General features: G+C 38.6%; 1 protein-coding gene and 1 pseudogene across 5 annotated transcripts; one reads left to right on the forward strand and one right to left on the reverse strand.

The window, feature by feature from the left end:
* Nucleotides 1-16192: 16192 nt before the first annotated feature.
* Nucleotides 16193-178947, reverse strand: CTTNBP2 (cortactin binding protein 2). 5 transcript variants are annotated; one of them, XM_032761549.2, is made up of 24 exons: nt 178743-178947; nt 166928-167035; nt 115633-115857; nt 96992-98482; nt 92114-92153; nt 89973-90176; nt 88575-88674; nt 86147-86297; nt 83196-83450; nt 72792-72909; nt 66318-66593; nt 63743-63838; nt 62133-62212; nt 51602-51688; nt 51421-51520; nt 40736-40888; nt 40380-40567; nt 33543-33721; nt 30499-30704; nt 29994-30179; nt 26486-26549; nt 24923-25055; nt 23452-23553; nt 16226-17303 (listed from the first exon to the last, which is right to left on the reverse strand). In XM_032761549.2, the coding sequence occupies exons 1-24, from the start codon at nt 178821-178823 to the stop codon at nt 17058-17060; spliced, it is 4869 nt and encodes a 1622-aa protein (XP_032617440.1). In that variant the 5' UTR covers nt 178824-178947; the 3' UTR covers nt 16226-17057. The 5 variants fall into 5 exon arrangements, with proteins under 5 accessions (XP_032617439.1, XP_032617440.1, XP_058282177.1 ...); XM_032761548.2 differs by lacking the exon at nt 92114-92153 and having other exon boundaries at nt 16193-17303; nt 96829-98482; XM_032761550.1 differs by lacking the exon at nt 92114-92153 and having other exon boundaries at nt 17112-17199; nt 96829-98482.
* A 133-nt stretch (nt 178948-179080) lies between these two features.
* LOC116810956 (serine/arginine-rich splicing factor 3-like) lies at nt 179081-189446 on the forward strand (annotated as a pseudogene).
* Nucleotides 189447-288358: the final 98912 nt, after the last annotated feature.

Raw genomic sequence — 288358 nt, forward strand, 5'->3', positions numbered from 1 at the left:
TTGGGGGAGAAATTTGAGTGATGGTTTAGAAGAGCAGGAACTGAGAGAAGGTAAGACTTTGATCTGCACAAGGTCTCATTGAGAATGGGTACCGTAAGGGACTGTGATGTGCTGCGGCATTAACGTGGCGTGACTATGATTTTCCTCTAGAAGGATGTTGTAAGAATAGAGAAGGTAGATTGTGTGACTTACCTCTTTACTGTTAATGCCACTCCTGGTTCCAAGGCTGTCCCAGTTTTAGAATTCTTAAGTTATTAGTAACTTGTCCTTTATTTGATTAAACACAAAAAAATATATTGATTGAGTCTTATGTATGAAGCACAGGAGGAGATATAAGAGTGGATTTCCACCATCCAGGAATGTGTAACTTAACAACAATACCTATGCTGCAAGGCAGACTATGGCAGGTAATATAAGAGAGGTAGAAATAAAGCCTGTGGAACTTCGGAAGAGGAATAGAGTACCTGAGTGGGTAAAAGAGAGGACAGACTCAAAGACTTTATGGAGGTGGCTTGGTTTGGGATTCATAAAGTGGGTATAATTGCGACAGATTTGTTATCTGTGTCTACTATTATACGGCAGAAACCTTTCTTCTCCTTTTTAGTCTGCCTTTCAAGGCCTTCATCTAGGCTGGATGGCGACCACCTCATGCCCAGATTACTAAAGAATTGCTCGGTCCCTCTTTAAATCTACTGTCTCATATGTTTGATTACAAATACAACTGGGTAAATTATGTTGTTCATATAACCTAGAAGTTTTGGGGCCCTCTCCCCTGTTTCTCAAGCATAACTGATGCTACAGCACTTTGTACTTTTTGCACATTTCCATGATGTCTTATTGTACTAATAAGTGCTCTCTAGACTGTGATGAACTAATTGAGTTATAACTTGCGTAGGAAATTACATATGCTTGGTACATGGTAGTGTTAGAGCAAGGTCTTAGTTATTTGCTTAGTTTTCTCACCTGCCAATGAGTTTGTAAATCATAGTCAAGGTCTTGGTTTGGAGAGGAAGGGAGGTGGCTCTGCTGTATTATCTAATCTGATTTTACCAGTAAACAAGCTAATGTTGAATGTTGATTCTTCACTTGGATAAGACTCCAGTTGTTTATAATATGGAATTGTAATGTGGAGTAATATTTTCACACCTCAGTAATAAATCTATAATGAGTTCATCTTCTACCTTTCCAGTTACTTGGGATAAAAACTCCCTGAAATTACAAGATATGCAAAATGTTGTATAATCAGGGTCTCTAACTTAAAAACTAATTTGCTACTATTTCTGGGAAATGTGCCTATTATACAGTTTGGAGCTTATTCACTGCTGTTGTTAAATTTTTCAGATAAAGCTCAACACAGTCCAGCAACTAGCTATGCTTAGCCTTCTCATCTTCATTTTTAATGCGACACAGTGAACTCCAGTCAAGAAAACACACTTAAAACTCTTTACACTTGACTGATGCACCTGAGGCTTTGCAGTGTTATGCAGAGGTATCAGTAAATATTTAATAGTTGTGAATGAAATTAAAGTCATGGAACCCTTGTCCAACTAAATAGGCCCCTCCAAGAGACTTCTCTGATGTCATTTACTCACATAGCCGGTGCTTAGATGCTTCATGATTAGTAATTTTTATATTCTTTCTGGAGGTTTTTTGCTCTCCATTTAGTGGCAAACCCCTCTGGTAATGAATTTTTCACTCCAATTTTTGCCTAGGTTGCTACTATTGGTCTATTAGGGTGCCTATTTTTCAGACGAAAAGACATCATCTTTTAGGAAACCTTGTCAAGGTCAACAAAGCATGAACTTATTTTAATAATCCTTTTGTATTAACGGTATTTACTTTTAGGATTATGAAGATGTGTTTATCCTTCCAGGCAGCAGTCTGGGTTGTTGCCACTTGAAAAAAAAATGTGGTCTATTGGAGTTGGAGAATAGGCAGGAAACTTGATGTCATAAAGGAAAGGAGGCAAATGGACAGTACCTTAGTGTGGTTAAGGAAAGGGCTGAGGGAGGTTTAGTCTCTCTCAGATGTGGTAGAAACTTCCATGTGAGAACATTGTCCAACTCAGATGAGAACACTTTTTCCATTCTCCATAAGTCTAATTCTAAGCCTTTTTGTTTGTTTGTTTGTTTTTGTTTTGGTACTTTATTTTATTCTTTGAGAGGTGGGGAGGTGAGCTGCCCTTTCTTTGACTTAAGGTTCTTACCTTTTTGGCTTACAATTCTCAGAGACTCTGGCTGTCTGCATACAGAGGCATTCAGAGCTCCATTTCAACAAGCAATTTCATCTTTGATCCAATAATCCTCTAGCACCAGGATTTGGCAATCCTTTCCAAAACATTTTCCAAATAGTTCTTAAAACCATCCCTTTTCATTAGGCAAGTGCCAGGTGAATAAACATGGCTAAACACTGTCCACCCTGCCTTGGCAAGGGAACATCTAAGGCTTGGGTAATTGATTTCCCCATGGTTGTAAGAAGTTCACATAACATTATTCAATCGTCTCTCAAGTTTGCTTGTGATTGCTAAATCACTTGTGACATTGGCCTGACCTCTTACATTTAGACTTCCTTATTCTTACCTATAAAACAAGATAAAAGGATTACTTGATTGATGTCTCCAAATGGCCAGTCTGTGGACCACTGAAGCACACTGGCTGCCTCATGTCCAAGTTCAACTGTGAACTTCCTATAACACAAGCCTTAAAAACTCGATCCTCTTCCTCTCCAACTCCTCTCTTAGAGACCCTTGTAATTAATTTAGGTAAATGGCCAGTGCTTAGGCCTAAAATTAGGATCTGCCAAAGGAATTTACCATGAAGTTACACTTGTAATGACTCTCCCCAAACCTCCAAATATTCTCCTCAGAGGTTACAGGATAATGAAGTAGTCACAGCCATGTGCTACAGTCCTAGACCAGCTGTACCCTCATACTTCCACAACTTGACCCTGGTAGATCTCATCCAGAATCAAAGTCTATCTTTTGCTCCAAGTAGAAAAATATGATTGAGTCAGATTGTGCTTTCTGGTCCAGATGATCATGACTCAAACTACATGGCCATCTGGCCCCTCCATCTACAGTTAGAAGCACCACCTTAGCAATAATTGAAATAAACTTTCAACAAATCTGCTAGAGTCAAGACTGAATTATGTATTGTTTTATAATATCATTGCCATATGAAGAGGGAAACAATTGTGTGTGGCCTATGAAAAAGGCATTACCATCCCTGGATTGCAATTTTTTTGTTAGTTTTTTTTTTTTTTTTTTTGAGACAGAGTCTCACCCTGTAGCCAGGCTGGAGTGCAGTGGCATGATCTCGGTTCATTGCAACTTCCACCTCCCAAGATTAAGCAATTCTCCTACCTCAGCCTCCCAAGCAGCTGGGACTACAGGCGTGCACCATCACACCTAGCTAATTTTTGTATTTTTAGTACAGACGGAGTTTCACCATGTTGGCCAGGATGGTCTCGATCTCTTGACCTCGTGATCCGCCCACCTCGGCCTCCCAAAGTGCTGGGATTCCAGGCATAAGCCACTGTGCCTGGCCTGTTAGGCTTTCATTTGTTTGTTTGTTTATTTTTTTGGCATGACAGCTTTATTGAGATATAATTCACATACACATAGGATATCATACAATTTGCCCATTTAAAGTATACAGTTCAGTGACTTTTAGTATATTCAGTTGTGCAACTATCACCACTATCAATTTTAGAGTCACCTCAAGAAGAAAACTCATTCCCTTTAACTATCAGCCCTCATCCTTTCTATCTCCCCCAGTCCTAAGCAACACTTAATCTACTTTCTATCTCTGTATATTTGTAAAATTTTAAAAAAGATTGTTCAATTGGAAGAATTTTTTAAAGTTAATATATTCACAATAATATAGTTTATATGTGTTATATATCATTTTCTTAACATGTGTTCTCTAGCTTGGATTTCTCCCTTTTCTAGATCATTGATGTGGAGAAATAGACACTGGGTCCTGTTCTCTGCCCTCCATTTGGTCTAGTGCCCACGACTAAACACACGATTTTCTTCAAAAATTAAGGCAGGACAAATGAGGTAGCATAACTGACCCTTCTGATAAACTTTTTTTTATAAAAAAGGGGAAAAAGATTATCTTCTCAAGTTAGGAACTACAGAATTGACCTGGAAAAAGAGTGAGCCAAAAAGAAAGATTCCTAAGGTATCTCGATAGTGCCATGACTAGCAGGCAACATAAGCAGCTCGATTAGCTCACCGTATGATTGACAGGAGATGGAGAAGATGTTGGGAGTGGTGGTGGTGGTGGTAGAATTGGGGGAAGAGTTATTTATATTTGGATGTAGCATATGAGTTTCCTCAGAGATTTTTGCTTTGGGTATTAAAAGTGTTTAATTTTTATAAAAATTTTCAATAAAAGGCAAATACCTAAGTGCCCTGAAGAAGTTTGAGGCTTAGATACCAATTCAAAAATCAAGAATTATGACTATTCTAGAAGTCTTATGAAACTCGTATACTTCATCTGTGTGATTTTTGGCAATGTGCATCTTGACTTTGGCATAGATAAGTCACTCACCTGAGGTTTTAAAGCGATAACTCTTTAATTTAGGGTAGACTTTTTTTCAGCTTGTTCATGAGTGGTAGATACTCTGGGAAGGTGGACACTTTTCTCAGTTGAAGGGAGGTATTATTCATATGGAATTCTATATAAATGTATATAAATGGTGTCCCCTAAAGCATAAGTCTGTTGATGACTCTTTAAAGAGGCTATACTAGTTAGATTCTACAATATACAGGTTGACAATATCCAATGGGAAATGTGGTTTGATTTGAAATTAGAAGGCAGACATTCAAATGACTAATCTCAAGTCTGCCTCCAGGGTACTGTATGATTCTATGATTCTGGGCTTCATTTTTGAAAAGTCTAAAGAGATGATGAAGTAGATCTGTCAAGAAAGGCATGAGAAGAAACAAAATGATCCATCTTGGCCGTGCAAATGCTGTAATGAATGGGGAAGTTAGTAGATGTGGTCTTAACAGGGTGTAGGCTTGTGCTGAAATAAATAAGTAAATACAAACCACAAGACTGACATGACTGCCCAGTTGTGAACATTGTATGAAGGATTAGTTGGCAGAGTAATGCTTTTTCAAGTATGTTGAATAAATATTAGGTTTAAAGGCCAAGATACTTATAAGTATTTACAGGATTAAGTGAGGTATAAAATAATATTTAGTGTCTCAAAGGATGGGAAGGAAGATAGTGTTGTGGTCATTCCACAGATGAAGTTAGAACTGCACACCCCAAATTTGGTTCAGATATCAATGCTAATGATGACACAAATACACACATACATATACACATATACCTCAAGATGGTATTAAAAATTTTATTATTCATATAATGAGGTCTTCTGAGAAAACCAGGCCAGGCTCCCAAGCAAGTCTAAAAATGGATTGAGAGAACAGGGAGGGAGAATTGACTTGTGGTTTTATGTGGTGGAGTAGTGTGGCTGGAGAGAGAGTTCTCTTGTGTAAGCTGGGGCTTATTTGGTTTGAATTTCTCAATAACGCAAAAGTTGGGGCATCCAAGCATCTCATCAGCTTCTCTAGATGTGGCTTGAGTTTCCAGGAGGCAAATTCAACTGTTAAGTGTTTTGTGTCCTAAGACATCTTGTCTAATCTGAGGTAAAAGCTTTTTCCTATTTTTAAGAAGGTGTATAATTTTGGCTCTTTTACTTAGCTCTACCATCCATTTTGAGTTGATTTTTATATATGTTATAGATTAAGGATTGGAGTTTTCTTTTATTGGTATTTATTGATAATACAACTGTTTCAGCACCATTTGTTGTAAAGATTGTTTTTCTCCATGGGACAACTTTGGCACTTTATAAAAAAAAAATAAGCATGTGTGAGTGGGTCTGTTTTTGAACTCTGTTCTGTTCCAGGATCTGTATATTTGTCCTTATGCCAGTACCACCTTATCTTAATTACTGTAGTTTTATAGTAAGTATTTTCTGTTAATGCCAATTCTACAACTTTATTTTTTTCAAAATTGTTTTGGCTATTTTATATCCTTCATATTTCCATATAAATTTTAGGTTCAGCTTATTAATTTTTATAAAAAATCAGAAGTTTTTTTTGCAACTTCTGCAAAGGTTATGAAAAACCATCAAAGGAGATTGCTTTGAATCTATGAATTATTTGGGGGAGAATTGACATCTTAAAAATACTGATCCTTCTCATCCATTGACATGGTACATCTCCATGTTTTTTAGGTTACAGTGTACACATCTTATATATTTTATTAAAGTACCCATAGATATTTCTTAATTTTGATGCTATTATAAATATCTTAAATTACAGTTTGCTAGTATGTGGAATTACAATTTATTTTTATATATTGATCTTGTATCTTATGACCTTGCTAACTTATTTATTAGTTTTAGTTGCTTACTTTTAGATTCCTTAATTTTTGTAACATCAATCACATCTGCAAAAAAAGTTTTACTACTTTTCCACCATGCAAACTTTAATTTTCTTTATCTTGTCTATTTGTACTAGCTAGAATCTCAAGTACAATGATGACTAGAAGAGGCAAAAGTGGTCATCTTTGTCTTATTTCTGATCTCAGGGGCAAACATAATGTTAGCTGTGTTCGTTTTGTTCATTTTTTACAGATGTACTTTTCAAGTTAAGTGCCTTCTCTTCCTGGTCAGCTGAGAGTTATTTTTTAATCACAAATGAATGTTAAATTTTGTCTTATGTTTTTCTGCCTGTATTGAAATGATCATGTGTTTTCCTCTCCTGTGTTTCACCTTTGTTTTAGAAAGATATTTTCACTAGATAAACTTTTTAGGTTGACAGTGTTTTTCTTTCAGCACTTATAAAGTACTTGATTTTCTTTCAGCACTTCAGAAATATTTGATTTTCTTCTGCAGAATACAGTTTATGATAAATCGGAAGTACTTTCCAGTAACATGCCTTTTTCTCTGGCTACTTTTAAGATTTTCTCTTTATCACTTAGTACTTCCTAATTAAAAATCCATGCCCCAGCAGTGGTCAGCTGGCATTCTAAAGAGGAATGCAGAGGCAGCTACCACAAACACTTCTCTAACTTTATTATTGATTGACATTAGAGCCTTTGCTAATTAGTGTAATAAATGTCAGAAATTAGTAACTTGACAGCTTACTGGAAGTTAGAATTATGATCTTGTTGGTTAAATAAGTATTCAAGTTCTGTAGCCTGGCCAAAATATTTTGAAGACACTCTTGAGAGAGACTAGAGCATAAGCATCAAAGGAACCCAAGCACCTTCTGCAAGGGAGAAGGGGTTTTGTGGGTGTGAAATGATGGAGGCGGGAAAGGAAGATCAAAACAGGGGTTGGGTAATGCCAAAACCCAAATACTGGGGATTATTTAGAAGACATGGTTCAAGAGAGAAGCTAATCCATGGGTGCAGGCCAGCGTCCAGAGAGGGAGACCGCTGCAAGAGGCCCTGTCTGGATGTTCAGGACCTCTGAGGATACATTGTTTGCTGGCTGATTGCCCACTTTCCACAGGGCCAGTTCTATTTCTTTGTTTTTTGCCCTCCTATTACCCACCTACTCCATGCAATGTGACTGCAAGAGTTCTAAAAGCCTACATAATAGACATGTAGATACCTGTGGTGGTGGTGGAGGTGGTGAGAGTGAAAAACTCACAAATTTAATTGAGAGTAACTTGAACTGAAATGGGTTCTTGGTTAGGCTAGGACACCACCATTATATCATGATGATCATGATGATCATCATATTTTTATAGTTCTTGTCAAACATATATCTCCTATAGTACTTGTATATGATAGTACTAGGTATTGGAAGCCAAAATAAGTGAGTAAGGTATGAATGGACTTCGCCTTCAAGCAGCTGACAGAGTTTGGTTGGTAGTAAATATTTGGAACATTTTCTTTCCCCTTAAAGTTCCTGGACTCAGCTAAGACTAGCCAAATGAAATGTCTCTTTACCAAAATGCTCATCTTCAGCCTGTGTTGCTTTTTTGCCCTCGTGTCCGCTTTTCCGGCTTTTGGCCCATATTTCATTGGCTTTGTTGCTCACCACTTCTGTTCCAGCAGGTCCTTGGTCACTACCCCCCTACCCCATAACAGCATGCACCTGGGGGCATCACCTGAGCTTTAAAGGCCCCATTTCCTCAGTTGTATCTGATTCCTTCCCTCTAACTAAATGCAGGATTCTGATTCCATTCCCTCAGCATGTGGGCAGGAAAAGAAATTGGAACTATTTGAGATGTGCCTGATAAATTACAGAAGCAAAGAGTTCTGGAGTTAGAAGTTACCTTAGTTCCAAGTTAAAAACCCAGGCCCAGGAAAGTGTCACATGGTCAATGACACAAATCACTCACAGGCAGAACAGGGAGGAGTTTCACTACTTCAATTCTCTATTTACCATATCACAAAATATGTAATATATCACATTCTAATAATGCAATTCAGACATAAGGAAGAGAAGGATAGCGTAGCAGGAACACCACGCCTTGCCTCTCAAATTACACCACACAGAGCCTGCATATTACACTAGTTCCAATTTCATTACTCATAAAGCCAGTCTTGAAAATGACCAGGTAAAGTAAATTGTCAGGAAGTTCTGAATAATAAACTCGTTTGATAAAACCAACTCAAGCTGCTTCTACCTTAAAAAATATTTTGGTGGAAATATTATTATATTTGGACATAAATACCCCCTGAAGGACTTGTTAGGAAGAAAATAGATCATTGTTTAGGTCCCTTAGCACAGAGATCTGAAAGTCAAATAAACTTGGTCAGGCTGTTTCTCTTCCTAAAGAGAATAAAAGGCCCCAAATCAATGGGTGGTCACCACAGAAAGAATTCGGCCCTAAGTCAGAGTGACTTGAATATCTGTGTGCTATTTTTATTTCAGAAAACCAAGAAGACGCACCAAAAAATCCTGATTAAAAGGGAAGAAATGTATTTAAAGAGCTTGATGACTTTTTAAAAACAAAAATTCCTGCATAGATTTTGGTTAGGATTGCTTTAAATCTGTAGATTTGGAGATTTTCAAAAACATAGTACATTATTATTATTATTTTTTGAGACAGAGTCTCACTCTGTTGCCCAGGCTGGAGTACAGTAGCACAATCTCAGTTCACTGCAGCCTCTGCCTCCTGGGTTCAAGCAATTCTCCTGTCTCAGCCTCCCAAGTAGCTGGGATTACAGGTGCCTGCCACCACGCCCAGCTAATTTTTGTATTTTTTGTAGAGACAGGGTTTCACCATATCAACCAGGCTGGTCTAGAACTCCTGACCTCAGGTAATCCACCCCCCTCAGCCTTCCAAAGTGCTGGGATTGCAGGCATGAGCCACTGTGCATGGCCAATATGTTATTATTAACTGTAGTCACCATGATGTGCAATAGATCTCTTGAACTTATTTCTCCCTTCTGATTTTTTTTTTTTTTTTTTTGAGACAGAGTCTGGCTTTGTTGCCCAGGCTAGAGTGCAGTGGCATGATCTTGGCTCACAGCAACCTCCACCTCCTGGGCTCAAGCCATCCTCCCAACCCAGCCTCCCAAGTAACTAGGTCTACAGGTGTATACCACCACACCTGGCTAATTTTTTTTTGGTATTTTTTGTAGAAATGGGGTTTTGCCATGTTGCCCAGGCTGGCCTCAAACTCCTGAGCTCAGGAGATTCACCTGCCTCAGCCTCCCAAAGTGCTAAGATTATGGGTGTGAGCCACCATGCCTAGCCTCTAAAATTTTGTACTCTTTGAGCAATACCTTCCCAATCTCCTCTCCATTCTACTCCCTACTTCTATGAGTTCATATTTTTTAAAGATTCCACCACATAAGTGAGATTATGTGGTATTTGTCTTTCTGTGCCTGACTTACTTTGCTTATCATAATGTCCACCAGGTTCATCCATGTTGTCACAAATGACAGGATTTCCTTAAGACTGAATAGCATTCCATTTTGTATGTATGCCATGTTTTCTTTATCCACTCATCTGTTGATGGACACTTAGGATGATTCCATATCTTGGACGTTGTAAATAGTGCTACAGTAAACACGGGAGTACAGATAATCTCTTTGACATGCTGACATTATTTCCTTTGGAAATAGCCCTACCAGTAGTATGATTGCTGGATCCTATGTTCTATTTTTCTTTTTCTTTTTTCTTTTTTTTTACTTTTTGAGATAGAGTCTCGCTCTGTCGCCAGGCAGGAGTGCGGTGATGCAATCTTGGCTCACTGAAACCTCTGCCTCCCAGGTTCAAGCAATTCTCCTGCCTAAGCCTCCCGAGTAGCTGGGATTATAGATGCATGCCATCACACCCAGCTAATTTTTGTATTTTTAGCAGATACGGGATTTCACCATGTTGGCCAGGATGGTCTCGATCTCTTGACCTCATGATCTGCCTGCCTCAACCTCCCAAAGTGCTGAGATTACAGGCATGAGCCACCATGCCCAGCCTATGTTTAATTTTTAAAGGAACCTTTATACTGTTTTTTATAACGGCTGTACTGATTTACATAACTACCAACAGTGTACAAGGGGTCACTCTACATCCTCTCCAACACTTGATACCTTTCGTCTTTTTTGATAATGGTTATTTTAACAGGTGTGAGGTGACATCTCCTTGTGGTTTTAATTTGCATTGCCCTGATGATTCATATGTTGAGCATTTTTCATATCCCTGTTGGCTTCTCTTGAGAAATATCTATTCAGGTCTTCTGCCCATTTGATTGGGTTGTTTTCTTGCCATTGAGGTGAATTTTTAGATATTTTGGATATTAATCCTTATCAGCTATGTGGTTTGCAAAAATGTTCTTCCATTCTGTAAGTTGTTTCTTCACTCTGTTGATTGTTTCCTTTGCTGTGTGATGTTTTTAATTTAATGTAATTTGTCTATGTTTTGTAATGTAATTAATAATTATATTAATTAATGTAAATTAATTACATTAATTTAATGTAATTTGTCTGTATTTTGTCCCTTGTCTATTTTTCCATAAGAAGAGTTGCCAATGCTGTTTACCCTGGCTGCTACACATCCTGATCCCTGAAGACCCTTTCTTGAACCATTCTACTCTAAAGTAATCCTCCTTCTATGGTCTTTACCAAGTGCTTTGTATTATTAATACATCACTATACTGATTTCCTTTATGAACATACACAATGAGAAATTATCTTGCTTTATTTATTTACTCACTGTCTCAGCCCTAATAAGATGGAAGATGCCTGGCATGTCTTAATGCTTTATTCCTAGTCCCTAGCACAATATTACTTTAATGAATAAGTAAGGTTTGAAGCCACTCTGAGCAGATGTGAACATTTGAATTAGCTTAGAGAAATATATTCTTGATTTCCTTAAATTACAAACGAAATGACTTTTGTGATATATATAGCTGATGCCCTTACTATAAGGTATCAGGATATATTGGAAAAACTCACAGGATTTTTTATTTTTCCATTGTGTTTTTCTTTCTAGGAGGCAGAAAAACCCTCTGAATTTTTACCATGATGACATTAAAGCCAGAGATGTTAAGTGTCATTGTAGTTAGCTCCGTGGCCAGAACCTGAGCTGGCAACTCCTGATATGAGTGCTTCACTATGAAAGACAGACTAGATATGGCAAGTAACTGCACATTCCTTCTCAGTGTTTCCCAGTCTTCTCTTTCAAATTAACACTCAATGGGCATCTTGATACACAACTAAACATATGTATTCATGGTCAAAACCAGGCTGATAGAGGATATCTATTCACTCATTTCCTCCTTTGACACCTGTAGAATGTTATCTGAATAAAATGATTTTGCAAAGGGATGGGATAGAATTTAGAAAGCATCACATTACTTCAGAGAGTGACTTTTCTGTAATGGGTCTTAGTTGTTAAGAACAGATGCCTAAATAAGGTGACGCCTAAAGTGATGCCTGGGGCTAGTCAACTGAATTTAATGCTCACTAAGGATTAACTGTTCACAAAAAATATTATATTTGTGAAAAATTGAACTTGTCGATCAAAATTGGCTACTTCTAATAACTAGCTTTTATAAAGTCTACTTGTTTTCTCCTTTACATAAACAACTACAAAATGTATTAGTCTATTTTGGAGAATCTCTTAAAATAGAATGAAATTGAAAATTGCTGAAGTGTTGTAGTTATTAATTTTCAGTTAAATATTTCTATGAATTAGTTATTTTATACACTCGTGGTTTAAAATCCAATTTTCATAATAAAGTTGCCAGCATCTGTGAATTATTACAATTTGAAAAGATTTGGAATGCTATAACTTTTTAAAAATGTTCTGCTCTGATCTTTATTTCCTTTCTTCTAACTCTGGGCTTAGTTTGTCCTTGTTTTCTTTTTATCATTGTTGTACTTTAAGTTCTGAGACACATGTGCAGAATGTGCAGGTTTGTTACATAGTTATACACGTGCCATGGTGGTTTGCTGCACTCATCAACCCGTCATCTACATTAGGTATTTCTCCTAATGCTCTCTCTACCCTAGTCCCCCAACCACCGACAGGCCCCGGGGTGTGATGTTCCCTTCCCTGTGGCCATGTGTTCTCGTGGTTCAGCTCCCACTTATGAGAACATGCAGTGTTTGGTTCCTGTGTTAGTTTGCTGAGAATGATGGTTTCCAGCTTTATCCATGTCCCTGCAAAGGACATGAACTCATCCCTTTTTTATGGCTGCATAGTATTCCATAGTGTATATGTGCCACATTTTCTTTATCCAGTTTGTTGTTGGTGGGCATTTGGGGTGGCTCCAAGCCTTTGCTATTGTGAACAGCGCTGCAATAAACATACTTGTGCATGTGTCCTTATAGTAGAATGATTTATAATCCTGTGGGTATATACCCAGTAATGGGATTGCTTTTCTAACATCTTAAGGTATGACATTTAGGTTATTTTGGATCTTTGTCCTTTTTTGATGTATATTACTATAAACTTCCCTCATAAAACTGGTTTGCTGCACCCCATAAGGTTTGGTATGGTGTTTCCATTTTTGTCTCAAAATATTTTTAATTTGCCTTTTAATGTATTCATTGATCCATTGGTAGTTAAGCATGTTAATTTTCATATAATTTTGAATTTTCTGAAATTTCTTATTGGTTTCTAATTTCATACCATAGGTCAGAAAAGATATTTGATATGATTTCAATCTTCTTAAAGTTAAGTCTTGTTTTGTGGCTTAATAATGACCTATCCTGGAAAATGTTCTGTGTGTGCTTGAGAAGAATATATTCTGTTGGAGGAAATGTTCTGTACATATCTAAGTCCATTTGGTCTAAAGTGTAGTTTAAGTCCAATATTTCCATATTGATGGGATGATCTGTCCATTGTTAAAAGCGGGATATTGAAGTCTCCTACTGTTATTGTATTGCTCTAACTTCAGATCCTTAAAATTTGCTTCATATGGAATACCATAAAAAGTTCTGAGATATTGATTCCTTATTTTATGAATGTGTGAGGCAACTAGGAAGGCTTTACTGCGTTATCTCTTTTAACACTCAGGGACAACCTGTAGGTTTTTTTGTTGTTTTATTTATTTATTTATTTATTTATTTATTTTTGAGATGGAGTCTCGCTCTGTTGCCCAGGCTGGAGTGCAGTGGCGCAATCTTGGCTCACTGCAAGCTCCGCCTCCCAGGTTCACGCCATTCTCCTGCCTCAGTCTCCCGAATAGCTGGGACTACAGGCGCCCACCACCACGCCTGGCTAATTTTTTGTATTTTTTAATAGAGACAGAGTTTCACTGTGGTCTCGATCTCCCGACCTCGTGATCCGCCCGCCTTGGCCTCCCAAAGTGCTGGGATTACAAGTGTGAGCCACCGTGCCCGGCCATTATTATTTTTTTTTTTAACTACAGGGAAAACCTAATAAAAAAGATTGGCCAGGCACAGTGGCTCATGCTTGTAATCTCAGCACTTTGGGAGGCCGAAGCAGGTGGATCACTTGAGGTCAGGAGTCCCAGATTAGCCTGGCCAACATGGTAAAACCCCGTCTCTATTAAAAATAAAAAATTAGCTGGGCGTGGTGGTGCATGCCTGTAATCTCAGCTACTTGGAGCTTGAGGCTGGAGAATCGCTTGAACCTGGGAGGTGGAGGTTGCAGTGAGCTGAGACTGCACCACTGCACTCCAGCCTGGGTGACAGAGACTCCATCTCAAAAAAAAAAAAATTGTCTCATGCCACACAGCTAATAAATGGCAGTGCTTAATTAATTCCCAAGGCTGTTTACCACCAAAGACTATATGACCCCTCAATGCAGCCCCCACTTAACTAATGCAGTTAAGAACTGCCAACACTAGGTGTCATTATAGGGTATTGACTCTCAAAGATTTTTGACCATGACCCACAGTTATATATTGTGTCACATATACATACATTCCTACATCCACATGACAGAAACAACAGTCTCACAGTTCTTGTATTGACTGTGAGACAATAAAAGATGACTCTGTCATTTTCTAATTTTTAATGCTGGCTGTAACTCACTAAATTGTTATAATGACCCATTGGTATTATACCTGTATTTGAAAGCCCTGTTCTAGTCAAACAAATTTACAAGAAAAAAACAGCCCCATCAAAAAGTGGGCAAAGGATATGAACAGCCACTTCTCAAAAGAAGACATTTATGCAGCCAACAGACATATGAAAAAATGCTCATCATCACTGGCCATCAGAGAAATGCAAATCAAAACCACAATGAGATACCATCTCACACCAGTTAGAATGGTGATCATTAAAAAGTCAGGAAACAACAGGTGCTGGAGAGGATGTGGAGAAATAGGAACACTTTTACACTGTTGGTGGGACTGTAAACTAGTTCAACCATTGTGGAAGTCAGTGTGGCGATTCCTCAGGGATCTTGAATTAGAAATACCATTTGACCCAGCAATCCCATTACTGGGTATATACCCAAAGGATTATAAAGCATGCTGCTGTAAAGACACATGTACATGTATGTTTATTGTGGCACTATTCACAATAGCAAAGACTTGGAACCAAGCCAAATGTCCATCAATGATAGACTGGATTAAGAAAATGTGGCACATATACACCATGGAATACTATGCAGCCATAAAAAATGAGTTCATGTCCTTTGTAGGGACATGGATGAAGCTGGAAACCATCATTCTCAGCAAACTATCACAAGGACAAAAAACCAAACGCTGCATGTTCTTTCTCATAGGTGGGAATTGAACAATAAGAACACACGGACACAGGAAGGGGAACATTACACACCAGGTCCTGTTGTGGGGTGGGGGGAGGGGGGAGGGATAGCATTAGAGATATATCTAATGTTAAATGACGAGTTATAGTGGGTGCAGCACACCAACATGTCACATGTATACATATGTAACTAACCTGCACATTGTGCACATGTACCTTAAAACTTAGAGTATAATAAAATAAAAATAAAGCAACTTTTAAAATCCTCTTAAAAAAAAAAAGCCCTGTTCTAAATGTCCTCTTTAGACATCTTACAGTCTGCCATCAATTACAAAAAGTGCATTTGTTGAATGTTACTGACAGTCACATGGATCAATTATCACAAGTCATCTTAATAAGGTATTCCAAATTTGGTTTTGTTTTCTCACTTCTAGTTCTTGAGTACACTAATGGGATCTTTATCTTCAGAAAAGCTACTAATATAAAACACAATGCCTTATCACTAACAAATCAAATTACATGTAATCTAAGCAGGTGTATGTGAGCAGGAAAAAACACATTAGAGCCACCTGAATCTAGATATGATCTATGATTTTGAGAGCATTCAGTTTTGTTCTCAAGATTAGTGACATAATCTTTACTATATATTGTTATTTTTAAGGTATGTGCAGTTTTGTAATAGCAATACAATGCAGGTATGTATACTTCATTGTAAATAACCATTCTGGCCAAAAAAAAAGGCTTTCAATGACTTTAGACAAGTAAATGATTCTTGGTACAAAATCATACTTTTTTGGTATTTATGGAAAAAAAAAGGAAGGTGTTTTAACTCTGAGCACCCAATCCCTAGTGCTCCATTCAAGTATTTAAGATGTGTCTAATAGGGTTGAGTCTTGTTGTGAACAGCTAGCTAGTGAAATACTGACATGGGAGGGCAAGTTTTATGAGCATTACTAAATTGAACACAAATTATCTGTTGCAGAGACAACAAAGAGCTATAGATAAAAAGTACAGCAAAATTATTTCACTAAATTAATATTTTATTCAGTGTCAAAGCATCTTAACTGAGTCGTATAAGTAATTTTGTCTGTAATTTTAGAAGTAACACTTGTAGAAAATATCAGTTTTATTATCAGTTGTGCTACTAGAAATAATATTGAAGGAGTTAATTCTGAATTTATTCATTTATGCAGTTATTTATATCCACTTAGGTACAAAACTTTTGTAAGAAAGATAACACTTTTATTGCATTATAATTTCATATTTTACAGGAGTCATAATGCAAACTTCTTATAAGCATAAATATATACATGATGCTACCAAATGGCAATGTAACCACTAAGAGATTTAAAAACATAAAACTAGAATTTAACAAGCAAAATACTTAATATGGCTTTTAATGGAAAATAACGGTTTAGAAATGATTTGTTATTGCCCCATTCTAGTCATTCGCCATCAAAATTATGATCTCCATTTAAAATGGTACATGTTATCTAAGCCAAAGTTATACACATTTTGTAGCATGTATGCAGTATGATTTGTGGACTTCCTTAAATATACATACATATATACATATATACAGATATACAGTACACAGTTCTGTTAATACCCCTGAACATCTTGATTAAAACTATTACAATTTTTCTATTATAAAACTACTTGAAAAGTTGGCATAACTTCCTGGTATTGAAGTTCAATCCTACAGAATTAAAAAAAAAAAGCAACAAAATGTTGGTTATAAATACATTCTTTACAAAAAAAATTGAATAGTGGTCCCGCACTCATAATTTATATTACAGTGAAAACATTTTATCAATTTAAAGGTATTTATATCTTGTTGTCCTTGGTTTCTGTGTGAAATAGAGGAAGTTAATATTGTAGGCAGGCCTATTTGTTAGGTTTTTCTAGGTGTTCATTTTTGTGTAAGTTCCAATTCTCTTCTTTTGAGTTGTTGTTGATTTCTATTTGCCTTGTATTACTGCTGCTGCTGCTTCTTTTGGTGTTCTGGGAACACTGGGTGACTTTACTTCTAGGAACAGGAAGAAAAGATTTAACTCTTGAAACACCCAACTCAGTCTTTGATTTACTGTTGCTGCATTCAGTAGTTTGATGGCTGCTGAGAGGACTAACCTCCTGTAAGAGACGAGAAACCACACAAGTTTATCACATTTGCCATCGTTACCAGCTTCTGTTCTGAGCCCTACCCCTGCCTCCTCTTTGAGCAAATGCAAAGGAGTTTCTCTCTCCAACTCTAGGTTCCTGTGAAAAATCAAAAGAAAATGGAGAGGAGAAGCTGAGTAATTAATTTCCTATAGACTTACTGCATGATTTTCAGTAGTCCCTGTCTGGTGTTACAAAATTCCTAAGTACAGGAGTCAGTGAATCAAGTGCTAAGGTGTCGATCTCCTTACCAACAGAAACTTCACAAAATTACAGGCATGAGGAAATCACCAAATTGGAATAGTCCAATTTGTGGGTAGCTCTACAAACTACGTCACCTTGGGTAAGTCACCTAACTCTTCTGCTTTCTACTTTCAAGTCTTAAAAGTGAACTATTACTCAATAATCAGGGGGCATGTAGGAGAAAACATAAGAGAAACATTCCTTCCCTAGCAGAGCCTACATTCATCTATGATTAGGTCGCTCAAGATCTTCCATACTTGGAAAGCTGCGTGTTATCAATTCTCTAGTGTTCAGAACTCCTATGATTACCTGCTCAGTGATCTGAAAGCTGGATAGGTAAGATGATTTGCCCACAGTGAACGGAGTGGTGAAGCTGGGACAAGACCTCAGGTCTCCCAACTTTCACCCGAGGTGTTTTCCCTACATTGCATTAAATTCTGCAAACTAACAAACATGACATGACTCCTACTAAGTGAGCTACTCTGAATGCCTCTGAAGGAGTTGACCTTGATAACTTCTCCTCTTCAAAAGTAATAATGCAGCCAACAGCCATATAACCATTAAAAGATTTAAAACAAAACTAAAATTTAACAGGAAAAATCTGGCTTCACCTGGCAGTTGCATTCTCCTGGGTATCTTACATGACATTGGAATCACCTGGGGGAGCTTTAACAGTCATTGGTTGGGCCCCATTACCAGAGATTCATATTTAATAGTTCTGGGGTATGGCCTGGACATTAGGATTTTAAAAAATCTTGCGGCCAAAGTTAAGAACTCCTAGCTTAACTTCTCAATATCCTTTTTCTCCATTGAGCAATTAAATCAGGGGTCCCCAACCCACAGGCTGTGGACCAGTCCATGGCCTCTTAAGAACTGGGCAGCACAGCAGGAGGTGAGCGGGGGCGAGCCAGCATTACCACCTGAGCTCTGCCTCCTGTCAGATCAGCAGCAGTAGATTCTCATAGTAGTACAAACCCTCTTGTGAATTGTGCAAGTGAGGGGTCTAGGTTGCCCAGTCCTTGTGAGAATCTAATGCCTGACAATCTGAGTTGGAATAGTTTCATCTGGAAACCATACCTTCTACCCACGTCCGTGGAAACATTGTCTTCCACGAAACCAGTTTCCGGTGCCAAAACTGCTGGGGACTGCTGTCCTAAATGGTAGCATTTTTCTTAGCCCTCTATAAGTCACAGATTGCTAATCTTTCCCTTCAGAGTATTTCAATCTCTAAGTATTTCCCAAAGTTCTTTCTTTAGCCCTCATTTATCTCCTGCATTTCCACCCCACTAATTCACCTATATGTCTAGCCACACTTCAAATTCTTTCTAAAACTGTATTTATTGCATTTCCTCAATACTACTCATTTCTACAGCCTTTCTGCTTGGCTCATTACTGGTTAATGCTGCTCTCCCAGTGAATTTAGCAGGAAATCCTCAGTTATCTTTAGCAGCTGCCTTTCTCTCTTCTCACCAACCTAATCCAATGTTACCCACAAAATGGGCAGAGAATTATGGCTTTGCTGGTGCAAATAGGAAGGTAAAGGATAAGTCCTCACTAACTGCATAGAACAGGTCCCAAACTTTAAAGCATGTCACTAAAGTTCTTTTAAAGTTTGGCTCCAATCCCCTTTAAATCCTATTTTTCCTTTACTTTCCTGTTAAAGTCCTAATTCTTTAATGTCCATTAAACTACCCCTAAATCACCAAAGTGAAATCTCTTGGTGTCAAGATTTTCAGACTCAGCTAATCTTAAGTAGAACAGCAATGTAACTCTAATATATACTTGGCTAGAGGTTTGGGAAAATATAAAAACACTGAAACAACAAATATGTAGTGGAGAATAAAGAGGGGACAAATCTGGGGTCCAGGCCACCTGCATTTACAGGGAAAGGAAAGAGAAGTCTAGACTGCAAGAAGCTAGCTTAGAAAGGCAAGAGCTTCCTGACAAAACAAAACAACAGATGGGCTTGGTTTTAACTACGTCCAAGGAAGCCTGGAAAAAGGCTGAGCTACATCTGGTGAGGGGACACATCCTAGTCCATCCTTGTCACCTCCATGTGTAGTTGATGGTATGTTAAGGGTGAATCTGCTTAGTATGTTCTTTTGTTTTGTAAAGATGCTTATGCTGTCAAGTTACCAGGAAGAAAACGAGAAGTTACAATTGCTTGCCATGAGTTGGATGGTGATAGAGTCACAACTGTAAAAACAGTGCAGGTACCATGATCCAATCTCATTTTTCCTGACAAGAAATTACTGTTAAGTCTGCAAAATGGGACTTAGTCATGGGCCTACTAAGGCCAATTACAACTTGTAATTTGGTCTAAAACACCAGCAAATTCAACACATACATAGTGTTCAGAAAACATGAAATATGGCATTATAATAAGGATAACAGCTAGTTGCTATACAGAATCCGGTGGTGAGGGGAGTTGTTTAATTTTGCTATTGTCAAACCCACAGAATTAATGCCATGGCCCAGAGGAAGGAAAGGAGACATACACTGTGTTCTAGTTTGTTTCTGTACCTGCAACATGATGGTGAGGGGAGTGTACCTTCATGGTCTGAGGAAGGAAATGTCCACATGAAATAAAGTACTGAGAAGTACCCAGAACAACTAAAAAAATGTAGTTTGGTCAGTCCCTGGAAGTGTGAGGCTAGAATGGAAGGGGGTAGGATGAGAACATGGAGAATCACTTGGGCTTAGTGTGAGCCACAGCAATTCAAGGCCAGGAGTGCAAGAATAGAGCAAGTGACCGATGCACAGCGTCCTGCCTGAAAAGTGCTCCTGACACCCTGGAAGTCAAGCCTAGGGGGCAGCGGAGTTTAGGAGCAGGAGAGTTACAGGTGTTTAATGCTTCCTGGGCTAAAACCCCCAAATTCTCTGTATTAAATGTATAACGTTTACTATCCATGTTGCTGTGCATGTTAAACTAATTCGTTTAGAAAGGCACTGACCTAAAGTAAGTTTTATTTAGCCTTAAAGAATTGGTAAATCAGAGCAATTCATCCAATACACAGCATCTACTAGAAGCTAAGAAGATATTGTAATTCCTCTAGATGGGAAAGTTGGGGGCAGGAGGAAAAGAACATGTAGGGAAGGTGGCACTGGGGATGAGTCTTTAAAGAGGCACAGGACTGTGACAGGTGAAGAGAGAAGGTTCTATGGGGAAGGAGTACACAGGGGAGTAGTAAATTACATGTAAAAAAGGAACATGTAAAAAGCTACATGAAGGCATCTCAATAATCCCTCTAAAGATATATTGGGAAAGAAAGAAATGGGTGGAAAATGAAGATGACAGATCAGGGCTATGTTTTAGAGCAGTGGGTCTCAACCTTGGCTGCATGTAAGAACCACCAGGGAGCTTTAAAAAACCCATTGTCCAGGCCCTGGAGGTGGGAAAAAAAAAAAAAAAACAAACAACCTCAAGTGGATTTCATCATATAACCAGATGTGAACTTGTCCTTTCAGAGGATTAGTTTGGATTTACATAAAAGGAAAACATTAGCATTTGTTCTTCCTGTTGATTTAAATATGTATATTTGTTTTTAATTTAGAAGGCCGGCTAAATGCCACCTGATTAGTAAACCCAATTATGCTCCCTTACTGTTAGAGCAGTGAGGAGCTATATTGTTGCAAATAATAAAGATAACTTATTCATTTTTGTTTTCCAACAGATAATGATTGTCGCAGGGCCCCTCTCCAATGGAGGCATTGCCAGCCTTCTGGCCGTGAAGGAGAAAGTGATTTCAACTAACCCAGGGAGCTCTTACCTCTAAATGGAGATATTTCCTGATAACAGAAGAAACTGGGCAACTAACCCAGAAATACCAGCTGCGTAGGAGAAGAGAAAAGGCATCAGCCAGTCAAGGTTTCAGAAGGCTGCCAACAGTAAGTACCACTTTGCCCTCTGCTGGCAGTTTCTGAGGAAAACATCTTCTAGCTCTTGGGGAAGAGTCCCTCCAAGTAAGTGTCTTCAGCCGGCAAAGGGAGAGAAGACTAGGAGGCAGCGGTCCTAATCCCCACATCAAATTGCACACTTAAAGAGCCCAGATAGTATAAAAGGACTCGTTTTAAAAAATATCTTTTAAACAAAGCTGCCCAGAACTTTGACTTTCAGTACTACTTTTATTTGTGGACAGTACCTTATTGTAGCAACTCAATACGGTCACTTGACAGAGAAGTAGGGGTATGACAATGTTTCTTCATTAGACATTTAAGGAGCAGCCATTCTCTATTTTTACACAAGAAAGTGATTTGGCCTTATGGGGAAGGCAGCTCACTGTTCCTCTTGCTAAGATCCTCCTGGCCCTTTCCACTGTCCATGTTCCACAAGGAATCCTAAATTCTTGGGTCCTAGAGACTGGTGTCCAGTCAAGCACAGCTCAGGGCAAGCCATGAATATAGGGGGAGTGAGTTGAGGCTTTAAAGATGGCAAAGGGATGGGCCCTAGACTGTTTTCCAACCAGAACGCTCAGTGCTGACTCCAGGTCACCTCCTTACGTCATCCTCCAAATTTTGCTGGGCTTCTAAATTGTTCCCAATTGAACAAAAAAAGGCAGATATTATGATAGAGTGAGCTTGAAAGCCATGCTTTTCTTCACAGGGCATCATGTTAAATATTTTGTATTAGAGCCCCCAGGCGTGTAAATTCCCACTCCCATACCTGCTCTCCCAATGCATGCAGCTCACATAGTTCCACATCTAATAGCCAGGATCTAAACCTAATGAAGCAGTGAGGGAGCAGGGCTGTGGGGCCCAGTGCTGCTAGGTGATGAGATAAGGCTTAATAACTTAATAGTCTCACTATGCTTACTTTATAATCCTGCTCTCCGCACCCCACCCTCCCACCCACACACAGGTCTTTGTAAGCCACCTTGGGAGTAGATGAGAACAAGATGTGAATGGCAATCAATCAATATGGTTTGGTGAACAAACCATATATTACAAAGTGCTTCTGTGAAGTCTGCATCCTCACAACATGGGTGAGACATTTCTTATTGTTTCTGCTCACCCAGGAATACCATGCTGTGCCCGCTCTTGCCATTTATTAACCAACTGATAATGGTGCAGTGCTGTAGTCATGGAAGACATTTCAAAAGGTTAAGGAAGTCTACTGGAATCCTGGTTCTTCTAGTTGCCATTCAGACTTGTTTTTAAAGTCTCATTGAAATGTATGTTATGGAAAGTCAGGATGAAATAAAATTGAGTTTTTTTTGCAATGTATAAGACCTTTATGTTATCACTCAGTGCTTTGCTATAATTAACTCTAACTTTCTAAAATGCAGGAAATCTTAGATGACAGTTTTGTTACCATAGTACCCCCCTCATCCACAATTTTGTTTTCTGTGGTTTCAGTTACCTGTGATCTGGAAATATACAATTCATAAATTTGCAGGCCATTCTAAGTAGCATGATGAAATCTTGCACCATCCTACTCTGTTCTGCCCAGGATGTGAATCAACTTGTCCATTCTGTCTACATTACCCACCCACTGGCCACTTAGTAACGCTCTAGGTTATCGGATTGAAGGAATATAGTATATATAAACTTTGGTACTATCTTAGATTTCAGGCATCACCTGAGGATAAGGCAGAATTACTGTATTTCTAGTTTTGTCATATACAAATGAAAAAAAAAAATGGAGATCTCGAATCAAACAGAAGGGAAAAAAGTAATGCTTTTCTATGTCATTTTTTTCCCCGAAATATTCTATAAGCACTCTTTCTAAAAACTATGAACACTTTTACCTTTATCCTATTTCTCAGTTCTTAGCTTTGGTTTAAAAAAATAACTCTGTGATTCATACTGAAAGATAATTTGTGAAGTCAATTCCATAGCAATCATCCTTTGTTCACTTTGGCGAGAAAGGGACACTTACCTTTTGTGACACTGGCATTCTCAGATTATTAATAGTTGCTGAAAGTACACGGTTGTTTCCAGAACTATCAAACATCCTTATATCATCCCTGGAATCAGCAATCTGGAAAATACAGAATTTGCCCAGTCATGTCTCCACAGTCACATTGTACATACTCAAGGCACAGCTAAATGGTGGAGAAATCACAGCAGAAGTGTCACTCTTCCTTCCCTGCCCCTCAAGTCCTGAACTGTTCACATGAAAGACTTCAAGTCTTTATGTAAAACTGACAGCAAATGCATAAGAAACATCCTCTAAGGAAAAAGAATCCATTTAAAAAGTCAAAAGAAGACCAGAAGAACTCTCTAGGGAAAAAAAGTCACTTTGCAAGTAAAGAAAGGATATAACATTTGCAAGATTTTAATCATTACCTTACTTTTCCAGTGGATATATATTTCGTTTCCAACAAAGTTAAATAAGAGTGAATTCTACTTTGTCGTAGATATTATGATGACTCAAATAACAGAGTTTAGAGTCTCAGGAAGCTGAAAGTTATAACCACTCAAAAGGCATCTATCAAGGCAGCTCGGTGAAACCTGCTGCAGATACCAGAGTGCCAAAACAGGTTGAACTTGATGCTGTCCGTGTTTTCTTTGAGATTTCAGGTCACTGGTTTCCATATTTGGTCTCAAATTTCACAGCTTAAAGATTATGATGATATACATTATATAAGCTAATTCTTTTTCTCATTTGCAAAGAAAGTTGCTGCTTGGTCTATAACGTAAGTCGGCTGTGATGCTTGTTATAATTTTCTTACTGACAGATGACTGATATGCCAAAGTTAGAAATGTGGAAAGGAAAAAGATCTGAGGAAACTCAAATTTAGGCTCATATAAAAAGCTGCCCAGGCTGGGTGCAGTGGCTCACGCTTGTAATCCCAGCATTTTGGGAGACTGAGGCGGGCAGATCACCTGAGGTCAGGAGTTCAAGACCAGCCTGGCCAACATGGTGAAACCCCATCTCTACTAAAAAATCTAAAAATTAGCCAGGCATGGTAGAGGGCACTAGTAATCCCAGCTACTTGGAAGGCTGAGGCAGGGAGAACTGCTTGAACCCGGGAAGCGGAGCTTGCAGTGAGCCAAGATCCTGCCACTGAACTCCAGCCTGGGCGACAAGAGCAAAACTCCGTCTCCAAAAAAAGAAGAAAAAAACTGCCCAAATGAATTGATGTGACTTATACTAATGCAATTAACATACAATTTTAACTTCAGGTCTCAGAGGAGTTTGGAAAAGCAGGCTTCACAAAGTAACGCTCCTTTATTGTATAAATGATATTTCGGAAGAAACGGCCTTTCTAAGCAAGGTGAGGGATGGTTTGATTTGGAGCATTAACCATGTTATTCAATAAGGAATTTCTTTTAGGGAATTGTCCCCCAAAAGTCTCCCAGCTGTTGAGTAGAGCCATTCAATGCTCCCCATTTGTACTGCTCACCTTGCTGATATCAGACTCAGACTTGCTGGAGCACATGCTCTGAAGTTCCTTGACAAGATCTGCTTCGTCATCCGAACCCAGAGAGAGTCTCTGATCCAAATTCAACGTCAGTGATAGATCATTCTCTAAAGACCTAACGCAAAGTTCAGAAAAACATTTTTCAAAGTGAGAACAATTCCCAATTTGGAAATCTAGACACTGTACCTTTTTTGGGATTTGGTGTGGGGTAGGGAAAATGTTTTTAATATCATTTAAAGTATTTCATAAATGTCATTTAATGCAAGAAATTTCCAAAGGATTTTGATAACTCCTACTCAAAATTCTTGAGAGGATAACATTTTGTTTCACAAAGAACTTCACTTTGATGTACAATATTCCAGGCTCCCTACTCTTGCCGTTTCTTCTGCCTCCCAGGCCAGATAGGATGCTAAACACTGTAGCATAGGGGACACTGTGATAAAATGGGGCAAACACGAATTTCAAACTTGGCTCTATTGCTAGCTAGCAATATGACCATGCACCAGGTTTTCTTAACACCTCAGTTCCTGGGTTCCCTTTTCTGTAAATAACCCTTATGTGTACATCTAGGGTTGCTGGAAAAATGATAGAGGCTGTTGCAGGTCATGGATCTAGCTGTGGTCCTGGCAGAAAATAGCGTGCCATGCAGTTTCCTTCATCTCCCTTCTCTCTCTTCACCCTCCTCTCTTCTGTAATGCTACAAACCAGCAGACATGATCCTAAATGTTACCTGCCAAGTGACAGGGCACACAATTTATTGGGCTACCATGGGGACTTATTTACAAACTGCCTAAACATTTCTATTCTATAATTGTCCAAATCATCCTTTATATCTCGATATTTGTAAGCTGAAATAGTCTATTTCTTAGGAACAGTATAAGAAATTATCACTGTAAATTTATAGCACTTAAAAATCACGCCTGTAATCCCAGTACTTTGGGAGGCCTAGGCAGATGGATCACAAGGTCAGGAGTTCGTGACCAGCCAGGCCAAGATGGTGAAACCCCGTCTCTACTAAAAATACAAAAATTAGCCAGGCACGGTGGCAGGCACCTGTAATCCCAGCCACACGAGAGGCTGAGGCAGGAGAATCGCTTGAACCTGGAGGCGGAGGTTGCAGTGAACCGAGATCACGCCACTGCACTCTAGCCTGGGCAAGAGAGCAAGACTCTGTCTCCAAAAAAAAAAAGTCACACTGTTTCTGTAAATCTGTGGAAAAGTCATCTAATGACTGTCTAAAAGTTCACAAATGCATAAACAGAATTTGATCAAATGAAACCTATATTTCTAACCTTATTCAACAAATTATAAGCAAAATAGCCTTTATATTGCATTATATTAATCTTAAGGAACAGTTTAGAGGTTATCCAAAGACGCCATTAGATTTCAGTTTAATATCAGCATTTGAATGACATATATCACTTTTTTTAAAACCATATTAACATAATATTCAAATAATTGAGAACATGGAACATTTAAAATAGTAATTGAAGTTACTTGATTTATCTTTGTTTGCTATGAGTTAAATTTGAAAGGGGAACTTACTTTTGTTTTGACAGAGAAGCATTCCTGTTACAATTCAGCTGTGATATAGTCTTATTTTTCATACCTGTTAAAAAGAACCATTTTCAATAGTTCATTATCCCTGTGCCTCTTGAATTCTGTATTTAAAAGAAACAGACTGTGGACTTTGCAGTACTTTCATACTGTTCTTGGATTAGTATCCCGGATTTGAGGAGATTTTCCCCAGGACAGAGGCTCTGGGCATAGCCTCCTGCAGAGGCATTGTGGGAAAGTCAAGGAATAGCCAACTCCCTCGAGTACATTTTGATGGAACTTGGTACAACTAACACTACCTGAAGCTCAAGTCAAGAATCCTGAATTTCGCTTTTACGGATGGCCGTTCTTCTCTTTAGTCAAGTCCCTAGTTCCTTAGGCCCTTGTTCTCAAAGGACCAAAAGAAGATTTTACTATCTGCCTTTTGATGATGGTAATCACCCTTTCTCTACCTTTGTGTGCATTCTAACACTAGTATGTAATCAAGTATAGTTTTTGATATGTGGCATTAGCCATGCACTTGTAGAAATTTAACTTTTAACAGCTTTTGCATTATACAGAAAAGAAAATATGAACAGGGTACAAAAAGTCATAGAATTTAAAAAATGCTGAAAATCATATAAATGTTTTTTAAACTGCAGATTATGACATAGTTAAAAAAAAGAAGAGAAAATAGCCTGTATTGCTTGCTGGAGGTATACTGATGCATATCAGTTATATATACACACAAATGCAGAGGCTTGTGTGTACAGCGATCATGGTGTAAAATGTATTTCTCAGTATGGGTTATGGTTAAAGTTTGAGAAACACTCTTATAAACCATTTTAGACTCAATGTTATGAATGCATTAAAAGTTATTTTTGAGTGAATTCTAAAAATACTACTGTTGTCAACACAAATTTAAAGAATATTTTTGAAAAGTAAATACATCCTCATTAAAAGCAGATCAAAGAAAATCACTGTCGAGTTTCTTTAGTCATACTTCTGTCATTATTGTCCAAAGCACTGACTAGTGGCTTCTACTAATTACTACATAGCGCACAGCCTTGGGCTCTGCCCTAAAGGCCTAGGATCTGACATCATTGGCCTTTCTGTTTTAGGTCAGGAAAGAAATGGGCTGTCTCTTTATCAAATTTGATGAGCTTCCATAGTGATCTGCATGCAAAGGGATTCCTGTGTGTGTGTGTGTGTTTTTTTTTTTTTTTAACAAAAACCAAAGTCACCCCAACCATTGTAATAATCACATATACAGTGTAATTATTGGAAAAATTTACCATTATAAAAATAACGAGAGCCATGCTAGTCATGGTTTCCAACCCAACTACTGACTCATGAATTATATACTTTGTAAAGTTAACTTTTAGAAATTTCCTTGTTGAAGTCAGTGTAAATTCTTGTAGCATAGTTTTAGTCTGTCCAAGAAGTTCATGCTTCAAAGAATATAACATTTGATATCAAATAGTTCTAAAACTAAAATTATTAAAAATACAAATAATTTTGTCTATTCATCTTTTTTTACATTTAGCATAATATAGTTTTCTGATCCAGACTCTTCCATAATACTGCTTTCAATTCATATTCATTTTGTTGATTCTGTTTGTCTACTCTAAAGCATATACCAACAATTAAGTTAGCTCAAAAAGTTGGTCTTAAACTTTATAGAGATTCTAATAGACTTAGAAATGACACAGTGAAGAGCCTCAATTGGTGTCCAGTTATCTGAGTATCCATAGATCATTGCATGTCTACAAGATTAGGGTGTCATGGACTACAGAAAATAGCACTAGACTTGCAAGAAACAATTACAGAACCGCATATTTCCAGGAGAGGTGATTTGGAGCAGGTGCCCAAGGGTTTCTGAACCTCAGTTTTGTTCTCTGTAAATGGAGATCATTATCATTGTCTTAGAGCTTTCTTGCATACTGAAAGGACTAAGAGCAAATGAAAGGTATAATCCTTGCTACAGAAAGTCATCTGGGGGTCTATACTAAATTGGTGGGCTGGAGTCTAGTGATTCTTACTCCCTAAATCAAACACTCTGACAACTTTGGGAAGTAATAACAAGCTCTTAGGATCAAAACACTATCTTATTATCAATATAAAATACTGATCTTTTTAAAAGTATAAGAAAATTCATTTTATTCAGTAAATTTTCATTCAGTCACTTAAAAAGGGGTCACAATATGCTATCATGCACTTAGGGTAATTGGGGAACCCTAGCATATATTGATAGGATTAAAAAAACATTAAATTCTTATCAAAATTAACAAAATACAAGCTTAAAAATGAAAATATACTCATAACTAAAAGCAACTTTATGTTTTTTAAAACGTAGGATTTTAAGTACCTCATTTAGAAACCCCACTGCTATAAAGCTGGCATAAAATTTCACAAAACAAATACTTTGAGAGGGGAGGTAAATGAATGACATAATCTGAAGTCCACAGTGCACATGAGGTGGAAATTTCTTTTCATTTTTATTCCAATTTGGATTTGTTTTGGGAAGGACATTTATAATTTACATAATAGCTGATTATCCTATTATCAATGCCAAAAGGAATAGGTCTAACACCAGAAGATACACACGTGTTACATCTTCTTTGTTAGAATGAAAGCTTACATATTTTTCACTTGATGTCCCATCATATGAAATCTGTCCAATTTATTAGAATATAAACTCGATGAAGGCAGGATTTTTTTTTTTTTTTTTTTTTGAGACAAGAGTCTCGCTCTGTCACCTGGCCTGGAGTGCGGTGGCGTGATCTCGGCTCACTGCAACCTCTGTCTCTCAGGTTCAAGCAATTCTCATGCCTCAGCCTCCTGAGTAGCTGGGATTACAAGCATGTGCCACCACGCCCAGCTAATTTTTGTATTTTTAGTAGAGACAGGGTTTCGCCTTCCTGACCTCAAGCTATCCACTTGCCTTGGCCTCTCTCAGTTCTGGGATTACAGGTATGAGCCACCATGCCTGGCCAGAATATATATATTTTTTACCACTCTATTTCCAGTGCCTAGACTAAAACCCAGCACATGGTACACGTCATACATAAGAAAGAAATGTGTACATCTGATTCACCTGGAAAGGCCTTAAATGGGTATCAAATATGTCTCTACATGTATTTTTTTAATGTAAGATTAACTTAGGAGTGACATAATAGGAGATAAATATGCCAATGATTTTATTATGCAATAATGCAATGATTATACAAATTGTGAACACCAAGAGAAACAAATTAATAAATAAATGACCATTAAAGTTAAAGATTAATTTTGGAATTCTGGTTTGAAAGTGGTATTTTTCAGGTAGGGATCTCCTGTATATTTTTGGAAATGTACCTACTATATAGTTTGTTTATTCCATGAAAATGTGCATTGAAATACTTAAACTTTGTTTTGCCAAATGCATAGTGATAAAAATGAAAGTATATTTGCTTTCAGACACTGGATCAGGTATGTCCACCTCCTTGTAGGCAGCATGCCAACCCCCGCCCCTTACCTTCAGTGCTTAGGTCTGGCTTATTCCAGGTGGGTAAAGAGAAGCGGCCAGACTTCCTGCGAGGACTGGTGTTCACCTTTCTCCAGGCACCACTCTCTCCTTTCTTCTTGTTACAACTGTTATAACTGGAAACTATGGATAAAGGGAAACTTCCTCCTCTGAAATCAGCTGTATGCTGGTCTAGCTCTGAAACAACACAAATCACAGCAGGGATAATGCAGTTTCACTGATTAAAGCAAAATACATTTCTGTTTCTCAAAGATACGGACTGTTCAAAATAATGCATTTATTTAATATCCAAGCTGGGGTTTTGTGAACCAGCACAAACTTTACTTGGAGGTCTAGAATTCAAACATTAACCAGTAATTAAAATCACAGTTCTGGAACACTGCTATAAAATGTATATTTTTCTAATTACAAAGAGAGAAAGCTCTCTAAAAACAACTTTTAAAAGGTATTTTATAAGGGTGTGAATTTCCTCTCCTCTCTGCAGAAACCCACATACCTGCTCTGGGGAGGGGACAGCCATGCAGTACAGCTTTATTTAGCAAGATGCTGAGAGCAGCTTTGACCACAGCCTGCTGTCCTTGGCTAGGGTGTCTTTTAGCAGTTGTCTGCCCAAAGCCAGGTTGTCTTTTCACAGAGGCTCTTGACAATATTGCTTCTTGAACTCTGGGTGCGATGACGCCATTCCACAGCTTAGACATCCACCTAGCAGGAGAGGGGCCGATTCATCCCTTAGGAGCAGGCTTCTCAATAATTATACACAATTCTATGAAAGGACAGTTTGAAGACTATGGGGAAAAAACGTTAAGTGTTTCTATAGATATGCTACCTTTCCCAGGTAGTTTTCGAATAAGTGAAATTACCCAATACAAAAGTGTTTGAATCTGCCTCAAAAATACAATGTATTTCAAATGAAACTGATTGTTTACATGTCTCTCTCAATGTAGAATCAACGCGTGAGTGCTGAGTGAATGAATGCATGAATAAACACATTGAAAGGAAGGTAAATTTAAAGACTGAAGAAATCTGGAAAAAAGATTTCCTAAAAGTCCATGTCTAAATAGCTTCAACTTCTTTGTTACATCTCCTTAATAAGGTGCACATACATTGTATTTTAATATTTCCGAAATTGGGATACTTTTTTTTTCTTTTTTCGAGATAGTCTCGCTCTGTCACCCAGGCTGGAGTGCCAAGGTGCAATCTCAGCTCACTGCAACCTCTGCCTCTTGGGTTCAAGCGATTCTCGTGCCTCTGCCTTCCAAGTAGCTGGGATTACAGGCATGTGGCAACAGGCCTGGCTAATTTTCATACTTTTAGTAGAGATGGGGTTTTCATCATGTTCGCCAGGCTGGTCTCGAACTCCTGACCTCAAGTGATCTGCCTGCCTTGTCCTCCCAAAGTGCTGGGATTGCAGGCAGGAGCCACTGCGCCCAGCCTGGGATGTATAATCACTGGCAAATTAAATCCGCCTGTCCCAAGGCAAGGGCTCGCTGGCGCGTGTGGGTGGGCTCAGTTCTATAGGGAGGATAGGGGTCAACCAGCTATCGCCTCAGGTGGACTGTTTGCATTAATAGCCATAAACAGGGATTGCAGCCCAAATTGGCAGCACTCAATGCCAAATAAAATTCCATCAAAAAAAGATTATGCTTTGTTGCAGTATTAAAAAACACTTATATGACTAAAGGCTATAGAAAAAAAAACCACATCTCCCAGGTTAGGAGTGTTTTCAAAGCTATTAGACATTGCATAAAACTTTCGAGAATTGTCAAAAACTATGATCCATCTATTTTAAGTTTCTCTCTTAATGTCTAGTGCTACACAATTGGGGGAAAAATAAAAGTACAATAGGGAACACAGACAAAATTCTGGTATTTTACAGCATGAATCAAAATTATGCAGTTATTCCTAAAAGTGCTAAAGTATAAATATAAGCTGTGGTGTGAAAAAAAAAAAAATCAACTCCTTAACTTAGCCACTAGTAAACAATTCCCTGTGGCATTTCTGCACATCTGGTGTCAGGTTTTGTTCTGAACTATCTTTTCAGTCTTGGAAGACAGAGATAAATGTCTCCTTCAGGAGCAGAGGGCAGAATTGTTTCCTGACTAGGATAATAAAAATAACATCTTCCAGGGCCAAGGGTCGACAGAGTTGCAGCACCCCTCTTTAGAAACCTTGGAGGGATGGGAAGTGGGGGGGTTCCACAGCTGTGAGGCAAATCCAGCATCCACATGGGCTACTATGTATCACCCCGTGTGGCTTCAGGGATAAAGGGAATCTATGTAAAAGTGAAGCTCAGGCTGCCTGCTGTGTTGTGGGTGATGAAGTCCTGTGTCCCTAACTCAGCATCCTGAACCATGGCAGGCTAACTTGGTAGCTTGCAAATCGGGTAAAAATCTTGGAATCCATAGTTCTTGACAAAGACTATATTCCATATAGGAGAGGTCAAAAATGATTCCTAAGAATCTTGAGACTCTGGATGTAAAAAAGACTTTAATTTAATTGACATAATAATGAAGAAAGTGGTAATTATATCAATAAGTGTATTTATTTTGTAGCAAAATTCTAAATGTATATTTAATATAGTACTTATTTCCCACCAATTAGCTGTTATAAAAATGGTGGTTTGTCTTACAATAGAGAAAATATACATATACTTTTTAGAGACAGGGTCTTGCTCTGTCACTTAGGCTGGAGTTCGGTGGCTTAATCAAAGCTCACTGCAGTCTTGACCCCCTGGGCTCAATTGATCCTCCTGCCTCAGCCTCCCAACTCAATAGCTAGGACTACAGGTGCATGCCACTATGCCTGGCTAATTTTTTTTTTTTAAATAGAGATGGGATCTCACTATGTTGCCTGGGCTGATCTTTACTCCTGGCCTCAAGTGATCCTCCCCGCTCAACTTCCCAAAGTGATGGGATTACAGGCATGAACCACCACATCCAGCTAAGAAGATATTATTTCTATCCCCTGCTTTCCAAAACAGACTTCTGCCCATGATACCAGAAACTACAGAATCAAATCTGCTTGCTGGTCACAGAACCATTACTAAACTGGATGGTAACAAATTTTTTCTCATTTCAATTTTCTCCTGATTTTCTATTTCATTAACCTTATTGTATATATGTCTGTTCTCATAAGATGCTTCAAAGGAAAACATAGTAAGTACTGAACATACGTCTCAATAAAGGGAAAGCTTTTCAATTCATTAACAGAATGCAGGTTTTTTGGAGGGTGTGCATACAATACTTAATGAAACTTCTTATGTGGGACCTCACTCAGGAGACTCTGCACAGCAAGCCAAACATAACTTGGATGAGAGTTTTCTAATAGAGGAAAAACCTAGCTCTCAGCAAAAATGCAGCTGCCCTAGGAAGCACACAGTAGCCAAGCTGTGGCCATCCTCTGAAAGAGCAGAGAGCACTGGCACTCCGTGTCAGTGACAGGAGGTGGCGCAAGGCAGCCTGGTCAGCATTCTCACCCTCAAACATCTGAATTGGCCATGTCTCTATTACAAGCAGAAAGATAAGGAAAAATGGCACTTACTTCACTGTCACTTGGGCATGCCCAGGAACTACAGGACAAGACAGGAAATATTTTGGTCCAAGAAGTGCTTCAGGTGTGCCCAAGCGGGCCAGGCAGGAGTTAAGCTGACGCCAGACGGACAGAGCCCAGTCGACAATCTTGCACACAGGATCGCAGGGGGAGGGCGCCTGACCTTTGAACTAGAGAGACAGGGAGGTGGAACCCAGGAGCTTGGTTTAGAAAATTTTGTTTTAGAAGCCCAAAATTAAAAATATAAAACTTTAAATCAAAATTGAAAAGTAGCTGAATCTTATTTAACTTTACTTGGGATGGCTGAAGGAGGGATAATAACACATACTATAGTTACGCAAACGTGTTAGTGTGATAAGCATTTTTCTTCTTTAATTCTCACCATGAGCCTGAGTTAGGCATTTTTACCCCATTTTACATATCAGGAGACTGAGGCAGGAAGAAAAAATAACTTGCCCAAGGTCCCACAGGTAATAGTGGCAAAGCCAGGGCTAGTCTATTTATATTTTTTATTAAGGTATAATTGACAAAAATTATACATATTTGTGGTATATATCATGTTTTGATGTATGCATACATTGTGAAATTATTAAATTAAGCTGATTAACATATCTATCCCTTCACATACTTACTTTTATTTACGATCTACTCCCAGCAATCTGCAAATATACATAACTACAGAGGGCTTATCTTTAATAGAAAAATAGGATACAGCATCTCGCTGAAATAATAAAGGAGTCATTTATCACATTTAAAATGAATTCAGTAATCACTATTAAGCTAAAGAACTTCCTCTTCTTCCTCAGGCTCAACATTTCTGAAGCTCTCTGTTTAAGCTTCACTTTCTATGGTCAGCCAGGGCTGAAAGAACAGGCTTAGCTTTGTAGGCAGCTGACAGAGGGTGAGGGGTCTCCCCAGCTGCCTCATCAAGACCACATGTAGAGGAAGGGAGAAGGAGAGCAGAGCTCTCATTGTAACTCGGTCCCCAGGGAAACGTTACTTTTTCTGGGAGGACTGAATTATTCTCTTAATGACTGACTAATAAACTGCTTCTAAAGCTCAGACTGTTAGACATCATAATGGAATCATATTTCACAGTACCCAGAGGCAGAATGTAATGTCTTTCCTAAGGACCTGAACAAACAGGAAAGGTGTCCACCTCTCTCCAAAGTGCAGATGTTGTTTATATGAAATTTCTCCTTTTGCAAGTTGGCTGTATTATGGGAAAAGTGGTTATCAGACAGTACATTAAAAACTGGTGTTTCATTAAAAGGACTATCCAATAACTAGACTTTCTAGTAACTACATGTTTTTATTTCCTTCCCTAGAGATACATTCCTTCAGTGTTAATGGATAATTTTGCATAGAGGTGTGTATGCCTACTATGTATTCTATGCCTATTTGTTATTGCCGCTAAGAAGGAAAAATCCATGTAAGTTAGTGTACTCATGAAATACAGAGGAAACAAAAGAAAAGGTGTGAAAAGCTAATGAAGAGCAAGTGGTCAGTTCTGGTGTGGTTTGATGGAGTAGAGAAAGCCACCCAGCAGGTACTGCAATTGCCTTCCTTTTTCTTTTTTTTTCTTTTGGATTTTACCAGCTGGAAAAATGAGGAAATTGAGCCAGGCCCTTTATCTTTCAGATCCCTTCCAGACTGGCAGTCTTGAAGTACAGACCGACACAAGCTGCTATGGTAATTCGAAAGAAGAACTGACTGACTACAGCATGGTCAGGAAAGACAAATAGATGAGGTGGGGACTTCAGCCGGGTCTCTCACAGGATGTCCAGGACATGGGATTGGTGAGGGGAGGTGGGAAGAGTGTCCCAAATATGGAAAAGGGAAGGAACTGTGGAGGAGCGGTCAAAATGGATGCTGATGTTTGCAAATAACAAAAGGGATGAATAAATGACAGGCTTCTACAAGTAAACAGTCTACGTAACTGTTACTAATTCAAGGTGCTGGATCTGATCCCCCACCTAGCATGTCCCCTGAACAAATGACTTCAAGGCCACGTAGTTGTCCCTGAGTTTTCCACATGCCAACCTCTTTCTCCCTAGGCCTGAGATGTGTTGCAAGTGCTGCTCCTTCTGCCCAGACCCCCTGCCTCTCTATTCTCAGCAAACTCTTCTTCCTTTAGATAACAAATTAGCGTGACCTGCAAATCCTTCGATGTGACCACAGATAGAGAGGCCTCCACCCCAAATTCCTAAAATAAGTACTCTTCCCCACTTCCGCCCAAGTTTCTATAGTGGTACCTTACCTGTTTCTTTCACAGCACATATTAGCCACCTGTTTAATTAGCATGATTTGAGTGTTGTACCCATGAAGTCGGACAGAATTAGAACTGGGAACACAGAGTTTAATCTGATGTCATTTATCAGATTTGTGGCCCTGCCACTCAAGAAGAGACAAGCCTTAAATAGTTGAATCCAGTCCAGTGGTGAAATAGCATAGGTAAAGGTTACAGATTCAAATACAAGCTGAGAACTAGGTAATGTGTAAACTGAATCTACCCTACTTGGAAGGCATGGACTTAGACGCTTGTACACAGTGACTGTCAGTGGGACTCTACTGGCTTTTTTTCCTGTTATTGAGGAAAGCCTAAGGCCAGAACACAAGTCCTCAACAAGCCTGGCCGATACATAGACTTGGCCAGCCAAGAAAATAACCCTAAATTTTCATGGAAAGAGAACCCAGGTCTCTTGAGATGGAAAAAATTGGGGGGGATGGGGACAGGGGGTGTATTTTTATCTTCATTAATATTCAGAATTAAATACAATCAAACATTATTTTTTGGGTTAGGATGAGAGAATCATATATTGGGTGTTTTTAAATACTTGAAATGTTTACAGGAATTTCATATATTAGAATAGCTTCATGTCCAGTTAAAAATGGTAGCTGAGTTCAGGGTTATGGTCTTAAGAAGGGGTAAGAGGATTTTTTTAAGTTTATGTAAATGGTATAAGAATTAACAGAACATTTGAGCCACAATTTATAAATTTAATTTTCTGGTTTTATAAGAGTTAATTAAGTACTTGGGAAGATTTGTCAGCAGAAGTTCTTAAAAAGAGAAATAAAATATATTAAAGTTTTACAGACCAAACTATTTAAAGAAATGTAATTGAGCTATGAGTCCCTTCAAAGGTGATTGTTAAATTTTGCTAGATTTATACATAGAAAGATAAATTAACTTAAAAGCCTGAGGGAAAGCCGGGTATTTGGATGTACAACTCTAACACACTGGATACATTTTTAAAAATAGCGCTTGAATAATGCCTCCTGAATAAAAACTGTCCTCCAAGGTCCCAAATCCTACAAAGATAGTTTCTTTTTGAAGGCCTGTCTTTCCATGAGAACACTAGCTCTCTGAGGGTGAGAGGACCCCCGTCTTGTCTCACACTCCCCAGGCCAGGGGCAAATGTTTACAGAATAACCAGCTAACACTGTTCTGATGCACTTATCACACTGCGTTTTGATGATCAGTTGCCATGGCTATATGTCCTTTCAATCTTAGTACTGGATCTTCCTTGGTGTGCCACAAAGTGAGAATTTAGAAAATGCTATGACTGACTGACGGGAAGAACAGGCTGAGAAGTTCTAAGTCTGGACGTCTGATAACAAAAAAGGAAGTCGGCGGGGGAAACCTGGAGTTAGGTTTGGGGACAGGACGTGTTGAATTTGTTATGTGTGCAGTATCAGATGGACTGCATTATATAGATCGGTAGCTGATTACGTGAACTTAACACAAAATAGAGGGGTACGCAGACAAAGGAGAAAGCTGGATCAATTTTTAAACATGAATTCTGGAAGAAACATTACTTACATATATGTATATATAGTCCCTCACCAGGTCTTACAAATAGTAAGTGTTCAAAAAAGTTTTTTTAACTTAATAAGAATGACATTAAATATTTTGCATTCTGGGTAAGTGATGAGATGCTGTATCTGGATTTGTAGTATGTTCACCTGGTATTAATGGTAATGAAAAACAATTTTATTTTCCTAAAAGTAAGGTCTCAGATAAAATGCTAACATCACCAAAATGTACAGAGCTCTTTCAGCATACATTTTTCCAAAATTTAAAATGTGCGCATTTTAAATAACACCATATAACACACATGACCTGAAGGGAGTAATTCTTTTTAGAATTATATTTTATTTATAAAAATCAAATACCTTTTTGGTGGTATGGAGGGTTCACACAAAAATAAATATTTATTTACTTTTAGGAGAAATACCCCTTGATTAGAAGTCAGGCACAAGGCTGGGCGTGGTGGCTCACGCCTGTAATCCCAGCACTTTAGGAGGCTGAGGCGGGTGGATCACGAGGTCAGGAGATCGAGACTATCCTGGCTAACATGGTGAAACCCCGTCTCTACTAAAAATACAAAAAATTAGCCGGGCATGGTGGCGGGCACCTGTAGTCCCAGCTACTCGGGAGGCTGAGGCAGGAGAATGGCGTGAACCTGGGAGGCGGAGCTTGCAGTGAGCCAAGATTGCGCCACTGCACTCCAGCCTGGGCGACAGAGCAAGACTCCGTCTCAAAAAAAAAAAAAAAAAAAAAAAAAAAAAAGTCAGGCACAGAAACGAACTGTGTATTTTACAAGAAAGAAGATTCACATAAATCTTTGCTTTACCAAGTAATTATGATATTAAGACAGGGGACAATTGTGAACACTGGTATGTCCTACATGAAGGAAATAATTTGGCCAAGGAAAAACAAAAAAAAGATTCTGTGATACCAGCAGCTCTATTAAATTGATATCACTGTACTATCTGAGGCTTTGGGATCTGTTACAATTTTCCTTCTCTTCAAAAGAGGAATGATCATTATACAACTCTTTCATATTTTTTAAGCAACAATTCTGAGATCATGTATTATATAATTAATGATAGTTTAATATTTCTTACTAAAAAGGGTATAATTGTTTTTTATTAAATACTAGTAGAAAGCCTAGTATTGTCCTGAAAGGTCGATTTTCTTGTATTTCTCCAAGGAACTAGAAGAAGAAATTGTGATCAATTGCCAGTGTGCTTTAAGTGCCCACAAAGATTAGGTTCTGTGACATTACGAGATTTCTGATGTTTTGCAGGACTCATCCATTCCCTTGTACACACACCCCAGGGGCTGTTTTATTAGCCTACTTCAAGTAGGTTACTGGTATAGGAAGTGCTTATTGGTATAGGAAAGGCATTTCCTTTTTTCCACTTTCTATTCTTTGCAGCACACCCCACTCTCAAATGCAATGGAAAAGAGAGTGAACCTGAAGCTTGGAACTTTCCTTTCAAAATAAGTTAAAACGATTTTTATCAGAGAGCTGGGGGGAGGGGGGTATACTTTACCTGAAATAGTGCCAATCCTACATAATAAAAATGGTGTCTTTTCTGATTATTTACATGAATTATCTTTGGCAATGAGATTTAAATATTGACAGTGATAAAGTTAATGCAAGTATTGGTAATTTGAAAAGCTACAGACCTATGACTGTCTTTACCTCACCATCCATCCTTCTTGTTGAGATCATACAGTGGCTAGGCTTTGGCCAAAAGCATATATTTATGACCAAGTAACTGATTTAAATATAACATGGGGTAGATTTCTCTCATTAAATTCGGAATTTCAGATATTAATTATAATTACCAGTGGCAGACACTGTTCAATGAATTCCCAAAAGCCATTCTCACCCCACACTTCTCCCCGCCACCATCTCCCCCGCCCCAGCGCACATGCGTGCACAGACTCTAACACAATAGACACAGAAATTTGTTCAAGCACTTGGTGGAGAGCTTCAATCTTGGAAAAGCAGGTTTGGCCATGGTCTGGGATGAAACCAGTTTTAGTTAATGAAACATTAAAGAGAAGTCTTATGTTTCTGGAAAAGTGCTTTCCTCCCTGATAAGCAGGAGACTGAGGAAGCCGAAGCTCTCTATCCTTCGCTGCAGCCCGCTTTCTGCCCTTGAACATGTTTTCACAAGAGCACAGCGTCTGCAGCCTTGTGGGCACACTGCAGTCTTGAGGGGAGGGTCAACAGACTCCCCAGGACCTGGGACCTAAGACGTTGAACACCTACCACAAGACATCTGGTTATGTGAGGGGGAAAATCCTCTTTCTGTGAAGCAGCTAGCAGTTGATGTGTTATTAGCAGCTTAAAATCCTGCAATAATGCAATGACAATACTGTCCTCCAAATGTGGCCCATTGTGCAGGATTAAATGAGAAAATCTTACTAAATCAAACTCTATTATTTCTAATCTACCTTGACACTCAGCTACTGGCCCAATTTAAAAATATTAAATAATGATGTGTTTGGTCAGCTCTCGATTATTTTTATCATTTGGGAGAATATAGAATACTTATTTTGTTATTCTGTGAAAGTTATTAAAAGTTATTATTACTCTTGAAAATGTGTCAAAAGGTAGAGAACTCTACTCTTTCATGTGGCTGAATATTTACCATACTGTAGTATAACAGGCCTATTGCAAAATGTGCCCACAGGGGTGTATGTTTTGAAGGCTCCAAGAAAGACTAAGTGTTCCTTAAGAAGAGTGATTAATTTTCGAACCAAGCCTTCTACAGCATTTAGAACTTGGTGAGATTCCTCGAGAACAGCTGATAGCCACGGTAAAACTAATTTGCTTTTTCTTGTAGTTAATGTAGTGCAGAAATCGTTATGGGTTTCACATTCATTATGTTTTTTGGCCCTTGAATGTTAAAAAACTGTACTTGCCCAAGGCTGCATAGTTAGTAAGTGGTGGAACTCAAGCCGAGATCTCCTGACAACTAAAACCCCCGCTCTCCTGGCAATAGGCTACAGTTGCTGTTTGTTACCTTATTCACAACTTTCCTTCGTAAGAACCTCTGCAGCAGTCCTTGCATGGGCTCGCCATCCCACCGCAGCTGCACCCAGCGGAAATGCTGCTGCACCAGCAAGTCGGAGCCCTGGAGACAGGCCTTGGCGATGGTTCCCATCAGAAAGCAGTTCTCATGAAAGTAATAACATTCGGACATTCCATTTCCTGAAACAAACCAAAAAGCAATGGCCCATCCTCAGTGAGTTATGCTATGGGACAGATTCAAATTAAAATAACTTAAAGAACATGAAGTATAACTGGTACTCTGGGAAACAGAAAGATTAGAATATTACGGAAGCTTGCTTCTCAGCATGGTCCCTCTATTAGCATTACCTTTTTGGAAAGTGCAGGGGCTTTCAGTGCTGCGATTTTCAAGAGGTGCCAAAAAGTCCCTCAATAACTCAGACAGTGAAGATTTTTCTAAATTCTCTAAAATGATGATGATTTTCTTCTTACTGGGAGATTGTTTCACTGGGATCAGACAAGCTATAATAAAAAAGGAAATTCAGTGATTCAAGCTTTTGACAAAAATTTATACAAATTGGCAAAACTAAAAAATCTGAAGTTATAAAGCATTAGCAAAGATGTGGTATAATGGGAATGTTCTTAAATTGCTTGGGGAATGAACAACTCTGGAAAACTGTTTGGTATTATTTGATATGTTTGAACACACTCACAAGGATCCAACATTCCTTGTTCTACAACAAGTCTCAAATGGAATCACCCCAATGTCCATCAACAACAGAATAAATGAATACATAAAAGTATGTTCATACAACAAATAGAACGCGAACAAATGACAACTTTCACAACATGGAAGACTCACAAACAATATATTAAGAAGCAAATCATGAAAGATTATATACAATGTGATTTCATCATGTAAAGTTCAAAACAGGCAACACTAAATCTATAATTTAGGGATTCATACACAGGGAGTAAAACTATAAAGAAAAGCTAAGAAAGGATTATCATGAAAGAGTAGTGGTTACTTCCAAAGGGAAGGATTTGCAATAAGGGGGACAGACCACACAGTCACATTCTGAGAGCTGAGAATATTTTATTTCTTGGCCTAGTCAGTGGTTACATGGTTATTTTATTTTAAATTATTAATTAATCTGTAAACGTAAGTAGTATGTATTTTAATATATCTATTTCATAATACAAAAGGTGAAAAGCCCTTAAATGACCTTTAAATTATGCATATGTAAAATGTTCATAAAATTATGTAGACAGGGCCAGGCACGGTGGCTCATGCTGGTAATCCCAGCACTTTGGGAGGCCGAGGTGGGTAGATCACTTGAGCCCAGGAGTTCGAGGTCAGCCTGGGCAACATGGTGAGACCGTGCCTCTACAAAAAATTAGATATGGTAGTGGGCAACTGCATTCCCAGCTACTTGGGAGGCTGAGGTGAGAGGATCACCTGAGCCCAGGAGGTTGAGGTTACAGTGAGCTGTGATTGTGCCACTGCACTGCCGCCTGGGCAACGGAGCAAGACTGTCTAAAAAAAAAAAATGTAGACAGGACCTCAGAGAGATAAGTAAATCGCTCTTTCCATTTTCCAGATCTCAGAGAGGCTGAAATAATTTGCAGTCTCAGAAACAATGGTAAGGGAGGAGTAAAATCCAGGACTTCTGATTCATATTTTCCCATTCCTTTCACTCAGGATGGGAAGGACTGACTTCCTGTCAACCCAAAATGAAAGCTAGAAAAGTAAATGAAAAATTAATATTATATATAGGAAATGAATAAGGGCACAAAACATACTTAAAACAGTACCTGGCACCTACTAAGCAAAAACTATTAATATTTTAGTTAAAATGTATTATATATGGCACTTCCCATATACTAATCAATTACAAAATAAAATCACTTTAGTTTCTTGAAGATTCTAAGATGCCACAGTTTTAGTCAAATTAACCTTGAAAAGAGACCAGTTTAGGATACTTGAGAGTAACATACCAAATAGTATACTTTTTACAAATATTCATGATAGTATATTCTCAATTCCTTCTTGTTACTATAGACACAATGCATTTTCATTTTCAAAAGAACTCCTTGAACATTGTAAATGAATCTCTTCTCAGACAGAAATGGCTTTTCTGGATGCTATGAAAATTTAAAAACTAAAAGGCTAGAAATAATCACAGCCACCTCTCAATCTAGTTGTACTTGTGGAGGGCTGTTAACACTAGCATCTAGTGTGTGTCAGATCCCTTTCAACACAGCTGTTTGGTAAAGAATGTTAAAATTCTATGTTTCTTTGGGTTCAAATGTTATTTCAGAAATAGATGTATTGTGGAAGTATGAGAAATCTGTAGTTGGTTAAAACAACAATGGAAAACTAACAAACATTTTTAATTCAGTGATTAAAAAAACACACAGGATTGATGATTTATGTATCTGGTTTTCTGTAACTGAGGACTGAAAGTCTCCAGTTTTTCCCTGATTTCTGTTAAGTGCATCGCCAGTTTAAGTGGCTCTGAAGCTGCTGCAGCCAGCCAGAATGTATCTGAAGGAAGGAATATTTCCTTGCATTTCAACAAATGTTTATCCAATGCCTCTTTGCTACAGGTACTGGATGCTGAGTGCTGTGGCATGCCAGAAGTGACTCATTCTAACTGGGGGTGTGTAGCATTTTATTTATTTTTTTGAGATGGAGTCTTGCTCTGTTGCCCAGGCTGGAGTGCAATGGCGTGATCTCAGCTCACTGCAACCTCCACCTCCCGGGTTCAAGTGATTCTCCCACCTCAGCCTCCCGAGTAGCTGGGATTACAGGTGCACACCACCATGCCAAGTACAAAAAAAACTTTTTGTATTTTTAATAGAGATGGGAGTCACCATGTTCGTCTGCTGGTCTCAAAGTCCTGACTTCGTGATCCACCCACCTCACCCTCCCAAAGTGCTGGGATTACAGGTGTGAGCCACTGCACCCGGCCAGCATTTTAAACTAAGTTTAAGAAATGGCACTGGCCAAAGAATGGAGGCTGGGCAGGATTCAATTCTAGAAGGGAATACGGCATCAGATCAAGGTCAGAATAGTCACAAAAGCGGCATCATGGTGAGCTCAAAGCTGATCCATATAGCAAGTCAGGCCAGGGCTGGGAACTTGGGGTGGAGCCACAAGAGTGGCAGGGGGCCCAGCAGTCACAGCTGCGGAAGGCAGGCTGCATCTTCATCCTGAGCTGCATGAATCGCTGGACCCATCCCCAGTGATTCTCAGCGATTCTGATTTAATTGCGCTGTGCTGGGCCTGGGGCACTGGGATTTCATAAAAGCTCTCTAGTGACTGGAATGTGCAACCAGGGGCGAGATTTGCTAATATGAAGTCTCAGGACCGAGCCAAAAATGAAAAGTAGAGACCCAGAATGTCTTGTTGGGAGGGAGCTACTGGTTCTGGGAATCAGTGGAAGTCTTTAAATAGGGGGATAAACAGGATTTGACTCCTGCTCTGAGATCTTCGCTGGTGCAGAGAATTGGCTGAGGAGGAAAGACACAGTAGAATACACCTCCTAGACTCTTACTGCTATGGTTAAGGAAAGAGATGATGGGAGCCTCACCCAGGACCAAGGCACAGAATGAAAAGGCATTTTGAGACCAAATCAGTAAATCTCAGTGGTTGACTTATTGAAAGAGGGGCAGAGAGGAAATACTGGAGACGACTCTGAGGTTTCCACCAGAGAAGAGGCTGAGCGGTTAATGGAGGCAGAGAGCAGATGACCAAGCATGTACTTGGGGAGGAGGTGGTGGTGATGCATTATGTTTCAGGCTTGACGTGTTTGATGAGTGAAGCATTGCTTCTCCGATGCCCAGCAGGTGGTGGGGCATGAGGGTGAGGGCATCGAGGAAGGATCCAGGCTGGAGATAAAATAAATGAGTTTTCAGGCATGCTGGGGTCTCTTGGAAAGAGGCCATATGCTCATTCTCCTGGGTCCTCAAGCAAAGACTGTATTGCTAATGACCTAATACCTCTCACATTCAATGGACAGTTTGTGCCCTAGACAAAAAGGGGGAAGGGTTGCTATACATAAGCATTGGGTTATCTTTCCACTTCATCTTTATCTTAGTCTCCCATGAAGTAGGAATCAAGGGTCAAACAGCACAGGTTTCTTTGGGGAAAAGCTTTGTCTTCATTCGCTTGCCTCATTGCCTCAGTTTTTCATTAGTACCTACTTTTCCATCTGACCACTTAAGCTCAACATCCTTCGTCAAGGTGGGGCAAAGGTGAATTTTATTTTAGTTGAGAAATAGTATGTGTATAGTTCAGGTTATTCTGCATAGTTTCAGGTCTAAAATATTAACCAGCCACAGAAGCAGGAACTCATTACAGTTTCAAGGATCGACCGGTCTCTGATCAGGGCTTATGGAGAGGTGAAAGAAGGCCACGCACTCCATGTTACAGCTACAGGTTCCTTTATACCTACTGCCAAAAAGTCAACCATTTGAATTCCCTTTGCTTTGTGCTACTTCAAAACGCTATTTCTGAAACCAGTCTGCTCTTTTTGACCTTTTTCTTCCAACTTCATAGGCTCTCTCAGCCCTGCTCCTCTCCTGCAGGTTGGTAATTTTAACTGGACACTGCCTTTGTGATGCTCAGGGCTACATCCCAGTTTTGTACATCCTTAAAGTCTCAGAGAGTGAATTCTGCAGCCAAACTTATCAGTTTAAAAACAATTAGCATATTGCATTTGTAGCTAAACCCAACCTGCTTTGTGTCGTAGGTGACTGACTCCGAGTCTATAATCTCCCCTTTGAGGACAGAAAACAGCCCCACTTTTCCATGTGCCCTTAAACCCCGGGCTCTGGAGGAACGATGTTCTGAGAGGCCAAGTGGGAAGCACAGGGCAAGCCTTTAAAGAGTCTCCAGGCATGCAGGGTCCAAGGAGGTAAACTCATTTCTGGAGACTCCAATTGTCAAAGTCTCCTATTGTAACAGCAACCCTATCCTCATTACTTTTACAAAGCAAAGTTCCCTTGAAAAATTCAGAGTATTACTTTAAAATACCCATCTAGTGTTTAAATTTTTTTCTGTTCTACTGTTTACAGTCACTGTAATTTTAAAAAGTATCATCTTGCTAACCCAAGTCCATACTTCATACTGAGGAGAAATTTGACCTAATTCTAATATGCATTCACAGCCTCCTTACCAAATATCAGAGTCATATGACATGACCCTCTCTCAAGAAAGGGAATATGAGAAGGAAATGTTATTTTAAAATAAACACAAAGTAATTTATGCTAGAATAAGTGCTGTGTCATTTTCTTTGAAATGGTCTTTTGTTCTCTATTCTTTTCTTCATTGGCACCATTTTAATCTCCATTTAAGTTTCAGATTCTTAAAGCTAATTATTTAAAATACTTTTGCTACTCTTCATTTCTGCCCTTTTTGCTCACACCCTTCTTTAACTCTTTTCTGTGCCTGTTTCCTGGCTTTCTTCTACAGCATCGTACAGAGGAACACATAAGGCAATGTGTGCTGTGCTCAGTGGAAGACAGAAGTTCAGCATTCTCACCCCGTTCAATCCACATAGTTTAAGGCTCTCTCTTTAGAGAAAATAAGGTTAACCATCAGGAGTACGTGTGGAATACCTCAGGAATCAGTGTACTCTTCAATTGTACTTACCATTTAATCACTTCAGTTTTTGGTGAAAAAAGAGAGTAGCTGATAGATAATCCCTATAATGCTCATTATTCTAAACGCTTGAGTGGAACAGCCTAGAAAACCCCTTTCCTCCATCCAGATCTCTGACTTCTCTACCCTGTGGCCTCATCCATCGCCTCTTGACTGAAGGATCATTCCCTGCTGCATGCTTTCCGCACAGTGAAAGAACTGACGCCATGCCTGTCGATGGATCCTTCCCTGTGGCTCGCAGGAGTTCCCTTGTACTGCTCTGAAGTCTCTGGTGTCCTTGTTGATTCTAATTCTCCTCTACGTCTTCATCAGCCTCCAGTCCACAGCATGGGTCCTACCGAGAAGATGGTGGTGGAGGTAGAGTAGGTTTTAGGAGATGAGGGTGAACTGCGGCAGGGCAAGGATGAGGGGCCTGTCCACAATGTTCCTGGTGTAGATTCTGAGAGCTTTAGCTTTCATTCTGGAGCCTTGGGAGTATAACAGCAGGGAACTCTCTGAATGGTTTTATATCCTCCAGTGAGCCCCCAGATGCCTTGTGGAGGGCCCACGGAGGGAGTGAGACCAGAGGAAATACAAAAGGTTAATGATGAGGCCTCTACAATGCCTTGAACAAGAAATAATAGGTGATAGGGGGAATGGAGAGCAGGAGGAGGAGACAGAGGAAGCGGATTCCACAGAGCTTAGGGACTGCCTAGATATGGGGAGTGAGGCAGACAGGAAGTGATTATGCTCACCTTGCTAACTTGGGCAACTGCAGTCAAGGTCTTAGCAGATGAACCTTGTATTTGTATCATAGTTTTATTATTAAAAAGTGAAGAAAGATATTGATACTTATAAGTTACTAAGCTACATACAGAATAAAAATCCTTCTGTATGAATTTTCTTTTCTGCTTTACTGCTGACGATCATTTGCAATTTTAAAAAGTATCTGTCTTACTAATCCAATTCCATACCTTGCACTGAGGAATATTTGACCCAATTATAATATGCATTCGCAGCCTCCTTAACAAACCACAGTCATGTGATATGAAGGGTATAGAAGGATTTTTATTCTGTATTTGGAGACGACATACCATTTCCTACTCTTCCTTCTTGAACCTAGAGTGGAGTATTTTGTCCTTAGTCTATTGTTCAAACACTTCATTTTTTAAAATCCAAATTATTCTCTGTGCCTAGTCATCAATGACTCCCTTATCAATGCCCGTCTCTCTATCCCTTATCAATGCCTGTCTCCCTAATCTTACTTTTTTCTACCTCGACTCTAAGCAAGTTCTACTTGCTGCCACCTGAATTGAACTAAGAATTCTCTTTTTCTTTGCCTATGCTATTTCTTGCATCAGAAAATTCACCAATTTATTCAACAAATAATTATTGACAATTTATATACAAGCTAAGAGAAGAATAAGTTAAAGTGCTAGCCTTCAAGGAGCTCATCATATAACATGTGTGTGGGACAAGGCAAAACCCCAAATAATACCCTCATTGTCTTGACATACAGTTGGGTAGAGCCCAGAAGTATAAATAAAATCCACTGCTGTTTACCAGAAGGAGTGAATCACAGAAGCTTCATTTGAGGTGTCCTTAAAGAATTTCGACAGAGGCTTTTTCTATAGTTTCCAGAAGGGCAGAGACTGTGTCTATTTTAATCACTAGTCTATAACAGACTACTCTGCATCACACCGGCCACGTGGTAGCCATGGTGTCTGTGGGATGAGAGGCATTGACATGTTTACTCCTTAATTCTAGTGGAAACTGCAGCATGAGCAAAGACATGCAGAGTGGAAAAGCAAAGGATACATAGGGAAGAAACATCCCATTCTGCTGGAGCATGGGTATCTATGTTAAAAGGGTCAGATCAGCAAATCGGGTGGATGAAAGCCCCAGAACAGAAGGCCTTGAACAGCATCGACCTAGTTCACTGGGCAATGGAGAGATGTGGGATGGGGAGGGGCAGAAATCACAGGGATTTTAATCAGAGGTCTGCTGGCCTGTGAAGAATGCTCAGGGAGGAGAAACAAGAGACAGAGAAACCGTTTACGCAAAAGCGAGGAGTTCCAGGAAAGAGGGGCATAAAGTAAGATGGTGCTGATGGAAATGAATTTTAAAAAGCCGATTGAGACTGACTGGCAGGATGTGATGATGGACTGTGGGACGAGGGTGAGGGGGCCACAAATGAGAGCACCTGGGGTTCCATATGGTTCTCATATTGCTTTTAAAAATTAGAATAGTTAGCAATATTGAAAGAACAAAACCCCAAAGTTTTTACATAAAAACCTGGATTTCTGGCTTCTTCCTGAAAGTCACAAGACCGGACGACACTGGACCTACAATTCTGTCAGCAACAAACAGCTGGTTCTGAGAGCTGCTGCCCCTCCTGGAGATGGGGGCATGCCTCCTTCTCCCTGCAGCCCCACCCAGCCTGCTTCACCTCTTCCTGTGGCTTGTTGTTACTTGGGGGCATTGAGGTTTTCAAGCCTGCCAATGAGATCTGAGTTTCCAGTGTGGGAGCCAAGAGACAAGGGCCACTCTCCAAACTGGGAAATTAGGAAGAGCAGCTCTTTTTAAGAAGATGCCCACCACAGATCTAGAAATGCTGAGTTGGTCACCTTTGCATCCTTCGTGACCTTGTTCATTGCACTCCAGTTTTCTTAGCTCTCTAAGCTTAGAGCAGAATTCAGTCTGTGATTGCTATCTACCCCCATAGGGTGAGCACAAAATACTTCAGCTTCTTACTTTGAGAAGAAGCAAGACTGAAAGTTGAAAAAATGAGGGAGACTTTTGTTAGACAACAGGGGAAAAAAGATATTTTGGCACTGGGGCATTTTTAAAGCCAGTAGTGATTAAGGTCAGGCTTAGGAGCTGGACTGTTGGGGTTTGAGTTCCGTTTTATGTTCTTGCCGTGGGATCTTTGAGCAGGACACTTAACCTTTTATCTCAAGTGTTTTCATGTTTATAAATCAGGGATGGGATTGTATCTGCCTCAGAAAGTTGTGAGTTAATAAGTGCAGTGTTTAGAATAGGGCCTCCATGGTGAAACCCCGTCTCTACTAAAAATACAAAAATTAGCTGGGTGTGGTGGCGAGTGCCTGTAGTCCCAGCTACTTGGGAGGCTGAGGCAGGAGAATCGCTTGAACCAGCGAGGCAGAGGTTGCAGTGAGCCGAGATTGCGCCACCAGACTCCAGCCCTGGTGACAGAGTGAGACACTGTCTCAAAAAAAAAGAAAGAAAGAAAGAAAGAAAGAAAGAATAGGGCCTACCAGAGTAAGAGCTTACAAAATGTTAGCTACGATCAGTAACATTATCAGAAAAAAACAGCTTTCTGTAGCTAACTTTCACTAAGTTCTAGCCCAAGACTGGCCTGTACTAGCCAGTGATATTCAGATTCTACTGGAATTTTCCTGCCCCTAAAATGTGCTTCTAGGTTTGTGGCATCCTCAGTGAAATCCTCAGTGCTTCCTTAAACCTGCCTCATAATTTCATTTCTTTTTAAAAAAATTTTAAAAAATTGTGGATACATAGTAGGTGTATATATTTGTGTGTATATGAGGTGTTTTGATACAGGCATTCGATGTGAAATAATCGCATCATGAAGAATGGGGTACATTTATCCCCTCAAGCATTTATCCTTTGTGTTACAAACAATCCAATTACCTTCTTCTAGTTATTTTACAATGTACAATTAAGTTATTACTGACTATAGGTACAATTATTACTGACTATAGTCATTATCAAACAGTAGGTCTCATTCATTCTATTTTTTCAGTACCCACTAACCACCCCCACCTACCCCCCAGCACCCCACACTACCCTTCTCTGCCTCTGGTAACCATCCTTCTACCCTCTATCTCCATGAATTCAATTGTTTTGATTTTTAGATCCCTCAAATAATTAAGAACCTGCGACGTTTGTCTTTCTGTGCCTGGCTTATTTCACGCAACATAATGATCTCTAGTTCCATCCGTGTTGTTGCAAATGACAGGATCTCATTCTTTTTTTTATGGCCGAATAGCACTCCATTGTGTACATGTATCATATTTTCTTTATCTATTCATCTGTTGACTTAGAAAGTGTTGACTTAGAAAGTGTTGGCTAGGCACGGTGGCTCACGCCTGTAATTCCAGCACTTTGGGAGACCCAAGGCAGGCAGAATGTTTGAGCTCAGGAGTTCAAGACCAGCCTGAGCAACACGGCAAACTCTTTGTCTACAAAAAATGCACACACACGCAAATTAGCTGGAAGTACTGGCGCGTGCCTGTAGTCCTACCTACTCAGGAGGCTGAGGTGGAAGTTTAGCTTGTGCCCCAGAAATCGATGCTGCAGTGAGCTGAGATCACGCCACTGTACTCTCTAGCCTGGGTGACACAGTGACCCTGTCTTTAAAAAAACAAAAAAAACAAAAAGCATAGGTAATTTCTATCTTCCTAAGCCTGGTCTACATTTGCCCTGGCCACAAGATACAGAAGCACCCCTCCCCAACAGAGATTTTGAATTTGCATTTCAACCTATCCTTCTCCGATCTTACAACTGCTTCCTTCGCGCCTTCCCCAGGGGTCTCTGTGGCTTTGAGCCCCAGGAGACTAAAGTCTGGTCCATTTCAGTTTTGTGTCAGAGTCACTAGTTATGCTATTCTACAGTATGCAATGCAGGGTTATGCTAATTCCACCTGTGATGAAACTTGGGGTATTAGACCCTGGAACCTAAGATTGAAAACTCATTAATAACATTACATTAATAAATATATTTAATCCTGGTGCTGCTACTACATAGCTGTGACAAATTACTGGACCTCTCTGTGACCCTTTCCCCACCTTTGAAAGTAGAAATCATGATACCTACTTGCATAGGGCTGTTGTGGAGACTGAATGAGTTAATTAGTGCACGTGATGTATTTCACTAAGTGCCAGTCAATGGCATAGCAAGAGCGAGGCAGAGAAAGCGGTTGGCCCCAGGTGCAGCACTAAGGGATGTATTTGTTGTAGAGAATTTATAAGTAATAAAATTTACTAAAAAGTCAATCTGCTGTGTATCACCACCATGCTCCAGCAATTCTAAACAGCATCAAAGATGCAACACCTAGTCCAGCTAAGGTGAACCTGCTCCTACCACCTCCTCCCTTGGTATACCACTAGTGCCAGTAAGACAGTATGTAGCAACAACTAATGATAAATAACAAAAGATAACAAAAAGAAGAAAAAAATGCAGGATGCTCAACAAATGCAATAATATACACATGAAGATAATTTTTGCAAGTGTTTATCCCACAGCTGCTGAATAATTAAAGTTATCTTAAATGTATCCCCAAGCAACACAGTGTATTTTCTCTTAATGGCATAATTGAAGAGCATGCCTTTAGGTTATCACAGGCAATTTGCTGAAATGTTCTTACCGCTACTGATGAACAGGTCTAGTAGCTGTTCCTTGGAAAAACCAGCATCTACTTCAGCTCTCACTATTTCACAGGAGAATCCTGCAGTCATTTGTCTGTGCTGTGATAAGAAAATAGGGTGATTAGTTCTATGCACTTGCCAATTTTCAAAGAAAAGGAGATGATATACAATAATCAATACCTTCAGGCAGAGTGCAAGCTGACGTACTATGTAGTCTTGCAAGCTTCCTTCTGGGCCATGGAAAATGACATTATGATATTGCTCAACCTATTAACAAACCAAGTAGAGACCTAGGGTGAAGATGCTAAATTGATGAGAGAAACAAAGTGGTACACAGGTGTGGAATTCTTTTTTGATTGTCCTCATACTTTCAAAAGATTAAAAACAATATTTTAGAGATTAACTTTATTCACTGGACACGTGTACTCTCATTTGAATGTGAAACATGGGCAAAGGGTACTTAGCAGAGCTGACACTTTATTAAAAAAACACATTTTTTCCCTCTATTTTCTATAGCGAGGGTCTGCAGGGTAGCTGAGAAACACAGTTCCAAGTTCATTTTGTCCCTTCCAGAAATTCTGTAACTTTTTCTATATTATCCTTTGCAGATGCTCTTTATGTGGAATTTTGTCAATGCTTATTTATCTTTTTCGTGGTTAAAACAGTAATGCATTTCATTATGGAAATTTTGGTAAATATAAAGAAGAACAAAAAATTACTGAGTGTCAGCACCCACAGTCACTGTAAATATTTTTGTTTTCTTCCAGTTTTTTCTTTGCATAGTGGCTGCGTGTGTGTGTGTATGTTTAAAAGATGGGTACGTGAGTGTAATATTTTTACAGTTGTTGTATATCAGAGAATGTCTTTGTGTTGACTTCTTAGGTAAAAGATGTTTTGATGTGTATAAAACTCAGATCAACTTTATATATTATTCCATTCTGGAATTCAGTGTTTTAAAGAAATCTAGGTAGAGATGGATTACTTTTGCTTTGTCAAAAAGAAAATCTCCTGCCTGGATGCTTTTTTTTTTTTTTTTTAAACTTTATCCTCGTGTATAAGGATACCTCACCTGAGAACACGGAGATGCACTTGGATGGAAAGGCAATTATCATCTACACAGGGCAAAGGCAGCGATGTCTTGAGAAAAATGTAGAGAGGAAAGTCAGCCTCCCACTTCTGTCATCCCAGGGCTGACACCCCTGCCCTCTGCCCAGCACACATGCTTGGGAGAAGCTTTCTTAATGGAAAGCTGGTCTTGCAGCATGGTCTTGCAGGAAAGAACTTGGACAGGTGAGGCTCCAACCTAACTGATCCAGTTGGTATTGCTCATATGTGAAGACTGAGCCACCCAGACTTAGAGAAGTTTTGAGTTTGTTCTCTCTATAATCTAGAACAGGACAACGTAAGAACGTGTGTGTATATCTGTGTTGTCTCTCTCTTGTACTCTGATGAGGTTGTCCCTTTGAGATCACAGGAAAAGACCCATTCTTTATGGTAGCTGGGATGTACTTCTGGCAGGATAGTAAAAATGCTCCAGTCCATCATTACAGGGAGGCAGATTGTGGGATATAAAAGGAAGGCTTGAAGAAAAGCTCTTAGCATAAGAGATTAGCTAACTTTTTCCTTACCCTAGGCCTTTAAGACTTGAGCTTTGGGCTGGGCATGGCGGCTCACACCTTTAATCCCAGCACTTTGGGAGGCCAAGGTGGGAGGATCACTTGAGGTCAGGAGTTCAAGACTAGCCTGGCAAATATGGTGAAGCCCCATCTCCACTAAAAATACAAAAATTAGCCAGGTGTGGTGGTGGGCACCTGTAATACCAGCTACTTGGGAGGCTGAGGCAGGAGAATTGCTTGAACCTGGGAGGTGGAGGTTGCAGTGAGCCAAGATCGTGCTACTGCACCCCAGCCTGGGAAACAGAGCGAGACTCTGTCTCAAGGGAAAAAAAAAAAAAAAAAAAAAAAAAAGACATGAGGTTTAACTTCTAAGGAGACTAAGGAAGGTCGGTGAGCACTTCTGGGAAGTGGAGGAAAGCCAGGCATGACCACCAGGATTCAGACCATGAGCTAAGAGGGTGGTGGTCCTTTAAGGGGCTCCTTAATGTTGGGCTTGGGACTGGGTTTTAGGCTCTGAAAGACATCATGTCTGGTAGCCTCCAGTAATATTCTCTGAGTTGGAATACTATTCAATTATTAGTACACCTTCAATAAAAGGCTTACGATGAAGGTGTAGGCAAGGACCAAACCTGGAGTAGGAACTTCCCCCTAGACACAGGAAAGAATACCCTAGAAAGTGCTGCTGAGGTTCTGCCTCTACGCAGTAAGGCAATGGGGCCACAAGTCTGCTGGGGTAATTATTAAATAATAATTATTGAAGAATAATATGTTTTCATTTATACTTATGAGATGGGGAAGCCTGGGCGATGTACAGATTGTACTTATTATTAAAAAATGTTGCCCAGATATGTCTAGTTATAGCCTCTTTCTCCCAATCTTAAATGGAACATGGTAAGTCCTTTTGATATGCATAGTCATAATTTTTTTGGATTAGGACATTTTTGTCCAATTTTTTGGTAATTTCTCCTCTTCTAGTTCTCTTTAACTACAATGAACACCTATAATGCTTAAGTTCTCTGTTTTCTGTATCTGTCATCTTATCTCATCATCATAGCTCTGTCTTCTTTTGCATTGAGAGAGCTCAAGTTAGTCTTGCACAACAAGCAAAAGAATATTCACGATCTCACTTCTGTTCTCTGTAGTCAAGTGCAACTTTATGCCATTGCATTTTCAATTGTTCTTGTAGTTCCTTACCTCACCCATCTCCTTTCTAAAACTTTTCCTTGTAATCTAAGCCCAGATTCTACTATGACTTTCTTGCCCTGCTTTCATAGTCTACCACATTGCATTCTGTAGACAAAGAACATAATTTTTCAAACTTTTTCTGTTTTTCCTAGTTGCTGTGGTCTTGTTTCCCCTGGCCCCAATTCTGTCTTGCTTCCCCTGGCCCCAATTCATATATTGAAATTCTAACCCCCAAGGTGATTGTATTAGGAGTTGGGGTTGTTAGGAGGGATTAGTGCCCTTATAAATGAGGCTAAGGGGAACCCCTTTCCCCTTTCACCATTTGAGGATTGAATGAGAAGGTGCCATCTGTGAACTAGGAAACAGGCCCTAACCAGACACTGAGTCTGCTGGCCCCCTGATCTTGAACTTTCCACATCCTGGAACTGTTGAGAAATACATTTCTGTTGTTTATAAGCCACCCAGTCTATGATATTTCGTTTCAGCAGCCTGAATGGACTAAGACATTAGCAAATAATTTTAAGGGTGTGTTCTTCCCTGAGTTTGCAGACTGAAAACTGTTCTGCAGCATTCTTCCAGAGGTATACGGTTAATTTGTTATTATTCGTTTATGTACTATGAAACCAGAGGAAGAATTCTGCAAGAAAGCAGGATGTGTGGACCACCACTGGCTTCACTGGCTGTCCACAAATTGGGTGGCTGAATCTCCTTCTTGGGTCAGTGGGTGGATGAAAACTTGGTGTCTGCAGTTGCTGGTTAAACTCCTGGGTCTAGCAATGGCTGCAGTGGAATGAACTCCTACTGTCCAACACAGCAGACAATGCATGAAGATAAATCACAGTTCCAGGACGCGCCGCAGCTCAGCAGCTCCTGTCTCCATCCCTGCTGAGTGCTTATGGAGAATCCACCACCTGGGATGTAGCACAGTCTCACTAATCCCCACCAACTTTTCGTTCAGGTATTTCTAGGACCCGCAGTCCTAGAAAGGCCTCCTGGGAGTGGAGGAGAATATCACAGTGCTGCAAAAGGCAGAGACTATGCGGTAAAGGATAAACGCCCAATTTTCTAACTGGTATAAATCTTTTTTTTTTTTTTTAATCACCAGGAAGATGGTAGGGGAAGGATGATAATGATTTCCTACCTAATTTCAGGTAAGCCTCACATAAGTGGGCCTAATACTTTATTAGTCTTAATGATAGTAGAAAATGCTTCCAGATTCTTGAAAGAGAGAGACTTCAGTTCTATTTTTCTGTGACTGAGGTTTTGTCAATTTTCAAAAGTACTTTAGTGGGAAATTGTCTATTAGGTACACAATTTGCTAGCCAGGTGAAATTTTAAACCAGAGCTCTTGAGCTTTCCAAATTAATTCCAAATTGCTATGATTTATTGGGTAGAATTTTTTTTCACAAGTAATGTATCATTTCATACCAGTGAAACAGGATACCGATTTTTAAGATTTACTGAAAATAAACAGACTAAAGATTTTCAAGATTTACCCCAGAGATTTTCAACTAGCGTGGCTATTTAATCTTGTCTCACTTCTGAAAACAAGAGTGCTCTATTCATTATGGCCATCCTGTCAAACTGCCGACACTTTCTTAAGATAAATTTTGAAATCAAATAGCATAAAGAGATCCAACTTCATAAAGAAGCTGTCTTTAGTTGCAACACTTCATTTGTTCTCAGACTGTAGGTTTTTAGGAGACACATGCAAGAAACATTCAATTTAAAATTTCACTGAAAAGGCCATTCACTAGATGTAAGCCCTTTGCATTTACATAGTCTAATGTCCTTCATGGGATGAAGTAGAAATATAAATAAATAAATGAATTAGGTAGGTAAAGAGAAAAACAAATACTTCCAGGTCATTCGTACATTTTAATGCATGCATTTCATTAGTAGGTTTCTCTTCATTTCGGGTATTACCAATTTTTTGTAAATGGTATTCTGTTATCAAATGATAGAGTCATGTTGGCTACCATTTAAATTCTGAACAACAACAAAAAAATACCTTAATTACTGGGAACCTGTTACTCTATCAGAACCGGGGCAAACATGCAAAGCTTTGCTAAGACATTACATATTGTTTTGAAGTTATCATATTATATTTCTCCAAATATCAAGATCTTGGGTATAATGAATATATATACTCCATGCTTCCAGCAGAGGGCTCTAAAGATAGATACATAGGCAGATCTTTTGGGGAAAGAGGGGTATAAATATTCTAATTGTATTGAAAGGAGATCTGTTCTTTGAACAAGATCAAACACAACTTTTAAAATTACAGTCTTAATTGTAGTTACCAGAATTATCCCCTAAGTGCACATTTATAGTGTGACATTTCTGCTTATTGATAAAGGGACACTGGCCTCATTATCACAATTGGTACCAATCCCTTTTATTCTTGTGTCTTCACAGACTATTCAGGAAGCTCATCACATGTCAATTAGTGCTTTGTGAGCGAAACAGATTCTGGATTAAATGGAAACAAGTGACCTCAACAATGGACCATGCATCTCTATTTTTTTCGCTCCACAATGCTCTCCTGCAGAATGGGGTTTACCAGAAGAGCTGTGATCTCCACTACTGTTGATGTGGCACCTGTAATGTGTTTGCAGAGCTGTGGCATTTTAAAGCAATAAATTCCAAGTTTTGTTTGCAGTTTCACTTGTCACACACAGTCTGAGGAAAAGAAGCTTCTGTCCAGAGACAGTTCTAGGCCAGCTTGTGCTGACTAAACAAAAAAGAAAAATAAAAGGGCATTATGGAGCCAATAAAATTGGAATCGTTAAAATCACATGTTTTATAGCCACAAATTCCATTCCACCCATATCTGACGCCTGATTTTAAATAACTAATTTACTTGTGACTTTAGAGCCACCGATGGCACAATTACGGCCTATTCATTAACATAAAATTTCCTCAAACAATATTGGTACATCCAGCATTTGGAATACAAAAAACTGGAGTTCTTCACGGTAGAGAGCATTTTAATCATTTATTGAGGTCCCTTTTAAAGAATAGGTATAAGAGTAATAGGAATTTAAGAGAAATTACAGTTCACATACATAGCAGACTGGGTTACTAACTTCAAATACAGACAGGTCCCCATTTATTGATACAGACATAATAATTTGGGTATTACAGCTATTTTAAAAACATAAAACTATAAGATGGAACTTTTAGACATAACTGCTCCCTTGTCAGCCAGCCTCTGGAATTCATGAAGTTTTTCTGCTTTAGACCTTTTCTGGGCTGATATTTACTGCCCAGGATCCTCTTCCACTACTGCTGTGGAAGCCAAATGTTCCACTGGTGGCAGAGCCACCTCTTCCTCATATCAGGCAACTGGCTGCTTCCCACTTTCACTAGGACCTCACCCAGGCTTGCTCCTCCCTTTCCTGAGAAAGATCAGGCTACCAGGGTTGTGGGATGACTTAGACACATAACTATCACTTACAACCTTATTTTTATGGGAAAGTAGCAAACTTATTTTGGGAATGTAAGGAGAATAACTAGGCTCTCCTAGTGATGATTCTCAGTGACTGGCATGGCACATATTGGAGTGAATTAAAAACGGGTAGAAGAATCTCAAGGATCCCATACTGGACATTCAGAGTCTTAATTTTAAAGAAGCGCTCAGATCAAGATGATCGAACTCCAGCATTTTTTCTAATATCATAATTATTCATAGTCACTGAATTATTAAAACACGAGGTTTCAAATAACCTAACAAAAATTGCAACTGGCTCAAAGAAATGTTTAAGTTAATGCAAAAAATTCAACAATTACAATAAATTACTAATGATTCAAAACTCAATTGGGTTGAATATTTCCCCTATTAAATCAAGGGTGGAGATTTAAAATGTACTTGTATTGTTTTTAACAATAAAAGTATTTAAAAATAACATCATTTTAAAAAACAGAAACAGAAACAGAATCCTGATTTAAAGTCTTCACTACATGTGGTTTTCTGCATAAGGGTTTTAACACATGCATTTTATATATTTGCATACATAGTAATGACTGGTACTGCAACGCTTAATCAATAGGCTAATAACCTAGGCTAATAAACTATGATTACATGCATGAGTAGGCAGAAAGGCTAGTTTCAACTCCTTGGGTCCCACCACTTAATTGCTGAAGACGCTGGGTAAATTACTTTGAGTCTTTGTTTATTTACCTGTAAAATGTAACTTGTACGGAGTATCTATCTCATAGAAAGATTAAATGAGATTATCCATATATTTAGAACAGAGGTTGGTGTATAATAAATGCTCAATAAAAAGTTAGCTATTCAAAAGCAACTATCATCAAAGTGAACAGACAACCTACAGAACGGGAGAACATTTTTGCAATCTATCCATCTGACAAAGGTCTCATATCCAGAGTCTACAAGGAACTTAAACAAATTTACAAGAAAACAAACAAACCCATTAAAAAGTGGGCAAAGGATATGAGTAGACAATTTTCAAAAGGACATTCATGTGGCCAACAAACACGTGAAAAAAAGCTCAACATCAGATCATTAGAGAAATGCAATCAAAACCACAGTGAGATGCCATCTCACGCCAGTCAGAATGGTGATTATTAAAAAGTCCAGAGATAACAGATGCTGGCAAGGTTGTGGAGAAAATGGAACACTTTTACACTGTAGGTGGAAGTGTAAATCCAATCACTGTGAAAGACAGTGTGGCGACTCCTCATTTCTTTCTAGAGGCAGAAATATCATTTGACCCAGCAATCCCATTACTGGGTATACACTCAAAGGAATATAAATCATTCTATTACAAAGATACATGCATACATATGTTCGCTGCAAGACTATGGATAATAGCAATGACACGGAATCAATCTAAATGACCATCAATTATAGACTGGATAAAGAAAATGTGGTACGTATACACCATGGAATACTAAGCAACGATAAAAAGGAATGAGATCATGTTCTTTGCAGGCACATGAATGGAGCTGGAAGACATAATCCTCTGCAAACTAATGCAGGAGCAGAAAACCAAACACCCCATGTTCTCACTTATAAGTGGGAGCTGAATGAGAACACATGAACACATGGTGGAGGGGGCGGAACAACATACACTGGGGCCTGTCACGGTGGGGGTTGGGGGGAGGGAGAGCATCAGGAAGAATATCTAATGGATGTTGGGCTTAATATCTAGGTGATGGGATGATCTGTGTAGCAAACCACCATGGCACATGTTTACTTATTTAATAAACCTGCACATGTACCCCAGAACGTAAAATAAAAGTTGAAGGTAAACAAAGTCAACTATTACTACATTTGTATATCTACTGTACAGATTTCCAACAACCCAACACACATCAATGTGCCTGTAGTGATTTGTGGAACTGAGAAGCTATGCCATTCTCTGGCTCAAATTCCCCCAGGGGCTTCCTATCCACTTGGAGTAAAATTCAAAGTTTTTGCCATATTCCTGCATGATCTGGTTTCTGATCATTTCCCAGACTTCACTGTCAACCTAGATACATTTGTATCTGTGGTTCCCTGTACCTCAAACACCCTCCACAAGGCGACTCCCTTCATTTCATTTGTTTTTTAGTCCAAATATCACTATAGTAAGATCTTTGCTGATAACTCCATCTAAAAATAGTGCTTTCTGCCTCCTCTTCCACCCACTCTTTATCTCCTTGTCTGCTTTATTTTTCTTCACACTTGTGTTAGTGCTGGTCATCACATTACATATGCATTCATTCATTTGATTTTTTTTTAATCTGCCTTCTTTACCACTAGAAGGTAAACTCTATGAGGCCAGGGAATGTGTCTTATACATAGCTCTATCCTCAGTTTCTAAAACATTACCTGCATTGAAGAGGCTCTCAATAAACAGTTGGGAAGCAATTGAAGTAACAGGACACAAAAATGCGTAACACAGGGCCTATGCTCCTAAGGGGCTTATAATTGTTTATGGAAGAGAAAACATTCACAACCATTACGATATATTGTTGTCTCAGTCACTTTAAATTTTGCAGTGACTGCTGAAACAAGTGATACATTTTTATTATATTCATTCAAGAGTTAATTGTTGGATTAAAAAAGTCTTTTATGTACACTCACTGAATTCAGAATAGAAACAACAACAGTGTTTGGTCTCTGATTTGCTGTTAACTGGTAGTGAAATTATGTCTTATGTATAAGGAGACACATACATAAGTGTACTTGGAATATTTTACATATAATGTGACTAGTAGACATTTCATTTTACAGATTTGCTAGTCAACGCTAATTTGCAGTTATGTTTTATCATCTTAACGGATGAAGGAAAAGCCCTGGGTCAGAACCTTGCCTTGTATGGAGAAGCTGACAAGGGGGAAGGGGAGAGAAGGGAGTGGTTCTACCAGCTGATTCTACTGAGAGCCTGAGGCTAACATTCCTGAAAACCAGTTGATCACACCCTTCTACCTTCACTTAAGCCAAGTAATGATATAGATCTCCTTCCCATCACAGGCATACTTTCATGCTTTTAGGAAGGGGGACAAAGAGGAAAGCAAAGAAGTGAAAGTATCAGATTCAGGAGAATCCACTTTTTCTACATTGTGAGGCTTTGAATGTTTCTCTGCTACTGTGGCTGCTGGTACAAAAGCTAATCCTAACTTTGAGCCTGGCTAGATGATCAATGGAATGGTTTTGAATACTTCTTTTCATAAGGGGTGAAAACAAAGGCATCAATTCACAGTCTATGGAAACAACTTTTCTCAAGGGTCATAGTTCCAACTCATTTATTTAAAAAGGTCATCTAAATTAAGGCACAGAGCAAAATTATTGTTTCATGTTTTATACCAGTAGTATTAGTTTTAGATAGCTCTCACACACATCAGAGACTTGCACAATTCTGGCTTCATCACTTACTAGATGCATGACTTTGAGCATTTTACCTCTCTCTGTTCAGTTTCTCCATCTATAAAATGGATGAAATTATCTCATAGGGATGTTTTGAAGAATAAATAGGTCATAACAGCACTTGGCATATTGCCTAGCATGTAATACGTATTTAATGAATGCAAAGCATTACATTTATCCATTTTACATTTATAATTTGCTACTTTCTTTTAATGATCATATTCTTCTTCTTCCTTTTAGCAACAGACCACCTGGTTTTAGGTAGATGCACAATTGCCCAGCAAAAGGCTCCACTTCCCAGCTCGGCACCGACAGGTGTCTTAAGTTCTGCTGAATGGGATGTGAGCAGGAATGACATGTGCAATTCCCCTGAAAGGAAATGCTTGCCCTCCAGGCTCTCTCTTTCCAGCTAGGAAGCAGGAGTGGGAGTGGTGACTACCTTTGACCAAGCAACACAGACAACATCCCGGCGAAGAGTGGAGCAGGGAGAAAGGGTGCTGAGATCCTGGGGAGGTCACCCTGACACTTCTCCCTCCCCAGGCCTCTCACCTGCTGGGACTTACATGTTTGAGAAAAATAAACTTCCATCCTGTTTAAGCTGTAATTATTTGGTTTCCATTAAAGTGGCCAAATTTACCTTCTCACTAATGCTAGCATCTTTACTCAATTTTAAATTATAAAAGTTTATAGTAAGGCATCTTGATATTTGTGGCCATTCCCTTCCATATTGATCATCATTTACGTGACATCAAGTCCTTGTTAAAGGAAGACATCCTGCTCCTGCCCAAATTATGATATTTCACAGGTCACAGGTGGTCTCTGGATCCAGGCATTAGATACCTGGATGACAGTGACAGAAATCCAGACTACGTAAGGGGCAGCCTGCCAGGGAGGGGGCTGGTGGGGAAGGTAACGGTGTCAGAGCACAGGGTGGGGGAGCTTGCACTCCTCCTTTAAACATAAAAATGGGCCATCCAATTTTCCAGTGGCAGGGATGGGAAACACAGGCCTCCACCCAGCAGTGTCCACCTACCAGCCTGAGGTAGTTCTGCATCATCTGGAGAGGGATCATGGAGGCATAAGTCACACTACTGAGGCAGCCTTCTTGAGGACCTGTAGGAAAGGACAGACGAAGAAAAATGGGCACTCCCTTGTTAAATATAAATGATCAAAACACAACAGAATCTGTCATAAAAGATAAATGTGTTTGTTGACTTATGTAGGCAGAGCTGACATTTGGCCAGGAGGCACCAATGTGCCTTTCTGTTGTGAAAATATCGTCACACTTTGTTCTGGCTGATAAACTGCCACTGCTCCTGACCTCCCAAGAGCTCCCAGCTGCTCCTTCCCCCACCCCCTGGGATGCCCGCCTACCTCCCAGCAACCACAGCCAGGGCCTCCTGATCCCAGCCCAAACGTTGTGCCCAGTATCTGCTGATTGCTGGGCTCAATGTTTTACAGTTCATAAGTAAAAGTTATCACAGATCATTGCAGTCCTCAGAAAGCTTTAGCCTTGGCCACTGTTAAGTCCATTGGCAATACTCGCCACCCCTCCCCGCGAGTTCTGCCATTCTCTCAATACATTGGGCCTAAAGCAATTTTCTGGGGTAGCCTCACACTTTTCTTTAAACTTCAGTAAGTCCAGTTCAAGTAATTAAATAAATCTTTATTAGTTAAGATTGAATTTTCAGACTCCATTCCCAAGTTTGGGAAATACAGGATGAAATCCATAGCTGTTTAGCATCAAGGGCTGAGAAATTGAGTATTCCTATACCACCTAGTGGCAGCATGACCTTAGGCAAGAATATCAATCTCTCAGAGCCTCAATTTCCTTGGGTATAAAATAGGGATAAGCAGAAATGCATGTCTCATTGGGTTATGAGAATTAAATGATTTGATACTTATGCTATAAACAACAGGGTCTAGCACATAGCAGGTGCCCACTAAACATTAGCCTGTACCATTATAATAATCACATTAAGCATTATTAAGCACAGTAAAAAAAAAAAAAAAAAAATTTTTTTTTTTGAGATGGAGTCTCGCTCTGTTGCCCAGGCTGGAGTGTAGTGGTGCGATCTTGGCTCACTGCAAGCTCCACCTCCCGGGTTCACGCCATTCTCCTGCCTCAGCCTCCCGAGTAGCTGGGACTACAGGCAGCCGCCACCACGCCCAGCTAATTTTTTTTTGTATTTTTAGTAGAGACGGGGTTTCACCGTGTTAGCCAGGATGGTCTCGATCTCCTGACCTCGTGATCCGCCCGCCTCGGCCTCGGCCTCCCCAAGTGCTGGGATTACAGGCATGAGCCACCGCGCCCGGCAAGACATTTCTCTTTTAACACAGTCTCTGTCACTCTCTTATCAGCATGCCAGTTTGGCCTCTGGTTTATTTCCAATGAGTGATGCAATCATTATGACAGGAATCAATGATCCAGACAGATATCATCATGGGTGTCAAGAACATAGCTTTTGAGTTTTCCTCCCCTTAATCAAACATTTTAAAAAATGTCTAATTATCTAGTGGTGGAAGTCACATGTGTGTGGCTGGAAGACATGGGATGAAATGTGAAGATTTAAGAACTGGTGCTCTGAGGCAGCCATGAAGCAAACACTCTTTAAACGTCACCTTAGTTAGGGACATCCTTACCTGACAAAAGCACAGTGATGTGCTCTGCCTTATTCTTCCTCATAAAGTCCCACGGGGACTGCGTGAAGCTCTGACCCACTGACCATGGCACATTTCCTGGTTCCAAAAAATGAAATAAAATGTCAAGGGCAGCTTATGAATGGTTTTTCTCACAAGGGTAAACATATGCTCTCCTCTGTGAGAACCCTAAGGAATTCAGAGCTTAAATTGTCAAAGGCATGTACAGAACACATATAGGGCCACACAAGGGGTTAGCTCCCTAACGAAATTCTTGTTGAAGGTTGAAAGGAAGGCTTTCAATCTACAGACTTCTCCAAAGCAGCCCATAGGAGGGATTCAGGGAGAGATCTAGAAAGCAAATATATCCACTCAAATATTTCTAGGGTTAAGCTCTCAAGAACAAAGCTGTCCATAATCTAAAACTGTTTCAGCGTTCTTCCAATGCTTGTTTCTCAAAGCCTGAGCACTTTGGGTGAGATACGAGATCATTTATGATCTGGTCCTGAGCCTCTTTCCAGCAAATTTTTAGATTCCAGAAAAAAAAAAAAGAAAAGATAATTTCAGGTGCTCAGAATAAGGCAGGCCTTCCCCCATTGCAGGCCCTCTGCTCACTCTTGTTCTGAAAGGGTTCCACTTCATACGTATCTTCCCTAGGGGGTGATTGGTAATAAGTATTTGTTTTCATCTCTTCCTTCCACAGATCAATTCTTAAATATCTATTCTCAGCATGCCTCCAATATACACGCACTCACCTGTAATTGTGCTTATCTGCTGACCTGAAGTTCCCTTCATGTAGCTTAGGTTATGAATCCAGCAAACTCACTTACATACACACAATAATAACACTAATAATTACCAATTATGAAGTGATTACAGCGAGGCACTAAACTAAGCCCTTTATCCACAAAACTCAATGATTTTTGGATGTGAAATGCTACTAGGGTGCTCTATACCTCTGAGACAAGCACGAACACTGCAGTAATCAAGCCTTAGCATGCACCGCTCACAGTGGTAAACTTATCTGTTGGCAGTGAATATCCATCTGCCTTTGTCAGTTTCCACATTAGCTGAACGAAGGCTGATGGAGGGCCATTTCCTTCAAAACACAGTTGTATTGACTTTGTTTATCAGACCCTGGGCCAGAACCACATTTTGAGTAATACTCCATGTGTGGACAAAATGTGTTCCTAAGAACTGAATCATTTCTTAATACAATTTTAAGTACATTATAACAATTCTATCTTTTTTTTTTTTTTTTTTTTTTTTTAAGAGACAGGGTCTTTGTGGCTCAGGCTGGAGTGCAGTGGCTGCATCATAGCTCACTGCTGCCTCAAACTCCTGGGGTCAAGGGATCTTCCCACCTTAGCCTCCGAGGAACTGGGACTACAGGTGCATGCGACCGCACCTAGTTAATTTAAAAAAAAAAATGTTTTGTAAATATGAGGTCTCAGTATGTTGCCCATGCTGGTCTTGAACTCTTGGGCTCAAGTGATCCTTCTGCCTCATCCTCCCAAAGCACTGGGATTATAGGTATAAGCCACCATGCCCAGCCAATAATAGTAATTTTAATGATCATGCCAAAGATCCATAAAATCAAGTTGTCATGAATACTCTTCTCCAAAAACTAGTAACATGTTTTGAAAGTGAATAAGCATATATGGGTAAACAGAATAAAACACTTTCTGATATAATAATCTGACAGATAAATAGCCATGGTAAAAAGCCCACTTATCCCTCAACCTTGGACCATTCTTTTCTAATACGGTGCTGTTGAAAGTACACAAGTTTTTCTATCCGACAGAATATGATTTGAATCCTGTCTGCTTTGCTCACTAGTTCTGTGCTCTCAAGCAAGTCATCTTGTACGGAGTTATCTATAAAATGACACCATCGAAAGGACCTTTTATAAGCACCCAACACAGTCCTTGCAAAGGAGCAGATTTCCCAAAGATGGTAGTTCTCCTGGACCAAGAAGAAAGGAACTAATCAGGGACACCGAATATTTACAGAGAGCTTACTATGCTCAGCAGAAAGCAAATCTCTTAAGTTCTGTGGAATCTGTTTTGTGCTGTCTATCAAATTGAAATAACCAATTACTACCCTGATTCATCCCATGTGGGAGCATTGAATATATCTTTATTAAAGTGCTTCTTTCAAGTCTAGACTTCATCAGAAAACCTGTCCTGGAGGTAAGGTACTAATGCACTACAGTGCTCCTGGCCCAACCCAAGAACAAATTTTGAGCTGTGTTCAGTACTTGTGCAAAAGCAAGCAGCTGTGGGGTGTTTGGTTTCTTGCATTTATCTAGAACAGCAAGTGCAATCACAAAGCCTCATCAAGGGCTTTCATGTTTTTTACTCTTTGAGTATTATTTGGGGCATAAAAGCATTTTTATATTAACAGGCAACATTACATAATGGCTACATTGTGAATACTCAAGTTTTTCAGCACTGGCAGCTGCCACAAGTAAGCTTAGGATGTGCTTAATCAATGAACTCAGAATCAGGTTATGAAACCCACGAACAAAAATAAACCCAGAAATTTCACTTTCTCTTCGTCATAGGACTGCTGATACCTAGCGTGATGGATCGTATGCTTCTTGCACTGAGGCCAATGTTGGAATCAGTGGTGTTATTGCAAGTCACGTCTTCCAGACTCCACCATCCATCAGAAGAGATTGCCTGGAAATGATTTATCAGAGCTTGACTCACTGCTTTTGAAAAATCATCCCATGATGTCTGTTTGCGGATATTTAAAGCACATATTGTGTTTTCACATTCCAAGTCATCAGAACCATAGTCGCTTGGTTCAATCTCACCCACTGAAATCCTTAAGGGTATTTTAAGAGCATCTGTTAGAAGAGTAAAAGAATTAGGAGTTAAAAAAAATATGGACAGAAAAAAAAAAAGCAAAACTATTATACAAAATAAGCAGATATAAACATTTAAAAAATATAAACCAAAGGATATCTATTTTATTTCATTAAATAACATTACATTGAACGTTCTTACACTGGAGTAAACTTTTGTCTCCCAATCTCTTCAGTTTCTTTGGAAGCACGCTGCATGAACTCTTTCCTTGTATCTTTGGCTTTGTCTATTTCATTAACTCCTTCCCATCAGCAAGATTGTCAAGATTTAAAAAAAAAAATCTGAAAGAACTATAACCCTCCCTTGACCCTGAGTTATCTATATTCTCCTTTCCTTTATAGATAATGTCATGGATGAGGCAGGTTATAGGTGGACAGGTCGGGATGCTTAGGATAGTAACTGAGAATCATACAGACCTTGGGTTGAGCCCCAGGGTCAGGGTCAGCCTCCTATAGATGTGTGTTCTTGTAAATTGCCTTGATCTCTCTGTACCCCAATTTCTTCCATAAAATGGAGGGAATGTACATCGAGTTGGTATGAAGAATAAATGAACTTACTTTTATAATAGATTTTACATATTCTCATGTGGTAAATACCAGTAAGTATTTGATAAATGGTTAACAGGGTAGTAGGAATGAACTTTTGAAATGCTCTTTCCGATTTCTCTGACTGAGGCTCCAGCGCAGTGGGTAGCACTCCCATGTACTTCTGTTCTCATGACTGAATTGTATATGAGTTACTTGTGTTTGTTTCCAAATATTCTATGTTCATTGAACTGATGACTATAATTATTGAATTAAGTATTCCATAAATTGATGAAATATGAGTTACTGTTCCTAAGAAAACTAACTTGAATCCTTTAGAGACAGTTTAGGAACTGCTAAAAAATGTTATCTAATGAGGTATAAATGGGACAACTATATGAAATTAGAAATGGTTTCATAATCTCTGGACAGGTATTACCTTTAGTTTGCTTCGTAAGTGTGTTTAAGCAGTCAAACATTAGAAATCATAGATGATGCATTAAAGGTATGTTTTTTTCAAACAAGAGTACGTGAAATTTTAATTAGTAGAACCTATACTAAAGACCTCTAAACTTTGGTAAAAAATTACTTTGTATGCTTTAAAATTAAAATGCTTTAAAACAACATGTGTTTATATGATCCTCTTCTTAAACTGGGATTTTTCCATTAACTAACCAACTGCTGGATTACTTATTTTCCATTTTCTGACTCTCAGTCATCTGACTCATCCACAGTATCCGACACAAGTGATCTCCCTTTGCTCCTTGATATACTCCTCCTGGATCTCCTGTACCTCCTTGGTCGCTCTTTAATGTTGTTCCTTTGTTGTTCTCTCCACCTTTTCCAGACTTCTTAATGATAGTGTGTTTTGGGGCTCCTTTCTCTATTTATTTTGTGCGTGTTCATTCCCTTAGTGATCTCATCCAGTCCCATGACTTTAAATATCACTGACAGACTGCTGACCTTCACATTTATTCACCCAGCTCTCACTTGTCTCGGGAATTCCCGCTGACTTGACATCTCCACACAGATATCCTAAGAGACATCTCAAATTCCTGCATCCAAATCTGAACTCCCCAACTTCATGAGAAAATCTGTTTCACCACAGCCTTTCCTCCTAACTCCATTGTGCCAGTTGGTCAGAGTGAACACCTTGAATTATCTATGAATCTCCTCCCTCTCTCACACTTCACATTCAATCCATGAGGAAGTTGACTCTACCTTCAGCTGTATCCAGAGCCCAAGTCCTTCTCAGCACCTCATCTGCTACATTCCTACACTGAGCCACCATAATTGTCTCTCACCTGGAATACTATGTGCATGTACTAACAGGTGTTCCTGATTTATCTGTGACTTCCTATAGTTGATTCTCAACAAAGCAGCCAGTGCTACTGTTAAAATGTGCATCAGACCCCATCTCTCCTACAGTCGAATACTACAATGGCTACCTTAAGTTCTTACAATGGCCTACACATTCCAACAAGATCAGGCCACGCTCCACCCTGTTAACTGCTCTCCTGCACTCAAACACTGAAATGGCTACTGCTCTGACCCGTCTTCCTGCTTTTCTTTCCTTTTAACCCAGTCACCCTGCCCTCCTTGCAGTTCCTCAGACACAACAGGAATGCTGCTACCTCAGGCCTCTGTCCAACTGGTGCTAAAGCTCCTACCTTAGATATCCACATAGCTGCCCTGTTCACCTCCTTCAAGCCTTGGCTTCAATGTCTCATCAGTGAGGCAAACTTGGCCACCATTTTAAAAGCTGAAATGCACCCTTACAATCCTCATCCCCCTTAGTCTTTTCCATAGCATATCTCACCACCTCACAATGCCAAAAAATAAATTTTTCTTATGTTTATTGTTCATTTTATCTCTTAATGTTAGACTATAAGCTTCAGGATGAGAACAATCTTCTTAAAAATTTTCTGACTTACATCAAGTGGTTAAGATAGTGACTGGCACAACAGCAGCTCAATAAGCGTATGTTCAATGAATTAATAAAAAGGTGTCTATTCAATGGATGAAGAAAACTATTCTAACAGAGATTTTTTTCCATTGCCTTTCCATATTATTCTCAGCTTAAAAAATCAGCTTCTGTCTATGTAACTGCATGAAACTTGTCTCCTTGTTAGCAGTAACTTATATTTGCCAAATGCAATCGACTCTTTTTAACCCTTACAGTCCAGGGAATGTGATACTATTAAATTACTTCTTCCTGTTGGAAAGCTCTCCTAACTTGAATCCAATTACACTATTGTTTTCTTTTTCTTTTTTTTTTTTTTTTTTTTTTTCACCCAGGCTGGAGGCATGTTCACCTTGTCTCAGGACACCTCAAGCTGGTACTCTCACCCCACATCTAGGGAATGAGTTTGTCATGTTGCCCAGACTGGTCTTGAACTCCTGGGCTCAAGAAATCCTCCTGCCTCAGCCTCCTCAAATGCTGGGATTACAGGCATGAGCCACCATGCCTGACCATACACCATTATTTTTTGGCTCTTGTCCTTCCTATTTCCCAATCTTCTTTTAGAGTAATTTTTAAAAAATATTTTCTGACCTAAAAATGGGGGTTTCTTTGGGCTTGGCCTTCAGTTTGCTTTTCCCCTCACCCTATGTATCATTCCTGTCTCATAGCACACCTATGACTTGAACCATGACCCCATGACCCTGTTTCTCCAGCCCTGTGACTCCCTGGCTTATTCAGGCCTCCTTCCCTCTTACTAGGTACCAGTCATGCTCCCCATCTATGGTACCCTGTGTAACAAGATCAAGACAATTATTTCCCCATTAGCTACCTCTTACTTCCTCACTTATAATCATTCAGTTGTTCATTCATGTCCACAGGATTGCATCAAAACTTACACAGAAGATTGAGTCAAAAGGAATACAAGACCTTTTATGACCTGACTCTAGACTTCCCATACTCATCTCCCTCCTCTCCCCAGCACTGCAGATATAGCTAATACCTCTAAAGACTCCAAAGCACATTCCCTTCAGTGCCTCCAGATATGCTGCTAGTTCACCTGGAATGGCTCTATTTTCCACTCTTTCTTGGCTCAGCCCTTCAATTTTCACTTAAATCTTCCATAGGGAAGCTCTTACCTCCCCTATGCATATTTTTACACTTTGTCTCATTTAGTGGTACTTATAACAAATATAGGCTTGGAGTTGCATTTTTAAACTTTTACACAGATGGTTTTATGTGTCCTTTTATAACTGACTTCTTCACTCAACATTTTTTTAATGTATTTAAGGTGATTTATATAGATAAAATTTATTTTAAGTGCTACTTGTTACCTTTAAAATATGAATTTTCTACAGTTTATTCTATTTATCCATTCCCTAATATATGTCCATTTAGAGTGCTTTCAGTTTTCTAGTATTACATACAATGCTGCAACACACATTTTCATATGTCTCTTGGTACACACGTGCAAGAGTGCTTCTAGCTATGTGCTTAGGCGAGGAGTAGTTTGTTGAACAAATGAAAATAATTGTGTATCTTTGTTCTTCTTTGACATATTCTGTTCTTCAGTTTCTTTTTTTTTTTTTTTTTTGAGATGGAGTCTCACTCTGTCACCCAGGCTGGAGTGCGGTGGCGCCATCTTGGCTCACTGCAACCTCTACCTCCCGGGTTCAAGTGATTCTCCTGCCTCAGCCTCCTGAGTAGCTGGAATTACAGGCATATGCCACCGCGCCCAGATAATTTTGTATTTTTTAGTAGAGACGGGGTTTCTCTATGTTGGTCAGGCTGGTCTCGAACTCCCAACCTCAGGTGATCTGCCCACCTCAGCCTCCCAAAGTGCTGGGATTACAGGCGTGAGCCACCGCACCTGGCCCCACTTACTTTCTATAGTTCATTTGCATTCACAGCTTTTATCATCAGCCTTATGGAAGTAATCATAATCTAAATGCATATCCTGTCTTTTTTACTTCTCTCGGATTGTCAGAATTGGAATCTTAGAAAGACCTTAAGAAACAATCCACTCTTTTGCACTCAGGTATACGAATAATTACTAACCCTATTAACAGGTGAGCAGAATGAGGTGAGAGAAGGCTAAGCACCTTGCCTGACATTACACAGACATCTGGGTACTGGGATTCCGATGCCCTTTCCCTTAAATCACACTACCTAATGTCCAGTCTTCCACAGGATGTGCACCTGCAAATCCTGCTAACATGTCCAAGATAGAAACTATACTCAGGTCTCCCATATCAGTGTTTTATCTCATAAAGTCCTCCTTAATCCTCAATTTTAGGATTTCCCATCCCTCTCCTCATTATATACCATTTCCCTCTCCTCCACCCTGGTCCAACTGAGGACACATCATTAAAACTTTTTGATGCTTGATCTGTTTCCAGACTCTCTATAGGTTGATTTGTCCCACAAAGAGCTGCCTACAAAATTCCAAAATACCGTTTGTATCATATTATGCACTATCAACAATCTCATTGGCTCATCTCTGAGTGCCATATGAGGTCAAAACTACTGAAATGAGCATTAAACTGCCCAAAACATCAATTGCGCTGTCTCATCCTTCCAATTCTCCACCTCTAATCACACGTCTATCCCAGCCATGCCAATATGCTTCATATTTTTCACATCTAAGATACCACAGCTATATACATTTATTCCTTCTATTTTTTAAATGTTTAATATCAAAAAGTGGAATATAATTAAATGATAGCATTTACATTCCATAATAAAATTTTAGCCCAACAGAAAGTTTTCCATGTTTGTTATTAGGTTAGCATCAGCTTGTAATAAGAGATCTATTTTAGAGAAATTCTATATGAGACACTGTTTCAGACACTGAGCAGTGATTCAAAAATTTAAGGTCCCGAAACCTAGACTTTAATGATAAATAAAGCCTTCTGTCAACCAAAAAAACCCACTCAGGTTTAAACAGAATTTCTATGATTCTCTTTTATATTTTATATTAAAGTATACTTACACAGTTTGCATACATGCTTACCATTCTGAAATTTTCTTCACAAAATAAAAGTATATATGTATTAGGTTGAAGATAAAAACATTATTTCAATTTTTAAAATTCTGCTTATCCTAAAATTGAATTACTGATACAGCTGGCTGACTGGATGGATTGGGCGATAATCTTAATATAAGAGGTCATGATGTTTTGTAAGGTCTATACTCCACACTCATAAACCCACAAGTGAGCCTTTATAAAATATGCTGAGGAGCATATACTCTTGGAGCTGGAAGGGACCCAAAAGATGATCAATTATCTTCATAGAAAAGTAGGCGACCAGGTGCTGGGAGACAATCAACTTGCCTGCTTCATACAATCAGCTGATGCAGGGTACGGAGCTGGGATTTCTCATATCCTGCCTTTCTAATGTCTAGAAAGACCATCTAAGTCAGAAGAAAAATGCAATAAATATTTAGATTGCTCTCCTAGGTCAGTAAAATACAAGGAGAAGCCAGCATTACTTGAATAGCAATTAGTTCTGCAAAAAGTCATTCTATATGGAAAAATAGTTAATTATCACACTTATAGTCAGTATTTTTGCCATAGCTAGGGCTCCAAAAAGGTTAAAAAGGACATGCAAAAGATGTAAATAGTTTTTCCCATTGTACCAGAGGCCCCAGCAGCATAGGGGAAAGATAAACAATAAGCTCTGAACATCACTCACTCAGATTCTCCAGCAAATGCTTGCAGTCATCAGTGGCAACATCATGCACGGTCCGATTGCACTTGTCTCTCCTTTCTGGCTCAAGCCCTCCATGCCTACACAAGATTTCTAGGCAGTTCTGTAAAGACAAGAGCTCTATTACCTTCAAGTCCAAATGAATTAACTTGAGTGCAAAACCCAAAGGAAAAGCCAGTTGCCTATAACAATCAAATCAAGAATTCACAGCTATAAATCTTATTTCAATTCCATCAATCCCAATATACAGATTAATCTTAGATTAAACTAAAAAATGTCTAGAAATGCAAAACAAAGAGCACTTATTTAAATGCAAATGATAGGATCATAACATTTTTCCACAGAACAGCTTCTTAGGTTTCAAGAAAAAAAATAGCTTGCTAATCAGTCTGCAGATTGAAATTAAGAACAAAATTAATTTCAGCAGACATTCTCCTTTTATGGTAATTTGGCAATAGAAAACAAAAAGACTTTTGCTATAATGGGATGTACTTTGCTGTCTTCTAGACTATAAACTGCTTTCCTGGTAATATAAGTGCAGGGCCCTAATTTTAACAATTCTAAGAGTCCTCATAAGCATATTTGTATTTGAGATGTTACCTTGCCATATTTTATTTGAAAAATATGCACATCATGATGATTGAGATTTTAGAAAAACATTCCCTATAGATGTTGAAGTTATGCTACCTTTCCTTTTCAGCTTTTTCTTCTTCTGTGTTGCTTAAGGAAATTTCCATTCAAAAAGTAGAACTACGAACTGAAAAGTCTTAGTCCTCCATATTTTTTCAAATGCAAAGTAAGAGACAATATATATACATAAATTTTCTAATAAATAAGCACATGGCAAGATATTACATCAGGATATTTACCAAAGAACTCTCCTATATCAATGTTTACCACTTGATGATTTGTTGGCTAATTTCCCACAAGGCTAAGGAGAAAAATGAATAGACCAGAAAGCATGAAGAGGAACTAATAACCACAACAAGCAATGCCCTGCCCACCATGACTCCCCTAAACACACACACACACACACACGCACACACACCCACTCAGAGGCATGGGGCTGTCTTGCAGTTCTAACAACATATTAAACCAGGTCATCTTGAATAGCCTTTTCTTATCTTTCTGTAGCACACCCTTACATCCACTTTTAAAATATACCTTTTTCCTTTCTAACATAAAATATTTTTAAAGCAAATACCATATCTGGCTGGGTGTGGTGGTTCATGTCTGTAATCCCAGCACTTTGGGAGGCTGGGGCAGGTGGATCACTTGAGGTCAGGAGTTCCAGACCAGCCTGGCCTGGCCAACATGGTGAAACCCCATCCTACCAAAAATACAAAAACCAACCAGACATGGTGTTGGGCGCCTGTAATCCCAGCTACCCCAGAGGCTGAGGCAGGAGAATCGCTTGAACTCAGGAGGCGGAGGTTGCAGTGAGCCAAGATCATGCCACTGCATTCCAGCCTGGGTGACAAAGCAAGACTCTGTCTCAAAAAAAAAAAAAAAAAAAAAGACAGAAAGAAATATAATGTCCACATAGAAGTGTATAACTTGAAGCATTATCACAAAGCACACATACTTGTGGAAGGAGCACTTTGGAAGCCCCTTTTGTACTCCATCTCAACAATTAACTCCTCCCTCCCCCCCAGAGGCAACTACTATCTGATTTCTAATATTAGAGATTGGTTTGGTCTATTTGTGAACTCTATATAAATGGAATCATACTATATGTAAGTGCATTTTTATATTTGGCTTCTTTCATTCAACATAATGTCTCTAAGATTCTTCCGTGTGTTGGGAGTAGTCAGAATTCATCTTCATTAAAACATGATTACTATGTGGGATTCCATTATATTCCATTGTGGTATACCACAATTTACTTATCCGTTCTCTTGTTGATGAACATTGGTGTTCTGCTATGAACATTCTAGTACATGTCCTGTGGTGGACACATGTTTGGTGTTCAGTATATAGTAGAGCTGGACTGCTGTGCACAGGGCATACACATGTTCTACGTTAGTCCATATTGCAAAGAGCTTTCAAAAGTGCCTACACCAATATGCACTTCCACAAGGAGTATACATGAGTTCCAGCTGCTTCATGTTGCCTCTGAAACATACTTTTAAATGCAATAATGAGTTGGCTAGAAAGTACAGTGAGTCCCTAAGGGCCAGAAAGAAAAACAAAAAAGTAAGCAGAAACCGCCAATTCAGTGAAACTTTAACAGGAAGCCAGTGCTGCTCTGAGGGTAAAGCTGACAGACAGAATCTTCTTGGATGGTGGAAGGATGGGAAACTGGGCCTTGGGTTTCCTGAGTAAAGAAAATCTGCCTGCTTGCAAAGGGAAGCAACTAGGACATTTGTTTCTCCCCACCTGGCCCTGTTCAGGTTAGAGGGATCTCTCTAAAACTTGCCATTTAAGTCTGGCAGTCTGTACAATTATTATGTGGCCATTAAAAAAGCAGATCTTAAAGAAAAGTCTGGAAGTCTGGCTTTCAGAAGTCTACAGTTCAGATTTAAGAAATCGCTAAGAAATTAACAGAACACAAAGTCAGATAAATAAATGTCAATTCACATCAATTTGTTATTACTAATTTGGACAAAATCAGTAAATGAATAAGATAATGTTGATTTAGAAATGAACTCCAATTAGAAACTTAAATAGAAAGCAATCTGAGCACTAAACTTAGTGAATTCTCAAGATGATAAATGATAAAAATCACACATTTATTTTGCAAGTTAGAATTTGCAGTAAATGTAGGTAAGAGCCACAGCAGACCTGGATTCTAATCCTGCCAACCAAAATGACTGTATCTACCACTGTTGCTGAATCATTTAACATTTTCCTGCTTTCATTTCTCTATCTGTATTTCAAGTATCTATATCTCATAAGGCTAACATGACTTAAATGAAAGAAAGATGTACACGAAGTTCTTATATTCTTGGCCTGTACTAAACTCCCAATATTTATTAGTAGCTACTATTATTACTATAATCAACATCATCATCACCAGCTAGAAAACAGTCCAAATATCCAGTTAACTGGTGAGGTACTATAGCACATAACAAATGTCACTAATCTCAAGACAATTTAAGTGTTGTTACTTCAAATTACAAACACAAATGATAAAAGGGGTAACACAAATTTGCAATACTCCCGAACTGAGAGTCTTTTATTTCTGACCTTCAAAGTAGGTTATTTCTAATTTTTATTACATTCAGGTAGGTCAGTGGGCCGGAACATAAGCAGTGACTTTCTCTTTAAGGAAGCACGAATGTCAGTCCCCATGAGGGTAGCACAAAGCCAAACACTACTACAAGTGTAAATTCTGCAGTGTGTGCTGGCTGCATGGGGAACTCAAAGAAAGTGAAAACTTTGGCCCTACTGACACTTAACACCAACAGCTACAACAACTATTTGAGCGCACACTAAGTTCCAGGCACATTCCACACTTTGCAAGTATTCAATGTTCGTTTAGCCCTCACAACAATTTGTAAGTAAGGCACAAAGCCCCTTTGGGCCAGGGGCTATTATGAGGGCTGAGGGTCCTGATGGTGAATAAGGTAGAGCAGTTCCATGTCTCAGGAAGGAATGCAAAGTGTCCTGATACACTCAGAAAAGGGGCTGGTGAAGCAATGAGTACAGTTTTACTTTATGGAGGAGCAGGAGGAAGTAAAGAGGGAGAGAAGTATCTACACTCTCTCCTTGTTGAATGGGATTGTGTGAAGAGGACAAATGCTGTGATCCCAGTCCCTGCTTCTGGAAATAGAGTCCCGGGGCCCTAAACTGGGCAGGATGTCTTCCCAAGTGATACGGAGACAGGGATCTAGATGGATGAGTTTAAGCTAAATTCCTATTAGGATATGGAGACATCTGCTATAACAGAGACCTTTTAAAGAAGTAGTTTAGGCCTCAGCTTTCACATGCACTCACATTCCACTTGCCGGAACTCAAGTATTTGGCCATAGTTCCCTGCAATGGGGACTGGAGAATGCTGTCTTTATGCTGGGTGCCCATGGGTCCAGCTGAAACAGAAGGATCCATTACTATGGACCAAGAACAGAGGAGAGGTTGAGGGGTGAGGGAAGTGCCAGGCTCCTTTAGGCAGAGCTGAGAAGCAAGGTACCAGTGCCCAGGAAATTCAGTAGAAACCCCAAGTCCAGAGAGCTAGAGATAAAAATCAAAGTCAGAGCAGGGAGCCAAGAGTTTGAGATTGAGCAGAGGGAAAGAAAGTGAAAAAAGTTTGCGATTATATGTTTAAAGCCCAGCTCAAGTGCTGAGAACAACCTTGGGGTGTAACTGCTGCTTTACAAGGCTGGGGAGATGAAAGCTGTTAATGTGGGAAATAACAACATGAGCAAGAAGGTAGAGTTAGGTGTGCATGGCCAAAGATGAAGTTGGCTGCTGTGAAGGGCTGAGTGCTATGCACTTTGAATGCTTTTCTGTGGGCAAGAGGATGTGTTTGGGAAGGAAAGTGCCATGTTCTGAAAAGCAATTGTACTGAAAGATTACATTGGAAAGGACGAGAGCGACAGCAAGGACGAGAGTTACAGCAAGGAGACCAGTTAAGAAAATATAGTAGTCCATTCTCTTACTGACTCAGCAAACATTTAGTACTTTTGGGCCACAGACTCTGCTGGACACAGTATATATAAGGATTAAAAAGTAACTGTTCAGAGGAGACAGAGAGGCAGAGAGGCATGCAAACAATTACAATAAAGTACATGCTCTCTAAGCAAAGTGTGGAGAGGTATCCTGGGAACACCTAACTCCAAGAAGCCAAGACAAGCTGAAATGTTTTCCAGGCAGACAGGGGTCAGGACAGGAGAAGAGGCCATTTGAGGTAATGGCAGTAGCAGATACAAAGGCAGGGAGTGGGGAGAGCACAGGATGTTTGCACATTGGCTGGTCGTGTGTGGTCAAAGCCTAACACACACTAAGGAAGGAGACAGAAGTGTGTCTAGGGGAGCAGACCAAGGCCAGATCAGGAAGGGACTTGACTGTCATGATAGGCATCCGTGCCTTGGAAGTGATAGAGGCTTGGGAAGACATGAAGCAGGTAATTACATCACCATGTTCACCTGTTAGAAAGGCCCCTCACATGGCAATGTAAGGGAAGCAGAGAGACCGAACATGATGAGACCACGGCAGTGCCATGAATGTGCCCAGACAGCAGATAATGAGGGCTCCCTTAGGGCAGCGCTGACAAGACTACGGAGGAGGCAAGCCATTCAAAATTTATTCGTAAAAGAGTAAATCAAGAGTTGTGTTGATCATTTAAGTTCTTTAAGTTAGGAAGATGGAGCAAGTAAACAAATGCCAGGTGATGCTATTGGAGTAAGAGAGGAGAAGCAAGAATTGCAGCAGACTGTCCAAGAAGCATAAACATTAGAGCCCAAGAATGTGCTAGAAGGGAGCTGTCTGGTGGAAGCAAAAGTGAATGTGGTCCCCAACAGGGTTACCCTATAACTGTTTAAACTGGAACACATTAGAGAGTAAAAGGAGGCACTGTTAATAATTACACTGGGATGACAGGCATAAACAGGGTTGTACTGAGAAAACTGGAGTTTGTTTCACTGGTTACCAAGGAAAGGACCTGCCTAGACAGATTTAGAAAATGCTTAAGTAGGGCTAGAGATGAGATTTTGGAATCCCTATAGATTATATTCTGCAGATCAACAAGATCATTCAAGTGAGAAAGTTCAGAGTGACGAGAAAAAGGATCAAAACCCAGATCCGTGAAAGGTGTTGGTGGGAAACACTGGATGGCCCATGTTTTGGATGAGAGGTGGAGCGTGACTCTGGGCAGCCAAGTTTACATTCCCTTTAGGATTCTGCCAGTCATTGCTGTCCAAAGTAAGAAAGCATTCAGTACTCTTCACTGAACATTACAGAGAATGAGTATAAAAAGGCATTTTCCAGAACAATTTTTTTAAAAATTAATAGAAAAAAGGAAATAATCATAGATAATCAAAAGCATTACAACAGAGTTCAAAGAACAGATTTCTATTTATCATGATTAAAATCTAGTTCCAATGACTTTGTGCCTTTTGCAGGCACCTTATCTAATTTTCTCTTTTCTAAACTAGCTACCCAACTCCATCCGACAATGAATAACTTTAGTGACTCCTATTATCTTGTTCTTGTTGCATCCAATTCCTAAGAAGATGGAATCCAAATGTTGGGGCGTCATGTGGACCTTTGCACACACCTCATGGAGACCTCCCGGAGGACCGAGGTGGCTGCTACAGTGTGAGTGGAAACGTCTGACTCTCATATGGCTAAAGGCTAACAATGCATCAGGCAGATAGCAATCCTAACACAAAAAAATGATCTAAAGTGGGTAACAAGAGGGCTACCACCTGATCAGAGGACAGTGGGCCTGCCCAGAGATGACCTCCAGGATGCTGGAGATGAATGTCTGGAAGACAAGTAAAAAGGCAGATATGGAGATATGGGTTTGGGACCAGTTACTGCAGGAGTCACAGTTGACTCCTGAAAGACTGGATAAGCTCTTAGAAAACAGGAGTAGGCAGCTGAGAATAAAGCTTGGGAGTTGCTTAGAGTTAAAATACACACACACACACACACACACACACACACCCCAAAAAAACAAAAAGCAGAAAAACAAATAGAAAGCCTGGTCAGCAAAGTTGGAGAGGAAACGAGAAAAGGGCAGTGTTCTGGAAGCCCAGGGAGAGAGGAGTTTGCATTAAATCATCAACTTGTTAAAACACCCAGGGAGACTGAGCAAAAGCAGAAGTGACAGGAAGCCACTGGCTTCGGCAACACATAAGCGAGAAGTATAACCTCCTCCTGCAGTCAAAAATTCATGCAGTCCCCCCAGTGAAAAAAATCTCTGGGTATATGAACTTCAACAACAGAGCCACTCAAATCCAGACAATCTCCTAAATTTGTTTTGGTTGCAGGAAACTAACATGTCAATGGTTTCATGACAGAACAGAAGTTTCGTTAAGAAACTCATGTATCTATTCACATGAAATGATGGAAACAAAGGCTTATCCTTAGTTCAGCAGTCCCTCTGGAATAGTCAGGCCAGTGTAGAGAGACGTTTTTCGATAACATTTAATGGTGGTCTGCACAAATTTCTTAACCATTGGAAAAAAGACCAGGGGCTAACGTGGAAAAAGGACAGATTTGGGAATTTGATCTTCAGGAATTAGTTACCCATTTCCCATTTGCTGTAGATAAAGACTTTCTTTATCTGCAACACAAGGGACATTGACTAGATGAACTGTCAGGGGTCCCCAAACCCCCAGTCACAGACCAGTACCAGTCCGTGGCCTGTTAGGAACCAGGCCGCACAGCAGGAGGTGAGTGGAGGGTGGCAAGCCTTCCTGCCTGAGCTCCGCCTCCTGTCAGATCAGCAGTGGCATTAGACTCTCATAGGAGTGTGACCCCTATTGTGAACTACACATGCAAGAGATCTAGGTTGCATGCTCCTTATGATGTGGAAGAGTTTCATCCTGAAACCATTCCCATCCACCCCACCCCCAACCATGGAAAAATTGTCTTCCACGACACTGGTCCCTGCTGCTAAAAAGGTTGGAGACCGCTGAGCTATGCTATGTCCCTTCAAGCTCTGAAATTCCACAATTCTCTACTGAAAACCATGTGGAAACTGAAGTCATCTTCTTGGGTAGCAATGATTCTACTACCCTGTGCAGATTAGACAAACGTATGCTACAGTAAAGAAAAAAAATATTTTTAAGCTCTACTTGTGGTCAATGTAGAATCTTTTTACCAATGCAATGACTAGCTTGGAGCTGTATTCTTTTCAGAAATCTGGCCTTAATATCTTAGCTATAAGTGGATTACTTTCTGAAGAACTATCTCAGCCAGAATATAAATATTAGGCAAATGATACAAATATATTTTCCAATATCTTTGACTAGGGGAGAAGGAAGTATGGTACAATGAAAAGACTAATGGACTCAGGCAATCTGGGCTTCATTCCCAACTTTTATCTACTAAACCCTCTGGGGTTTAAATGTCTTAATCATAAAATGGAGAGGTTAGACTAGAAGATTAAATGTCCACTCTAGGGCTTAAAAAATATATTAATAGCCTAGCAGTGTGTGAATATTGTCAGTCATGCCCACTTAAAAAAATCTCTTTCCTTGTCCAAAATTCATCTTGTGCTTCTTAGAGTAAAAGAATATAGGAGAGTCATAGTCTATGGGAGAAAGAGGTCACATTTCCCTTGGACAATATGCCAGAGGTGTAGAAATCAATGACAATGCCATCTTTGATCATAAAAACACCAGAACTAATAAAGAATTCATAATTAAGGAGCTGAGCAGCATCACAATTGCCCTACACTGAAGGGTAACTCATCCTGGGGAGTGGGTTCCTTTCTGCCTAGCCTGAGAGGTTCAGTAGCTGAACATCCTAGATCAAGGGCGTTCAGGTTTTGTTTTTCCTGTTTTTTTTTTTTTTTTTTTTTTTTTTGCCTCTAGGCTGAGTGCAGGCATAATATACTCCTATCATTAACATCTCATATTACATTCAGAGTTTTTCTTTTAAAGGAGTGGAGGCAGGTTGCAAACTACCCTTTCCATGCACCTCTACAACAGCAAAAGAGATTCATAGTCCTAGATTAACAGTGCATATTCAAGTTTAAACTATTCACATTTTCCATCTTTGTCTCCCAAAAACTTTTATGTCAAATATTATTGCATTCCATTCAAATAATACATACAAATCAAGTTCCCAGAATTTTTGTATCTCTTTTGTCAAAGGGTAAAGTTGGGGAAACAAAACAACAAAACTACTGCTAACAAACAATACCTCCAGATTGAATTGAATCATGCCCTTTTCTCATTTTGTAAAACACCAAAGTCCAAGATGAACAGCTTCTGCTAAGATCACAATAACAGGAAGTTACCCAACCAAGAGCTCTAAATACACATCGTTAGCTATCTCCATCTGGATGAACAAATCGTAGCACTTACATTCAGCATGTCTAAAACTGCATTGTCTTCTTGATCAAAATGATGCCTTTTCCTTGTTCTTTTTGGGAATGTCACTATTATCTTTTTATTCAGCTCCCCCATTTCCCTCATCTAATTCATGTTCATTCCTGGGGCATTCCTAATATTTCTCATTATTTCCACTGCTCTCATCATCTTTCATGTAGTATCCCTTCCTGATATCAATTTCTTCGTAATCTCAAATCTTCTTGATGTTGTTGCTAAATGAATCTATTTAAACTATTCAGTTGATTATTTTGTTCCTTTGTACAAAATCTTTCAATGGTTTCACTTTGACAAGTAAATTAAGACCAAACTCCTTGCTATGTCATTGAAGGCCCTGGGCCCTGCTGTGAAACTCCTAGTCAGGTCTCATTTCTCACTACTCTCCATTATCCCAACTAACAGGGGACCTGTTATCCACCTCCCTACTTCCATGTGTTTGTTTTTAATGCTCCTTTCACCTGAACCACTCTCCTTTTTCAGTGGTAATGGTGAATTTAACCCTCCTTGCAAAGCTCAAAATAATTTCCACCTCCTCCAGAATGGGCCATGCCTGAGCCTAACATTCCTGGAGCTCTGCCCTTTGAAATATGTATGTTCTCTTTCTTTTTCCTGTAATTGCTGCATTTTTGTACTGTTCCAACTGCATTTCTGTTCTCCCTGTGTTCACTTTTTTATGTGTGCTTTTCTTATCCTACATTTGTCTTGTACTCTGCACACTTGCCATTGAACTAGGAGCTACCTAATGGCAAAAGTGATCCTTGCAAATGTTAGCACGGACAGTGCCTTGCACTCAGGAACTTCCTAATATCTTATTGCTAACACATATTAATGCTAAAGTGATTGACATCAGAAAAACATGAGTGAATGGACTACTATATTATACTATTTCTTTAATATTCAGAATCTTTCTGTACTCTATCTGAGCATCTAGAGCTCCCTCTTAGATATCGGTAAGACAGCACAGTTAGAGATAAGTTTGGCAGCTGAGGATACAGGGCAAGAGAATGAGCTCTGCAGCATGAGTGTGAATCCTGACCCTGCCTCTAACTAGCAGCATGGTGTTGGTACTGAAGTAAGCAACCCAATGGACTAAATCAATGCCAATGATTTGCTCCTATAGTAGATAAGATAAAATGTTTGAAATTACCCTCATATTTCTTATTAACGAACTACAAATAAATGATTTTTATTAAAAGTCTCTTATACCCTTGACCATAAGTAACTACTACATAGGAATAATGTCAATTCATATTGGTAAATAACATCTGCAATTGTATCACTCAGTCTCCAATTATTCAATTTAAGTACACTTAATCTATAGCAGACAACTTTGCTGCTCATCAAATTACAGCTGCATGATGAGGCCAGCTGCTACCAGACACACCTTAAAACCTTTGGAAGCAGCAATGTGGGCAGCAGTCCAGCCTTCTCTGTTGGCGTGGTTAATGAGGTCTGCAGGAACAACAGGCTTGGATATGCCTTCAGGACTCTCTTCTCCTCCATCCAAGTCAAAGACACTTGACTCAGACCCCTCCTCATTGAAAGAATTTCCACGAGCTAGTATTCTATAGTACATAAGAAGCTTGAGGCTGTCCACATTACCAGTGTCCACAGCTGCATGAACTGGTGTCCAGCCATCCTGAAAATAAAATGACCAGGGGGAAAGGGTTGATAACAACATTAATGTCAAGGATAATGTTATTGAAAGTTCACTTCTAAATGTTCTTGGGCATGGACCACTGAGTTGGGAAAAGCAGGCATTCCAATCCTGAACATCATCACTGATGAGCTGGGTAAAGTTCTCTGACCCCTGTTAGTTAACAATATTTCCAACTGCTATGACTTATGTTTGCTATCTTGTAATCATTTCTACCTACCAGTTAACCATTTGGGGTGAGCAGATACTGTCCAGGGCATAACTGAGCATTATGTATGGTAAATCAAAATCTCAATTTAATACTATGAAAGAGAATGAACTTTATCTTAAAGGGATTAAAAAATTTATATGCAAGAATAATGTTATTAGTAGAGTACTGAAAGAATGCAGTTGTAAGCCAGTTTTACTTATAAGGCACTGACCTAACTCTGTGATCTTAAAATTTTATGCCAACCACCCCAGAAGGAAAGATCCTAAATAATAGGGAAAAGGTAGACATAAAGAAAAAACAAAGCCAAATAATTTCCGTGGAGGTTTATGGGCCCCTATTGAGTGTTTTGTGACTGCAGAGGGATACTGATCATTATAAGCTTAGAAAATGTTTCAACTAAAATTATTGGGTCTATTTTCTAGAATATATTACTTTGGAGCCTCTATTACCCACTTAGCTGGTTGCTAGAGTAGAGGTATTAATAGAAGTCCTTTTTAGGGCAGTGATTCTCAGGTGTGGTCCCCAGACCAGCAGCATCAGTATCACCTGGGAACTTTATATAAATGTAAATTCTTAATCCTCATCTCAGATCTACTGAATCAGAAACTCTGGGGATGGGGGTCTACCAATCTGACTTAACGACCCCTCCAGGAGATTCTAATACACTAAAGTTCGACAAGCATTATTCTGGGAAAAATCTAGGTTCTATATATAGTCTCTTCATCTTTATATAGAGATTGATCTGCCTTCTACTCAGGCACCCATCTTCTTTAGTTTTTTAAAAAATTTTTCATAAAAGAACCTGGCCTTATTTTGGTGATTTGGTGACTCTGGCTTTATTTTTCTACCTTTAATTTCCCCTTGACATACCTTTTTCATGCACTATTTCACATTGCTATACTAAATATATTTCAGTAAGCTACAGTACACTTTTAAAAAATAATAGAGTAGAAGACAGAGAAATAGGCAATAAATACGAACAATCTAAATTTGGGCTAAGTCATCTGACCGTTTGCTAAAGCCGTCCCTTTATAATGTGGCTTTTTCTCTGGTTTGGTATCTCATACTAATAAAATCCACTTGGCTAAGACCAGACAATGGTGCTCCAATCAGGTAAATAAAGTCCACTTGGCTAAGACAAGACTCTGGAGCTTCAATCAGCTCCATTCAGGCATGTTCTTCACTGGGTCATGGACACCTTTACTTGGGTAGTATAACAGTATACTACACAAGTAGTCTACTACTGAAGAGTAAAAGTGCTTTTGACCTTTCCCGATTTATATTACAAAGGCCATGCAACCATTTCTGGAAAAAAAATTTCTATTTTCCTTTTGATACTTTCTTATAAGGCACAAGACATAATTGTTCCCAATTACACTGTTTATCTCTGGAGTTTTGAGCATCTATACTTCTAAAGGTTTTGTTTAGCTCATCAGCAACTAGTTGGAGAGAATGGATTTCTGTGTTCTCTGACTTAGGATGTGACTAATTTTTATGCCGTGCTACTTATTTTTCATTCAGCCCTGTGATACAAAATTAATTCATTTTTCACTATAGAATTTTATACTGAATATGTGTAACACCACAGATTTCTCAAGTAATATATATAAATAACATGAAAAATATAAAACTAAACTGTTTTCTCAGATTTTCAAAAAATAGGAAGTTTTTTTAAAGAAAAAAGCTCTAGCAATGAGTCATTAAAATGTTTATATCTAGCTTATTACATCTCAGCTAATATATATATATACATATATATATATATATATATATACACATATGTATATATACATTTTTTTTTTGAGGCAGAGTTTTGCTTTTTTTTCCCAGGCTGGAGTGCAACGGTGCCATCTTGGCTCACCGCAGCCTCTGCCTCCCAGGTTCAAGCGATTCTCTTACCTCAGCCTCCCTAGTAGCTGGGATTACAGGCATGCAACATCACGCTCGGCTAATTTTCTACTTTTAGTAGAGACGGGGTTTCTCCATGTTGATCAGGCTGGTCTTGAATTCCAGACCTCAGGTGATCCGCCCACCTCAGCCTCCCAAAGTGCTGGGATTACAGGTGTGAGCCACCGCGTCCAGCCACATCTCTGCTTATATTATTAACCATTGGTCCTCCTTTACTTAAGAAAACCCAGGATCTGAGACTATTATTTGTTGAATGAATAAAAAATTATACCTCCCTTGTCTGCCCTAGTTCTAAAAATAATCAAAGTATAGGTATTTGCTTTCCTGTTTGACAGATGAATCTGAGGCTCAGAGGTTAAAGGACTGGTTAGGCTAATAAACAAGACATTTAATTAACGGGAAAGAGATTCAAACAAGGGTCAGACCACTTTCCAAATCCTACAAGCAAAACAAAATAAAGCAACCTCTATTTTAATTTACTTTGTTTTTCTAGTTGTATAGTTTACAAATATATTGCAAATTATATATACAGGGGGAAAAAAAACGGACTGGTACTCACCGTGGTTTTTACACTTCGATTGGTTCCAGCTTCCAACAAGAGTTTAATACATTCTTTATTTCCATTTTTACAGGCCAGGTATAGAGGTGTCTGTCCTCCATCAGCAGCATGATTAATGTTAGCATCATATGCAATTAATAATTCTACACACCTGAACACAAGATTAGCATTAATTACATAAAACCTGGGTTTGACCTTTGAAGCATCACCTAACCAAGATATTAAACACAGAAAAGAAAGCAATGCTGCATCTTTATATACATCAATTGTTTCTATTTATATATATCAATTATTATGGATCTTATTACATGAATACTGTTTTTTCACAAGGCTAGAAAATATATTCTAATCATAAAATTTAATTTCTCCCATGAAAATCTGAAAAGTGCTAATACCTGCTTTATGACACTTCCCTGTAACCAACTTGTGAAAGTAGAGTCCTTAGAATTAACTTACTGGGATGAACGGTTTAACTGTACTTGATAAATATATATTATTTTGGTTCAAAATAGCTTGAACATTGAAAAAAGGCTGCTGAGTCATTCTGAGATTTTCACTTGAGAAAATAATTATAAATAGCATAGACAGCAGGGCACCATGTGCCTTCTCTATAAAAGGCAGCAGAAAGGCTGAGAAAAGGGTTGCCTTGGGGAGAAAAGACAGCAGAGGTTGTCCTGTCTCCTGAAGTCGGCTAGTTGATGAGGAAAAAGATAGCTAAGCAGAAACTCGCTGTCCTGAGAATCAAGGAGGAAAGAAATGAGGTAAAGTCAAGACTTTGTGACACTTATTTACTGGCTAAACACATAGAGCTTAAGTTGTAAAATTAGTTGAGAATAAACTTAGAAAAGAGGGCTAAATCATAATCAAAGTAAGAAGCAATCCACTTCATCTTTTATTTTCACTCCAATGAATGTTTTTCCTAGTTTTCCCTTGCAGTATCTGATTTATGCATTTTTTTTTAAATTAAGTGACATGTTGATATATGTGTGTATCAGACACATTTAAATTAACCAATCCGGCCTGGCACGATGGCTCACACCTGTAATCCCAGCACTTTGGGAGGCCGAGGGGGGCAGATGACGAGGTCAGGAGATCCAGACCATTCTGGCCAACATGGTGAAACCCGTCTCTACTAAAATACAAAAAATTATCTGGGTGTGGTGGCTTGCACCTGTAGTCCCAGCTACTCGGGAGGCCGAGGCAAGGGAATCGCTTAAACCCAGGAGGTGGAGGTTGCAGTGAGCTGAGATTGCACCACTGTACTCCAGCCTGGCGACAGAGCAAGACTCCGTCTAAAAGAAAGAAAGAAAAAAAAAATCAATCCCCAGATTTCTCCAGGGTCCTTCCTTTTTGCAGAGTTATCCATGCTTCCATTCCTATGACTGCTATACTCTCCAAGAAAGTGGCCCTACAGGTTGCCTGGTGAAAGTAAAGGTAAAAAGCACAGCTCAGAAGGAGAAATTCCTTTTGAAGGAGTCAGGTTATGTCCCAAGAGTAACAGCAAAATCAGTGTCTAGGGTGCTCAGTGACAAACTCAGGGTAATGAGGTATGTGGTAGACATGCAGAAAAGTAAATCATGCTATATATAAATAATTCATTTTGAATTTTTTAAAAAGTTACATTTATGATTAATAACATGGAGTCAACCTTAAAAACTCATATTTCAATAATTCTGGAATTTGTTAAGAACATTCCCATTGGGACAGTTAGATTAAAAAGTTAAAAGCAGCTTGCGTTTCCCACAACCTGCCATTTCAGCACAGGCAGAGAAAGCAACTTAGCTATTTTCTATTTTTTTTAATTAAAATATGACTTCTACTGTTAAAAAGTCATGCCTATGTCTAACTGACTTAGTAAGCTACTAAAGAAATCATTGCTAAAGTTAGGTATATTTTAATTAATAGGGTCTCTTTGGCTTAATGCTCAAACTACTTTCAGTATGTAAAATTCCTGCTTCAATTTTGTTTTAAATGGTAAAACAAGATGAATAATTAGAATACATTACCACTAGGAAACTTAGATTATTACAACCAACATAATTCTATGTTCTACTTTCAGTGACATCATAAGTAAAAAATCTTTTGGGGGGTTGGAATGGTGTAAAACAGTGAACAACAAACTTCTCAACAGTCCTTTATCTCATGACATATGTGTTGATATGCAATAGATGATCTTCCAAAGAAAGTTCATTCACGTTCAACTGGGACACAGCACAATTCTCTTCTTCACTTCCCTCAAACAATAACTATTATTAAGAGCAAATTTAGAATCCTAGTTTGCATTTAAGTCCTCAAATATATTTAGTGAATTTATTTGCCAGTGATTTTAAGCACTAGTTTACACATTCAGCCAGAACTAAAATACGTGTGCAAATTATAAAAAGAGGCTCCTTTGATGGTGGGAAAAAAAGAATTAAGAGCAACTTACTCGAAATGTCCCTGAGCAGCTGCAGCACACAAGGGTGTGAAGCCATTTTTATCAGCAGCATTGACTTGGGCTTCTGCACTCAGCAGCAATCTCACACAGTCTATGGATTTTAATAGAAAGCCATGTAAATTCCCCATTTGGAGTTATGATGTGCCAAATTCAAATTCAGAATCAAAGTAGATAGATTCTAAACCCAAAGGGACACTCCCCTGCACAGTTCATCTCACAATTCCATCATGGCAGACCTGAGACTCTGTAGACTATTTTACAGGAAAAGCAGCCTCTTTTCCCAAAGATTATAATACCCCAGACTCACTAAGATGCGTGGGTGTGTGTGCGGGCGCGTGCACACATGCACACGTGCCCATGCGCGTGTGCATTTTGGGAAGAGTTGCTGCCGAGTTAAAAAAAAATGTCATGTGCCAGAAAATGCTTTACCAGATTTTTCTACTTGTCTATCCCAGAAAATAATGTTCCTGGATGGAGAACCAAATTCATTTACCAAACTGAAATACCATTCTTTGTATTTAAATAAATTATTACTTTATGATATTTAATTTAATCTTTAAACTGCTTTTGGATGGTGGGCATCCTACACTTAACTCCATGAATGAGGCTAAAGGACAGCCCATCGAAAGTCACCTAACTCAGGAATAAATACCACCTAGATGTCACATTCCTCATGTTACTTACTAGATTTACTTCTTCTACATTAAAGAAAATCTCCATAGTGATTATGAAGAATTCTAGAATACTTTAAAAACAACGGGCTCTCTGAGGTCACTAGAATCCTCCATTTATCTGAATTAATCGACAATCATAGGGGCTCCCATATGCAATGCTATCTGACTTTGCATTTGCAGTCAAATCCTCTCTTTTTCTGCACTCCCACATGTTTTGGTATATTTGACTAAAGGATTTGCATTTTAAAGAACAATTCCCAGTCGTCATCGATATACCATTTATAGTTACACAACTTCTCGGTTAAGACATTCAAATAACTATAACTTGTTCCAACTGTGGAACAATTTCAGGCCCATGACCTTACCTAACTGCTAAAACTTTCCCTCACTGTAGCATGTAGCACTAAAGTTCTGATAATTAGACTTTCTCATATATCAGGTATTTCTAACAGACCACAAATGGAAAGCAATCTTTGCATAAAACAAAGATTACTTTTTACTAGCTCTGGTAAAACTTTACATTAAGGAACTGTACAATTTGGATTTTTTAAATGTTTATAAAAACTTTAAATCTCATGTTTAGAAAAACTATCCATTACCACCTGTAAAAGAAAAATAAAACTAAATTGAACTTTCTGCTCGTAACAATGGATACGTGGGCTTTTGACTTTCCATCCTTTTGCAAGTGTGTGGTATAAGATCTCGCCATATTTACCTGTATGTCCATTCTTAGCAGCAGAATACAAGGCAGAATGGCCATCTTCACAGGAGTAATTAATGTCCAGTCCTTCTTCATTAAGCAGCATTGATAATAAAGTGACATTTCCCTGGGCAGCAGCTTGCTGAAGAAGGGTGGGCCTGCCAGCCAGGGGGGCAGGACCACCACTCATTAGCAAAGGGGTTAGGGAGGGTGACCAGCCTGCAGGTTAAAGTGACCCTCGTTAGAGAGTAGGAGCAAAGACAAGAGACAGATATTACCCATTCCTTTCTGAATTACACACACACAAACATATGAACATGTGTCCCTAGAGGATTACGTGGTTTCTAACATTATCAATCTGTTAATATTTACTTAGCATGAATCTGGACTGTTATTTCAGATCTTATATCTGCTGCTAATTAAATCAACATACATGGTGAAAAATTATTTTTAGTCACGAGTCTTGCATAGATAAGTGTTAAAGTGGTGATTCGTTTTAGGAAAACTTAAGATGGCTGTCTCGTTTTAAAAGTTCAAATTCCTCTTCAGGATTTTAAAACAATTTGAATTTTAAAATGTAAAGGTTTTACAAGGTAAAGTTTTCCTCTAGTTCAATATTAATCTGGAAAAGTAAACTGATATTTTTCGGTGTAACAGAAATAATTGTAAGAAACAGATTTTTCTTTTTCAACAAGGTTTCTAAAATGTTTAATTACAAATTTTATGTAAACCGTTAAGATGGACCAAAGAGTCTATTTATATTCCTTGAATTCCCTTATTTGGGAATAGAAATAATGGAGGCCAACTGCTATTCAGTATTAAGAGATAATAAAATATAACATATATAACTGGATCTAGAGTTAACCAGCACAAATATTCAATATACAATTGTGAAGACTGTATCATCTGGCCACCTTTACAAAATGCCTAACAAACTTTTAATCAGCCAACAAAACAGGACACTCAACTATATAATTTTAACAAAAACAATGAGTTATCATAGTTAGATATTTCTCATCAGTATTTAGCAGCTTTAGAAGAGAATCTGTTAAGTGTGTGAATTCGGCTGCATATAGCATGAAAAATTTTCTGAATTCTTCCTTGATCAAAAGGCTGTAAAAACAGTAAAGTAAAAGTGTTCATTCAATGTGACATATAGGTATTTGTGTATTTTAGACTTAAATACAGTGAATTTTCAAAATAAGACATTTTCCTCTTTTTCCTTATAGGGTTCTAATACCTGTAACATCGTTGTGCATATGTATATATATTCGTCCCTAAGGGCACACTTTCACAGACCAATTAGGACTATTTTGTCCTGACCAAAGTGATCACAGATGGAGGGCTTTATTCTAAATAGTGCTTCACAATGACTAGATCCTGAATTTCTATATGCACAATACATCTCATTGTGCATAAAACAAAGATTACTTTTTTACTAGCTGCAGTAAAATTTTATATTAAGGAACTATACCATTTGGATTTTTAAAATGTTTTATAACTATCCACTACCACCTGTAAAAGAAAATTAAAACCACATTGAACCTTCTGCTCATAACAATGGTCACATGGGCTTTTGACTTTACATCCTTTTGCAAGTGTGTGGCATGATGAGATAAAATCTCGCCGTATTTACCTGTATGTCCTTTCTTAGCAGTGGAATACAAGGCAGAATGGCCACCTGATTACGATATGTGGTAATATCCCTTTAGTAAGATACAACAGATGGATGTTTTATACTCTCTGTACATTGGTATCAGCATAATTATTCTAGGCATATGAGTGTCATATTAATACATATGTAATACTCAATTCTTATGATTAAATCCTAAATTATTTGCCTTAAATTATCTTAATATTTTAAAAGTAATATCAAAGGAACTTAGTATTTAAAAAATTCTTTATTAAAAAGGCAAAACAAAGCCAATTATACAAATGAAACTACACTGCTAATAAAAAGCTAGATAGTATATCTTTATAATCAATTATTTGGGTCTATGAATAATTTATTGTTTTTAATCCTATTAGGACTACATGTAGTGACATACAAAATTAAAATGCTCATAAAATTCAGTATTTATCTAAACTTTATGATATTTTCCTACTGATACTCATTAGTTCTTCTTACAAAAGTAGTATTTTTACTTCATACTTACAAGAAGGCTCCTCTCTGGTACATTTTACCTTTTGTATTTTCTTAAAAACAAACAAACAAACAAAAAACAGGCCCACAAAAATTAAATCAGTACTTATTAGAAATGGATAAACAGAGAAATTATAAACACGAAGGCATAAAACCTCGACTGCAAAGCAAACACAGGCAATATGAAGGCATCACACTACAGTCCTCTGTGGAACAGGAGGGAATGGGGCTCATACGCAGCCTCTCTTTCATTCTCTCTTTAGATCTCATCCAAGGGGTCTGGTTATTGATATTCTTTTATGAATACCAATATATGTAAATGGTTTGCTATTCTTTTGGGTTTTGTTTACATTTTTCTTTTTTCACCATAAATCTAGGCTTTTGGGGGGAGGAGCCAGTTTAAATATATTTTTCAACTGCTTTATATGGAAATATTCAATTGCAGCTGTAATTTCCTGGGAAACCCTATTTTTAGTAAGTTATCTGAAAGACAAAATTTTTTTTTCAATTTGTTTTCAATCTTTAGACCACTCAAGTGTCTTATTATACAGAACTACAGAAGATATATCAGTTGCCTTATTTTCTTAGAGGTCTGCAATGTATTTTTAAAATCTTTACAAAAGAAAAATGCTTTATAAATACCAAGTATTTTAAAACTGTAAATACATTTTATATCTTCACTAACATTTCCAATGCTGTCTAGCATAGACAAGCTTATTTTAATAAATACTGCCTAAATATGGGAAAAATAAGACTTCATCATGAGACCATACTGGTCATCTGAAATTCCCGACAATGATAAAAATGGTAATGCTTAGTTAAGAGGTTAAATAGTGGTTAAGACAGAACAGACTGGTATTCATACAGCTACTCTAATGATGTTAGAGAAAGGTCAATCAGTTTTGCAGTGTCATATGCAAACATTAGTAAGGTGAGCATCCTGCACAACATGCCAGGAGGAAGGGAATGACTGGACATGCAATGGCAGAGGGAAGGAGTGACAACAGCTTCCGGCATCAGCTTCAGAGGGTGGAGAAGGTTAATGTCATAGCCCAGATCATTCTTGTTTTCTGATTTAGCCTTTAAGCCAATCATACATGGAGGATAATTTTTAAAAGATATGTTTCAATAGGGAAAAGGTGTATACCAAATTAAATCAAATGTATCAAATAAAAAAAGGAAAAACAGAAAAAACAATTTCCAAGGGTATGGAAACTCAGTTGCCTGGAGTGATTTCTGGTTTAGGCTTCCGTTCATCTGACATTTGAAATGTGTTTATCTGGCAAGTTCAGGAGGAACAAGAAATTCTAGTTCATTTAGAATTAAGAATGTTATTTAAAAATTTAACATTTGGCTATAAAGGTTGCCAAATAGAGTTTGGGTAATTTATACTACAATTCATTAAAAGGGTAACTTCTGTCATTCCAATTTTCTTTGGGGCTCTAACTTAGTCATAATTTTTATAGATAGAAGCTGACATGGAAACACAGGATACCAGAGTTGGAAAGATCATGGACCAGTAGTTCTCCGAGGTAGAGGTAGTTTGAAAATTTATCAGGCAAGTTTAAATCTTTTTTTTGTTTGGGAATATTATTATATAATTTTGGTTCAATGTTTTGAGACATGGTCTCAACTGTGTCACCCAGGCTGGTGCACAGTGGCATGATTATGGCTCACTGTAGCCTTGACTTCCCGAATTCAAGTGATCTTCCCACTTCAGCCTCCTGAGTAGCTGGGACCACACGCACACACTACCATGCCAGCTAATTTTTATATTTTTTGTAAAGATGGGATTTCGCCATGTTGCCCCAGCTGGTCTTGAACGCCTGGGCACAAGTGATCCTCCTGCCTTGGCCTCCCAATGTGCTTGGATTACAGGTATGAGCACTGCAGCCAGCAATGCTTTTGTTTTTAAATGAAAAAGCTAATGGCTCAGAGGGAATTAGCTCTCTAGGGTGATACTTAGAAAGGGGCAGAAATGGACTAATCCTGCCTTACTATACTTAGTTCAGTGCTTGTTTGATCACTGAAATTGGAAGAGACACCTGCCAGGTATTTGACAGATATGCGTTGTCCCCGTGCCTTGCTTCGGGCAATCACAATGGAATCAGTGGCTGTTTGGAAGGTTAATCCCCTTCAGAGGGCTCATGACCTGGAGAGGCACAAGCTCAACCAGGCACAGACAGGTTAGTAAGCAGGGTGGAGGCAGCTCTGGTGTTTCTTAGTTGCAATGGTCATAGTGGTGAAAATAGGGGCAATCTAAATGCAAAAGAGTTGAAATCCTCTAACTTATTTGGAAAGATCAGCTGACCTACATTTATAGTTGAGTTGTAGAGTTGTACACCCCCATTGTGTAAGTGTTATCACACTTCCATTTCCCAGTCTAGGTGCTCAGTAAACACTTGCTGAATGACTCAAGGCCTCCAGTGCCTCCATTCTCCCTTAATAAGCCACATCTTATAAGCAAATGACATAGAAACCAGTTATTCTACCAAAAGTAATTCTGCAGTTCTGAGAGGAATAAATAAATAAAATACTTTGGCAAAATTGCAAAAGTCAGAGAGTAGAAAATAAGGAATCTGTTTTCTGTATCTTCAGTGGCTGGTATTTTTTTGATCTCTGGTCTATATTGTCTTTTGCTCTCCAGACATAAGTGAAGGGCATTTTTCAGAGGAGTTACAGCTCTTTTATCTAAAATTTTACTGAATCCTAGGGCAGGACATCCTGGTGAATAGATAATAGATTAGTAAATCTCTGTCTTTAAAAGTTAACAGATTTTAATCCGTTAACTTTTCAATCCTGTTGACAAAATGTTACTCAGTCATAGATCCTGGTTTTAAAGCTTCTCTGCTGAAACCAAAGGGCACGTGCAGCTAAACCCTGGACCACGGTAATGACCAAGGCGACAAGTGGCAAAGCCTCAAGGTCTCAAAGATGGCTTTGTATTTTTTTAAGTGACAAAACTTCTATATCCTAGGAAGTGTTTTCTACTTTACAGTCTATGCATTTATGGCAATAGCACTGCCACATTTCTGGAACTTGTGTTTTGTGACTGCCCAAAGATCTTATAGTACATTCTCTATTCTCCTGAATAGCAAAATTCCTCTCTGAGGGTGGATTTAATTTGTAAGAAACAGCCAAAATTATTTTAGGCCACGAGAAGAGCTGTTCAACTCAGTAATGCCATTTTGGATCAAAAATATAGAATGCTGAATGCCTGCAAAAACATCTCAAAATAATACTAAAGTCAATTCCATAGCAAATTCTCAAAAATACTGTAAGCAACAATATCATTGAAGCAGTAATATCACCTCTATTTATTGATTACTCATGCTATTCTAAGCTCAATACCAAGCTGACAGGTTATAGGATCTGATCCTCCTAACAGCCACCCTCCCCCATATGAGTAGCATAAGAAGTCACCAAAAATGCACAATTGTAAATGGCAGAGACTAAATTTCAACATAGATCTAACTTCAAAGTCCATGCTGCTTCCAATTCCCTATTTCGCCCCTCAAAATATGGATAAAGCCTCTCAAAGACCTTAATTTCAAATTGATAGCTTATAATTGGACAAATAAATCCTAGTGTACTGCTGTCATCACCTGATAATTAGCAAATATGATGCTATTTGCCTCTCTCTCCCCTCAAAGTATTAAATATAACAACTATTCAAACATTCCTATAATTATAAAAGTTCCCTCCCATTAGAACCAACAATCTCCACCAACCACTAAGATCCCATAGTAGGAGAGACTTCCCCAAAGCGTCAACAGAACTTTGTCATCCACATTTTGAGGGGTAAAATTGGGAACTGAAAACAGCATGGACTTTGCAGTTAGTCAGATGTGTTTGCAATCTAGTCTCTGCCATTTACAAGTATGTATTTTTGGTAACATCACTTTAGAGCCACATTTGCTTAGTAAATAACTAATCCAGTCATGTCAATAAAAAGCAATACTTTCTCTAGAACTGCATAACAAAAGGGAAAAATCCACCTCTTCTTTGTTCAAGAGTCCCAGATTCAGTGACTTCATAAGCCACACCTGCAGTGGAAACCTTCTGTGACATAGCCCACATGCTATGTTAACCATCTGTGCCCAAGTGTTGGAAGACGGCAGCACTAAATAGGGTACATGGCTTTTGAAATAAACTAAACTTAGAACAGATTTATAAATATTCACACTCCATTTCTGAAGGTAAAAAAAAAAAATCAAAACACCAAACTGATATTAGAACTTAAAATATACCAATTACAGAACAAATCTAGTCAATTTAGTAATCCGACATCGTGTTAATAATTACTTGAAACGCCTTTAAAAATGTCATCTCAGAAGGAACAGAATTAAACACGTACTGTCTGGTGATGACCCACTGAGGTCTTGCGAGATAAATATTTAATAAGAAGGAATACTCTTTTCTCCCATGTAAATATTTTAGTCTCTCTAAATTAATGGTCTCCATGTGCTTTAAGCCACTACTTTCAGGTTATTGTAAAAGAAGAAAGCACTTAGCATAGTGAAACCGCAATTCATATAGCAAGATGAATCACCATACCCTGGAGCCTTTACAAAAAAATACAAAAAAAGAGAGAGAAAGAAAAGAAATGAGGGTGGGGGGAAGCATCAAATTTAAAAAAAAGTTTCAAGGCAATGTGAAGAAAATCAAGGCAAGTGAGAAGAGAGGCCATATTCTTTAAAAAAGGGTATAACATTTCAATCCCTTTACCTGATGCTGTTACCAGGAGGCTGTCTGAGGCACCTGGTCTACAGGATGAGGCACTAACGGGGTTTATGGAAGAGCAAAAGGCAATGGTGGTAGGAATGACAAGGGAACTGTCTGAACATGCAGGTTGGTTCAGTCCGGGGGTTGCAGCAGGCCAGGCACCCACCTGAGACGTGGCCAGGGCTGAAACGGCACAGCCTGCAGGTGCCACAGTTAAATCTATGGATGGTTTTGGTGGCAGCTGAGGGGAGGATGATTTAGGAAGGTTCTCCTCATTGATCACCCTGTTCCCTTGTGGCAAACTGGAAGGAGGCGAAGCCACAGTTTTGTTATCAACTTTGGCCCCTGTGTTTGAGGCCCTGCTGCTGTCTATAATAACCTTGAGTTGGGGGTGTGGTGGAGAAGGAGTTTGGGAGAGCCCTGGCTTTTTTGGAGGGATAGGAGGAGGATTTCCTCTGTCAACTCGTGCTACACCATGAGTCTTTAAACTGGTCCGACCGACTGGAGGGTGGGTGCCAACATCCCCTGTTGGGGGTGCTCCAGGCCTTGAGGGAGCACCTGCTTGAGGGCTTGTAAATCTTGACAGTGCTTGGGTCACAGTATTCCTAGCTAGTTGTTTGGCCACTAGGTTGTCACGACTTGTAGGCGAGACATCTCTTGACGGAGGACTTTGGGTAGTATTTCCATTTTGGTCTGGGTCGTTAGCATTGCCCTGAAATCTAAATCTAGCTGCTTGGATTCGTGGGTTTAGACCTGGATGCAAAGAGGCATTGGCACATGGTGAATGTAAACTGTGAATAGGTGGAGCTTGCGAGTTCTGAGGAGCTATGCCTGGTGTTTGAGCGGTGGGAGGGGCAGCGTTACTGGGAAGTGGGGGTGTGCTACTGGTTGGATCTGGTGTTGACCCAGTGCTTGGTCCATTTTCCTCAGTTCTGTTTGCACTTGGAGGTGGGAAAGCGGGTACAGAAGCGCCAATCAAGTCACCATGGGAAGCCTGCCTGTCAATACCTGGTCTGGCCATTGTGGCACTGGTGCACACGCTCCCTTTTGCATTTGCAGAAACTAGGGGACTCCCTGTGGAAGGTTTTACAGGCATGGTTAAAGGCAACTTTTTCATGTGGTCAGCACTTTCTGTCACTAGGTCTGTCTGGCATGCAACAGACCTTGTCACAGTTCCTTCTGTTCCCACAGATATGGAAACCAAACACCTATCTTTTGTCTTCCGTGGAAGAGAGAGGCTTGGTTTGCTGTCACTTCCCCTTTTCAGTTGCTCAATCATTTTCTTCATCTTGTCTATCTCCTCTTTGAGGTCAGTGGTGTGTGCTTCTTCCCGGTTCAGCTTGGCACGAAGCTGTTCCCGCTCGGTGTCAAACTCAGAGAGTTGTTTTTCCATTTGAGCTTCCATTTCTGTGCTTCTTCGTTTCTCAGTGGAGAGTTCCTCTTCTAATTCATTCGTCTTTTTCTTTTCCTCTTCCAGTTTGGCCATTACGTCTTCGAGCTTCTGGGCCTCTTCTATGACTTTGCCTGAGAGCTGCTTGCACTCTTTGACGAGCATCAGGACCACCTGCTTGTTCTTGCCGCGCTCTTCCTCAAGGCGGGCAGCCAGCTTCTTGTGCTCTTGCTCAAGGGCTTGTAGCTGAAGCTTCTCCATTTCCAGCTGAAAGAAATTCACAGGAAAACCCTGATTAATACACAGAATTTTCTTTACACTAAGGAAATGCTTTTTGTGAGTTTTATTAATTTTCTAACAATTACATAATTTGGGTTAGCAAAAATGCCACATTTTCAAAAAGTGTTGTGATAAGAAATATTTTAAAGACCCATTAAAATGAGAAAATAGACATAAATGGCTTTATAAAGACATCTAAATTACAACAATAGAGAATTTTTAAAGTCTATTGAAGTTAACTACAGAAAAAGAGAACAATAACCAGATGCTTTAAATCACAGCACAGGGATCAGAAAGGTCTATTTTTGTAAAAACACAGCTCTGTGATGGAATTGGTGATATTTTTAAAAAAGGTTTAATGCTTTAAAATTATTAATCTCGGAGGTAAAGTATCATGAAAAGTACTGAAAACCGAGGACTTCAGTTAAATTATAAGCCCCCATGTTTGCTAACTGTATTATCTATCTCAGTAATGTAACTTCTTTGAGCTTCCTATGATGAGTTGTTGCGGACATCATATAAAATTATATATGAAAGTTCTTTGAAAACTCTAAAGAGCTAAAGAACAATCTTATTAGAACTACATTTGGTGTCAGTGAACCCGGAGCCTGACCTTGTCTCCTACTTTGATCCTGCTTACTCCCTTAGCTTCACTGGATGCCCGGAGTTTCCTAAACACGGTCCCGCCTTGGGGTCTTTGTCCTTGCTGTTCTCTCTGCATGGGATTCCCACCACACACCTTCCTGTAGCGCTCCCACAGTAAGCCACATGTGCATGGCACAAGAGTGACCTGTGGGAGGGTGAGTAAGAGCAAAACTCCAGCCCTCTCTCCCTTCCTTGGATTTCCCTACTCACCCAGCTGCCTACCCAGGCATGAAGGCAGGGGTGCCTTTTCCTTCACAGAAAGGCACTGTCTGTTCACCAAGCCACAGGCCCTTAGGATTGGTGCTTTCCAGAGTGAAATCATTTTTCTAACTGATCAGCCTAGACAGGGAGCTTTCAAAGCCTTTCTTTCTCCAGAGGGGGCTTTCTAATATACACAAAAGCTCCCAATAGCACAAGAGGTTGGCTTGTTCATTTCTTCCAGACTTCTGCTTAGCTGTCACCTTTACAATGAGGCCTTCCCTCACCACCCTGTGGGAAATAACAGTTGATAAACTCCCACCCTTGTGTTTATCAACCTTTGTTCACTACCTGCCTGCACCCCCCTCACCCCAAATGTGACTTTACTGAGGGCAGGGACTGTGTCCTTAAGACCTAGAACAGTGGCTGGCACACAGTGGTGCTTAATAAATTGTATATTGAATGAATGAGCTGAAATTAACATCGTTCCATTGATAACAATCAACTTCCGTTACTGATGGGCTTTCTGGCTACATGGGCAGCCTCACAGCGGCACTAGTCTAACATGTTCCTGCAAATTTCTCACTTCTGTCCAGGAGAGCATCTGTCGCAAGGGGCTCATGAAGGACAAAGGACACACCCCAAGCTGGGACACAGAAGCCAGGTTGGCCCACACACCTCACTTCCCCAACTAGTGAAATGTTCAACTGGCGGTCTGTAATGGGCCTTATGGTTCCTAAAGGTTAAAGTAGATCTACCTGATTATAAAGATGTGGACAGGACTTGTTTTCTCCACTAGATGTTAAACACAAATATCCTCTCAAGAGAGTCACTACTTATTTGAGTCAAATTTTTGTCACCAATAACAGAGGAAGATACTCTCATGATCTGTAAGTCCTGAGAATGTTCCTGTTTCTTACCCTGTTACAAAAATCCACGACTCCTTTCCCCTCATGGTCAGTCATGGGACCAAAAGGAGAAAATGGCTTGCTATACAATTAATAGTCAGGGATAGTGTTTCTTTACTCTGGGATGCTTCCTGCTTTGACAAACAATTGCTAAATAGCATTGGGATGTATCCCATAAATAGATGATCAGGAATATAGATTATTCCTCGAGCATAATTACACATATACTTTATTCTCCTCGATAAAATTTTGGGAGTAATTCATAAGTAGATTAGGTAAGATTGGGGAACAATAGTGTTGTCATATACTGTTTTTATATGTATATCTTATTCACGTGGGTGCCTTGCACAAATTTGACATATTATTAACTAAAACACATTGAACTCTTCTGAGATGCACCAAATAACAGACTAGTATTAGAAGGCATATACAAAGTCAGAACTATTAAGAAAATTTAATCGTATTTTATACTAACCCCAACAAAAAAAATTCTTACAGCACTGTAAGAAAAACATAAACTAGGCCAACTTTCCGCTTACTATTAAAATACAAATTTCATCATTTGCCTCTGAAGGTAGAGAATTTTAAGAGCTACCTTCATTTCACAAAACAGTAACTAGAGGCCATATTAGTGTTTTTTCCTAATGTCATCCAGCTAATGAGTGTCAGTCATGGCAATCACTCGGGGTTCTACCTGTCTCAGGTTTTTCTCACCGTATCTCACATCTTGTCCACAGTAATTCTGCACTATGGATCATCAACTTTCAGAATCAAATTGAGAAGGAGTTCCAAGTGGAGAGCAATTCAGCTAATCTCAAATATTTATACAGAAAACTATACTATTATAAAAGCATCTCTAAGTCTTTTCCGTCTTTGTCCTCCATCACTTGTGCTTTGTAAATCCTATCTCAAACTAATACATGTCTTAAAAAAAAGTTTACCACAGAGAGCAGAGCACAGAGGAAACCTCACAATTGATATACCTATAAACACACGGCTCCAAACTCAACCTCTGATTCCCAACCATCAATCACTCTACTTAACTTTATTTAGCTTCCTCTGCCATTTACTACAGGGGATATTTCAAACCTCTGCCTTTCTCCAAATCTTCACCCAGTGACCACTCAACTGACTTAGTCTCTCTTTACAGACTCCTTTATCAAAAACATTCAAACTCACTCACTCCCGCTCTTCATCCTGTCTCCTCCTTTAAGCATTTTCATAGCAACACCAATCCATATTTCCTTTCCTTCAATCTAAGGGGAAAAAGTTTCCATCTGCTCAGTGTTGGACTTTCCTTCAGCAATTAACTTCATTTTCTCCCGTCACCTCTGGGACTCACTCCATCAGTTGTTATGTTGCTCTTTTTAAAATATTAAACACCTTTTCCTCTACAGGAGCCTTCCAATCACAGTATATAAACACAGTATACAAACATTTTTATATTAAAAAATCTTTGACCATTTTAGCTCAGAGACAAATTATGTGTACTTAAGAGAATAAGAGATATAGTACTAAATTCTGATCCCAAACTTACTAGCGTGTGACCTTGGTAAGTTCTCTAAAAATTGGTTCTGTATGATCCTAATAATTATGTTATTTTATGGTTTTAAATAAGACAACACGTGTGAATCACATAGCATAGTGCCCAGCACTAAAAAATATGAGTTTTCAATTCATAACACAATAGCTACTTATATTATTTTAAAATGCGTGTGTGACTTTGCACTATATTTCTTCCTCTGAAAACACACTAGAGGCATACAAAAATCTAGAGAATACACCATATTAAACATGTAGATGAATGTTTTTATCAGACAGGGGTTATAATTTAGCAATTATGAAATATATCAGAGAAAGTTCTGCTACCAGTAATGGAGAAGCAATGGTTATTAGACTAATTCTCCCGCAGATAATAATTATAACCCCTTGAAAAACATATAAAACAGTGATTTAAAGGCTCTTGAGAGCAATAAAAGAGGTAGAAACGAGAGAGGAGTAAACCCTCCTGTAAGAAAGGAGCCAATAACATTGGATGAGATTTGCCTTCATGTAGCTGCTCAGCTGGCAGCAATTCCCTATTCTGGTAGCACTGGCAGCTGAAGCTCAAGTACAATGCACCAGTGATATGGCCTTGAGGAGTCAGAGGATGAAACTGAGGTTGCCACGGTTTACCAGCATCCTTGTTTGATCCTCGAATTACACATTCATGGGTGGACCCCACAGAATGACAGAAGGTGGCTGCTGAATGTCTGACAGAGCTGAGCAAAGACCTCAGATGTTGCCAACTGCAAGGAGACAGAATATGAATCTAACCGGGTTAACTGCTTACTAGAACAAAGTACAACTCTTCAGCAGGTAACAGAATCCAGAGTCTGCAACATATCATCCTCAGTGTCCAGTATACAATAAGAAATTACTAGACAATGAAATTAAGAAAGAGTGAATCATAGTCCAGAGAAAAGTAATCAATAAAAACTGGCCCAAGATGATCCACACTGGAATTAGCGACAAGGATTTTAAAGCAGCCATTTTCAAAGAAAATATGGTCATAATAAATGAGGAGAAGGGGAATCCTGGCATACAAGTGGGAACTATAAAAAAAGAACCAAATGTATAAACAGAATTGATAAGTGTAATATCTCAACTGACAAAAAGTTCACTGAATGGGCTTAATAGCAGATTTGAGGGAGCAGAAGAAAAAGAATAATTTGAAAATAAAGCAAAAGAAAGTATTCAATTCGAAGAGCATAGAAAAACATGATTGAAAAAAATTGAACAGCATCTTATTTATGTCCAGGGCAATATAAATTGATTTAAATTCCATGAACTGGAGTTATGAAAAGAGAAAAAAGATAGAATGCAGAAGAAAAATATCTTGGAAGAAAAAACGGCCCCAATTTACAAATTTGATTAAAAAGGCAAACTTACAAATCCAGGAAGCTCAGCAATTTCAAAGCAGAAAAATATAAAGAAATTTATACCTAGGCACATCATAGTAAAACTGCTGAAAACAAAGACAAATAATCTTGAAACCAGTCAAAAAATTAAAGACATATTACGTACAGAGAACCTGCAACATAAATGATGGCAATGGTGATAATTTTCTCTAAAATATACAAAGCAGAACCAGATAGAAATACAGGAAAAATAGACAAATCTACAATAATAACAATATCTCACTTAAAAAACCTAGATTAAAAAGCTCAGCAAGAATATAAATAGTGTATCTGAAAACACTATAAAAATCACCTGGCCATTGATATTTATAGGGTAGAATATACCAAAACTACAAAAGATATTATTTTCAAACGCACTTGCTGAGCTATTGAGAACTACCAAACCAACAGATTTCAAAAGGCTAAAATCTTATAGCATGTGTTCTCTGACTGAAGCAGAATTAAACTGGAAATAAATCATAAGACATTAAGAAAACCTCAAAATTCAAAAATAAAACATATATTGCTAAATAGTAAAGAGGATTAAGAGGAAATCACAAAGTAATTTAGAATATATTTGGGGCTGAATGAATATAAGAACACAGCATACCAAAATTTGTGGGACTCAGTGAAAGCAGAGCATCTAAAAGCAGCTAAGGCTGAGGGCAGAGAGAAATTTATGGCTTTACATGTTTACATTAGAAGAGCTGCCTCAAATCAATCATCCTAGTTTCACCTTAAGAAGCTAGGAAAAGATGGGCAAAGTAAATCCAAAGTAGAAGGAATCAAATACCAAAGAAATTGATGAAACAGAAGAAATACATGATACAGAAATTAACAAAGCCAAAAATTGTGTCTCATCTAAAAGATTAATAATACTGCTAAATATGTAGAAAACCAGATTTAGAAATAGAGAAAAACACAAATTACAAATAACAGGAATGAAAGAGGGGATATCACTACAGAATGAAGAAATATTAAAAGGATAACTTTGTGCCAATAAGTTCAACAAATTAAAAAATCCTCTGAAACCTACACTTTCAGAAATTACACAAAATGACATAGAAAATTGGAATGGCTTTATATTTTTTTAAGAGAAACTAAATTCACAATGAACAACTTCTTCCCAAAGAAAACTCCTAGCTTATAAGGCTGTACTGATGTTCTAGAAAACATTAAAGAAAAAAAAATGATGCCAAACTTATACATACCCTTTCAGAAAACAGAAAAGACTTCCAATTCACTTTATGAACAAAAAATTACCTTTATACAAAACAATTTTTTTTTTAAATTTACAGAAAAAACATCTCTCTTGGACACAGACACAAAACTCTTTAGCAAAATACAGGCAAATGAAATCCACCAATATATAAAAAGAGTAATAAAAAGGTGACCATGTGAGATTTACCTTAGGGGTCTAAGTTGGTTTAATATTTGAAAATCAATCTGTGTAACTCATTACATTAAATGATAAAAGAGAAACACCAGGATTATGTCAACAAATGCAAATAAACTAGTTTTTTAAATCAAAACCATTCATGATAAAAAAAAAACCTTCCAACAAAGAATAGAATGAAACCTCAAATGAGATAAAGAGCATCTATGAAAAGCACAGCTAAAATTGTACTTAATGATGAAACATGAAATATTTTTTCCCTAAGAAAAAGACAATAAAGTCTACTTTCACTACTTCTATTCAACATTGCACTGGAGATTCTAGTCACTGCAATAATTCCAGGGCAGTGGTTGGGAAGAAGAAAAAGGCAGGCAGGCAAATAATGTGGAAAAGAATAAGTAAAATGTTCTCTATAGATCATATGTTTTATATTTTTAACCTAGAAAATCATGAATATACAAAATAATGGCTAGAACTATTTAATACAGCAAGATTACAGAATACAGTGTGAACATACAAAGTCAATTGAATACCTGCACATTAACAAACATTTGAAATTCTTAAATAATGCTATTTACAATAGCATAAAAAATAAAATATGAGTAACAGCAACAAACGACTTCTAAGACCACTACACTGATAGAAGCCAAATGTTGCTAAGAGAAATTAAAAATCTAAATGAATGGAGAAATGTACTACAATCATGGGTTGGAAGACTGCATTTTACTAACATGTCAGTTCTCACAAAATTAGTCTATAGATTCAATGAAATTTCGATCCATGCAAACTTTTGGAGAAGGCAAACTGTCTTTGATTTTTTTTTTTTTTTTTTGTAGGGAAGTCCAAACGATCTAGACTAGCCAAACAATTTAGATAAAGCAAACAAAGCTGGAAGACTAACAGCTCCTGAATTTAAGGCTATTAAAACAGTAGTCATTGTTTACCTAAAATTCTAATATAGGTAAGACTAATCCATGATGAAATAATCAGAATAGTGCTCAGCAGTTTCCTGAGTTGGGGGAGGGACTTATTGGGGAGGTACTGCAGGAACCTTTTTATGTAGTGATGGAAATAGTCTACATCTTGTTGGTGGGGTGGGGGATACACAGATTACCCAGATGTATGCATTTTCAAAACTCATTAATTTTTAGACTTAAGATATGTGAATTGTACTTCCTGTAAACTTTTCCTTAAGAATCTGTAAACTAATTTTGAATTCCAGGTTTTCATTTTGGCCTTATACAGCGGTATGAGTAAGTAATTCTGAAACTGCTTTGTGTGTTCCACGCTTCAGTAAATGAGTAAATATACTGAAGTACAGTGAAAATCGGGTTTCTCACTGGTGGAAAAAAGGAGTCATAAATAGAAAAAGGACTGGCATATACTCTATGGCTTGGAATTAGATTCAGGAATGTTAGTATACTGACAGCTTGATACATAGAGAAACAGACAAGATATAGCTATGTTTTGTGTACATATGAATATGATAAATATATGTAATTTTCTAGCTCCAGATTTGTTGCTAAGTACCATCTCCCATTAAATAGGAAACAGTGCTCCTGGAAGAAATACCTAATTCCAAGCATTGGGTTAAACAAAACACAAAATGAGCCTAGAGTATCTTGCTGCAAAGTGCTCAAAAATGATGAGAATATATAGAAGGAGCCAGCTTAAGAGGGCTCCCAGTGGCCAAATCTGGGACAGATAGTGATGGTAAGTTTCGAACTCATCAAATAGGCATCCATGACTCCACACTGATGTAATAAACAAGTAAACAGGGGAGAAAGAAAAGCTTTTCCTTACAGTAGAATGCCACATAAAAAATGCAGAAGGAATAATGGAGTTGGAAAATCACCAGTGGATTCTAAAACTAGCAGGTGAACATTTAATGAATACGATATTTAAAGAATATCAACATATTTCTCCACAAATTAGTTACTAACACAAAAGGAACAATAACAACTAAACAGTGAGGAAAACATGCAAAAGCTGAATAAAATCATCAGGAAACATTAGACAAACTTGAATTGAGTGACGTTTTACAAAATACCTAGCCCATGCTCTTCAGAAATATCAAGGTAAACAAAGCAAAGAAAGATTGAACAACTGGTGCAGCTTAAAGGAGACTAAAGAGAAATAAAAATTAAATGCAATGCCTGATCTTGAATTGGGAAAATAATTGTTACAAAGACCATTATTGGAACAACTGGGGGGAAATGAATATGTGGATTAGAAAAAATGCTGTCTCAATGATATATTTCCTAATTTTAAAAAACTGTATGGTGATTATGTAAGAGATTATCCCTATTCTTAGTAAATATACATCAAAATATTTAGGAGTAAAAAAGCGTATGTCTTTTATTCTCTGATGGTTTGGAAAAAAATATCTGTGTGTGTGTGCTCACGCATGCATGTGTGTAAAGAAGAAGGAAAAAATAAAGCAGATTAGATAAAATATAAACAACTGTGAATCTGGGTAAAGAATGCTGATAACATAATATTCTTGCAACTTTTCTGTAAGGTTCAAATTATATCAAAATTAAAAGTCTGGAAAATGTTAGCGGCACTACAATAGGGGGAAATTACAATTATATAAGAAACAGATATGGTAATCACTTGAATATGAGGAAGGATTTCTTTTAAAAGCTTCAAAATAGTCCTATGCAGAAGAGCAAAACTGGATCCACACCTTTCAATATATACAAAAAAATAACTCAAGATGGATGAAATCTTTAAACATAACATCTCAAACTATAAAAATCCTAGAAGAAAATCTAGGAAATACCATTCTAGACTTCAGTATTGGCAAAAATAAAAAAAAAAAGTTATGGCTAAGACCTCGAAAGCAATCACAACAAAAATACAAATTGTTAAATGAGAACTAATTAAACTAAAAAGCTTCTATATGACCACAGAAACACTCAATGAGTAAACACTCTAAAGAATAAGAGAAAATATTCATAAACTATGCATCTGACAAAGGTCTAACATCCAGAATCTATAAATAACTTAAATCAACAAGCAAAAAGCAAATAACCCAATTAAAAAGGTGGGCAAAGGACATGAACAGACATTTCTCAAAATAAGATATACGAGTAGTCAACGAACATGAAACAATGCTCTATATCACTAATATCAGAGAAATGCAAATCAAAACCACAATGAGATACCACTTCGCACCAGCCAGAATGGCTATTACTAAAAAGTCAAAAAATAATAGATGCTGAAGAGGCTGTGGAGAAAAGAGGACACTTACACACTGTCAGTAGAAATGTAAATTAGTTCAGCCACTGTGGAAAGCGGTTTGGAGATTTCTCAAAGAACTTAGAAATACCATCCAACCCATCAAACCCATTACTGGGTATATACCCAAAGGAAAATACATTGTTCTGCCAAAAAGACACATGCATGCCTATGTTTATCTCAGCACTATTCACAATCAGCAAAGACATGAATCAACCTAGGTGCCCATCAACAGTGAGCTGGATAAAGAAAATGTGGTACATATACACCATGGAATATTACGCAGCCATCTAAAAGAACGAAATCATGTCTTTTGCAGCAGCATAGATGCAGATGGAGGCCATTATTCTAAGTGAACTAATGCAAGAACAGAAAACCAAATACCACAAGTTCTCACTTGTAAGTGGAAGCTAAACATTGGGTACACATAAAAAGATAGGAACAACAGATGATGAGGACTCCAAAAGAGGGGAAAGAGGAAAGGACTGAAAAACTACTTACTGGGTACTATGCTCACTACTTGGGTGACAGGATCAATCATACCCCAAACCTCAGCATCATACAATATGCCAATGTGAACCTGCACATGTTCTCCCTAAATCTAAAATAAAATTGAAATTATTTTTTAAAAAGCTTCAAAATAAAGTTTAAAGATAAAAACAAAGACGAAGGAAGAATGACTTTTATATGTATTAAGGGAGTTGTGACTCATCCAAAAAGGTATGTCTGGAACCCATCAAGAGACATCAGTAAAGAGAGGATGAGAATCAGGTTGTAGAGAAAAATGCACCAGGAGACTTACAGAGTTAAAGCATTACTCCAGAAAACCAGAAAAGGCTACCGCAGGGAGGAGAAGAGAGCCAATAATATTCTTGAAGAAATGGGTACCAAATGGCATTGAAGAAGAAACTATATTTTGTCATTAAAAAAAGGTAAATATATGTAAATCATGATACATGATTTTTAATAATTTCATATGGTAGATTAATATTTGAATAACTGCTTTTTGATGTTCAAAAGCCTGGCCTTTATTTATTTATTTATGAATGAATGAATGAATGAATGAGATAGGGTCTCGCTGTTGCCCAGGCCGGAGTGTAGTGGGGCGATCTCAGCTCACTGCAACCTCTGCCTCCTGGGTTCAAGGGATTCTTTTGCCTCAGCCTCCTGAGTAGCTAGGACTACAGGTATGTGAGACCATACCTGGGTAATTTTTGTATTTTTATTAGAGATGGGGTTTCACCACGTTGGCTAGGCTGGCCTCAAACTCCTGATCTCAAGTGATCCACCTGCCTCAGTCTCCCAAACTGCTGGGATTACAAGTGTGAGCCACTGCACCCAGCCAAGCCTGGCTTCAACTTTAATAAATGTTATGAGCCAGTATCTCAAACCACTAGTGTATATAACAAACTTTTTTTTTCTGGTGATCATATGCCTTTTGAATCTTATGTACTATGAAAAACACAACATCACAGACAGGGTATTTCTACCAAAAATGAAAAAGCTGATCAAACTGTGATCCAACTGAAAAGTCCTAACTCATTATTATAAATTTCATATATGACTATTCACAATAGCAAAGACATGGAATCAACCCAAATGCCCATCAGTGACAGACTGGATAAAGAAAATGTGGTACATATACACCATGGGATACTATAAAGTTATACAAAGGAACAAGATCACATACTTTGCAGGGACATAGATGGAGCTGGAAGCTATTATTCTCAGCAAACTAACATAGGAACAGAAAACCAAACACTGCATATTCTCACTTATAAGTGGGAGCTGAACAATGTCAACACATAGACACAGGGAGGGGCACAACACACACTGGGGCCCATTGGGGCATGGCGGGGGTAGAGCAGCAGGAAGGATAGCTAATGCAGGCTGAGCTTAATGCCTATGTGATGGGTTGATAGGTGCAGCAAACAACCATGGCACATGTTTACCTATATGACAAACCTGCACATCTTGCACATGTGCCCTGGAACTTAAAATAAAAAATTTCCTGCATGTTCATTCTCCATGATATGTAGAAAAATGACCCATTGTTCAAGCAAAATCTTTTCTGTGGCCTCTGTTCTTGATTGTTTCAATCTTTATTAATACATTTTGAATGTCTTTTGAATACCCGACCTTCATGTTTTTAGCTCTTTTTGAAGCATGAACTAGATCAATCATACATTTAATAAGGGTTTTAGAGCTGGTCCTTTGATCCAATATCATATAGGCATTTTTTCCCTCTAAACTTTGGGATATTCTCTTGATTGTAGAGCTATGGGGGAATACATGTGTTAAAATCTGTCTCTCAATCTTAAGTGGCTTGAGGGAATGACATAAAAATCACAAAGAATCCAAAGTATTAAGGATTTTCAACTTTTCTAGCAATAAGGAAGAAATACAGTACATATAGGAAGCCTGAGAAGCAGGAGATCTGAGTTCTACCACGGAGTGGCTATAGGAAAGTCACCCTCACACAGCAGTTAAGTATGTGGACTCTGAAGGCAGACTGCTTGTCTTCAAGCCAATAGGCACAGCTGTTCAACTTCTCTGTGACCTTAATTTACTTATGCTTAAAATGCAATAATAATAGCCTCTACTGTATGTCATAACAATATCCTAAGGATCAAATGAGTTGATTTAATAGGACATGGCATACACTGTGAGCTCATTACATCTGAGGGGAATCCCTTAAGCTCTCTGAATTTAATCATATAATTTTGAAACCTCCTGTCATTATCACCATCAAGAGTCGTTGACTCTTTCCTCTATTTTTTCCTATCATCAATAAAGGAGTTTCCAGTAACAGATTTTTAAAAAAATTGTTCAGGTCAGTATAACAGCAGTGAATGTGCACTTGTTTAAATTTGAGTCATCTTGGTATTAATTTGTTCACACATTATCACAAGCAATGTCTTAAAGAACTTTTGAAGAGAAAATATCTAAATTGTGTACAAGGAACGACACTAGAAACTACAAAGGATATGAAAATCCATAAATTCCACTTATTTGATTGTAGGACTACACAAATTTTAAAGAGATGATCAGATGGCAGGACCACATACTAAGTTAAAAAGGAACCACGGTATACATAAATTATAGAGTTCCAGGTGACTTTGTTATGTTATTGTCGAATTTATATCTCCTTCGAACCACTTTCAAGTAGGGGCTGAGGGAAACTTTGCATGGAGCAGTAACACCAAACTCTTTTGCAAAAAGCAGTGGATTGTGTGGAAGAGCTCAGAAGAATGAACACAGCTTCACTGGTAGTGAGAAAGTGGGTGGCTGCTCCAAGAATAGCACCCAAACTGGAAGCTATGAATGAAGAGGCACCAAGCACATGGTTTTATAGAATGAAAGGGAAAACTATGTAGGCGGGAGCAAAGCAGCAATGTAAAGGCAATTAGTTCTAATTCAAAGTGGAAAACTGAGAGGAAAACAATTATGGCCATCTATAAATTGAGAAAGCAGAGTGCATATCTGCCACACCATAAAATACTCTTACGACATTTAACCATACTCTTGATTGCTCTCCCAAAATCTTTTAAGGCTCATTGCATTCCTGTCCACTTCTCTCCCTGGGCATTCCAACCCATCTGCTCAATCTGGTAAACAAATACATAATAAAAAAATATAAGAGATGTTTTCATTTTTTTCCTTTCATTTTTAATTTCAAAGGGGCTGTGGCTAACATTCAGTGATCTGGGCTATACAGTTCTCATCTGCCCCACCCTCTTAATCTAGAATCCAGAGTTTCACGAGTGGGAAGGAAAGCCCTGGAAACAGAGGTTTGGCTCATTTCTTTCTTTTTTTTTTTTTTTTTTGACAGAGTTTCCCTCTGTTGCCCAGGCTGGAGGGCAATGGTGTGATCTCAGTTCACTGCGAGCTCTGCCTCCCGGGGTCAAGTGATTCTCCTTCCTCAGCCTCCTGAGTAGCTGGGATTACAGGCGCATGCCACCACACCCGACTAAGTTTTGTATTTTTAGTAGAGACAGGGTTTCACCATGTTGGTCAGGCTGGTCTTGAATTCCTGACCTCGTGATCCGCCCACCTGGACCTCCCAAAGTGCTGGGATTACAGGGGTGAGCCACCATGCCCGGCTGGCTCATTTCTATTTACATGGATCAGGCAAACTGCTCTCTCCTTGAAATTTCTACTCAGAGCCACAGATCTCAATCTCCAACACCCCCTTGACAATGGCTCTGCAATGCTCCTGGGGAATCAAAATGCATTTTGTAATGTAACAATGCAACAAAAAAGACTCAGGAATGAGCTAAATAATCTTTCACGTGCAAAATGTCCTAAATCCTCTGACAATTTCATTACATATGATTCTCTACCATGTTATTACTGAATGAAAGCCTAAAAAGCAATTTAAAATGAAAATACATTTATATATGTGGTAAGCAATACATAATGAAGTACAGAACATGGAATAAAAATGGAAGAATAAAGTACAATTGTAAGAAGAAATGGGCATATGAAATCAAGGAAACAAAACAAATATTTTGTTCTTTTCTGACCCATTTCCATTTCTTCGGTTGTCTAGCACTGGAAACTCCTTCCTATGTTAGGAGAATTCTCTACTTTATGATTCTCCCCTGTAGAAGCTAAATATGTCCAGTAGTTGTTTTCCTGGTCTTCTGTGTAGTCTAAGCTTGGCTAATGATATGCACCTGTCTTAGGCTTCAACTAGGAAATGAGTGATACAAAAAAGAAGGACCTGGGGAGGGACCACTCAGGATCTGGAGCAGTGAGGGCACTGGTGCTATCTGGCATCAACAGGGTGTAAAGCAAGCTCCAGCATCCATTTCTCATCAGCAGAAGCATCTCCTGCTGCAGACTAGCTCTGCAGAGAGTACTTGTCTGTGATGCTGGCTGGGAAGAGCTAGTCCTCTAGGCTTTGCTAGCCATGCTGAACCACGATGTAAGCCAACTACTGTTTCTATAAACCAGTCAACAAATGCCCTTTCTGCCTTCTCAATGAACATTGGCTTCACCTGCTCAAAACTAAGAATCCTGTCTGAGGCATCTATTGCCATGCAACTCACCTATTTATATTGAGCTGCCACGTAGAAGGAGCTGTATCTAATACACACAGTTATTTTTAGTTTTTTCACTGGTGAAAAGAATTGCTCCCCCTCTGAATTTCCTGGTTATTATTTTGGCTACACACATTCAAAGTTCTGATCAAATTAAAAGATCTTTCCTACTTCAGGGCTAGTATTTATACTTCCTGAATGTGAAGAAAATGTTTGAAAATATATAGATTTCCTCCCTACTGTTCAAAGAAATCAGAATGGAAATTCTATTAAAAGATGATAGCAAGATTATTTAAAAAAAAAAAAAAAAACCTCCAAATGTCATTCCATCCTGGGTTACTGGCTCAAAATGGGAAGTGGATTACCGGAGGCAAAGTTCCCCATGATGATTACTCATTAGCTTATTCAAAGTGGCTTTACAGCCTCAGTCCATTTGCCAAATTGACTCTTGCCCAAATTTCCCTGGCACGCAAATTACCAAACAGTTAACCCGCCTATTCGTAGTCGCAGCAGGAGCCAACGCATGAATGAGCATGGACCCTGTTCTCCTGCCTTGAGAGGCAAACCAGAGCAGCGCTCAGGCCAAGTGTCTTAGAATTACCAAAGAGATATGCCCGATGTGAGATAATAAATACTTGAATCATAGATAATGGAGCCTTTGCTTTCCCAGACATTTGGTCTGGCAGTGATTTAAAGAACTGAACTCATTTAAAATAATGGATTTTTTTCCTTATGGCTTTTAGATGTCTAAAGCTGCAATTTACTCTACATGCGAGGGAACTGAAGACATTTGGTTAAAATATTTGCTTTCAGAGGACTAAAGGCGACAGGTAATTTTGTTGTTAATGAGATGACTTTGGTGTTTCTGCTTTCATCAGCTGATACAGTATTTTCTTTTTAAGACACAGGGTAAGAGTACAAATTATAACTCTTCTCATACACTATAATCTACTAAAATACAATATTTTTTAAGGACAAAATGTAGCACTCCCTGTCAGAGAAACCCTTCACTGAGACTACACAGCCAATGAATTTGGCTATAAAGGACTCCTGTATTCCCATTATACATGGGAGACACACCACTGGCTCATTTTGTATTAGCCTCTCAGGACCCATAGGACAGAAACAATTTCCTTTCACTATCAGCCAGGTTGGAAATGACCCAGTCATTCAGAAACAAACAGGATGTAAGTTGATTTTTAAAAAAATCAGCTAGATAATAAAATCTTTGATCCAACTAGAAGTGTTCTTTTTTTTCTCCTAAAAGAGAAATGAATTTTGTTAAAGGCAGAACAGAAGTAACATTTTAGGAAAGTATTTTTATATATTCAATGACAACAAAATGTTTTCTTAATTTTTTATAACACAGTATAAAGTCCAGCAGAAATAATTCATTATGAAATAACTCATTTGACACATTACAGGCATAACTGAAATGTATCCCATCCAAGAAATACAAATGAGTTTCAGTGACATCAGCTGAAACTCATTGGCTCTTGTGTATGTGGTTTGTGGGGAGTTTTGAAAACCTCCAGATATCTTCGTGGTTGTCTGCAGGGCTTTGTAGAGTCCAGAGTAAAATTCTGATTTTGCCTTACATCTATGGAAGGCCTCCTATTTTTCTTTTACTCAGTGCTTTAGTTTTCTACCATGCAACATACTGAGAGAAATGTTTCCTTTTATGCAGCACCTACACCTGAACACTGACATTTATATGTTAATGTAAAGATGAAATTTCAGGTAAAAGACACACATGAAATGACAATATGTATCATAAATATTTATAAGTATAGTGCATTCAGGTTAACCATCAATTAGGTGTTACATATGAGATATTAGAAGTTCTCTGAAAAGGCCAAATAAAACATTTTAATTTATGGTTTAATAATAATGGTGGAGAGAACATATTAGTTTTAATTTTAATCAAACCACACAGCATGAGCTTCTAGCTTTCTCACTCTCTTTTCTAATAAAAGGCATCGATAGTCTTGGCAGCATATTAGAAAGGCAAAATTTAAATTTCTATTTCCTTATGGCTGATCATCACAAGTTTTCACTGAACTTTGTACTCTTTGAAGCAGATACTCAAGTGAAAGGAATATGTGTGTGATGGTGGGGGAGGGGGAGAGGAGGAGGAGGTTGGTTTAAATGAAACACATGTGAGCAGGAGGCTTGAGGTCTGCAGCTGACACAGCTATCACACCCCAGAGGTGAGTCTGACACTAACCAGGCCTTTAAGATGACACATTGTGAGACTGGATATACCACGCAAACGTGCATTCCATTTTCTTCATGTTATTTTCATTTCCCCCCACCAAAAATAAGAAATAATAAAATAATTTGTAATTGCAAATAACTATTTTAGACAGAAGCTGGATAAAGTAAGTTGGGATGTTACCATATGATCAGAGAGTCCTGGTTGCATCACTGGATTAACCTATCTAGCAGCTAAGCATGTTTTCTAGAAGGCACTAGGAAGTCCAAAAACATATATATAGAGAGAGATTTTAAAGAAAGTATCAAAGTAACCATTATCAGAAACATAATTTTTCTGTTATACTTCCTTTATGGTTTAGTGTTATTTTGAGTTACATTTTAAACACTAGGTTACATTGGCTTAAAGAATCTGTCAGCCTCTTGCACTTCTAAGTACTTACTGCAATCCTGTCTGAAAATATAATACTTAAGAACAAACAACTTTGGAGATGATCTCCTCGTTCGACACCATGTTGTGGGGAAAATGACCATTTGAACGTCTCAATACCTTCTTTTGTCTGCTCTCAGCAGCAGCCAGCTGTGCGGACATCCTTTCTTGCATTTTCTTGCAGTGGGCCATGACTGCTTCAAGGATGGAGAGGGGGTTGGTACAAACTGGCTTCTTCTCTTTGTCACCAGCACCTGCTTCATAGTCTCTCTGGAGTGCCAGGAACGGGTCATTTAGATTAAATCTCCCATACCGTTCCTGGATAAATACCTCCCTCCTGCGAGCCTGGAACAAAATTAGAGAAACGTATTGAAGAAAGAAATGAAAATATACAGAAAGATATTTATAAGAAGGTTTTGTGATTACACTTCCAAATGGTATTCCCAACTGCTGTGAGTAATGGCTTATGATGTCAGTGGTGAGTGAGAGGCAAATGCGACCCCCAGTCTCCACTAGCCTGGAATGCCATTCCATCTGTTTTCAAATTTTCTTCAAGAATATTGTATTTTACATTGCAAATGATGCAAATATAGTATTTCCTATGATGCCTATTCCTCAAGGATCAGAATTTAAGCAGCAGTCTTTTTTTACACCCCCACCCCCTGCCCCGCCCAACAGGGTCTTGCTCTGTCATCCAGGCTGGAATGCAGTGGCACAATCACAGCTCACTGCAGCCTCAACCTCCTGGGCTCAAGCAATCCTCCTGCCTCAGCCTGTCTTATAGCTGGAACTATAGGTGCATGCCACCACACCAAGCTAATTTTTTTGATTTTTTAATTAAGATGGGATCTCACTTTGTTGTCCAGGCTGGTCTCAAACTCCTGGGCTAAAGTAATCCCCCAGCCTCGGCCTCCCAAAGTGCTGGAAGCCACCACGCCCCACCTATCTTTTCTAATTTAATGTAAAATCAGAAATATTGACAATTACAATAATTTTTAGCAAAAGTTCAAAAATAAAATTATCTCTATATCGATAGAACTTACATTTAAAATAATATCATGTTAAATCACGCATACAAAAAATCCCCTATAAGTTTTTTATAGCCAGAAGGAAATCACATGGATGTCTGATAAGAAGAAAATTCTTTGTGAAATTTTTAATGTAAAAATTTTAATTAAAAAAATTAAAATTTTTAATGTAAAAATAAATCACAATATTCATAGTTTGTAAAATTTGACCAACTACAACAGCCTTCAGAAAACTTAAAAAGGCATCTATCTCTTTCTCACTGAAGGGCATTAAAATATAGTTCACAGAATCCCAGGAAAGTATGCAACTTAATTATACTCTAAATGTCAGGCCATCAGCGACAAAGTTAATTTCACACCCAGGTAATGAGGACCAAATGCGATTTTCTATAATTAGCCTACAAAGTCATTGCATAAAAATGGAAAATAGCAGTAGAAATGTATTAAAAACTAGCAACATTTTCCTAATTCAGGTCATTTTGGAATAGCCACTAGAATGAAAAAAATCTATGTCACTTCCAGTAGAAAAATTAAGTTATAATAAATCAAGCTTATTTGTCCAAAACATTAAACATGTTTTCTGAAGAAATATTATTAATCCATACAGTTCCATACTTTAAAGGGAACTGAATTGGAAAACTACACTTTTTCCATTTTAGGACACTATCAGCAAGCCAACAACTAGATAAACACAAATCTAATGACAAATGGGAAAAATCTAACATTTCTTTCCTTATCATCAACTTAGATTAAGAAATAAAATTTACAAAAAGTCCAATTTCACCATTAAATTTAAGCTAGCTTTCAGAAGACCACTTTAAATTTAAAAGATAAGGTTTATGAGTTAAAAGCACTTGGTGTTTCTAGATTCTTTAAATTCAATTATGTAATCAATACACTGAATAAGTATCACTTGAGAGATGCAATTTCAAAAGCAATTTCATTTTGTCCTTCACATTTTTCTTAATATTTATTCAGTGTAGTAGTTATTCTCCCACCCCTGGATGAACACTTGGATAATTCTATGTTTTTTCTAATCATTTTAATTTAATAAAAGACCTACAGTCACTTTGAGTCAAAACAGCCTCAATTTGATTATTAGAATGTCCATCTTCATTCAGTGGTACAGCAACTTCCCTTCCTCAGCTAGCATCTGCTGCAGGCTAACATTTACCACCTGGCAAAGAGGTATATACAAAAACCTCTCTCCTTTTCCCAAAACCTTCTCCTCTTTCTAAGCTGTTTTAGTCACCTCTGGGTTGGAAAGAACTGGAGGTAGTTGATAAAGGAGAGGTGAAGGGAGCAGGAATGCCGTACCTGACTGGTTCAGTTGGTCAGCTAGCTTTACCAACCCAGTGTGAAGAATATTTAAAGTCTATTCTTTTCCCATGAAGTGCTTGGTGATTTCTTAGAGGAACACCCTCTCTTGCACTGCTGGGACCCCTTCATCTACAGTTTCTTCAATATAGGCCATAAATGTAGGACAAACTACATAATCTGCAGGACCCACTGCAAAATGAAGACATGGGCTTTTTGTTCAAAATTACTAAGCATTTCAATATGGCAACAGCACAGCATTTAACCAGACAAGAGGCCCTTCTAAATGCATGGCCTTTGTGACTGCACAGGTTGCACACCCATGAAGCCCAGCCCTGCAAACTCTCCTTATTAGCATTTGGAATCCACCTTTTGACAACTGAGGTCCCATGTTCTCTCCAGACTTCCCTATTGAACAGGACCTGAATCAATCTCATTCCTACCATTTCAAGACCATGGCCCAACCTGGTCTACAGGAAACATTCATGGATCTTTATCTAAACAAAAGCTGGGGGTCTCTACAAGATGATCCCCGCATCTATCTCTCCTTCACGTCCGCAGAATGACTGCTTGTTCAGCCCCACCTCCACTGAGCCCACCAAGATCTGCAGGAAAAACCTATTACGTCATTCAAAAGTTTCTCTGAACCCCTTTTCTCTTCAGATGAAGGGAGAAGCAACTGGATGAGGCAGGACTCACAGCACAATTCTCTGCAGAGAAATGCTCTCTGACAGAAATCTTTCTTTAATCTCCAAAAACTACATTATTTTATGCCCTCAATGTGGATGAAAGGTTTAAAAGTCAACACTAGCTTTTAAATATTTCTTACGAAAATTTGCATCTTGGTCCTCACTTTAGTATCTGATATTTACTATGATGAGTCATCTGCTGAAACTGACATTTTAACAACCCATTGTAATTACCTGATGTCTACTCACCCACACAACATATTTTATGATGTACAGTACTTGTAACACTAATCAAGCAATTTCTTAACACACAGGTTATTGAGTCTGAGTAAACTTTTTGACAAGTGGGTTAAAATTAATTTTTTGTATAATATGAGAGGTAAATACATATATCAAGACCTAGTTCCAGTTTTACCCAACAGATTTTATGGTCAAAAAGCATTTAATTTTTTTTTTTTTTTTTTTACTGGTGTGAAATAGTTTTTACGTATGTATTTTTGTTGTGTTTGTTTTTATTTTAAAATTACTAGTTTTAACTGAGTCACATTGTGACATTGTTAAATGCAGATGAATTTTTTTCTGCTGAAAATGTTGTATAATGATACATGTACAGGTTCATAAACATAAAACTGCCTATTTATTTTGAGATAGGGTCTTGCTCTGCCACCCAGGCTGGAGTGCAGTGGCGTGATCACGGCTCATTGTAGCCTTGAATTCTCAGGCTTTAGTGATCTTCTCACACCTCAGCTTCCCAAGTAGCTGAGACTATAGGCATGCGCCACTACGTCCAGCTAAGTTTTAAACATTTGGTAGAGATGAAGTGTCACTATGTTGCTCAGGCTGATCTTGAACTCCTAAGCTCAAGCAATCCTCCTGCCTCAGCCTCACAAAGTGCTGGGATTACAGGAGTAAGCCTCCGTGCCAGCCTAAAAGGACCAATTTATTTGCTTCACAAATATGGACTAACATTTATTTAGCCTTTATGAAGTATAAAATATGTACATTAGATTCCTTTAAGGGTAAAAACAGTGGCTTTGTATTTGTTACTAACTAGCTATGCAACTGTGTTGCTGATATCTTTAGTTGTCAAAATGAGAGAAATGAAGCAGTATCATTTGTTGCTTAAGACACCTTGAGTTTAGACAAAAAACCTGATCTCATTCTTTCATTTTTAAGTCCCTAAAAGCATGAAAACCAAGCAAAATGAATGTCAAAGACCACATGTTCTTCATTAACATTAAACTGACTCCTAAACTCATATATATTATTTTCAGAGATGCCAGGTAATAATGTTGTTCTATGACCACATATGCATTTATTTGTGTATATTACATATATTCAACATGTACTTTTGATATTCTTGTTTTTTAGCAAGGCTTTCTAGAAATATGTAATTCTCACAATTAAAATGTGCTTTTTGGTCTACAGTTTTCTATCAGGCTTATAAATTAGAATGCAGTTGCCCATTTTGATTCCATGGTGAAAACTCATAGATTAAATAAGAATAGGACATGAAGACAAGATGCTATAATATGAATTCAGTGCACTCACAACATAGAATATGACAAATTACCCACTAATAACTAATTTTAAAAAATATTTTGATATATTTAATGTTGGAATAATATATATTCATGTATTTTTAAAATTATTACCAGAGAGAAATAGAAAGTTACTTTTCTATATAAATATATCCTAACCCCAGTGGATGAGTTTTCGCAGATGGAGGAACAGAAAATATAGTAGATCCAATTATCTATCTAGGAACTTTCGGTGACTTGGAAATTTCAAGATCCAACAACAGGCTCCCCACTATTAGGATGCTGACTCCCACAAATGCATGCAGGGGCCAGGTAGCCAACATCAGTGTGTATATTTGGCAGGCTATTAATCAGTGTGAAATGGCAGACTTTTGAGGAACTAGAGATGATATGCTCTAACAAAAGGCATTCATGTTTTTTTAAGAAATCATGACACTTTGCCAGTGAAACAAAACACAACTGGCAGGCCTGGTTTGGACAGCAGGACACCCAGTTTATCATCTGTGATTATGGGACTCTGGGGCTCACTGGCCTATATCTTCTCTTAAGCATTTTGCCTTGAGTTCCTTTTAAGTGGGGGTATTTGTATTTAACCGACACGTCCAACCCACTACAGGGCAAAAAACAGGTGCATAATGCATACTTGTTGACTGCATAAAGGTAGCATCTAACAGACTCAGGAAAATAGCAAATATATCCTTGAAGAAAGAGCTCAGACCACAGTTCCCTGTTGGAGGGAAGTCTCCTTCCCAGGGGGGCAATCTATCCAGGAACCTGGAGAGGAAGTTAGACCAATGTCAGACTCCTCTATTCAGGACTAATTCTAGAGAAAATGACAGCTAAGGATCAGTTCACCCACTGCCTAAGACAGAAAGCTGGGATCCCAGGAAGGATTCATCAGCTCTCCAACCTAAAGCCAGGTGACGGCAGTTCCAGGAGAACTACAGGGTATATCAGTTGGTTTTCTATGGTTCACCGTGCTTTGTAATGACCATTGTTCTTTGCACCCCCTGAACTGTGCAGCATGGAGGCACTCTGTACACCACACAGTTGTCAGAGTAGTCTTTCTAAAATTGAAACCTTCTCAGTCATTTCTCTGCTCAAAGCCTTTCAGCACTCTTTTGCCCCAGGCCTTTGTGTTGCTTGGGATGCTTCCCCTTCCTTCACCCACGTATCTCCCCATGAACTGCCAACCCTCACTGCCACCTCTTCTCTTGTGCTCATGTCAAAAGGTTCAGAGTTTAGCCTAATTTAGACTCAAGGAAACGTCTGTAATGAAACATATGTCCAAGCCACTTGAAATCTCTTCAGTTTATCTGCTTTTCAACAAACAAAATGTGTATTCCCTCTAACATTCTTGTAAAAAGTTTACTGTTCTTAAAATCTTACTTTGCAACAGAGTGCTTATTTTTAATTTTTAATGTATTACATTATGTTTAATAAAGGCAGGTCAACAATATAGACATGTTTTAATAGGTAAGGAGACCACGTAACAAAAAATGACTTGAAATGTTTATTATGCTGGGTTTGAGGAGGCCTGACCCTAAAAAAGGAAGAGCTGAACGTGTAGAGAATGAATTGGTTTATGCATCAGAATTACTTGAGAATGAAATGCACTTTAGGGAAATGAGTCATTATGAAGACATAAACTAGTTGTAATAATAAAAACAGATTCTTAAAGGAACTCTTAAACCTAGCCACACTGATGTATAAAAATATAATTTCGGCCAGGTGTGGTGGCTCACACCTGTAATCCCAGCACTTTGGGAGGTCAAGGCGGGCGGATCACAAGGTCAGGAGATTCAGACCATCCTGGCTAACATGGGAAACCCCATCTCTACTAAAAATACAAAAAATTAGCCAGGCGTGGTGGTGGGTGCCTGTAGTCCTAGCTACTCGTGAGGTTGAGGCAGGAGAATGGCGTGAACCCGGGAGGCGGGGCTTGCAGTGAGCTGCGATTGCGCCACTGCACTCCAGCCTGGGTGACAGAGCGAGACTCCAACTCAAAAAAAAAAAAAAAAAATATATATATATATATATATATATATATATATAAAATTTCATCAGAATGTGAAGTTTTAGAAAATCTTGTTGAGAATGTCACAAGCAGGAAGTTGAAAGATGACCATTATTACCAGAGGATTTCACATACATGAGGTTCCTACTTTGGCTTTCCTTGTTTGATATAATCAATTGAACGAGTTTGGACATGATTAGTAAAAATAAAAGAAAGCGTACTTAAAATATCCAACCTTTCCTACAGCATGCAATCCTCTGAGAAACAGAAACTAGAACTTGAACCATGAGTCATAATTAAAACATTATAAAACATACTACCAATTTCAAAACATACTGACAAGCTTATAAGCTTTTCATTTTATGAAAAGCCAGAATGATTCTGTAACAATATTAAAAATAATACTAACAAAAGATAACTTTTATTGACATTATTTATTGCTAGGTACTTTTTATAAATTTTGTCCTAAAAGTAAGCCCAGGAGATAGCTATTATTTTAATTCACATCTTATAGATAAGCAGACTGAGGCTTACAAAAATTAACTTGCTTGCCTAAGGTCACTTTAACAGCAGCTGATACTCAACCCAGGCAAGTCTTACTCTAAAGCCTACATTTTTAAGCATGGAAAGATAATTATGACTAGAGTATTCTGAAACACTAGAAAAGGCTTCAAAAATAATTATTGTTTACAACACTTTTTAAATCAGTACAAAGAAATTAGGTTTAAAAGAAAGACAAAAATATGACAATGTTCTCAAAAGTTAGTTTTCTATATGCTGTATTTGTACGTCCATTATTACTGACCATATACTAACATGATCTAATCGGACTTAAACAGTTTTTCAAGATTCTGCACAGAATATATTATTTAAGTATAAATCCAACAATAAAAATGGTTTCCAGATATGCTTTCACAAACCACTGGTTACCTAAGCATAACAAAAAATAACCAAAAACCAGCATTAATATAGATCTAACTGTAAGAAGACTGCTAAGGAATTCTGTACTCAGCTCTAACCCGCTCAACACAGCTGTCACTATCTTGGGTGCCAATGGTACAAAAAGCCACAGTGGATGGTCGAAATGTTGAGTCCAGTCTGACAAGATGGATTTTTTCAGGAAGAAATGTGAGTCAGTTCTTGAGTACAAACACAGAAGCAGGCATGAAAAACACTTAGGGGTGTCAATTAACAAGATATTGAACCAGCAAACCATGAAATGGACACTGCCCCTCCTCCAAACCAGCAACTCAACCCCAGACTTCATTATTCAGTAGAGAACGGTGTCGGAACTGGACTTCTGGACTCACTTTTGGCTGAAGTATTAAGAGAACAACCAATAGCAAAAGGATCTGAAAACAAGACTGAAGAGGAGGAGCAGAAAGAACTAGGGACGCTTGAAAGAGGAAAAGCCTTCCAGATGGTGATCTTTCAATATCTGAAAGCATTTTATGTTTAAAGAGGTGTTTGATGATTTATTTACATGATTCCCAAGGAATAAAATTATGGCTAATATAATAAAGAATTTTTAAGGGTCCAAGCTTTTCCACAGATACAATGAGCTGCATTTGATTGGAACAAAATCTCTGCCTCCAGCTGTGTTTCAAACACAGGCTGAGAAAACACGTGATAGAAATGTAACTCAGGAGTCTCAAATGTCAGGAAGGTCCTTGGCTTCTAAACTGTTATATCCCTCTCAAACCCTGAAATTCTATGACTCAAAATCAAAAAGGATAGAAAATACATAGAGATTTTTCCAAACAGTCAACATAAAAATTTATCTATCCAGCTGTAACTCTCTTAGTGTTAAGGAGTTCAAGTAGACCAACATTAAATAACACTAAAATTAAAAGCTCTTTTAAGAAGGAAGGGGGAAAATCCTACTTGTAAATAAAAGGGAATGGGAAGCCAGAGATAAGCCATGGTCCTCAGAACTCATTCTCACTCTAAGAGGGGTTGAATAGCAGAGGAGTAAGTTAACACATTCACATACTCTTTCTCTTTTCTCCTTCTCTCTCTCTCTCTCTCTCTCTCTCTCACACACACACACACACACACACACACACACACACACACACGGAATGGCTGGGTGACTGCAGAGTGGAATAGCAACATAAAAGTTACACACTATGCAGCCATAAAAAATGATGAGTTCGTGTCCTTTGTAGGGACATGGATGAAACTGGAAAACATCATTCTCAGTAAACTATCGCAAGGACAAAAAACCAAACACCGCATGTTCTCACTCATAGGTGGGAATTGAACAATGAGAACTCATGGACACAGGAAGGGGAACATCACATTCCGGGTACTGTTGTGGGGTGGGGGGTGGGGGGGCGGGGACAGCATTAGGAGATATACCTAATGCTAAATGACGAGCTAATGGGTGCAGGAAATCAACATGGCACATGGATACATATGTAACAAACCTGCACATTGTGCACATGTACCCTGAAACCTAAAGTATAAAAAAAAAAAAAAAAAGTTACACAGTCATCTGGAGAAGGATAATTACTGCCCAATGCCCTTTAATGATCAGAAAGCCTTAGAAATTCACTGGCCAGGAATGAAAAATAACTTCTAGAATTATGACTTAAATGCCAAAAGAACTGAAGGGTTCATTTCAGTGTCTGCATCTCAGACACTGCATCTGTGTGTGAAGATATACTTTAGCCACAGAAGTGAAGGAGAATGTCATGGCGTCAAATGATTTTCTGTGCAATGCTGAGAATGTCAGAGAAGAGGTAAGCTTTTCCTCTTCCCTCTCACCTCCCACCTTCATCCCCCAACCTTTCTGCCACCTACAATGTCCTACCTGCTCATAGACATCATAATCTGGAGGTGTGGAAGTTGTCATGCCAGGAATATACATAAGGCATATTGTGAATCATACCAAGACTTTATTTTTTTCCCAAAGCTAAAATCTGGAAGGCATACTTCAATAAACCACCAATTTTCTCTCAAAGTGTAGACCATACTAACAGAATTCATGAAAGGCTTGGTTGCACAGAAGTCAGAGCCAGAAGTAATCTCTCTCCTTTCTGAAATCTCCCACCACTTTCTTTTGACCTTGTATGCTACTTACCACCTTGCACACATTCATTAGTGCTCCTGCTCTAATGTGGAAGCCCATGCTCATTTGCAGAAAATAACATCACCTTTATTCCCTAACTAGGTCAAGAATGGTATACAAGTGCTGCACTGTTCCACTCTCTTACCCAGGGTAGATACTATTAAATTATCAGTGCACGTAAAGCTGAATCCAGAGCAACCTCCAACTGTCTTATTAAGACTCCAGACAGCCACCACCTATCAATAAGAACTGGAGCAGAGATTAACCAACCCACTATTTCTGCCCTGGGCACTGAAATATTACCATTAGCTAGATCTTTACTTCTAGAGAATATGTTTTTAATTTTGATGAAATCCAATTTAACCACTTCTTAAAGTTTCATGTTTTTTTATCTTCTATTTAATAGCTAAGAAATCTTTGTCTAATTTGAAGTCTAAAGATTTTCTCCTGGAAGTTGTATGTATTTAGCTTTTAAGTTCATGATCCACTTTGAGGCAATATTTGTCTATGGTGTTAGAAAAAAAAAGGGTTGGTGTTCAATTTTTCCACATATAGATTCAATTTTTCAATCATTTGCTGAAAAGACTAGCCTTTTCCCCATTGAATATCTCTGAGGCCTTTGTTGAAAATCAACTGACCACATATGTGACTCTATTTCTGGATTCTTTATTCCATGAGGTATATGTATGTTTCTTTGCTTTATAATAAGTGCTGAAATCAGGCAGGTTAAATCTTTAAAATTCTTTTTTTAATTGCTTTTGTTATTCCAAGATCTCTGTTTTTCCACATAAATTTTAGAATCAGTTTGTAAGATTTTTAAAAGTCTCCTGAAATTTTAATTGCGTTTGGTAAGTCATTTTATATTCTCTCAGCAATTTTCAATTTGTCTTCAGCATACAAGCTTTGTTTTGAATATATTTTGTTAGGTTTATTCTTAAGTATTGTATTTTTTATGCTACTGCAAAGAAATTATTTAAATTTCATTTTCTAATTATTTTTCTAATAGTATGTAGGACTATAACTGATTTTTCAATACAAAGTTTTGAATTCTACACATTTTATAAATTCCTTGTTTGGTTTCAGTAATTGTTTTTGAAGATTACCCAGAATTTTTACATAAGCAATATCTGCAGAAGTGACAGTTTTACTCCTTTATGCTTTTTATTTTATTCCCATCTTGCAATGGCTAGGATTTCCAGCACTACCTTGAGTGCTGTAAAAAAAGTCCTATAAAAGTGCTAAGTGCTTTTCCTATTCCTGTCTAAATTGCATCCCTCAATTATGTTGGCTATGTGGTTTTTTGTTGTTGTTGTTTTTCAGTTTTCGTTTTTTTGTTTTTTAATAGCTGCACCCTTTATCACTTTGAAGTTCTTAACTATTCCTGGTTTGCTGTGGAAATTTTTCAAATATTTTTCTGCATCTATTAATGAGAACATGTGGTTTTTATCCTTTATATTGTTAATACATTGAATTTTCTTTGATGTTTGAATATTAAACTCTCTATGATACATTGTTTGAAATTCAATTTGCTAATATTCTGTTTAGGATTTGAGATTTGTCTGTCGCCAGGTGGGTGCAGTGAATCTCGGTCATTCCAAAATGCTCCGGTTCATGCCTTCTCCTGCGTTTAGGATTTTTTACATCTATAGTTATGAGGAGTATTACTCTGTAATTTTTTTTTCTTTTTTTAACACCTTTGCAGTTTTGGGATTACGATACGCTGACCTCATAAAATGAGTTCACCCATTTACCAGGGAAACCATCTAGGCCTGAAATTTCCTTTTGGGAAAAGTTTTTGATAATGAACTCAATTTTTAAAATAGAATCAAGGCTATTTGGATATTTTATTCCTTCTTATATTCGTTTTATTAGTGGTATTTTTTCAAGAAATTTGCCTATTTGTCAAAAGTATTCATAGTATTTACTGAATATCCTTTTAATGTCTGTAGAATCTATAATGATAATCCCTTTTTCCATTCTTAATATTGGTGATTTGCATTCTTTTTTTCTTGTTCATTCTAGCTAGGAGTATTTCAATTTTGTTGATCTTTTCAATGAATCAACTCTTATTATTTTTCCTATTGTATGTCTATTTTGCATTTCATTGACTGCTTCTTTTAACAAAAAGTTTTTCCCTTCTAGTTACTTTGTGTTTACTTTCCTGCCTTTTTTTGTCATTTCATAAAGTAGAACCATAGGTCATTGACTTTACATCTTTCTCCTTTTCAATATAAACCTTTAGAGCTCTAAATTTTCCTCTAAGCACTGTTTTAGCTGCATCTCAAATGTTTTGACATGTTGTATATTTGCTGCCATTCAGTTCAAATTACTGTCTAAATCCCTTTTGGTTTTGTCTTGGACACATGATAGAGATTTTTTTTTTTTTTTTTTAAGTCCACAGATACTTGGAATTTTCCTAAATAGCTGTGACTGATTTCTCATTTAAGTCTATTGAGGTCACTGAATAAATATTTAAATTAAGACTTGCTTTATGGCCCAGCATATGGTCTACCTCAGTAAATGTATCACATGCACTTGACCAGAATGTGTTTTCTGCATTGTTGGATCTAATACTCTACAAATGTCAATTATTCAAGGTGGCTGAGGGTGTTTATGTTTTCTATGTTTTTACTGAGTTGTTTTCTAGCTGTTCAATTAATTACTGAGAGAGGTATTAAAAGCTACTATGATTATGAAATTGTCTATTTCTCTTTTTAATTGTCAATGTTTGCTTCATGTATATTGAGGCTCTGTTATCAGCCACATAAACAGTTAGGTCTTTGTGATAAATTGTCCCTTTTATCATTATAAACTGTATTATCTCTTTAACACTGGGCCTGTTATTGAATCTTCTATTGTTTCCTTTGTCTTTCTATTCATAATTCACCAATATAAATGTTTTAATTTATATTAGTAAAGGCTACCAACCAGTAGGACAAGACTCTCTCACAATGTTCATTTCTTAAAATTTGCTATGCAACCAGCTTATTCTTCTAGATGCAATTTAGATTTCACCTGCTTCAAAAAATAAGCAATTATAATTTTGATTGGAATTATATGTAAATTAGAGATACATTTAAAAGATGACTTTTTCATAAAATTAAGTCTTGTGGTTGAAAAAATTGTTTCTTAATATATTAATATTTGCTTTTATAGCTTAGAAAGGTTTATAGATTCAAATAAATTTGCAGAAATTTGAAAATAAAAAATATTTTGATATATTTGGTAATATCCTCACTTGCCTAATTTTCTTTGTATTTATTTTATCTTGAATAAAATTGCTAAAGCAGGTCTCAATCTTAACCACTCATAAGAATCACCTGGGCTGGGCACGGTGGCTCACGCCTGTAATCCCAGCACTTTGGGAGGCCGAGACCGGCAGATCACGAGGTCAGGAGATCAAGACCATCCTGGCTAACACGGTGAAACCCCGTCTCTACTAAAAATACAAAAAATTAGCTGGGTGCGGTGGCAGGCACCTGTAGTCCCAGCTACATGGGAGGCTGAAGGAGGAGAATGGCGTGAACCTGGGAGGCGGAGCTTGCAGTGAGCTGAGGTTGCGCCACTGCACTCCAGCCTGGGAGACAGAGCAAGACTCCGTTCCCCCCCCTCCCCCAAAAAAAAGAATCACCTGCATAACTCCACAAACATTCAGAGTCGGGTCAACACTCAATGGCAAATCCACTTGATTCTCCTAAGTCCTTTGATGCCCCAGCCAAGGATAAGAACTAGTAACTGATTTCTTGCTCTTCTTGGACACTTTTTCTTTGTTTTTGGAGACAGGGTCTTGCTCTGTCACCCAGGCTGGAGTGCAATCATGGCTCACTGCAGCCTTGACCTCCTGGGTTCAAGTGATCCTCCCTGCTCAGTCTCCCGAGTAGCTGGGACCACAGGAACACAGCACCACTCCTGGCTAATTTTTGTATTTTTTGTAGAGAAAGGGTTTCACCATGTTGCCCAGGCTCACCTAATTTCTTTATGCTTGTTTCCAACTAGGGAATCTTTCAGGTCTTTTTTTTTTTTCAAGCAGCTATTAGATGGAAATATTTTATATCCTTTCCACTTTGAGGATGATTTCTATTTTCTTCTTATGTAAACACTGCCTTGTCGGGTAAAAACATGCTTAGGTGGTAACCCTCATAACAGTAGATATTAATTTCAACATCTCCTGAATTCAAGAGTATGCAAGAGCAAGCCTGAGGTCAGGTAGATTTTTCTCCTTTTCAGTAAACTTTGTTTTTCTACCTTATTAAGCCAATTCTTTTTCTTACCTTAAAATACATAATATTTTAAGATTATTCTTGGCATCAGCTGGTATATTCTGGGCATATAGCCCTTTTAATCTAAAAATTATGTGAAATCTTGCTGGTAGCATTCATTCTACTTGTTCAAGTCTCTTTGAGGAACATCAATTTTTCTCCTGGTGGACCTCCATTCTGTATCTTGCACATACATGAATCTTCATTTCTACTTTATCACTTTAATCCTTTCCACTGGGTTCCGGGAGATCTTCTTAAGTTTGTTACTGATTCAATTTTTTTAGTGTTGATTTTTTCTACTACTTCCAATACCTGCTTTAATTCTGCTGATATACTTTAAGTTCTCATAACAATCATATTATGTACGTACTGTGATGCTCATTTTAAAGATAAGAAAACTGTAGCACCAAGAGAGGGCAAGGGACTTGCCCACAGAGCATGGCTAGAAATTTGGAGCCTGGACACACTCCCAGCAATCTGCCTCCAAGGTCTATGTCCCATTCAATGCTTTCTCTTCCCTAGCTTCACAGCTAGTCCACCCTTCACAATCTGGCTTCCTTCACTTCAACGCCTAGGTTTCTTCAAATTGTAAGACACAAGACAGATGGTATCTAAAAATGACACTCTAAAATTTGTTTCTTGTAATAATTTTGTCAAATGTAAGTTGTTCCTTTGCATTTTAAATGTTACGTTATCTTCCTTGTTCTATCCTGCAAGATCTTTCATGGGCCTTATGTTTTCTTTTTTGTTGTTTACTCCATCCTTGGATCAGTAGGAGTTAACTCAGATCTGGTGTTTATCCATAAGCAGGGCATGCAGGTAGAATCTTCCTGAATATATTTACTGCCCAGCTGGTTGCCATTAAAATGCTTCTTTAATACCAGGAGTCGGTGGGTAGACTGGTACAAATGAACATTTCATTGCTCCTCTCATTTGCGTGAGAGAGAGTAAAGGCCAATGGCAGGCGCTTCAAGACAAATGGGCTCCTAGACAGGTTTTTACCCCCATCTGTGTTAAGGATATGCAGTCTCTTTGGCTGTGTCTCCTTACTAGGTACAAGGAAAAGTCTCTTATCGTCTGTCCTTGCAGAGTATAAGGGAATGACCAGCTCTCTGGTTGTTGCTTCTGTCTGAGTCATGTACTGTTGCAATGCTGCTTTCTGGTACGTCTCCTTCACAGTCACAGAAGGGATTTCAATCAGCAGCTCCTACCTATCCCACTTTCTGCCTTGGCCTCCCCAAATACAAGAGGGTAGGCATTGGCTAGCTCTTTTCCAGAGCATCACAGGGTTTCAGAAGAGTCAGTTCTCATTTATCCTTCAGCCTGGTCATATAGACATTAAATCTAGCAGGCATTCCTTTATTTTTCAGGATACAGGTAGTGCAACAGTAGAGGGGTGAGCTCAGAGGTCAAACTGGATTTGGATATAGAATCTGTCACTTCAAAGTTATGCAAACTTGGATTGGTTATTTGACTGACTCCCCTTGAGCCTTCATCAGTTACATGAAGGCAGTAGTGTACCTAAACCAGAATTTTGTTGTTGTTTTGAAGAAGAAAAAGAAATAATGCATGTAAGGCACTTAGCTGGGTGCCTAAACAAATGGAAGCATGCAACAAATCACAGTTATCATTACGATAACGATGATGCTCTTTCTAGTTTGTAGCGTTGGTGTAAGGTTTTCCCTATTCTTATATCCTTAGGATGTCTCATTAGAGAAATGGGAAGTGGGAAGCCAGGTGCCAGTGCCAAAGCTTCCATGTTATTTAGAACCCCCAGCTGCAGTTTATCAGGTATCTAGCATGCTGGGTGACTGTTTTCATGTGTGTGTCCACACAGTCACAACTGTTTTGTTTTTTTTTTTTTTGAGACGGAGTCTCGCTCTGTCGCCCAGGCTGGAGTGCAGTGGCACAATCTCGGCTCACTGCAAGCTCCGCCTCCCGGGTTCACGCCATTCTCCTGCCTCAGCCTCTCCGAGTAGCTGGGACTACAGGCGCCCGCCACCAAGCCCGGCTAATTTTTTTTGTATTTTTAGTAGAGACGGGGTTTCACCGTGGTCTCGATCTCCTGACCTCGTGATCCGCCCGCCTCGGCCTCCCAAAGTGCTGGGATTACAAGCTTGAGCCACCGCGCCTGGCCTAACTGTTCTTTCTCTTCAATTGCATCACACTCCAAAAGGGAAAACCTCAGCACTCCTAACTATCCATTATTCTAGAGCCCCTCAACATCTTTGGAGGGCCAAGAACTATGGGGGCATTCCTGAAACATAGCCAATTATGTCAAGTGTAATCCACGTGCCCAAGGATGAAAATGAACTCACCATCATCAACACTTACAGAAACATGCATGAACATAACACTCCATGCAGAGAGAAGATAATAAATCCTTTCAAGAGATAGTTTGTAAAGGATTACAGAGCAAAAAAGACTTAGAACAAAATGAAACAGAATCCTGTTTCAATGTCATTCTTTAATACATGAAATCAGTTCTAACGTAAGTCAAATGATGTGTTCTAAAGCATCACATTTAGGAAAAAAAGATATATCATTAACTTTATAAGCCTTTCCCTTATTAATAAATTTTTTCAGCTTTCAGGGTAAATTTAGATATGAATGTATAAATATTGTTTGTAGCCCTAAAATAACAAATGTACAAAAGCCATTCACTTACTGAAGTTCTAAATCATATCCTTTGTTTTTTCAAGCTTCTAAATCCTGAATTGATACCATTTTCTAAGCAATCCTATCATAAAACTTATCAAAGCTTGTGACATAATAAACTAATTATAGTAATAGCTCCTATAAAGAGATGACTTAGAACATCTATAAGAAGATATTCTTTCAATAATTTAAAAGAAAGTTAAAATTTCTATTGAGCATTATTATTATTATTATTATTATTATTATTTTGAGATGGAGTCTCACTCTGTTGTCCAGGCTGGAGTGCAGTGGCACGATTTCAGCTCACTGCAACCTCCATCTCCCAGGTTCAAGCAATTCTCCTGCCTCAGCCTCAGTAACTGGGATTGCAGGAGCATGCCACCACACCCAGCTAATTTTTGTAATTTTAGCACAGACAGAGTTTCACCATGTTGGGCAGGCTCACCTCGAACTCCTGGCCTTAACTGATCTGCCTGCCTCAGCCTCCCAAAGCGCTGGGATTACAGGCATAAGCCACCACACCTGGCCAATTGACCATTACTTCTAAAGTAAGTGTTTACAAAATAAGGCTTCTGAAGAAGGGTTTGATATTGTCCAAAGAAGCAATCATCATGTTGTGGGAGATGAATATCACTGTAGCAAGCATACTGCAAGTGGGGGCTGGTGCAGGATTTAGCAGGTACTGCTTTCATGTTTGCTAGACCAAATTCCTGTTTTGGAAATTTTCAAACAGGAGTTTCCCCCACTTGCATGTTGTTCTCATCATTATGACTGCACAAAAGCATCTTCTTATTTGGCTTTGATCATGTATTTTTGTGTTTAATCATCTAGGACATTTCAACTCATAACAGAAAAAAAATTCCCAATATTAAGCTTCTTACATAAAATAGACACATAAGCAGGTATACAAACAAACAAGCAAGCAAGTGAAAACCTTTAAGATAATGCAGGAAGTTTCCCTGAGGTGTTTCAATATTTCAGGGAGAATGTAGTTTGCAGTATGATAATTCCAGGAATGCGTACTTATATGTGACTTGAGAAAAGAAATGGGGAAATAGTAGTGGTTGTGGAAACAAGAGTTAACAGAAGCATTCCCACACACAAAATTTAAAAAGTGAAAAACACAGAAATAAAGGTAGTTTCTTGTCTACTGGGGATAATACAACAGATAATTTCTGTGGGCAGAAGTTGTGATTAAAAATTTTAAATACAGTCCCTTTTATAGCTCCAAGAAACATAAGTTGACTTGGTTAAAAATAAAATTCCTCAGGACATTAAGAGCGAATGGTGGGGGCAGTTGTTCTCTTGTACTCCCCCTACGCCCCCGCCCCAAACTCCCTACAGAACCAGCCTTGGCCACTGAGGAGTAACTCGCCAACTGCATGAACCACTGAGCGTCTGGAAAAAATAAACAGAAAGATCTTAACATTCTCACCATCTACCAGCTGAAGATGACTCACTCCATATCAAAAACAATCGAGGGAAAAGGCATGTCAACGGTTTGAAAGCAGTCTTTATTCAAACCCTGCCAGTAACTTTACCACCATTAAATAAATGTTCCCCAGTCCTTGAGAGAAGGTATACCTCCTGCTACTCCCAGAGCAAACCAGAAAACCTTGGAGGCTGACAGAAAAGGATCATGGGGCAGACCAGAAAGCAAAGAGAGTCCTTTGAGGGTAACTTCATCTTATCCCCAGAATAAAGAACATGTGTGCCCCCCAGATGGGTGGCATATGTGCAAACTGTGGGTAGGGCACTCCTGGCTACCGTTAAGTCAGAGGTACAGGGACCTAGGCAAAAGGTGAAGGGAAGAGCTGGTCTTGCTTAAAGGGTAGGTACATCTCAGCAGGACAAGTATCATTTGCAGGAACAGGGTAAGAATCTATTTCAGATCATGCTATTTTGTCTTCCTTCATTGTAGGTAATGTATGAACTGCTGCAAAAAATGCTTTACAAACCATCAAGTGTAGTACATAGGTTAATTGGTATCAGCAATGTAAAACTGAACAGGCCATTTGTCACAAGCCTGTTTGTGTTTGTTCACATTGGTAAAAATGCTCAACTATTTATATTTCTACTGTTTATATTACATCATTTATTCAATGAAAATTCATCAAGAACTGTCTATGTGTATACAATTTTTCTCCAGCAATCAGCTTCCCTTGTCTTCCTTATTATGTTGGGCATTTGGGGGCAGAATGAGAAGTGGGTGGTGTCTATTAAATAGTCTGCAATACAGAATAAATGCTAGAATGATGTAAACATGTGTTACACATTATAAAACAGTGAAATGTAGTGTCTGCTCCAAAGGAGTTTAGCCCAAGACAGATGCTAATCATTTCCTGACTCCTAACATGATTTATGACTGGCTGTGATCAATTTCTGAAAAGACTAAAACTGAATTATATATTTAAAATCTATTCTTGTAGGAATCTGTTTTCTCTTCTCCAAGCTACGCCACCCACTTTCTCACTGAAAGTGGAGCACAAGCCTGCGGGCCTCGGTGGCCTCACAGCATATGACACCACTCTTCTGTGTAGGTGGCACATAACAGCGCTTGTTGGAATTTGCTGCAGGAAGGAGGTCAGGACCTGACCATTCCCACCCCCTCTATTCTGGAGCAGCTACTGAAGGCATCTGTCTCTGTCCTTTAATGTCCTTAGTCTCTCATTAATATTCATAGAGAACAAAGGATGGCAAAAATAATAAAGTTAGGATGAGACTAAGGTCCTCAGCTTCTGCCCAAAATATGTCTGTTCTTGAAACTCATCAGTTACACAGAAGTGTTGGTTTAGGCAAGGCTAAAGCTTGTGGTCAGTCTCTCAGCCAAGGCAGACAGAACTACCTCTTCAGACTAAAGGTACTCATTTCCTTTTCACCTGCACACCTTTTCTTTGTATGGGGAAGATGATGCTGTGGACCTTCTCAGGACACAGGGACTAGGAATGAGGGATCCACATTATGTTCATGCCCTATTCCTGTTTGTCACTATCTCCCCATGTGGCCAGCCAGTAGAAAAGGACCCAGGTATAATTTAACTGCCTCTGTGCTATAGTAAATGCCCCAAATAGGAATTACATCCACAGCTCTGGTCACAATAGCTCCATGCTCAAACTGATTGACTAACTGCACATCAGAATTCATACAAGAGGAGGTGTCAGAGTATATATGAGGCATCCTTATAGTTTGAGCTGTCTGAGTACAGCCATACAATTTAGAAGAGCCCTCTAAAATAATATCATGCTTGCCTGTGAATGCACAGACTGTTTTGCCTGTGTAGTCTATTTTTAAATATTGGTACCAAGCACATGGATTCTTGCAGCTGTGTTTGAGAAGGGTAACATGTACTTGAGAATTAAGCCTGGCATCCATAGAAACAATTCCTACTCCATTCCATAGAAACAGGAGTATCAACAGAAGAGTCCACCAAAATGATTTTTTAAAAATCAATTTAGGCAAGTAAATATCTTGATAACCCATTTCCAAAATTACTACTTTGGAAGCTAATTTAGTATTGGCAACAGTCTTAATTTTATTTCTATTTTTCAATGTTAAAATGACTCTAATAATAGATTTTTAAAATACATGCACAAGTACACGTACAGCGTGTACAACAGGCAATCAAGTTATTTTTAATTGAATGTACTTCTAAAGGTGACCTAAGTTACAATGTTTCACTATAATTCTGTTAAGCTACAAAGTCACACTACAAGGCCGACAGCAAGGGCTCCATGGAGACCTCCTAAGGTCAAAAAATTCATTAGCACCATGATATATTAAGAATCTACCCCAAGATCAATTAACCTGCTAGCTCGTGAATGAGTGAACAGCCAGAGACATACCGAACATCAATGCATACGGCATTCCTAATCTTTCCTCCTTGCTCTTTGAGTATCATGAACACTCAAACTGATTCGTAAATGAAAGTAAAGAATTAGAAAGCCAAATATATAGCCATTGGGAGAAATCTCCTTAGAGCTGATATATTATTTGGAGGGAGAAAAGAACCAAGAAGACATTACAGTCATTAAACAGCTGATGGTTTTGCAACCCTGTTTGACTGCTCTTTCTTTATTAGGAACGCCTCCCTCTCTAGAATGAACGCCACTCTTCCCTGGCTATTTGGCACTTCTGGAAGCTGCCTGCTCTGCACAGAAAATAAACACTTCTCTGGCTGAATTAATTGAGGAAGTAATCACTGTTTTTGTTTCACAAGGTCATAACAAGGATTTATATTTGAACTCCACTTTGGAGATGAATAGCCTAGACTATCAAATAGTCAAAGAATCCTCTTGGCTAGAAAAAAGATAATGTTTTCATATGTAAGGTTTTTTTTAAAATTTTTTTGTTTCTTAAAGTAAATCAACCTCAGGGTTAAAGTGTAATTCTAACTGTGTATGAAATATTTATTGGCTATTAAGCCTACATTTTAAACTTTTCAAGCACTTAAGAGATAAAACATAAATATGGCTATCTAAAGACCTAAGTCCCCTCATTCACCAAGAACTCTGTCATTATCCAGGAGTCCCTGAATCATGTGGATAAGCAAAAGAATCAGAGCTCGCTATTTCTTAATATCCTTGGCTCCAACAGCCTTCATTAGAACTCCCTGGCACCTTCATGTCTGTGGGCTTCATCTGACTACACAAAGATCTCAGCATTTCCCACAACTTCATCTCCCACTCTCCAACCACTTTTTCTCTCCATCCGGTGTAGAGGTCTTAACATTTCTCCAGATGATTCTGGAAAATTATCTTTTGCTCCAGAGGAAAGCAAGATTGAATGTGATGAGGACGATAAGGAGTGTAGTGACGGTTTGGAATGTCCACCTTGAGCCACAGACACAGGAGAGGATAGGCTTCTTCTTGCCAATATGATTCAAGCCATTATTTCTCAATACTGTGAGCTTGGGTCCATCCAGAATCTGCCATCTGTGCTCTCTCTAAACTACACAACAGCACATTTGAAAGACTGTATAATTTGAGGTCTCCAGACTCACCTGGGTCCCAGGAGCCAAGACTTGACAGTTTCAATGGATCATGTTGGCCAGAAGGAGCCTATTCTCTCCTGGGTCTGTGGCTCGAGGTGGACATTCCAAACCTTCACGGCACTCCTAACCCACCCTTATCCTCTCCTCGTGACATTCAGTCTTGCTTTCTTCTTCACGCTGGAGATCAGTTTCTTTTTCAAGTATTTTCAACATTCTGCTCTCAACCTTATTCTCTTTCTTAAAGGAAACTGTTTCTTTGCCCCTAAGGTTATTAATTCTATCTGTGCTGTCTTCTTCGCTTCCTTTTCTAAGCTTCTAGAAACAGTATTCTATGACCAAAATGACATATTCCAAACCCTTAAATTCAACTACCTGTTAAGTAACTTGGCTTGGACATTTCAACAAGCCCCCTGAAACTCAACAAGAATTAAACTGAACTCTTCATCTTTTCCACCCAACACCTTTTACCTCACACATTCCATGCCCTGGCTATGACACTGCCATCCTACAACTCACCTGAAACCTGAGTGTCCACAGAGACATCACTTCCTCCCTGCCCACAGCTAGTCAGTCAAGGACTATAATGGTTACATCCTATTATAAATCCCGCTCATCTTTATCCCCTCCTCTCCATCCCAGCCACCACCATGCAACTCTATCCCTCAGCATCTTTCACACTGACACTTTCAGCTGTCTCCTGCTCAGTCCCTACATCTTCAGACCTAACACACCTTCAGTCAACCTTCCTCTCTGCTGATAAGACGGACTGCCCTAAAACAGAGGTCTAAGGTATTACCGTATTTCTCCAAATCTGTCAAGAGTTCTCCAGTACCTAATAATACAGCCCAAACCCTCACCAAGCAAGTTCTTCCATGATCTGACTCTTTATTCTCTCTCTTTTTTTTTTTTTTTTTTACATACTACCACTCATCTCCTCCTTTCTCCCTGTGAAGCTTTGTATTAACTATATTTTTGTTTTTTTCTGTATTCTTGATGCTCTACTTTCTGAGATGTCACTGACTAGGGAGAGATTGTCTTTCCCAGGGAAATCAATTCTTAGAGACAGCAAATGACTACCAATCAATCTACAGCCCTTCATTCATCAACCTTTTTTTTTTTTTTTTTTTTTTTTTTGAGAAAGAGTCTCACTCTGTGGCTGGGGCTGGAGTACAGTGGTGCAATCTTGGCTCACTGCAACCTCTGCAGTGAGCAATTCTCCTGCCTCAGCCTCCTGAGTAGATGAGATTACAGGCACCTGCCACCACATCTGGCTGTGTGTGTGTGTGTGTGTGTGCCCATTTTTAGTAGAGACAGGGTTTCACTCTGTTGGCCAGGCTGGTCTCAAACTCCTGAACTTGTGATCCACACACCTCGGCCTCCCAAAGTGCTGGGATTACAGGCGTGAGCCACTGCATCTGGCCCATCAACTTTTTTTTATGGAACTCATACATCAAGCCACTATCTCCCTGCACTAATCACCCCCAGGTCCAGGTATCCCATAAGTCCTACAACCAGAGGCAGTCCCTACAGCCCAGGAACCTGCTGAAATTACTCAAACTACTCACCTCAATCCTGCTTTCCCCTGCCTCACTCCTTCCTTCCCATGGAAACCACAATGAAGGTGCTGGGCCATGCTTCTCCTCACTCTCTCTGCCTCCTGACCAACCCTGGTGCTTCCCTGCATGGTCCTATTGGCATGCTTTGCCTCCTGTTTCTAACAATCTCTGAGAATAAAAACGTCTTCCTTCATGACAGTCATTTCTGTGTTTGTGTGTCTTATCTGACTAAAACAAATCCTGAGTGCATTTTAAAACAAGTTCCAACTACAGAACAATTTTGAGTCCTGAGTTCACCATGTGGTTTCATGCCTGTGTATGTATAGCTGGTGAGTTGCATCCATCCTTCAAGAGCCACAGTGTCTAGTTTGTCTTTCTCTAAAAAAGCCTTTCCTAACCACCCTAATGCTGAGCCCATTCTCCTTGATCACCATATGTTGTACATAGCTCCTCACTGAATTCTTCATATTCCACTACAACGTAGTTACCTGTTTGCAATTCCATCTCCTCTCTGTCCTACAAGGCAGGGCTGAGAGCTACAAGAAAGAGACCAAGCCATACTCATGTTTATCGTGAGCACTTTGCCTAGTACACAACAAGCACTCAATGAATTCTTCAATTAGTTTAAGTGTCCATTGCTAATGTCAGTACTGAGTTAGTACTTAATGATCAGCCTTGCTGCTTTGAAATAGAGATTCTCAATTAAGAATTTCTCAGCTGAAAGAAAAAAATGTTAATCAGTAATAACCTTAGATGCTGCTTACTCACAGTCCTTTAAAAAATATATAGATAGACAGACGACATCTTAATGGTGGCTTAGCCAGTAAAATATATTCACTTCGGAACATATTTTCTTCTTTCTTTCTTTCTTTCTTTCCTTTCTCTCTTTTTTTTTTTTTTTTTTTTTGAGATGTAGTTTTACTCCATCGCCCAGGCTGGAGTGCAGTGGCACAATCTTGCCTCACTGCAACCTCCACCTCCTGAATTCAACCAATTCTCCTGTCTCAGCCTTCAAAGTAGCTGGGACTACAGGCACCTGCTACCATGCCTGGCTAATTTTTGTATTTTTAGTAGAGACAGGGTTTCACCTTTTTGGTCAGGCTGGTCTCGAACTCCTGACCTCAGGTGATCCATCCGTCTTGGCCTCCCAAAGTGCTGGGATTAGAGGTGTGAGCCACCACGCCAGGCCTGAAATGTATTTTCGTATGTATATTTGACTAAGGGTATGTGATACAATTTTGGAATTTGCAATACAATACCTGCAAAAAACAGAGAAGACAATCTGACTCGGAACTAACTGAGAACTTATGCTAATATCCTTTTTTCTCCCTATTTATGACTCCTTTACAACTCACCCCAGTTAGGAAATGATGGGAAAATGCAGATCTAAACAAACTAATCTTTCTTCATTCTCAAGAATGGCAGTTTAGTATTTAAATCCTAAATTGTTAGAATTCTAGGTAAACACATAAAGAAAAGAATATGTACCTAAGTCATTTTTAAAAGAACTCTAATACATTTAGTATTGATAAATGAACACCCTTTACTTTTTAGTGCGAGTCATAAACTTCTCCATTTTGCATTAAGAGAAGTCTTATTTAGAATATTCAATATTGCTTTCAAGAAGTGATGAGATTTTATAATTTTTTCTATTTTGTTTAAACATAGAGATAGAAATGCATGTACTAATTCTTTAGTCCACACCGAAGGTGCCAGGTTGGGTTTACTTACTCAAAACAAAATAATTCTGGCCCTTCAAAAGCTACACAAGAAAAATGCTTCAGGTTTCATTTGTTTACTTAGAGTTGCCTCTTGGAAATGCCTCAAAATGATGCAGCAGTGTTCCAATTTTCCTAAACTCTTCAGATAATTGCCAGCATCAATAAAAGCAAAAACAGCTTGCAGTGCACACCTCCGTAGGTGGAATTCTAAACCTGAGCAGCTCAGCTGCCACACATGAATGGATGCTCTCAACACTAAGCCTCCCACAGGGGACAGCTGAAGTCGCAGTTTAAAAGTGTTTGCAGAAATAGGAATGAGTCTCTCTCTGAGCCCTAAGGATGGCATGGTGAATTATCGGTGTGTCTTGTCCACATGAAAGAGGTGCACACTAACTCATGTTTAATTAAGTTTAAACCAAAGCTGACATCTTACGTGTTTTAAGTTCAGCCTAAAGGTTTCTCTGTATGTAGTGAACTGTGACCCAACTTAATGTGTAAACAGACTGGAACCTACTTTTCTAACAAGTAGCCAAGGCTCAGCCAATCACAGCAGCCAAACTTCAGTCAACCACAGGGGGCCAACAGTTAGAAGCAGATTCAAATAAGGCAAACACTCAGCTGTAACTTATCCAGCTGTTTCCCTCACTTCCCTTTTCTCTCTCTAGTCACTTTCCTTTTTCTGTCCATAAATGTTATCGACCATGTGGCCACTCTGGAGTTCTACCAAACCTATACTGGTTTAGGGACTGTGCAATTTGAGAATCATTCTTTGCTCAATTGAATTGTTAAATTTAATTTGTTTAGTTTTCAACACGCGTTTGTCTTGATTAAAGCCAGAGGGTCTGGTCGTGCATCTGGAAAGAGACTGGAGATTATAAGGACGCAAAGCCACATAACTCAGTCCACAATGGGGGCTCTGGTTTTCAACTGCCTAGATTTGAGTTTTGGCTCTAAAGTTCCTAGCTCTGTGATCTCTGCCAAGTTGCTAACCACTCTAAGCCTCAGTTTCTCATGTGTAAACTAGGTAATAATATCTAATATTAGTAATAATACCTAAACTAATACCTAAGTCACAGGATTACTGTAAGGCTTAAAGAAGTAACGTACAGCACAGGGCATGTTGCCTGACACAAGGAAAAGTGTCGAGTTCTGTCACTTTCAAGAAGAGAGAATAGGATAATTGATATCTCCCTATGAACTATCACCCAGACTAAGTCTGAGCTGGAGGACTGGACAGAGGAGGCTTCATTACCAAGACTGTTGTTTCCACCTTCTCATGCTACTTCAAGTTTGAAGCACAAGCCCATTCTTGGATTAGTAAATTGAGAACTGTTGCTACCTTGTTAGCATTTCATGTCCCCTCCCACCCCACGTTTCTTTTTATAAAACTGAAGAGAGTGGCTGGGAGCGGTGGCTCATGCCTGTAATCCCAGCACTTTGGGAGGCTGAGGCGGACGGATCACAAGGTCAGGAGATCCAGAGCATCCTGGCTAACACGACGAAACCCTGTCTCTACTAAACATACAAAAAATTAGCCGGGCGCGGTGGTGGGCGCCTGTAGTCCCAGCCACTCCGGAGGCTGAGGCAGGAGAATGGCGTGAACCCAGGGGCGGAGTTTGCAGGGAGCCGAGATCGGGCCACTGCACTCCAGCCTGGGCAACAGAGCGAGATTCTGTCTCAAAAAAACAAAACAAAACAAAACAAAACTGAAGAGAGTGGTCTTTAAGAATACTGATTGAGAGGGTTAAGAAATATGTTACTCTTGTACAAAATACCTTAAGCGTCTGTATTAGTCTGTTCTCACTGTGCTAATAAAGACATACCCAACACTGGGTAATTTATACAGGAAAGGGGTTTAATTAACTCACAGTTCCACGTGGTTGGGGAGGCCTCATAATCATGGCAGCAGGCAAGAGAGAAAATGAGAACCAAGTGAAAGGGGAAACCCTTTATAAAAACTTCAGATCTTGTGAGACTTATTCACTACCAGGAGAACAGTATGGGGGAAACCGCCCCCATGATTCAGTTATCTCCCACAGGGTCTGTCCCACAACATGTGGGAATTATGGGAGCTATAATTCAAGATGAGATTTGGGTGGGGATACAGCCAAACCATATCACCGTCCAATTCTACCAATGTTGTACTTTTCAGAGAATCCAGGGTCAGTGTTCTGCCTGAGCAGAGTTAACCCAAAGAAATCAGGATTGAGAGACAAGGAGCGTGAGACTGAGTTCTGATTGACATCATTTGAGCCCCTATTTCTAGCCAAACCTAAAAGCTAGACTTAGTCCTGTAATTTTTCAGTTACATGAGCCAATATATCTCTTAGGAGGTAAGGGTTTCTGTCACTTGCAACCAAAAATTCCCCTAAGCCATTGAATGCCAGACTATTGTAACAACAACAAAACCACCAATAACAAAATGTTCACTTGCTAGCATCCACCAGCCTAATACACTTTTACTACTTTTCTCACTACCACTAACTTTGACAGCATTCTTTGCAGATTTTTTTCTGATTTCTACCTCTCTCAGTATACCCCTGCTACCTTCTCTGCTCTCTCTTCCTCCCTGTCATTTGCCCTAACCGGCCTCTCTCAGTTAAGAAAATACCAACTACAGGTTGAAGATCCCATAGTCAAAATGCTTGGACCCAGAATTATTTTGAATTTCAGATTTTTTAGATTTTGAAATATTTTCATGTACACAGTAAGATATCTTAGGGATGAGACCCAAGTCTAAATATGAAATTCATTTATGTGCCACATACACCTTATACACATAGCCTGGAGGTAATTTTATGTCATATTTTTAATAATTTCGTGCATGAAAGTTTTGTGTTTTGACTGTGATCCATCCCATGAGGCCAGGTATAAAATTTTCCACTTGTGGCATCATGTTGGTACTCAAAAAGTTTTGGATTTTGGAGAACTTTGAATTTCAGATTAGGGATGCTCAACTCATACCTGTCTATGAAGGATCGCCCAGATACCCCAGAAAAGTGACATCCACCTGACACTGTAACCTGCAATACCCTTCAACATCTGGCTCCCATCTGCATTTGTGGCCTCACTACCTATTACCCTATCCCTTACACTAGCCCAGCTAAGCCCAGCCAGCCCCCAGAGACAGAGATCTGAGAGTTAATCACTCATGGGTTAAAGCCACAAAACTGGTTAAAGCCACAAAACTGGTTGGTGCAGTTTCTTATGTGACCATAGATAAGTGAAACATTAGCCTCAAGGATGTAATCTCCTGAGATGAGACAGTCTTCACCTAGAGATAAGTGCCACTTACCAAGCTGCTAGGCAGCACTAAATATTTGATTGCTTTCCATAAAACCCTCCCCAAGTAGCAGAGCCCATCTTTGGTGTTAGCAATCACTAGGAAAAATAAACTAAACTCTGAGCCCAAAGATGGTATTTCTGCCACTAAGACCATATGGAGGGTTCGGCTGCTGAGCTTCAATTTCTGATCTCATAAAATGGGGCCTGTTATAAAGAAGGCATGGCACAAAACATGAGCATGGTCTCTAGTGCTAATATCATCAAGGAGTCTAATGTGGTTATGTGACACCTTGTTTGGGGGGATAACTTAGACTACAGCCAATTCTTCTCTTTAAACGCTATTTGTTACTATAAAGAAAAAGGAAAGAAAAATTTAAAAAATTCATTAACAGAGTAACTCTGCATTAATCACAGGCCTAATCTGTAAAAACTACCTCAGATATTCAAAAAATTAATAGATGTGAATTCAGTCATTTTAACAACTGACCAGCTATTTAACAAATGATCCAGCTTAGAAGACTGGAGACAGATGAATCTCCAAAATCTCCATTTTTTAATCTATGAGGGGCAAGTCATATATCCCCTTTGATTCTGCCTTTATAAAAATGTTAACACAAATAGTGGCATATAAAATACTGAAAGAAACCTGCACTAAAATAAAGATTTCAAGATTTACTGTAGTTTCCTGGGCTTGTTCTTAATTTTTTTAATAATATGCATTCATGTAGCTGCAGCTGGAAACCACAGTACCATTTTATTACTTAGAATTTCTTTAAAGTGATTTCCACATTTTTGTTGAATAATGTATAGTAACATTGCTGGGGGGGCGGCTTTTAAAAAAAATCCTCCAAATGATTTTTTAAAAATCTTTAAAAAAATCTTCCAAAGTGCTATTTCCATAGGTTTATGGTCCTTTCCTGGAAACATTAATATTCAAGTTAAGGCCTTCCCCAACCACCCTACCTAAAGTAGGAAACTGCCCGTAATTTTCTTACTACAGAATTTCATCACAGTTTGTGATTATTTTTATTGTGTGTTCTCCTCACCTGTCTGGCAGATAAGCACCCAGTCATCAAGAGTTACCTACAACTATCTGAGTTTATATATGTAGCCTCATTGAATCCTGACAATCATGTTAAGATAGTTCTTTACATGCCATTAGTCAGAGTGGTAAACTGAGATTTAAGGAACAGGAAGAAATTTCCTAATGTCACACAGCCAATAATGGCAGTCTGGACTTTAGTTCCTAAGCCCTGTGTCAGAACCACAGAATTGCCTTAATAATACATCTAATAATTTGGCAAAATCCTCTAGTCATAGCTAAGGGATCATAATAAATAGAAAACTTCAACACACTTGTACTGTGACAAACTGTTAGATTTAATATGCTAGTGGACTATTCATTTTAATACAGGTACTTTTTGTTAATTGATTCTTAGGAGCATTTCAGCCCCATGGTGAATTTAATAAAAGTGCTATTTCTGTCAAAGGAAGAAGCAAGGTCAAATCTCTGACTTCAGACTGAAGAGTGGCAGGAAACCAGAGCCCAGTTTTAGTTCTACTTCCTGCTGTGGTCCTGACCAGCTTTAAGAACTCTGCACACAAGCCGGGCGCGGTGGCTCACGCTTGTAATCCCAGCACTTTGGGAGGCTGAGGCGGGCGGATCACGAGGTCAGGAGATCGAGACCACGGTGAAACCCCGTCTCTACTAAAAATACAAAAAAATTAGCCGGGGGTGGTGGCGGGTGCCTGTGGTCCCAGCTACTCGGAGAGGCTGAGGCAGGAGAATGGCGTGAACCCGGGAGGCAGAGCTTGCAGTGAGCCGAGATTGCGCCACTGCACTCCAGCCTGGGCGACAGAGCGAGACTTCGTCTCAAAAAAAAAAAAAAAAAAAAAAGAACTCTGCACACATTGTCCCACCTCCCTACTTTAGCTTTATTATCATCTACAGGGCCCCAAGGCATAATTCACCTTTACTCCTCCAGAATTTCCCTAAAATAGTTTTAAAGTAGGCTTTATCTATAAAACTTTTTATGACTATAACTCTCCCTAATAATAATAAACTACCAAATAACCAAATCTGGTTAACATAAATATCTAAAGACTGAAATTATTTTTCTGATTTTGAAAGATTCACTACTCCAAATTTACGTGGGATATATAAATACATACACACGTTTATATGTATGCATGCACAAATATATACATATACATACATGCACACCTGTTCATACAATCCATAAATATCTAGGGTATATTTTAAAGGTTTTTGAAGGCTACAAAGTACAAAACCATAACTGAGCATCACAGTTTTATTGAATCCACGGGCTTTTGAATCATTGCTAGTTCCAGAAATAGCCTAGAAGGGAGAAAAATATCTTTTGTGGAAAAACAGGAAACTTGGTAACAACCAATAGTCCTGTCCAAAAAAGTTGAAAAGTAAGGGGGATATTTCTGATACCTGTGAGCATCCCTAGCATCAAGCTGGGGTCAGGCAAATAATAGAATCTTAAAAAAAAAAAAATTCTAAATTAGCCAGTTGCAGTGGGGCATGCCTGGTCCTAGCTACTGGAGAGGCCACCTGGGGAGGATCATTTGAGCCAAGGAGATTGAAGCTGCAATTCAGCCATGTTTGCGCCACTGCACTCCATCCTGGGTGACAGAGTTTGAGACACTGTCTTAACAACAACAACAAAAATTCTTTCCCTGCCTCCTCCAATGTCCTCTCCATACATGTAAACCATTACCACACAAGTGCCTTACTGTAAAGCACATATGTGTTTGTGATATAGTTAGCTTGCTGTGGCTGCAAAGCATATAACTATTATCTCTTCAGGAAGAAGTCTGGATCTCTCCTGAAGGCAATTATTTCCAGTATCACTGGGAAAAGCTATGTTCTCCAGCAGAAAATCTGAATGGTGAGGGCAAACTTCAAGTAGAGAGACTGTTCATCCTCTCATGAGGGACTGAAATAGCCCAGCATGGACTCTGAAGGAAGAATGGGTCTGGGTAGTGCAATACAGCTGTACTTCAAAAATCAAATTAAGCAGTTCTCCAACTTTCTAGTCTCAGGGCCCCTTTGTGCTCTTAAAAAATTATTAAAAACACAAAGAGATTTTGTTTATGTGGGTTATAGCTATGGCTAGTTATCTAATTAAAAAGACTGAGAAATTTTAAATCAATGCATTGATTTTAAAATTATAAATCAATTAATGTGTTAACATATTTATGGGAAAAAAGCACAATATTTTCCAAACCTAAATAAGTGAGAAGAATGGCATTATTTTGTAGTTCTGCAAACTCCTTTACTATCTGGCCTCACAGAAGACATCTGGAGTCTGGTATCTGCTTCTTCATCTGAGCTGTTAAAAAAATCATCTGTCATTGTAGCCTCTGGAAAGCTCCAATGTATACATATGGGATATGAGAGTGAAAAAAGAAAATAATGTTTACTATTATTAAGAAAATTGTTTTGAACTCATAGACTACTTGGTAGGGTCTTGAGGATCTTGAATCCTGGACTGTACCTTGAAAGACTACACTCTACTTTCTGTCTTTTTTTTTTTTTCCTTTCATCTCCATCCTTTCATTAAGCCATTTGGAACATTTTAGCCTTGTATCAGCGTTGCTATAGAGGATGAAGAGTCCTCTCTCTAAATATACATGTGCCAAAAAGTTAATGAAAGTACAGCATCCCCCACATATCAAATCCCAATGTGGTGGTTGCCTCAGGACCCAAAGGGTCTTCCCCATACCTCTCCAAAGATGAAGTTAGTCTTAGATAGAAAGCTATGACCTTTCGGTCAAATCTCTTCTCCTCATCAGAAATTGCGTGCATAGGAATGCAGGGGAATTAAATAGGCATGATGAATGCATGATTACACAGGCAGAGACACTACTAACTGGTGTCATCAGATAAAAGATTACTTCTCTTTTTCATGATGGCTGAAAAATGATGAGGTACTAAAAAGAATGGAAAGTCAAAACATAAAAGAGAAAAAATGGAACAGTAACAACCAGAGGAAGTTGCCATCAGAATCCACAAGCAGGACAGCAAACAGCAGGGATGCTACTAGAAACACACTAGAACCTAGAGACAAAAGAAACAGCAGTTCCCTGGCTTGGGGGAGAGCATGAGAGAGACGCTTGGAAAAAGGGACACCTGGGTTGAACCCCAGTTTCTCACAAGCTCTTCCAGGCTTCATGGTACCACACTAACTACTAACCACTCTACATACTATAGGGTTAAAAAATAGGTTAATAATAGAGGAAACTGGTGGAGGGGGACACATGAGAACCCTCTCTACTTTCTACTCAATTTTTCTATAAAACTAAAACTGCTCTGAAAAAGGTCTTTTTTTTTTTTAAACAGAGTTTCACTCTTGTTGCCCAGGCTGGAGTGCAATGGTGCCATCTCGGCTCACTACAACCTCCGCCTCCCAAGTTCAAGCAATTCTCCTGCCTCAGCCAACTGAGTAGCTGGGATTACAGGCACCCGCCACCACACCTGGCTAATTTTTTGTATTTTTAGTAGAGATAGGGTTTCACCATGTTGGCCATTCCAGTCTTGAACTCCTGACCTCAGGTGATCTGCCCATTTTGTCCTCCCAAAGTGCTGGGATTACAGGCATGAGCCACTGTGACCAGCAAAATAGTCTTGCATTAAAAAAAAGAAAAAAAGAACCATCACAGTAAAGTATAGTAAAGTACTCCAGGGTCCACAGACACATACTCAACCAAACAACAGAACTAGGTAATGTGTAAAAAGTGTCCTCCTCACTGGCTCCAGTTTCATCCATGGAAGGAGAAAATAAAGATAGAAAAAATGTATTCACCTAAAATCAGAAAATGCATATTTCTGTATAACATAAAAAATACAAAAGCAAGAAATTATTTCTATGTCTATACAATATCCTAATAAACTACTTGATATAAAGATGCATCTATATTTAACAAAGAAAATTTGGAGTCAATCTAAATACTTTCATTCAGCAAATACTTATTGAGCCAGGTATGACAGAGCAGTGAACAGAATAAAATTCCTGCCCTCAAGGAGCTTACATTCTATTGGGAAAAGTAAAACAAACAATAAACATGTAAAAATATATAGTATAGTCGTCTGTCTCTATTCATGGGCTGGGGATTCACACTCACAGATTCAACTGAGGATAGAAAATAGTTGGGGATGGGGAGAGAAGAATGGTTGTAATCTGTACCAAACATGTACAAACTTCTTGTAATTATTCCCTAAACAATACGGTATAACAACTTTTTACAGAGCACTTACACTGACTTAAATACTATAGAGAAAATTGAAAGTATATGGAAGGATATGTGTAGGCTGCATGCAAATACTACACCATTTTATATCAGGGACTTGGGCATCTGTGGATTTCAGTGTTCCAGGGTGTCCTGAAACCAATCCCCACTGATGCTGAGCGATGACTACATATCAGATAGTGATAAATGTAGTGGAGCTAAATAAAGCAAGAAAGGATGGAGATTGCATGTAGCGTAGACAGGAGTTCCCATTTTAAATAGATGGTCAGAGAAAGCCTCACTAAGATGACATTTCAGCAAACATCTAAAACAGTGAAGGAAGTAGCTACAGGTCCATTTAGGGGAGCTTTGCAGACAGAGAAAACAAATATGAAAGCTCTAGGGCTGGAACAGGCAAGGGGGCCAGTAGGGCTGTAGAAGAATAGGAATGATGCTAAGAAGCGATTCAGAAACATAACAGAGGTAGATTATGCAGCCTTGAGGCCACAGAAAGGCCTTGGCTTTTTACTCTGAGCAAGATGGTGGCCAGTGGAAGGCTGTGAGCTGAAGGGTGACATGATCCTGCTCTTGTTTTAACAAGATAACTCGATGGCTATGGAAAACGGAAACTGGAGTGGGGCAGCTACACAAGTGGGAGGACCAGTTAGGAAGGTATTAAAATAATTCAGACAAGAGGGTTGCAGTGGGCAGAATAATGGCCCCTAAAGATGTCCACATCCTAATCTCGGGGACCTGTGAATATGTTCCCTTACATGGCAAAAGGGATTTTGCAGATGTGATTAAGTTAAATATCTTGAGATGGGAAGACTATCCCAGATATGGGTTAGTCAAATGTAACAGCAAGGGTCATCATAAGAGGGAGACAGGAACCTTGGAGTCAGAGAAAGAGGCATGACAACAGAAGCAGAAAGGAGAGAGAGAGAGAGAGAGACAGACAGACACTGCAGGAGGGATAGATACTACAACATGCTACCCTGCTGGCCTTGAAGACAGAGGAAGGGACCATAAGCCAAGGAATGCAGGTAGCCTCTAGAAGCTAGAAAAGACAAGGAAATGGATTCTCCCATGGAACCTCCAGAAGAAATGCAGCCTTGATGACTCATTTTAGACTTCTGACCTCCAGAACTGTTAAGATAATAAATTTGTGTTCCTTCTAAGTGAGGACGTTTGTGATAATTTGTTATAGCAGCAATAGGAAACTAACACAGGTTGGGGTAGGTGGAGATGGGGTGAGGCAGTAAGATTTAAGGTACATCCTATTCCTAGAGCCAACAAGATTTACAGAGACTGGATGTAGGGTATGGGAGAAAAAGAGAAATCAAGTCCAACGTTATTTTTTTCCTGAAAACTACAAAAATAGAGTGATTTTTGGTTAGAACAGTGTTGGCAAAAATCTGATTACAGTAGGTTCAAGGGAGAATGGACAAAAAGGAATTGCAGTCAACTAGCAGGCAACCATTCTAAGGACTTTTGCTGCAACAGGGCAAAAGGAAACAATGTCACAACAGCTAAAGGGAAGGCAGGGTGGATTTGAGGAAAAACTTGATGATATCTGAATATGTGAGTGGGACAGACCTGAGTGCACAATAACCAGCTGGACCCGAGCCTCAGACATGCACGGTTTGCCAGAGCGAGGGGAGGAAAAGTGAGCACATGGGTACTGGTGCCCATGAGTGGGTTGATGTGCTGATGGGAGAGTCGAGAAGCTCTTTCTGATTGCTTCTATGTTCTCAATGAAACTGAAAGCAGCTGAGAGTGAAGTAAAGCAAGAAGGTACTGAAGGTCTCAGAAGAGTGAAGAAAGTGTGAAAGAATCTAGGAGAACAGGTGAGTAAAAGCATTGAGAAATGCCATACAATTGCCAAGCAGCAAAAAGGACCAACAGGAGGACTTGGTGAATTTAAAGTGAGGGCAGTCAGCAAGGTTGGATGTTTTCTCTCCAGGCTTGTGCAAGCCTATTGGTGTGGGCATGAGGTAGGCAGAGAATTTAATTTCACTGGCACCGGGTTTTTACCAAGTGAGGACCAAGGGAATTGGGGGCATCTGCAAAGGAGGAATTGCAGCAATAGTTCATGGGGTCTAAGAGGGGTAAGGAGATGTCCAAGAACTGAGGTTTCAGTAAATAAATGATATGCAGTGACTGAAAATCTCAAAGTTGAAGAATAGCTAGGGATACGTTCACTCACAATATATTAAGAATGCAAGCAGGCTGCACAAATTCCTGTGTAGAGCATGTGCCCATTTTTGAGAGATCTGTATTATATGTGTTCATTAATGCAGAGAAAAATGGTTACTTCTGAGTCATGGAAAAATTTCCTCTTTTGTATCTTTGAAGATATTCAATGAAGAACATTTATTACATTAATAATTAGAAAAAAAGGATATCTTAAATAGCACGACTATTAAAATATCTTGCATATTATGTCATTTAAAATTGTACCTACCTAAATTACACATTTCTGGCTATGCTAAATTCTAGCAGGCACTACCAATGCTCATTGAGATGACACAGGTTTTTATAAGCAAATACATTTGATTGGGCTGTGCTTCTCTATGGAGGGTTTTCAAAATTAAAACATTACCAAAGGATATCCACACCAAGGGCTGTGGTTCAGCCAGTACACATCAAGATGGTGTAACGAATGTGATCTGTCCTGGTATTTTAAGCATCCTTTTTGATTTACTGCTACCTGTGTGGTTTCTGTTAATTTTTTTCTTTCTTGTTCTTCTTTTTTTTTTTTTTTTTTTTGAGATGGAGTCTCACTTTGTCACCCAGGCTGGAGTGCAGTGGCAAGATCTTGGCTCACTGCAAGCTCTGCCTCCCGGGTTCATGCCATTCTCCTGCCTCAGCCTGCCGAGTAGCTGGGACTACAGGCGCCTGCCACCACGCCCGGCTAACTTTTTGTATTTTTAGTAGAGACGGGGTTGCACCGTGTTGGCCAGGATGGTCTCGATCTCCTGACCTCGTGATCCGCCTGCCTCGGCCTCCCAAAGTGCTGAGATTACAGGCGTGAGCCACCACACCTGGTGCTGTTAAATATTTTGAATGCCATCCCTACTCATAGCTAATGGAAAAACAGCTGATGACAGAATATAGAAGAATAATAAGGTTTTGGTTCTTCAACCATGTGAAATACCGTATAGTCAAGAAGGCTATGATTTATTAATACTAGAAACACTAAAAATAGTTAAAATGCTTGATAAAAAAATGAGAAATATAAAACTGTTGTATAACTCGTTTACAATTATGTTATGGTGGTAGGTTTATGGGTAAATCTTAAAGTCAGTAATTTAACAATCAAATGATATATGTTTCCATTAAGAAAAGGAAGTATAACTTTCTGGTACATAAAGAATTAGAACTCTGTTATTAGTGAGAAAAAATAACCCATGGAGAAAGATTAATCCCACATGGACCCAGAGTCATTGTTCACGTACCAAAAAAAAAAAAGAAAAAAAAAGAAATATACTTTAAAATATCATATAATGCTATTTACACAGTTAAGAAAAGGATTAATGAAGAAACATTTGAATTGTCTGTAAATCAAATTGTTACATTTTACAAAACTGTTATAAACTCAATTCTCATAATTATAATTACTAACAAAAATGTCCAAAGTTGCTCCATTATTATTACTATCTAACCATCTTCAGTCCTTAGTTAAATGTATCAAGATTTAAAAACTGGCTTCTTAAACATTGTGACTTTTTTCCTTAAGCAAATATTTATATAATTTAATGTCATCTTATAACTAAAAATATATATATACTCTCATATTAAAGGGGCAGTTTAATTTGTTATGAAGAAAAAATGGTAGTGAATGTTTACCAGGAGTTACACTTGGTTAGTTACAATGTAAAGACAAATTGACTTAGAGACAATTTACGACTGTTAAGAGACACCACAGAAAGAGCAACAATGCCCTGCAAAAATCAATATTCAATTCACCAACGGGAAGAGGAGCTAAATAACAAAATTTTAGATTACAGGGTTACCAACATGCTTCTAACATTTTAAATCATTTCGGGGCATCCAGAAAAAAAAAATGCACAAGCTGGTTTTCAAAGCAATGAAAAGTAGGACAATAAAGAGAGCTGGAAAGTCCAAAAGCAAAAATGCAGAAAACTAGGCCGGGTGTGGTAGCTTATGCCTGTAATCCCAGCACTTTAAGAAGCTGAGACTGGCAGATCACTTGAGGCCAGGAGTTCAAGACCAGCCTGGGCAACATGGCGAAACCCTGTCTCTACTAAAAATAGAAAAATTAGCTGGGCGTGGAGGTGCATGCTTATAATCCCAGCTACCCGGGAGGCTGAGGCAGGAGAATTGCTTGAATCAGGAGGCAGATGTTGCAGTGAGCTAAGATCATGCCACTGCACTCCAGCCTGGGCAACAGAGCAAGACTCCAAAGAAAAAGAATGTTCTAAACTGAAATAAGTTGATTAGAGAAAATAACTAGCCAAATTATTTCAGGGCTATAGAAAAATACTGTTCACTGTCAACTACCAGTACTTAAACTAAAAAGTATATTCATAAATTCATAACATAATTTGTGTTATGAGCAATCATACATTCTGACAGTGTTATAAGCCAAAATTATTTGACATCAACCCTCATTTTATTGTAGAAACACTGATATAACTGTTTTCCATGCTTTTGTTCCATGTTCAAATTTTTATAGATCTTCCTTGCCTTTTTTTTTTTTTTTTTTGAGACAGAGTCTTGCTGGAGTGCAGTGGTGCAATCTTGGCTCACTGCAATCTCTGCCTCCCGGGTTCAAGTGATTCTCCTGCCTCTGCCTCCCGAGTAGCTGGGATTACAAGCATGTGCCGCCACGCCCAGCTAATTTTTGTATTTTTAGTAGAAACAGGGTTTCACCATGTTGGCCAGGATGGTCTAGATCTCTTGATCTCGTGATCCACCCGCCTCGGCCTCCCAAAGTGCTGGGATTACAGGTGTGAGCCACCACGCCCGGCCTGCCTAACCATATTTGAATACTTGTTCAGTCTAGAAAACATGTACATGAAATTACTAAATAAGGAACATTAGCAAATGTTATGAGATCAAACTGGCAAATGGTTTGAAGGCCACACAGCCCATCTGCTTCCTGAGATGATGTGCTGCAGATTCAGTTCACAGCAGACCACTCTGCTGTGGTGCCCATCCCTCTCTATATCCCACTGTCTTCCCCATGCCTCACCACCCCACCTGATCACTTCCACCCCAGCTACTTTGCCCAAGCATCCTGCCTCTCACTTATATCAATGAATTTTATGCAAAAGCACCCATTCATACTCAGCCGTTACAGTTTTACATTGATATTGTGGAAAACATGACCACACTACCCAATATCTCCAATTTGAAGAGGCAGAGAAGAAAAACTTTAGAGCCCAGTATCAGGAAAAGTTTCTCTTCCCTGAGGAAGTAATTGCTACAGCTTTTTTCTACCATATAAACAACAACACATCATGTGTAACTCAAGCTGCTCCTATTTTATTTTCCTTTTTAATTGATTCAGGAAACTTAGGACTCTAATCATTTGCTCCAACCCAAGAGCTCAGCTTCTGGTTTATGTACTGGGACTCGAGTAAGATTTCATTAGAAGAAGAGGTCTTATTATTAAAAGGTTTGTAAACTACTGTTCTAGTCCCTAATTTTTATAGACTTACATTTTCCCATTTTGCTGTTTTTATTCCTGTAAACCACTTCAATTCCTACGTGAAACCATTAGAGGTGTAAGTGAATAATTATATCAACTGTAATAGCAATCAGTTGATTGCATACAGTTCTTAATGTCTTAATAATTCATGTTTTATTTTAATCCAACAATTCAAGAAAGCTCCTTTAGTGCTATTTCTACAGGCTTCTTTAAGAAAGTTTCCAGGCTGAGTCACTTTGAGGCACTTGCTGACTTTTGAAAAAGCTGTCCTGTGAAAAGCCACTGCCTCTTTTTCTCATCAAGTAGATGGGCAAAAGAAAAAGACTAGACAAATTTGCTGGCCATCTTGCTTACTGAGCAGAAAGCCTTTCCAGCCCTGACACCTAATCAGCATCAGCAATTTCACTGCACACCCTGATGTGATGTTACGCAAATATACCAGCTTTATGAGTGACCGTCCTTTGGATCAGTGGTTCTCAAACTTCAGCATGCATCAGAATCACCCAGAGGACTTGTGGAAACACGGAATGGAACACTTTGCTTTATCCCCAGAGCTTCTGAGTTAGTTGATCTAGGGTAAGCGTTCTAAGAATTCGCATTTTTAATGAGATGAAGCTGATGTTGCAGGTCTGGAAACCACACTTGGAGAATAAAAGCCTCAGATCATTCAATTTTCCTGCTTGATAATCTTCAGGGACTCTGCACTGCTTATCAAGTTAAGCACATAAATGCTTCAGCTTAGCATTCAAAACCTCCTGGATAGAGCCCATTGGAACTCCTACTCCATCAGTCCATACCCCTGTGCCTTCATCCATTTACCTCCTCACTGCCCAGAGCACACACAGATCCTGTGCTCTGGCTCTTTCTGATCAGAACACACTTCTCATTGCTCTTTTCATTAAGGTACTCATTCTTCAAAAGACTACAAGAATGCCACTTCTTCCCAGAAGCCAACTGTTATTCATCTTCATTAGAACTCTTTTCTCTGGGCTTTACTAAAACACACAAGCCAGCCCTGCATTCTAATTAGTAGCTATTACCTAGCTCTCTTCCACGAGATTATATAGAAGAGTAGTTAAGAAGATGCATTTGGAGATAGAAAGACCTGGGTCCAATCTTTGGCTTGGCACTTAGCTGTGTGACACAGAACACTTTCCTTAACCATGAGCCTTTAAGTGAGATAACAACAGTACCTACTTCCAGGGATACTCATGAAGGTTAAATGACATAATCCACATAAAACACTAAATAGCATGCCTAGCACTTAGGGCTCAGCAAACAAAGGCAACTATTTCCTGGAGGTTTTGGAACAGCCTCCAATTCTTCAACATTTCTCCCGTGTCGGGTTTATGTCTCTTCACCTTGAATCTAAGCTCTATGACTGCCTGATTAATAGAATATACAATAGCCTCCCCTTATCTATAGGGAATATGTGCCAAGACTCTAAGCGCATGCCTGAAACCACAGATGGGACCTATATATATGTTTTGGTTCAAGGCTGCAGTGTGCTATGGTCGTGCCACTGCACTCCAGCCTGGTTGACAGAGACCCCTTCTTAAAACAAAACAAACAAACAAACAAACCACTTCTATAGTCATTGGTACAAAACAGCCATACTGCTTTGTAATTTCAAGTAACCAAAGAATGACAGATAAATAGGAGAGACTAACAGTCACTTTGAAAAGCAAGAAATTCGTGAGGCCACCATCTGCATATGAGGAGAGATCAAAAGGAGACACGGCAAAGCAGTTGCACAAAATAAAACAACTTTGAGGGAGGTGCACAAAATCCAGGGAAACCTAAGTAGGTGGGGACCAAACAAGAGAAACATGGTTACTTTTATTAGATATATTATAAATATTAATATTTTGCAAATACTTTGTATTCTTACTTTGGCCCTATTATTACACAGCCCTCCACAGTGGGTCTAAGAAAAATACCATATCAGTCATGGTATATAATCTTAACAGCCCAGTACTTTTCCACTGCTACACTTATCACAAATGGAACTTATTATGGTTAGTGTTCTTTACTAGACAATAAATTTTAGAAGTACCAGGACTATTTAGCATACACTCTCTTCCCAGTGCAATACCTGATATGATAAATATACATTGAGAAAATATTTACTAGGTGAATGTTGAACAGCTAAGCACTAAAAAGGCCATTGGAAGAACTAGAACAAATGCCTGAATTAATTGAGCATGAATTCACATGGAGTATAAACACAATGTCCTTAAAAAACAAAGTTTCTACCCTGACACAGAAATTGCATTAGGAACAACTATTTGCTGTCACCAGTTAGAAAATAAGGCACTCTTAAGGTTAGCATGGTGGTACACACCTGCAGTCCCAGTTACTTGGGAGGCTGAGGTAAGAGGAGCTCTTGAGCCCAGGAGTTTGAGTCCAGGTTGTGCAACATAGCAAGACCCTGTTTCTAATTAAGAAAAAAAGAAAAGAAAATAGAGAAAAAAAAAAAAAAGAGAGGAAATAAAAGAAAATAATGCACTCATGCTGGAGGAGATACTTTTATTCCCAATCTCTTCTGTCTATTCAAGTCCTGTTAATACCTCCGTGCCCCACCTCCCCCCACACACAACAAATTACCTACATTTGGAGCCATCACCCAGAATTCAGAGCTTCATGGAACCATACTTTAATTAACGTCAACTGTAACTGCTTCCACAGATTCCTTCTTTCCCTTTTACTGTCAATCTATTTCCAAAAATGGTTAACATAATCTCCCTTAAACACTGCTTTTATCACATCTGTTTCCTACCTCGGAGCCTACAGTGAATCTCAATTGTCAACTGTCTGAAATCTAAACTTATTAAGAGTTTAACATATTCGCAATATCTATTAAGAGTTTCTAAAGCTCTTCCATTAGTTGTCCTACCTACAGTCCACCAAACCAAACTCACAACTTGTTACTATTCCCATACAGGCACAAAAACACATGGTACCTCTGATGTAGCCAAGCAGACATGATGGAAGGTTGCATCTCAGTTACACCAGTCAAGTCTCATTATTTTGTCAAGAAACTCCAGAAGGAAGCCCAATACACTTTTGAGACTTTTTTATGAAAAATGTATTCCCAGGCACTCACGGAAAGAGACTCATCAATAGAAAATCATCAACTCTAAGTTAACTTGACAGGATTACTTAAAATTTTGTCTTAAAAAATCTAATCTAAAACTAGATTCTGTTGATTCAGGCTTCATGAAAGGAAACCTGAACTTTCTAACAAGGCCAATGACACATCCGCATTTTAATATATCAATTACTTAAAATACTGAACGCTTCCTTGGTAGTGCCTCTATCATGACCCTGGCTTACATAATCTACCCTCGCAAATTCACTTCAACTTTCATTGATTGGAAAAAATAAAGAATTTTATAACATCAAGGAAATCTATGCAACAGCCTTTCATGGAAACCAAACCAAATTTCCATTTAAGGACTCAATTTACTACCTGCTGATGTTTTGCAGATACAAAACCAAAAAAAAAAAAAAGATCAGATATGACAAACTAAAAGATTTACAAATTTAAAAACAAAATGCAACTACAAGAAACAGACTTAATGACTGAAATATGCAAAGATGGTCAGGGTAGAAAGAGCAGTTCCTTAGTAATCGTGTCCTTGTATATTTCAGAAATCTCCATCACTTCCCTAAACTCAGGTCATGCAGCATTCTCACGTGCACCAGCGTGTTCTCTCTCATCCCATTAGAATCATAACCTACTTACAGAAAAGTATAAGCTTTTGGTATAATTAATAAGAAGGACACATTAAAAATCAATGACGTTCCTCTACATTATCATACTTGCCATTCAATAGGATCTTAGAAATCTTCAAGGCTTTACTTCTCTTTATAATTACCTGTGCTCAATTACAAGGGAACAGCAAATGAATGATTAAACATAGAATACTAACAATTTCTTTGTAGCTTCAATTTCTGTGCAGCTTTTGAAATTTACAATTGATTACAGGTGTGTAGAAATGGTCTGAGCCTTCGTAGCAATTAAAGTAAAAAATTCATAAATGACAACTTTTACCTCTAGGAAAATGCTTAGTTTCATTAATGTTGCCTTTGTGGGAGAGACATGGTGAGGGCTAAGGTTAGGAGTCAGACAGAAAATGGCATATATCCTATTACCTTTACTTTCTCTGTTCCTAAAGTAGGGGTACTACCACTGATCTCAAGAGATTTCATAGGGATAAGAAATAATGCCTATGAAGTGCCGGACATACAACCAAAACCTAACAATATTAGGCTTCATCTCCATCCCCTGCTCAAACTCTAGCTTGTTGTAAATAGCAGTTAACCTCAGGATTCCTGCAAAGCATGAGCCAAATGGAATGGCCCTTTTCTTGACTTTGGTTTGCTTACTGCCTAACCCACCATCATGGGATGGATGGAGTTGGCTATAGAAAAGAAACTGTTTTAGTTTAAAATGACAAAACCACCCTCTTCCTTTTCCATTTTTTAGTTTACTTTTAGCTGGTTGTGAACAGAGGCGGCTGCAAACAGAATTATTTATGCAAAGTTGAAAATAATGCAACACAAAATTTAAAAATTTACATAATAAAGATGATGCTGTACACTGTATATGAGCACACTGCTTTAGACCCTTGTTTCCTCTTATAATCAAAACATAGAATTCCTCATAAAGATGGCAAAAGAAATTTCTGCAAAAACCCATGACTTGTAGCTTAGCCACCAAGTGTCAGGATGAGGTGGCTAAAATGTAATCAGAATGGGGCCTCAAAGCAATACCTTGTATTTTCAGGTCACGTGGAATTCTAGAAATGAACTGTTAATCAGACTGACAGTCCCCACAATTGTGATCATCGTCATAGTGTACAAAAATATATTCCTGGTTTCATCCTATTTGTAACCCTGATTCTATCCTGCACCAGAATGGATCAAATGGTATGTGGGAGATTGAGCTGGGAAAAGCCTCATCTTTAGTTTGTTCTCCTTACATATATCTTGATAACTTATTAATAATCAGCAGGCAAATGCTACCCAGTTACTTCAGTTGCTTATTATATGGGTCAGAAATGGTGATCATAAACATTTTGCTTTCACGACCTCATCACCTGCATTTTCTAATATATGGAAAAACAATGTTTTGCATAGTATTCTATTTTTTTGTTTGTTTTTTACTAATGGTAAATGTTTATCAAAGAAAAAACTGACCAGAAGTAAAGAATCAAAGTTGCTCATTTCAGTGTTTGTCCTGCTGGAACAAATACAATGCTGCTTAAAAATCATCAGCTATTTGTTCTTTCTGAAAACTGATTTGCTTGCAGAAACAACACAAAATCTGGTCAACACCCTTCTTCCTTTCTCTAGCATGGCACAAAAGCGTTATCTCAACAGACAGGAAAGGAAACTTAAATTAATTTATGTTTTCATAAATTCAGCTCTGCTCAGCAAATTAATTCATTCATTAATTATAATGAACAGCACAAAAAGGGTATGTTTTGGTCAATCAAATGCCTGCATTCACAGAATTCTGAAATACAAAAGACTGCATGTTTTACTTAGCTGAAACCAACAAAAAGCCAGATTGTTTTTCTTTTATCAGGATTTAGCAGACATGTCATATGGGGAAAACATTCACAATACTCTCTAGCATACTCTGTGGCTGTTTTTAAAACTAGAGTGGAACGATTATTCTATTTAAAGTGATTGCCTGTGTTCTATGTCAAGATTCTAGCACTGAACCATACAACCATAAAGGCTTTTTAATTTGAAAAATAAGGCATTTAATTTCTGCATAAGAAACTGTAATTCAATTTTAAATAGTAAAATACGTAATACATTTTGAAAGGGTCCTGAAGTTGTTAAAATGGGCATTTTCAGAATAATTACTTTTAGTTTAAAGGTATACTTTTTCAAGAAAATCACTGCATCATTATGCAATGTATCTGAATAGAGTTTTTACATTTATTTTAGCAAAAATATATTATTTATTTATTTAAGACGGAGTCTCGATCTATCACCCAGGCTGGAGTGCAGTGGCTTGATCTTGGCTCACTGCAACCTCCCCCTCCTGGGTTCAGGCGATTCTCCTGCCTCAACCTCAAGTAGCTGGGATTACAGGTGTGTGCCACCACACCTGGCTAATTTTTGTACTTTTAGTACAGATAGGGTTTCACCATGTTGGCCAGGCTAGTCTCGAACTCCTGATCTCAAGTGATCCACCTGCTTCAGCTCCCCAAAGTGCTGGGATTGCAGGCATGAGCCACTGAGCCCAGCCTGAGATACATCTTATAATCACTGGCAAATTAAATCTGCCTGTCCTAACGCAAGGGCTCACTGTTGCAAGTGGTTGGGCTCAGTTCTATAGAGAGGATGGGGGTCAACAAGCTATTACCTCATGTGGACTGTTTGCATTAATAGCCATAAATAGAGGGACCTCATACCAAATTTGCCTGCCACCATGCCTGGCTAATTTTTGTATTTTTAGTAGAGACAGAGTTTCACCACATTGGCCAGGCTGGTCTTGAACTCCTGACCTCAAGTGATCTGCCCACCTTGGCCTCCCAAAGTGCTGGGATCATAGGTGTGAGCTGCCGTGCCTGGCCAATTTTAGCAAAATCAGTTTTAAAAATAGTCCTTCCTTGACTAGAATTACCTCCTTAAAGCAGCATTTCCCAAGCAGCAGCAATTTGGTCCCCCATGGAGAGACCTTCTTGTTGTCACAACCGAAGAGTTGCTACTGGCATCTAGTGGGTAGAGACCAAGGATGCTGCTAAATATCTTAACATGTACAGGACAGCTCCCCGCAAACAGCGAAAAAATAAATGGTCCCAAATATCAACAGTGCTGAGGTTGAGAAAACCTGCTTTAAAGCAAAATTACTTAAGGGCTTTAAATTTTATTTTTAATTTTGAACCAAATGAACAGTCAAGTTTTTGAAAAGGAAGATCATTCTAGGCAAACTCCACATACTGAGGCCTAGATGACACTACACAGAACAATTAATTTTAAATATATAAAGTCAAGAAACAGAATTTTCTAAACAGATACAATTTTGGCATAATACATCTTCACTTACATGTACTTCAAACTTTATGCCTGCTACATAATAGGTACTCATCAAATCCTTATTGAGGAAGGAAAGAGGGAAAGATCTATCTTCCTATATCTTAGCCTATGATATTTTGAAAGATAATATTGAAATCAAGATAGGCCCCTTCCTTCTTGGACTTCAGCAGGTTGTTAATGTTCTCCCAAGTCCTCCCTTCTTTCATAGTACTACAGTGTAGCCAGCCAGCCACGGCGATTTTCCAGGCTCCTATGCAACTAGGAAAAGTTCCATATCTACAAAAGGTCTCACCGATACACCTGTGTGCACTCTGCAGAAGAAAGACCATACTTAGAGGAAATGCTTGCCCTTCATTTCCCATCTTTCCCCCTTACCATATGTTGGGATGTGGAGCTGGCACTGATCCTGTTTTAAGCATGCTGATGAGGCTAACTCCCTAAGAAGAGTAGTAAAACAAAAATAACCTGGGTTGTTGAATGACCACTTGGCATGGAGCTGCCTCTCCAGCTGGGATCACTCACCTCCAGATTGTTATGTGAGAGAAATGAACTTATTTAATCTACTGTATGTTGAGTCTCTTTCTTACAGCCACTTGTACAAGGCAATTCTAGAACTGATAGTCTCCTATGTTATTGGGGTGATAAATGCATTCTATCTGAAGAAATGTTAAACTGGCTAATTTTAAAAAATTTCAATGCAAATAATAATTGAAAGTCTAGATTATATAGTTACTTTATATGAAGGTTATGAGGAAGAATTGCCATGGGTTTATTATGGTCAATCTCATTTATCCAATCTAAAAGGAAAAAGGCACAGAAAAAATCTGAAGATTATTGCCAAAGGAATTCATTGTTTAAATGATATAATATTTATGTAAACTCATGCTAATGATGGCAGGCTGGGCACTGTAAAATGTAGGCTTAAGCACAAAATTTTGACTTTTAAAATTTTATAATTATAGCATTTTCGTCATCTTGACTTTGTCTCTGTTTGACTAAGATACCTGTAAGAATACCAGTAGCAAGAGGAAAAAAGAAACAAAGGCTAGGAGACTCCACAAAGTAAGTAATTAATCTTCAATCACGGATTTCTGTATAAATTGTGTACTCAGATTTTGAATAGCCAATTAAATTTAATTCAAATGATTCTGTGCCTATCTTGGTGTTCAGAAAATGCAGCTGCTTCTCTTTGGGCACATTCTTTATTGAACTACAAAATATTTTTCTTTGGACTTTACCTAAATGTATCTGTTTGTTCAAAGATTTATTCCTACTCTATGCAAATATGGAGGAATTGTTGACAAACTAAATATTTCCCATGAGAATCAATTAAAATATATTTCAGTTAATCAGCTTTATGCAATTCAGATTTTTCCATCAATATTGCTCTTTTTAAAAATTAATGTCTTCAACACTATCGTGGACTTTTTATACTAGTATCTATATCTTAAATATATGAAAATAGCAAAGGTACCAAGATATATATTGCAATCTCTTAACATCCTCCTCATCCCAAATCATATTTACGGTTTGTTCTGAAAAGTCCATTGCCATTAATTCAATGATGTATGCAATTTTTAATAACTTGAAATCAAAGCATCAAGATAAGATGATTTAAAAAGTAAAATAGCTTCATCTGAAATATATGTTTAAAGATTTTAAAATTCTAAAGAATTTGAATGTCTCACAACAAAATCATTTCTAAATTTAATGAAGTTCAGTGTACAAATTAGGTATCTTTATAATATATATATATAAAGTTCAAAACTATTTACTATTTTCAGAGGAATATTAATTTTGGCTGAAAAAAAAAACCAAAATGCACTTCCTTCACAGTTGAATAGAAGCACACTGATTACCAATTGAGGAGATTTTGATTCTTGATTTAGGAGTAAATTGATCTCATAATGTAAAACAAAATTAAAATGACAGTTTCACAGCCTCTCTCTTTCCCAATTTCTTTCTAGGGCATTAGTCACTCAGTTACATTCCACCCCTACAGGAAAAGGCAAACAGATGACATACTGTAACCAGTGAATGTCCCAGGGAACACTCAATCAGTAAATCACCACAGCGATGCTATGATGGCTACCACAGGTATGTGAAGACGACATTATTACCTACTGTAAAAAACACAATCATCTAAATAAAGAAATCACAATTCTCAATTTTAAACCAAAAAAGCTTTAAGAATCTCCATAGGCCGGGCACAGTGGCTCACGCCTGTAATCCCAGCACTTTGGAAGGCCAAGGCGGGCAGATCATGAGGTCAGGAGATCAAGACCATCCTGGCTAACACAGTGAAACCCTGTCTCTACTAAAAATACAAAAAATTAGCCGGGCGTGGTGGCAGGCGCCTGTAGTCCCAGCTACTTGAGCGGCTGAGGCAGGAGAATGGCGTGAACCTGGGAGGTGGGGCTTGCAGTGAGCCGAGATCACACCATTGCACTCCAGCCTGGGCGACAGAGTGAGACTCCGTCTCAAAAAAAAAAAAAAAGTCTCCATATACACCAAGTTCCACATGGCAGGCTGTGTGAAAATGAACTGGAAGCTCTTATGCATGCCATATCTGTGGCCTTCGATAAGCCAGAAGTCTCCAGGCTTTTTTGTTTGATTTTATCTATAAACAAAGGAAACTGGTCTTGGCCAGTGGTTCTCCACAGGAGCAGTACCCTAGGATGTGTTTTGGAAACAGATGAGCATTTTTGGCTTTCACAGTGATTGGCACTTAGGGAGGCAGGGCAAAGATGTGGTTCCTTTCCACATATCCAGGAACTGTGCCATGTTTCAAATATCTCTCTGTTCATTCCTTTCACTGGAAGCTTCTATATGACCAGTCTAGAAGGTAACTCCTTTTCACTTATTAAATAAGTCAATATAATTTTTAACAAACTGAATTTTCCAGGGATTCAACTCCTGCGTAAGTGTGTACTTTTGTTTGCAACTTTACTAAGTCATTCGCCATTTCAGAAAATCACCTCACCCACCACAAATCTGCTGACTAAGAGTAAACAACATAGCAGGATGGGATCAGGATTCTTTTGCAACTATTATATTCATGTCAATGCCATGAATAGGTTCAAATAGACATGTGTTTTATCACATCCTTCAGTACAGTCATGTCTGAGCATTTATATATTGAGTACATCATATTTTATTTTAAATATTTTCCTGTTATCTTTGTATTGGTTTTGTAATTTTTAACAGAACCTACTTATACATGCAATTCTCCATAAATTTCATTGCAGGATAGTAAGAAGGTGATAAAATATTTTATGAAAAAGAGACACCACATCTGATAGGGATGCAAAACACTGACCTACAATATCATCTAAGGCTCCCTGTAATTCTAACATTCCTTGACTCTATGAAAAATGTTCATAGGGCAAGTGCTGATTATTAGCAAGCCTTTACCTCTACTCTCACATTTCAACATTTCAAAGTATTGCAATTAAATTAAAAAGAGAAATACATGTGGTTGCTAAGGTGATACATAAAAACACAGACTTCACTAAACGTTCAAACATTGATGTGAGTCGTGGGGAATTCCATAGTGCTGATGCCTTTCACAGGTTAACACGGAAGGACAAAAAAAAAATATCTAAGGCGCAGCTGGAGCCCTTCACTTCTATCTCGCCACAAGAGGCTATACTACTGGCCTCCGTCGCTGACTGTGCCCTTGTTCTGTCCTTGGGCTAAGGGTCACATATGTTAGTTATATGCTGCCTCAGCATTTCTCCCAAAAATTTCATTCAGGAAAATATACATTTGCCAGCAATACAGATGTTCTCAATGTGGAATAGGATGAACATAACCAAACTGTAAATGTCTACTTAGCAGAACTTGTCATTCAAAAGGCAACACCTTCAACTCAATATTGGCTTGCCGACAGTATAACTATACTACCATTTTTCTGTGGCAATTTGTTCCTGCAATCAAATTGATGGATAATCACTACATCTGCTATGCCAACTTCTGGTTTATGAAAATATATTGAAGACATGACTTCAGGAACTCTCTCTTCTTCCCACACAACTGAGTTCTCCCCATGTCCACCTTCTCCATTATTACGTCTGACCATCCAGCACTACCACCTCCCTCCTCTACCATATAAGCTCCTGTCACAGGCAACAATGTGTTAACATTCCACAGATTTTCATATGTACATTAAATTAGACTTCCTAAGACAAGGTTTGAGGAAACAATTCCCTGACGAAATAAGATAAACCCATACTTAATAAATATATCCTTCTTGGCCAAATGACCAAGAACCAAAAAATAACTAATTACAGACAAAGTATTAAATAGAAAACAGGGAAAAAAGCACCAAATTATGTTTGATCTACAAACCAAAACAAACGCAAGATCCAGAATATTGAATTGGAAAACTGCATCAAGAAAGTCTAATCACCATTTTTTTTTTTTTTTTTTTTTTTTTTTGAGATGGAGTCTTGCTCTGTCGCCCAGGCTGGAGTGCAGTGGCGTGATCTCGACTCACCGCAAGCTCCGCCTCCCGGGTTCACACCATTCTCCTGCCTCAGCCTCCCGAGTAGCTGGGACTACAGGCGCCCGCCACCATGCCCAGCTAATTTTTTGTATTTTTTAGTAGAGACAGGGTTTCACCATGTTAGCCAGGAGAGTCTCGATCTCCTGACCTCGTGATCCACCCACCTCGGCCTCCCAAAGTGCTGGGATTCACCATTGTTTTTTCAAAAAGAAAATTTTATTAAGACATTTAAGTAATATATTCTTTGTAAGCAATTACAGAAATATTTCAAAATTACTGAAAGATCAGAAAAAATTAACACTTTGAAGGTATGGATAAACATTTACTTTTTAACGCATGAGTTTCTAAAAATAAAAGAATAATAATTTTTATAGGAAGAAAAATATCTATTACCAGCAATATTTTTTATAAACCTCAACTTTTCCTCACTGCCCTCACATACATGTAGGATACCAAATTAGCAATCTTCTAAAAACACGTTTCTAACCAAATAAACATGTGAAACATAAAAGGATTTCTGAACGAGTACAGCTGACTCCTCAAGTTCCCCGTATTAAACAGTTTCATCTCGACCCCCAGCATTTCAATGACCATCTGACTTCAGTGTTTGTTTGGGCTTATAAAAGTTATGGGTTAGTGTTTGGGGTGAAGAGCACATTGTGACCTGATGTAACATTTTAAATCTATTTGATTCAAAAATTAAGAAAAAGAAGGTTTGCCAATGGCTCTTTGAAAAAAGCAAATGATCCAGCATGGAGACCCACTGTCATTCTTACCCGCAGGGCCTCGATGACAAGGTCTCTGGCCTCCAGCTCCCCTTCCATCACGCTGAGGAGCATCCGCAGCTCGGATTTACTGAGAGTATCCACATCAAACTCTTTTTTCTGTAACACATAAAAAAATAAGGCAATGAAAAATCTTTTCCTAAGGAAGACACACACATCCTAAGGGTATGCAATGGATCAGTTTTATCCCAGTGGCTCGGCGGATCCAACAGGCACTGGGGTACTATTTGCAGCAGACAATCTATGCCTTGACCTTCTAGGAGGAGAGGTAAAAACTATAACGCCAATCTCTCAACTGTCCTCTCCAAGGAGCTATAGTTCCCCAGCCTGCCTGCACACCCAGACTCAAAATCTCTCCAAATTACATAGCACAAATTTAAAGTCCCTGGAGTCTGAAGCAAAACAGGTCTGGTACATCTTCGGGGAGTGGGGGAGTTTCAAGAGAAGCAAAGAAAGCATGGATGTATTCCTAGAAGGGCCCCAGCATAAAGGTTCCTGGGAGGTTATTATAAATTCCAGAACATCCAATAATAATAGGTCATGTTTATACACTCTGCAGCAGAGGCCACCAGCTGGCAGCCAAATCTGGCCCACAGATGTGTGTTACTTGGGTCAAAAAGTGGGTTTGTCATTGTTGTTGTTGTTTTTCATTTAGAAAACATTTAAAAAATCTGAAGATGTCACCAAAAAATCCAGATCCCTGGCTTGTCTTTAAATGTCAGATGACTGGGTAACTAACTCCAGATTCATATTTCCTCAGGGCAATAATCCACAGAGCCGGGAAGTAGCTGCCCCTTTAGAAGGAACACATTCCTCATGTTGCCAACCATCCCCCACCAACACATACACACACACACACACACACACAGTACAGGCACACACACTTTTAAGAAGCCAGGACTGCCATCCATGTGTGGTCATCTGGGCTGCCACAGTCAGGTGAGTTTGGAACCCCTGCTGTTTGGTTATCAAAGTGCCTTCTTATGAATGTCTCTGTAGCTTCTGGGCAGGCTGGGGAGCGAGCTGAGACTGGAATAAATGAGCCTTCCAAGGACCCAGCTACAGTACAAAGTCAGCACCAGGGCCCTAGGTGTGGGGTGGGGTGGGGGGGCGGTGGTTCATAATTTCTCACACAAGTTTCTTCCAGCCCTTTTGTCTTCTCTTGCAGATTTCTTCCCTGAGTGACTGCATCCAACCTCTCATGGCTTTAAATCCCATGAATATACCACTGACTCTCGATTCTTTTGTCTTCCACTCCAACCTTCCTCACAGCAACTTTTAAAAGCAGGTTCTCTGGCATTCGTTTTAGAGATAAAGCTGAGAGCAAGTTCACAGTCAGCCTGGGTGAGTCCAAAGCCTGAGATCCTTCCACCAGGCACACTCTGCTCCTCCCTTCTGTATACAAACTCATTTGAGAAGCCCAGTCACCATCACCAGGGAGGGTAACACAACATTTATCCCCAAATCTCTCTGTAGACTCGCCCTGGTTTTGAATCCATTGTTCAAAACACGCCAGAACATTACTTCACACTTGCATAGCACCCAATGGCTTCCAAAGTATTCTCAAAGAATTGACTCTTACGCCATATTGCTATCTCCATTTTTAAAATGGAAACTCAGAAAAGTCAGATAATATATGCAGATCATGCAACCAACCAGTCAATGGTAAAATCAGGATATATGATCAAATGCCATGATTTATCTTCACACTTTACCAGCATGGCACCAACATTCTAGAATAAGCTCTTTGAGATGAGATAAAAATGGTACCATCCTATCAGTCAACCAACATGAACACTGGTCTATTTCTGTGAAGACACAAAAGTATACACAGCAAAGACAATAAATGATTTCAGAGGCTTTCAAACAGGCATGACCAGAATGGTCACATTTAAGTTTCAAAAGAATCTTCTGGAAGGAGGTATGACGGTACAAAGGGGAAAGAGACTAGAGCTAGGGGGTTCTCTCAAGAAAGATTTTAAAAGGATCTCTCTCTTAAAATTATTTCTTTTTGCATATACACTAGACAGAGAAGTTATTTGGAAAGGCAAGCGCTAAGGATAAAGAGAAAAGGAAAACCTATAGCAAGCACAAATCATGTATAGTTCTGAGGGATCCATACTTCAAAGATTTACTAGAGATGCTCCCTATAAATCTAATGTACCAAGTCTCAATTTCTGCTTCTACTACACAGTAGTGTCCATAAAATCTTATAAACTAATTGTTCTCAAACATTGGCATGCATAAGCATCACCTGAAGACCCTGTGAAACAACAAGCCATGGGGCTCCACCCCTGGAAATTGTGATTGAGTCCGAGGTGGGGCTGTGAATCTGCCCTTCTAACAAGCTCCTGCTGATGTTGCTGGTCCACAGACTGCATGCTGAGGAGCACTTCTATAACTCATGCCATCCTGTTTTCTCATCTGTATAATGGAATTCCTAACGTCTACCCTGCATTCTTGTGAGGATTAAACAAGAACATATCAATGAAGTAAGTGCCAATTGAAGGCAGGCAATTGTTATTATTAACCCAGATGTTTCATGTAGAGAGGAGTGGGGTATTGGCCAGGAGCCTATTTCTTTGAAAATCTACCAGCCCAAGTCCAATAAACTCAGTTTATTGACTATGATGAAAGACAGCCTCTTTTATCCCAGTTTTTCCCACTGAGATCGGAGAGTAAGCTGCAATCCTTATGTGCTTTAGAGTGTAATGCTTTATTAATGATGCTGCTGGTTGCTCTAAAGATTTTAATTAATTGTATATTTTATTGTCCTGTTTCTCCAAAGCTTTATAAGCAAAGTGCTCCATTTTAAAAACTAATAAATTATGAAAGACATGCCAAGATCCTGATTCATATTAGAGTCAGGAGAGCCTGCCCTGCTTCCATCAGTAGCAGCAACACATGTGACTTACAGCTAAAACTTGTTTTTCTATGTATTACCATCAATAAAGAGGGAAATTCATTAAAATAAAAAATACTGGTACAAGGGTTCTTGCTAAACCATAGATTATGACACACAGAATGTTAAAAATAAATGTCTCCCGTCACAACATATGAAGTGATGTACTGTTTGAAACATACAGTGCATCTGTCTACTTGTCTCTCTTCTATGACTCTACCTCCGTTTCTCCACTACTAGTCATAGTAAAATTTCTCTACTAATTCCTGGCCTTCCATAGTACAAATATAATAATAATATTTTCAAACTGTCAACAACTTTTATTTCCACTCTATTCTGGCAAAACAGGGTAAAAAAAAGTACTGTGCATGAAAAGATGCTGGAGATCTTAAGATTCCAAGTATTTTATAAATAAATATAAAGCACTTTAGTATTTTTAGAAAAATAACCCCAGAGGCAAAAATTCTAAAAGCTATATTTTTGTTAGTATATATTTATATATATTCATATATACACGCATATATATTCATATATATTCATATATAGGCACACATACATGCATATATATGCATATTTATGCACATATATATGCATATATATTTATATATATATATGAAGTGGCATTAATCTTAGATGCATATGGTACAAAAGTACTTAGATACAGAAAAAAAATAATTAAAGTTTCTTGGTTTAAGAGCCAAATTATTTAAAGTCATAAAATGTCTATAAAAGATTGCCTTGATAATCTAATTTTCAAATTGGATAGAAGACAGGACAGATCCAAATGCTGCCACTCACACAAAAAATTAAGGTCTCTATCAGGGCACTCATGAAAACATGACCCCCAAATCCCCAACTCCCCCCAGAAAAAAATCACAGCAGACATGTTCACAGACTAAGGTTTACTATTGAACTTGCTTTTCCCAATTAAAAAAGAAAAATCCAGCTATTTTTTAGTGATGAAAAGAAACTAAAAACAAAGTAAAACCAGACCTGTGCCAGGCACGGTGGCTCACACCTGTAATCCTAGCACTTTGGGAGGCCAAGGCCGGCGGATTGCCCGAGCTCAGGAGTTCGAGACCAGCCTGGGCAACATGGTGAAACCCCGTCTCTACTAAAATACAATAAAAAAAAAGAAAAAAAAAATTAGCCAGGCGTGGCGGCATGCACCTGTAGTCCCAGCTACTCTGGAGGCTGTAGGCGGGAGAATTGCGTAATCCAGGAGGCAGAGGTTGCAGTGAGCAGAGATCGTGCCACTCCAGCCTGGTGACAGAGCGAGACTCCATCTCTAAGAAAAAAAAAAAAAAACAACAACCAAATTTCAACTCCACAGGCCACTCTTCTGCCTGTTACATTTGCCAGGAAAAGCATTCCAGAAAAAATGCTTAACACCTAGTTTTAAAAATCTGGCATGGCAGCTTCAACTAATCCAGAATCTGGTCATCAAATACAAAGTATGTCTTGTTTGGGATACAAATCATATATATTAGTTTATTGTATGTTAATCTATTGTATATTACAATTTATTATATACAATTTATTTAAAATTTAAAAGTATACTTATATAATTATATAATATATACATATATATGATATATTATGTATAAATGAGAAAGGAGAAATAATCCCAAACTCAACTGTTCAACACTGTAGTTTTGAACAGCTCTGAATTACTTGGGGCAAGCATGGGGAGGCCATTCTTCAGGATTTTTTCTCATACAGGCTGAGAGAGAGAGAAAGAGACAGAATAGACAAAACAGACCCTGGCTGAATCAACTCATCTTAAATTTCCAGAATTGAACACGGGCCAATACCAAGTTTCCCACTCCCCAAATCTAAAACACTAGGTTTATGTGGGGAATTCAATAGATACAGCTAAATATTAATAGAAAAGTCTTACTCATACCCTTTTAGAATTACTGGAACCAACCAACATTGATTACCAGAATACCTTCAGGAGACATTATGAGCCACAATGGCAGAGACACCCCTCAGATCTTTCCTCAAACACATCCGTCCTATCACGGCTGCTGGGGGATATGTTGGTGACCAAACACAAACTCAGGCACTTTCTCTGGCTCTTCCCACCAACACCAAGAGCCTCTCTTCCAATTTAAAATCCAGCAGGTTGTGCCTATTTTCCATCAGTAAGCTTTACACAGGAGAAAGCAGGCAGACTGGAAGGTGGGGTGATGAGCAATGTGGCTAGGGAAGAATCAGCAAAGTAGGGCAAATCATTTCATCTGTTTGAATCTCAGGTTTTCCATCAGTAAAAATAAGGATGCTGGAGTAAGTGATCTCTTAAATCTCCTCCAGCCCCTAAATGTCCTGATTTCATGTACCATCAGGATAACTAGATTACTGGACTGAGGAAATTTATTTAGGTCATTTCCTGAGCCTAAAAGCCTTTGTGAGGTACTTGAGGAAAACTGATTTTGCCTCTTTGCTCAGAAGTTACAGAAATGTATTTTCCTCCCAGTTTAATAGTGCATGCTAATAATAATGCATTTAGAACTTTCTATGTAAGCAAGATTTACACTTTGGGGATGAATAAGGGCTATCAAAAAGGAAAAGCAATGAAATCATCTTGAAAGTTCACCATCACAATGCAAAGGCTGTATCACTGACATGCAAAATATTAAATCCACCTCTCTAGGTACTTAAGAACATGCACTATATTAAGAATTCAACTAATTATAAGGATTTTCATGAAGAAAAGTACATACTTCTCAAGATCTCAAAGTATTTTCAAATCTCTGAAGTTACTTCTTGCCTTGAGATTATCTTCCTGATTTCTCTCTCTACAAGGAGGAAAGAATTTTTGTGATGGGGTTGCATACCTCTGATGCTGCTCTTCCTAATCCTCCGTTACCCTCTGATTCATCTGGGTACTATCTTAACTTCAGCACATAGCTCAAACCCACTTTTGAATGTCTTTCCAGACTCCCGAAATCTCTCGTTCTCTCCATTCAGTCTTAAAATCTGTTCTATTACTTCACTTGGCAGTTAATCATGTCCGGCCTTGTGCATTTCCTCATAGTAATCTTATTAACTCTATTAACTCTATTTTCTCACCCCTACTAGATGTGTCAGGACAGTAAGAATATTACTTCTTCACTCATTTTATTCAACATGCTCCCCCTGCCCCCACCCCACCATATACACTTTGGGTATAAAATGTCTACTGCACACAGTATGAAAACAGAAAGTGTGCAAAGGATGTCTCAGGTACATCCATCTTACTAAGATACAATGTTTCAGCCCACTCTAGGGGGAACTAAGTAACTGTATTAGATGATTCACTCAGTGTTTCAAAAATCATTTAGAGTACCCTAAACTAGGGAAGCTGCTTGATGTTCCACTTTAAAACACCATATAGTACGAGAACATGAAGTCTATTTGGTGTCAGCTCTCCAAGGTCATGCACCTCAAATCAACCACACTGTCTGGGGTCTTTCATGCAAGACAAGAAACTCAGTGTATTGAAAGGAGGTAATACTGGCAAGGAAACAATGTCAGGAAGGAAAGCTGGTAATGGATGTAACTAATTTTAGCTGAGAAAGCTGGAAAGAATGGCAGAAAAGTGGCTCAGGGGTGACAGCCTCCGATAATTAAGCCCAGCTACCTCCCTTTTCCTCCTTTCAGATCTCCCCGCAGTCTCCATTTCCTCCTTAGGGAAAAAAAGGACTACATCTCACATAAAACAAACATCTATTTTCACCCTAACTCAGTTTTTCGATGTTACATCAGCCCGACATGGGACATGAATCAGCTCCACAGGCAAGCAGACATTCAAATGTAATAACCATCCTTTAAGAAGCTTACAATGCATTAAAGAATAGTCTTGATTATTTGTAGGTGGCAAATATCTGTATGCTGATTTTCAAACGAAAAGGCTGGGCCAAATGAAGAAGCAGGCCTTTGGAACCATCTTGTCTTTTCAACGAAATATAAAAATGTCAAAACCAAATCATCTGCAAACAAGTATTCACTCCACACAGCAATGTTACTTCGACTACACTACATTTACTATAAGCTTTAAAACTGATCCCCAATGTATCAGTTGCTTACTAACAATTTATTTAAAGAGAGTATCTCCCCCTACTCTAAAATCAGGATTTCTATATGGAAGGCATCATGCTGTACACAGCATTAATAATATGATCTCATTATTTGTGTAAGTTATTTAAAACATTAAAAATTTAAAAAATCTTTCAATATCAATGTCATCATCATCCTCTCTCGTACCTGTCCTCTGATTCCTAACCTAACTACCAACAGAAAAGACAAATCTTTTTCCATGTTATATAAGCTTTGCAAAGGAGCACCAACAGAGAATAATGTAATCGAGTGTGTTCAAATAAAGTATCCTTCTAAAGCAATACTCAGACGGGCTTGGGTAGCAAAGTAAATGAAGTTGGGGGATACTGCTCCATCCTTCCTAGGCACATTCAAAGTTGAAATTCCAGTCCCACATTTCTGTGAAATTGCAGACTATTCTAAAGCCTTGCCTAACCTCCTTTTTCCTGCCCAATCTTTCCTTTTATTCCCTTTTCCTGTTTCCAAACTTCCCCACATTTCTCTTAACCCCCTATCAATCATCCTCTCCTCCACACCCCAATGGGTGATGTGGCCTTGACTCTTATTATTGGAAGGATGCAGAATGGCAGAGGTGCAGCCTCAATCATCATTTTGAAAAGGGAGAATCTAAAGAGAAAACTAATAGTGTTGGAAATTAAACTTTCAAAACCCCCCTATAAATAATCTAAGAAGTCATTGAGAAAAACAGCTTGGAAAGGGGCAGTATTAAGATGAAAATTGCAAAAAACAAGAATTAGGGTCATCTTTTTGGATCAAGATCTATAATATCTATAACGTTAATTATTACAAGTCACAGGCCAATAATTTCACTATAAAATAGCTGGTAATACACAAAGTGAGTTTTCTAATTAGCCAATCAACATTAAATTTTATGACACAGCTTCTTGGTGAGCTTCTTTTCATTTTCTTCATTCAGTAAATATTTGTGGAACACTTACCATGTGCCCGGCATTGTGCTAACTACCTTTGCTTTCTTTTACAAACTTCACACAACTCTCCTCGGAGGAGGAGGCTGCTTTCTCCCAGCCACAGCCTTGCTGTCCACATGATCAACAGCAGATAATTGTAAATGTCTAAGTACCAAGGCTGTGAAACGTTTTCTCACCTCATAAAGTTATGTGAAACACAAGGATAGAACCAACTGGCAATCTAGCCTAGGCATGGATTCAATCACTGAGAGGACAAATGTTCTCTAAACAAAATTGCTGCTGTGAGAAATACAATAACGACAGCAACAACAATAATAATAAAGTCCAAAAACTGGGGCAAACAGAAATCTATGACCTATTAAGAAGAAAAAAAAAGAGTGAAAAGCAGGACATTGAAAACAGTTATATTCTCATCTTTGGAAAAATATTCCAGTCAATTTCCAAGCTATTTTTCTGAACCATATAGCTGAGACCAGAATGGGAACCTCTATGCTCATCGCTGAAAGCCCTTCGCATATGGCTCCCTAGGATATGGCCACATTTGCACACTCCTTCCTGCAGTGCCAGTCCAAATCCTGGCACTTCCTGCAGTGCCCGTCTCAAGGACTACTTCAAATGTCATCCTTCTATGGAAGTTTCTAGATCCATCCACTAGGGACCCTCTCTATGACTGGTCCTCTCCAAACTTCTAATGCAAAATCATTCTTGCCTCTCATGACACCATCATCCCCAATTTGATTCCTTGGCGCATGTCAGTTTCTATCACTCGAATGTATCACTTTAGGGCAGCAAAGATCATACTCATGATGCCTGTATCTCAGCAAGTGTTCAGTAATGTGTGTTAAATCTGCGTTATTTCCTATTTAAAAATTAAGCTGCAAAACTTTCAACATTCTATAGCTGCCATGTAACTATAATTTAGTTTAAAAAAAAAGCTTAGTGCAATTGGTTACGAAAGTTCTTTTCAGTGTATTTACATTCAATACTGTCACCTGGAAAACAAAAATTTCAAGTTCCAGCTGTTAATTTGTTTAACATCACTGTCGTGCATTTTAAATCATTGTCCAAGTTTTTCTTTGTCACTGTCACCATGACAACAAATTTTATACCTACTTCTTGTATATTAGCTGCTCCAGAAAAGCTCAGAATGACAAGAATGTTGGTTGGCTTCCCAAATATAGCTCTAAAAAGATCTCCATTTTCCTTTCATTCCAAAATTCTTTGGTGACAATAAAAAGCATGAAGATTTCTGTTTTCCATACTGCCTTATCCATTAGGAGTTATTTTCAGAGTGGAAATAGCAATATGGCCTATAAAAGTCATCACATTTGGCTAAGGCACTGAAAATAGCCCAGGTTTCCCGGCATGGTTCACGGCAAAGACTATTAATATGATCCTATTGAATAATGTAGCTGTTACCCAGCCTTAAACTTGGGATGCTTTCAGGATTTAAACAGCTAAGAATGAGGATCACAAACTAAATTTAAAACATTCCACTAAAAATGATATTAAACTGAAAACTATAAATTAAGCTTGTTTCTAAGCAACAATCTAAATAGTCAAAGCTTAGTGAAAACACTCACTTTCAAAAATAGCCTACTGCTTCAGAGCTTCCATTGACTCCTTACTGCCAAATGTATACATAAAAATGCACAATATGTAAACCAATTTGAAAGTCAACAAATCTCCAAAATGCAAAGTGAATTGTTCACTAAAATAAAAATTATCAGTCAACAAGAACCCAAAATGCATAAAACGCCTTTGATTTTTGAGGAGCAATTGTGATGACACATATCACTCCTCTACACTAGCTTTCCTTTCATTTAAAAATCAGTCTATAGGTCAAGTGGCTGATATAAGAGAACTATGCCTTATTAAGTCAAAACTATTTGGAGAACTAAAATAAAAGGCACAATTTACTACATAAGAAGCCATCATCAAAATTTTACTAAAAATTCGGAAATTATTACTGATTTTTAAACTACTAGATGAAGAATCCTTATTGCATCTTGCAACCCTAAAGGATTCTATGGAAATAGCAAAGAAGGTTCATTTTCGCAGATTTTCCATGGCTCTGCCCATTAACAAGGGTGAAATTATCAAATCCCCAACTATCAGCAGTGAAAATCAGACTTGAACATTTTAAACAGAAGAGAGGGAACACTGACCTTGTTAACACAGAAATCTGCCCGGTGACCTGGGTTTTGTTTACGATCTAACCAAACAAAACTATATATCAGCGCTACAGACCATCGGTCAGCTGTTTGTGTTTGGGTTAATTGTCAAGTGATTAAAATATTGAGGGTAACAGAAACCCATTCTGAGTGGATTAAGTAAACAAATTCAACCTTTCTGGGGAACAAGAAACACACACCCTACACACACACACACACACACACACACCCTCTTTCTTTTTCCTAGTCCTTCCCCTTCCCACCTTTTGGGGATGAAGGCACCAAATCATTTCCACTTGCCAGAGAGCCTTGTCTCAGTAGCTAGTTTCCTTACTGTGCCCCACAGAGGGGAGCTGATTCACGTAAGTGGGCAGGTTTCGTTTAAAATCTTAAAGTTCTCATTTTCTATGCAAAGAACGGAAACTCGATTTTCCCAAAAGTTCAAATCAAAACTTGCCAGTTTTACAAGTGGAAATTAGCAGTCCTCCTCCCCCTCTCTGTTTCTCCTTCCATTGCCAGGCTCAGCTCCTCTCACCCCAAGTACCTTCCTCCACATCTCTCCTCTCCCTCTCCAGAAAGCCCTACCTCCAGAGGGTGGGAGGAAGTTAAAGCGGCCCCCGCTGTTTACGCCCGGCCCTGCCCTCTCCCGCTCCTGCACGGACTCTGCTCAGGTCTTGAGAGGAAGAGGGGGGCGTCCACGCCCCGCTCGCTCCATCCCACCCCATCCTTCGGCGGGAGCAGCCAGATCGGGCCAAGAGTGGGAGGCGCTCCCAGATCTGCCTTTCTCTGCAGTTCCTTGCAGCTCCTGCGAAGCTGCTTCCCAAACACTGAGAACGTTTTCTACCCAGGAAATGTGGGTCCAGCCCTTCCCCAAGGTAGAGGCTGGAAACCACCAGCGAGTCTCTACACAGGGATGTTCAGGGGGTGAAAGTAAGGACCAGTCAAGAATGGTAGCGCATTCGGCTTCTAGACTCCAGAGAAGGAGAACAATGTCTTGAAACCAGGTGCAGAACCTCCACCTCTCCCGGGCATCGCCTCGGGAAGAACCAACCCATCCACCCCACCCCAATCACCACCACCAAGTAATGGGGCAGCAGGCTGCTAGGACCTAAAGCGCTGGCCTCAGCGGCAGTAGCGCCCACATCTGGACACGGCCCTCTCCCAGTGGGCCTCCCGAAGGCACAGGACCAGATGCACACAATGGGCATCCCCACACCTGCTGGGCGATGGCCCACCTCCTCGCCCCAAGCTGCTTTCCCGGGTCCGCTGAGCGGTATCAGGCACCCCTGAGACACGCGCTTGCAACTAGGCGCGCAGCGAGAGGTGAACAATGGGGGGTCAAATTCGCCAGGAAACACGTCCCAGCCTTCCTCCCCGGCCAGAAACGACCGCAGCGGAGGGAGTGGGCACAGGGGTCGCACTGGACGCAGACAGGGAGCTGGGAGAACCGGGCGACCCGGGGCCGCTTCCCGTGGGGCGCGGAAGGGAAAGGAGGGATCCCCAGCCCGGGTGGCCGCTCCGCTCCCCCCGGCTCCGCCGTGTGGGCATCCCGAGGAAGGGGCGCCCCGAAGAAGGGGCACTGGAGAGTCTCGGGCTTACGGAACGCCCCGGGGGTGCGGAGCTGGGTCCGGCTGGGACCCCGGCGCCACCCCCGGCCCGCGTCTACACTCGCCGCGCGCCCGCCCCGGGGACTCGGTTACCGCCGCCTCCGCCGCGGCCCCCGCCGCGTCCTCCGGGGCCCGGGACAAGTCGGGCTCGCAGCTCGCGCCGTCCGTCGCCATCTTCCTGCTCTAGCGGATCCGAATGCGAGCTCGGAGCCGCGGCTCCGGACTCAGCCGTCTCCGCGCGGGCGGCGCTTAACCCGCTGCTGTCCGGGACGCGGGAGCAGAGAGCCGGGAGCCGGGAGCCGCCGCACTCCCTCCGCCCCTCGCCGCCGCCCTCGCCGCTTAACCCGCTGCGCGCCGGAGCGCCCCGCCTCGGTCCCGCCCCGCGCCCCGCGCCCTGCGGCGCCAGCCGCGGGCTCGTGGAGGTGCGAGAAATGGGCGCACGACCTGGCTCCGCTGCGGCCCTGCGCGGGGACTGGGGATCAAAGACCACGGAAGAGGTGAAGGCAGAAAGCGCCCGAGGAGCGTTGCGTCCCGAAGAACTCCCACCAAGCCGGAGAAATCCGTGCACAGACCGGATTAAATGTCAGGCCTCCTGAATCTGAATTCTCTGAAAGATCAGGGAAAATCCTACACTTCAGCTCCCTCTATCCCACCGCGAGGAATCACACAGGGCACCCCTTTCTTCTTAAATTGCTCTTTCTTAAATTTCATTGCCGCCAGGGTGTTTTTACCCTCCCTATATATATATATACACACACCTGGCTCTGATTTATTCTGTCATTGACTCTAGTGTTTCTCCAAAAACAATTCTCAGATGAAAACAATTTGTCTGTCTGTTTTCTTTTAGAACGTGGCACCAGCCCCTCAGCTCCTAACTTTCTATACAATCTCCTTTTCAGGGAATGTGTAGCGGGCTGTTTTATATTCTATGACTCCCCTAAGTCTGAGATCTCTCCTGAAGGACTAACCGAGAAGTGTTAAATGTCATAGCTTTAAAAGCTAAATGTCATGTCCTCTACTTTTGAGAGAATTTTAAAAAATTACTCCCTAAGTGTGAGGACACGTGTACATATACACCAAAAACAACCAAACAAAAGCCATATTTGTAAAAATAGATTTTATGGGAATTACACGTCTCAGAAGATTTTTCACGAGATGAGTGAATTAGGCCCAACCACTTAATTTTCCCTTTCCACATCTAATTCAGTTCCTACCCTTTGCTGCCAATTTCCAGAATGTGAAAATCTATCACCTCACCAAGACCATATGGTACAGCCCTTCCCAAATCACCAGATCCCTAAAAATGTGTTGAATGCATAAAATCAAACTGAGACATTCAAGCTGTGTCTCAAAGATGTAAAATCAAACCACAACCAAATCCTGCACTTGAAATTTTGGAAGATGAATGACTAGAATGTTCAGTCCAAGGGTTACAGATCAAAGCTCTTCCTTTCTTTCTTTCTTTCTTTCTTTCTTTCTTTCTTTCTTTCTTTCTTTCTTTCTTTCTTTTTTTGATGGCAGGCTCCTAATGAAAGGTTTTGACTCTTTAATTGCTCCACTTTCCAAATTAGACCCAAATATGACACAAACCAGGGCAGAGAGAATCTTTTTCTGCAAAGACCCTGAAAGAGATTGATAAAAAAACTGTGAAAAGTTCCCTCCCAGAAGAGAGGTCAAGAAAGAACTTTACCTAGAACTCTGGGGCTAAAAGTCAGAGGCTTAGAAATCATCTCCAGGTTATCCTGTGAGTACGGGTACTTATTTATTTATTTATTTTTATTGGCTCTGATAGTTACTCCCTCACTTATCCCTTTAATATCCATCACTGTTCATTATACCACTTTCCTTTATTAAGTATACTCTCTAAAACTGCTCAATATTAGAATTACTAGATTTCTTTAAGATGAAAGAAAAGCATTGGACAGTAAAAGTTAGATGTCAAACTGATAGTAAAAATTTAAAGTCCAAGGGCATTCCTTGTTCTTTTCAAAATGCACTTTCACACATTGCAAGGCAATCAATTTTCTTGATTCTGATGTTGAATACTTCTCAAGCAATTAACTGGCAAACTTCTGGAAAAAAATAATAATAAATTTTACTCAGGGTTAAGAGTTAGAAATACAAAATGACACCATCTCTGGGAAGCAAATCCCTTTTATACATGCAGCCCAATTTTTAAAAAAAAAATCACTGGGAAAAAATATATCTTGTATTCACCTAAATACAATTAAAGCAGGATCATGTCACAAGGAAATCAGTCCTTGCCCACCCCCCCCCCCACCGCAAACCCCCACCCATCATTTTTTGTTTGTTTTTGTGAAGTGGAAGAAAAAAATAAATAAAACAGTGATAAAAATCACAGGACACCACATTCTCTAACCACCGAAATCCAGTACCTTGGATGGAGAATTGACAGCATTCTGTTTCCACTTTAAAACCCGCGCTGTTGAAGGTTGGCTGAGGATCTCACCTACTGCACAGAAGTGGCACACTAGGAGTTAACTTCCTCACCAGTAGCCTGGCCTGGGGCTGCTTCTCCACCAGGAGGACACTTGCCAGTTTAAATTCTCTCTTGAGAATTAGTCTCTGCTACTATTGTAAATTAACTCTTTCTAAGACTTTTTTTGCATGAAGGCAGGCTCTATTACAGTCAAAGCAAATAGATGTGAAAGGGTATTGACTTGATGGCTCCAGAAATTAAATCTTTTGAAGCCTCATTAAACAGCTAAATAATAATAATAATTAATAATAAAAATAAAAGATATCCCAGGGCGACAGTGAAAATTACTGAAAGGCAGGGTAAAAAAGGAGAAAGATAGAAGTATAAACTGGAGGAAAATAAATCCCTACAACAAAAATGAATCGTGAGTCTTACTCAGTAAATTCCTTTTGGCATTAAAATGGAAGGAGTAATACTGAATATGTTGCAAATAGAGAAAACTATTATTTACATCCTTTTTTTTGGATCATAACAATGATGCTGATGACCCACTGACTAAAGAAATTGAGGGTAATTATTTTCCGAACCCTGGAATAGAGGTATTTGTGCTGAGCTATAGCACATTTTCTAAGGGTGAAATGACCAGGGAAATGAGTTCTTAAAGGTGGGAATGCAGACAGATGTTTGGGAGCCAGGCGGTTTTCTGATTAAACCATGTCCTTGGCTTCATCAGCCACATCCTCCAACCCACTAAACCAAAAACCCAGAGAGTTATACATAATGATACAATAGAATGCTTCCTTCCATGTGAAAAGATAAAGGAATATACACAGAACCTAAAACTGTTTCCGTCATGGAGTAAGAGAATTCTTTATTTCAGTCAAAGGACAACATTTATGTTAATTCCAAAGAGCAAACCATATGTCATCATGTCTTAGTATTGCTAAATGACAAAATTATTGAGTAGCAAATAATTTCTGACTGTATCCTCAAGCCTATAGTTATACAATTTAAATATTGCAGACCATGCTTGTCCCTGTCTGCAGCATGGTGACCAACCTAGGAAACCCCAAATCTTGACATCACGAACTCTGCAGATGAGCTCTGAGTGTCCATTGCCAGAAACAAGTTTTCCTATGACCTAACTACATTCCCTCATAGTCAGCTTGTCATTATCTACATGTGTCTCAGGCTTTTTGTGGATTTTACTCAGTAAATGTAATTCTAATCTAGTTAGCCACTCTTGTCAACAATCTATGGTTTTGGAAGGCCTCCTCCACCAACTGCAGTTGGTGTGTGCCAAAGGAATGCAAGCTAATTTTACCTAAGCTAAAGCAAAACATAATTAGGGAATTAAATCTGCTATGTAGGAAGCAAGCCAAAGCAAAACATAAATAATTATCATAATCACTCCCAGCCCCTTTTAATACAACCTTTAACTGGGAACTGTATCTCTTCATTCAATTGCTGAAATAATGTCCAAATATAAGATTTGACTGCAAGGTTAGAGCCACATTAAGAAAATCATCCCCCAGTACAGTCACTCTAAGAACGGAAACCAGCTAATACCAAACAATGAGGTAGTGTTGGTTCCATTCTCTTGCATGGTTTTTACATTTTAAATCATTACTTGTTGGTTTGGATGCTTATCTGCAGAAGTCATTTACAAGAGTAAATTTTAGTGCTGAAAGATGTTTTAGTGCAAAACCGTTATGGAAAAACAATTTTAACAAAATAAAATCTGGCCTGCTCTTGCCCCTTATCCACCTGCATTGGAAATGGACCTGAATATTTCTGTTTATTCAGCCTCTTTAGCAACCTCACAAGCATGCAGTGTATAGTTACTATGCAATCATTAAAGCAGGGGTGTTTAACCATTAGGCATTAATTATAGTGGAGCTTCATTTATCTTAGAAAGTTTAAAAACTATATAAATAGGTTGTGAGATCAGCCCTTTTCTCCTCTGATTAGAAGTGTGGATCCAGCTGTAAAATCACAGCTGAGATTTTACTTTCACTTGGGGATATGCACTGTTCAACACAAAAGGAAATTTAGTGTTCGAAGAATTAATAAGAACACTAAAGATGTTATCTTTTGATTTTAATAAATATGCATATGGCATTTATGATTGACTCAGTGAGGATTTACTTAGGATACAAAAAGCAGGAGAAAAGCTATACATGTGTAACTCTTCTGTGTCAAATTGTGAAATAAACCAACACATTAACACTTCCTAGACAATCATAATCAATTGTCACATACCAAATTAATAGAGTTTTAAATACATTTGGAATTTTTGAGATGTAAATTTCACCTTACCCTGCCTCAAATCTCACTTGATGACAATAGTTTGTGTTTTTTTTTTTTTTTTTGTCCATCAAGACTTTTTTTATTAATCCAAATTAGTTGGGGTTATTTAAAAATCACCTGGAAATGTGATGACATTATTTGAAAATATATAAATATATATAGTAGGGGCTGTTCAATTAACCAACAAGTATACAATATAAATTTATAATATTTATAAAACAATGTCATAGCTAGACTTGGATTAATTTATTTCACTTGATTCAAGAACTGGAGGGGAAAAAAAAGCATTGGTATTGCTATTTTCATTCTGGGGAAGGTGAAGTTACTTGTAGAATAATAAGGAAAAATACTTCTAACAAACCATCATTAAGGTTTAAGCAGCTTGAAATGTTTTATTCTGGCAATTAAAGAAAAATTTAACTACTGAAAATGTTTTATGGTAGCAATACAATAAATATTTTTTTCTAATAGCAAAAGATAAATAGCCACACACTGGTCGTTACTATCATAATCATCATGACAACCTCACTCACTATCCGTTTTAGCATTAACATCTTTGTTAAGAATCAGTTCAGTTGGGATGTATTTTACCACTACTTTTTCCTCCCTTTGACATCTGCTAAGGACCTCACTTTGTTAGCTTGCAGCCTCCACCGCCTGACAATTGATCATCCAAAGGACACCATGCCATCTGATTCACAAAACACATTTGCTTGACACTTTTCTGCCTTGACCAGCCCTCCATCCTCACCCAATGTGGCCATGGATGCCGTTAGAATGGTGATGGGGAACCCCGCTCCCAGACTTTAAAATTTGAGGTGGCAGCAGATTAGGAATTGAACTGAACCTGCTAAACACTACCTGACTTTGAATACTGGGTAAAGGTACCCCATATTGAAATACCATATTGCATTGTTCTATTTTCTGTACAGAAAAATTTTTAGAACTATAGAAGAAAACATAACCAGAATCATAGTTTTGTGGGGGTTTTTTTGAGACGGAGTCTCACTCTTGTTGCCCAGGATGGAGTGCAATGGCAGGATCTTGGCTCACTGCAACCTCTGCTTCCCAGGTTCAAGTGATTCTCCTGCATCAGCCTCCTGAGTATCTGGGATTACAGGCATCTGCCACCATACCCAGCTAATTTTTTTATTTTTAGTAGAGACGGGGTTCCACATGTTGGCCAGGCTGCTCTCGAACTCCTGACCTCAGGTGATCTGCCCGCCTCAGCCTCCCAAAGTGCTGGGATTACAGGTGTGAATCACCGTGCTCGGCCAGTTTTGTGTTTTTATTTTATTTTTATTTTTATTTTTATTTATTTAAGAGAAGGTCTTGCTCTGCTACCTAGGCTGGAGTGCAGTGATGTGACTATGGCTCACTGCAGCCTCAACCTCCTGGGCTAAAGAGACCCTCCTACCTCAGCCTCCTGAATAGCTAGGACTACAGGTGTGTGCCACCACACTTGGATAATTTTGTTTTCTTTTTTCTTTTGGTTGAGACAGGGTCTTACTATGTTGCCCAGGCTGATCTCAAACTCCTGGGCTGAAGCCATCATTCCACTGCAGATTCCCAAAGTTCTGGAATTACAGGCATGAACCATTGTGCCCCGCCCAGAATTGTAGATTTAAACATGAGCAGTAAAGAAACAAAACTGCTAGAAGAAAAATATTTTCATGAACTTGTAATCAGAACATAAGTTCTTAATTTTAATGTTATCCAACTTATCTTTATCTTGTATGGCTAGTGTTTTTTGTGTCCTGTTTATGAAATTTTCGCTCAGCTCCTAAGTCACCGAGATGCTATTTTCTGCCGGTTTTCTTAGAGTCTCATCCCACACAGGCCCAGCTTAGAATTCTGCCTAATTTTGAGAGGAAATTGCATGCATGCTTTTTGGGCTCTTTTTCTGAAGTGACTTCCTCCTCTGGAAGTTTCTCCTTCTAGTCCGAGACTCCTGGGCAACTACCAAGGCCTGAGCCCTATCTCCTTAGCCCAGTAAAAGTCATCTTTATACCACAACTGCCCCATTCGCATCCTAGCTCTTCCCTCAAGAATCATAGCTTTTAGTGCCAGGCATGGTGGCTCACACCTGTAATCCCAGCCCTTTGGGAGGCTGATGCAGGTGGATCACCTGAGGTCAGGAGTTTGAAACCAGCCTGGACAACATGATGAAATCCTGCATCTACTAAAAATACAAAAAATAAGCCGGGCATGGTGGAGGGCGCCTGTAATCCCAGCTACTTGGAAGGCTGAGACACGAGAATCACTTTAACCCAGGAAGCGGAGGTTGCAGTAAGCCGAGATCACACCGTTGCTCTCCAGCCTGGGCAACAGAGTGAGACTCTGTCTCAAAAAAAAAAAAAAAAAAAAAAAAAGGGAATCATAGCTTCTAAAGTCCTGTCTGTGCTCACAGCTTGCCAATGCCTTTTAACATTTGTTTTATATATGTTGTTCCACTTTTTTGTTTCAGTAGGAGAGTTGGCCCAATACTAGCTTCTCTGTCATAACCAGAACTGAAAACCACACTTACTTTTAGAGAGTGTTTATAACAAAACTTCCTAATGTTTCCTTGCCTAATTGGATTATAAACAGGACTGTATTATTTGTTTTTGTATCCTGGGAGTGGGGTGAACCTAGCTTAGACTCTCTAGTTGCCATTGACAAATAGAGCTCAGGCACGAATCTGCTACCTCATCTGTAGTTAACATGAAAAACCAGATTGGCAATAAAGGATCACATTGCATCATGAAATATAATACATAATACATATAGAACAAAGCCATCTCAAATGTGAAGGTTCTAGTACATTCTGAAAACTTTTGGCAGATTTTCTGAACTTTAAGGTCAAATAAAGATTGGTGGGTCTGTAAGAACATTAGCTCTACACTTGTAATATCTGACACTGAATCCAACACATAACAAGCAGTCAAGAAATGTTTGTTCAGATTAATTGAATGGAAGAGATATGTGGATAGATGGAAAGATAGATGACGAAATGGATCAAGTAAATATTACTCCTTTCTTACCTTCTCTCATGAGCCCCTTTGACATTGCTGTGAAGCCTATGGATTTCTTCTCAGAAAAAGGTTTTCAATACATAAAATGAAACACATAAGCTCTTAAAGGAAACAATTATATTAAATTCCAGTGATCAAAATTCTGCATATAAAAAACAAATTTATAATGTAGCAATGGAAGTGTTTCTTTATTAGCACAGTAAATAAGATATAGTGGTGAACTCCATAATTAATATAATTTGAAGTTTCCATATTTGTCATTTTTTTTTTTTGAGACAGAGTCTCACTTTGTTGTCCAGACTGGAGTGCCGTGGAGTGATCTCAGCTCACTGCAACCTCAGCTTCTGGGTTCAAACAGTTTTCCCACTCAGCCTCCCAAGTAGCTGGAACTACAGGTGCCTGCCACCATGCCCAGCTGATTTTTGGATTTTTAGTAGAGAGGGGTTTCATCTTGTTGACCAGGCTGGTCTTGAACTCCTGACTTCAAGTGATCTGCCTGCCACAGCCTCCCAGAGTGCTGGGATTACAGACGTGAGCCACTGCACCAGACCCCATGACTGTAAATTATATTTTGAGATATCTGTGACAATTGTATCAAGATTTAAACATATCTGTAACTTCTGCTATGACACAGTCCCAGGTACTACAAGGTCTCTTATGGCCAGTTGCCTTAAGTTATAATTGAAATAAATGCTCACTACGAGAGGTTAGTAAACATGAAAATATTTAATTTTAATTTTTAAAAAAGTTTGTTTAAAAAAAATTTCATGTTCGTAAAATGTATATATTAAATATATATATATATATATATATATATTTTTTTTTTTTTTTTTTTTTTTTGAGACAGAGTCTCGCTCTGTCGCCCAGGCTGGAGTGCAGTGGCGCAATCTCGGCTCACTGCAAGCCATTCTCCTGCCTCAGCCTCTCCGAGTAGCTGGGACTACAGGCGCCCGCCACCACGCCCAGCTAATTTTTTGTATTTTTAGTAGAGACGGGGTTTCACCGTGGTCTCGATCGCCTGACCTCGTGATCCGCCCGCCTCGGCCTCCCAAAGTGCTGGGATTACAAGCGTGAGCCACCGCGCCCGGCCTAAATATATTAATTAAATTGTTTTGCGAGATTAAAATTTAGATGTGATAGGCCAGTTAGGGTATGCTAAGTAAGAGAGAGCTTAGAAGATCACCAAATGCTCTGTCCTCCAAACAAATACAACTCAGGTTGCATGCTCTAGGGTAGTGGTTAAATTCAAGTTTACATTATTAAAACCTCTTTCTAGCTGTGTGACCTTGGACAAGTATTATATCTCAGTTATCTCTTCGGTTAAGTGGTAATCATAATGGCTCTTATCTCTACAGGGTTGTTGAGAGGATTACATTAACTCATTTAAAGCACTTAGAATAGCGCCTGGCCCCCAGTAAGTTTTGGCTCTTATTACCATTTGCATGCTCTTCATATACCTATTAAATAATTAACAATCACTCTAATACACATGGAGTTTCAGAAAGAAATAACTTGTTGAATTAATAAAAATGATTTTACAACTAACTACACAACAGTCCCAACAAGGCTATTTGTATAAATTTTTAATTTTAAACCAAATATTCCATGATTTTAGATTAAATATTAAAACTCTCAGTAAGTGCTTGCAATAGTCTTAATAGAGAAACTCAGGATGAATCATATAAATTGGAAAGTTGCTGCCATTTTGTGGATTGCTGGGTGAGTGAGAGCATCAGTGGGTGCTGGGGCAGAGGGAAGTGGGAAGACGAATCGGAGGGTGTAGATTTGAGCCTGTACATTTTTACCCTAAATCTACAGTCACCAACATTTTTGGCACCAGGGACCAGTTTTATGGAAGACAGTCATTCACAGGGGTGGGTGGGGGATGTTTTCATGGATGAAACTCTTTCACCTTGGATTATCAGGCATTAGTTAACATCTCATAAGAAGCCGGCAACCTAGATCCCTTGCATGCTCAGTTCACAATAGGGTTGGTACTCCTATGAAAATCTAATACTGTGGCTGATCTGAGAGGAAGCGGAGCTCAGGTGGTAATGCTTGCTTGCTTGATGGCCACTCACCTCCTGCTGTGCTGCCCAGTTCCTAACAGGCCATGGACCAGTACTGGTAGGCACCCAGGCTGTGGGAACCCCTTCCCTAGATCTGGAAATACATCATGGTTCCTGTCCATTGGACGATAAAGTTTATACAGGTAGTCTTTGAAACAATGGCAAAAAGACTAAATTGGAACAGGCTTTAGGCTACTACAGACCACTCTGAAGTGTGTGGGTTGCTTTTTTTGAATTTGGAGAACTCCGAGATGCAGCTGATGTTGTCTGACAGCCCAGTGGAAGAACACTCTGTGACTACCATGTTGGAGTGGAACTGGCATGGCACAGTGGCTCATGCCTGGAATCCCAACACTTTAGGAGGCAAGGTGGGCAGATCACCTGAGGCCAGGAGTTCAAGACCAGCCTGGCCAACATGGTGTAACCCCCTCTCTATTTTTAAAAAATACAAAAATTAGCTAGATGTGGTGGCAGGCACGGCACCTGTAATCCCAGCTACTTGGGAGGCTGAGGCACAAGAATCGCTTGAACTGGGGAGGTGGAGGTTACAGTGAGAAGATATGGCATCACTGCACTCCAGCCTGGGCGACAGACCAAGATTCCGTCTTAAAAAAAAAGAAAAAAAAAAAAAAAAAAGGAGTGGAACTGTCAGATGCAAAAAAAAAAAAAAAAAGTAAGAAGTAGAAATCGTGGCCCACCTCCCCCTTGCGGTCCTCACCCTCGAGATGATTATCATAGAAGGAGTCGGCCACCTCACCACAGATCTCCAAGAAGGAGAAGCTTCTCTCACAGCTGGAGCAGGTTCCTTTTTAGAAACAGGAGAAGAGAGAGACCACTGTCTTGGGAGAGAAATCACAAGCTGTCCCGATCCTTTTCTAGGTCTCATAGCAGATCTAGGTCAAATGAAAGGAAATACAAGACCAGTTTGCAAGAGAAGAGGTGTACAGGAAATTACTTCATTTGACAGGAGTGTATACAGAAAATTCAAGTTTTATTTGAGACTTCTTAAACTTGTTTCATTTTAAAGATGTTTTAGTTGTTCAAATTTGTCTCTTGAAACAGTGACACACAAAGGTGTAATTCTCTATGGTTTGAAATGGATCATAAGATACATGAAATACCAAGAATTGTTACTTTATAATGTTCCCTTAAGCAAAATTGAGTTTGCTTTGAACTTTACACATAGACTGATAATAAACCTCTAAATCCTGCCCAGTAGAAGTGTGATTTTTTTTGTTTTTAACACAGAAACAACTGGCAAAAATTGAAGTAAGATTTACTTTTTTTTCATAGCTAGAATACAGTATGCAGCTAAGTTGCACAAGCAGGCTTTAAAAGCTGCTGTGAAACACAAGCCATCGGGTAAAAAGAAACACTGCACTATTAAGTTAGAGGTTTTTTAAAAAATCCAGCGGAAGTCCAAAATCAAGATGCTGGCACATATGGTTCCTGGTGAGAGCCCTCTTCCTAGCTTATAGATGGCGAGCTTCCTGCTGCATCCTCACGTGGCCTTTCCTCAGTGCATGTGCAGAGAGAAAGATTTTTCTCTTCTGCCACCCACTAATAGTAGAACCATAAGGACTCCACCTTCACAACCTAATCTAACTCTAATTACTTCTCAAAGGCTTCTCCAAATATCATTACATCCAGGGTAAGGGCTTCACATATGAATACTAGGACTGATCATTCAGTCCTACAAGATTCAAGGTCATTTCTGTACCATCTCATTCACTTGATTTTGAACAAGCTGTAATGGGTCTGAGAAAAAGGAGATTCACAGCCAGCCCACCATGAATTGCGCAAAGCTTGTCCCATGTTTTATTTATGCCCGCGGTATACCCTACGTGCAAACATTTTCCAACAATGTTGCAGGGCCTGGAATCACCCACACTACACAACTCCAGGGGGTGCCACTCATCTGGTAGTCTGTGTAAATGGCATCCTCATGCTCCACAGAAGTCTGAATAGGAAAACTCAGAAAACACTGGTATGGTGAAAGTCCAAGGGACTTGGTCTTGAAGACCTGTTTGAGCATGATTTCTCTGTGACCTGACTCAGGTCACTAATCTTCAGTGAGTCTAGTTTTGTCTCTATAAAATGGGAATGATAATTTCAATACTCACTTTACAGGGTTGTTGTGAGGATTAGATGAGATTAATATGGACAAGTGCTTGAATGCTGAAATGAGCTACACAAGTAGTATTATGGGCTTGATTTACCTTCCAGCCCTCGCATTCAAGGGTTCTTTCAGTTGGATATAGACAGCCTCATCACTAAGAAACCCCAACAGCCCTTAGTTGGGTCAGACCATGTTGGAATTTCTGTTCTGTATACACACATTTCTGAGCTCTTTATTAAGGAAATGCCTCTGGAGTTTAAGTATAGAAGGAGTTTCTCTTTCCCTCATTACCACATTTTTCAAAAAGTGAAATTTCTTCTGTCAAAACACATCAAGATACCATGGTGACAATTGCTATAGAAATGCTAGATTTGGAAAGAAATGAAGAGATTTCTATTCTGTTTCCTGCTATCCATGTTTAACAGTCTAAATCAAGTCCATGCTAGCTACAAGACTGAAAACGACTGTTTGCCCCATATTTCTTGACCACACTCCCTGCTCCAAACCTTAAATTCTCACTTCTTAAGGCCTTTCAGAGGTTGTGCATGAAATTAAGTCTTAGCGTAGCATTATCTGAGACACAGAGAAATTGGATGGCATTAGCAGAGTTTTTTCTTTTTAATTATCCACTTGAATGTAGATCACAGAGTCATTGTATTAAATGATTATAAGGGCCATGTGTATAAGATATCTGAATAAGGCTGGCTAGGGTGTAAGACAATAGGGAATGATAAAGACTTGAGCCGACAGCAGGGCATAGGCTCTGTCCAGCTAAAGGGGAAAAAAATCCTCACACTAAGTCAAAAATATACAGACCTAGTGATGTTAGAACTTCTAATTTTTTAAGAGAAGGAAGAAATCAAATATTTATGTGATATTTCCTAATATAGAAAATATATCTGCAAGTCAAAGCTGCCCATGGCTGCCAGTTTTCAACCACTGATCAATGGATGCCTTAAATCCAGAAATTATCTCCTTCTATCCTTAATACACAGAAAAATGAAAGCATGCTAAATGTGGATTCCAAGGTATCCCCACTGAGTAAGTCCCTTTTCAGCCTAAACAGTTGCAATTTTTAATAGGCAGCCCAGGAGTTTCACCTAGAGATCATTCAGGGACCCCTTTTGGGATGCGCTGCTGGAGACAGCAACCTCCTGCAAGCTAGTATCTGTCTTTGTTTCCCTTGAGCCTAGCACATTGCCAAGCACGGGAAGTTTTAGGAGTGAATGAATGCTTCCATATCCTAGTGCTGTACCATATCACTAGTAGATATTTAATAAAAAAGATAAAATTGTCCTCGAGTAGCAAGGCCCCCAAGATACGAGATGCTAAGAGGGAAATACATTTGGATTGGAGTAAGGGAGAAGGGTAAGGATTGTGGAACATGGGACATTATGTGGAGAGGGCAGGCCTGAAAGTGGCCCACAGTGGGTGACTGACCCCATAACATCTAAAGGGCTCTAAGGCACTGAGAAATGTTTATAGGCACCAAGAAAAACAGGTTATTATATGAAAAAGACACTTGCAAATCCATGTCTATAGCAGCACAATTTGCAATTGCAAAAGTATGGAACGAGCCTAAAGGTCCATCAACCAACGAGTGGATAAAGAAAATATGATATATATCCACCATGGAATACTACTCAGCCATAAAAAGGAATGAAATAATGGCATTCATAGCAACCTAGATGGAGTTGAAGACCATTATGCTAAGTGAAGTAATGCAGGAATGGAAAACCAAACATCATATGTTCTCACTTATAAGTGGGAGCTAAGCTATGAGGACACAAAGGCATAAGAATGATATAATGGACTCTGGGGACTTGGGCAGAAGTATGGGAGCAGGGTGAGGGATAAAAGACTACATATTGGGTACACTATACACTGCTTGGGTGATGGGTGCACCAAAATCTCAAAAATCACCACTGAAGAACTTTTCCATGCAACCAAACACCACCTGTTCTTCCAAAACTATTGGAATCAAAAAAAGTATCTGTTTCACCACAATAGCAAAGTTGCAAACAGTGGAAAATAATTAGGCCCTGAAACTGTAGCAATGACTATTTATCTTTGTCTTTTTATTTGTAAAAGTTATGGTGGTTAACAAAATACATCTGTGAATTAAGGACAAATAGTAATAGAACTCTCTCAATCAAAATATAATAAACGTTGATATTTTAATTCTAACTCTAGATTTTCCTATCTTAATTTCCCTTGCAACTCATTTATACATTCCTCTAATTACCTTTAGAGTGAATCACAAAATGTCATGTATGTAAAAGTAACTATGCGGCAATATTTCCTGCTTCTCAGGAGAGGAGTGGTGAATTTTTAATCAATGTTGACTTTGGAACAACATTGTGAAAAATGTTTCAAAGGATTAGACTTTTCCAAGTTAATTATTTTGAGGGCCAACATAGTAAAAGTGATAAGAAAAGGATGTAATAAAAGCAATATGCAATTACTTTCAGCATGTTCTTACTAATTATAAGAATCCCCCATTCCCCACCTTCTTTTTACAGAAACAAAGTCCTTTCCCCCGTCTGTCTCCAGGACCTGGCTGGGGAATCATTTGAAGTTTGCACAGCCTGGGTCTCTCAACTCCAATACCTTCAACTTCCCTGTTACCCTCTTGGAATTGATCTCGTTTTGCCTTGTGACATTATTTGACTATTTAAAATAGGTGTTGGCAACATTTTTCTGTAAAGTGCCAGTGGTAAATATTTTAGGCTTGTGGGCTAAACAGCCTCTGTCTCAACTGTTCAACTCTGCCCTTGCCATGTGAGAGCACCCATAAATGTAAACGAAAGGGTGTGGCTGTGTTCCAATACAACTTTATTTACAAAAACAGGTGTTGGGCCAGATTTGTCTTGTGGGCCACATTTTGCCTATACCTGTTCTAATACAAAATTATGTACTTTTTGCATCATTTACAATAATATCTTATCTTCCCAAATACAGTGTAAGTTTCTTGCAGACAGGAAAGTCTATATTCTGTTTTTGCAACACCTGTAGAACTTAGCGACAATGTTTGGATCATTATATGATCTTGATGAATGTTCATTGACTATTAGCTAATTGTTTTATTTTGTGTGTGTGTGTGTGTGCCGGGGGGTGGAGTTTGGTAAGGAAAAGTATCATAAAATGATGGAATTTTTGAATGGAGAAGACCTTGTCTGTCACCCATCCTTGGAAGTGAAACCAAGGCCCAGATGGGCTTATTATTTTGGATATACAGCAGGTCACGTGTTATCTCTCCAAACATAAATGCAGCTCTAGGGATCCCAACTTTATCAGCCTTCTATTAACATACAAATGAAATAATTTCAGCTCCATCTACAAAACTACGGTATGTCCAGTCCCTGCCTTTATATTCTTAAAGATTTCCTAGAGGTATTTTCAGTTCCCTTACATTATCCCCTCACTTGCTGCTCTGAATTCTTCCTTTTTGACCCACTTACCCTCAGATCGCACAATGATGGCATAGTTTTCTTTTTTCTGCTCACTGGAGGATCGATCTATGCTCAGCTTTTGCCTTAATAAAAAATTTCTCCACATCTCCAACCCAATTCCTCTTTGAATAAATTTTAAAATCCAACCCCCTGCTGATTCAGAAATGCGTCCTCGCAATCCTGATGAAAATCATCAACATTTGTATATTCACAGCAGCCAAGAAGATGGTTGAATTGTACTTCTAGGGATTTGAATTAAAAAAACAATTGTTTTCCAAAATATCACACTGCATTGTTATGCTAAATATGCTTTTTCTTACTATAAACACCTTACACCCACTGTTCTTACTTCCAGAGATTCTAATTTTCATTTTCAAACCCAGAAATCCATGCATCCGTGGTGAGAATTCCTGAGCCAAAAGATGCTGAATATAGTTCTAACTCTGGCAGAAAACCCAGGGTAAATTTACAGAGTGAGAAGGCTCAGATTAGAGAGAACGGACAGATTATGGTAACATTCTGCTACTTTGGGAGTCATATGCAAAGCAGGCAGCCAATTTTAGATAGTTCATTAGAGGGAAGTGAAGTATCCTTGGTGCCCTTACTGACAAAGCTTTGATGCATAAAGTAATCTCAGAGTATGTGCATAATCAAAGATTTAAGATATCCAGCAATAGCAGTAAGGGCTTTCCTCTGAAGAAACAGCACTACAGTGCAGATCAGGGATAATAATTTTGTGAGATTTCCAACTGGTTTAATGGAATTGAGGGGTAAAACAGAAAGATGGCCTGGAAAGAAGGGCATTCCCCTAGCTATGCCTCACTCAGGATAATTGTTAAATCCTTATACAGAATGGATTGGAATACCCAGGACTACCCCACCACATGCTTATTTGCAGTTGCAGGACCTGGCTGTGGAATCATTTGAAGTTTGCACAGCCTGGGTCTCTCAACTCCAATACCTTCAACCTCCTTGGAATAAAAAATCTCATTCCACAGTGTAGGTTCTCTAATTCTCACCTAATTCTTTTGATAATTCATGAAAGCTTTATAACATATTTACCTATCTAAACTGGAGAACAAAACTGGGTAATAATGTTTGACCTTTAACAACCTTCATGTTATGTCTCCATGTGTTATTATATATTATGTTGGATATTTAGCCTGCATAAATCTTAAACCTCAGCCAAAACACTAAACGTTGGCTCTTTGATGGCCTTTTATACAACAGAATAAAAGTGCAGTTGAGGCCATGCTCTGTATTCTCCAAATGCCATTTGATCACACAGGAAGATGGCATTTCCCAGGTCACCAGATAGTTCAGCTGGGGTCATGTAACTAGTTCTGGGTACTTGGCTACAAACAAAGTGACATATATTACTTCCAGCTGAAGCACAGAACAGTGGTGATCTCTTTTCCCTTGCTCGGGGACCTAGACGTCAACAATTCCAGATGGCAAAGCTATAAGATGGACCCTTGAGTCACTGCCTGGATGACAAGTGCCTTAGAAAGCTGCCTGGCATGAGAAAAAATGCTCACTGTGTTACACCACTGAGATGTGGGCAGTAATTTGTTACCATAACATCATCTAGCCTATCCTGAAATAATATGCAAACTGACACTGAAAATGAAATAATTAATTTGATATTTAAGTTACTGGGAAAAATTATAAAAACAAAATGCAGTTAAATTTGAATTAGAGAATATGTTAAAAGAAATGCATTCCGTGATATTCATTATGTAGGGATAATGAACTATGTTAATAAGGAAAATCAAAATAGCTACATTGCATAAGAATTAGCCAAACAATACATTTTTAGAAATTGAAAGTGAATTGAGAACTCTTTAAAACTCAATGCCTTTTGTTTAAAAAAGTTACTGACGCTGGAAAAAATTTATTTTATTCTCAGTGAGGCCCTAAAAATTACAGAAAATACATACAAATATTTACGTCATAAACAATAGGATTGATTTTCATGTGCACGTACATTATGTAAATTAAATTACATAGGCTTCACTCTTTGTTTGTTTGTTTGTTTTTGAGATGGAGTCTTACTCTGTCGCCAGGCTGGAGTGCAGTGGCACAATGTCGGCTCACTGCAATCTCCGCCTCCTGGGTTCAAGCGATTCTCCTGCCTCAGCCTCCCGAGTAGCTAGGATTACAGGTGGGCACCACCATGCTCAGCTAATTTTTGTATTTTGAGTAGAGACGGGGTTTCACCATGTTGGCCAGTATGGTCTTGAACTCCTGACCTCAAATGATCTGCCTGCTTTGGCCTCCCAAAGTGCTGGGATTACAGGTGTGAGCCACCGCACCCTGCCAGGCTTCAATCTTAATTTACTTCATCGCCCTTCTCCACTTTAAAGATTAACTTCCAATGCTCTAGATTAGGGGCTGTCAAACTATACCTTGCAGGCTAAATCCAGCCTGCTGCCTGCTTTTGTAAATAAACTTTTATTGCAACACAGCCATACTCATTAATACTTATTATAATACATATTGTCTGCTTTTGCTGTACAACAGCTGAGTTGATGAGTTGCAACATAGACAGTCTGCTAAGCCTAAATTGCCTACTCTCTAGAACTTTATAGAAGAAACTTGCTGACCACTACTCTAGGGAAAGCGAGACCACATCAAAAATGTAAAAATAAACACAAGGAGTTTTATCCTTTGATTCTTAAGGGATTTCCCATGGTGTTTTTAGCTATATGCAATTTTCATCTTAACACACTTATTTTAGAACCTATGCCATATAGAGAATATGAAATCACAACACCTAGTCTGGTTATCTCAAATTCTGACTTAGAGGAATGAAAAGTATTAATAGTTTAAATCTTACTATATATAGGCTCATCTTCAATATTGACAGTGCTGCTTCTAATTCTTCTTCCAAATTATCTTGCATGTTATTGTCAGGATAATCTTTCTATTTATTGGTAAGATTTCCAACAAGTAGCTGTCATGCCAGACCCATATTGACTTAAGTAGGGATGGCACCATGTTTGAGAGGCCAAAGAAGAGAGCCAGAGCCAGCAAATGAGGCATAGAACTTATTGAAGGGTCTTATATATAGGTTCATTCAGTGGTGGTGGACTGGACAAGAGAACCATGATCACTTCTAAAAGACATGAAGTTTATATAGCATTTTCACATAGCCTCCTCCCCCTAACATCCTCCACCTAGCAACCTTCGTTTGACCCAAAACAAAGGACTTTGATCTCTTACATAGCCTGCATTCCGTGGAATGGGCTGGGGGTTCAGATGTTCCTCATAGATAAAGGAGTGAATCTCCAGGTTGGCCATTCCCAGATTATTTAGCTTGGAACTTTAAACAGACATTCTTCTAAGACCATAGAGTCATTTTCAGGGTACAGAGTATGCTTGTTATTGCAGTCAGGTGCATCTGCCATATAGTAGCTCTTTTATACTGTCTCTTACCTTTGATAATACTCAATGACTTCCTATCATCCATGGTTTCTAGAACAGACTCATTTGCTCTCCAGAATCTAACCAGTTTATCTAAGACAATCTTATTTTCTATCACTCCATCACATTATTTCTTTGTCACTCAGAATTTTTCACTTCTCTTCTTCTCATATACAGTATGAGGGAGAAATGACCTTGCCTGCAAGTAAACCTGACTACAATAGCTTAAGCAAATAAGGGTTAATTTTTTCCCCCAACACTGTAAGAGACTGGGAGGTAAGTGGTGTTGATTTAGTAACTCAACCGTGTCAACGCTTGTATTTTTAGAATTCTCTAGGCTTTCCCCTCATGGTCACAAGATGAGTACTGAAGCACCAGCGATCGTATTCATAGTCAGGGCATGCAGAAAAGAGAAAGGGGAAAGGATAATGTGAAACATATCTGTCCTTTTATCAAGAAAGCAAACACTTGGCCAGAAACTTCAAGCAGAATTCTATTCATACGACTTACTGGTCAGAACTAAAGCTATGGTCATATGACCACATCTAACTGCAGAGGAGGCTGTGCAAGTATTTAGATTTTCTAGCTCCTAAGGAGAGGCCAACGAGGACAAGTAGGCTGCAAAAGTTGTTGGATAAACCATCCACCATGGCCTGTTGCATACATATTGAACTGATTTCTGCCTCCATGTTTTTGCATACAGTCTTCCCTGTCTAAAATGCTCCCTCCACCCTTCCTTATTCTAAAATTTATTCTTTATTTTTTTAGTGTACAGCTTTACATTCCATCTCCTCCATTAAACATACTCTGAAAATCCCAATTACCATGATCTCTCCTTTCTCTGAACACTTTTTTTCTCATACACAATAACATAACATCTGTTTTTAAAAATTCAAATTATGCTACATTCATGCCATGTTAGGACTCAGAAAACAATACCTCAAAATGTGCTTTGGCTTTCTCTGAAGTTCCCCGATCTACCTGAAAGCTGTAATAGATCCTCCAGAAGATACTCAATTGCTATGAATCCCTTCCCCAGATAGGACATCAACTGGAGGAAATGGATGCATCTCACAGAAAGGAAGACTAGAGCTTACCCCACACCCAGAGCCCAGACAAGATTTGTCCCAGGCTGTTGTCTGTTCTTCAGGTCCATTTATCTTCCGTAAACATCATTTACTCCTCCTTGAGAATTGCCTACATCCCCCACTTTTCTCTCCTTTATGAAGGGGTCATTTAAGCTTCAACCATCTGGCCCTTCTTTGAGCCTCATATTTTGTAGGATACCCTTGTGCTTGCACCTAATAAATGTGTATGCCTTTTCTCTGTTAATCTGCCTATTGTCAGGTTGTTTTATAAGCTAGAATTATTGAAACTTCAGGGGGTGAAAGTTCGTTTTCTTCTACAGTCACATGTTTTTGTTGTTAACTCCCTAGTAGGACACTTGAGTTTTTTTTCTAATTGCATTTTTCCATAAGTTATTGTGGTACAGGTGGCATTTGGTTACATAAGTAAGTTCTTTAGTGGAGATTTTTGAGAACCTGGCGCACCCATCACGCGAGCAGCATACACTGCACCATATTTTTTGTCTTTTTTTTTTTTTTTTTTGAGACGGAGTCTTGCTCTGTCACCCAGGCTGGAGTGCAATGGCACCATCGCGGCTCACTGCAAGCTCTGCCTCCCGGGTTCAAGTGATTGTCCTGCCTCAGCTTCCCAAGTAGCTGGGATTACAGGCATGCACCACCATGCCCAGCTAATTTTTTATTTTTAGTAGAATAGGGGTTTCACCATGTTGGTCAGGCTGGTCTCGAACTCCTGACCTCGTGATCTGCCCGCCTTGGCCTCCCAAAGTGCTGGGATTACAGGTGTGAGCCACCGCACCTGGCATTTGTTGTCTTTTATCCCTTGCCCCCCTCCCACTTTTACCCCCAAGTCCCCAAAGTCCACGGCAAAACTGTTTTCAGTATCTTCTTTTCAGGATCTTCTACAAAAGACAGTCTCATTTAGGTAAAAGTTGATATTTTACAAAAGATAAACTCCTTTTATTTAACTATTTAGTGGCTGTGTTTCAAAGGACCTCACAGAGTTTAGTAATAATTACTTTTTAAAACTGTCATATGAGCCGGGCGCGGTGGCTCACGCTTGTAATCCCAGCACTTTGGGAGGCCGAGGCGGGCGGATCACGAGGTCAGGAGATCGAGACCACTGTGAAACCCCGTCTCTACTAAAAATACAAAAAAATTAGCCGGGCGTGGTGGCAGGCGCCTGTAGTCCCAGCTACTCGGAGAGGCTGAGGCAGGAGAATGGCGTGAACCCGGGAGGTGGAGTTTGCAGTGAGCCGAGATCGCGCCACTGCACTCCAGCCTGGGTGACAGAGCGAGACTCCGTCTCAAAAAAAAAACAAAAAAAAACAAAAAAAAAAACTGTCATATGAATTATGGCTTTACAATAATGAGACTGAGCCCTTAAACCAAACACAACTGTAACTTTATGGTCACATCTTACACATATTGATGCATTTAGCATTGTTAATAAGATGAAAGACACTGAATTTGAAATGTATTTGTTACATCATACTAATTACTAATTTGACTAGGAGCTGATTACTCTGCTTAATGGACTGTAAGAACTCTAAATCATGTGTACTATACTACATAGGAGGTTACCTTGTTGATACTTAGTATAAATGTGGTTTAGCTAGGAATTTAAGCCAAAGTTTGGGTTCCTAACTCAAGAGGTTGGAACGCTCAAAAAAACACAACTCTTTTCCAGGCTCTCTAAGCTAGTCTCCCTTTTAAAAGGTCTAGTCTGTTTGTAAGTACTTAATTGCTGACAAGGTAAATCCTATTTTTCTCCCTGGTCTTCTTTAGGGGTTTTTTTCTTTCTCAACTGAGTACTTTTAGATTTGGTTTTTCATGTGAAATAGCTTTCCCTCACATCAGGATAATTCTTCTCCAAACAAATTACCAAATAGCTCAGAAATTGTTTTAATTTCTTGGATGGAGATTTGAATGACTGCATATAATTTACAATATTAAGTCATGTGATTGCAAATGTAGGAATACTTTTGAAAAATGTGAAATAGGAATTAATAAAAGGAATTCCTAGCTCATTAAAAGTGAGTCTAAATTTGGGTATGACAAAGATTCTCTCATTGACCAAAATTTACTCAGTTTCTCCCGAACTCATGTCAGCTAGGTCTTGAATTTTGGACTTTTATGTTTGTCCAGTTTTAGCAAGAACCTGCTACGTCAGTTTAGCCAGAATCTCTCACCCTCCATATCTGATCACCCTCAATATCTTATCAGACTTCTCATCCTCCACCACCCCACCCCCCAGGTGATGTCTGATCACCCTGGCCTTCCTTCAGCAAAAATCCTGTTAGGTCGGTTAAGCTAGCATCCCTCCTTACCCCTGATATTTCCTCTTAGTAATTTTTCATCCACTAACCCCTCTTCTGCTCCTTGGCTATAAATCCCCACTTGTCCTTGCTGGAATCAGAGTTGAGCCCAAAATCTCTTCTCGATTGCAAGACCCCATTTAGTAGTCCCTATACTTATCACAGTGGTACTTTCTTGAAGAAAGTCTTTCTTACTGTCTTCAACAATTGTCATCAATAATTTCTTCTTTTACAAGTACCGGTGTCATTTTAAAACAAGCTGCCTCACCAATACAAACATACTCTTAAAAGGATATTGTGAATCTAAAGTCAGAGAACTTGTAGGATTACAGCCATAGGTGATCGAACAATAAAAGAACAAAGGCAGAGGAAGAGATGAGAGAGTGTGGCCTTCCCAGAGCCCCACTCCAGCTCTCCCTTGGCCTGCTTCTCAGACAGTAGGCACTGGCATTGAGAAATAAACCATGCACCTTTTGAAGTTATGCCACATCAATCACAGGCCTTTATATACTGATTAACTGCCTCTCTCAGCAAGAGGGATGATCCACCTCATTCTCTCAGCACAAAAGAAACCAGTTTTGCAGCTCATGAATTAACCCTTCTTTTGCCAGGCAAACTATTTTCCAGGATAATGAAAACAAAGAAATAACATTTCAAATAATTTAATGATGAAATTAGTGATTCTTTTCTGGCTAAACGTATGCTGGAAACTCTAAGATCATTACTTAATAACCTAGAATGGCTTCTAGAAACCCAGAGGTGGCAAAGGATGTGAGAATTAACAAACTGGGAGCATCCCTAAGTATGCAGTCTGACTACCTTTGAGAGGTGCAAGGAATTAAAATCGACATGGATTCATGAAGGGCAACTGCAAGCTACATGTTTGGGAGAACGGAGTTGTCCAATTTCCCATGAAGGATTTGCTGGAACAATACTTCTGTAAACTGAATGTGCCTACAAGTCACCTGGGAAGTTTATTAACATTTTGATTCAATATATCTGGATGGGTCCTGAGATTCTGCATTTCTAACAGTCACCCAGTGGATGTGGATGCTGCTGGTCTGTGGACCACACTCTAAAGCAATCTGGTTCTAGAGGACCCTTACTATAACTCAGCAATCTTAACTCATGCGCCAGAGCTAATGTCATCTTTGCCCTCCTTAAACATGTGGAGTCTTTGCAGCTTTATAGCCTCTCCTACCCTTAGTCCAAATTCAGATGCATCAGATCAGTGGTGGCCTTCCCAAGTGAGGTCTGTCACTAGGTTATGTGTAGTAGCTGGTGGACTGCAGGTCCAACTGTATTATTTTGAAACAACATAGGCATTGCTTTATCAAAATCTTACATAAATTCAAATACATCAAACAGAACAAGTAGGAAGAATGGGAGAAGGTTGTTCATTACATGAAAAAAATGCACTGAAGCACATGAGTTTTCTCACTTTGGCATATGTAAAACATATTTCAGGCAAAAATACAAGACTGAATTTGCATGTAGGCATGTATTTGTGGTGCTGAGCAAGTAAGCTACCCAGTTCTGCCACTTGGATTGGTGCCCAAACAAGGAGCAGTAATGATACCTTACTTTTGTTTGTATAGTTACAAAGCACTACCGCATGCATTATCCCTTTAATCCTTTTAATGAGCATCTGATTAATAGTTATTCTTATTTTACAGATGAAGAAACAGAAACTTGGAGGTCACACGTCTAATTTCCTAGCCTAATAGGTGGCAAACTCCAGACTTAAAACTCAATTTCTGAGTTCACTTCTCTTTCTAGCATCCTCTATGCTCTGCCATTGCTCTCAGCTCTGGTTGTACATTGAGATCATGGGAAGAGCTTACAGAATGCTACTGCCTGGGTCCCACCCTCAGACATTCTGAGGTCATTGGTATGGGAAGTATCCTGGGAATCAGGATTTTTAAAGCTTTCAGGTGAGTCAAATGCAGTGATTCAGGCTTAATACTGTTGGCATCTGGGGACAAATCATTCTTTGTTGAGGAGGACTGTCCAGTGCATTGTAGGATGTCTAGCAGCCTCTCTAGCCTCTACCCTCTAGACACCAGTAGCACTCCTCCAGTTGTGACAACCAAATGCCTCCAGACATTGCCAAATCTTCCCTGGGGGGCAAAATTGCCCTATTGAGAAGCACTGCATAATATAAAGCCAAAGTTGTGAAGGACTGATAAATAACTACATTGTCAGCAGCAATTGTAGTTTATTTATTAATTTCTTAATTTACCCCACTCATGGCCAAAGAAGCAAAACAATTCATCATCTTTCCCTCTTCCCAATTTCATCAAAATTAGGAGCTGAACCTGATAAGCATTTTTGGAATACTATATTTATTTGATGGTTGTCTAATCTAAAGGAAGATAGAGACTTCTGTTCATCCATAGTTTCTTAATTCACTCAATTACATTTCCTTAGTGGTATTATGTACTGGTATGTCTCAATTTTGCCTGATAAGAATCACCTGGAATTACAACAGATTCCTCGGCCCTAATCCAAAACTACTGAATCCAAATTTTTAGGGAGAGGCCAGGTAATTCAGATATTTAACAAGTATCTCCAGGTAATTCTTATCATCAGGGAAGTTTGGAAAAAATTAGGTAAGACAAAGGGAATACAGAGATGAATAAGGCAGAGCTCCTCAAGAAGACACGTAATTAAGTAGTGATAATTCAGGATGATAAAAGCAAAACTATAAGTGTGTAGAAGCTTAGCATGTAGCATAAAGGATGGAATAATTTACTTATTTTGGCTGAGGAGGCATAGCTCAGAGAAAGGCATATGTGGGAGATGATATCTGTCTTGGATTTTGAAGCATAAATACAACTAGCCAGGGGTACAAGGTGTAAAAGTTCATTCTAGATAGGGAAAATCAACAGGAGAAAATCATCTTGTTTCTAGATGCCTAGCCTATATAGCCATGCATGTAGTAGGTGCTCAATAAATACCTATTCTTTGGTCAACCTTAAACCCACTGCTCCTTCATTATAGTGCTCTCTAGTCAGTGATTCTGCACACTGAGTATTATCCTCAAATGGGCCTGAAAAAAGTTTGCCTAGGTGAGAAGGTTGCTAATTAACATTTTAATCTCATTTAAGCCCCCTACATACTCATATTTAACTCTTATTTTTTTTCCTTGGAATTAACTTTTGTACTCTTCTCTGATGGCTGTTGACTTTTTAAAACCTATTCCATAGGTCTTTGGAAAAGCTGAATTACTGTGCGATTATTGTATGAACATGAAAGACTCAACATGCTCTTAGATTATTAATGGGAACATGAAAAGCATTTGCAGGCTGGGCAGAGACCCATCTTAAAGTGATGATGATACTGATATTGCAAGGAAACATGAAAATTTGAGGACATTTCTGAAGACTCCTTCTCTGCCTAAGGCTGCCTCCCAAGAAGCCTGAGCAAATAAGGCTTGTTCCATAATTAAGAGACCAGCTCAGATGTAATCTTCTCAGAATGGCGTTTTATGACTACCCACTACTAACTATTTCCTTCATCTCTTTTTCTTATCTTTTTTTTCATAATATTTATAATTCCCTGACATTGTATATCTGTTTATTTGTTGTTTCTCTTTCCTCTACTAGATTAAAAGTTCCAGAAGGTCAAGAACATTTACTGTTGAATCCCAACTCCCCAAAAAAGTCCTTCATACATAAAAGCCATTAATTAAATAACTGCTGAATACTGAATAGATTATATATTCTTTTAGAATCCTGGTTTTCTCCTTTGTAGGCTCAACATGTTTGTCCTCAGTTGTCAATGTCTAATTTTCTTTCTGGACTGTAACATTCATTAGGGCAGGGATGGTGTCTACCTTATTCTCTACTTATTCCAGCATGTAGTAAATACTTAAAAACTATTCATGTATTTAATAGATCTATGAATGAGCAAGTGAATAAAAATGGAAGGCCAGCACTAGATGGCTTTACTCTAATGAGCTGGTTTCTCCAACAGCATACTGACCATCAGCATAGATGTGTGGGTCAGCAAATTCCAGGAATAAACAGCTCTGATTATTACAGCAGTCAGCTCTTCCTGTGACAGTAGTAAGAATGGAACAAATGAAATGGCCAATGAGCAATAATCCTGTTACTCTTGAAGAGCAATTAAAAAAATGTCAAAGAAGAAAAATCATACATCAGTGGCAGGGAAGCTCACTGAAATTGTTGACCAATGTAGGTGAAACAGAGGGTCTTGCAAGCGAAGAAATGTGGGCATCTGGTGAGAAAATAGCAGAGGCAAAGAAGCCCAGCCTAAAGAGATAGAGCAAGCCCAGAAAGCCCAGTGGAAACCACAGATGTGGTCCTATCCCTGAAGTTCACATTTGTCTACTATCAGTCATAGGTATTCTACTCTAGGAAGTCATTCCCAATCATAAAGACATTACAGATTCAAAGAGGGATATCTGCTGAAATCACGACCTTCAAACTAAAATTTGCTTCATGCTCAGTATACAACTGTGTGGTGGGGGAGGAGAGCCTTCTTGCATTCTTAACTCTCAACAAGTAAGAACCTGATTTTCACAGGGTAGTCATTGCCAATGAAGCAGCTACATTGTCTGGGGTATGTACCCTGGGGTTTGTCATCGTGTGTGGGGAAAATTTAGGATGGGGACACACATCGAGAGTTTAGGAGTAGAGGTTTATTAGGCAGAAGAGAAGAGAAAGAGAAACAGCTCTCTCTATAGAGAGAGGGGTCTCCCAGCAGAAAGGACCAGCTGCAGACAGATGACCCGGATTTTATAGTGTGGTTTGAGGAGGCAGTGTCTGATTTATGCAGGGCTCACAGATTGGTTCCTTCAGGTAGAATGTTTACATAGCAGGCAGGGAAGGCTGGTTGCCCCACCCTAATCTTATTATGCAAATGAATTTTCCTTGAGCAGTGCCATATTGTCTGCTCCTTACTGTAAACGTGGCTGGCAGAGAAGGGAGGATGTGGCCACCATCTTGAACATGTCTAGTCTCTAGTTCCTGCAGGCGTTCACCCATGAAAGCTCCTAGCTTGCTTGTCTATGTCTGCAGCTTGACTTTACAGGCTGCTCTTTGTTAGAAAATGATTTGGGGCTGCTTTTCATTAAAAAGGGAAGCCTTACCAAGGACTTCCATACCCTTACTATCTGCCTAAGTGATTTCTTCTTAACTCCTGTATCACCGAAGCTCTCAAATACGCTTTACCACACCTTTTGTGTATCACACCACACATAGAAAATTATAATAATTGCATGGTACACTTGAATAAGCAGACATGGCTGCTCCACCTGCCAACTCGGGGGCAGAGGAGAGTATTATGTCAAGCACACCTGGAACTCATTTGAGATGGAGCATTTAGCCTGCAGCCCACTGTTTAGAAATTCTGCCCTGGCAGATGTGTTCTCATTTTTCATCAGACATGGAAGGAAAATATTATGCTAGGTTCTATATGCATCCCAGAAATATTTTGGGGCACCTACTATGTGCCAAGCACTTCTCAAAGCAGGGGACAAAACAATAAAAGACTGCTTTCTTATGAAGACTACATTGTAGTAAGGTGAGACAGAAAACCAAACCTATGTTGGGTGGTGACAGTGTTACAGAGGTAAATACAGCAGGCAAGCGTGATAGAAAATGATGGTATGGGGGCAAAGCTATGAGCAATTTTATGTAGAGAGAGAGAAGGGTCTATTATCTGCTTATTGCTGCTGCAACAAGTTGTCACATATGTAGTGGCATAAAATAACACAAATTTATTACCTTACAGTTTTGGAGGTCAGAAGTCTAAAATGGATTGGCAGGGTTACATTCCTTCTGGAGGCTCCAGGGAAGGGTCCTTGCCTTTTTCACCTTTTAGAGACTGTCTGCATTCCCTGACTCATGGTCCATTTCTCTACATTCAAAGCCAGTAGTATAACATTCTCAAATCTCCCTCCCTCTCACTCCTCCTTCTTATAAGGACCCTGAAATTATATTGGGCCTACCTGGATAATCCAGGAGACTCTCCCCATCTCAGTATTCTTTATTCACATTGACTCACAGTTGCAGTCTATTATGCCATGTAGGGGAACATATTCAGGGTTCCAGGGATTAGGACATGGACATCTTTGGGGGTCATTATTCTACATACCACAGTAGGATTCTCTGACAAAGTGACATTTGATCAACGACCAAATGGAGGTGCAGGGCAGCCATGGAGCTATTGGGGGATTGGGGTTCCAGCACTGGGGGAAGCGAATGCAAAAGCCCTGTAGGGGGAGTTGACTTGACACGCTTAAAGAATGGTAAGGAGTGTGTCCAGATTGGAATGAGAGGGGAATTATGGCAGTAGAAAGATCAGAGGGATGGCAGCGGGCCAGAACAGGTATACAGGGCCCAGGAGGCCATGTCAGGATTGCATGGGTAAGCTCATTCAATTCATACAACAACCTGATAAAGTAGGTGCTATTATTTGCCTTGTTTCTAAGGTTGAACAACTGAGGCTCATAAAAGTTAAGTACAACTCAAAGAGCAAATATTGAACTGAATCTGATGATTCTAGTTTAGAGAAGTGAGAAGATCCTGGAGAAAATATCAATATCCTTCTGAGTCGCAATTTCAGTTGTGACTCAGAAGCCATATGTCAGTGTGACAGCACAAGGAGCAAGGCCCAAATAGCTCCCCTCCTACCAGTTTCCCATTTGACAACAAAATTAAGGGTTTAGGCAGCTGGGATGTAACTAAAATTAAGCCAGGTAACCTTTTTGTTCTTCAAGTTTACTATCTGTAAAACAGTAATACAATGTTGCAAATGTACCTTGCTATCAAACAATAAAAGAGAGATTCAGACTAATATGAATTTTCAAAACAGATAAATAGGACTTTATTTTAGCCATAAGACACTTTGTATTAACAAAACATCATCCAAAGCTTTCTTTATAATAGTAAGTTTCTCTGGTATGCGCGTGCGCGCACACACACGTTTTCTGATATTTGATTGACAACTTTTAAAGAAAAGTAGTGATTACCAAAAGTGCCTTTATTTTGTCTTGCATATATTAGTTCTTTTTCTCTAGCTCAGAGATTTTGCATTATTCCCTGCTAAAAGATGGAGAGTTTGGGGATGAGTTTGCACATTGTGTACCTGAGGGGCTCCTGGAAAGAATAAAAGGTTTCTAGAAGCTTCTTAATCACAGATAATTCTTTTTCTTCCTTCCCTGAGTCCGATGTCCAAAGAATGCAGTGCATTTAGGGGGCAGAGTCAGGCCCAGTGTGGTTGGCATTGTTGCTAGTACAGTCCATCGACATGGACTATTAATAAAATTGTATGTTTATGTAAAATTGGGCAATTTAAAAGTAGAGCTATGTGTTCCTTTCCAAACACCTTGGTTGTTTAGAATAGAATTGTTAAGCGTGTGAGTTGATTCTTTAGTTTCCAGTATTCACAGCTCCCACTCACAGCTTTGAAAATTCCTTTATGGCATCTACTTACAGTAGTCAAATTGCGAAAGTTAAATGATATGCATTAAGAAAAAATGGGCCCCTGTGGCTGTTGGTGCTTTTGTCATCTTGTCAGGAGTCAGGAATCCTAGAGAGCCGTGCATTGTCTGCATAGTTGTGCTTGCAGAAAGAATACATGGTATGGAGTGTTAGAACTCATGAAGGCTCTCCCTTCATGTGATCCATATCACAGCTCCCCGCTGCTCTGCCACGTGGTGCTTCCCATGCATTTCTGCCACCCCCACCACCCTCCATTCTTTAACACGCGTGGTAGCTCTGTGGAGATGGAAGTCCATGTCACTGTATCATGATGTTCAACCCCTCATGCCTCTCTTCCCCTATCCCCATCCTGCCCCAGGGTGAGTGTTTTCTGAATTGCAGTGATGTCAACAAAACAACAGACTTGAACAACCAGGACAAGTCCAGGTGAGGTCTGAGAAGGCTCCCATGGAGAAAATTTTGCCTTGCAGCCTCTGCAGTGAAATTGCACAGTAGAGCAGAAAAATACCATAATGAGAGACCCAAAGGAAAATGGCCTTTTATGAAGTGGAAAGTGGAAAGATGTCCAGATGTGGACACTGCATATTTAAACATATTCAGTGATGCAATTATTATAAGTGCAATATCTCAATTTAGAGACACTGTGAGTACCTGAAGTGACCAGAACATGCTTCTATGATTTCAGCAACTTATGTAACCCAGGAGCCAGTCTCACCTGGTTATCTGGACTCATTGTTCAGTGAAGCCAACTTTACTGGGAGGAAGAAAGGACTGGGAGTAGTAGATTTGAATGAAGGCTTTTTCGCTTACTGATTTTGTGAATTTGGGCAGCTTGCATCCCTCACTTTGAGTTGTGCAACCTCAAAGTCCACATAAGGAAAATGGGCTTAATAATGTTTCTCTTACTGGGTCGCTGTGAGGCACAAATGAGATCATGCATGAAGAATTACTATGTAAGCTGTGAAGTGCTACACAAATGAAATTTGTTGATGTTTGTTAAGAAAAACCAAAATTATCACATTGACCTTGGACTCACCCAATTTCTTTAATCTGTTTAAATGTGGTAAGAGGTACCACACTTAACCTCCTCAAAGGAGGTTTAGATATCTTGTCAATAACTTATGTCATTAGAAACCAACCAATGTAGGTGAAACAGAGGGTCGTGCAAGCCAAGAAATGTGGGCATCTGGTGAGAAAATAGCAGAGGCAAAGAAGCCGAGTCTAAAGAGATAGAGTGAGCCCAGAAAGCCCAATGGAAATAGTATTGTCAATACTATTTTTCAACTTACTGGTAAGAATACAAATTTTTAAAAATGATTCTAATTGCATTAGGTACAATAAAAACCTACTTGAAGTAGTTATAGAATATGTAAAATTTCAATAGTATTTGTGTTGTAGAGGGGGAGGTACAGACAGGCATATTTTGGAAAAGAGCAAACAGTCATGCTAAAAAAAAAATGAGGCTAGAGAAGTTATATACTCAGCGCTCTTTGAGTTGAATAAGAAAGGGCAGGAAGGCTGTTTGACATACTCAAAATAATGTCCAGGTAATTTAGTAAACAAGACATGCTGGCATTGTAAATTGGTTGGGTGACCTTTGATGAGAACTAAAATACAACACATGCACCTGATTGAATATTTTTCATTTTGTATCCTTAGTCTGATAAATCTGTGAGAAGATAGACATACATGTAACCTACATCTTTACCCTTAATATTATTGCTATTTCCACAGTTTTCCTATTGATTAGAGTGATTTTCTCGACATATTCAAATTGTCAGAGTATGAATAAGAGAAATGTCTTAATGATATGATTTATTGCAGGAGCACAGAATGTTCAGAAGAAGATGGCAAAGACCTTTTATACTTCTTTCTGTTTTCATGATCAAGCTTTCAGAAAAATAGATGTGAACAATTCAAATTAGTTTCCCCAGGACTAGAAAACCTCAGTTGCCATTTTAGTTGCTTCTGCTTTTCTAGGTACTGAGATAATATATGCTATCTGCCCTCCAAAAATATATAACTGGAATATAAATTTGATTCTTATATTGCTTCGGACCTAGCCTTAACATCTAAAGATTTTTCATATTCTCCTCACATCTTTGAATTCAATTTTTCAAAAATTGAATTCAATCAGGCTTAAAAAGAAACAGTAGGATCTCCACTTTCGTTGATATTTTATTTTTCTGCTTCTACAATAAAAAATGTTTTTACCTACCATGAATTACAATATTAACTAGGTTGTGATTTGGAAATCCTTTTTAATCTTTATTAAATCTTCCATGAATAACATACATATGAAGAGATTTTAGTTGGAGATAGTCATTCAATTTGATTTAAATTAGAAGCAGATTCCATTATTTGTGATTGTTATTGCAATTACTAATAGAATGCATCAGGTAATACAGATAAGTGTTAACAGAAATACTAAGCTCATCAAGAGTATTTTAAAATACATGTAGACCTTTAGTTAATAGACAATCTGTTTTTTGTTGGGTTGGCCATGTAATTAATATATATGGTATATTGAACAATATATAAATGCATTGCTACTTAAAATTTTACACATGTTTCCCGAGTGTAGGTTGTTTATATTCTCTAGACTAGGAGCCATGTCTTAGGCAGTTGTATTTATTTGATATAAGGCAAATTATTTAACTCAATAGTTTTCTGGTAACTACTGGTTGAATGGCTAAATGTTCTCTGCTTGGATCTCTCATCCTCCCCTGTCTTTCAGCTACATCCTCTGTCCTCTTCCTGATCTGTGGGAATTATAGGTTTGTTTCTCTGTGTACTGCTTCCCTTGCTTTCTTCTACTACCTACCATAACCCATTCATTGCTGGCTCAAACTCGTCTTAGGGGCTTGAAACTATCTAGGCCTGGCTCTAGGGGAGAGAGTCATTAGCCATAGCTTCTGTCCTTTGCTTTGTACACTGGGCACTTCTGCTCCAAGAACAAGACCAGCACTGAGCTGCTTGGAGTAGCAGCAGCAACAGCAGCAGCAGTGTATCTGAAAAACTAGGTTCCCTGAGAAAGCTTCTCTCTTAGAAGACTGTGGCTTGTAGAGTTGCTTCTTGAAGACCTTGCCTCTGGTGTTAGGTAAGCATCACACATACATTGAACAACACACTTCATTAAAGGATAATCCTTAATTGAAAGCAAGTTCATCATGCATTAACGAGGTTATGATGGATCTTGTGTTACATAAAAAGGGTTTATGAGCTTCCGAAAGAACACATTCGTTTCCTTCTCAACTCAAGGACACTCTACTATTCAAATGCTCCTGGTGTTTAGCAAATCAACTCTAGCTTTTTCATCACCTCACACCAAAATTAACTTAAAAATGCTATTTATATCAGGAAAAAAATTCCAGTTAAAAGTGAGAATCCACTCTATATAATTATTTAACATCAGGTAGAACCACCCACTACTTTTTTCCATGAAAATGTTTATTTTTAAATTGAGTGTATCTACTTTTTTTAAGAGTTAAACAGAATGCGTAGGACTTGATCTAATAAATAGCTGTTTTTTCCTAGCCTTCAGCTTCTCCCTTTTCATTTTTCTCTCCCATCATTCATTCATTCTTTCCTTCTCTCCTTTCCACAATAAGCCTCTTCTCATTCTTTGTTCCTCCGGATCTTCTCTTCACAATCAAGTTTCTTGCTCTCTCTCCACTGCATCGGCAGGTGGGGGGTCACCGAATCCTTTCAGTGTTCCATTTTAGTTCTTCCTCTGTTCTTGCAGTACACATCCCTTGCATGTATTCATTCATACCTACATCAGATATCACTTAAATGTCCATAGTTCCTAGATTTAGAACTTTGGTCCAGATCTCTTTCTTGGGAGCCTCAAATTTTTTTTCTGTTTGTTTACCAGGCATCTCTGCTTAGATAATCCATAGCAATGGTGGCCCAGCTAGAATTCATCATCTACAATAGTCTCACACCCTGCTTCCATAAATACCTTCCTGAATTTCTTATCTTATAAATGACACTTAATCTCACTGCCCAAGCCACAGACCAGGATATCATCCCAGATTACAATTTTTCTTTAAATCCTTCATCTTGTCAATCTCTGTGCTCCATTGATTTCATCTCCTAAAGAATTCTCATTTCAGTTCCCCATATATGTTTCCATGGTCACTGGAATGACTCACGCCCATGCAAATGGCATTGTTTGCCAATTTGTCAAAATAGGGCATTTTCTGATTGTTCCACTTTTAGCCTTATCTCATTATCTTCACAAAGCTGCTGAAATTTTCCAGTGTGAAAATCTGATTACTCCCTCTCCAGCTCAAAATTCTGCAGTGACTTCTTATTCTCTTCAGATAAAATCTGCAGTGTTTTGCTTGACAAAGTCTTCCATAATCAAGCCCCTATCCAGCCTCCACTCTCACCTGTTCTTTGTACCTTTAGCCCCTCCCACTTAACACTTTACATTCTGCCAACATTGGGCCACTTCTAGTGCCTCAGACACTCCGCAGTCTGCACACTGCTAGATGTGGCAAATGCTGTTCCTTGCCTGGCATGCCCTCAGCATATGTCTGCTCATTTTTCAAGGATTGTTTAGGAACTATCTGTCCGTGAAGCTTACCTTTTTGTCCCTGGGCATACATGCTGCCATTGTACTTAAGCCTTACTTTCATCAAAACACAGGAAGGATCCTTTCTGTTTGCTTCTGTCTGGTACATTGTAGACTTCTTGGAGACAAAGTTATGTTTTTCCACCTATGTGTCTGTATCACATACAAGGGTCTAACATATAGTAGGAACTCAATAAATGTTCATTAAATCAATGGATAACTGAATGAATAAATGAATGAAATTACTAAAACAATTGAAGGCTTTGAAACTACGTGATGCCAAATATACTTGCATAAACTTTTTTTCATTTCAGCTTTTCATCTTGATTCTGCATAGACACATCATTAATTAAATTCTGGGTGCATGAAAGACTTTATAGAGAATGCTCATATTTTTTCCTAAGATGAAGATAAAAATATTTGCATGTAAATGAGACAATACCCAACCTCAGAGAAGCACTATCTCTCACTCCTCCAAATAAACTCCATTACCTGTTGGGAAATAAATGAAAATGAATCCATTGCAGTAATGGGTTTTCAGGCCAATTTTCCAAGCAAGAGCTCATTTCTAGTTGAAAGTAAATATGTTTCCTGAGCTTATGAATTCAGCCATTGCTTATGTTTATACATGCATTGAGGATGCATTCATATCTCATTCAGGATCCGTGAAGTTTGAAATCAGCCCTCCTCATGAGCAAGACATTCATAGTTTCACAAATTCCATTTACTCAAATTAATAAGCAAATTCTTAAGTTTCTAAATAATTTGAGTTATGAAGGGATCTCATATTTGAAGCATTTGCTCTTGTTTCTAATTTTTTAATTCTGGAAATTGAAATGTAAGGCAATAAAGCAGAAAAATGCCCACATTCTTTTAATGATAACTCTTTCTTCCCTTCTTCATGCATTCCTTTAAGTCTCTTCAGTTCCCTTCTAAAGTTGCCAATGGCAGGTTGTGAGGACTTAACCATGTGCCAGGCACAAGGCAAAGCACGATGTCTTAATAGGATTTAATCCTCTTAACAACCCATGTAAATGGATACTATTATTATCATCTCCAAGTAACCGAGGAGGAAATGGATGCAGGCAGAGGGTAAGCCATATAGCTTATAATTGGTAAAGCCAAGGCTGGAACCCAGGTCTGATTCCACAACCTTGCCTGCAATCGTTAGTGGTCCATGTCATCCAAAGCATGGGTAAAATTTGTGAGGTGGAAAATTGTTCCAGCCTGTTTTGAATCACCTCACACTCTGTTTAGTAAGAATCGCATGTATCTCATTATTATCACATTGCCTTTTACATGTACTTTGTAAAGTAGGCTTTTTTTTTTTTTTTTATAGCTAGTGATGTTGATTCTAGTTTGTAAGATGTAATAACTGGTTCAGAGAGGTTAGATGCTCCAAAGAAAATGAAGGGAGCAGGGAGGGAAGTTTTCTCCTTCCACATGATATCATTGAGAAATAAAAAAACAAAACAAAGCAAAACCCAAGAAAACAGAGGTGTTTCAGATGAAGCGGCATTGGCAAATTTTTCCTGAGAGATGGCAAGTATTTTTAGACTTTGCAGAGGCTTTGCAGCCTCTATTGCAACTATTTAATTCTGCTGTTGTAATGTGAAAGTAGACACATAGAATAAGTAAATGAGTAAGTGTGGCTGTGTTCCAAAAAGACTTTATTTATAAAAACAGGCAGCAGGCCAGGTTTGACCCACTAACCATAGTTTTTTGATGCTTAAAGCATCCAACTGTATTCCTTATATTGTGTTATCAATCTACATATTTGGAAATGCCTAGGTGATAAGCAGAATGTAGATAACTTACAGGACAGTGATAGCATTTGAGGTCTATCAAGATTATTTTTGTGCTACATAGCTAAAGCTCCACTGTTTAAACTGGATATTATAAAAGTTCAAAGGGAGATAATCTATTTAAACTCTAGAAGCAGGCTGCCTGGCAATTTATGACATGTAAAGTCTTAGAAAAGCTTTTGACAGCTATGGAACTATGTTCGCACAATTTGGAATTGCAATCTCAGTTGGGAGGATATACATTCAGACTCAATACAGATAATACAAACATGTACTATAAATCTTTGTAGTGTAATTAACAAAGTTGGGCACAGCAGTTTTATGATCCAAACAAATAAACTGCAATTTTTCTTAAAAAATACTAGAAACAAGGAAAAACAGACCTTATATGCAAATTTCAACTTCATGGATCTTTATGATGTTTTCCTTTATTTAAGAAATGGCAAGGCTGGGTGTGGTGGCTTACGCCTGTAATCCCAGCACTTTGGGAGGCCAAGGCTGGTGGATCACCTAAAGTCAGGAGTTCGAGACCAGCCTGACCAGCGTGGTGAAACCTCGTCTCTACTAAAAATACAAAAATTAGTTGGGCGAGGTGCCCAGCGCCTGTAATCCCAGCTACTCGGGAGACTGAGCAGGAGAATGACTTGAACTTGGGAGACAGAGGTTGCAGTGAGCTGAGATCACACCATTGTACTCCAGCCGGGGCTACACGAGTGAAACTCCGTCTCAAAATAAATAAATAAATAAAAAGGCAAGCCTATTTTAAGATGCTGTTACTGTCTTTTAGATAGATGTAGAAAGGTAGAGAAGCCTATGGAAACAAAGTGTTTGAGTTGATAGTTCCACTCTGTCACTTCCTAGCTGCGTGCACAAATTCTTAAGCATCTATAAGCCTGGGCATAAAATACATAGCACAGGCCTGGCACATAGTAACTTCTCAATAAATAGTTGCAAAAATGATGATGTTATTTTTCCCCCGACTTCCTCTACCTAAAGGTGTAGATCTCTGCCTTACTAAAAATAAAAAGAAAACCTGAATTTGGATGTTGAATTCTAACACTGATTTGAATACTAAGGTAGAAGGCTTTTGGTTATTCCAAATAAATGATCACACAGTCTATAGACAACTTCCACATGCTCACTATCATTCATTACCAGTAAGTCTGTGCCCCAGCCTTCCTGTGATAGAAAAAAAAAAAAGAAAGAAATATCTTTCTTACAGCATTTTAGTATCATTAAAAAATAATGCACATATAAATCTATTGTGTACATTTAATACTTTGTTTAAAAGAAACCTGTCACCCTTTGGGGTGTGTGTGTGTGCTTAAAAGAGAAAGGGAGAGGAAAAAAAATCAGAGAGAGAAAGGGAAAGAAAAGGTGTATAGATACCTAGGCACATTCAAATTTACTAGGTGATGCCATACTTTTTTTCTAATAAATTATAACATGTTACCATTAGCAGTGGATGAGAGTTTTCTTGGCTCTGTATCCTTACAAAGATTTGGAATTATTAAACTTTTTAAAATTTTGTTTTTATTGACATGTAATAGTTATACATATTGATGGGCTACAGGTGATGTTTGATACATGTATACACTGCATAAAAATAAAATCAGGGTACTTAGCATATCTATTACCTCATGCATTTGTCAGTTTTTTGTGATGAGAACATTCAAAATCTTCTCTTCTAGCTGCTTTGAAATATACAGTACAATATTTTTAACCAAAGTCACCAGAACGTATTTCTCCTATCTGACTAACTTTTTACCTGTTGCTCAATGTCTCTCTATACTCTCTTTCCTCTCCTCTCCCTAGCCTCTGGTAACCACTATTCTACTCTCTACTTCTAAGAGATCTATTTATTTAGATTACACATATGAGTAAGATCATATGGCCTTTGTCTTTCTGTGCCTGTTCTATTTCACTTAACATAATGCTCCCCAGCTTCATTCATGTTGAGGCAAACAATAGGATGTCATTTTTTCTTATGGCTCCATAGTGTTTTAGTGAGTATAATATCACATTTTATTTATCCATCCAGCTGTTGGTGGGCGCATAGGGTGATTCCATATCTTAACTATTGTGAATAGTGTTGTGATAAACACGGGATTAGAGATATTTCCTCAACATACTGATACTGATGAGGGGTTAATATGCAGAGTACTTAAGGAATCCAAACAACTCAATAGCAAAAAAGCAAATAATCTGATTGAAAAACAGGTAAAAGACTTGAATAGACATTTCTCAAAAGAGGACATACAAATGGCCAACAGGCACCTGAAAATATGCTCAGCATCACTAATCATCAAGAAAACAGAAATCAAATTGAAATAGAATTACCATATGATCCAACAACCCCACTCCTGGGTGCAAATTCAAACAAAATTGAATTGTTCAACTTTAAAATTTTTTCAATCTTGTGGGTTTGAAATGGATTCTCATTGTAGTTTTAATTTGCATTTCTTAATTCCCTAATGGGACACATAAGTCTTATATATTATATGCAAATATAATCCAGATTTTTTATATATTATATAATACAAATGTTTCATAAAAGACACTTACACTTCTTCTGTTGAGACATGCCTGTCAAAGTCTTTTGCCCATTGTTTTTTCAGTTGATTACTTGTCTTTTACTTATTGTTCTATATGAATTTTTAACAAAGATATATTCTAGGTAATTCTTTTCAGATTTAGGTGTTGAAAATATCTATCATAGCTTGTGGCTTGTCTTTTTATTCCCTTTCTTTGGTGTCCTTTGATGAACTAAGTTCTTCATTATGAGTCAGTCAAATTTGTCAATCTTCTTCCTATAGATTTTTACTTTTTTCATCTTATTTAAGAAATATTTCCCTACCTGAAGGTTATAAAATTATTTTTAAATGGTCTTCTAAAAGTTTTTTTACCATATTCTTATGTGCATTTAGGTTTTTAATCCACCCTGATTTTTGTGTACAGTATGAGGTGAGAATACAATTTCACTTTTTCATCTGTTGTTCCAGCACTATCATATTAAATAATCAATTTTTTCCACAGATGTACAAAGCCTGCTCTGTCACAAATAGACGATTTATATATTTGTGGTTTGTTTCTGGCCTATTTTTTTCCAACCATGGTACAATATCATGTTAACAACTACTATAGCTTTATACTAAATCTTTATACTGACAGGATAAGTCTTCCCACCTTGCTCTATTTTTCTTCTCTAGGAATGTTTAGCTATTCTCTGTCCTTTGTCCTTTCAAATGCATATTAGAATAAGCCAATCAATTTCAACAAAAAATCATATTGAGATTTGGACTGGAATTAGTCCAATCAAATTGGATTTGGACTAAATTTAAAAACAATTGACGTCTTGGCCGGGCCCAGAGGCTCATGCCTGCAATCCCAGTGCTTTGGGAGGCCCAGGTGGGCAGATTACTTCAGGTCAGGAGTTTAAGACCAGCCTAGCCAACATAGTGAAACCCCATCTCTACTAAAAATACAAAAATTCGCTGGGCATGGTGACGTGTGCCTGTAATCCCAGCTACTCTGGACGCTGAGACAGGAGAATCACTTGAACCCTGGAGATGGAGATTGCAGGGAGCCGAGATCGTGCCACTGCACTCCAGTCTGGGCAACAGAGTGAGACTTCATCTCAAAAAAAAAAAAAAAAGAAAGACAAAAATTGACATATTGATTGAGTCTTCCTATTCAAGTGAATTATATTCATTTTTCCATCTATTTATATATATTTTATATTTTTCAATAAAATTTTATAATTTTGTACCAAAACATAAAGTATCTAGAAAAACATGGTACAAAATTGTATAAAATTATATCATTTTTTCTCGGTATTTTATGTTTTGTTGCTATTGTGAATGATGTACTTTAAAAAATTGTATTTGTCTTACTGATTACTGCTGATGTATAAGAAATGCATTTGACTTTTATGTATTCATTTTTATTTAGTAAACCTTACTAATCTCTACCAGTTGTAATGGTATAGCTTTAATTTTCTTTGGAATTTCTTCATTGTTATACACCTTTCATTTCTTATACCTTTTTCTTCTTTTTTACTTTTCTCTATCTGTACTAGCAAAGACCTACAGTGTAATAATGTTCAACAAGTGGGGTGATAGTGAGTATTTTGTATTTTTCCGATCTTAAAATAAACTATTTTGACTGTTCACCATTCAGTAGGATTCTTGTGATATGCTTTTTGTAGATGCTCTTTCTTAAACTAATATAATTCTATTCTATTTCCAGTTTGCAAAAATATGATACAAATTTGTTGAATTTTATTAAACTTGGTCTGCATCTACTTAGATGATGTATGGTTTGTCTTCTCTAAACTACAAAGGTGGTCAATTACACTGATTGATGTTTTTGAATTTTTATTTATTTTTTAAATGAAGTCTTTCTTTGTTGCCCCAGTTGGAGTACAAGTGGTGTGATCTTGGCTCATTGCAACCTCCGCCACTTAGGTTCAAACGATTCCCCTGCCTCATCCTCTGGGGTAGCTGGAACTACAGGCACATACCACCATACCCAGCTAATTTTTGTATTTTTAGTAGAGACAGAGTTTCACCATGTTGGCCAGGCTGGTCTTGAACTCCTGACCTCAAATGATCTGCCTACCTTGGCCTCCCAAAGTGTTTAGATTACAGGTGTGAGCCACTGCACCTGGCCTAAATATATTTTAAATTATATATATTAATCTTTATACTTTTGGTGAGATTTATATAATTGACACATAGTAAGATTCATACTTTTTAGGTATACAGTCTTATGACTTTTGACACATGCATAGAGTTGGGTAACCACCATCACAATCAAGACATAAAATGTATCTTGATTGTGATTACCCACTCCATTTCCCATTATCTTATGGTCACCCTTTATGGTCATATCCAATCTCACCCTAATCCCCTGGAAACTACTGAGATCGTATACTGTCTAGCCTTTTGAGACTGATTTTTTTTTTTCTTAGCATAATATGTTTGAGATTCATCCATAATCTTGCATATTTAGTAGTATTTCATTGTATGCACATAACAGTTGGTGGACATCTATGTTGTCTCCAGTTTTTGATGATTACAAATGAAGATACTATAAACACCCAGGTACAAGATTTTAAGTGAACACTGATTTTCATTTTACTTGAGTAAATATCTAGGAATGGGAGTGCTAGGTTGTATAGAAAGGGCAATATTGGCTCCATAAAATGAGTTGGGAAATGTTTCTTCTTTTTTCTGGAACAAATTATGTGTATTTGGTCATTTTTCTTCTTAAATGTTTAGTAGAATTCATCAGGAAAACAATCTGGACCTGGGTTTTTCTTTCTTGGAAAGTTGTCAGCCATGAATTAAATTTCTCTAATTCTCTAATTAATATGACGATTCAGGCTATCTAGTTCTTCTTGAATGAGTTTTGGTAATTTGTGTCTTTCAAGGAAATGGTACATTTCATCTGCGTTGTCAAGTTTATGGTTATAGGGTTGCTCTTGCATTCCCTTATTATCCTTTTAATGTCTTTATGGTTTATAATGATATCAGCTTATTTATTCCTGTTATTGGTATATTCTCTCTCTCTTTTATTTTTGGTCAATCTCTCTAAAAGCTTATTAATTTTATCTTATCAAAGAAAACTTGTTTTCATTGATTTTCTTTATTCCTCTTTTTTTGATTTTTATTGATTTCTGCTTTTATCTTTATTTCCTTTCTTCTGTTTACGTTGTGTTTAATTGGCTCTTCTATTAGTTTCATAAGATAGAAGCTTATTGATTTGACTCTTTCCTGTTTTCTAATACAAGATTTTATTGCCATAAAATTTTCTCTATGTATTACTTTAGAAATTTTCTCTAAACATTACTTTAGCTATAACCCACAGCTTTTGATGTGTTGTATTATTTTTCATTCAGTTAAAAATATTTTCAAATGTATTTTGAAACTCCTTCTTTAACCCATGGGTAATATAGAATTGTTCCAATTTCAAAATATTTTGGAATTTTCTAGGTATTTCTATCATTTTGCTTTTGACTTACCCATATCATAATAGTTAAAGTAGATTTTCTATAGACAGCATATACTTCATCTTCTTTTAAAAATTCGATGTGTTAATTTTTATCTTTTAATTACTGTATACATGCCATTTACATTTAAGTAATTACTGACAAAATGGTAGCACTAAGGTCTACCATTTTTTGTTTGTTTTCTCTGTTTTTTTTTCTGCTATTCATTTTCTGCATTATTTTGCATAATATTAATTTTTATTTATTTATTTGTACTATTCCAGTGGAAACTCGTCTATTGCTTTTTGGCTATCTTTCTTTGTATTTATTTAATATTTGCTCTATCAATTTAAATATGTATGTTTATATGTATATGTATCTTTTCACTGTCTATACATAGTTAATATCTTGTCATTTTAGTAAAGCATAAGAAACTTACCACCATGTAGGGCTTTTTCCTTTACCCTGTTTACGTTTTAGTTGTCATATATATTATATCTACGTATATTGAAACCTCTCCACGTGATGTTTAAATTTTTGCTTTACACAGTATTAGATATTTTAAAGAAATTAAAAGTAGAAGAAACACAGTGTGTTATATTTACTATTCTGTTAGTCTTTATTCATTTCTAAAGCCTCCTTTTTCCTTAATCATTTTACCTTCAGCCTGAATAACTTCCTTCAGTAATTCTTTTAGAACAGGCTGACTTGCAATGGATTGTCTTAGTTTTCCTTCATCTGAGAATGTCTTTATTTAGCTTTCATTCCTGAAGGATATTTTTACTGGTTATCAAATTCTCAACCGATAGTTCTTTTTTATGTTGCACTTTAAAGATGTTGTTCCACTGTCTTCTAGCCTGTTGTCTAATGAGAAATCCATAGTCATCCGAATTGTTCTAAATATAATGTGGAATTTTCTCTGACTGCTTTAAATATCTTTTCTTTGTCTTTAGTTTTCAGCAGTTTCATGATGTATAATATTTGGGTATAACTTTATTTGAATTTATCTTGCTTCCAATTTGTTGAACTTGTTAAGTCTGTAAATTTATGGCTTCTGCCAAAATTTGAGAAATTTTGAGTGATTTTTCTTCAAATGTTCTGTACCAATCCCTCCTTTATACCACTTCCTCTTTTTCAGGGACTCTAATCGTATGATTGAAATAAAAATAGTTTGAGCCATAGGGGCTAGTGGGACAATATTGTTCCGATATCAAGGGATACAATAATTTCTTCTTCATTCTTCAGATTATTTGATTCTTATTAATATATCTTCAAATTGCCTTACTCTTTCCTTCCTCCTCTCAATTCTACTATTGAGTCCAAGTGAATTTTTAAATTTCAGTTACTGTAATTTTCAGGTTTCAAATTTTTATTTTGTTCTTTTTTATATGTCCTAATTATCTGCTCAGAATTTCTATCTTCTATCCAAGATACATTTAAAATATATTTCTTTTTAGATGATTTATCCAAAATTTTAATTATTTCAATTGGGATGGCTATGCCATGTATCTAATCTGTTAAATTGCCAGAAACAAAAACCATGTTTTTTTTTTTGTTTCATGTTATCTTGCCTGCTATTTTTATGAGTCTTCTGATCAGTGTGCCAAGTAGTAAAATATCAATAGCACTTTCTTTATATAACAAAAATATATCACATTTGTATAGTAACCTGCAGTTTATAAGTAGTTTTAATGTTTACCCAAATAACTTTATGAGGGATGGAGGGCAAAAATTATCTCTACATTATAGAAGAGCAAATGGACTCACAGAGATTTACTTAACTTGCACAAAGTAAGTATGAGGTAGAATCAGAATTATTGTTTAGTTCTCTTTTCTCTCTACCATGTGGCATCTGGGATGTTCAAGCAGAAAATTTTATCCTGTGGCAACATCTGACAAATTCAAGTTGAGAGGACTGAACAATGGGGAAACAACTGGAGTTTCTTCACATTGATTTACAGATATGTGTTGAGTTTTTCTACTACCAACTGAATGTTCATTAAGGAGCCTTAGAAATGCTTGACAACAAAAGCATTACCCTTTCTATTTACTGTGTTATTCTCAAAGACAGAAGGGTCTTCCTTTAGCAGTCCTGATAATTGTATTCAAGGCCTTGAAGACTTGAGAAAAGTAGATTAGAAATGCAGAGACTGCCTTTGATCCTGAAGTGCCAATGAAGGAAAGGTGCTAGCTTTACTTCAAGCATAAGAAAGGCTGAGTTTTGTTGAAAGTAATGTTCAGAATATGATTTTTTATAAGATGATGGTTTTCTTTAGAATCTCTGATGATAATTGTGCTACAATAAACTGTTTCTAGGTTGGAACAATATACATCTCTTTTGTAAAAATTTAATGTAATATGTAAGCAACAGAAAATAGTTTTATTAAATAGCGGCAAATAGAGGCTGATGCCTCCAATAATCTCTTGTCAATGGTGGTAGTGTGATTTTCCTCATCGTATTCGAAATATGTCTTAAAACTTTGAATAGACTAGTTTGACAGGGGTGCTATAGATCCATCTTTTGTTTTATTTGGTTCTAACTTACCACACATTGTAACATTTTGGAATATAGCTGGATAATTATATCAATGTATTGTACTCAAGTACAATAAAAATATTTAAAAAAGGACATTTGCTAAAAATATTATCTTCAACCTTGATTAGTCCTTTCATGTTTTCCATAAGTTGTTTCTTGATGATGTCTAGAAATTTTATGTGGATCTTGACCTGTAAGATTGGATTCTGTCTAGCTTAGTGTCTAAATATAAGTACACTCTCCTACAGTTATAAACAATTATCCAAATTCCCTCCTGTAAACTACTGCAATGATTACACCTACAATTACACATACATTCACTCTCTCCATAGTGGAACACAACCCACATTTCTTCCCAGTTATTGTAGCCATCTCTGAGCCCGTGATATCTGTCTAATGTCCATTCTTCTCAGTCAGGTCTTAATATGGCTTCTTGTGATCCCTGTTATTTATGTTCCAAATAAGAAATTTAACCACCCTTAACACATCTAGTATGCTAATCAGTGAAGAAACCTTTGCTTATTAGTCAGTGTTTTCTAGAGAAAGAGAACCAACATGATATATATGAGGAGATTTATGTTGGGAATTTGCTCATATGATTATGGAGGCCAAGTAGTCCCACTATATACTATTGGCAAGCTGGACAACCAGGAATGTTGGTGGTGTAATTGCAGTCTGAGACTGAGGGCCTGAGAACCAGGGGAACTAATGATATAACTCTCAATTTGAGGCTGAAGTTCTGAGAACATGGATGGGGGTGAACACTGGTGTAATCTGAAGGCTCAAGAACCAGAAGCTCAGATGTCCAAAGGCAGGAGAAGATGGATGTCTCAACTTAAGAAGAAAGAGAAAAGAATTCACCTTTTCTCTGCCCTTTTGTCCTATCAAGCCTCTGAACAGATCAGATGATGCCTACCCACACTGGTGGGAGCAGATCTTCCTTACCCAGTCTGCTGATTCAGATGCTATTCTCTTCCTGAAACACCTTCACAAACACATTCAGAAATAATGTTTTACCAGTTATCTTGGCGTTCCTAAATCCAATCAAGCTGATACATAAAATTAACCATCATACAGTGGTTAACAAAAGCTTTTAATAAAAAAAAATATATATTGCATGGGGGGATCATGGCAAATGGGAGGCAGGACTAGATTGCAGGTCCCACTCGGACGGACAAAGCAGTGTGTGGAGGCTTGCATAGTGAAATTTTGCTCCAGAACGACTGCAGGAATAAGTTAGGAAAGCTGAGAGAACATACAGACCCTCTGAAGGAAGTGGATTGCTCCTGCAAGACCCAAGAGACACCCCAAATACTCAGCCACAGCGAGACCCACACACAGAGAGTCTGAACTCAGACACGCCTAGCCCTGCCCCACCTGATGGTCCTTTCCTCCCCACCCTGGTAGCTGAAGACAAGGGGCATATACTCTCAGGAGATCTAAGGCCCCACCTACTGCCTGTTCCTCCCCATACTACCACAGCTGATGCTCTCTTCAAAGTGCCACCTCCCAGCAGGAGGCTAAGCAACACAAAAATAGTCCATTAAATGACCAAACCTAAGGACCCTCACAGAGCCCATTTCACACCCCTGCCACCTCCACTGGAGCAGGTGCTGGGATCCATGGCTGAGAAATCCAAAGATGGTTCACATCACAGGACTCTGTGCAGACAAACCCTAGTACTAGCCTGGAGCCTGGTAGACTTGCTGAGTTGCTAGATCCAGAAGAGAGATAACAATCAGCTCTCAGGAAGACACATCCCTAGGAAAAGGGGGAGGGTACTACATCAAGGGACCATCCCGTGGGTCAAAAGAATCTGAACAGCAACCTTGAGCCCTGGACCTTCACTCTGACACAGCCTATCCAAGTGAGAAGGAACCAGAAAACCAACTCTGGTAATATGACAAAACAAGGTTCTTTAACACCCCAAAAAATCACACTAGCTTAACAGCAATGGATCCAAACCAAGAAAAAATCCCTGATTTACCTGATAAAGAATTCCAAAGCTTAGTTATTAAGCTAATCAGGGAGGCACCTGATAAAGTTGAAGCCCAATTTAAGGAAACAAAAAAATGACACAAAAAGTGAAGGGAGAAATTTCAATGAAGCAGATAGCATAAATAAGAAACAATCAAAACTTTAGGAAATAATGGATGCACTTATAGAAATGCCAGAATGCTCTGGAAAGTCTCAGTGATAGAGCAAACAAGGAGAAGAAAGAACTTCAGAGCTCGAAGACAAGGTCTTCAAATTAACCTAATGCAACAAAGACAAAGAAAATAGACTAGGAAAATATGAACAAAGCCTCCGAGAAGTCTGGGATTATGCTAAATGACTAAACCTAAGAATAATTGACATTCCTGAGGAAGAAAAGAAATCTAAAAGTTTGGAAAACATATTTGGGGGAATAATCGAGAAAAATTTCCATGGCCTTGCTAGTGACCCAGATATCCAAATACAAGAAGTTCAAAGAACACCTGGGAAATTCATTGCAAAAAGATCATTGCATAGGCCCATTGTCGTCAAGTTATCTAAAGTTAAGACCATCTTAAGAACTGTGAGACAAAAGCACCAGGTAACCTATAAAGGAAAACCTTCAGATTAACAGCAGATTTCTCAGCAGAAACCTTAAAAGCTAGAAAGGATTGGGGCCCTATCTCCTTAAGCAAAACAATTACCAGCCAAGAATTTTGTATCTAGCTAAACTAAGCTTCATAAATGAAGGAAAGATACAGTCTTTTTCAGACAAACAAATGCTGAGCGAATTTGCCACTACCAAGCTAGCACTACAGGAACTGCTAAAAAGAGCTCTAAATCTTGAAACAAATCCTGGAAACACATCAAAACAGAACCTCTTTAAAGCATAAATCTCACAGGACCTATAAAACAAAAATACAATTTAAAAAACTCCGAAAATCATGTGCATGTGCCTTTATAGTAGCATGATTTATAATCCTTTGGGTATATACCCAGTACTGGGATGGCTGGGTCAAATGGTATTTCTAGTTCTAGATCCTTGAGGAATCGCCACAAACAAAAATCCAAGGCAACAAATAGCATGATGAATGGAATGGTACTTCACATCTCAATACTAATGTTGAACGTAAATGTCCTAAACGCTGCACTTAAAAGAAACAGAATTGCAGAATGGATAAGAACTCAACAACCAACTATCTGCTGCCTTTAAGAGACTCACCTAACACATAAAGACTCACATAAACTTAAGGTAAAGGGGTAGAAAAAGATATTACCTGCAAATGGACACCAAAAGTGAGCAGGAATAGCTATTATTATATAAGACAAAACAAACTTTAAAGCAACAGCAGTTAAAAAGACAAAGAGGGACATTATATAATGACAAAATCCTAAATATATCACTATCCTAAATAAATATGCACCTAACACTGGAGCTTCCAAATTTATAAAACAATTACTGCTAGACCTAAGAAATGAGATAGACAGCAACACAATAATAGTGGGGAATTTCAGCACCCCACTGATAACACTAGACAGGTCATCAAGACAAAAAGTCAACAAAGAAACAATGGATTTAAACTATATCCTGGAACAAATTGACTTAACAGATATTTACAGAACATTCTACCCAACAACCAAGAATCCATATTGTGTTCAGCAACACATGGAAATTCCTCCAAGATAGAGCATATGATAGGCCACAAGACGAGCCTCAATACATTTAAGAAAATTGAAATGACGTCAAGCACCCCCTTATATCACAGTGGAATAAAACTGGAAATCAACTCCAAATTGATTTGAAACTCCAGATGTATTGACACTTGGAAATTAAATAACCTGTTCCTGAATGATCAACAATGAAATCAAGACGGAAATCAAAAACTTCTTTGAACCAAATGTCAATAGTGACACAACCTTTCAAAACCTGTGGGATACAGCAAAGGCAATGCTAAGAGGAAAGTTCATAGCCCTAAACCCCTACATCAAAAAGTCTGAAAGAACACAAACAATCTAAGGTCACACCTCAAGAAACTAGAGAAACAAGAACATACCAAACCTAAACCCAGCAGAAGAAAGAAAATTACCAAGATCAGAGCAGAACTAATGAAATTGTAACAACAAAAAATACAAAAGATAAATGAAACAAAAAGTTGGTTATTTGAAAAGATAAATAACACTGATAGATCATTAGCAAGATTAACCAAGAAAAAAAGAGAGAAAATCCAAATAAGCTCAATTACAAACAAAACAGGAGATATTACAATTGACACCACAGAAATACAAAAGATCATTCAGGGCTACTATGAACACCTTTATGTGCATAAACTAGAAAACCTATAGGAGATGGATAAATTCCTGGAAAGATACAACCCTCCTAGCTTATATCAGGAAGAAACAGATACCTGGAACAGACCAATAATAAGCAGTGCGATTGAAGTGGTAATAAAAAAATTATCAACAAAAAGAAGCCCAGGACCAGATAGATTCACAGTAGAATTGTACCAGACATTCAAATAAGAATTGATACCAATCCTATTGACACTATTCCACAAGACAGATAAAGAGGGAATTCTCCCTAAATCATTCTATGAAACCAGTATCACCCTAATCCCAAAACCAGGAAAGGACATAACCAAAACAGAAACCCACAGACCAATATCTCTAATGAATATGGATGCAAAACTCCTTACCAAAATACTACCTAACTGAATCCAACAACATATCAAAAAGACAATTTACCATGATCATGTGGATTTCATACCAGGGATGTAGGGATGGTTTAACATATGCAAGTCAATAAATGTGCTACATCACACAAACAGAATTGAAAACAAAAATCACATGATCATCTCCATAGATGCAGAAAAAGCATTCAACAAAATCCAGCATTCCTTCATGATTAAAACTCTTGGCAAAATCAGCATACAAGGGACAGACCTCAATGTAATAACAGCCATCTATAAAAAATCCACAGCCATCATCATTCTGTATGGGGAAAAATTGAAAGCATCCCCTCTGAGAATGGGGACAAGACAAGGATGCCCACTCTCAGCACTCCTGTTCAACATCGTACTGGAAGTCCTAGCCAGAGTAATCAGACAAGAGAAAGAAATAAAGGGCATCCAAATCGGTAAAGAGGAAGTCAAACTGTTTCTGTTTGCTGATAATATGATTGTATACCTAGAAAACCCTAAAGACTCCTCCAAAAAGCTCCTAGAACTGATGAATGAATTCAGCAAACTTTCCGGATACAAAATTAATGTACACAGATCAGTAGCTCTTCTATAGACTAACAGCAATCAAGGTGAGAATCAAATCAAGAACTCAACCCCTTTTACAATACCTGAAAGAAAAAAAAAAGGAAAAGAAAAGAAAAAAAAGAAAATTCTTAGGAATATACCTAACCAAGGAGGTGAAAGATCTCTACAAGGAAAACTACAAAACACTGCTGAAAGAAATTATAGACGACACAAACAAATGAAAATGCATTCCATGCTCATGGATGGATAGAATCAATATTGTGAAAATAATCATACTGCCAAAAGTAATCTACAAATTTAATGCAATTCCCATAAAAATACCACCACCATTCTTCACAGAATTGGAAAAAACAATCTTAAAATTCACATGGAGCCAAAAGAGAGCCTGCATAGCCAAAGCAAGACTAAGCAAAAAGAACAAATTTGGAGGGATGACATTATCTGATTTCAAATTATACTCTAAGACCATAGTCACCAAAACAGCATGGTACTGGTATAAAAATAGGCACATAGACCAATGGAACAGAATCGAGAACTCAGAAATAAACCCAACTACTTACAGCCAACTGACCTTCTACAAAGCAAATGAAAACATAAAGTGGGGAAAGGCCACCTATTCAACAAATATTGCTGGGATAATTGGCAAGCCATGTGTAGAAGAATGAAACTGGATCCTCATCTCTCACCTTATACAAAAATCAACTCAAGATGGATCAAGGATTTAAATCTAAAACCTGAAACTATAAAAATTCTAGAAGATAACATTGGAAAAACTCTTCTAGACATTGCCTTAGGCAAGGATTTCATGACCAAGAACCCAAAAGCAAATGCAATAATAACAAAGATAAATAGCTTGGACTTAATTAAACAAAGAGCTTTTGCATGGCAAAAGGAACAGTCAGCAGAGTAAACAGACAACCCGCAGAGTCAGAGAAAATCTTCACAATTCATACATCTGAAAAAGGACTAATATCCAGAATCTACAACAAACTCAAACAAATGAGCAAGAAAAAACAATCACATCAAAAAGTGAGCTAAGGACAGGAATAGACAATTCTTAAAAGAAGATATACAAATGTCCAGCAAACATATGAAAAAATGTTCAACATCACTAGTGATCAGGGAAATGCAAATCAAAACCACAATGCGATACCACTTTACTCCTGCAAGAATGGCCATAGTCAAAAAATCAAAAAATAATTGATGTTGATGTCGATGCAGTGAAAAAGGAACATTTCTACACAGCTTAAGGGAATGTAAACTAGTACAACCACTATGGAAAACAGTATGGAGATTCCTCACCTAAAAGTAGTACTGTCATTTGATCCAGTGATCTCACTACTGGGTATCTACCCAGAGGAAAAGAAGTCATTATACGAAAAAGATAATTGCACATGTATGTTTATGGCAGCACATTTGCAATTGCAAAAATGTGGAACCAACCCAAATGTCCACCAATCAATGAGCAGATAAAGAAACTGTGGTATATATGTATGATATATATATATATATATATATATATAATGGAATACTCCTCAGCCATAAAAAGGAATGAATTAATGGCATTCGCAGTGACCTAGATGAGACTGGAGACTATTATTCTAAGTGAAGTATCTCTGATACGCAAAACCAAACATCGTATGTTCTCACTCATAAGTGGGAGCTAAGCCATGAGGATGCAAAGGCATAAGAATAACACAATGAAACTTGGGGACTCAGGAGGGAAGGGTGGAAAAGGGGTGAGGGATAAAAGACTACAAATTGGGTGCAGTGTATAATGCTTGGGTGATGGGTGCACCAAAAACTCACAAATCACCACTAAAGAACTTACTCATGTAACCAAACTCCACCTACTCCCCAGTAACCTATGGGAAAAAAGAATTAAAATTATGATTAGGAGCCCGAGAAGCAGCCCCTAGTGACATTATCTTTATCTTGCTAGGTAAGTAATTTACCTCTATTTGCAGACTTTCCTTTATGGAAATAAATAATCTAGTAGGTTAGTCATTTTGGGTTGGCTTGACTGTTATCTACCAAAAAGGTTTAATTTGCTCAGTGTCCTACATGATTTGGTCATCAAGGATATTTGGGAGGACTTATGTACTGGGAGATATATTTGGTTGGGCTGTGACAGCAAGTATGTAAATGTTCAACAAAATAGAAGTTTATATCTTGCTTACATCATAGTCCAGGAAGGCTGTAGTGTTTACCACCTTCAACGCATGATTTCCGAAGTTGACCTGGTGATCTTCTCAAGTCCTGTTAACTAGAAGAGAGAAAGAACATGAAGAAGAACATGTGCGAAGTTTTCATGGGCTAGGACTGGAAGAGGGAGACACCGCTTCTTCTCATATGCCATTGAAGATAGTCAAAGGACCACAACTAAGTGTAAGGGAGACTAGAGGTATGCCTGAAGAAGGGAAACAATTCTGGTGGACAGCCAGGCATCTTTGCCATAGGACTGACAACTTCTTAGCTGTGCATTTCCTGTTGGCAGTGACATAGAGGTTCAAGCATTGCCATAAACACTGAGTTATCTTGTATCTCTTTCAGCCAGACTTGTTTTGTGTTTTGTTTATTTGTTTGGCAGTGATGATGGTGACAAAAGAACTTCCTTAAAATCCCAGTGGGTTGCTTGTTTAGGAATTCCTTTTGCTAGTAACTGATGTCAGAGCAAGATGTTTGAATCTGGGCCTCTGCCCCTTCATGGTTTTGGTTTCTTGGTGACTCTTCAGGGGTGCTACCCATCGTTATGGGACTTGATTTGATCTCTGTCTGCATGATGGCATTGGGGATGAGGCAAGGTTAAACGGCCCCTCTGCCTCAGGTACTCCCAATATGCTTTATAATCTGGGGAAAGGAGAATGATGTTTGCCAGGGACGAGTGCTTTGGAAACATCTAGGGAATCTGATTTCTCCATTCTGGTTGAACATTTACTAGAACTAGGTGCAGTGAGTTGTCTTTTGAAATCCAGAGCATGTCCAGTAGCAGAAAATGGCCTTTTGAGTAGAGCTGTGTCTTTCTCCTGCTCCACTTTTAGATGGCTTTGCTTGGTCCATTTGTTGTTGCTGTTGTTATTGTTCTTGTTGTTGCAACACCTTATTGAAGCCATACTTATTGTTGGCAAGAAGTAACCAATACTTCCAAATTCCTGTTTTCTTTCTACCAAGTCCCATTAAGTTCTAAACTCAGTGGAAATAGGCACAGGATCCGAATAACAATAAACAATGAACAATGATTAACTAATTGCTTTGCTACTGAGTTCTCTAATTCAGAGTGGAGGAAACCTGCTTGTCCTATTTACACCTGGACATAGACAATTCCACATTTTGGATCTGTCCCCAGCAATGCCTGTGGTCCTGTTACCAATTATGGCATCAATTAAGGCTCCGTTGGTTGCCAATGGCAGAAACCCCATCCAAGGTAGCTAAACAAATACAGAAACAGACAAACAAAAAACACAAGTTCACCAGAGAGTAGTGCTGTTTCAATAGAAATAAAATTTGAGACTCATATGTAACATGAAAATTTCCAGAAGTCACATAAAAAGATAAAAAGTAATAGGTGGAATTAATCTTAAAATTTAGTTTAAATAAACTAATTTAAATATAATTTCAATATACATTCATTATAATAACTAGATATTGTACAACCTTTTTTATACTGTCTTTAAAATCGAGTGATATTTTACATATACAGAACAATTTAATTTGAACTAGTCATATTTCAAGTGCTCAGTAGCTGCTTGTAGCCATTGGCTACGATATTAAATAGCATAGTATTAAAGCATATTAGGGTGGCTCTTAGGACTGAAAGACTTCCTTAAGAACCACCCCTGCTTCTGTGAGATGGTTTCATTACTGTACACTTCTGATTTCTCACTGTGCCTGGGCACATGGCTGCTAGCCTCTCTAGAATCACATTCTCAGCCTCATCAGAGAGGAGAGAACTCTTCATCTTCCCATCAAGCTCTGCCTGTCTACTCCAGCTCCAGTTCAAAAAACTATTGGAGGAAACTCTGACTGCCCATTTTCAGGTCAATCAGATGGCCCGTTAATGAGGCGAGGTAACACAATTAGTCTAGCGTAGGACAGAGTGGGGTTCTGTGACTGACAGCTTAAAAAAAAATCCTTATGACTAGAGTGGAGAATGAAGAGCTCTCCAAAAGAAGAAAGGTTTCTGTAACAAGAACAAGAGGAAAAGAGGTACTGGGAAATCTGAAACAATAAATGTATACATTCTCCTATGCCCAAGGAAGAATAAAAATGGCTGTTTATGCAGGTACTACGACTATTGCTGGATGAACTGAAAACTCAGGTACAGACACTAGTATATGGCTTGGTATGTAAATATTCAGTGAGCAAGCTTGGAATTTCTAGAAAATGAAAATGGCAGCTTCATTTAACAACTAACTCCTTAATAAGCATATTTCTCACACTTATTTTTGTTTTTTGGTTAAAAAATAATCAGGATGCATAATACATTGATTTGGTAGTTTAATATTAAATCATAAAATGTTGTCTTCCTGACTAGAAATGAATGTGTGGAATGTCGGAAGAAAAAAAAAATGTCAAGGATCAATAGGATTTTTAAGATACAGCCATGGTGATTATTTTATAAAAATGAAAAGATAACAGAATCCCATAAAACCCTGATAAGCAACAGACCCTACTGTTTCCAGGACCTTGCCAATTACTGTCAGTTTGCAAAATCCTTCCTGTAAAGACTGACTGATGTATGAGTGTAACTGTGGATCTTTTTCTCAGATCAAGACACAGAGCAGAAGCTTCTCTGGCTGCTGTGGCAGGTGATCATTTAAGGTTAAGGATGATTACTGTTTATCTTAGTCTGCTGGGACCCATCAGTAGCTTTCAACACTATGAATATATGATGCTAATGTTCCTCTTAAACGTTCTGGCTAATGTAAAGGAGACAGCTTTCTCCAGGGTAAATTCAGTCCTAACACACTGTAGCTGAAGATGTTCCTATGCTTGGCCTAAATTAGTACTGATTGCAGGATTATCTTGAGAATCAGTGGAGTTGAAAAAAATATCTTTTACAATTTTGTGCTTTAGTTCTTCCTGTCCCTTCCATGTGGTGCTGGAAAGTCAAAAGACATGGCTGTCCACTACAATGCCCTCTTCATCACAAAATCAGCATTTTTCTAAGTTAAATGTGCATCACAATCAGGTAGGTGCTTAAAAATGTATCTCAGATGGCCCCGCCACTGGAGACTTTCAGTATATTTGGGGTGAGACTTAGGGATATTGATGTTTTTATAAGCCCTGTAGGTAATTCTAACGTACACACCTTTAAACTCAAACCTGAGTTTAAGTTGTGTTACTGTCTCTAATTCTCCATTCTGATCGTGTATGGAGGAATGAAATAAAAAAACATGAAATGATAGTTCCCTTCATATCAGCTCCTTCTCAAAAAATTTTAAATCCAGGGGTATCCAGGGAGGGGAGAGTCTGGAGGAGCTCCAGGTGTCTGAACCTCCTGAGATGGTTGGTATGCAACATTTTATATACCTGTGCATTTTTTAAGAGAAATATACTTACAACATTTATCAGATTCTTCAAATTCTCAAGTTCTAAATAGATGCATTAATAACTCCCCACTGACCACCTAGTTAAGTATAAATGCCGCAACTTGGTATTTAAGACATGAAGAACACTATTTTAAATCCACTGTCTAGTTTTTCTCTCGCTCCTCTGCATGTACACTAATTTCTGGTCAAAGAAACTATTCACTGCTCCCAGAGTACGTTGCTATTTCTGCACCTTTGCCCAAGCAGTTCCTTCTACCTGAAATGCCCCCTCTTACTGAAATTCACATCATCCATTATCCATTTTAAAAATCATTTCACCTATTTAAAAGAGATACTTTTACCGGTTGTAATTGCTTTCTTTTCAAAGGCCCTAAAATATTTTGTTTGAATCTGTTTTTATTTTATTTAATTAATTAATTTATTTATTTTTAAGACAGAGTCTCACTCTGTTGCCCAGGCTGGAATGCAGTGGCCCGATCTCAGCTCACTGCAACCTCTACCTCCCGGGCTCAAGCAATTCTCCTGCCTCAGCTTCCTAAGCAGCTGGGATTACAGGTATGCACCACCACATCCAGCTAATTTTTATATTTTTAGTAGAGACAAGGTTTCATCATGTTGGCCAGGCTGGTCTCAAACTCCTGACCTAAAGTGATCTGCTCACCTCGGCCTCCCAAAGTGCCAGGATTACAGGCATGAGCCACCATGCCTGTCCTGAATCTTTTTTTTTTTTTTTTTTAAGAGTTACTTGCTTCTTATTGTATACATCTAAGTATTGAAGAATTGTTTCTCGATTTTCTCTGTAACCACTTTTACTTCCAGCCCTACACTTAGCATACTGCCTTCTACATAAAATACTAAAAAAAATTTGTTAAGTTAAACTAAACAAAGTAGTCACTGTTGGATGTTATATCCTTAATTAGCAAAACATTTTTTTTTAATCTTATTTAGGAACTAAGGGCAGAATATGTGTATGTTTCTTAGTATATCCTCAAAGGTAGGAAAATCATTGCCCTTTAGGAGTGAGTAGATTCATATCAGAAAACTAAAAAAATCATGTAAAACCAAGTCTGTTGCACTTATATATAAATATCAATGTGAGACTTATGTTTATATGTTTTCAAATTACTTGCTCCAAGCAGTTAAAACAAGAGTTACATAAGCGTGTAACAGCAGGAGGTAAAAAGTTTTAAGGTCAGGTTTATTGAGGTATATGTACAGACAGTAAAATATACCCTTTGTAGGCATACAGTTCTGTAAGTTTTGACCAACTTATACAAGTGTATAACTACCATCATGGTCAAAATACAGAACACATTCATCATCCTCAATTTCAAAGATTCCTTGTGCCCCTCTGTGGAGAATCCTTTCCCTCCTCTCTGAGCCCCTGACCACCACTAATCTCTTTTCTTGCACTATAATTTTTCTTTTTTTTTCTTTATACTTTAAGTTCTAGAGTACATGTGCACAACGTGCAGGTTTGTTACATATGTATACATGTGCCATGTTGGCGTGCTGCACCCATTAACTCGTCATTTACATTAGGTATATCTCCTAATGCTATCCCTCCCCGCTTCCCCCACCCCACAACAGGCCCCAATGTGTGATGTCCCCCTTCCTGCTTGCACTGTAATTTTTCTAGCTTTCTCCAGAGTAAATGCATACTGTTACCTTAATGGAATCATACAGTATGTTGTAAGTGAGCCTGGCTTCTTTTACTTAGCAGAATGCTTTTGAGATCCAAGGTGACTTCTGAAAAGAAGAAATCACCCTTTTGTGTATATTCTGGAATGTTATTGAAAAATTGTGTCAGGGAACCCCATACACATTTTCTACTATGTGATGAGTTTTTAGTCTCCTAGGGTTGCTGTAACAAGTTGCCACAGGCTTGGTGGCTCTAGACAACAACAATGTACACTGTCACACTTACGAAGGCAAGAAGTCTGAGATCAAAATGTCAGCAGGCTGATCCCCACCAGGGGCTCTAGGAAGAGGCTCCCATTCTTTGCCTCTTCCAGCTTCTGGTGGCTGTTGACACTCCTAGGTTTGTGGTGCCACGATCTACTCTGTCTCCATCTTCACATGCTCTCCTCCTCTTTTCTGTCTCTCTTATGTGTGCCCCTTATAAGGATGCTTGTCAATAAATTTAGGTCCTATCTGGATAATCAGGTGGATCTTAGTTACATCTGCAAAAACACTTTTTCCAAATAAAATCACATTCCCAGACTTCAGGTATTACGGTATGGGCATAACTTTTGGGGAGCCACCATTTAACCCCAAACTACACTATACTCTCTGGCCCCCTCCAGATTTACATCTTTCCTATGTACAAAATCCATTCATCTCATCCCAATACTTCCAAATGTCTTGACCCATTATGGCATCTACTCTAGGTTCAAAATCCTATCTAATTATCATCAGTTCAAACAGTTCCAAATGTCATCATCTAAATCCTCCAGTCAGGTATGGGTAAGTATTATTGATCTAGAGGCAAAATTCCTAACCATCGTTGGATTTGTGAAACTAGGATACAAGTTATCCGCTTCCAAAATACATTGGTGGGGCGGGCATAGAATAGACATTCCCATTTCAAAAGGGAAAAAAACAGAAGGAATAAAGTGGGTAATTGACTCCAAGCAAGTTTGAAATCCAGCAGGGTAAGTTCTGTTCAGTTTCTGTGGCTCAAGTCTTTGTCCTCTGGACCTTCAGAAGCTCTGCAGACTTCTGTGCCTATAGCTCTAGTCTCTGATTCTACATCTCTAGCCTCTGCCTCTGTACTCAGGCTGCTGCACTGAGAGTCATCCTTCCTCTTTTTTTTGAAGGACTCATGTTTAAACAAAGTTAAGCTGAGTAGTTCTATCAACTCATTTCCTGAGTATAGAATTTTAAAAGTCCAACAGCCCTCTTTCACTTGCCCTACCTCTCTTCCCTTCAGTCGGTGCTGGCAGGGTTTCTGCTTATGCAACAGTATCAAAAACCTTGTGGGTCTCCTGTGTATGTTATGGAAATCTATGCCATTAGAGAGCACGGCACTCCACAGATCTTTCCTGGATAATCCTGTTTCCATTCCTAGCTCTTTCTGAGTGATTGAGTGAATTCATGAGTAACACATCTAATCTCTTCAGCAAAAGGTTGTCCAGCCAAACTCTTAGAATTCACCCCAGAGCATGCATTCTCAACAGTGAATTTCCTAATTTTAGCATCCTTTGCAATATGAATAGGCTGAGTACCTCTCAAATCACCAAATGCTGGTTCCTTTTTGCTTAATAGTTCCTGCCTCAAATTTGTCTTTCCTCACACATTTTACGAAAAGCAGCAAGAAGAAACAAGGTCACATTGTCAACACTTTTCTTGGAAATTTCAGCTAAATATCCAAGTTCATTGCATACAAGTTATGCTTTCCACACAACTATAGAACACAATTCAGACTTACAGTTTCTGCCACTATATAACAAAAATTTCTTTTCCTCCAGTTTTTAATAATATATTCTTCATTTCTGACTGAGTTCTCACTAGCAGTGCCTTTAATTTCATATTTTTACCAATATTCTGTTCATGGTTGTATATATGTTATCTAAGACAATAAAAACTTTCTCTACGACATTCTTCACTTCCTTCTGAGCCTCACCATTGTCATCTTTGAAATCCATATTTCTATCAATAGTCTGTTCAATATAATCTAGGGTTTTCTTTCTTTTCTTTTTCTTTTTTTTTTTTTTTTTTTGAGACATGGTTTCACTCTGTTGCCCAGGCTGGAGTGCAGTGGCCTGATCTCATCTCACTGCAACCTTCACCTTCCAGTTTCAAGAGATTCTCCCACCTCAGTCTCTCGAGTAGCTGGGACTGCAGGTATGCACCACCATACCTGGCTAATTTTTGTATTGTTTGGTAGAGATGGGGTTTTGCCATGTTGGCCAGGCTGGTCTCAAACTCCTGACCTCAAGTGATCTGCCTGCCTCGGGCTTCCAAAGTGCTGGGATTACAGGCATAAGCTGCTGCACCCCACCATCTAGGTTTTTTCATATCATGGTCCTTAAAATTCTTCCAGCCTCTACCCAAAGGCACTTCCACAATTTTAGGTATTTTTTGGAGAGAAAAACTGAACTTCAAAAAACCCACAAAACCTCTGCTACCAAAATTATACACATCAAATGTTGATCCAATCTTGTATCAATCTATTGACAATTAAACAACACCATGTTTTCCTCACCTGGCTTAGTTAAACATACCCAGACAATTATTATTCAAAGTATATGTTCCTTTGAAACAAACTCTTAAAGAGAGCTCAAATCCTCAACAAATAAACAAGACCTTTTACCAGTCGTAAATTATTAATGACATCTCCAAATTTCCTCCAGAAAAATGGTTTCAACTTTTTTTTTCCAGTTGACAAGCTTTGAGAGACACTGCTGTTCAATGCAGCACACACATGAATAAAGACACTTTTTGATAACAAGGACATTATAATAAAATACCCCTCATACCTCCACCTCTAAACATAAAATTTCTCCTTTGGAATTAATGTTGCTTTCTTCTCTTGAATTTAGATTCAATGATCAACAAACCTAAATTAGATCTAGCCATAATCTTTAAATGATTGCATAAAAATAGGGAAGTAGTTTAAAGCTCTCAGAAACATAAGTTATAATAATAGACATATTTTATGAGGCTACAGGAAATGTAATATCATTTTAAATACCAGAACCCTACTCTTGTACCAAAATCTGGATTAGCATCTCACCAGAGAAACAATCACACATATATATATGATATATATATGTATATGTATATAGATATCGATGTATATGTATATAGATATAGATGTATACGTATTTAGATACGTATATGTATATATGTTTCTTCCCTCCCTTATCATCTAACATAAGATATATTAATAAGCTAATCTTACATCTCTGTATTTAAGTAACAGGATATCAAAGAGAAAGTGAATATCACCCGAGGACTTGGCATCCTCTTCTGGAAAAAGATTATTATGTTTTCAGTTTTATGTAGGATAGTTTTATCAAGTTAAGTGGAAGAATGACTTTGTTATTACCTTTATTTGAAGGCCAGGTATGGTTTAAGGAGATATGTATGGGTGCCAAGATGACAAAGGGTGCATTATGAAGTACACTTTTTTTTTTTTTTTTTGAGACAGAGCCTTGCTCTGTTGCCTAGAGCAACAGAGCCGGAGTGTAGTGACACAATCTCAGCTCACTACAACCTCCGCCTCCCGGTTCAAGAAATTCTCCTGTCTCAGCCTCCCAAGTAGCTGGGATTACAGGTGTGCACCACCATGTCAGGCTAGTTTTTGTATTTTTAGTAGAGACATGGTTTTGCCTTGTTAGCCAGGCTGGTCTCAAACTCCTGACCTGAGGTGATCCAGCCTCCTTGGCCTCCCAGAGTGCTGGGATTACAGGCGTGAGCCATCGCACCCAACTGAAGGACACTTTGTGTGTCAACTTGGCTATGCTGTAATACCCAGCTATTCAATCAAACACGAAACAAGGTGTTTTTGTGAAAGTATGTTGTAGATGTGATTGATATGTATAATCAGCTGATTTTAAGTAAAGCAGATTATCCTCAGTAGTTGACATGGTGCTGACATAGTCGGTTGAAAGGCCTTAAGAGCAGAACTGAGGCTTCCCTGAGGAGAAAGAAATTCCATCTGTGGACCACAGCATCAGCCCATGCTTGAGTTTCCAGCCTCCCTTCCTGGTGGTCTGCCTTATAGATTTCAGTTACATTCTTTCCTTGCCATCACTTGCTCTTGGAGGCTCTTCCATAGCCCTCCAGCATTCTTCATGCCTCCCATTTAGTTTTAAGGGTTTCACTGCAACTCAGAATAAGAAATGAACAGGGGATAACAGATGTAACTGACATATTTTACAAACATTCTCCTGAAGGCTGCAAAATCTCAACAATCATGGCCCTTGACTTACAGGTCCTGGCTTTGTCTGAAACAAAGAGGAATCCTTTGAGGCTTCTACTGATTTGATAGGGGCTCATAAATGCCCCTTCTAAGAATCTCTCCCTTCTCTAGGGCCCTTTCTTACTAATTTGAAGTTGGACCCGAGGCAGAACAATGGATTCCTCTTTGTCTTGTGTGGCCAGTCCTCATTCCTGCGAGAGATGGCTCAGTCCCTATTACCTCACGTTTTTAGCTGAAAGGAAAAATTATATGAATTTTAAATGATAACCAGTTTAATGCTGCTAATAAGTAATATTTTTCTAGTTCAATAATATGAATATTCTTAAAAATATCAAGATTGAAAGCATGGCTGTTTACAATACCCAAGCTCATGATCCCTGATTGCGTTTCTAACGGTTCATTTATTTAGGATGACTAAAAGGAACTTTTCAAGATGAATGCTGTTGATATTGTAAATACTAAGGCAGTAGGCTGATTAAAATGACCCTGGAGAGAATGGTCAAATTTTGCTTTATTCTCCATCTTTCTATCATGAAAGATAATTTTATGGCAAAGAAACAGATATCACGAAGACATTGGCAAAAAGAACATCCAGCCGGGTGTGGTGGCTCACGCCTGTAATCCCAGCACTTCAAGAGGCTGAGGGAGGTGGATCACCTGAGGTTAGGAGCTCGAGAACAGCCTGGCCAACATGGTAAAACCCCTGTCTCTACTAAAAATACAAAAAATTAGCCAGGCGTGGCGGCAGGCACCTGTAATCCCAGCTACTCAGGAGGTTGAAGGAGGAGAATCACTTGAATCTGGGAGGCAGAGGTTGCAGTGGGCTGAGATTGTGCCATTGCACTCCAGCCTGGGCAACAAGAGTGAAACTTGGTCTCAGAAAAAAAAAGAACATCCTACCTTTTCATGATATCCTTACTATACAGATCTCAAAGCTTCTACAAACAAATTGAGTGTAGTACTTCAGATCAATGGGAATAAACATGTTCAGACTTGGTCTTTATTAATAGTCCCTACTGAAGCTCATGAGCACAAGAGTGCATAATAATCCAATGAACCCTGGGCCTCTGCAATACAGGCAAATCGAGTAAGTCAGATGATGTCAATATTTCTGATTCAACTTTTCTGTGTAAACTATGAAAATGAGCCACCGTGTCCATGATGATTTTCCCAGATGTAATGAGTATCAGCTATGTGGTCACAGACATAGTACATTGTGCTATGGAAGAAAAAAAGACACTGCATGCTTTAAAAAAATGCAAGTTTCTATTTTTAAGTCTCATGACTGCCCCTAAATCCCTTGCCTCATTTCCTTCTAACAGCTGTCTTCAAGAAATTGGAGAATTGGAGAATTGTAGAAAATATGTGTCCAGGAAAAAATAAAGGCTAAGATCTTCAATTGCTCCTCTGGGAATTATATGCATCAGAGTTCCTTCTTGTGGATCATTTATTCTCTAAGTTTTAAAGTTGCATACATTGTTCAGGTTCATGGAACATTCTAGGTAACTGGATTTTGCAGCTATGATAATGATGATAATCAATATTTCTCAAATTTAAAAAATGATTTGAGCAGATACTAACACCTTATGAATATCTAAGTTTTGTGGATCAGACACGTGCACAGAGTTCTTTGTTAATAATAAACTAAAAATCAATTTGTTTAGTCATTCATCAGGTATTTATCCCTTACTAGCTTTCTGGCCTTGGGCAAATCACATAACCTCCATGGGTCTGAGTTTTTTTCATTTATAAAATAAAGAGAATAATAAAATATATAACTCAGAGGAATGTTTGGAATTTACTTGCTTTGCAGAATTCCCAGTGCATTGTTGGTACTTTTAGTGTGTGTCACTGTTGTCACTGTGGTTGACAGTATAGTTCATCTCCATGTGCAGGTAATCTCTAGGCACAGGGCATGGAAAGAATAAATTACCCATGGCCCCTTCTCTTGGGAGACTCCTTGTCTAATGGGAGAAAGGCATATAAGCAAGTACTTGCACTTCATTGCCACATCTGCAGAAATCAAGGCCCAATGTATTGAGTGTCATGGCAATCCAGAGGAGAGAATGTTGACTTTTCCTGGAATTATGAGGAAATGCTTGGAAGGACAACTGACTTTTGAGCTGAGCCTTGAAGGGTGGGAGGGAACCACCTAAGTCAAACTAGAAGTATAGGAAATCTTTGTGTGTAGGGACACATCATCTGAGAGATGCGAATGAAGATGGCTCATGTGTAGCATAACTAGTAATTCAGGAGGGCTGTAGCATAGAGAACATGTTAGGGTTGGTTGGAAACAAAATATATTATGACATTAGTTACTTAATGGCTTATTTGCTACCTGTCTCTTCCACTAGAATTTAAATTTCATCAGGGCAAGGACTTAGCTTATTTTATTTTCTTCCATATTCCCAGCAACTTCCAAAGTTCCTAAAACATGGTATAGTTATATATTATTGTTTGATAAAATTAATCAGTTATCTATTAATTACCCAATTTACTTGCCCCTAGCAATGTTCCCATCCCTTTCTTATGTGCCTCTGTGTCACTTTGTTAATAACTTTCCAGGGATACTTTTGTGTGCAGGTCTCCTAACTCCCTTACAGATTAGAAGCTCTTTATGAAAAGTGACCAGCATCATGGCTGCTGGCACATAGTATAGATGCATAAATGTTTGTTGAATGTAAATATTAAAGTGTAAAATACTCCTATCAGATTTTTCCTAATTTGTTATAGAACACGAATATGGCAGATGCCAGAAAGAGAGTGGAGGAAAAGATGCAGAAGGCAAGCTAGCCCTCCCTCATGATGGAGCATCTGGGCTCTGTTCACTATCACCTGCTTACAGAGAAATGAAGTCTGCACATGCATGTGTTTTGTACCATATATACCACGGTGAAGCATGCAGACATCTTTCTTTAGATAGTAGTTGCTAGATATCTATGTCTTGCCTACATGAAACAAGTAACTCTAATGTTTTGCTCAAACAATTTTGATAGACCCAAACACATTTTGAAGGTCCAAACTCACTACATTTTTGCAGGTAACTTTTCTTTTACATAAAGAAAACATATGACTCTAGAGGGACCAGGTGGAATGATTTAGAAGTAAAAACTAACATTTCATTCAATGGCCATCAACTCCCTTTACAGGGAGCTATCCATGGAATTTTTCACATATTATCCTCCCTTCCCTTCCCTTGACTTTGTGGTTATAAAAATCTATGACCTCTGCCCTGTAGGATTTATAACGAGCTAGAAAACAGGCTTTTAATAAGAAAATTACAGCATAAGGCAGAATGTGATGGGTGACGGGTGAGTGGTACAAGGAATCATCTGGGGTCATAAGCAAACATGAGCCTAAACATTAGCTGCTATAACATGATCAACTGCTCTCATTTTCTTTATGGTGAAATTAGCTCCAGGAAAGCTGGGATCCTATCAACCCTATGTACTATTGTATCCTGGCACTTCTTCTAATGCCTCATATAAAATAGGTGATATCAATAAATATTTGTGGGATGAAGGGCTGAATTCTTCCCTATGGAGAAGGAGTTCCGTTGTCTTACCAAGCCAGTATGATATTTCTGTAGATCATTATAAACATATTCTTTGTACAAGGGCTAGTTTGGTATTCATCAGTCTCTCATACTGTGTGTGGGGGGGGGCTGGGGGGAGAAACACAAGAGAGAGAGAAAGGGAGATGCATGTCAAAGGGTAGGATGTGGGAGAAAAAGTGCTAGATTTATAATCAGTTTGAATTCCTTCTCTAGCTTTCCTATACGTGTCACCTAGGTAACTGCCTTAACTCTGAAACCTGTCTACCAAATAGGAAAAGTTCCTCTCCTGCTGTCCTCCCAAAGCAGCTGTATATGAGAGTGTTTGAAATTGTTAGGCAATATAACAAATGCAAATAACTGTTCTTGCATGCCTAGAGTCACAGTGGGTGAAATGGCTCTGCTCCTGGCCCTGTTTGGTGCACCTTCTTGGCCTCACCAACGAGAGCTATCAGACCACTCCTGAAGGCAAATGCTCCTTGCAGCAGGTCTAGTTCCTACAGGAGGCAGATAATATCACAGCAAGGTGCATGTGTACAAAATAGCATACTGCGTACAAAATAGCATACCCCATAGGCATTATAATGACCTCTAAGACTTGCTTTTGTAGTTTTTCAATTTTTTGTATTTCTTGTACACATTACTTAGTAAGAAAACCACAGAGAAGGAAATGTACACCTGCAGATGTACACTCAACTTGTGAGGTAGACAGGCAGGGCCAACCTATGGTATTGCTCTGTATACTAGCTGTGAGTAGGGTCGGCAGCTTCACAAGAAACATAAATCCAGAAGTGACAAGAAATCCACAGGCAGACTGTCATCAATCCATCCTCTTGGCTTAAAGTTGAAATGCAAACACCTGTCAAAGAGTTAGTTGTTATGCGTTATCAGTCACATTTGTATGCATGAAGGCATCTGCTCCTCTCCTGCCAGAGCCTAATGCAGTGAAGAGCAGAAGGTTTACTGAGTGCTGGAAAAGGGAAAGAGGGCGACCAGAGGGGAGAAGGATCACAGAAAGACAATCTCAGGAGCACTAGGAGATAAAAGCTATTAAAAGATAAAATTATGTTAATTCCAGTTATTGTGCCACTACATATATAAAATCATGGTCAATTACAAACTTATTTTCAACATGATAAGAAAAACCTGCATGTTGAAGACATCTTTTTATATTTCTAAAAACAGAGGAGGAATGTAAGTCATATAAACTTGAATAGCTAAATTTTTTCAACACAATTCCTTGATTGGTCAAAATCCCTTCCTGCTCTGTAGTGAGGACTCCAGATTGGTTTTTTGATAAATTATTCTCCTGTTTTTGTGGAGTGCACGTTGTAGAAAAGACTGTTGGTGGCTGCTTAGATGACCAAAACATTAATTGTTCTTCCAAGTACCTGTGGCAGAGTCTTCATGTTGGAGAATAGGGGTTTCACCAAGTATCCTAGTGTACAAGAAAATGATACAATTCCCATCAGAGGTCCTCTTTCCATCAAGGAGAGGAAATGAAACAATCTGATTCCTGAAGATATGCCTGAATAAGTCCTTTTATCAAATATTCCTCTGGTGCCCCTTGAAAGATACTCAATCTTTGCCAAGTTGAGGTCTTGTGGGGCTTACAAGGCTCTTTGGAGCTGTGTCAAGAATACATTGGAAAAATATTTTATCTGCCAATTGACTGCATGTGAGTATGCAAAGTCAGAATCCCGAAAATTTAGCACTTTGGGGGAATGAGACAGGGTTGGAATGTTTTAGGAGGTACTGATTATGACCATGAGTATCAGGATGAGTACGGCCAATTGTATCAGCTGGTCATCTAAGATGAAAACAACAGAACCCTATCATATTGGTTTACACAGTAAAGGAATTTATTAAATGATATTAGGCAACTCACAGATTCTCTGAGAGGTCTAGAGAATGGGCCTTGGAAGCTCTGGAACCAGGAACAATGACTAAACCACACACTGAGGTTAATCCAACAGAGATCTTGCTGCTGCTGCTACTTAGCACAGATACACAACTTGCCTCGCTGCTACTTGGCATTTGATTCCAGAACTTTCATCTCTGCTATCTTGGCTAGCTACCTGTCTCTGTGGTCATTCATTCCAGACAATGAATTACTCTTGGTACATGCTTCACAGGTTGGTTCCTTTCTATATAGAAGTTTCACAATGGCTTATCTGACTGTTTGCACACAAGCTGCAAGAAAGGCTAAAAAAGAGTTTCTGACTTCTACCCCCAGAAAGGTGAAACATGATAAGGGATAGACTCCAAGCAATGGGAGGAGAATTTAAAAGATGAGAGCCACATCCATGACAAAAGGCCACAGCAAATAAAATGCTCTTACTTGCCTTTCCCCCTCAGCTAATACAGAATTTCAGTCCACAGCAAAGATACCTTTAATATTTTGGGTGATTTCCAGATGAGTCTTTTCCATGTTCTTAAACAAATCTAGATATAATCACAGGGGTGTAAATTTGGACAGAGTGTTTCTCAATTCTTCTGGTGCTATAGTCTGTCAAGGGAGTGTCAACATGGTCTTGATTACCCCATAACGTCTCATAGAATTTTTGGGAAAACATATCTTTCAGTTTTTAATCACAGTTAGGTCTGTGTTTTTATTATTGGCTTCATATATAAATCCCATCAGGGCCTGGCTTTGTGCAAAATCTAAATGACTTTATACTTCACTTATAAAATAGCACTCTCCCTTCCTCCATTACCATTAAACTTTATTACTGGGTCGATCTGCTTCCCTTTTCTCTTAAGATGTCTTTTCTACCAAAAGGTACCTCAGTTCCTCCTGTACATAGACTTTTGGATGGCCTAACCCCAAACAGGTCAAATTCAAGAGCATATTTATGAACTCCTCCTTAGATATTAGTATGCTTTCTCAGTTTTTATAAATGTAAAAGTCCTTATTTCACCTTCATTTTTAAAAGAATTTTTTGCTATGTATAAAACTCTAGATTGATAGTTTTCTCTTTCAATAATTTAAAGATATCATTCCATTTTCTTCAGGCTTACAATGTTACTGCTGAGAAGTCTGCTGTCATTTTTATCTTTGCTCCTCTATGTATAATGTATCTGTTTTACTTTGGGAACTTTAAATATTTTCTTTCATTAGTAGTTTTTAACAATTTGAGTATGATGTACAGAGTTATGCTATTTTCTTTAAACTTCTCATGAACTTCTTTCAAAACATTTATATGAAATTAAGGAATTTTTAGACACATGAAAGCTGAGATAATCTACTACCAAATAGGCCTGTATTAAGTTGTACAATGACAAATGTTTAACAAGTAGCTTTCCAGGAAAATAAACCTAGATTTGTAGCATTTCGTGATTTCTATGCTGTAAATATTCCTTCCGTGGCTAATTTTATGCTAACAACCTGTCATTTCTGAAGACAGAGTATGGAAGAGACACACACAGTGTTCCTGCAAACCTCTGTGAGCTGGCTCCAGCACAGTGCTGCCTGCAGCATAAGAAACATGAAAGGAAACCCTTCGGGTAGAAGAAAAATGATACCAGAAGAAAATTTGATCTACATAAAGAAAGAAAAAGCACTAGAAATTGAAAATATGTAGGCAAATATAAAATACTTTTTCTACTTAAGATGTTTTACTTTAAAAGATAATTGACTTTCTAAAGTGGAAATAATAACAATGTGTACTGTAAACCCTAGACAACCACTAAAAAGCAATGAAAATAACAACAGCAGCAGCAAAGAGGTACAGATAATAAACCAATAATAGAAAGAAACAGAAAATAGAAAGAAATAGACAGAAAATAGAACTGGTAAATGAATTAATTAATTTCATTACCACCTAAAAAGGCAGGAACAGAAGAAAAAATGAAATGGTTAGTGCAAGTAGAATATTTAAGCCCAACCATATTATCATTACATAAAATGCAAATAGTCTAGCCACTCCAAATATAAGGTAGAGATTGTCAGAGTGCATTAAAAGAAGGACCCAACTGTGTACTGCTTTAAAGAAACACACTTTGCATATAAAATCTTAATATTTGAAAGAACATTATAATCAATTTTTTTCAGATTAACAGATGGTTACTCAATGCACATAGTCCCTAATTATTATTATTATTATTTTTGATACAGAGTCTTTCTCTGTCACCCTGGCTGGAGTTCAGTGGTGCAATCTTGGCTTGCTGCACCTCCATCTCCTGGGCTCAAGCCATTCTTGTACCTCAGCCTCCCGAGTAGCTGGGACTACAGGCGTGCACCACCAGGCTTGGCTAATTTTTTTGCATTTTTAGTAGAGACAGGCTTCGCCATGTTGCCCAGGCTGGTCTCAAACTCCTGAGCTCAGGCAGTTTGCCTGCCTCGGCCTCCCAAAGTGCTAGGATTATAGGCGTGAGCCACCACCCCTGGCCTGTCCCTAAATTTAATAAAAGATTATGTTCTAAGCAGAATGAAGTAAATTTATAAAAGGAGTTTTGGATTCAGAATCAGAACATCTGGGTAGGGAGTCCCAATTCTACATCTTACTAGATGTGTGATTTTTGCTAAACCATACCTCGCTGGGGCTCGGTTTCTTTCTCTCTAAAACAGTGGAGTTTTTAGGGAGGTGAGGGAAATCATTTATCAGAATTACCCAATGAACTTCTAAAACACTTGTGAGACCACCCCGCAACCCTCCCAGACTCTAATATTTTCTCAGATTGAGCCAGGAGTGTCTAGGTAGCCTGTTTATATGTTGAAAAAGCTCCCTAGTGATTACAGTGAACAGCCCCGCCCCCACAGGCTACCTGAGAGTTGAAGACACTGAACCTTATCATTTCTATGGTCCCTTCCACTTAAAATATTTTATGATTCTATGATTTGAGCAGAACTAATATTTAGGTGTTCTTCAAATTACTTGAAGTTTGCAGCCACCTACTTGGCCAGCACTGACAGGCCCTAGGCTCGGTTCCTTGGCATCTTGCCATTTCCTTTCAGTTGATGGATTATAAATGACACTTGTAACTCTGTTGATTTGCCTAGAGATATTTCATTTCAGAGTGAATGCATAGATCAAACAAAGGATACACTGTAGAAGCATATATGTAGTTGTCTATACAATTCAGTTCACCACAGCAGAACTGCTTAGAGACTGCTCAATGCTGCCTAGGTCTAGGGTGGCTGGCGTTGATCTATCTGAAAAATCAATGAAGTCTGTGCAATTGAAAAGAGAGCACTAAATTAGCTTTACTGGTTCACAAAACTGGAAAGTAGGTCAGTGCCCAACATTCCAGTAATTGCTACTAGTGCTATGGCAGGCTCAGTGGCAGATACTGAGGAGCAGGACAGCCATCTAGAGCCCTCGAGTCAGGAGGAATAAGGCCCTGAGTTTCCAATTTGAGCTAGCCCAGACTAGCCCTCTAGGTCCAGACTGGACCTCCCCTTTCAGCCTTCATCCAGGGCTATAGGAAATAATTTTCTGTCACAGCATATGGTTTGTTTTAGTTTTAATATGTCAGAGATGTTTCCTTTAATTATTTTCCCATTACTTTTGCTATTTTTCAAAGACTTTTCTCCATTCCTCCCCTGAGAGTGCTCGAGGACTCTGTGTTATTTAATTTCTAACATGCTGCATTTCAAAAGACCTGTAGAATTAAATCTTGGCAGAAAAAGAAGGGGCTAATTAAGCCAGAGTGGGTCATGTTCTCATTTCCCGTCCTTAGTCAGAATGAAGGTCTTTCTAATTGTAGGGCTCAAGTTAAGGGACTAAAATTTTTATCCTAATAATTTTGAGCATCACCCTGTCATACACAGGTCAAAAGGGAGACCTGTGAAAGCCCCACTGAGGGAAGCCATTGATGATTTAGGAGGGAAGGAGATGGAAAGAGTAGATTGGCAAGTGGCCATAGGCAGGAGTGTGCAGCTATGGTTTAGCTATCCTGTGGCAGCCATGTGTATTGTTGCTGTCTTTGGTAGAGATCTCGACCTATATTTAATCAGGATGAGACCTTGTTGAAATCAAGAAGTAGGTGAAATCTTTTCCCCTGGCTTCACATTTCAGTTTCCCCTTTCATTGCCTTGATTCCCAGTATCTCTCTTTCCATTCTTTTCTCTTCCTCACAGAGAAGATGCCTGTCACATTCTCAGGGATCTGTCTACCAGCCTAACCCTACAAGGCCTCATTCTGAGATTTAAGTGCAATGGTGCTTGGACTTGGGCAACATTATGGCCTTGTTGCTTTCACTGAGAGATCACAAGAAAGAAGAACCTCAGTGTCCAGTGGTAGAGCATTAGGAAATTTGGCAGGGGACAAGAGAGCCATTTGAATTAGTAGCTTCCTGCTATTCTAGTATCACACATTTGTAAGGAATTATGCACCATAAGGTCCTGACAATGATTCTTGGAGCACGGCATCATTGCTTCGTCATTCGGTACCTTTGCTAGAGAATATGAGGGGGAGATGAGAATTTGTTAGTAGGGATCCTGTCATTATGCATAGTGCTCTGACATACATTATATTCTTTCAGACTTGATGTTATTTGGGGGCTGGAAAGATCAGGCATTATTATGCCCACTATATTAAATTAGAAACTAAATCTGAGAGACCAAGCCATATTCTTAATATCCATGAATAGTTGAGCTCCACTAGAAATCAAGTGTCTTAGCCCAAAATCCATCTTGCATTAAGTCTGTGTGTGTGTGTTTGTGTGGTGGTGGTGGGGGGTATTAATTCTATACATTCCATTTTTGTAGAGAGTTCCATTTTGGCACACGTTCATTTAAGGCTGTGAAATAGAAGCCAAAACAAACATATGCAACTCTTTGTTATTTTAGCCCAAGTCTTCTAGAAAGCAGAGCCTGAGGCAAAAGCTCACATGCTAATGCTTTAATGCGGGTGCAACCCCACGAAATTAAGAGTAAAGGAAAGAACGAGTGAGGCAGGGAAGGAAGGAAAGCTTAGTGGATTCTGTGATGCACCATTCAGGCCTCACCTTGGGCATAATGGGATCACTCACTCAGCTACAGGAACTGCTGCTGGGAGACAAGCTGTTAGCCCTTTTCAGGAATTGCTTTGGCTGAAGAGAGATGCCTCATGCTGGTAACATGCACCTTCCAGAGCAGCCTCAACCAATGACTTGTCGAAACAGCAGCATACAGTCCTGGTCCCTTTGCCTGAATTCAAGACAACTTCTAAGGACTAGCCCCATTCCGGAGGTCCCGTGTAGTCAGCTGAGGCCTTTGTTATAGCTCATCACAGCCCAACTTCTCCTCTTGCCTGCCTTTGCTTTCATTCCTTCTCAAGATTGCTTCTTAATAAACTTCTTTCACCTTAATCTGTCTCAGTCTGCTTCCCAAGGAACTCAACTTATAAAAATACACATTTACATTCAGTACCAGGATTGTGTTAACTCCTATGCCCTCATAATATAGTCTAGAGAGATCTGGATCATCTGAACATTCTCTAGAGCATTGTACTGGTTCAGTATACTGAGGACATCATTCCAATATGACCAGAAAAACAAAAAGTTCAAATATTTTGGAGGCTTTGGCCCTACCAGATGGGAGGTAATCCCTACACAGACTTCAAGAACCTATTACATCAGTAGCAATTTTAGGATCCAGGGGTCTAAAATATTGCCTTCAAATAAAGGAGAAATTATTGTATCTTTCATCTCCCACTACAAAGAAAGAATTGTTATGTTTGACAGTCCTGCTCAGAGTCTGAGCCAGCATATCCTACACCTGGGCCTACTACTCTGACCTGTATTCCGGGGGACCTGAGAGGCTGCCAGGGCTGAGTGGGCCCCAGAGTAGGAACGGGCTCTTCAGATGATATAGGCAAGTGGCCTACTATAAGGGTCATGCAAGTTAGCAGACCCTATTGTCTTAACGGCATTAATCGTGGGAAAGGGGCCACAATTGATGATTCCTTTCATGACAAGACCCAATGGAAATGGCAATGCAGATTCCTAATGCTATGTCACGTGCAGAGAACAGTCAAACACTTATCCAGAAACAGCTCCTGTCATACTATGGGGTAGAGTTGGAACACCTGATCATGGAACCTTAACTTATCCTATGGCTAGAATTGTCATTATGAGCTGAACCCTGTCAAACCTACCAAGGTTCAGGAAGGTCTCACAGCAATCTATCTTAAGACAGAAATGATACATCCTGAATTGAGCCCAAGCGAGACCAGAGTGTATAAGCAAGCTGTACAGCAGGTGGCTCAGAACCCCCATGTCACCCATGAATGTGTTCCAGTGCCTCTCCCCAAGTTCATTCTTTTTTTTTTTTTGAGATGGTGTCTCACACTGTCACCCAGGCTGGAGTGCAGTGGCAGAAACTCAGCTCACTGTGACCTCCAACTCCCAGGTTCCAGCGATTCTCCTGCCTCAGCCTTCTGAGTAGCTGGGATTACAGGTGCCTGCCACCACGCCCAGCTAATTTTTTGTATTTTTAGTAGAGATGGGGTTTCACCATGTTGCACAGGCTGGTCTTGAACTCCTGACCTCGTGATTCACCCACCTCGGCCTCCCAAAGTGCTGAGATTACAGGCGTGAGCCACCGCGCCCGGCCCCCGAGTTCACTCTCACAGCTGTAGGGGGAATCTAATGCTCAGCTGATCGAAGAGGTTCAAAGATGGAATGGCTCAGCATGTAGGTGTAAGTCAGAAGTGGTTCACAGTTGCTTTATAGCCTGACTTGGGTGTGGTCAATGGGCCGCACTTTGGTGCAACAGGTTATAACTTTAGAAGCAAAGAGAACTGTCGCAAGGGCATAAGACACACAGGCAGTGGAAAATGTTTTGGCCAGCTGAAAGGGGTCTAGAAAGAGAAAGATTGTAAGATTGGAAACAAGGAGGCACGTGGATGAATATATGGGAGTAAGCACATTGTGTGAAGACTTTTCTATCACATGCAATATCTACTGGAAAGTACCCATCACTGAAGAGGCACTTCACAGCCAGGTACCAAAAACAACTCAGACAGTCGACACCAACTAGCCACTGTCATTGACCGTGCAACACTGGCAAAAGGAGCACAGTAGTGGAGTTGCCATGGTAGCAGGGCCTAACAACATGGATCCAATAGCATCCACTTCCTTCTGCTTACCTCGGCCGATCTATTATTGCCATTGCCAAATGTGCCAGCAATGGAGAACAACTCTACATCTTTATCGTAGCATCATCACTAAATAAGCCACTTGGTGACAAGTTGACTACATTAGGCTCCTTCAGTCTGCATAGGCTGGTGATTCATTTTGACAAGAGTAGACATATATTCCTGGTATGGGTTTCTTTTTCCTGCTCACAGGACCTATCCAAGGTCTTACAAAGTGTTTGATCCACCAGCATGAGTTTCCAGAGAACACTGCATCAGACCAAGGGCCCTACTTTACAGCAAAAAAGGTGTGAGGGTGAGGCCATATCACATACTTTACCACCTAGAAGGTGCTGGCCTGGAAGAGCAATGGCTCACCCTGCTGAAGGCACAGCTGAGAGGATTACCCTGCTGAAGCACCAGCTCAGAGGACAGACGACCATCCTCCAGGATACAGCGCACACTCTGAATCAGCAAGCATAATAGGAGATTGTGTTCTCAACAGGTAGAATGCATGGGCAAGGACTGAGGGGTGGAAGCAGGAGTGGCTTGTTTACCACCACTCCCCAGCACCCATTTGAGGAGTTTGTGCTTCCCATCCCCACAACTCTGAGCTCTGTGTGTCTAGAGGTCCCGGTTCCAAAGGAGGAACCCTTCCACCAGAGGACACATCAAGAGTCACACTGAACTCTAACTACTACTGCCACCTGGGCACTGTGAAGCAATCATCTCGTCAGGGTTAACTGAAACTGAAGTTAGGCTAATGCTTCACAATGAGGGCAGGAAGAAATAGGTTTTGTTCTTACATGAATCACTTGAGTGTCTCTTTAGACAGCAACCATGGTCTGCAAAGGGCACAGTGCTCAAGAAACTCAGATTTCTAAAGGATGCAGGACTGAGTCATGCCACTGGGTGAGCCACTGAGACCAGCAGAGATGCTAGCTGAAGGTGAAGGAGATCTAGAATGGACAATGTGAAGGGAGATGATGAGTGTAAATTGAGTAGCAGCAGCAGTGGAGCTGTAGTTCACCCTATTAACTTTCTCTTTTTAAATTTCCTCCAGAAAAAGAAGTGCACCAGTGTCCTGAAGGAGTGACTCCCGGAATTTATACAAAGAATTGATGTCAACTGTACAATAACTAAATTGTACAATACTAAACAATAGTATCCAAGCTCCCCATGGGCAGTGCAACCGGCCAGTGTACACCAATTAATCTCAACACCAGAGGCAAATGGGTCAGAATGCTCACTGTGACTTGCTCCAACCCACTGAAGCAACTGCACTTCCTGTGTTTGAATTGGGTCATATTTCGGTGCGTCTGTGCCCACTACCTATTTGTGTTTCTATTCTTGGATATTTTAAAGGTTTGTCATGAGGGGTGGATGGGGGAGACCATGCAGGCCTGTAGTGGAGTTTTTTGTTTTGTTGGGTTTTGTTTTTCAGAGCCTGAAGACCAGGAGCAGAATGCCCTCATTTTACACAGAGAGATACTGAGGAAGGAGGACTTTGGTACCTCTGAGCCAGGCAGTGGTGAGGAAATTTAGAAATATGTCTCTCCTGGATGTTTTTGCTCGTATATATGTCAGCATTTTACTGACTTAAGCATAAAATTGAGCTTTTATTTACTTGGGGCAAGCCATTATTCTATAATATTTGATGTGTCTAACTCATTTAAAATGAAAGTGAAATGGAAACAGTACTTTAAAATGAAAATACGATTTCATTGTTCTTAGCTTCAGTATTCTTTAACTGCTTCGCCTCTGGAGTCAGTGTGAGGTTCTTAATCAGGGTTTGATTCCAGAAGCAGCTAATTATTAATCTGCCCTTGTACAAGCTACTAAACCTCTTAATTAATAGGTAAAATGATATCTACCTCCTAGGATTTTGTGAAGATTAATAAGTTAATTAGAGGACATAACAAATGTGAAATCCATGGAACATAATAGGTATTCAGTAAATGTAAGTCTCCACTCATGCCTGTCCTGTCCTAAGAGATGGAGTTTTAATGAGGACACCACTTAATTTTAACACAAATACAATCACTTCTTTCATAATCATTTCCTCCTAAATCAAAAGCTGGCACAGAACTCATTTTTTGTCTCTGGATCTGCTTCCTAATTTGTAAAATGAGGTGGTTAGATTATGTTTCCCCTCCGATGTCTTCAAAATCTGGATTTCTACGGCTTTTTCCTAGCTTTCCACTGGCCTGGGAAAATCATTTATCCCAGTCATCAAATTCTCCTGTTTGCTGAGAGAAAGAATAAGTTTAAATGCTTTGGGGTGAATAGAAGGATAATGTCTCGCATGCTTCCTCTATGAAAGCATCTTTTTCCATTTTTGTTAGCTGCAAAGCACTATACAAGTATAAAATTTATTGTCATTCTTACTACTATTATTCTTACCACTCTCACTATTCTGTTTCCTCCATCTCCCACAATTGGATGGGAGATGCAAGTACTTCATGTTAGGATAAATATATAATTAGGTCTATATATAACTATATATAAAAATATATAATTGTTCAGAAAGAACAGCATATGCATAGGCATATTCTTACTCATTGTACTAATCATAGCTTAGGTTTCATCCTACCTCTGTTCAGCCCTGTCTATTCAGTCACTTGCTGTTCTTTCTGACTGGAGTGACAATATCAATCATGCTATTCCTATGGTCAGAAATTCTGGCTGCTGTTGCCACCACCATTTAGGAGTCCCCTTGTGAATTCCTGCCTGACAAGAACTCTCTGTACCTATGTACTGGGCTGACTGAACAAGAGAAGGATCTGCCTTCCCCAGTGGCCACCGAGAGTGGTTGAAAGACCTGACTTAGAAGTGTGGAGGTGTTGTTGCCCAGTGGATCAGATTTTGACCAGCGGGAGAGAAGTGTATCCTAGCAATTAATGTGCTCTGTCTTCCTCTTCTCTCTTTATTTCCCATGGACTATTCTGAGTGTACTCCTTTCTTACAATCTTCCTTATGTCCTATGATTGTTGAGCAAACAGGCATGTTTGGTGATTGCTGTCTATCACAGGTTGTGTTCCCTGAGAAGCAGACTCTAAGACTGTTGGTGTGCAGTATTAAAGAATATGTCTAGTTTATTTCATCTATTAAGATCCTTTTTTCTTTCAGTTATTTTTTTCATTTGTCTGATTTCCAGTTGGCCCATTTTCATGCATTCCTGCTCTTGTTTGATGACTTTATGTTCCTGTTTCTGGGATGCTATTTACTGCAATATCTCTGAGAAATTTAAACATTTGTTTTAAATGAGGAATGCTGCCTTATTTATATTTTATCATTTGTGAATTCTGCCAATGTATGGTCTTTTGACTATCTCACATAGCAGAAATTTTCCTGTATGCTTTATAATTTTCAATTATGGGTTTAATCTTCCCAGGGTGCTTATTTTTACCTACACCTCTTCCTATCCAGTGGTCTCATGGTTGCTTCATTGAGCTCTCTGTGTTGTTTAGCTCAATTAAGCTATTGGTTGGGGTGGATTCTTAAACTTTCTGTTGCTGCTGTTTTTGTTAAATCACTCCATTGAAAACTTGATGATATCTCTATTTCCTTTTCCCCAAGAAATACAAATACACATATATACACACCCTTCTATATATACCCTTATGAAGTTTATGGGCATTTCAAAGCCCAGTCATACATCTTGTAGGGGTACTTAGACCTTTAGTTAAGAACTCTGAGTGAGGAGTTTTGACTTTCTGTACTATGGGGGTACAAAAACTCTAGATGTTTAGCCCTCTTGCAGTACAGCTTCAGTTATAATTATCTTGAAGGGTTTTTTCTTGGGCCATAGATAAGTGGCACATTTTAATTTCAGTCATTTTTATAGGTGCATGGCAGCAGCTCACTGTGGTTTTAACTTGCATTTTCTAATAACTAATGATGTTAAGCATCTTTTCGTGTGCTTGTTTGTATTCTATACACTTTTTGGGGGCAGGGGAAATGTCTGCTCAAATCTTTTGCCCAATTCTGAAAAGTTGGCTTGTTTGTTTTCTTATTATAGATTTTAGAATTCTCTTACATTCTATATACTAGCCCATTATCAGCTATATGATTTGCAAATATTTTTCTCCAAGTATGGCTTTGTCTTTTCATTCTCTTAATGTCTTTCAGAAAACAGAATTTAAAATCTGATGAAGTCCAATTACTTATTTTTTTTGTTTATAGGTATGTTTTTAATGTTGTGTCTAAGAAATCTTTGCCTAGCCTAAAGTCACAAAAATTTTATCTTTTTCAAAATGTCTGATAATGTTAGGTCTATGATTCATTTTAAGTTAAAATTTAGATATGGTGTGAGGTTAACATATATTTTTAGTATTTAAAAATAGTGTCTTTCTCTTTTATTTGGAGCCGAGGGGGGCTGGTTATGAGCTTGTTTACTCCAGAAAATTGACCCTAATTGATACTACATTACACAGCATTTCATTCAATAGTTCATTTGTTTGATATGCAAACTAATTACATATAGGCTAATTGGCTAGTTTCCAATTAAGAGAAGGAAATGACTGGCCATGCATGAAGTACTGGTTAATGGAGAACAGTTGTGTAAATCATTCATTCCGACTCTCAGCAGACTGCCCGATTCTCCTTAACAACTGCGTTGGAAAAGCTATTTGCGTAATGAGATCAAACCCATATATTATCACATGTCTATTTGTAATTAAGTAGTAAGTATCAACGAGGTCTAAATAAATCAGTTCAAAGGTGGTTAGTAAATTTAAAATATGCTACCAGCTGATGAAAGCATCACTTCAAAATATAACATTTATGAAAAATATTTAATTAGTATACATGTTACGATGGAAATTGACAGGTAAAGGGCTTTCTAATATTGTTTTGAACTTCAATATATTTTCCCACCAAGCTTCTAAGATTGAAAAATGCAGCATTTTATTCACACTTAAAAAAAATAGAAAATGTTTCTCTGTGACCTAGAAAAAAAAGATTTCTTTTATAACTAACAAATATTTTTAGAGACAAAGGAAAAAAGGAAAACAAAAGACTTCAGAATGAGGCAGTAATATCTGGACTATATATTGTGCCCAGTTTGAAAATGTAGGTCATTTTAATACCACTTTATCTTTTGTATAAAAATTCCAAAAATCATGAAGTGTAATCATAAGAAAAAAGCCTCTGCATTTTTACCTTTTTTGGAAAACTGCTGCTAACAATTTAAACTATTGTTATAAAATGGTTGTAATCAACATTTATCTTAAGATGGGAACTACATTTGATTGGGAAAGTGCTTCAGGTAGAGTATGAGACCCTGACAAGACCTTAATACTGTTGAAAATGTCTATGCAAAACAATAATAAAAATGTACTTGTTACTTTGGAGAAAGAAGGAGGATGAGGGAGAAAGAGAACGGAGATCAGACAGGTTGTAGAGAACCGTCTGTCCCTGATATGAACTTCTCCTCTTAGCCTGGGTATCTCCAAATCTTCAGTAAAATACACATAAAAAGCACAAAATGCATATTATTACATATCCTGTGGAACTGTTGAAGCAGCTGAGACCTTCATCCTGACTAATACAAGGCAAACAGAGGATCATGTGCAGATGGCATATGCGTGGTAGCAGAGGAGCCTGGAGAATTCAGGATAGGAACTAGCAGAAACCATGGAATTTCTCTCACGGGACTGCGGATTTGGGGTTTGGACTAAGTTTACCCAGATTTCTAGGGGCCCAGGGGACCCCCAGTGGGGATATGTGGGCTACATATAGATTTTACTGCTATAAAAACAAACAAGGCAGATTTGTATTTACTGATATAAAAACATGTCTATTAAATAGAAAAAGCAAGTTGTATAACAGTATCCCATTTTTTCCAAATAAGTCCACTGGAAGTTAAATACCAGAGGGAGAATTCACTATACAAACCAGTTCTACATTAAGGATGTGTTCAGATACAAGAAATAGGTCCTAACAACAGCTCCCAAGTGGAAAGAAAGCAGGAGAGGGTGAGGAAAGTCAGAGTTGTGGCAGAGCAAGGCCGTACAGACCCTGCTAAGCAATGGCATGGAAGACTATATGATCCCATGAAAAATGGAAATCAGGGACCCCTTGTTAAGGACTTATTAAGAATTCCAAGATGGCAACTGGAGAGCATTAAATCATGTGTGGGGCCCTTCTAAGCACTGGATCCTGTGTGGCTGCCCAGATGACATTCCCATGACTAGGAGGACAAAATCTATAATTCCTGTGCCTTGTTGCATATTTTTCTCTTCTTTTAGTGCTGACTTTTTGGGGAAAATGACTCTTTTCTTCTAAAGGAAATATATAGTGAGATAATAAAGGCTTACTTGCCCCAAATCTCTTTGCTTACCACTTATCTTTGTCTTACTTCAGCCAGGCAGCTTAGAAGGCAGCTTCTGCAAATTCTCTTCCTGAGAATCACCATTAGCAAGACTCACATTGACTGAGATCTAAAATCTGTCATATACTGGACTCAAATATCATTAACTTATTGTTTCAGTCACATTTTCTTTTCTTTTGTTTTGTTTTTTTTTTTTTTTTTAATTGAATCAGGGTCTCAATCTATCACCCAGGCTGGAGTGCAGTGGCATAATCATGGCTCACTGCTGCCTCGATCTCCTGGGCTTAAGCGATCCTCCCACCTTAGCCTCCCAAGTAGCTGGGATTACAGGTGCATACTACCACGACTGGCTAGTTTTTTTTTTTTTGTATATTTTTTTAGAGATGGGGTTTCACCACGTTGTCCAGGCTGGTCTTGAACTGCTGGGCTCAAGCAGTCTTCCTGCCTTGGCCTCCCAAAGTGCCAGGATTACAGGTATGAGCCACCGTACCCGGCCTTATTTCATATTTTCTAATAAAACTGTATTCCAATCTGATTGTTATAGTGAAAACAGCAGTAGTGAGTGTAGTGAAAAGTGCAAAAATTTCTGGCATGCAGTAGGTCCTCAATATCTCTTCATATATCAATGAATTAATACAAATTCATTCTAGTCTCAGTTCTAAATGTTCCTGAGGAAATCATTTAACATTGGGAGGCCTCAGTTTCTCTTCTGAAGAATAATGGGGTTGAAGTAACTATCAAGTCTAAAAATGTTTGTGTAGTTCAATGTGTAGAAAGATTTTAAAAGAGAAAGAGCTGAGAGGATGGTAAGGGCTTACTTCTAGCAACCATTCTCTGCTTTTGAAAAGCAACATCAGAATAGGAAAAATTATATAAGCACAACTTCTTAATTTTGAATACATAATCAATTAATGTATGTATCTATAACTTCCACATTAATATACTTCTAGCTGCATTATTTATTTATTCTACATGTCTAAATCTGCCACTACGCTAGTTCCTGTGTGGAAGACATGGCTAAAGAGGTTAGGTTATAACTATCTGGTTTTACATCCAGACTGTTAATTGAAGAATGAGGTTAAGGTTTGTAACCCCAAGTCTTGGTCTTCGGGAGATTAAAATTCATCATTCTCCTGAGTCTTTCAGTACAATGTTCACCCCTAAAGCTGACCTATATCGACTGATGCAGATTCTCTTAGAAATTTTAAAATTTGTTTCTGGGCCAGAGTCAAGCAAAAAAAATAGGGACCTTTATATTGAAAGTTATATATTTAACTTTCTCTTAAAATGGAGATATTATCAATAAAACCCCTACCCAATAAAGTCTCACACATTTAAAGCAGCTTAGTAGCAGATTGACAATATTAGTTCATGAGCTGGTCAGATTACATTTAATTAACAGATATTTTAAAATCAAACATAATAGCATTTCCCTCTCATTCTCTCAATGAATTGAAGAAGATAATTTTATCTGGGAAAACTAATTGTTTTGAAAAACACTGCTCAATTTAGTAAAGTTGAAAAAATGTTTAGATACTTCAGCAGGAGGGAAGGATAAAGTCAGAACCAATTATGGGGAAGCAGAAAGACAAATGGGCCTGCAGTTCTGAAGGTTTGAATCAGCTTTGCTGCTTATGAGTTTTGAGGCTTTGGGCAAGTTTTAAAACTACTGCAAGCATTACTTTCTCTTATAAAAGGAAATCGTAATTCTAGCTCACAAGGATGTTGTAAGAGCTACACAGTGGAATAGCATCATGTTTGCAGCTATGTTATACAAATAATTTGCATTCTCCCATGAAATTAAAATACATAACTATATGTCCTCTTTTATACAATTAATATTTTGAGAAATAAATTTTGCAAACTATCCTTTGTTGCATACTATACTTTCTTTAGTCTATAGATACTGTCTTCATACATATGCATATTTTAAAAGGTTGTTTGTATGAAACTATGCATGGTATTCTTTATGGGCTACGGGTAATTTTATCCATATGTGATTTTTACCTTATGAAATGGCTTCACAATACAATCCCCATGTAAGATGTAACTCTGCTGCATATGAAAGTGTTTTTGCAAACCTTAAAAATCATGCATGTGTAAGATGTTATTAATATTTTATTTTCATTTAGAAGGAAAAGTGAAATACAATAAAAAGGAAGACAGCAGGATGAAAAACAGAACCTTACATAAAGATTTTCTCATATTATTTTTCTTAATTGCCTATGGTTTTATATTTAGGCTAAATAAATAACATTGCAATTTAGAGTGTGCTATCTTTTAGCCTCAGAAAAGTAGATTTGTGTATGCAGAAAAATCTCTATTGGACATAAAACAATGCCTTAATTTTAACACAATATTTTATCTTTAGTAGTCATACAAGTTGATTTTAAAATAATAGACTGAGTTTAAATCCATTGAATAAATAATTTTTGGATAATTGATGAATAACCAGTTGAAGAATCTTCATAGTGACTCCATGGCTGCTGAAATTTCACTAATAATTTTTAAAAACATTATTTAACTGAAATTAATACATATATATCTGTTCTATAAAAATGTAAAGAGAACTTTAAGTTGTAATTAATCAAATGTTAGAGCTTCAAAAACTTTGAAGGACAATTTTCATTCTGTTTTATAATTTAGAAGCTGAAATCACAAATGGGTAAGTGATTTGTGTAAAGTTACACATCTGCCACAGAGAAGATGGAACTCAAGGCTGGAAATTTGAAAGCCAGTCAGAACAAACGCAGGTCAGCAGAGCAAGGACAGCTGAAACAGCCTGCTCATGAACTTTATCCTTGCCAAACTCCTCAGAAACATCACAAATATCGACGCTCTTCAGCTTGTCCTGGAAGGCTTCCAGAGTAAATACATAAGGCCACAGGAAAATATAGGAGGTCACGAACACTACACTTCAATGTATTTTAAGCACATAAAAACATAAAAATGCTGTACAATATTTCCTGCCTAATTAAGTGTTATTGTATGCTAGCAAGCCACTCCCTTGGTTTTATTTCCACGTTTGGTGGCCTGATTTTCTTTGATTCTTTTTCATTTTTTATTTTTATTTTTGAGACAGAGTCTTACGCTGTCACCCAGGCTGGAGTGCAGTGGCTCAGTTTCAGCTCACTGCCACCTCCACCTCCTGGGTTCAAGTGATTCTCCTGCCTCAGCCTCCTGAGTAGCTGGGATTACAGGCATGTGCCACCACACTCGGCTAATTTTTACATTTTTAGTAGAGACGGGGTTTCGCCATGTTGGCCAGGCTAGTCTCAAACTCCTAATCTAGGTGATCTGCCTGCCTCGGCCTCCCAAAGTGCTGGGATTACAGGCGTGAGCCACTGTGCCTGGATTTCTTTGATTCTTTAATTTATGTTTCTCCGTGATCATATCTTAATCCCATTATCCCATTACAAACACTTAGCAAAAGACAATGCTATCAGAGTTTTGATCTGGGAGAATGCTCTTCCTGGCAAGGCAACTTCTAGGTATAGCTGTTCCCCTGAAGGGTTTCTGTGGCATGGCATCCTACAGGAACATGTATAGGTGTTAAGTGAGACAGGTTTCAAGTGGTGCCTCCAGCACTTACCAGCTGCATTTATTCTCTGAACTGAGACACTCATTCTCTGAGCTTCTATTTCCTCATCTGTAAAATGAAGATAATGTTGTACAGTAGATATAATAATTCAATGAAATATATAAAGTGCTTAGCATAAGGTAGGCACTCTATAAAAAATAGCTCCTTATTGTTATCCAAAGTTTCTTATTTTCCTCAAAGAGAAGAAATACGAACTTCAGAAAGAAGAGGAATAACTTTTCCATGGGAAAAAAAATTCCTGTTCGAATAGTTATGGTGATGAGCCTTGTTTCATAATTTTCTCAGCCTTTTTGACATCTTAAGCAGCACCTTTCTGATCACCATCTCTTAGTCGATAAACTCGTGTTTATTGACATGAGTGAGAATATGAACAAAGTCCAAAGAAACCATGTTATTGTTACTCTAGAAAGATCATTGCACTGAATTGTTTATCTTGCCATGTATTTCCTTTTAAAAAGAAGTAAGAAAGACCTTTTTAAGGGGGAAGAAAGTGTACTCTCTAGATACTTGATATGCAATCACAGTTCACTATCCTTGAGGGACTTTATCAGGTCTTATGCTCATTCAGATGCTTAGTGGCTAAATGATTGCCTTTGTCCCTCACACCATCAAAGGCAAAACCTGACTGTATCATTTAGCATCCAGCACGACCCTAAGTAACGATAACTACGGATGGCCGGTAACATAATTTAAGTTAGCTCCCAAACAAGATCCAGTGGGAAGCAAGAAGTCATTCAACATTCAGATCTAAAAGGGAAGCGATCCAACCCCTTGTGCCAGAAGCAGCACTTGTTTACTGAGACATGTCTAGTGGACCTGAAGACTGACTTCACAAAATAGAAACCAGCCAAGAGGACAGAATGTTTTTCTGCTGCTTGGAAGAAATAGAGATAGTCCGAGCCTTGATGCTGTCATACCAATTTATCTTAATTTCTGCATTACTCAATTTATCTGTAGAAGAGGTAATGAGTGTTTTTTGTTTTCCTTTTTTTCTTTCTTTTTTTTTTTTTTTTTTTTTTTTTTTTTAGCAGTAACGGGAAATATCATGAGTCAGATAGAAACAACACTCTTCAAAAGGCTCCCCTGATCACACTTGCCGGCTATAAATCTTTTTCCTTTCTCTGTGCTCTTGTATTAGTTTTTTTGTTTTGCTTTGTTTTTTTAATCACACTTCCTTAAATAGGAGTGATTTATGTCTATGTCTTAATCTGGATTCTTTGAGGACAGGTGGCTGTCCTGTATATTTTTCTATCCTGCATAACACCTAACATAGTATTTACAGTAGATAACATGCATGAGTGCATAAGAAGGTGGTGGTTTGGGTCTAATCAAAAGAATGGAGATGGGATGAAAATAACAACAAGAAAAATGTAGCCCAGAGTGACTTAACTTTGGCCTAAAGAATGGAATCATTAGAAGCCTGCAAACCATTTTTATTAGTCAGTCTCAATTCTGCATGTCCCCTGGCAAACATTTTATTTCTTTCACTTTTCCTTATACATGTACTTTTTGCTCCTTTATCATCTTTACTTCTCATTTTTGTTTGCTTTATATGCTAGCTCTTTGAAGTTAAAAATTTTAGGGAAATTGAGCAACTGTTGCTTTCTTTAAATTAGATCATACTAGTAGAGTCAGCAAGTTTTTTTCTGAATTCTGCACAGACATCTGTCTTCTTGTTAACCATTAGTTTTGATTAACATAGGTAATGCTAATTGTACTTCCTTGTGGAGTCCTGGTTGACAATGCATGATACATACAATTAATCAAAAGCAAAATGAAAGCAAATTGTGGACAGGTTATTTTTTCCATAATGAGTAATATACATTGATAGATGATTTTTGTTAACAAGAAGTTCAAATTACTTCATGAATTTGATTTTCCCTTCCTCGTAAGCAGCTGGTAAGGATTAGTTTCCCTATGTTTGGAGAATTCGAGGCTCAAGATTGCGTTGCGCAGGAGCAGTCAGGACTCGGCCAAGCTTGCGGACTCCTAAATTAATATAATCTGTCTGCGGAGTCATCTGTCTTTCTATAGAATTTTATTAAGTACCTTTGGTATAAAGACAGACACTCATCAACCACGTGACAAATGTGATAGCAAGTTTGCAGTAGAGTTATGGGGAAAACAGGGACTAAATGAATCCATAGCTCTGCTCTTTGCCTGTAAGGTCAGCTCATGTACTCTTTAGAAGAAACTAGAGGCCTCCTCCTTCTCCCTTCCCCAACTTTTGTCAGCTTACCATGAGGAAGGCTACCAAAGGGACTCTCAGTGAAACTTCAAATCTGAATTCACTGAGGGGCTCAAAGACCATTGACTCCTAAATAATTTTCTGCTCAAAATATAGAAAAGAGAGTATAATATATATTTTAGGGCATAACAGAGAAGTAAGGATATGTCATTTTAATGATAATATGTATATCTTCTCTTTTGTTCTTAGGACTGTCATCTGAACTCCCTGGAAGGGGGGAGGGCAGTTATAAACAAGATGAGTAACAGCCTAACAATGCACTTTCAAAACAGAATATTGTTCCCCAGAAATATTCCAGAAATATCTGAAACAGCATTATGTCCCTGAAGAAGAGCAATGCCTGCTTTCATAATTTTCATTTGGTTATTAGGGTTTTTATTTTTTATTCCTTTTAAAATCAAGACCCTTTTCAGCAGAAATTGAAAATCACAGTTGTTTCCAGTTGGGGAAGAATGCCCACTGCTTTATCTGTTCCATTCATATATCTGCATAATTGGTTGATTCTGCAAGCTGTAATCTAATGATTCTTGTTTTGCTAGGAAACAATTTAATCTTAAACTATGTTTATCTAGCCTCCCCCAGGACTGACATGCATCATTACCCTTCTCAGTCTTTGTGGACCCTATGAAGAAACTGAAGAAAATTCATAGTGCCCTAAAGGTACTACTACCAAATGAAAGAATTGTCTTTAATTTTGAAAGCTACCTAGAGTGTGATCTCTCTTGATTTCTGAAATAATACTCAGGTTTTAACACTGTGTTATTTTTGCTTAAGTCAATAAATGAAAAATGAAGTAACCTCAACCAATTTTGTGTTCCTGTAATAACAGGATTGCTACGTCTTCTGCTGGCATTGCATAGGCAGTTTGTTAAGAAGGCTAACTCCCCAAGTTCTGCTGTCAGAAGAGGAGGTTATACAAGCACATAAACAAAGCTGTTCTGTCAGACAAAATACCAGTTAAGCTGTGTTTGCAATGGCATAAATAAAGGTTCCCTTCGGATCCAGTCAATGTGAGAAAAACAAGGAAATTACAAAGGGTAGTTTTAATGTTGAGAAGACAGGAGGTTAGCAGGCATGAAGAAAGTTTTAATTGTTTTACAAATGTTTCCAGTAAACCACCCTGAACAGCTGGCCCTCTATAAGCAGCACCAGGACATTTTGGAGGAGAGTATCTTAGACTTGGAACAAGAGACACAAGCTCCACAGTCCTCTAAAAATGTATTTAGAGAAATTGCCAGAATAATGCTGACTCTACCAATGCACACAAGCTTTTCTTCTTTTTCCCAGCAGGTGAATTTATGCAAGCAAGACATTGCTTTGAAAACAGGCCATTTCTTTTTAAAATGACATTTTGACTAAACACAGAGCCATAAGGAAGCCTTCAATACAAAAGGTGATGTAATCTTCCTAAGACTCTAGAAGCAAGACTGACAGAAAATCCATAAATCCTGTGCTTTTTAAACCTTGCTCTATAAAGTATAATCATATTAGGATAGCACTGAATTAAGGAAGGCATTTCTTTTCTCTCTCTCTGAATAATATAAATATTTTATGTAATATCTCTCTGATTTGTTTTTTTCTAGAAGAGGGTCTTTGATACTGACATGAAGGCCGTAGATTCAGCTATTTTCTCCATTTGGTCTCTAAATTACATTCATACATATGTAGAAAGTCATGCTTCTATCTATACAAGTATTTATTATTTATGTTTCTATGCATGTGCTTATATCCTGGTTTATTCCATAAAGACTTTAGGTGCTAACAGTAAATACATGTAATAAATTTGCAAAGCAAACACACACAACAAAACAATAGGACAGGGAAAATCTAAATTAGCATAGGAGATGTAAACAGGCTTAGGGAAAGCGTCAGAGAGAATATATTATGCCTAAGAAAGTTGTAAATTTCTATTTAGTTCCCAGAGCTGAGCAATGCACTTAGTTCTGAACTTTACCACTGACAAAGTAACAATAAAAACAGACCATTAAATTGTTTTCATTATATATGAATGTCACAAAAAAGGCATAGAAAATCCTTAGGAGAATCACAGCTTCTACTTAAAAGTTAGCTCCTATTCTCTCACAGGTCTTTGTACTGGGGACACTAGTGACTGTAGAGGACAATGTCCTGGCCAGGCGTGGTGGCTCACACCTGTAATCCCAGCATTTTGAGAGGGCCTGGTGGGAGGATCGGTTGAGTCCAGAAGTTTAAGACCAGCCTGGCAACATAGGGAGACCTTGTCTTGACAAAAAATAAAAATAAATTAAAAAAGGACAATGTCCTCGGGAACATCACCACAACAAACACATGTCTAGTAGTGTGTTCTGAGGAAAGGCAAGAGCATTATCTCTCATTTCAATCCAGGAGAAACAGTTCTTCACACGTTCATGGGGAAGAGTTCTGATGGGCAGTTTGATGTAAGGATAAAACACAACCTGCCTGTATGTAAATATATGGACTGCATGCACATATGTGTAGATAATTCTAGTTTTGAAAGTGATCTTACAGAAAATATTAGTGATGACCTATTGAGCACTTACTATGGACCAGGCATTTTATTTACATACATTATTCCATTTATTTGTCCTAAGACTTTAAAATAATTATCTTTACTTTTCTCTTCTGTATTTTATAAAATGAGGACACAGAACTGAGAAGAATTTAATATACCTGTCATAGGTGTGTATAAATATGTATATATATACATGTATGAAAATATTAAAAGAAAAAGTAAAAAATCCACCATTGAACTGAAAGATTTGAACACATTTCTCTCAATAAATGATAGATCAAACAGACACAAATCAGTACAAATAAAGAAAATTTGAATGGAACAATCAAATTGCTCAGTCTACTGCAAATTTCCCAAACCTCTCTAATGGCCTAATACCAGACCTACTGAATGAGACTCTCCAGGAAAGAGACACAGAAAGCTGTATTCCTCAGGTGATGATCATAGAGGAGGTTTAGTAAACACTAATCTAAAGAAAACATAAAAAACTCTGGACCCAGTTCAAGTTACAAGGAACATTTACCAAAACGTAACAATGCTTTAGGCCATATAGCAAGTCGGAGTAAACTCCAAAGAGTTCATTTTGCACAGAATTCCATCTCTGACCCAAACTAGATTAAATTAGGAAATAAATTTAAATTTTACATTCATGCATACATGTGCAGGACAAAAAAATGGAAATTAAAAAAATATATATAAATAACTCGTGGTTAAAAAAACATTAAAAAGGGAAAAATTTAACAATGAATAAAATACTGTAACTTAAAAATTTAGAGAGGTACTTCTCTCTTTTCTTCTTTATTAGTCTTGCTAGCGGTCTATCAATTTTGTTGATCTCTTCACAAAACCAGCTCCTGGATTCACTGGTTTTTTGAAGGGTTTTTTTGTGTCTCTATCTCCTTCAGTTCTGCTCCGAACTTAGTTATTTCCTGCCTTCTGCTAGCTTTTGAATGTGTTTGCTCTTGCTTCTCTAGTTCTCTTAATTGTGATGTTAGGGTGTCAATTTTAGATCTTTCCTGCTTTCTCTTGTGGGAATTTAGTGCTATAAATTTCCCTCTACACACTGCTTTGAATGTGTCCCAGAGATTCTGGTATGTTGTGTCTTTGTTCTCATTGGTTGCAAAGAACATCTTTATTTCTGCCTTCATTTCGTTATGTACCCAGTAGTCATTCAGGAGCAGGTTGTTCAGTTTGCATGTAGTTGAGTGGTTTTGAGTGTTACTTAATCCTGCGTTCTAGTTTGATTGCACTGTGGTCTGAGAGAAAGTTTGTTATAATTTCTGTTCTTTTACATTTGCTGAGGAATGCTTTACTTCCAACTATGTGGTCAGTTTTGGAATAGAGCCTTGTGGTGCTGAGAATAATGTATATTCTGTTGATTTGGGGTGGAGAGTTCTGTAGATGTCTATTAGGTTCACTTGGTGCAGAGCTGAGTTCAATTTCTGGATATCCTTGTTAAGAAAAGAGAAAAGAATCAAATAAATGCAATAAAAAATGATAAATGGGATATCACCACTGATCCCACAGAAATACATACTACCATCAGAGAATACTATAAACACCTCTATGCAAATAAACTAGAAAATCTAGAAGAAATGGATAAATTCCTCGACACATACACCCTTCCAAGGCTAAACCAGGAAGAAGTTGAATCCCTGAATAGACCAATAACAGGCTCTGAAATTGAGGCAATAATTAATAGTCTACCAACCAAAAAAAGTCCAAGACCAGACAGATTCACAGCCGAATTCTATCAGAGGTACAAGGAGGAGCTGGTACCATTTCTTCTGAAACTATTCCAATCAATAGAAAAAGAGGGAATCCTCCCTAACTCATTTTATGAGGCCAGCATCATCCTGATACTAAAGCCTGGCAGAGACAAAACAAAAAAAGAGAATTTTAAACCAATACCCCAGATGAACACTGATGCAAGTATCCTCAATAAAATACCGGCAAACCAAAGCCAGCAGCACATCAAAAAGCTTATCCACCATGATCAAGTGGGCTTCATCCCTGGGATGCAAGGCTGGTTCAACATACGCAAATCAATAAACGTAATCCAGCACATAAACAGAACCAATGACAAAAACCACATGGTTATCTCAATAGATGCAGAAAAGGCCTTTGACAAAATTCAACAGCCCTTCATGCTAAAAACTCTCAGTAAATTAGGTATTGATGGGACGTATCTCAAAATAATAAGAGCTATTTATGACAAACCCACAGTCAATATCATACTGAATGGGCAAAAACTGGAAGCATTCCCTTTGAAAACTGGCACAAGACAGGGATGCCCTCTCTCACCACTCCTATTCAACATAGTGTTGGAAGTTCTGGCCAGGGCAATCAGGCAGGAGAAAGAAATAAAGGGTATTCAATTAGGAAAAGAGGAAGTCAAATTGTCCCTGTTTGCAGATGACATGACTGTATATTTAGAAAACCCCATCAGATCAGCCCAAAATCTCCTTAAGCTGATAAGCAACTTCAGCAAAGTCTCAGGATACAAAATCAATGTACAAAAATCACAAGCATTCTTATACACCAGTAACAGATAAACAGAGAGCCAAATCATGAGTGAACTCCCATTCACAATTGCTTCAAAGAGAATAAAATACCTAGGAATCCAACTTACAAGGGATGTGAAGGACCTCTTCAAGGAGAACTACAAACCATTGCTCAATAAAATAAAAGAGGATACAAACAAATGGAAGAACATTCCATGCTCATGCATAAGAAGAATCAATATCATGAAAATGGCCATACTGCTCAAGGTAATTTATAGATTCAATGCCATCCCCATCAAGCTACCAATGACTTTCTTCACAGAATTGGAAAAAACTACTGTAAAGTTCACATGGAACCAAAAAAGAGCCCACATTGCCATGTCAATCCTAAGCCAAAAGAACAAAACTGGAGGCATCATGCTACCTGACTTCAAACTATACTACAAGGCTACGGTAACCAAAACAGCATGGTACTGGTACCAAAACAGACATATAGACAAATGGAACAGAACAGAGCCCTCAGAAATAATACCACACATCTACAACCATCTGATCTTTGACAAACCTGACAAAAACAAGAAATGGGGAAAGGATTCCCTATTTAATAAATGGTGCTGGGAAAACTGGCTAGCCATATGTAGAAAGCTGAAACTGGATCCCTTCCTTACACCTTATACAAAAATTAATTCAAGATGGATTAAAGACTTACATGTTAGACCTAAAACCATAAAAACCCTAGAAAAAAACCTAGCCAATACCATTCAGGACATAGGCATGGGCAAGGACCTCATGTCTAAAACACCAAAAGCAATGGCAACAAAAGCCAAAATTGACAAATGGGATCTAATTAAACTAAGGAGCTTCTCCACAGAAAAGAAACTACCATCAGAGTGAATAGGCAACCTACAGAATGGGAGAAAATTTTTGCAATCTACTCATTTGACAAAGGGCTAATATCCAGAATCTAAAAAGAACTCAAACAAATTTACAAGAAAAAAACTAACAACTCCATCAAAAAGTGGGCAAAGGATATGAATGGACACTTCTCAAAAGAAGACATTTATGCAGCCAACAGAGACATGAAAAAATGCTCATTATCATTGGCCATCAGAGAAATGCAAATCAAAACCACAATGAGATACCATCCCACGCTAGTTAGAATGGCGATCATTAAAAAGTCAGGAAACAACAGACACTGGAGAGGATGTGGAGAAATAGGAACACTTTTACACTGTCGGTGGAACTGCAAACTAGTTCAACCATTATGGAAGTCAGTGTGGCAATTCCTCAAGGATCTAGAACTAGAAATACCATTTGACCCAGCCATCCCATTACTGGGTATATACCCAAAGGATTATAAATCATGCTGCTATAAAGACACACGCACATGTATGTTTATTGCGGCACTATTCACAATAGCAAAAACTTGGAACCAACCAAAATGTTCATCAATGATAGACTGGATTAAGAAAATGTGGCACATATACACCATGGAATACTATGCAGCCATAAAAACGGATGAGTTCATGCCCTTTGTAGAGACATGGATGAAGCTGGAAACCATCATTCTCAGCAAACTATCGCAAGGACAAAAAACCAAACACCGCATGTTCCCACTCATAGGTGGGAATTGAATAATGAGAACACTTGGACCCACGAAGGGGAACATCACACTCCGGGGCCTGTTGTGGGGTGGGGGGAGGGGGGAGGGATAGCATTAGGAGATATACCTAATGTAAATGACGAGTTAATGGGTGCAGCACACCAACATGGCACATGTATACATATGTAACAAACCTGCACATTGGGCACATGTACCCTAGAACTTAAAGTATAATAATAAAATAAAATAAAAATTTAGAGGTGTAGGTCGGTGGTATGTATGAGGACTTTTATGATTTAAATGCTTTATCATAAAAGAAGAAAGTGAAAATTAATAAGCTTATTTTTGAGGAGATAAAAAATCAGACAACTCTCTGGGAAGTTTAATCAAGAAAACAAGAGATAAGATTCACAGGAATCCTTAAAACAATGAAAATTACAGATAGTACATAAATAAAAGAAAAAAAACACGCTCTGATGCCAAAAATGTTGAAAACTTTCAAGAAATGGATATTTTCATAGAGTAACAAAATTTATCAAAATTGACTCAAGATGAAACAGAAAATGTATCTTTGTAACTATCAAAGTCATTAAATAAGTATTTTTAAAAATGTTTCCAGAAGGAAGACATCATGCATATGTGTTTTTAGAGATAAATTCTTCCAGACGTTCGAGGGACATAATTCTAAATTTGGCATAGAAGAAGTGAGAACATTCTACAACTCATCTAATGAAGCTGAATAACTTTGATGACCAAATCAGAAACAGGCAAGATATGAAAAGGCAGTTAGGTGTCAGTCTTACTTGTGAATAATGATCCACTGATTTTTTCACAGCCAAGTTACGTTTACTTATTTTATTTTCTTAATAGTATAGTTAATTAATGATATAATGTATTTTATTAGTGGTACAATATAATTCAAGTGATTGTTGTTAGAAGCATAGAATTGTTATATTTTTCTGGTGAATTAAAACTGATCATTATGTAGCAGACATCTTTATTTCTAGTAGTGCTTTTTGTCTTAAATTATATTTCTGTATTAAAAGTTAATGGCATCAATTTTCTTTTAATGAGCACTTTTCAGATATATCTTATTTCCATCCTTTCCAACTTTTCTGTGCCTTTTTGTTTTAGATATTACTCTTATATGCAGCATCAGTTTTTTCCTTCTACTGGTTTGGATGTTCCTCATGCTATATTTGTTCTTAGTCAAACCCTTGAAATTTTACTGTGCTTACTTAACGAGACTTAAGTTAATAATTACATTTATCCTCCTCTTGAATAGCTCCAGGACCTATGAATATTTAACTCTATCCACCACATACACTACTTTTTAGGTTTCATGCTATTTTGTTCATTATTTTATAGTTCTTTGCAACGCTTGTTTTATTCTCCAAATCAATAGTTATTATTGCTGTGTTCAATGTTTATTTAGACTTATTCTCATCCTCAATGCTTTCTTGATTCACTAATTCTTTTTGCAACTCAGATCTTTTTCTGAGAAAAAATATATCTTTCTAAAATTCATATTTTAGATTTTCTTTTACTGAAAATCTGTTGGTACTAAACTCAGTTTTTTGTTCATCTGAAAATTTCTTTACTCTCCTTTTTGAGTGTTTGTTTTGAGTATACAAATGTAAATTGACAGTTATTTTCTCTCAGCAGATTGGTGCTACTAATTCCCCTGTTTTTTGCCTCTCATTTTTCCTCTTGAGAAAGCAACCATTAGACTAAATATAGTTTATTTTTAGCTAGCCTATCTTTGCTTTCTGGCTGCTTTTAGGATCTTTTATTTTCTCTTTGGATTTCACTGCAATGTTTTAATATTGGATTTTAAAAATTTATTCTGCTTTGAATTCGTTAGGTTTACTCAATATAAAGATAGATGTATTTTCAATTCTGGAAAGGGCTCAGCAATTATCTTTTAAAATAACATCTCTTCCCCTTTCTTTTAATTCTCTCCTTCTGGATCTCCAATGGGACATATTTTAGGCATTTATTCTCTGTGTCTCAAGTTCTCCTTCATAGCTTTTATCTCTTTTTCTGTCTGTGCTGCATTCTGGAAAACTTTTTAGAATCTATTTTCCCATTTGTAATTCACATTTTCTTTCTCTCCCTTCCTTCCTTCCTTCCTTCCTTCCTTCCTTCCTTCCTTCCTTCCTTCCTTCCTTCCTCCCTCCCTCCCTCCCTGCCTCCCTCCCTCCTCTTTTTCTTCTTTCTGCCGAGGTCTGTCTCTCTCACCCAGGCTGGCGTGCAATTGTGGGATCTCGGCTCTCTGCAACCTCTGCCTCCCAGGTTCAAGTGCTTCTCCTGCCTCAGCCTCCTAAGTAGCTGGATTACACGTGTGCACCACCACACGAGGCTAATTTTTGTATTTTTGGTACAGATGGGGTTTTACCATGTTGGCCGGGCTAGTGTCGAAGTCCTGACCTCACATGATCCACCTGCCTCGACCTCCGAAAGTGCTGGGATTACAGGTGTGAGCCACCGAGCACCTGGCCGTTTTTCATTTTCTGCTAAGTCTGATTTGCTGCTTATTTGTCCAAGTTTTAAAATTTCAATGATTTTATTTTTCATTTCAAAAAGTTCTACTTGACTTTTTTAAAAAAATGACTGTTTCCTAAAAAAAATCTTTTGCTCATTACTCATGGTTTCAATTCTCTATTATATGTCTTCAGCATATTAAACATGCGTATTTTATGTGCTTTGTGTAATAGCTTCCATAAATGTCTAGTTCTGATGTTTGTTCTTTATTTTTTTTCTGATTCTTAGTGTGGTGCTATTACCTGGTATGGTTTGGAATTTTTTAATTATGATTTTAATTCATTGTAGTTTACGTATGGGAATATTTTGAGGTCTGGATCTAGGAGGCATTCTCCTAGAAAGGATTTACCTTTATATCTATTGGGCATGTGGAGGCCCTGCAAACTCTGGTATACTTTGTTAGAACTAATGACTTCAGATTGTAGGAGACACATAGTGCAATATCAGGCCCCAAGCTCTCTACGTTCTGGCCCTTAGCTATGAATTCTCAAGGGAGATGTTTTCCCTTTCTCCAAAGCCAAGGCAGACAAGTTTCCAAGGGCTGATTTTGTTTGTTGTTTCTGCTTCCTAACTCACCCTTTCCTGGGGACAGAGTCCTTCCTGAGTCTCTGCTGTAAAGGGTAGACCTCCACCATGAACCCCCTCGCCTCTGGGCCCTCTGTCTAACTACTAATCCCAAGAGGCTGCCGTCCTCCTCCCAAGGGCTGCGTGGACTCAATGCTCCCTTACTTCTCTTGTATGCCTTTGCTTCACATTCCTGCCTCAGAGATGTTTTCTTACTTTCTTGAAAATTCACATACGACTTTTAAAGGATGTTTAGAAAATATTTTACACAGCATTTCAGTGTTTTGTACCGGCAGGTTTTCAAGATCTCTAATCCATCCTACTGTTGAAAATAGAAGCCCAGGTACATTTTCTTTTTAAAAAATTTATCTTTTTTTTTTTCTTTCTTTCTCTCTCTTTTCTTTTTTTTTTTTGGCATGGTGTCTCACGCCTCTATTCCCAGCACTTTGGGAGGTTGAGGCAGGTGGATCACCTGAGGTCAGGAGCTCAAGACCAGCCTGGCCAACATGGTGAAACCCCGTCTCTACTAAAATTATAAAAAATTGGCCAGGTGTGGTGGTGGACACCTGTAATCCCAACTATTTGGGAGGCTGAGGCAGGAGAATCGCTTGAACCCGGGAGGTGGAGGTTGCAGTGAGCTGAGATCACACCATTGCACACTGGCCTGGGCAACATGAACAAATCTCTGTCTCAAAAAAAATTATTTTTTAAAATGTTTAAACTTTAGGTTTCATCTTAAATTCAGGGGTAGGTGCATGTGCAGGTTTGCTACCTGGGTATATTGTGTGATGCTGAGGTTTGGGGTATGAATGACCCTACTGGGAGTGGTACCCAATAAGTCATCTTTCCACCTTTGCCCCTCCCTGTCTCCCCACTCTAGTAGTCCCCAGTGTCTATCATTCTCATCTTGATGTCCATGTGTCAGGTACATTTTCTTAATGGTACCTAATGGGGAAGTTTTCAACTCTGGGCTTGACAAATATAGGAAGATTGATTAACTATAAAGTGTTTTCTAAATGTTTAGCTTAAATATAAGCATATGTACAAACAATTACAAAATGTACAGATAAAGCTACAAAATAATCAATCCCACAGGGAACTCTTACCCAGAAGTGGCTGAAAGATTCTTTAGTCGTCATCCTGATCCTATAGTCCCCATTGAGCTTTCTCTTTTAATAATGCTGGTCGACACAAGTAGACTTGATTTATTAAAAAATATTTCAGTTGCTGAGAACTGGCAGTCTTTATGTCTGTACAGGATCTGATTTTGGTCTCCATTGATTGTCAGCCAAAGTTCTGGCTGTTCTGTTGCTCTTGTTTCTTCGCATATTGTGCATGTGCTCAAAGAGTATAAACTTGCAGCTGCCTCACCCTAATTATTCCATTTATTCAAAATACTTTCCACGTATTGTTATAATGAAAAGAATTATGATAGTTTTTTTTGGGTTTTGTTGGAGGAGAAACAAGGCCATTATCTGATCCTGGGGCAATGTAGTAAGGATGTTGTAGGTAAGTTTTGGGTTAAAATCCCAGAGCTTTTTTCTCCATGTACACTTCTGTTTCTGTCTTAAAAACAGTTAGTTAAATGTCACGACAGGTTTAGTTGCTATGATTGGAAGACTGCTGAGAGGCCATGTGCCAGATAGAAATCCAGGTTCTATTACTACAGAGAAGGGGAGAATGGATATTGGGAGAACTCAGTGTGTGTGGAGGATAGTGGTGTGAGGCCATGCTTGACATGTAGGTCTTGGACCGACCATGAAGAATCCAAAGCTAAATATGTTAGCCTTTATCTGATAGGTAAAAGGAAACCACAGAGGTGTTTAAGCAATGGAACAGAATATTCATATCATGTGAAGAAAATAAAGTTCAAACACATTTCAGAGAAGCCAGACATAGAAGCAATACCAAGAACAATTTGATATTTTCAGAATTATGTTCAAAATGTTTCATAATCACACAATCATCTTTATATGATATATAAAATAAATCATCTCTGCATCAAAATAGGCCCACTTTTAATACAAATTTATATTACTGAAACTTTCATTCCAGAAAATGTGTATATTTTTAGAGCATTTAGTGTATGAGACAAAAAGGCCTTTGTGACATATTACCCTCTATTTTCTGTCTGTTGGTGTCTCTTAAAAGGGATTTCCTGGCATTTACCATAGAATGATAGCTTAAATTCAATTTCATACTCATCTTTGTCCTTAATATTCCCTTGGGTCATTTCTCAAATGATAGATTTAGTTAACTGAGTTGACATGAGAAATTAGGAGTAGTTTTATATGCACCTTCCTCTTTGTGAAATAGGCAAATTGTTATTCATTAGCTTACCAATTCCCCAGAAGGACATTTTGACCTAAGTACAAAGTGTTGTTATTGAAAACTTTGAAGGACAGTCAAAATTGTGAGTTTCTCATAAAAACAATTTTTGGCATTTTTACACAGACTATGTGTAAAATGATTTTAAAAGACTTTACTACTGATGTTTTGATAAAGTGCCACTTTGCTTATTTAATGATAAAAAGATCAAGATGTAGGTTGGATGTATATAACATTCAACATGACTGAGTTAACTATTTTTCTGTTTGTTTTTATGTTTAATAAATATAGGCAATTAGTGACATGGTGCTACCACAGCCTTGATAGTTTTTGCCATTGCTTAACTAAAATAATAATATCAAATTACATTGCTCAATTTCCATGAGGACCAAAGTGGCTGGGCACAATTCCATCATTTGCTGGAAAGGAAATGGTAACTGGGTTATGTCCTATAGTAATAATTGGCACAACTTTGTAAAGAAGAATTCATACCCAATCAAATTTATTTCTTGCTATTTCTGAGTGATGAGCCATTGAGCCTGAAAGTAATTTAATTCCAGTTTCTATTATATTCAAACCAATCAGTTAGAAGATATGATCTAGCCAAGTGTTTCTTAAACTGTAAGGCTGTGAGCTCTTGGGCATTCTTCTCTTATTTAACATCTGATTTCTTTTTCTTTCTACTCTATTTCCATGTTAGCACAGCATTCTTTATCCTTTGTTTACAAGCATCATGCCCTTGCCCTCTGCCCTCTCACAAACAGAATCTAGTTTTTGAAAGAAAAAAATGTAACTTAGGTTGACTACCTATTAGGAAATAAGATAAAAATGCATTGCATTTATTAACAAAATGAAAATCTGAAAGGTTTTCGTATTATTGTTAAGTGACATGAAGCGTTGTACTGAGAATATCAGAACCATTTAAGGATTTTAAATATTTAAAAATTTGAATAAAGTACATGTAAATCTAACTAAAGGATTTAAACTAAAGCTGAAAAATTCCTCAAAGAGGTCATGAGTAGAGGCTGTCTGAGGGTAAAATGACTTTTTTCACGTCTGTGAAAGGATGATGAATTCAGCCCACTAGGAATTCATGCAGCTTCTAACTGGATGGTCTCTGCTATCTGGCAATCCCTTCAGGCCTCTTTTGTAGACTGCTCGTCCACTCTAGCCATAAGAGCTATTCCAGATTTTCTCTGGTCTCAAACTTGAATCCCACCTACTTACCCAGATTTTAATAATTGGCATTTCCTCTTACTTTTCTGACCAGATGAAAACTGTAGGTTCTGAAGTCTTTCACTCCTGCATCATCTGACTTCACCTGTCAACCCCTTGCCACCCTCATGAAGGGTCACGCGATCCCAGCTCGGCTCAACCTGAGACTCCGAGCTAGATCCCACTCCCTGTCAAAGGAAGTAGCGTAAGCTGCTCACCAGGATAAATGTGCTGTTAATCCTGCTGTGATATTATGGCTAGTTTTAATAACTGAGCTTCTGCTTTGTTATTTTGACTTATAGTGGACACCGCCTTACTCAGCAATTCACTTCTCCCTACCAGTCTCAATTACTAAGGTTGTGTCTAAATCATCGTCCTATTGCTAGAACCTTGTCATTTGCTTCTAGATGCCCTAATGCTGCGGAGTATCTTGCCATTTAACACCTGTCCCCAGACTTTTCACGAGTTCTTTGTATACTTGAACTCCAGTCACCTTCCCTATGTTGCCCTGATAGTGGCCATGTACTGGACAATCTTGTCATCATAAGTTGGGTACCATGCCCTACTGTCCTGTGTAGACTTCCTCCCTCTATCTGTACCTGGCTCTGTTGCACAGTCCTTCCCTACCCCAGTCATCATGTTCAGTCTCTGATCTCTTCAATAGGCCAAATCTCGTCAAGGTGATAAGCTCTGTTCTGAAAGCTTAGATGCTATAAGCTCATTCCCACCCCCCGCCCCCACTTTTCATTATGTATAGAAGAAAAAGTGATTTCACATCATTCCAAGGCCAGCTCCTAGATTACTTGACCGGTGCCCTTAATCCCCTCCCATCCTATGTCTTTTCGTTTATCTAGGGTTTTGGTCTGTTATTCGCCTTCTCTTTCTTACTTTTTCTGTGGGACCTTTCAACTCAGCCTTCAAACATGCACTTGTTTTCCTAGGCTTGAGATAAAAGAACAACATCTCTTGATCTTGCTGCTAGTGCTTGACTATTGTTCTGTTTTCTCCCTCCTTAGCTTAATAAACTTTTAGAATAAATGACCTACAGGGGCTGTCTATCATTTATTACCATCCATTCTGCTCTTTACATCTTAGATTGTGGCCTGCTCCTCTTTCCTACCCAAACTGCTGAAATATTCATCATCTGAATCAATCAGTTTGGTGATTCTTTTTCAGTTCTCATTATTCCTAATTTCTCTCTGCAATAATACCAATAGCCACCACTTATTGAGTAGCTGCTGTGTGCTAAAAAACTGTTCAAGCTTAATAAAAATTTGCAGACTATTTTTCCCCAATAGTGTTAAATTTAACCATCTTAGAAATAAGTGCTTCTTTTAAATGTGGAATTCTCTTTGCTTCTGTCCTGTTCTTCCTCCTCCCCACCTTATGTTGCTCTGTCCACTGAGAATCAACTTCTGTGGCACTTGGGGAAACCTTCCTGCTCAACATCTGGTCATCACTTGGAAATGTAACTTTTTCTAATAACTTTTGCCTAACAGTTAAAGGCACCGTTATAAACCACAACACATGATATGAGCGGAACTTTGTATGCCCTAATTACATAGGCCCCATCATGTGGGTCTGAAGTCTTACATTTGATTGGCTCTTTCCTCTCCAATGTCAAATGGAAATGTAATCAGCCAGAAGTTTTTCTTTTCAGGGTTTCATGTATTATTGAGGCTTCATGAAAACAGAGTAAAAAATAATCTTATCATTGACAAAGAAACACTTACATTGAACTGCTTACATCTCCGCGGAATTTTATATTTCATTTGCTTTTGAAAGCCAGTTGTATTACTACCATCCCTCCATCTCTCCCCCTCACACATCTACACACACAAACTTAGAGAAAGGAAACATTCAAAACACGATCTCTGTATAGAAGTGGTCAGATTTTAAAGAGCTAAAGATATATTTTCAAATTTAAGTAACTGTATAAATTAAACCTAACACATACCGATACTTCCTTTGTGCAAGCAAGGATTTCTTTCAAAGTATTCGTGCTTTATCTATGCATGACTGCATTTGTTTGTTTTTTCCTCTTATGATTTTAAAGTATGTCTCTGTAATGCCCATATGAAAATAGAAAAAAAGTATTGATTCTACCTCTAATCCCCAGAGAAATGAGAAATGAAGTAAACAAATAAGTAGTTATTAATTAAGAGATTATTACCTACACTAGAAACTCTGTATGTCAGTCATAGGCCCTTCATGTTGATATTCATTCCCCAATCCTTTTCTTCTCACCTCTGTCACACAGATGGGAATATTTGCTAGGTTCCTGTCTCTACTGGATTATGGATGGATCTCGGCTATGGGAGGCACTCACAGGAGGCTAGAGGACGGAAGGAAGGAAGAAGCCAGGGTATTTCTCTTCTCTACCCATTCTGCTTTGAATGCAGGTGGACAGAGGTCACTTTCTGTATTAGTCAGGGTTCTCTAGAGGGACAGAACTAATAGGATAGATGTATATATAAAGGGGAGTTTATTGAGGAGTACCGACTCACCGGATCATAAGGTGGGGTCCCACAATAGGCCATCTGCAAGCTGAGGAGCAAGGAAGCCAGTCCAAGTCCCAAAACTTCAAAAGTAGGGAAGCCAACAGTGCAGCCTTCAGTCTGTAGTTGAAGGTCCAAGTGTCCCAAAGCTGAAGGACTTGGAGTCTGATGTTCAAGAAGCATCCAGTACTGGAGAAAAATGGAGGCCAGAAGACTGAGCCAGTCCAGTCATTCAACGTTCCTCTGCCTGCTTTCATCCCAGCTGTGCTGGCAGCTGATTAGATTGCGCCCACCCAGACTGAGGGTGGGTCTGCCTCTGCCAGTCCACTTACTCAAATGTTAATCTCTTTGGCAACACCCTCATAGACACATGCAGGATCAATACTTTGCATCCTTCAATCCAATCAAGTTGACACTTAATAGTAACCATCACACTTTCGTTTCATGGCTCCAGTTTCCACCATACAGGCCACCATAGTTCCAGGGTCCTCTGGGTGTCCTCTCCCATGGGGCTTTGGTAACACTATGGCTTCCCTCTGTCCCTTTAGAGGAGAGAGTGGCTTCCTGAAAGTTGCTTCCTGGGTTGCCTTGCTGGTCCTTCTAGGTCTTATCCCCTGCGGAACAAGTTCCCTAGATTTCATTTCATCTGTTTTTGATATTCAAAATGGTTTCTGCTTCATGGCTGGATCATAACAGACACATCCTACCTATTCAGAAAAACCCAGATAATGCTGTATGCTTTTATGAATAGAGGGAAAAAAATCTATGTACCACTTTTTAAAAATGCCATCATTCGCTTGTTTAATCTATTGAATTTGAAATTAAAATTACCTCAAAATTTTTCCATTTTTTTCATCTATTGTTTAATGTTTCTGATACTGCTCTCTCTTAACACTATGCCCACACATTAAAATTTTACACCAGAGTTTTCATTACTCTGTAATAAAAAACTCTTGACATTGTATTTTTCATACATTTTAAACTATTGTCATGGCCATTTCATCTTTGGGCCAAGCTTCTCTTGCTCATTTTGTTAATGAGTCATCTTCTTGTAAGTCAATCTCAAAGAAAAATGGCTTTTTGGACTACGTTAGGCTTTGTTTAACTCATTCAAGCCAGGGCACACTTTTGACTTAATAAATGAACCATTACTATTAGGAGATCAGCAAATTCTATTTGATGCCTGCCTTCTATATAGCTCTGTAATACATATTATGGGAACAGAAACATGAAGGAGCTCACGCGCCCTACCTGGTAGATAGGGAGGGGAGGACCATTTGGTTTTCAAGGGATGAAGGTACAGAATGATATGACTAATAACCGTAGAAGAAAAGGCAGTCACATAGAGGAATTTAGGCTTAAATTTTGTATAAGCACATTATATCCTGAGATAAGTCATGTGAATGGACCAATATTACAAACAGGTGAGACTGGCTAAGAACCACTTCATGAAAGAAGTGAGCTTTAAGCAGAAGAAAGAGACCAACCAGCTTTAGTGGAGAGGGTGGGGTAAAATGATATTTCTAGACAGGGAAAAAGCACACACAGAGGCTTAAAGTTCCAGAAAATAAAGAGCAAATGGATTTACCAGGCAGGAGCACACAGGAGCAGGTCAATTGTGAAGCAGAGAGGGAAGAGGAGTAGAAACAGCAGCCTAGTGCAGAGTCCTGAATGAGTTAGGAAGAGATTTGATGCAGAAGACGAAGAGAGGATTCCGAGGGTGAGAATAAATCGCTTTCTTTTAACCTTATCTCTTTTGTGCTTTGAGACTAGAAAACCTTCTTAATGTGTTAGGGGATTTTGGGAAAAATGTCCCTAATATGTGAGAATAAAATTGAAACTTGTATATAGAAGCCTGTGTATACAGAGGATGCTCAGCTCCTTCGATGACTTACATTTGATTTGTATGAGTTCAAATGGCCCAAAAGGCTGAAAGCTAGGTCTCCAGACTTGAGACTGATGTTTTTCCAACCATGTCATTCTTTTTTACAAAGCATTACTTGTCACTACTGGGAGACAGAATATTGGACTGAATAGATAACTACGCTGATCTACAATGGCATATTTTTTGGTTTATTTCTTTTTGATGAAGTCTTTCACTTTTAAAAAAGTTTCCTCAAGATCCTCCACACTAACATTAGTCTTAGAGTCTCTGATTTACCTTCACTCTTCCACTCCCTGCTGCTGACAGAGTGCTCAGATTTGATCACGAGGTCCCATTGTTTAAAACCTACCAATGCATTCTCCATATGCAGAGAGGTCCATGCACTTGGTATGGTGTGTGTGTAGGGTTGCCAGGTTGGCAAATAAAAAATACAGGATATCTAGTTAATTTGAATTTTAAACATTGGATTTTTAAACGTATAAGTATGTCCTGTGAAATATTTAGGACGTACTTATGCCGAAAAGGTAATGTCTATCTGAAATTCAAAGTCAACTGGGCACCCTGTATTTTATCTGGCAACACTAGATAGAGAGTCCATCCCTTGTCTTCTGCCCTAGGCTCTTCTTGCACCATCCCCTCACCCCCGCTCCACCCCAGTGCCCAACATTCCAGCCATCTCCATCTGCCCCAGTTCCTGGGACCCTCCCCCATCTCCTATGTTACCTGCCACCAGCACTTTACTCGCATTGTGCTCTCTGCCTGAACTAAAGTTCTTTTACTTAAATCTGGACCTTGAGGACTGTGGAACTCCAGATGGAGGACATCCAATAAAGTGTATTCTGCCATTTCTTCTGGAAGCCCCTGCTTCTGCCAGTGGGGCAAAGTGTTCTGGGTGAAGGGGTTGCGGCTATGCTGTTGGGGAGTAGGAATCAACGTTTCAGGCCTGGTCTTTTCAGCTGAAGGGGCTCTCCCTGTTTCAAAATAACAGAGTCTCACTTGCTCCTGAAATAACCTTCAGCTTTATGAGTGCTGCCTTGACTCGGGCCCCCCAACTCAAGGCTCACTGTCCTTCCCTAGGCTGCACAGCTCCCTTTCTGGACTGGCCATCCCCACTGTGAACCCTGCCAGGTTCATGTGGATCATCAGAGAAGCTCTGCCTTGTGTTGACTGGGGTCCTGCTTCTACCCACGCTAGAGCTCTCCAGCAAAGCAGCCTTCCCAAATTATACCTCAAATGGTGTGGATGCTTTTGTTAAACTGGTTTCCCTCATTTTAAAATAATGTCTATGTTGTAACATTGGGAAATGTGACCCTTGGATAAACAACTTTTGATCTAAAAATCTCTCAGTGTTTGAAATTGAAATAGGACACATCAATTAAACTCTCAATCAACAATTGAGCATATTTTCATGTTATGAGGACTAAGAATAATGGGTTTGATCAAGTTGCTATTTGTGAGAATATGCTGACCCTGCATCTAAGAAATTCCACTCCTGTGGGAAGAGCTTATTCCTTATATCAAATGTAATGTTTCTCTACGACAATCAGAGTGTGGGTTTCTAGCAGGATTTCCCCCCGGCCGAATAAACAAACGTTACAAAGTGTTTACCAGTGTATCACTAGAAGTTTCTGGAAATTGCATTTAAAAGATCTGTGTACTTAGATTCTTCCTTCCTTAGGCAGAGAACCACACAGACAGTCCCAGGCTAATCTGCAAAGCGCGCTGCAGTTGCACTAAATCCTCCCAGCAAAACATCATAAAACCCTTCCTGTTTGACTTTACACAGCATTTAAACATCAAAATAATTACCAGGAGGCTGAGGAAGCTGTGTTGCAGCTCAGGTCAAGCTGTTCTCTCTCGAAGCAGAGGTACAGAGCAAAATGTGCATGGCGGCTGATTAGGGCAAGTGGGCCAGGTTTAGGGAAGGGAGAAAAGGTAGGACACTGCAATGGGAGGTCAATTATCTCATGCCATCTTTAGGTACCAGCATTAAGTAACTTTGTAAAGAACTACTTTATGTTCTTTAGAAGTCCTTCAGAGCTAACGTGATGCAATATAGCTGCTACTCATTCATTTCCTTAAACTTTAAACTTTTTGAGGTTTACAAATTAAATCATAATAATATAAAACAATTACGTCCAGTAACAGCCACATCTGACTGATTGGCACTGCTGTTATATAAAACTCCTTAGAGAACTCTCGGTTTGATGTTAAAATAAAAAAAGAAAAAAGCCTCGTTTTTCAAAAAGGAGGACAACTGACTCTTCAAGATGCATTTTTCTTCCTTTTAGCCCTTCATGCATGCTTCATTCTGTGCATGAAATAACTGAATATATTTCCTAGGGTTGGTCACACTGCTTTCCACAGCTTGCAAAAATTAGGGGATATTATTGGATTAAAAACAAGCAAACACTGTGCTCATTCTGTCAAACAGCCATGCTGTTCTGAGTATGATGTGCCATGCTCAGAAAATAGGCCGTGCTCATTTTTATTGACTTATTTCAAAACTTCTCTCAGTCAAAGCGACCCTGGAGTTTTAATAACTTTTTTTGCTATAGACCGCAACAGAGATATATTAGGCAGCACTGGTGAAATATAGCCATTAACATATAAATCCAATGCCTTATCAATAATACATTTTAAAGTCGGTGACAAGACCTAAAAACCATCATTTAATACCATTACATTCAACAGCTTTTTCATTTGACATGATGCTTTAGTGATTTAGTGCCATGACTATAAAATGTCAGGAGGATTTATTGGCATGAAGCAGATCAATTCGTATTAGAAAATAGGAACAAAAACTAAAACATCTTTTTGTGACCTACTATATTCTGTTCTAAGCAGAGAGGATTGAAGTAATATCTAATTAGAACCCTTAATATTAGCACTAGAATTACTTTTTCTTAAATTTCATTCGAAAGCATGTAGCAACTGTGTCTAGGAGTTATGGCAGAAAATGAAAGATATTTTATCCATGGGCAGCACGTTTCCAGTTCCATCAAGCTCGAGTAATAATTTTATCAATCATCATATAAAGAGTAGATTTCTAAGTGAATCTTGAATCTGTTTTAGAGGAATAAATGGGAGAGAAACACCAGGACATTGAATTATTTCAAATATAATGACAATTAATCCCTCCTGCCATACTGATGTTTGTTTCCATGGAAACATTATTTACGAAAAGTAGCTAATATTTTATTTTGCTTGGGAAATCAAGTTTACACATTTCTTCCAGCACAATTACTATGATACGAGAATTAGCATTGGACTTAATATCACTTCTAAGCAAATGTGATACATACTATGGTAGGAGTATGCTGAGAGCACAGAGGAAGATCATGTAGCTCAGACTATCCAGGAAGTCTTCTTGGAAGAGGTGATGCCTGAGTTGCCTTCAAGAGCAAGAAAGAGTTAGGTGAAGAATGAAGGAAGGGATATCCAGGCAGAGGAAATAAAAGAGGAACAAGAAAACAGTAGAGAAAGAAGAATCAGATTTTAGGTGCCATTGCTTATGTCTGTCTCACTGAGAATCTTTTTTTTTTTTTTTTTTTTTTGAGATGGAGTTTCTGCTCTTGTTGCCCAGGCTGGAGTGCAATGGTGTGCTCTCAGCTCACCACAACTTCTGCCTCCCGTGTTCAGGCAATTCTCCTGCCTCAGCCTCCCAAGTAGCTGGGATTACAGGCATGCACCACCACACCCGGCTAATTTTGTATTTTTAATAGAGACAGGGTTTCCCCATGTTGGTCAGGCTGGTCTCAAACTCCCAACCTCAGGTGATCCACCCACCTCGGCCTCCCAAAGTGCTGGGATTACAGGCGTGAGCCACGGCACCCAGCCGAGAATCTTTACCTGGAAGACAATGAAGGTCTGTAAAGGACATTTGTTATTTTTACATGTCAGGCATCTGTTGTCTTTGAAGGTCACTGCACTCTGACTTTCCCTGGAGAACCATACATCCCCCACATTGGCTATCAGGTTTGAGTGAATCAAACAATTCTACCTTCATGGACGTATGACTTAGGCTTGACCAGTCAAATTTCATTACACTAACCAGAGTAATTGGCTCAGGGGTTGTATTATTTCCCTATTGTTAACTGTAACCAATTAACACAAATTTAGTAGCTTAAATATAAATATAGATTTATTATCTTATAGTCCTGGAGGTCCGAAGCCCCCAAATCAAGGTGTCAGCAGGGCTGTATTCCTTCTGGCCCTGGGTATCTTTCAGATCTTTCTCTGACTTCCGCTTCTGTCATAAAGTCTCCTACTATGACTGTTACCTCCCTGCCTTCCTCTTACAAGGATTATGTGATTACATTGGGCACTTCTGAATTATCCAGGAAAATCTTCGAATCTCAAGATCCTTGACTTAATCACATCTGCAAAGTTCCTTTTGCCATGTAAGGTAAGATATTCTGGGGACTTAAACATTGACTTCTTTGGGAGCCATTATTCTCTCTACCACAGGGATGTTCATGTGACCCAAGATAGGCCAGTAAGACAGCCCCTACATTAAATTGGAAATATTGGGAAAGAGGTACTCTCTTTTTGCTAGATAATTAAAATGGTGGAAATGTTAATTTTAGAGCTGCTCATACTCATTTTGCTACCACTTTGGAGCGCCTACCTAGGAATAAAATCAGCAGAAACAAAACAAAGTAAAGGGTGCAGAGGGAGGGAATCCTGTTGTCCATTGTAGCTGGATGTGTGCTTCTACCTCTGGACTTTCCAGTTACCTGAGCCAGCAAATTCCCATTTTTGTAGAAGCCAGTTTGAAATGCATTTCTCTTGATGCAACTAAGAGTCTTGAGAAATATAGCAGCAAGTAAGCCTTTTAAAAAAGGGACTTACAACATTCAATTTTTACTTAATAAATGAATAACTAGCACTGGCAAGGAAATGTATTGGAAACAAAGCAAGTCTGGAATTACCAAGATGAATTAGGGAGGAACTTCAGCAGATAAGGAGAGAAATGATGAAAACATGAAGCAAGGCCAGGTGCAGTGGCTCACTCCTGTAATCCCAGCATTTGGGAGGCCGAGGTGGGTGGATCACAAGGTCAGAAGTTCAAGACCAGCCTGGTCAACATAGTGAAACCCCATCTCTACTAAAAATAAAAAATTAGCCTGGCATAGTGGTGGGCACCTGTGGTCCCAGCTACTTGGGAGGCTGAAGCAGGAGAATTCCTTACCCAGGAGATGGAGGTTGCAGTGAACCAAGATTGCGTCACTGCACTCCAGTCTAGGCAACACAGGGAGACTCCGTCTCAAAAAAAAAAAAAAAAAAAAAAAAAAAAAAAAGGAAGCAAGTCAGTGGTAGTGGCAACAGAGGAAGTAATAAATTCAAGCTATAGTTTGAAGATGAATGCCAGGATTTGGTGACTGATTGGATGGAAGGAGTGAGTCTTGGCTGAGTTCCAGGTTTCTGGCTTGGTGACTGGGTGAATACTTGGGTCATGAATGAAGTCAGCTGAGCTAGGCATATAGATTTGAGAATCATTGCACAGGTGTTAGAGAAGTCCATAATTTTAGACAAAATTATTTTGAAATAATACAGCTTTAGAAGAGAAGAGGATGGAGGATATAATTTAGGGAAGTGCTTATAAGAGATACTGGCATCATAAAAATGAACAGAGGAAAGAATGTCAGGTAGTGAAAAGATGAAAAGTGGGATAAGCTATAACGAATGCTGTAGTGAAGACAGGAATTATAAGCAATGAAAAAAGAACAATAAATTTTCCAACCAGGAGTTCAATAGTGAACAGGTAATCATATTTTAATGACTGCCCCAAGTGAACTTTTTTTTTCTTTGAAGCTTTCCTTTTCTCTATTAAGTATATAGAGGTGACAACTTTCTTCTGACTCTCAAATGTGCATTATGCATATTATAGCACCTACCACTGTTTTGAATATGAGCCTTA

Source organism: Hylobates moloch, unplaced genomic scaffold, assembly GCF_009828535.3.
Source record: "Hylobates moloch isolate HMO894 unplaced genomic scaffold, HMol_V3 SCAFFOLD_1, whole genome shotgun sequence".
In the NCBI taxonomy this organism is placed as follows: domain Eukaryota; kingdom Metazoa; phylum Chordata; class Mammalia; order Primates; family Hylobatidae; genus Hylobates; species Hylobates moloch.

Coding starts and splice junctions, on each gene's coding strand:
- CTTNBP2 (XM_032761548.2), bottom strand. CDS start 178,823: ATGGCGACGGACGGCGCGAGCTGCGAGCCCGACTTGTCCCGGGCCCCG. Junction 98,483..115,632: donor CTGAGAGCAGACAAAAGAAG/GTATTGAGACGT, acceptor AATTTCTTTCAG/CTGGAAATGGAGAAGCTTCA. Junction 25,056..26,485: donor GCTTCTCTGTCAAAACAAAA/GTAAGTTCCCCT, acceptor ACTTTGCGTTAG/GTCTTTAGAGAATGATCTAT.